Source organism: Copadichromis virginalis, linkage group LG14 (assembly GCF_057382275.1).
Source record: "Copadichromis virginalis isolate Kocher_CV1m ecotype Utaka linkage group LG14, C_Virginalis_male_GT1.1, whole genome shotgun sequence".
Lineage (NCBI taxonomy): Eukaryota > Metazoa > Chordata > Actinopteri > Cichliformes > Cichlidae > Copadichromis > Copadichromis virginalis.
The window spans coordinates 39,089,818-39,300,121 of NC_140631.1; the positions used below are offsets into that span (position 1 = coordinate 39,089,818).

Below are 210,304 nucleotides of genomic sequence, written 5' to 3' on the forward strand. Positions count from 1 at the left end.
CTCCAAACGTGGTGCTGTGCATCATGGCCAAACATCTCCACTTTGGTCTCATTGCTTCAGAAGGCTTGTGATTTGTTCAGATGCAGCTTTGCAAACCTGACCCATGTTGCTGTTTTTCTTTTTAAGGGTGAAGAGGCTTTCTCCTGTCAGCCTTTATAAAACAAGCTACACATGTTCAGTCTTTTTCTAATTGAACTGTCATTAACTTTAACATTTAACATGCCGACTGAGGCCTGTAGAGTCTGGGATGGAGCTCTTGGGTTTTTGCAGATTCTCTGAGCATTGCACGGTCTAACCCTAGGGTGAATTTGCTGGGGCGTCCGCTCCTGGGAAGCTTGTAGCCCCGCGTAAACACACCTGAATCCTCCAGACCAACAAACTGCTCACACTTCCTGATGATCTGTTAATCAAGTGCACTGGATTTGCAGCATTTGGCTGGTATTTAGTGAGGCTGTACTTTTTTACAGCACTGCATAAAGTCCTGTAAAAACTCGCTTTTTCACATCATGTGGGTCCTCAGGGATTGAGTGAGATGGAGGCAGATGATCCACTTTGGTGAGTCATACAGGGAGAAACCTAAACAAGTTCTTTTTCAATGCTTAAACCTACCCAAGCTATTTTTTGCCTATCCCTAAGCAAGTTTTAAAAAAATAAAGGTAAGAGTGATTTTTAAACCCTAAACCTAAAGCACTGAATACATAATAAATACATAATAAAATAGCCAATATACGTTTAATGGTATGTAATTTTTGTAATATGTAACCAGCTCTAAATACCTTTTTCCCTACAGTAAAAAACCCCAAAACACTTCTCTTTCACACTCCAGTCATATATCCTCCTGTGCTGGTGCAGCGTGGAGAGTAATGAGGCTCAGTTCTGCTGAGGTGGTGGAAAAAGGACGACTGACAGAGTGTGACGCATCGACGACAAGGACACAGAGGAGGAGACGGAAAAACTGAAATGACAACAAGACGGAGAAGAGAAAGGAGTGTGAAAGTGAAACAAAATGATATCGGATTGGAGCAACACAGGAGAATTTAGAAAAGGCTGTAAGTGATGAATGATGCGTTTTAAAAAGTTGTTAAGTGACATGTGCAGGATAACAAAGGAAAAACTGAAAAATATAAATGTAACTTTAGTGAATTATCAAATGAAAACACCTAAAAGCATTGCAGGAGAAACTAGACAAGACCATAAAACCTAAACTCAACAAACAAAAAGACACAAAGTGTTTGGAAAACAAGTGGAACAATTTGAGCAGAACAAAAGTTAAAAAGGTCGTACACAAGTGAAAGAATCTTAAAAACACCGACTTAAACGATGGATGTCATCCAACATTTTATTTTTGAGAGCCATAAGTGACCAAATTTGGACAAGAGGGTTATCAATTAATAATCTAAGATAGTAATTAGGCAATTGTCACGTAACAAGTTATTAAAGAATCAATCAGCAGTCCAACTGCTTTAAATACTCAGTACTGTCACTTTCAACGTTTCATTATCATTACTTCAGCTTCAGTTCACATGAGATTTTCATTACAGTTTTTTACAGACGCTAGGACACATTTCTCAATACTTAGGTCACTTTTGCAAAACTCTTCACACAATCCTCCTAACTGACCCTCAGCTTGGCAAAGCAGTTCATTTCACATTCAAAATGCACTACAACTACCAAAACACTTCATTCAGGTCTCAAATAACCTCATTCTTCCAGAACACTAGCAAAGGTTGACAGCCGACAAACACACTTTGTCACCCACAAAACAATGACCTAAAAAACACTAACAACATGTAGCATTACAGTGTTTTCTTGTGTAAAACAAGGACACATCTCTGTTTATAATTTCAATATATGTTACTGGAATGAATCAGACATCATGCAGAATTCGTTAATATTTGTTTATGTACTTTTATTTTTTTGCACTAAGTAATCCCAAAATACAAGAATTTGTATACACACCATCCACTGATACACATACAATAGTAATGCTAATCTACTCGGTCTTCTCCATTTGGCCACAGGTTCTCATCCACATCACATCTTATGTCATCTAGGGCAACACACCTAGGAAAGAATCTTCTGGCTGCCAGAATTGAAGGAGTTGAAAAATGGAAGGAGTAACACCTGTGTAGATGTTCATCTACAATGAGAATCAGCTGTGGCTGGTTAAACTGCATTTTTAGATTTAAAATATGTTTCAATAAAATATTGCTGTTGGATTTTGCTGTCTTTTTAAGTTTTGCATTGTGTTATTGTTTTGGCCATAAGTTTAACAGTTTTGAAAACAGTATGTAAGCACATGCAAAATGTCCTGTCCGTACAAAGATTTTTGGCAGTTGTTGTGTCTGAGTGAGAAGATAATTCATGAAATTTGAGAGATGTAGTCATTGAATGCATTTTGTGCCAAAACAATGATAACTGGTCCTCAGTTTAGCCCACATAGACTTCTGTTGTGCTCACTGTGTGAGGAGTTTTGCAAACGTGACCTAAGTATTGAGACATGTGTCCTAGCGTCTGTAAAAAACTGTAAAATCAAAACAGACATCTACCAGTAATTTCAGTGAGTAGACTTTAATTTTATCATGTCCAATTTGGCACACTTTGGAAATAGATTCAACAGGTAGTGCCTTACCTTTGTATAAGCCGGCTTATGCCCACTCACGTCAGACCACTGGCTTGTGCCTGTCCGTTCGACAACCTCGGACCGTCCAAACCTCCAACTTCCACCCCAATACCACAGGACGAGCCCCCAAACTCATAAAAACTAAAGCTAATAGAAGCCAATATAATGTTTAAATAAACTTTTTAAAGCTGTGAAGTTTTGTGATGATGTCATTATTGATACTGTGACGGCCCAGGTGCAAGAAACCAGGAAAAACTGTTGCCAGAAAATCGGAATAGTACTGTTGTTCAACTAATGGCTCCGAAGCTGGAGGTCAAGATACTGCAGATCTCTGCCTTTGCTTACCACCCAGCCTACACAGCAAATTACCCCAATGCTTCTCTGTAGAGTCACAGAGCAGCAGATCAACACAGCTCCAGGATCACAGGGATTGTCATGGTAAGGAACTGGAAAATGTTACTGGAATAGCCCCCTTGGCCTGCTATCACTATATGTGGAAGAAAATTGATGGATGAGTAGATGGATATTGTCCAGAAATTATGTAGCGCTCTGTACTGTTGCCCTATGATTTAACACTGAAGAAAGAAACATCGTCTTACAGTCGAATAATTAAACTCCACATGGCGTTTTCTGTCACTGTGTGAAACACAAACTGGATCCTGGCTTCACAGAGGAAAGTGACAGACAGCAGAGGTTAACCACAACACTAGGTGGTGATTGATTACTGTGTTCTCCACACTCTGTGTGTGTGCATGTATATGTTTACATGTCTTTGTGAGGACACTACTATACTTGTGGGGACCAACAGTCACTTATGGGGACAAAGTTCCCGTCCCCGCAAGTTTGAAGGTATCCTTGAGACTCAAAATGTGGTTTTGTCAGGGTTACAGTTAGGTTGTGGTCAGGTTCAGGCTGAGGGTTAGGATTAGGCATTCATTTTTGATGGTAGGGGTTGGGGTAAGTTGCTAGGGAGAGCAATGAGATGTCCTCACTAAGATATGAAAACGTGTGTGTGTGGATGGGGTTGAGTGGGTGTGTGTGCATGACGTAAAGAAGCACCGAGGCGTTCAGAAAGATGCCTGACTGAGCGAGTGTGTATGTGATGATGGGTTTAATCTGTGTGTGTGTGTGTGTGCGTGTGTGTGTGTGTGTGTGTGTGTGTGTGTGTGTGTGTGTGTGTGTGTGTGTGTGTGTGTGTGTGCTCACTGAGTTCCTCGGTATTGCAGTGGAGACCTCCCTCCCTCCCTTTTCTTTGTTACATAACAGCCTCCACTGCAGAGGAAGATCACTGCAGAGGAGTGCTGGTTCACACACACACACACACACACACACACACACACACACACACACACACACACACTCACGCATGCTTCCATCCCTCCAGAGGATTTTCTGTTTTGCACGCAGTTTCTGAAGACTTACTTGAGTTCAACTCATTATGTTATTCTGACGTCTCCTGAACCCGTCACCCGATGCGTCTCAAAGTTGCTGTTTCTGAGGACAGCTGTACGTGTGTGTGTGTGTGTGTGTGTGTGTGTGTGTGTGTGTGTGTGTGTGTGTGTGTGTGTGTGTGTGTGTGACTTATCCTGTGGTTTGGAGCTTTCTTGAAAATCTCCCATTCAAACTCACTGAGTGTGAATTTGTAAAGACAAAAAAGTATGCAAACTTGTGCGTATGTCAGACCTTACCTGTGTCACCGTCGTTCTTCTACATCTACATAAATGTTCTGAGGTCACTCAGTTTAAAATATGCAGTTTTGTAACTGTACAATCATCTTTATGTGTGAATTAGTTTCTGATCTTCTCCATCTTCTTTGTTTTCCTGGATGATTCCTTCTCATGGCAAAATAATTCGAACTGAAGCTTAAATAATCTCACAGCCTGTTACATGATTTAATTTTCTGAGGACAGCAGAGCGCAGAGTGCTGTTGGGCCAGAATATATACGTCTCTGTTTAATGCTCCACATGTGGCCTGCAGGGATCCTAATGGGCTTCTCAAGCACTCTGCATGATACTGAGGGAGGAAAAGGAAACTTACCAGAAAAGAAGACATGGAGTGTGCAGGGAATAATAAACACTGAGATAAAAAGAGATTTTATTTTTCATTTTCACCTGAGGATTAAAGAAGACAGAGCAGTGAGGAGGTGTGAGAGCTGAATAGTTTTCAGCCCACCTCGTCTTTCTTCTTCTGTGTGCACAGTGAAGTTTAGTTTTATCTGAATGGCAGGTCGAGAGGGAGTGGATTATGATTTGAATCGCACTGTAATCCACTATGAACAGGAGCATCAGCTGAATGTCTAATGTGAGTCTGGCAGCATCTGCAGGTGGAGTCCATTGTTTTATAAAATGATCTCAAAGGAATCTTTTGTTGTTTTAAAAACAAAATTTCTCTAGCAATGCTACAGAAACCCATTTACAACACCTTAAAAATACTTTTAATGTATGCCCTACCAAAATTTGGCTTGAGCATCAGTAGAAACCAAGCACATATACACTATATCACCAAAAATGTTCACTCACGTGTCCACATCATTGGATTCAGGTGTTTGGGTCACTTCCGTGGCCACAGGTGTATCAAATCAAGCACCTAGTCATGCAGGAGCTCAGTGAATTCCAGCATGGTACCGTGACAGGAAGTCACCTGTGCATCAGGTCCGTTAGTGAAATTTCCTCGCTACAAACATTGCACAGTCAGCTGTTAGTGGTTTTATGACAAAATGAAAGCAATTGACAGCAACTCAGCCACAAAGTGTAGGCCACACAAAATCACTCAGTGGATGCTGAGGATAGTGCAGAGGTCACCAGCTTTCAATCACTAAGGAAATCCAAACCTTCAAAATCTTTATGTGGTGGGTTTTCATGGCTGAGCAGCTGCATCCAAGCCTGCCAAGCGTCGGCTGCAGTGGTCTATGGCACACTGCCACTGGACTCTAAACCAGTGGAGACGTGTTCTCTGGATGATGAATTGCACTTCTCTGTCTGGGAATCTGATGGACGAGCCTGGGCTTGGCGTTGTCAGGAGAACAGTAATTGTCTGACTGCACTATGCCAAGTGGGGGAGAGACATTTTGGACAACTACAGTCTCCAAACTTTATGGGATCAGTTTGTGGATGGACCCTGTTCCAACATGACTGTGCACCAGTGAACAAATCAAGGTTCATAAAGACATGGATGAGCAAGACTTGACTGGCCTGCACAGAATCCTCACTTCAACCTGATAAAACCCCTTTGGGATGAATTAGAGTGGACACTATGAGCAAGGCTTTCTCATCCCACATCAGAGTCTGACCTCACAAATATGCTTCTGGAAGAACAGTCAAAAATTCCCATAAACACTTCTTAACCCAGAAGAGTTGATGCTTTTAAGAGTCCTATTAAACCCTATGGACTAACAATGGGTTGTCACTTAAGTTCATATGAGTGTGAAGGCAGATAAGCAAATATTTTTGGCAACATAGTGTAGGAGACCTCAGCAGCCTTGTGTTTTTGAGACAGAAGTGACCATATCTGGACAAAAGGGTAGAGTGTTGCATTGAAAGTGGAGCTAGCAAGCTTAGTTAACAAACTGCATTTATAAACTGTCCAGGAGCATCACACAGATACAGATACCTGCTAGGTGCTGCAGAGTAATAAAATACATGAACTTCAGTCATCAAAAATTAAGGACAAACTCCTTGGAGAGGCTACCACACAGAAAAACATATTACTGGTCAGATTAAATACAAAATCCTACAAAAGGCACCAACAGCGTTGTTCACTGACTCAGATTAGCTGAGATGAAGTCTAGCAGGGAGCTAATGGCAACACACCAGTCAATCATTGCAGGTGCAGCCTGAACTTTAAGCCTCAATAAATTCAAATAGGTGAGGTAAAAAAAAGGAGACCCCCTGTAGAGTTGTTATAAATGTATAAATTATCCACAATTATGTAATTTCAGTCAGTCAAATAGTCAGTAACATTAAAAGTGGAACAGGATCTTGCATAAGTATAATTAAACACCTGTCATGTGCTGACTGCTGTGCTTAGAAAAAAGTTGCTCCAGTTGCACAACCTTGAAGAATGTGCAGACAATAAATGCTTTTATTTGACATCAGTGTGGTGAGATGAAAGAAGTGAAATGTGTGCTTGTAACCAAAACAACTGATTAAAAGTGAAGCTGACAGGTATTCAGGGCATTGTAGTAGCACTTTAATTACTTTGAAACTAAAAAACTTGGAAAAGAAAAACAAGTATGCATACAAAAGGTGGCACACGATGATGGCAGGAAAAACATCTGAAAAGGGCAAATAAGAGAAATCAAGAAGCACAAAGAGCCACGAGAAAACATCGAGCATGCAACGTGACAGAGACTCAGGGAAGGACAATAAAGAGCAGGTGTACTTAATCAGACACAAGGATAAGAAAACATCCACCCACTTATCCAAGCTAGGGTTACACAGGTGGTGGAGCTTACTCCAGACTGTGATATGGTTTTGGGGCAGTTTTTCATTGTTGGATTTAACAAAAAGATTATCTAAAACATTGTGATTGAACAGCTAACCTTTCTTTGTGGAAACTTCTTAATGATATCTGATAATAGTCTGCTCGGGGTTGTTGAGTCCTCGATCTCTCGAGCAGCGACTGAACTCTTTGAACGTCACAGGCTGGGATGCAGCAATGCGGAAGGTCACTGGTGGATGCGAACTTTTACTTTTAAGCTTTTTACTCAGCATTATCACACATGCTCTCTAATAAAACTGTTTCCCCTGTGTGTGTGTGTTTGTGTGTGTGTGTGGGCGGGCGGGCGGTTGGTGTCTCCTTTGTGCATGCCAGTTTTGTAATGACTCTGTTACCGTGGCGACCCATGCCTTGTTGACCAGATTCAATGCATTATGATTAAAGGTACATCAAGTCGCCATGGCAACACTCTGCATAGGTGTTACATAATCAGAGCGAAGGGACCCCAGTGGCTCTTTGTGCTGATACCTGTTTGTGTGTGTGTGTGTGTGTGTGTGTGTGTGTGTGTGTGTGTGTGTGTGAGAGAGAGAGAGAGAGAGAGAGAGTTCCTCCTTTACATTCATACATCCACTACTCACATCCACACCTGGGAGCTGCCCAGTTTACCACAGCCTGCTGCTGTCGGGCTTTCAGCTCCTCACTTGCAGCACAAAGGAGTAAACACACTCAGGAATAAAATTACAAAACAGGTACAGCCTGCAAAGATTTACCCCATAGAGCTAAATGTTGGACCTCTAGCAGAGTTTTTCCCATAGACAATATAAAATAGGTGAGAGCTAAATCATTTTCCCAGAAGGCAACGTGAGAAACTGATAGGTTTGAACAGGTGCATTAAAGTCAGGTTCAGTGTCTGAGGTAGAAGAACTGAATGTTGCTGTTGATGTGAAGAACTGTCACATCGACAGCAAATTCAAGATCAGCTTTTTGTTCTGCATCTGTGAGGTTTGGAATGTTTTTGCCTTTCTTCTGACAAAACTCTCAAATCTCTGCTCTCAGGTCCCAAAGACTTTTTAGCACTTTGCCCAGGCTGAAGTATCTGATGGCTGTGTGGTAGCCTATGTCACCATGTTCAGTCTCCTGCTCCTGCAAAAATGCAACAAACTGTCAGTGACTGTCAGTGAGAAAAAGCCAAAAATGTTGACTTCATTTTTCAACTTAAGTTCCAGATTTCCTTTCCAGACATCCTTGATGCTTGACTCTCGGGGCATATTTGTGATGCAGAGTTCACCAAACACTCTTTGATATACTCTTCATCAAAGACTGGCCCACAGTTTTTGTTTTTTCGAGATTTTGTGGGACATCACAAAGCTGTCATCACTCCTCGATCCCTGAATGTGTAAAACTTGGTAAAAAAAAAAGTTCTTGTTGCTTTCGCAGCTTTGCTAGCAAAGGTTCAGGTGTCTGTTTCCAGTCTGCATCAGTCAAGTTCTTGTATTCCCCTGTGTGTTTAGTCCTGCAAGGTGATTCTATCCAATCTGCTCTCCACAGATTAGGCTGTGTTCACAATTCTACATTCTGCATCAAGCTTTCTTTTTTAAACGAGAGCTGATATCTTTTGGGGCTAGTAAACCCCTATCCCTTATAACTGTCTTTTCCAACATATTTACAGTGATGTTTATTTAGCTTCCACACAAGTAAATAAAGAAATTTTTAAAACTGGCAATCGCTTTCAAAATAAAGGTTTGTGATGATTGACATCTGAAACAAACATGTGAATGTTTGCTAGCAAATCTGCAAAAGCAGCAAGGACCTTTTACCGGGCTTTACACATCAAGCGATTCCCCACAAAAGTGCACAAAACATTGTGTGATGGGAAGTTTATCAAAGACTGTTTGGTGGCTGAAATGATGTATACTTCCTTACGTTTACGCCAGGGACAACCAAAAGGCCGGACGTGGCCCACAGACTCTACAGTGCCTATTTGATATAAAAAATGGACTTAGCTTCTGGGTCTCAAGCATCTCTTAAACCTGTATTATTTTAATGACCACCATGGCACAACTTCTCTGACTGCCAAAAAGCATTCCAGTTATATAGGTCTGTGGGAAGATAGCCATTGAATCACTTGTTTTGTTACCTCAGTAAACACATTATGATTTGAAGGGCTAGTCATTTTAAAATACAGTGGAACCCCGACTTATGAATACCCCATTCAACGAAAAATTCAAGTTACGAAGGCACTTAATGGCAATATTTCTGCCCGTATTACGGCAAAATGCCCGGTATATTGTAGGCCTTCTGGGCTCAGCCAATCAGATACTGGCTGAGCCCAGAAGGCCTACAATGCCCACAATGCCTTCCGAACCATATGACAACCCCCTTGGCTTTCGTACTTGCGCTTCGCTGTTCCACTTGAACGACGTATTGTTGTTGCAGTTAGCAATTAGCCTGTCGTTCACTCAAAAGGCGCGATGGGTGCTTCGACTTCTGAAAATTTTCGACTTACGAAAGACCCTCAGGAACGAATTAATTTCGTACGTCAGGGTTCCACTGTATGTCAGTTTTGTAAATTATGGTCAGTATTAGTTTCAGGCAGAATCAGCCAGAAGTCAGTGTGAAGAACAGCCAGTTGTGCAGCAAAAACACAGAATAACTCCAGCTTTGTGTCTTTTTTTCATTCTAGCTGAAGTATGGAAGGTTCCCTTTCCCCTCAATACGGATGTATTATAATTGGTCCAGCCTAGAGTTGATCATGACCAATTGGCTAATCCACCACCTTTCATTGTTTATACCGTTACAAAAACAAACAAACAAACATAAAAATGAAAAATCACCATCAGCCCCCCGGGCAACTGCCCGGTATGCCTGATGGCCAGTCCAGCTATGCGGTCAGCTGGTGGGTAACAGGCATCTCCGAAAACATTAGAGCACTTTTGCAAATATATAATAAATCGAGCAGGTATTTGAAGTTTACACAGCACCATTCTCGCATGAAATCGTATCGTAGGGTAAAAGTTTATTTTGTGACCCAGAAAGAGTAATATTTCAAACTCCGCCACTCTGTGTTCCTCCGCCACTACCTTGTTTGAGTTTAGGACAAAATGGATTCTGGGATATTGCATTTCGTCATTTCGAGCTGACTGGAGACCAAAACAGCCAATCAGATTTTTTTGCATCCAAGTCTGTGATTGGCTGGTTTTGTGGCACAAATATAACGGTGTAGAGAAAGAGTTGAACGTGCACGGGAAGAAATGTTGAGAGCGCAAGCAACACATTGCGAGCGAACGCAAATGCAAAAACTGAGCGAGAGGGGCTGCTATTGTGTGTGTGTGTGTGTGTGTGTGTGTGTGTGTGTGTGTGTGTGTGTGTGTGTGTGTGTGTGGATAATAGCAAACACTGAAATACAGTTTTTGCATGCAGCAATTAATTTTGTTCACTCAAATTTAGCTTTTCTTCGCTCAAAACTTTATTTTTATTTTTTTATTTTTTACATGCGCTCAGAATAGTGGCACAAAAATAACGCCATAGTCCATGACCCTCCTGTGGACACTCTAATAGGACTGAAAAATCTGGGACTCTCCACCAATTGACCTTAGAACTGAAGAAGCTTCACGGATGAGAGGTGAAACATCTTCAAGAAACTTAAAGATTTCCAGACGCTTTTCTTTCCAAGCTCCTTAGACTACAATGACCTGGATGACTGAGAACCTTCACAAACAATGCAGTTTTAAGATATTCTGCACCAACTTCACTGTTCAGACCTGGCAGTCTGTGTTATTAAAAAAACCCAAAATATGTTTCAAACAATATCCTGCATTAAACTGAAAATTGTCTCAAGGGGTCCAACTTCCCTTTTCCCAAAGATATTCTGTTTTATGTGCAGGCTTCTAAAGATCATTAAGGATGAAAAGACTCAATACTCAGGTTTCTTCTTTAATGGAATAAACTAGCTCTCAACTGGAAAATCTGTGCTCTGTTTGAATGTTTTCCTCCCTCAAATTAAACTTTGGAAACTGGAATTCGGATCAGGCCAGGCTGTGGTTATGTAATAACAACTGTAGTCTGACATTTCCTTGTGTTTGGCAATGTCTTCTGCCAAACGTCTTCTTTACCACCACAGCATCTCCTCTAATGTAAAACAGAGACACACAAAATCACCACAGACATTCAAGTCTTGTTGCTACACACAACTGTCATTAAACTGTGTCTAAGGTGTTTACCATTACACAAGAGAACTGAAGTGGTTGAGGCAGGCACAAAAAAACAGCAAATAGACATTTTTATACTTTTACATAGTAGCTTCAGCGTTTGACCTACTTCATTCCTTCAAATTGTGATGCACTGCAGTGTGAGGAAATATTTCTACAAGCAACAGACGTGCAAATCAGCATGAGCTTACAGTTAGGCCCATATGTATTTGGACACTGACAAAAGTTTTGTTCTTTTACGTTTATGTTTACGTAAACAAATTCCAATTATAGTTATATATTGGACATGGACATAATGTGTAGACTCTCAGCTTTCTTTTGAGGGTATCCACATTCGAATTTATGGTGGCCTCTAGAGACAAAGCACGTACCAACTGCAAAACACGTACAAAACTCAAAAACACTTACAAACTCAAAAACACTTACAAACTCAAAAACACTTACAAACTCAAAAACACTTACAAACTCTGAAGCGCATACAAACTGCAAAGCACGACGTACAAATTCCAAAGCACGTACAAGCTCCGAAGCACGCGCAAACTCCAAAACACAACGGAAGTGCTCCAGGACGCAGAATCATTTTCATGGTGATGAGAATCCCTTTCACAACAGTCAACCAAGTGAACAGCACTCTTCAGGAGGTGAAGAAAGAGACTGCATGAAAGTAAATACAGAGATTTCACTGCAAGGTGCAAACCACTGATAAGCCTCAAGAATAGAAAGGCTAAAAAACATCTAAAAAAAAGCCAGCACAGTTCTGGAAAAACATATTTTGGACAGATGAAACCAAGATCAACCTCTACTAGAATGATGGCAAGAAAAGTGCATGGAGAAGGTGTGGAACAGCTTATGATGCAAAGCATACAACAGGCAGTGTGATGGTTTGGGCGTGCATGGCTGCCAGTGGCACTGGGACACTAGTATTTATTGATGATGTGACACAGGACAGAAACAGCCGGATGAACTCAGAGACTTACTGTCTGCTCAAATCTGGCTAAATCCAGTCAAATTGATTGGGCGGAGTTTCATAATACAGATGGACAATGACCCAAACCATACAGCCAAAGAGTTTATTAAAGCAAAGAAGTGAGATATACTTGAATGGTCAAATCAGTCCCTGATCTTAACCCAACTTCAAACAGAAAGGCCCACAAACAAACAGCAACTGAAAGCCGCTGCAGTAAAGGCCTGCAGAGCATCAAAAAGGAGGAAACCCAGCATGTGGTGATGTTCATGAGTTCAAGACTTCAGGCTGTCATTGCCAGCAAAGGGTTTTCAACCAAGTATTAGAAATGAACATTTTATTTTCAGTTATGTAATTTGTCCAATTACTTTGAGCCCCTGAAATGAAGGAATAGTGTTAAATTTTTTTAGTTCATCACATTTTTATGCAATCTTTTTGTTAAACCAACTGAATTAAAACTGAAAGTCTGCACTTCAAATGCATCTGATTTGTTTCATTTAAAATTTATTGTAGTAATGTACAGAACCATAATAAGAAAGAAAGAGTTGTCTCTGTCCAAATATTTATGGACCTACATGTACATCGGTTTAAGAAACATATCCATCACAGTGTTAGTCTAAAGATGTTTTCATACGGAATGTATATTCATTTTGTAGTATTTGAGTTCATTTTCAACCTTTTGACACTCTAATGCAGCCTCTGACTTAACAGTAATAGAGACAAGAACATTTTGTCCACTTATTTTAGAATATACTACCAGACTTTTTAGCAGAGGAGCATGGTACTCAGGGAATCCTGAATTTAAATGTAGTGGAGAACTGTAACTTCCACTGGGTTTTAAGAAGCATTTAAAATCACAGTTTGGGGCAAAATCAGCAAACTTTTTAAGGTCCTTTTTTTCTTATTAGATTGGAATGACGATTGTTACGGAAGAAGATTAGGGCCAATGGAAAAAGAAAAAAAAGTGGGGACATCTTTTTTTCAGAGTTTTGTCTTTAATCCCAGAATTCTGAGGAAAAAGTTGGGAAATCCATCTTACAGCAACCAAAACAGTAACATCAACCCATAAGATCATATTTTATTGCAGAGTAGTTAAATGAAATGCAATATCACAAAATAAAAGCTCAACAATGTAAATATTACACAAAACTCACGTGCTCAATTGAATTTAATAAACAGGTAAATAAAGCAGCCCAATAAGTGAACATCTAAATAAATTAGAATAAACAATTAAGTAAAACCCTGATATAATACAATAAAGCGGCTGTATAAAGACAAAAGCTCTATGTCCAAACAGGCCGATATTTATACTTGAACGAGCCTTAAAAATGCATTTATCAGGTATTTAAATGGTTGCGATTGATTTTCACTCAGGCGATTAGCTCCAAAGTGAGCAAAAAGCTCAGCACCTGTGTGGCGTTTACTGGAACAATGTGAACGTATCCATGGAGAGCGCTGTCGTGACGTAAGCAACAGGTTGAACGGAGCCCCTCGCGGACGCCCAGTGCCCGCACTTCTGTTGTTTCCCTGTCCGGAGCTCGCGCGGCATCATCATCATCAGCGGCACACGCGGAGCCGACTGCGTGCATGTGTGTGAGGCTGCGCTGCTGCACGAGACCACTGCAGCATTCGGCTGGTGCCTCAGAACCCATTTTAAAAACTAAAGGCTCAAAACGAGACGGAGAAAACGGACAGCGGCGGGAAAACTGACGTCCTTCAGGTAGGAAAACCTTAATTTATTTGGGTTTGTTTTTTTTACACCGTCATTGGGATTTTACTGCGTTCTGTCATGTCTGTCATGTCATGTCAGTACTGGTCACACACAGTGAATAACGGTTTTTATGTCACGAGCCGCGTCCGTGTAACAGCGACTTTATGTTCTGGCCAGCTGAACGATGTCGCGGTGATTGAGCACCGCACTAAATAGGCTGCGTGGTTCTTCTGTCTGCATAATCCTTACATTGAAAGAGCGAAGAAGACCAGTCATAATATTTATAATTTAAGGTATCTATGACTGTGTACATCTAAGCTATGTTTTAATGGGTTTTAATTTCCCACCATGGACTGGGTGTTTCTTGTTGGGTAAGTTCTAGTTTTATTAATTAGAGTAAAACTGGGAACAATGTGGGCAAGAGTAGACCTTCATTTGACTTTAAGTTGTACAGATTATGCAGCACACTTTGTATTTCACGAGTTACAGTCACAAAAATGCATTTCTTTAGTGTGTTTTAGTCAATTTATTCACACATGTCCAGCAGAGACTGCAGGCGAGTCTGAACAGTGCTGTCACATGTTAGTGGTTACCGTCAGTGTTGATCTTCAGCTGCTTTTCTTCAGTTTGATGGTTGATTTAGTGGCACATGTCGTGATTGATGGCTGTCAGGCTCTCTCATTGCTATCCCATAGTTCAATACAACTCAGTGCAGTGGCAGGTTCCATTTTTTCTTTGAGGACTAATATTTAAAGTTGAAATTAAAGCCTAACAGGTAGAAAAGAAGCTGACTGGTCAAAATAAGTTGTAAAAATCTTTTTTTTAGGACATGATTTATGCATCGATGATTTGCTATTAGAACACTCTCTGGTTAAAGATTTTCACTTATGACTGCAAATCTTTTAACTGTGACTGCAGATGTGTCATGAGGACATTTTGAAATGTCACAGGATTATTGAAGATTTGTTTCGTCCTGTACCAGCAGCCTGCACTACAAAGCACCTTCAGCATACCCAGGATGTGTTTCAGATATCTCACTCTGACATCAGCAGTCAGGCTAAACAGTCACACGAAGGTAGGTATCAACTCAGGGTTTATCAATCTAGCTGCGAGCGTGTTCACATCAAAGCGGCGGCGTTGGCAGCATCTGACCAATTACAAACATCAGTGAGTACACAGGAAGCGATGCGGCTGATTCATAAAGGTAAACTGGAATATTAGACACATATGAAGAGGTTAAACTCACAATACAGATGAAAGCAACACAGCTGCTGCAGAATAAGCAACAGTGTGAGAGAGGAAATGTTTATTATCAGAGCTGCATGAATGTGTGTGCTTTCAGGGCTTTGGCCAGTATGACTGGAAAGGACTTACCATATTAATAAAGTCTAGCCAATTTGAAGCCGGTAAGGAAATGCAGCAGAACTGCTGATTGTGTAAATTGATACTCATCAGCGTTACGGCTCTGTCATTAACACACAAACAAAACTGAGAGATTACATTAAAATGATGTTTAGATGCGTGTAGGGCAGCTTTATTGTTTCAGCTGCTGCACCAGTGGTGTTAATGGTCTGAGAGCGGGCATATAAATGTTAAATAAAGTGGTTTCTAATAATCAGTTTCTTGTTGATGCTTTTCTCATTGAAGACTTTAGATGATATTGAAAAACTGATGTTGAAAGACTTCAGACCCGCATCCAGCTTCTTCTGGGAATATTGGTGCTATTTTCCAGCGGATTGATCGGTCTGTAGGAGGTGGTTTCGTACCTTCTGGTCTCTTACCCAGAGCGTTATCTGTGGCAGAGTGGGTTAGGTCTGCAGCATAAGTTGCTGTGTTGAACTAGGATCTTAAACCTGAAAAGCCAGGGTTAAACCTGTACTTGCTTCAATAAGCACCTTATCGTACTCCGTGGTCAGGCCTCAGGTGTGTGCACTCTGTGGTTGTTTGTGTATTATATAAAGATTTGTTCTATCATCTCTTATTGCTTTGTGAAAATATAAGAAGCAAAGGGTCGCGTCCTCTTAACACTACTGAAGAGAGAAGTATTAGCCTCTGTTTCTCTCTCAGGCGTCTGCAGGTTGATGTGAGGATCCTGCCTGAAGCCATCTCATACTCGGAGTGTCTGGGGAGTAAAATTGGCCTCCATCAATGCTCATCCCACTCTGACCTTTCAGCTTCATATTTCTGTACGGGTTTGTGCTGTTTTATCGCAGATTTTTCTTTTAAGCAGCATACCAAGCTTTAATACTGAAATTTTAAGCAGTTTTCCAGTTATACAGTTGGAATTAGAAGTTCCCCCTGTGCATTGTGTTTTATGAGGTAATGTGGTGCTTGCTGCAGTGTTATTACTGTAATTTTCAGTACACTTTAATCAGATGGGTTTTATTACAGCTGATGAATATTCCCACAGCATAGCAGTAAAAACAATTAAAACATTGTGATATCTTTTTCTCACTGAAGGTGTTCAGTGGACGTGGTGATCATTCTCTCAGCAAAATGTGTAACAGATACGATGGTCTGTGTTTTTTAATATGACACTAACACTGCTGGAGCTGTGGACCAGCACAGCTCTTAACCTTTTTAAAATAAATCTACTTTTTTTCCATCTTATATTCGTGTTTTATCAAAGTTCAACACACATTTACCGTTGCCCATCCAAACATTCATCAGGAATTGTTGAATTTCTGTCTTTGACAGATGCACCAATGAGTGCTCTACATGCGCTTTCATACACGCATTAAACAAACTGGGCTTCCTGTACAGATCGGTGAGTGGATTGGATCTTTCTATAACAGGAAGATGTAAATGTGAGGTGGAAGATGGAGGGTGCTGTAGTAGGGCTGGGCCATATCATACCGTTCACAGTAATACCGCTATAATGTTGGGCAACGATAAGAAAATTAAATATCGTGATAGAATATGGGTAAAACACGCATGCGCAGTGCCTTTGTTTTCATACGCACATGGCGGCAAAAGCATGGCGGCGATGGTGAATGAGAAGGGAGAAAGCGGATCGTTGAATGAAACGGATGAACCAGAACTGGTTTGTAAAAATGCTGCAGCTTCAGTGGTGTGGTCCGTCAGATACACAACAAAGCACTATTTTTGGTAGCGCATGCTAGCGGGCCGTCGTTATTACCGTGTTTTTTTGGAAAATACGGCACACTTAAAATCAATCCTTTGATTTTTCTGAAAATCGACAGAGCCCCTTATAATCCCGTGTGCCTTATGTATGAATTCTGGTTGTGTTTACTGACCTCAAAACGATTTTATGTGGTACAAATCTGTCAAATGTTTCAGTACGACTTTGCAAAGCTACGAAGCCGCACCGCTCAATGAATTGTCGGAGCATTACGGCTATCGTAGGCAGGAGCCTCGCGGAGTGATACGTACTGTGCTTCACCATAATATTACCGTATTGTGTGTGTATAACCTCTCTTTAAGTTTTGTGGATATTATACATGGTTATGCTGAGGATACGTCGGCCAGTTTCCGCTGGAAATGCCTTTTGGTTAAACTGTCAGCGAGGAATTTGCATTTTCACTGTTAAATGTTTATATAACTTTAATGCACATAAAAAACAGCTGCTTGTTAAGTGGAAATACATTGATGTTTTGGGTTTTTTTTGCACTAATAAAGTTGTGGAGTTGTAAAGTGTTTTGTCTAGTGTCAATTATATCATCAGTTATATTGTTATCGCAAATTTTCAAATGTATATCGTGATAAATATTTTTGGTCATATCGCCCTGCTCTATCCTGCAGTATTTTGATGTAGAAGATGATAATCTGCAGGCACTCAACCCAGAGTGTGTGTTTAACCACACTCTGGCAAGCATGCAGGTACTAACATCCAAAAAAGAAAGCTTAATGATGACATTAATGTTATTCAAAATATTTGCTCTAGAATAATTTCTGCAATTTTAACCACAAATTTTTGACTGTTAAGCTTTGACAGCAGAAGCCTGATGGTTGTAGCTGTTGCTGTTGAGCTGTGCTGTGATGGTGTTTGGACAATGAGTGAACAGCTGATTGTGCTGGATACAGAGGGCTGCTTTGTCTTAGCTGTACAGTCTCTCCTGCTCACTCATCTGCTGAGCTACAGTGTCTTCTTTTTCTGTGTGGCACACACAGAGGCTTTAAAGATTGATATACTGTATTTGTGCAGCTTTACTGTTGACATTTTGGTTTTTTGGTGCTTATTTTAGTATGTTTAGTATGTTTTTGTTTGAATTTGCTATGTACTAGTTAAAAACAAAACTGGCAAAAGTATACAAAAGAAATGGAAACATTTATATGAAATCTGGCAGATTAACAAGAAAAACACATTTATGAAAATGGAAAATTACACAAAAAAACCTGACATTTACAAGCCAACTTGCAAATTTACAAGGAAATTTACAGAGTTGAGAAAACATGACGAATATATGAGAGGAAAAAAAATGTTTTTTTTTCTCCATTTTTAGCCCCTTGAATTCTTTTCCTTAAATTTCCCTAATATAACATTGTAAAATTTTTAACTTTACATAAAATAAATATTACATTAAAAAAATCACCTGAGTTATAGGGGTGAGCCTCAAAACCATGTCATGGTATTTCAAAAGAGTTTATGATAATGATATTTCTGATGGTATATAAAAAAAATTTAATGATGTTTTATGGATGCTCGCGGGCAGTAGCATGTGTAAGTGTACGAAAAGCATTTTCCTCCTTTTCCGATGAGCTACTGTCACTGATGACACACTTCCTAATTTGAGGTGTGAATCGAGGTGCCAGCAGCAGCGCTGTAGTGCAGTAGTATTGACACAGCATTATATCCAGTAACACAGCATAAGTCAAATGTAAGCACAAAAGCAGCCTAGTTGGTGTTTTCCCAGCAACATTTCTGTATAAAAGAACTCCTTTAAACGCTTCAGTTCAACAATAACAAAACTATGTTCACTTTGTAACACTTCAGGAGTTGCACAACACTGTCACATAATAAAATCTGGGATGTTGTGTCTTGGGTTGAGCTTTTTAATCAGCTGCTTAGAGCCCTGCTTTTCCACCACGTGACCACATTGGTAATTTGCACAGTTTGGTCCTCCTGTTATATGAAGTGCACTTAGCAAAGCTCAGTGGACTTATGTGTTACCCTTCGGGTCACACATCGCCAGCTGCTTGTATCTCCTCCATCGTCGTCTGGCTTTAGTCTGTGTTGTGCTTTTTCATCCCCAAGTGGTGAAACAGCAGAAACTGTTTTCTTACATTTTTTTTATTTTTTAATCAATTTGTAGGTGCTGAATTGTCATTAGAGGCTCATGCGGCCCTTGCTGTCAGACATACTTGGGCTTGTCTTGTTGTGCGCACTTTGGAACATGAATACATGCCATTGCTATAGCAACAATATTTTATTAAGTCAGTGTTATCGCAGAAGATATCATGGAAGGGCACAGCCCTACTAAAGCACCAACTGCTGTACAGAGACATAAAACAGCCTTTTTCTTTCACATATTTGAAGTGTCAGTCACAGGCTGCGTGAGAGAAATCAGGAAGGAAGGAAATGAAAATCTAGAAAGAACAAGATGTGCAGATGTCTCTATCAGGAACATGTTGACATTCGCCTCCACACTGTCTGCACATTTAGTCGCAATGTTTTTCCTCCACCTCCACCTTTTCCTCCTCCTCCTCCAGTCTTGTGTGTTTTGCTGCATCATGTTTTACAGATGAAGTCACTCTGTACAGGCAGCCTTCAGCTCTGTGATTGCATTTTTCATCCCCAGCAGGCCTCTCTTCGACTTTACCCCCAGTCTTGGACCACTTGCAGTCAGCTCTACTGCTGGGTGTCTCCAGCAAAAAGAGCTGTGCATTGGGACTGCTGTAACGCATTTGTTTTCTCTTAGCCTGTGTCATTAAACAGGAACAACAAAAAGAAGACACGATTTCCTTGTTTGTCTTTTGTGAAACACTTTTTTTAAAATCTATTAAATATTCTTTTATTGCCAATATTTGAACTAATGGCAGTAGTTTAAACATTTAGTCTCTTGGGTGTCTCTAGCAGCTGTCAACTGATTTATATGTCAGAAACTTAAATTGTATTTCCTTATGCCTGCATGTGAATGCTTTAGCTCAGTGAGTAAAGTTGTTAGCGTAGAAATGAAGTCTACAAATCACTACGTTAACAAATGACTAGCCCCCAGCACAGCTGTTTGGACAGCCAGATGCTACATATGGTACCAAGATATTTGTCAGTGTTTGTGGGTAATCTGACATTAGCCAGGAGAAAGCGAGGTTTGTCTAATGAAACCTGTCTGAGAAAACAGGAGTTTGACCTGGCTAATAATTAGTTTCATGTTACATTACTCACACGAATACAGCTGCACTGAAAACCCACAAATATGTGCCCCTATCTGCAAACAAGACGAGGACGACAAACAGAAATGTTACAATAACATTTTCAGAAGCTATTATGACGTTTTGCAATTTTTCCCACTGCCTTTGAAGAGAATCACTAAGCTTGTCTTCCATTTCCGATGGTCAGCAGCATCACAAAAATCCCAGCTTTTGTAACTAAAGTAACAAATAAAAAATCCAAATATAGTCTGACAAAACTTCAACTCGTGCAAAAACACATTTCGTGTTGTCACTTCGGTATCTGAGTTTGCATGACCGGAATGGAAACGCAGGTCATCCATCCATCCATTCGCTTCCGCTTGTCCTTTTCAGGGTCGCGGGAGCCTATCCCAGCTGTCATAGGGCGAGAGGCGGGGTACACCCTGGACAGGTCGCCAGTCTGTCGCAGGGCCAACACACAGGGACAGACAACCATTCACGCTCACATTCATTCGCACATTCACACCTAGTGACAATTTGGATTATCCAATTAACCTATCCCCACAAGCTGCATGTCTTTGGACGGTGGGAGGAAGCCGGAGTACCCGGAGGGAACCCACGCAAACACGGGGAGAACATGCAAACTCCACACAGAAAGACCCCGGCCTGATGTTGGAATTGAACTCAGGACCTTCTTGCTGTGCGGCAACAGTGCTAACCACCGTGCCACCGTGCTGCCCGGAAACGCAGGTTCCAAAAGTAAATACACAGCCTTTACTTGCAAGAATACAAAAGTTCATAGAAGAAGGCAGCTAAATACATTTCAGGCAGAGAGCACACAAGAAGACAAACAAACTTTGACAAAGACTAAAGGGAAGAACATGGCTGTAAATACACAAACACAAGGTAATCAAAAGGTCGCACACAGGAGAACACAGCTCAAACTAATAATACATTAACTTCTGGGAACTAAAATTAATAGAAAAGCACAAGAGACCAAATAAAACAGGAACTAAAGTAACAGGGGTGCAGGAAATTGTCACGGTCCTGGGCCGGTGACCCAGTGTTTTGAGTTTCTTGTGTCTGAGTTTTTGTATTATGCTCTTAGTTCTTTGTTGCCCCAGTTTATTCTATAGTCTAGCGTCTTGGTTTGGCTTTCTTGTATTCTGTTTAGTTTTCTGAGTATTTAGTAGCTGCCCTCTGTGTCTCTTTGTTGTTGTTCTGTTTCTTAGTTGCTCTGTCTCCCTTAGTCAAGTCTGCGTCTGTGCTACTTCCTGTTTTACTTTGAAGGTCTGTGTCTCATGTGAGTGTATCCTACTTTGCTTCCTTGTCTCGTCAGTTCTGATTTCCCCCAGCTGTGCTCTCCTTCTGTGTCTCATTCCCCTTGTTATTTCCCAGTGTATTTAAGCCCTGTGTTTCTGTGTCAGTGTCATGATCTCCCTCATGCTGTGTGTTTCTCCCTGTGGTGCCCTGTTTTGTTAAGGATACTCAACCAAATACAAAGAAAATTCAGAGAATCAAATATAAATAAAATCCATAAACACTAACCAAAAACTAGAATTCTAGAAAAATAAAACATCAGAATACAGAAATAATAATGTAAAATGGTAAATGGCCTGTATTTGTATAGCTTTACTTGGTCCCTAAGGACCCCAAAGCGCTTTACATATCCAGTCATCCACCCATTCACACACTGGTGATGGCAGCTGCATTGTAGCCACAGCCACCCTGGGGCGCACTGACAGAGGCGAGGCTGCCGGACACTGGTGCCACCGGGCCCTCTGACCACCACCAGTAGGCAACGGGTGAAGTGTCTTGCCCGAGGACACAACGACCGAGACTGTGGGAGCCGGGGCTCGAACCGGCAACCTTCCGATTACAAGACGAACTCTCAACTCTTGAGCCACGATCGCCCATTTACATTCATTTAATGTAAATGAAAAGAAATCCAAATCAATCTAACACTCTTCAGTAAACAGTAAATAAAACCAAAGTCTCTAAAAACATAAAAATACATAAAACTCATTAGAACATATGATTCTCAACAATAATACCAAAATACACAAAAGCTCTGAATGATATAACGTAAGGCATCAAAACAACAAAGTCACAGAGCGTGACAGCCACCTCGTTGCATAGACTTTGTATGCAATCGCCTCTTCCTGAAAACTAAACTTCAAATCAACCTACAGGAGGTTCATGCACTCCAAAGCACGATTGGTTGGTTTGCATTTAGTTAACACAATGATCCCGGGCAATCACACTTAACAGAGGTGTTTATATCTTCCTGGTATTTCTGGCTATATAGTAAACAAAACTGGGTTTACAGAAAATGAACCACATTGGTGATTTTCACGTCAAAATATTTTCTATGCAGGAAAAATCCCAACAATATTGACTTCAGTAAAGCAGCTGTTTTATTAATAAAAGTGGTTCTGTGGTTTTCTGATAATCTCAGCTGACCTGCTTTACATTTCCACTTCTAATATTCCCTAAAGGGACCACTGAAGTTTAGCCTGATGCATATTAACGCCCTGAAATCACAGTTGTTTGTTTACAGGAGCAACAAGCATTAACTGGTTTAGAGGACACTTCAGATTAAACAGAAGATCCATGTTGTGTTTTTATCTAATAACTCTTTGTTCTCAGTAATGCAATGCATGCTTTTTAAATAATATATCAGGTTAGTTTATAATCGTTTCATTTTTGATTCAGCTCACACAATATATTCCTCAGTGTTTTGGTGCCCCAGGCAGGTTATGATTTGTCCTCATTAACCATTTGCCCCACCTGTGGCACCTCCAGTCAAAGACACATGGCTCAAGTCGCTGCATTAAATTACGTTTGGCACTGGAAAGGAAATCCAAACATCATGGCTAAGCAGTAAATCTGTCTCACTGGTTTCACTGCATTCATCCTCATCTGTTAGAGCATGCCTCCTGTGAATAGGCTACATATTTCCAGTGTTACCAGAGGTAATAGTGTAATTTTTGGGAGCAGCCAAAAATCTGGTCAGATGTATTGACGGCAAGCAGCAAAGTGAAATACAACAGATTACTAACCTCTTCTTTTTCCAGCAACCTCAGTTCCCCACATGATCTTGAGATTAACCGATATATGCACTCCACTCTAGCAAACCTGCTTTGGTGTCAAAGATGCTACTTAAATGCTAAATTATTCTTGGGTACCCAAATTTTTCTCACATAGCTGTTATAGAGATGCTCAGGGAACCGTCTGAGCAGGAGAGTTGCTTTAACATTAAAATGTATCTTTAAATTTTGAAGAAACTAAAAAGAGACACAAGGACGCAAACCTGCCAGGACTAAGGTTTGCAGGATTGCTGATAAAATTATACAGACCCACATGTATTAGCACTGGAGCACATTTGACACAATTGATATGTGGAAAAAAGTTGGCACTTAATGACTGTTTGCAAGTTATGATGCCTACATTTGCATGTGGCAAAAATGGTCAGAAACATGTGGCAAGCTTGATATTCATAGATATTCATGTTATCATCATTTTATGGGGTAAACTCCTACAATCACTGATTATTTTTCTATGGTCAGTATCAGTTTTTTTGGAACACCTCAGAGGTAAATACTCTGCACTCAGCAGCTGGAAACAACAAAACAATCAGTACGACACAATGACTGTGTGTCAGCATAATGCCAATACTAATGAAGCTGTAAGTAAAGAGATCTCTAATGGAAAACAAAGCTGTGACTCTCATAAATGTCCTGGTGTCATAGTAAATCTACACACAGCTGCAAAACATTTAAATACGCATGTCAAATTATTTTAGCAGCATATTATCCACAGAGTAAATTTCTTATTGATCACACTTTAGATAAATTTAGACTCTTGTGTACAACATGAGAGCAATTGTTAGAAGTCTAAGTACAAGTAAGAAGGTCCTTGAGTGATAACTTTGTCCTTTGTGTTTGCCCTAAATATCAGGCCTTTTGTCTCAGCAGAGGAGAAGGCCGACCTTGTTTGCTAAACTCTTTCAATGATTTGTCCTTTTGGGAAACTGGAGCAAAGTTTTTTATTTTATTTTTATGTTTTGAAAACTGGAACACTCGTGTAAATCATAAGAATGCTTCCTGATGTTTTTCTGGGTCAGTAGGATCTGCTGTAACTGCAAGGTTTATATATAATTAATAAGTCCTTATTTAATGATGTGCAATGTTGATGATGACGTATAGTTTCTACTGGTGGTGCTTTGCAAAGGTTCTCTGTAGTAACAAAATGTGTGTCGATTGAATGTGATTTGTATACGTTATGGTCACTTTAAAAATGCTTTTTATTATGCGTTTAAAATATCACGAGGAAATCATGGTTAGATATGCTAAGATGATGTGTTCTAGGTTTTCCAGCTAATTGGAAAACCATTAGGTGTAAAAATTTAGGCTATAGTGAAAAATGCACACCAGAATTTCTTCTCCATTCACTGGTTTTCTGCAGTTCATTGCTGCTGATTTGGTCTAAGGCCTGCTGTTAAACACCTGCTGCTTAAACTGTATTATTATAACATCCACATCAGATCCTAAGCCATCTTCATCCTTAACGTTAAAGCATTTCTCCATCATTAACATCATTAACCTGGGCACACACTATGCATTTTTTGGGGGGGGCGGGTTCAGTCGCGTTATTCAGCTCCAGCTCAAACTGTACGACTGAATGGCAGGGGTTAGAAGTTTGTAGGTCACGATGCATGTTCTCACACTATACGGCCCGATGCTCTGATGTGACTTGAGTGCTCACATTGTGCATTTATACACAACTGCACACACGCTGAAATGGCGTGCTGCTCCGTCTTTTTCACTTCCATTTCTGTGTTTGCGTATGCGCAGTGTGAAAGGTTGCGTTAAATCGGCCCGTGGCACTGCTTCCACAGTGTGATACCCTCACGAGGGGCGACCAGGATTTCAAACAGGTTTGATTTTCTTGTCACCATACGATTGCTGATTGGGAGCTGGTCGTGAGGTGTTAATCGCTTCTCATTACCCCATGTATACTACACGATGCACAACACACGATTAAGGCGAAACTCGGGCCGATCCCCAAAATGGTCACATGACTGGAAAATCGTCTCAAAATGGGCCCAAACTCTCACAGTGTATGCCCAGCTTTATTTATTTCCGGGTCTGAATGCGGTTTCATTTTCTAAAGCCAAGCAAACATGAGGCACCGCTGAGAGGTAAAAATGGTCCAGGCTTTTTCAGCTCCAATAAAATGTAGTGTAGCTGTTCTAACAGGTGTTACAGTAAAATTTAACGTCCAGGCATCCATAAAGATTAATACCCACACTGAAATTTCAATCAGCCTGAGAGGGATTGAATTCTTAGGCTTACGAATATTTGATATCTGGGATCCAGTGAGCCTTCTGGCTGTAGTGTACACCTCGTGTTTTAAAAACTTACAGATCTGCGACTGAGAATGGCCACTAACTCGTTTTGGTAGGAGCTCATGACAAGATAAAAAAACAAGAGCCTCATCCAACCTGAAGCAGGATTAATACATCATCACTTAATATGTATTAAGTGTGTGTAGGGTAGAGTATTAACCCCTTTGTTCACGCTTTAATGCCTGAACATTAGATCTAAAATGAAGCCTGACAAGGCATTCGAAAGGCATCACAACATCAACCATATCAACAAAATAGAAACCACATTTCTTTGCTGTACAGAACTGTGCTGACGGGTTTTAGGTGTGTAACTTGTGTCGGAGCGTCTTAGTTAAAAACTGTTGTTTAGAGACGCTCAGTCCCCTTCAGACAGCAGCACATATGGTGAGGTTCCCACCTTTCCTGCTGTCACTGGGATCAGAGCAGTGCTGCATGTCTGAAGCTGTGTCAAACACAGACTCTTTACCTGCGTTGTGTTGTTCCTGTGGCGCTGCAGCAGTTCAGTGATTACAGCTGTTTCAGGGTTCGACGTGACCGTGACCAGGTGCATTAGGCTGACATTTAAAATGAAAATGGCAGACAGAAACACCCTCCTTCTGTTTTCTCTCATTTTGACCAAAAAAGGCAGTGTTGGTTGTCTGCAAGGATGATAAATGTGAAACTATAGAAGGTTATAGTCAAATGTTATGGAAACTATGCTAAACTTCTAAATCTTCCATGTTAAATAAGATTTAAAATAAGTTAACAAGGAAATAATTCAGACATACCATAGTGTGACAGAGTGATCTGGGATGTTTAAGGAGCGAGAAAAGTAAAGAGCTGCAGGACTAAATAACGAAACGAGAGCGTCGTTGTGAAACAAAACGCACAGCTCTAAGAACTTTATCTGACTTACCTGTCTTTACACATCAAACTACAGCCTTACTGACAAACACAGTTTTTTACAACACCTGAAAGTAAAAAGTTGGTGCTGTAGTGTCGTTGTTGATATAGTGTGCATAAATATAAATAGAAAAGTGTGTGGGCAGGTGAGGTGACCTCAGCTGAAGTTTTTTTTGCCTGTGGCCAAATAAAGTGCTGTCCATGCGTGCAGTTGGATGTCCTGCAGCTAAGGCACTGGCCACAATCCAAAATCTGCACTGAGACAAAGAGGAACTGACAGATGGATAGGTGATGGGGGAGAATGTGGAAGGAAGACTGTGTCAAGACAAAGAAAGAGAGCCAAGGAAGGAGAGGTTGACATAAAGATTGAAAAACCTCAGCAGCACATTTTCCCGTGATCCACTTTTGTGCGTCCTCACTCGTTGGGCAGCGAATTTATCCTCCTAAATTTAACAAGTGCACCCTACTTTTTACCTCAGGAGCTCAGGTAGTGCTCTCTTCACGTCACAACCTGCCTCACATCTGACGCACTTTAGGTCCTAAACCCAGCAACAGACAGAAGAAAAAAACACTTTTATCGGGTGTTAAAACTTTCTGACAGGCTGTGGGTTGAGAGTAACTTTAGACAACAATGGTTTAGTTATGTAAGCCTATAGAAACAGAGCTGTCTGCAGAGTGAAGGGAGACAGTCTGTGGACTAAAATACCAATTAATCCTTCTGCAATTTAACTGTTAGCAGTAAGCCGGTCCAGATAAACAGCTGCTGGTGTGAATCCATTGCGGTGCCTGTAGACGATTAGTTGTTTATTTATTTATACTTTTTATTATTACTCCCATTGGCTGTGACACAAAGCTCACAAGTCATTGGTTACTCAGAAGGTTGGAGGTCTGATCCCTGGCTGCTTCAGTCTGCATGTCAAATATTCTTGAGCAAGTTACAAACCCCAAGTTGTCCTCCGATACGTCCGTCAGAGTATGAATGTGTGTCAATGTTAGATAGAAAGCACTTAAGTAAAAAAAGCAAAGAAAAAAGTGCTTGTATGAATGGGTGTGAAATGATATAAAGCACTGTGAGTGCTCAAGTAGAGTAGGAAAGCGCTATATAAGAACCAGCCCATTTACCACACTTTAAAACAACTAAACTAAAAATAATAAAAGATGGTACAAAAAGGGTCATTTGAAAGTGATGTCTAAATTTCTGCAGTTCCACACATACATGTTTGATCCATGTACACGTGTTGCATGGATTTCCTGTGTTGGCACAAACCTCCCAGTTAAGGCAACCACACTTATAAATGAATGAGTCATAAAACATGTGCTCCCCGGACAGTTGATGAATAATGGCCAAAACCATTTAGTTGTTCTAGGCCAGGGGTGGGCAATTCCAGCACAACACATTCAGTATCTCAGGTTTTGCTTGAATGACAGCATGTGGGTGCTGACTCCCTCGCCAGATATTTACATTTCCTGTTTTTATATTCCGCGTCTCTCTGAATGTACTATGTGCTCACTGTGAACTGCACAATTCACTGAGTGTGGGACAGAGGACTCTGTGTGCTTTTATGTTCTGTACATAACAGCTTTGATGACGCCTAATCGTGGTTTCCCTCTCACACTTTCACCCTGTCATTTCCTCACTCTTCCCTTTATCACTCCATCTGGTCCTTTCTTGTTTGCCCCACCTTCCATCATCCTCTTCACTGCAGTAATAATATCTGATGTCACAGTTGCCATGGGAGCTGTGCGATAAGTCTGCTGGTCGTCTAGTAACAGACTTCAGTCACAAAAATTAAAATGGAAATGACAAACAACACACTGAACTGTGCACATTTTAAGATGGGGATGTATGTAGTATAAAATATATTGCTTATGTTAGCACGTTTTAATAAAGTACTGTCATCTTATTTCACCTATTTCCATTTTGCAAGCAAAATGTAAAGAAATGAAGGGTGCTCAGTGCTTACTGCACATTACTGTGTGGTATAGAGCAGAATAGTTTTGGCTGAAATGAATTGCACATCAGGAATTTCAAACCTGGTTGTAAATTTCTTGAGCTACTGTTTTCATTCTTGTGGAAGAAGCTGTCTTATCAGATCCAGGAACAAATCTAATTTTTAAATAAATCCATCAATTATGTCCACATTAGGGCTGCAGTATCACCAGGTGAAATTTCTAGATGTCCTTCACCACAAAACATTTTCTTCTGGGAAATCCCAGCTGCACTTCAATGCCATATTTAATCTATTGAACGAGGTTTACATCGGGTTTCCTGCAACTTTTTGGGTGCCCAGAAAACCTCCAAAGGCAGGTGTCAAGAATCACCCTTATAAGACATATGAACCACCTCACCTGGCTCTATTTGAGATGAAGGAGCAATGTCTCATCTCCAAACTCCTCAGCTATCTGTGGAGGGCTGTCCACACAGAAGTGATGCAGGAAGCGACTTCCAGAAACTTGAAGTAATGTCATGTGAAATAACAGCTTGCAGTGTGAAGTGAGTCCATTCTTGTGTTTATATGTTAAGGCTGAGGAAACTCTGTCACTTCATTCTTTTCAGTTGCTACTCACAGCTCGTGACTGTGAACGAGGTGCAGCTTTACAGCGATGCTACTCCAATCCCCCTGAAAAATTGCTGCCATTACTCTGTCTTTAGGGGTAGATGGAGAGAGAGAGACTTGTTCTTCTTCTGTGGGTGTAGTTCAGTCGTTCTGCTCCAGATGTGGCGTGATAGATTAGCTGAGCATGTAGGACATTTGATTATCATAAATCACATGTTTGAGCTGTAGATCAAATACAGGTCAGTGTGTATTTCTGTGAGCTGATCTGCATCTTCTGGGTTACTTTAAGCAGGCCACAGTAATGAAACCAGGACACTCACATGCTGTCTTGCTGAGTCTACTCTTCCTGTGAATACATTTTAAATTGAGATTTCTTTTCTCCCCCTTAGGTAAAGAGTTTGGTGGCCAAAAATCCAGCTTTTCCCCTCTCGCTGTCCTACATGTCTTCTCTCCTTTTCTGTCTCTCCCTGTGATGCTGGGCTGGGGCTGACTGTATGCCCGTGACCAGACTGAAGCTGGGGAAGCTAAAGGTGGTGCGGCGGCAGCTGCTGCAAAGGTACAAAACACCATCACCATTACACTCACTGTGGTACATACAGACTGTAGTTGAATAGTCCAAAAAATGGCCTCTAACCTCTTTTTTTTCTTAGTCATCTTTCCTTGATCTTGAAGGAAACATTGTAAGTTAATATAGCTTCTAATCATTATTTACCAAGGTCCGGTGGATTTAGAGAAAGCATATAATGGAAGCCAAGAGGTGAACTGTGGCACTTCATGAGGAAGTCATGGAAAAAGTTAGGGCAGAGAAGTGTGTGATGGTGATGCAGGACATGTATGAGGACAGTGGTGACAGGACAGGCTGACTGATGAGGTCAGGTCTCTGAAATATGATGTTTGCAGAGATCAGGTGGAAGAGAGCCTGGAGAGGTGGAGGTGTGCACAGGAGAGACGCTGGGCAGAAGATGTTTAAATGAGAAGGAGACAGATGGAAAAGTGAAGATGCGAGGAGCAGAGATGGTGAAGGAAGATGAGTTTAAATAGCTTGGGTCAACCATGCAGAGCAACTGACAGTAAACAAGTAAGGCGAACAGGCAGGGTGGAGACATGGTGGGGACACATGTTAGAGGCAATTTTTGACACAGGAATATCAGCAAGTGTGAATGGGAAGGTTTACAAGATGGTAGTGAGACTTGCTATGATGTTTGGGACTGACAAAAAGACAGGAAGTGGAGAGCAGGGCTCGCAAAATCACCAGCCCGACGTCCCGGGGCTAGCGATTTTGCAAGCCCTGGAGAGGCTGAATATGTTAAGATTTTCATTGGGAGTGACCAGGATAACATTAGAGTACATCAGAGAGACAGCTAAAGCTGAGCAGTTTAGAGATGAAGAAAGAGAGGCAAGGCAACCTCAGCAGCAGATTTTGTTACAGCTGCACTTTTTATGAGGGTTTAACAGAGCCTGCAAAGTTAAAAATAAAACGCATCCAGAAAATGTAAACAGCAGACAGGGTTAGCCTAAAGTAGCTTGAATGGAGTGTCCTGAATTATTTTTACACACTGGTACAAAGAGGCATTCAATAAAACAAAATACACCCTGATTTCAAATCTAGAATTTAGACCATTTTAATTGTCATTGGTTCCTCGGGGCTGAACTTAATTTGTTTTAAAGTATCAGAAAATAACTTTTCAAACATCCTGTCTGTACACGATGAGCTTTACACTGTTTTCATGGAGGACTGTTCGATCTAAAGTATGACCATCTGTACAGGATGAGTCACACAGCTTATTTATGTACCGAGATAACCTGAATGCATCATCTAAACTGTGCTATTTTCCTGTGTGTTTACTGTAGGAAATGTTTGTTGCTGGCAGTTCGTTGATTTCAGTAAAATCTCGAGCAACCAGCACATTGTCATGCAAAGATTTATTAATTTTAGATGTTAGTGAATCTGGGTTTTCACTCAACATTATTTTGATTAGATTATTTCACACCCTGCACTATTCTTTGCTCATTTCCAGCTCAGTATTTTCATGTTGGAGTACCTTTGTATGAATCCTAGATTAAAATAATGCTTTTTCATCATATCAGTTGGACACAGTATAACACAGTGGTCACAGGATCATTAAACATGCTGTCACGATTTGAAATACTGTGTACATCCTCACGTTTATGTGCTTTTCTTTTCTGGTTTTTCTTTTTTGAGTCGATGCTCTTGTGTTTTTAGTTTTCTTTTACTCTTTATGCTGTAAGGGCCATCGACTTGTCAGGGGCTGCAGATGTAAAGCTAAATCTGGCACATTTATACATTGACCCTTACTGTGCATGATCCCTTTTTTTTTTTAAACATTTGAAAACAAACCTTCTGGGCCTCGATGCTTCAAAGACGAGCCCTTTTAGCTCCTGTCTTGTCCTTCCTGACTCTCTTCTGTCCCTTCCGGCAAACACAGGTTTGACCAGTAGGTGGGTGGAAGGCCAAGATTTGGGGTGGGGGGCCAAAGAGACCAGTCTGAAGCCTGTTCCTTTGGATAGCAGAGGTTACCTGCCCATAGGCTTTGTCCATGTTCTATATGAAGATTCACCCCTGTAATAGTACATGACAGAAAAAACATAAATGTCCAGTTTAACACTTCTCAGAAATGACAGTAAAGTGTGTTGCTCAAAGCCTATTTGTAATAAAATTGTAGGACTACAGTTCATTCATAACATGTATTTAATATGTTGAATGCTGTATTTAGGAAAGTGTCATCCTGAGTGTTTTTGTATCTGTATCAGGTATGAACACCAGCCATTTGTCTCCTGCCTGGCTGGCCTCTACGGCTGCCAATGGAGACGATACCAAAGAGCCCGGGCACAGCCGGGAGAGTGCTGCTGCAGCAAGGTGCGCGCGCACACACACACACACACACACACACACACACACACACACACCGTCTGCAACAAGCAGATTGTTGGTTAGTTTGCTGATTGTGCAAAGAGTATTGATTACCCAGCCGGTTCTCCTCAGTCTGGCCTGCTGACTCTGACTGCTTTTTCTATGAAAGAATATCAGTATGTGCATACGCTCTGTCAGCTGGTTTTAATATTTAGTGGTTCTATTTGCACCTGGTAATAAAATACGTCCTCAGCATCAGGGAGTTTGTGCTCCAAATATGAATGTAAACCTTTTTTACCCCGAGAAAACGAGTTCGCCTTTAAACTGTTTAACATCTTCACCAGGAGCTAGCGGAGTATGATACAAATATATTTGATTTTTTTCTTTTGTGGAGTAGAAATGGGATGTTTGATTGAACTTCTGTGTGTGTTTTACAGGTGGAGTGTGGCAGCTTTGGCCTCCTGATCCTCACCTTTTTCCTGAGTTTTGTGTTCCTCTATTTCTGGAGTGAAGCCCAGAACGACTACAATGACTTTGACTGGTTCGTACTGAGCACACTGACAAACACTGACAAGTGCTCACACATTAATGTTTTGCCTCAGGCACATATGTCTGGAGAGGAAACCTTTACTCTCTATTTTCCAACTGATTGGCAAATGGTTGCTGAAGGTTGCTGGCTGTTGCTGGGTGAAATCAGTCCCAAACAAGGTTCTGGACCAAAAACCTTTGCAATGTCTTTGGTCGCTAGAAGATTGTCACTTTTGCCCATAGTTTGCATTAAAAACACAGATGACATGTCTGCAAACACTCAAGCAGTAGAGAAAATGCAAACTAGTAACTGAGAATGTTTGCCTTCAAAGTAAAAGTTGTCCCTTATTGCTGAAAGAAAAATGTCACAAAAGATGCAACTTTTACTTTGAAGACGTCTCCATTTCTGGGTTGCATTGTACGCTTCAGTTTCACAACCGCTCATCAAGTGTTTGTTGTCATTTTTAGTGCATCCATTGTTTTATGTGATGGAGTTGGGATGTAGCCATAAGAGTAGAGCTGTTTGGAGGAAATAAAGTTGAAAATCAATCGTCAGTGAAACGTTTTTCAGAGTCAGAAAAAGACAACTTGAGCAGCTGTAACTGTCATAAAGCATTTGAATCTCCCACAACATTTGTTCATAAGTCTAAGTACACTCATATGCACTGATTCATGAGCAAGACACACATCTTGGGAGTTCATTCAATCGTCACTGATTTTCACACTTTGAACTTGTATTGAAAAATGCAACACAATACTACATTAACTGGTTATTTTTTTTGTAACAAAACCTAGCTGGTTAGGACTCAAAGAAAACATTGTTTAAGTAAAAAATACAACTGTTGCTGCTTTTAAAGAGCTTTTCTGTTCCAGCTTTATCTGGTTAAACATGTGCTCCACACAAAATATGCATAAAACACATCACTTACAGATTCATGACAACTGTCTCCAGGAAATGTTGCAGTTTTTGTCCACAGGTATAAATGTCCACAGTTGATGACTGTTTGATGTTTTGTTCAGAGTTGGTGTGGATTAAACTGACCAAACACACCATGAAGCACACTTTAAACAGACATGAAGCTGCTGCTACAGTTTTGTTTCTGTCCTTTTGTATCTTCAGGTTTAACTTTGGGAATCTTGGGTTCTGGTTCCCCTGGTCTCTGGTCCTGCTGATTGTTGCTGCGGCTCTCTTCACATACATCGCTCTGCTATTGGTATGAACACCGATTTCAGATTTCAACCCGTCTGGAACCTGGAAATGTAATAGAAAACCAATTAAAAAAAGAAAGAAAGAAAATAGTGGTTGCCACTTTAATTCCCTGGAGCTGCCAAGAAAGCCTTTGTATTACAGCTACAACAATGTTCTTATTAAAGTTCAGCAAGTTTTCAGCAACACCTTATTGGGACCTACTTGACTGTTTGTTTGCTCTCCTGTTACCAACCTGTGCCCTCCTGCAGTTATGCAATAACAGCAAAGCATTGAAACATCACAGATTACTTGTTTGTTTTTTTTCACTTTAACTGGAGTTCTTCAAAGCGTTTTATTAGACACAAGTGTGCACTGTGCCTCGGGCTCCATCAGCAGGTCGTTTGACATTTAGGAGCTTGTCTTCTTCTCTAGAGTGACAAACTTATGTAAGACTTTTATATAAAACATGTGAAAGAAAAATCTGTATTAACAGTTGACTTTCTGCTTTGAAGATTGGCTTTGATCAAATCCGTAGAGATTTGACTGTTTTTATTGGACACATGAAAGAAATGTAATAATAAGAAAAAAATCAGGACAAAATAAATTTTTATTTTTATTTTTTTTTAAAGTTCTTGAAGTTAAAGGTTTAACAGATGGTTGCTTTAATCAGCTTTATAAAACGCTAATATTAATAGATATTGGATATTAAGAATATTAATGTCTGACACTCTAAGCCTGTTCTGCACCTGTTGTTTAGGTGCTGGCGGTGTGTTTGCTTTCTGAGGGCCAGAGGTTGTACCTTCACTGGAGCCACAAGGTATAAATACAGAAATGTAAAAGAGCATGAAGTGTTGGTTTTTCAGGTCTCCGTTGGTGTGCACTCACATACGTTGTATTTTCTCGTCTTCCTCTCTTTGTCAGTCTGGTATTGTGGTGACGCTGGCGTTCTCCGTCACAGCCACCGCCATCCTCTCTGACCTCTGGAGCAAAGAATGGAAGACTCTCCTCCTCTCTCTGCAGGTGAGACACACCAGCCAATCACAGCAAGGAGTGATTCGTTGTTTGGTTTTGTTTTTTTCAAATAATTAACCACAGTTTATTAAACATTGTACAGTTATTATTGTAGTCATAAATATTAGCAGAGAGATTTGTACAGTTATGTTTATTACTTGCTGTCGCTTTCTTTTTATATTTAGGTCACAGCACCTTACCTACATGTGGCTGCAGTGTCATTGATGGCGATTCTTTCCTGGCCAATAGCATTACATTTCTTTCGCATGAACAAGAAAGGTAAGGCATGTTTTGCACTTTAAAAATAACACTGAAAGTTGGGTGGGGCATAGACGGTGTAAAACATGGGTTCAACCGTCTTAGGGTGAAGCCAAAATGGAAATGTCTCAAATCTGCCATCTTTTAATGGCCAGCAGGGGGCGACTCCTCTGGTTGTGAAAAGACTTCGGGTGTTCGTTACTTTACAAAGTTTCAGGTCAAACTGAATAAAGCATGAAGTTAATTTAGTAATTTATTCATTCATCACTTGAGTTACTGACTAATGACTCATTCCTGGAGCTTGCAGTGTCTTCAGTTTCTCAGTCTGATCTGCTGAAGTTTATCATATTTGATTTTTTTTTGTTATTATTTTATTTCACATTTTCAAAATATAAACCAACACAAATCCCAAAACAAACAAAAACAGACCGTCTCAGATGTGTTCCAGAAAAAACAATTAATTCAAGCAAACATGCACTTCACAGAACACCACAGGATAGAGCACCAAAAGCTGGAGTTGATGAGAGTTTACAAATCTGGGTCCAGTTTAGTCCTCGCAAAGTGTTCCAAGAAGGGTTTCCAGACACTCAGAAGAGAATCTTTTGAGTCTTTGCTGAACTTTTCTATTTGTATTATGGACAGCATGTCTGTTACCCACAACTGAAAGACACAACATTCCCTCGTCATATCTGATTTTTAAACACCAACATGAGGACAGTGCAAACACTCAGGTCGATGCTTTAAAACAGAACCTGGGTGATGTCTTTGTCCACGTCTTTCATACTGTGGGTGATTGTGCATTTGCAACACTGAACCTTTCTTAAGCATCTGATTCAGCTTTTATATGCTTGATTTTATAGGTTTTTAATCATATCTTGTATGTAGATCTACATGGAAGAACTCGTGAATCAAAATCACATGAAAAGTAGTTAAATATTTGATAATGCTACACCAGAACTACACCCTTTAAAAAAAACTATGTTTTTATGTTTTATTATAATAAAGGGAACAAAAAGCACGTTTTTGTCTCAGTTTAGAACCTGTTCTCTTTTAAAAGCCAGAGTATCAGATAGTTGGGAAAGAGAGAAGAATAGAAATAGGTATATGCAGCCTATCAGTACAGTAACTGAAAGAGAAAATAGGCTGAAGGATCTTAGGGAATTTCTTTATTGGCTTTTTGGCTGCAAAAGTTGTACTCCTGAGCAAATCCTTCCTTTTCTGTCAAAGTTTATCAACCTGTAGATCTCCCTCCAGCCACCGTTAGGCACAAAAGGGTTTTCATTTGAGTAATTTTCCTGCAAACTGAGTCTGTTTTTATTGGTCTCGAGGTCATTCTGATCTCGTGCCCTGCCAGCTCTGCCCCTTTAGCTGCCATCTGTTTCTTTTAACCTGTCTTCAGGTTGCTTTCTGTCTTGTGTCATGTCCTTTCCTCTCTGCTGAATGGCTTTGACCTCCGTGTCTCTTCTCTCTCTCTTCTCTCTGTTGGTACTTTCTCTTGTTGCTATGGTGATTTAGCGGGCAGAAGGATGCAGACTCGTGTCAGGGGTCTGTGCTAGCAGAAGCAGATTGTGTAATATGGCTTAGTCCTCTTTAATGTTTTGAGATAAACATCTGGACAAAGTTAAACTGGATACTGGGAGAACTATTAAAGCTATTAAAACCTGTAAAATGAGCCATGTGCCATACGTAATAATTTCCAACTAGCGATTAAGCCCAACAACTTATCAGGAAACTGGATGTCCCATAGTCATTGCCTCCTGTTGGTCATTAGAAAATAATCCAGACTTTGAAGCTATGTGCGTTTATTATACTCGATTAAATCTATGACTTTATTTAATTTAGGATTGGTTTAAACATTGGTAAGGATTCCTGTGAAAGAAAAGCAAAATGTCTGTCCTCTATTTTGATGATGTTTGTAACAGTAGCTGATGGTTTCTGATGGTTTTGGGCAGGTTGTTCAAAGAGGAGACAGACGGGGCAGCAGTAGGAGTGTCTGTGCTTAGTCATGCTGAGACTCTTTAGTGGGAGGCTGACAAAGGAGCACCTGTTGACATTTCCCAAAAGGGCAGAATTTCTCTCTCTATTAATGCCACAATGACCACAAAAAGTCCCACTTAAATCTGGCTTTTATCTGTAGCAGGGAAGTGTAAAATTGGCCTTCCTTCCTTGGTCAAATGACTCAGCAGTAGTCATAGCTCTCGTGCATAGATATATATACACATAGAGGCCACAGCAGGGCTTGCCAACGCTGTCTTGCTCGGGGCATTAATCCTGTTCCTGTGCAAAATGCCAAACCTTTGTTCTGCTTTTTGATGCTCTAATGAAAGACATGGAGTAGCAGCACTGGTGTGAGGATTTTGTGCAACATTTTAATTATATATTTTACTAATTTGATGCAATACTTACACTGTGACCCAGTGTGGTATCAACACATAACTGACAACTTAGAAAGATCACATTTTAAATTGAATTTTTAGGCACTTTCTTATTAGCGGTGGGTCACAAAAAACACAACATGTTCCCTTTTTTTTAGTTTAATGTACAAAAAACATGCACACGGCAACACGGTGTGGCAAAGAGGCATTAGCTGAAAATGTAGCATAGCTCGGTATGGTTGAGGACACTTGACAAATGGAGGGCAAAAGAGGTGGTAGGTCTTTAAAGCTTAAAAACTATCAACAGCAGATGAAGAAATGGGGAAAAAAACCCATCAGAGACTTGACACAGAGAGATGCATTTGTTCTTCAGTTGAGCCAAGTCTCCTGAAGTCTCTGAAAACTACTTAAACAAACTAGAAGAAAGCTACCAGAGTGGGCTCGGGCTTTATAAAGGCAGCCATACCAAATATTGAAGCTTCTTAGAATCGTGCAAACTCTGCTGTGTACATGTATGGCTGCACTCATTTCCATCTTCCTAGCAAATTATAAAGAAATGTGGGGTCACTCAAGATTTGTGCACAGTGATGTATAACCAAAGATTTTTTTTTAATATTTTCTTTCCCTTGTTAACCTGACTCAATAATAAGTGATATTCTTGATACTAATAAATTGATATATTAAATACAGGCAGTCCTCACACAGTTACAGATTTATTGTTTTTGCTGCAACCGTCTAAATAGTCCTTATTCTGGTCTCACCTTTTAATTTGACCTGCACAGAATAAACCGGTGCTGCCTGCAGAGTTTCTCTAAATGAAACAAACTCAGAGCCTCGTTTATTAGTGAAGACGTGATTTGTTTCAGCCTAGTTGGAGGCAACTTACCCCTCATTAAAATCTTAGTCCTGCTGACCTCTGGTGCTTTATTTGTCAGCTTTCTGTGTCGAACAGACGAATTCTGGGGTAACATGGTGTTCGGGGTGGATTCAGAGGGTGGGGTGATGAGTGGGGTAAGATATCTTTTATTCATCAGGGAAGACAATTAAAAAAGGCTATTCTGCCTGTTGTAAAGTTTAAACTATACACAGTCTTGCATGAAGTTACTATAAAAACTCATAGAATAGTCTTATTATTATTATCTGTATTTAAGAGGCTACAATTCAGGTCTTTGTATTTGCTCTCTGTCCAGACTTCCCTGTGTTGCCCATATGGCTGCTGTTGTTAAGCACTATGTTGATCCTATCAAGAAAGATTTACTCCATATTATCCTGATTAAGTTCCAGTTTCTACTGCATAGCACTCCTGTAACTGTGAAGTTTTATGCTTGTTAGTATTAGGATTTGTTTACATGTGAATTGCACAAATTACAGCAGAATGTGTGTATTTTATGTGCAGAATATTTGGACAGTAGTATGCAGTAGTACGCTCCTGTTTCATGACCGTTTATTTATTTTTGTGGCATTTAGTCCGTCAGGTGGCCGTCCTGGGACTCTTTCTGTCCGTGCTGTTCTCGCTCTACTTGGTTCCTCTGGGAATGTACTCGCCCTGCATCAAAGAGGCGGGAACTCTGGGACCTGCCCCTACTCTCATTGGGCACAGAGGAGCTCCAATGGTGAGGCTGAATTAAACCATTATCATCTGATCTGATTTTGTTTATTCCTAAAGTAAGTTTGCAAAATATTTTAACTTGTGTGATTGTGGATTAGCCTCCCTTTGGGTAATGTACGCATCATAACACTGACATCATCACATCAAGAATCGCAGTGCAGTTATGTAAAAATAGAAAACAATGATCCACGCTGCAGTTTCACACCTTGCATTTCCATCCACTGGGACAAATTGGACCCTTTGCCATCCTACTTATGGGGCATTTAAAAAATAAACTGCCAAACAGTTTTTTGACTTTGCCCTAAAATAAAGTCATTAAAAAAATTTCCACTTGGAGTTAAAGTGGACATTAAACACCACATGTATAAAGATTAATTTGCACCATGAAGCCCTGCTCTCACAAACTTGCATAGATGTAACATAGCGGCTCATAGACTTACATTATATTAGAAAACCAGTGAACCTCAGTGGAAAACAAGATTAAAACTAACAAGTCTAAGGGGGGTCACTTTGGTACTCCCCCTGGCTACAGCAAAGAGTTTCATGTTAAGAAACCAAAGATGTACTGTCCACTTTCACTCTGTGTCTCCTAAACAGTCAGTGTTTCCTCGTTGTTTGGCTAGCTGTGAAACGGGAAAATCCACCTGTTGGCTGTAATGTTCATGCAGGTGGCAGCAGGGAAAGTGGATATTTATTATTCAACATGCGTCTGAGCTTATTAACATCATAGGAGGTCAATTCTGTCGTGGAAGTAGGTTTCCATCTAAGTTAATGTCAGCTGTGACAGTTCTAACAGTTGTGCTGCTTGTTGTAGATCAGAAATAAATATAAACAGCTTATATTAAGTTGTGCCCAGTAGCTCAGCAGATACTCTAAAGCTCACGATGTAATGAGGAAAAGAAAACAGGCTGATATCCAGATTGACGTTTTGGAAACTGATTTTGCTTCTGCAGCATCCTGTGTGCAATCCTGTTAGAATATGTCTGATCAGGGCGATGGTTGGATCCTGTTAAATACCCCAATTCTTTGATCTTTGGGCTGAAAGAAGAACAACACTTGGTGTTTAATGCTCAATCAACAATCTCTTTATACCATACAACCCTTTAGGCATAAACGTCCGGATGGGAGATTTGCACAGGAGGGTGTCCGGCAAAATCTCGAAGTGTCTGACTGTTTCTCACATTCTTATAGCTTCGGCCCCCTTCCAGACTAAGCCTAAGTTATGACCTTGGCTTCCTGTGCAGTATGTTTTGTTCTTTCTAATCAGACAAATAAGGCCATGATTCTCTGCAAACAGTATTTCTTATAAATCAGTAGTATCATGCATCATAAAACAGTGCAATATCCCCTTTGAGTTTTTCATCTCGGAATAAACAATCAGTTACAATCAAACAATCAATCTGCTGGTCCCTCTCTAGTCTAAACAAGTGTTTCAGTAACTTTCCACTAGAAGATGGTCCCCTCTTATCTACTTTCTCCCAGGCAAGCGTGAGCAAGAGTCTACAGCTTTCTACCCCCAAGGACACGTAGTCTAATGCCTTTATTTTCAGGGCCGTGTCGACTTAATACGGCACTTTATGGTTATATGGCATTTTAGTTAATATAAAGCATAGCATGGAATTCCATTCCAACAATCCCTTCTGAAATTGTTGCTTGTTTTTCTGTAGCTCGCTCCGGAGAACACTGTGATGTCTTTTGAGAAGGCAGTGGAAGCTGGAGGAGAAGGACTGGAGACTGATGTCACCATCAGGTGTGTCATCCTACTGATTTTTTTTATCTCACTCTTTTATTTATGGAGCATGTGAATTGCACACAGTAATGTCACTGCTGTAAAAACAGATAGATCTTGAATTTAATCTACAAAATTCATTATAAACTTGACTTCCTGGTTACAAGGACCAGTCTCAGTGTTACAGAGTTACTTAAAGTAAAATGTCCCAGCAGGTCTGATGGTGCTCAGGATAACTGCTGGTTCAAGCTAGTTCAGATGCACCACTTGAGCTGCGTCGTATTGTATGCCCATAACAAGCGTAGCAGTCTTTCTTTCTTAACCCTCCTGTTATGTTGGTTTCCAGGAACACCGATTATGCTCCTGGGTTAATTTGACCCGGGGCAAATTTACTCATCCAAAAGTGTCAGAAACACTGGCATTGATTATTTTACAATTTTCTTTTATAATTTTGATTTTTTTCGTTTTCTGTAATGATGCAGATGACATGTGACATCTCTTCTGTTCTGGGTCAATCTGACCCGCAACATAACAGGAGGGTTAAGCTGAAAATTTCCCATCTTTCACTCTAATATGTCAGTACTACTGCTACCTCAGCATCCACCTATAACCTCTGACAGGATGTGTTCTCACCAGTCATATATGCTGGCATATGCTTTATTTATCTCAGAGGCTTATTTGGTGGGTTATTTGTTTGCTGACAATAGGAAGAATCAGTGAATAAGTGTGTCTCACACCAAAAGTGTGAAAGTTTGGAACCTGGCATGTAACTTAAAATCCAGACTGCAGATGGCACGAAAAGATTGCTCATCTAAAGCCAGCCTCACATTACAGGATTACAAAAACTCATGACTGCAATCGGTGCATCCTTTGACACTGACTGTTACCTCTGGGCGTTTCTTTAATGGTAAAATGATCAGATCAATCAGATCAGGTGATCAGTGAACTACAGCCGAGTCTCTTGAATTACACAGATCAGATGCTAGCACGCTTCTCTCATTGCTGAGGTGATTACTGCCATGCTAATCCAATTAGCGGTGAGCACTCCCGTGAGCCTACAACCAAACGTTTAGCGCCATTTTACAACCTGAAAACAGGAGGATCAGCTGCATGGCTCAACATCAGCGGGTTAGCTTAATCCAGTGCTGTTGAGTCTGGTGGTGCTTTCATAAGAATGAGTTGTATTTCTATGTTGTGCATGATACTGGGCTCCTGTTGTGTAACTACACTATATAATGTCTTTCATAAGGTGAGCTTTCTGGTAGGAGTGCAGCGATTTCTTTTTTTTTTTTTTTTTTTTTTTTTTATTCCTTCAGCCACATCAACAGATTTGTGAAAGAGGATTGAAGCTCAATAAGTGCAACTTACTGAGAGTCTGCAGGGCAGATTCTGGGGTTCCGTTTGTATCATAAATCTACATATTGTTGTTATGAAGTCATATTATCAGTGCTGACCAGTGAATCTGGTCATCCTTACTGCCTCTTCACTTCCTCTTCCCTTGTATCACTTACCCTTCATCTTGGAGTCCTACTTTTCCTTCTTGAATCCTCGTGTTGTGACTCACTGAATATTTCTTTCTGTCTGTAGTTTTGATGGTGTTCCCTTCCTGATGCACGACTCCACCCTGAAGAGGACCACTAACATCGCGGAGGTTTTCCCAAACAGGACACACCTCGACGCCTCCATGTTCACTTGGACCGAGCTGCAGCAGTTGAACGCTGGTGATTGGTTCTTATCGGTATGACCAGCACGCACGCAGCTCAACACAGAGCAACAGCAGCATGTTGTTGGCTTAGAAATGCATCATCTGTACAGAAACTACTGAAGAAACACATTCCTACAGATATTTAGAATTCACAAATGTTGTTTGAGTTCTGCTGGCAGTGACTGACAGATAAACAACTAAGCCAAAGAAAAAGACAGAAAATGTCCCTCTAAGTTAAGAGCAGGTGAAATTCAACCTGATTTTTTTCCTCTCACCATCACTCTGCTTCTCACTTGCAGAGGGATCCGTTTGGCACCGTGTCATCCCTCTCTGCGGCAGACCGCTCCCAGGCCCAGAACCAGTCTATTCCCTCACTGGTCCAGTTCCTGGAGGTAGCAGCCCGAAGTGGTAGACTCGTACTGTTCGACCTGCGCAGGCCACCGCTTGGACACCCATACAGTCTGTCATACATCAACACCACTCTACAGGTGGTACAGGCCCACATCAACTCCTCGCAGGTAACTGATCAGGATTAATGTATCTGCACTTTGATTTAAAGATAACGTTAAATTGGTTTAATGGGGATATTTTTGGTTTCAGTCTAGTGCCGTTCTGCAAACACAATCAGTGCATTTATTTTTCCTATTGTTAATTTTTCCTGGTGTTGTTTGCTCACTGTGTTATGTGTGGCTGTAGGTCCTGTGGCTGCCATCTGAAGACAGGGACCAGGTCCAGGCTGTGGACCCACACCTGCAGCAGACCTCTGGAGAAAAGGCTTCTATCCAGGAGTTGACAGACGGACACATCACCAGACTGAACCTGCACTACAGCACCATGTCTCAGCAACAGATCCGGTACAGAGCTGATAAACGGCATACATTAAACGTCTGTCTTAGGCAGTTTTAATTAAAGATTGTTAATCACTGCAGCGGTAATTATTTCAGAGTTTCTTCAGATTTAGGTTGTATTCGTGTCAGGAGAGGCCACATGCTCACACTCATGAATTATTAACCAATACCAGGGCTGTTAATGATTTGAATTGTCATTTTAACTTGCATAAATTACTCAAACAACACATTAAAGATAAAACAAATATTAACCAACACAATTTTAATTGTGAGTTTAATTATAATCAAGCAGATATAAATAATAGCATTCATTTGAATGTATTGGCTGTCATCTTTGTGACAAACAAACAGCAACACAATCAGCTGCTTCTTCAGGTTTTGCCTGACCCGATGTCCTGGTGATGGAAGTTCTGCTCTGTGTTTCTTCTTTTTATGCACTGCAGAAAAACTATTCATGCAAAATCGGATTTCTAAAATACAAATTAAACATAGTTATTTGTACAAGTCTGTAAGTTCAGACTAGAAAAACAACAACAGATATAATGGCCTGCACATAGTTCAAGCATTCAATTATGCAATCACATCCATCTAGTGGCAAAACAACCCTATTTATACCAACTGAGAGAAACTTGACATTTTGAATTGGTCTCTTGTGTTTGTGCATGTGTGCAGTTATGTAACCCAGATACAGATGGACGCAGCTTCCTCAGTGACTCCATCTCGGTGCTTGTAGAACAACCTCAGGGAAGTGAGAGGGAGATAAAGGGCAGGTGTGAGAGATGCTCATCGCCGAAGTGAGGAGAGGAAAGTGTGGATAAAGAGGAATTTGTTCAGTAGAGGCGTGAAGGAAGCAGTGGAGGAGGTACAGACGGGTCCAGCTGAGAGGAGAATAAGAGAGGGAGGTAGTTGTACATTAACAGTAGCTGTGGGAGAACAATCTGGAAAGAAAGATGGTGGAGTGACTCACATACAGACAGTTTTCAACACAACTTACACAGGCGACTGAAATAATCTTCCACTGTTACAACTGATTCATCTTCATGAAAACGTTTCAACTGTTATTTGTCACCAACGGTGACGGGTGGAATGAGTCATACTGTTATTGCCTGATAGGTTTTAATCAGAGCATAAAGCATGCGGTCAAACTTTTACAAGTCTTTTACAGGCCACTGACTCACTGGAAAAACTGCAGTAGAATGTATGAATACCAGAGTTAAACTTAACAGCTTTCTTTTTCATCAGTAACAGTCTTTCATTAAATTTAAGGCTGCAAATGTGTGGAAAAGTTAATCCCTCAGAAGCCCACGTCTTTGTTGGTATGAGCGTGCATTAGTGCAGATGGAATTGGCAGCTTGCACATTTGGAAAAGCCCGATCAATGCTAACAGGTTTCAGAGCAGCATGCGCTCCCATCCAGGCGATGTCTCTTTGTCAGAGAAGGCTTGGCATGCTAAACTGCATCTCTCTCTCCCCCCCCCCCCCCCCCCAGAAAGTACCAGTCAGTGAACATCAGCACTAACCTGTATGTGATCAGCCAGCCTTGGCTCTACACACTGGCCTGGTGTGCTGGAGCGCAGTCCGTGACCACCAACTCCATCCACATCCTGTCCAACATCAACAAGCCGCTGTTCCTGATGGTGAGCAGATTCAAACCTCCAATTCTTTTATGAGACAGTCATATTAGACTTTATTAACCTCCTAGGACCTGGCGTCCACATATGTGGACATCAAATGTTGGTTGTCTAGGCCAAAATACTACATTTTGCTCTACAAGGGTCTGATATCTAGGGATGGGTATCGTTTAGGTTTTATCTGATACCGGTGCCAAACCGGTAGTTTTGAAACGGTGCCGGTGCTTAAAGAATGGAGAACACAAACTTTGTCCAAAAACCTCTCATGTTCAGCTGTTTGTTTTTTTTTTTTTTTTGTAAAAAGATAGCAATGTTAGCCTTTTCTGCAGCTATAGGGCATATATGGTATCACTCTTGGCTGGAAGCAGTGCTTAAACAATGGAAAAAACACAAAACTTGTCCTAAACCTCTCATGTTCAGCTGTTTTCCACTTTTTCTTTGGTCATTTTAGTCTTTTTGGCCAGGGTGAAGGGAGTATCTGCCATCAAACAAGAAGACAGCCGCATGTAACTACAACGGTGTTTGCTAGTTCACCTTACATGCATTAATTTAATAAATAAAATAAATTACACACGAACAACATTAAGCTACTCACCCAGAGAAGAACGGCTGCTGCTGCATCATCATCCGTCATCATTTCTGCTACACTGGCAGGGCTAGGGGCCAGGACTCTCCTCTTCAGGTTCTTGGGGGATGTTGCTAACTCTGGGTCCGATAACAGGCAACCCACCCGCAGTAGATGTGCTCGCTGTGAGGTCTGGCAGCAAGGTATCAAATACAGGTGCATTTCTCGGCTTTTAAAAAAACGCTATGCGTCGCCAGGTATTTCATCGGATTTGAGGTGTTGCCTCCTTTGACAGTATCACAGTATCAGCTTAAAGCACTTGTTGCAGGCAGCTGAGTTTGCATCTTTTGCTGTGAAGTACAGCCAGACTTTTGACCGCTTGGCCTTGGGCATTTTTAATCTGTAGCTCTGCCCTAAAAGAACGTATGTACCTAGGCCCGCCTACTATCCTTGGAAAGGTAAAATGATTGGCTAGAATCCAAAGTGTATGACATCTCAAGAAAAAAAGCACCGAAATGTGCGCTGCTTTTTGGTCTGGTTACTACCGTTCATGTCAGAACCAGTGCCATCATGGCACCGGATACGGTACCCATCCCTACTGATATCCACTTACGAGGACATTATACTACCACTGTTCTATCAAAATTTAAAATGAATGTACTCATATGTGGATGTCAGACCCTTGTAGAGCAAAATAAGGTAAAAAGATAATTCTTTGTTTTTCCATTCATCGGGTCCCAATCAGCCCAAATAGAAAAGATAAATTAAAAATGCATGCCGTGAAAGAGTTCGGGTCTTAGGAGGTTAAAGAAACCAGAAGGCTCTTAGAACTTAGAAACTGTTAAAAGTAATAGGATTGGTTACAAGCATTTACATGTAATATATTTCATGCTTCATTAAAGAGTTATTCACAAGCTGGCACCACATACTCTGTTAGATATGAAAGCATTTGTAGAAGATAATGGCAGATTGTGTAAGGATGAACTGAGGCTGCGGTTTGGTGAAGGCCTGTGAGGGGACTGGCAGCAGCTCCCGAGGAGACAGATCCCCATGTGCTAATGACAGAGAAGCAGAAGGGAAGTGTCTGAGCTGTGGTCCCTCTCCTTAGTTTCAGATAATTACCTCCCATTATGTCTGATGAAAACAGTTTTTAGGCTTGTGTCAGCAAGCTTCAGGTAAGGCTCTGAGTAATTCACTGAAAAACGTCTAAAATTTGTTGTTATCCACTGAAGCTTGTGCAGCAGGTGTCGTGTGTGTTTGGAGATTGTACCTGTGAGCATTTGATTACATAAACCTTCTCTCCTGCTCCAGCTCCAGTGCAATTATTATTTTAATAAGAGTGTTCAGTCCGTTTACCATCACTGTGTTGAATAATCGTATTAATGCTCAGTCTCCTCCATCTGTGACCCAACAAATCTCAGAACTCTTTGTTTAATAAATGTAATAAATCCTTTTATTGTGTCTCTCTAGACCCCAGAGGAATATAGTCTGATGTGGATTCTTACTGATGTGGTGTCAGCCTTCCTCATCACTGCAATTTTCATATTCCACTGGTAGGAACACACACACACACACACACACACACACACACACACACACACACACACACACACACACACACACACACACACGAGCCCGTTCAGCTATCTTAGTGAGGACCTTCATTGACATATTAATGGTTTCCCTAACCCTAACCATTAAAAATGAATGCCTAACCCTAACCCTAAACCTAACCATAACCTGTGCATAAGCTGTGCTGGGCTGAGTCGGTGTGGCTCACTTTTGTGGAAGCAAACATTTTGTTTCTTCACACAAAAATAATATCGGAATATTTTTTCGTTCAGCTTCAAGAGATCCTAAAATTATGTTTTAATATTCTGCGTCTAATTATTTACTTTAATCTCTTCTTCAAATAATAATTATCTTCAAGTATAATATTTTTAAAATATTATAAAAATGACAATAAAGCCACATTGATTATATTTATTGATATTTGCACACATTTCACAGTATGTGACGCTCGGCTGGTTTTCTCTTGATGTAAGATGTCAGTTTCATTTAAAGATTTATTAACTTTGATTATCTGTCTAGTCATACATTACGAAGTAATGAGCTACTAAGAACAGCATTAATAATGATAAATGCTCCTTTTTATCTAAAGAAGCTGCCTTTTTTGTGCTTTCAAATATTCAGCCACGATTTGTTTTATCAACTCAAACTGAATTTGTCATGAGATTGTGTTCACAGCGAGATCACGAGGGGTTAATTTAGATCTGAACTCAAGCACAGCTTTTTCAGGTTAGCTATTTGTGACTATAACTAGCAGCCCTTAGACTGAGGATATGAAGAGAGTTGGAGTCTTTCCTGTCACACAGACGATGCTCTTCACCACAAAGAAAATCCTCTGTGGTTTTATTTGTACTTTTTTTTCCTGCATTGCCCCTTTCATCATCTGCTCCTTCCTTCACTCTTTGTATAGGCGGGCTTCAGTTGAGGCTCGCCCAGACCTCCTCTCACATGTGTACACATCAAAGCTGCTACATGCAGCAGCCTCAAAGCACAGTGGTAAACACAGCAGCACACCAGGTTACGCTCTGCTGCTCTGATCTCTGTTTGCGGTGTGTGTGTGACAGGTGGAGAGAGCGAGGCCTGCCCTTCTGGTCCGGCAGCCGGCAGACTCACGAGAATGGACCATACAGCAAGTTCAGGACAGGTATAACAATGTTTTTCTTGTACACAGTGCTGGATAAATGTGAAACATCAACTTTCAGCAGATTACACACGTGTTCCAGTAACTTTGTCATGCTTTGTCCCCGTCATGGCTGATATTACCTGTTTTCTGTGATACGTTGAAGTGTCCTTGGGCAAATACTGAACGCTTTATTTCCCCTGATGCTTCCATTATTGTGTGACTCTGTGAGTGAACGTTAAGGTTCAAAGGTCAAAGTTCTGCATGATTGGTGAATCTGCAACTAGACAAGACAAACTGATGAAAACAGATGTAAACATCTGTGTCACTTTCATCCCGGCTGAGGTTTAGCTTAGACTTTAAAGGTGCTGCTAGTCTGCATTCATTGAAGACTGTGTTACATATTCAGGGGTTTTTACTACATGGAAATTAAATGTTTGGTGATGTTGTCATAAAATTAGGTTGTCCTTTTTAAAAAAAATTAAATTTGGTATTTCATTGATTTACACGTCATACTCATATTTGGTTGGTGAACGGTCAGAAATGTGAGGAAAACACTCAGATTTCTGCCAGTAGTGATAGTCTCACAGCCTTCACTTTGTTCAGTGATCGTGCTTAACGGCTGAAATAGTCACCCACACAGTGCTGTTGTAGCTTCTTATGTAGCAGGCTAGCCACCAAGACTGTAGCTATTTCATGAAAACATCTGTGCATGCAGTGATCTCCTGCTGTGTGTCGTATGTGTCATGTGTGTCAGACTCCGCCGAGATCATCTGTGTTCGCTGGAGCGCTCTTCACTCTGACCCTCCTCCTGGAGCCCTTGTCTCCCTCCCCCTGGTCTTCAACCCATGACCCCCCGCATGTCAGTCCTGCATGTCGTCCCTCCAAGAACCTTGTATGAGTCATGAACCCTGTTTTTAATGTGCATCTTTCTGTGTTTCCTGCTGAAAAACTGCTTTCCATCATCCATGGAAATCATATGAAACTCTGTGAAACTACAAAGATCATTAGCTGTTATGAAAGTTTTTAAAAAGTTCAAGAACATAGCCCCTTAAAATTAAAAAGACAGTTCAAGATCATCTTGTCGTGGCGATCGTGGCTCAAGAGTTGGGAGTTCGCCTTGTAATCGGAAGGTTGCCGGTTCGAGCCCCGGCTTGGACAGTCTCGGTCGTTGTATCCTTGGGCAAGACACTTCACCCGTTGCCTACTAGTGGTGGTCAGAGGGCCCGGTGGCGCCAGTGTCCGGCAGCCTCGCCTCTGTCAGTGCGCCCCAGGGTGGCTGTGGCTACAATGTAGCTTGCCATCACCAGTGTGTGGATGGGTGGATGACTGGATATGTAAAGCGCTTTGGGGTCCTTAGGGACTAGTAAAGCGCTATATAAATACAGGCCATTTACATTTACAGTGGGGCAAAAAAGTATTTAGTCAGCCACCGATTGTGCAAGTTCCCCCACTTAAAATGATGACAGAGGTCAGTAATTTGCACCAGAGGTACACTTCAACTGTGAGAGACAGAATGTGAAAAAAAAATCCATGAATCCACATGGTAGGATTTGTAAAGAATTTATTCGTAAATCAGGGTGGAAAATAAGTATTTGGTCAATAACAAAAATACAACTCAATACTTTGTAACATAACCTTTGTTGGCAATAACAGAGGTCAAACGTTTACTATAGGTCTTTACCAGGTTTGCACACACAGTAGCTGGTATTTTGGCCCATTCCTCCATGCAGATCTTCTCGAGAGCAGTGATGTTTTGGGGCTGTCGCCGAGCAACACGGACTTTCAACTCCCGCCACAGATTTTCTATGGGGTTGAGGTCTGGAGACTGGCTAGGCCACTCCAGGACTTTCAAATGCTTCTTACGGAGCCACTCCTTTGTTGCCCGGGCGGTGTGTTTTGGATCATTGTCATGTTGGAAGACCCAGCCTCGTTTCATCTTCAAAGTTCTCACTGATGGAAGGAGGTTGTGGCTCAAAATCTCACGATACATGGCCCCATTCATTCTGTCCTTAACACGGATCAGTCGTCCTGTCCCCTTGGCAGAAAAACAGCCCCATAGCATGATGTTTCCACCCCCATGCTTCACAGTAGGTATGGTGTTCTTGGGATGCAACTCAGTATTCTTCTTCCTCCAAACACGACGAGTTGAGTTTATACCAAAAAGTTCTACTTTGGTTCCATCTGACCACATGACATTCTCCCAATCCTCTGCTGTATCATCCATGTGCTCTCTGGCAAACTTCAGACGGGCCTGGACATGCACTGGCTTCAGCAGCGGAACACGTCTGGCACTGCGGGATTTGATTCCCTGCCGTTGTAGTGTGTTACTGATGGTGACCTTTGTTACTTTGGTCCCAGCTCTCTGCAGGTCATTCACCAGGTCCCCCCGTGTGGTTCTGGGATCTTTGCTCACCGTTCTCATGATCATTTTGACCCCACGGGATGAGATCTTGCGTGGAGCCCCAGATCGAGGGAGATTATCAGTGGTCTTGTATGTCTTCCATTTTCTGATGATTGCTCCCACAGTTGATTTTTTCACACCAAGCTGCTTGCCTATTGTAGATTCACTCTTCCCAGTCTGGTGCAGGTCTACAATACTTTTCCTGGTGTCCTTCGAAAGCTCTTTGGTCTTGGCCATGGCGGAGTTTGGAGCCTGACTGTTTGAGGCTGTGGACAGGTGTCTTTTATACAGATGATGAGTTCAAACAGGTGCCATTCATACAGGTAACGAGTGGGGGACAGAAAAGCTTCTTACAGAAGACGTTACAGGTCTGTGAGAGCCAGAGATTTTCCATGTTTGAGGTGACCAAATACTTATTTTCCACCCTGATTTACGAATAAATTCTTTACAAATCCTACCATGTGGATTCATGGATTATTTTTTCACATTCTGTCTCTCACAGTTGAAGTGTACCTCTGGTGCAAATTACTGACCTCTGTCATCATTTTAAGTGGGGGAACTTGCACAATCGGTGGCTGACTAAATACTTTTTTGCCCCACTGTACCTCCGAACTGTTTCAGTGCAGCTGCTGTTTTTAGATCACTCTGCAGATTCAGTCCTTCTCTGTGAGCGCTGCCACGTTAAAACAGCACTCCTTCAATTTTGGTTTTTATTCTAAGGAAGTGCCTGAAGTTTCACTGAGGCAGAGCTGGTGAAAAGGGTGGAAGAGGAGGAATAAACATCGCCTCTGTTCTGTTCTCCCTCAAACACCTCAGGATGTTAGACTACAGTCTTTTTTGGAGGGGCGGTGCCTCTGATCTCTGTTTACACCTGATCTAGTGCCTTTACGTTTGCACACTGTGGACTCTTCAGTTTAAAAAAAATGTTGACAATGGCTCGGTCATATCTGGACACCCAGCTCTTATGATAACGATCTTTCACTGACAGTGTCAGTCTGAAACAGAAGTTGTCTGCTCTCTCCGTCCTCGCTGACATTGCAGACTGCCGAGGTGGTCACAATAAGGATAATTTGAAGCATTAGCGTTTTTTAGGTGGTAGTTATATCTGAAAAAGATCCTCACTACCATTTGTCACATCAGCAGTTCTTTTGACTTCACTGTCAGATGAAGACTCTTCATGATGTGACACAAAATTTCTTTTCTTCGCAAAAAGTTCCACGAGCACATCTCCTCCATCCCCTCATCACACTCTGGAGTTTTTAATGTGTGACACTGAAACGGCCCAAACAGGATGTGGTTCCCTTTGAAAGAATTTTGTTTTGTGACTTTATGTTCTGCAGTAAATGACTTCCTACTGAAAGGACTGGAAATAAGAAAAAAGTAATTTATTACTCATTGTGCAGCTGCATATGGCAGTAATATGTGATTTGCCAGAGTTTGTGTCACAGCACGCTGTTTGAGACCCGCTGCTGTACAATAATTACAAATTGGAAAATAATGATCTGCAGGATTTGTGCTTGTGTATCATGCACTTACCTCAGTAGTGTACCCCGTCATTTATGCTGTCCTTCCTTCTTTCCTTAAGTCCTCTGACCTCCAGTTTCACCTTTGTATTAATTCCCACCATGCTGACACCATGTGACAGTATAAACTGTTGTCGTGAACTCACTGAACACTGTTTGGGTTTTTCTGTTTTGCAGAGCTCAGCGATGTTTGGTCCATCTCCAGCGTCACTGTCCGGCCTGATTTACGGAGCATGCCTACTTCACCCAGCACCCCTCACCTGCCCACCATCACAGAGGAGTGAGAGGGAGGGAGATTAAAAAAGGAAGGTGCAAGTCAGGAAAGGACAGATAAGAGATGGAAAAAGTCCTTGTTGAGAGTGTGATGAAGGCCTGTCAAACTCTCTGATCTTAAGCTTTTGTTATTTAATTATTGTTGCTTATAATAGTCAGTCTATTACTTAGCATCAGTTTAACACCCACAAAATCGATGTGGATTGATGGGACTTGACAGTGTGAGCAGCCAACACAGCATTTGTCTTCACATTTTGATGGAAAACTCCGAGCAGTGCACAGAAATTTGTGACACCACCTTTTAACAAACAAATGAAAACTAAAAATGTTTGGAAGTCATGACAGAGAGAGCAGAAAGTAGACGGCACACTCTATTCTCCATCTGTCATCCTCTCGGTCTGTGGGTGGGCCGCCTGTGGAAGACGAACAGCTGGAAATAAAAAGCCTTCATTCATTTCCCATCAGAGATGAAGCAAATGGACTGTGGACACGCGCCCTGGGGTGTCCGTTTCCATACTGTAATCTCATGATGCCATTAAATTCCTCAAAGTGAGGACAGTTAAAGACGAGACCAGAGGATGAGGACGTTTTCATTTCTGGTCATTCGGCACGGTGAACGAACAAAATAATGAACGTCTGCAGCTGCAGTGATCCATCAGTCACCTTTGTGCGTCTGCTCGCTGATGAAGGACCGAATGTTGATCAGAGACGCTCTGTGATAAACTGTAAACACAGAAGAAATGAAATGGACTCTTACATATGAGCTGTGCTTTTTCATTTTCAGCTGTACAGACATCAGGTGCATCAGACAAAAACCTTAAACCATGTCTTAAATGATCATTTGTGTGTCTGAATTGCTAGATTCAGTGTGTGAACTCGACACTGTTGGACTGACAGAAAGAATGTAAACCAAAGGCTCGGGAAGGGTACAGTTCATCTGTGTACTAAAGTGAATGTAATATTAAGTTTCCAAAAAGTATGCAGATTTTTGGCTGTATGTCCAACATGACATTTTTCCCAGGGTCAGATCTGTTTTACCACCGTGGGGAAAAAGTCATTTAAATTAGTTTATATATACATATATCTCTATATATTGCTGGTTAGCTTAATCTATAAGTACTATAGCATAATTAATCAGTAGGTTTATTTTTTTATAGTAATAGTCTAAACCTGCAATTAATAACTAGAGCTTTAAGATAAATGTAGTGGTTTAAACGTCCTACTGTAGGCTCCCCCTGCATGCTGCAGGCATCACTGCTCGAGAGAGACGGCGGCTGCTGTCAGCCTACAGAGGTTTACAAGGAATCTGCAAAATGTAATGATGGTGACAAACTAAACATTCAGTTTGTCTGCATCCAATCAGCTTTTGTTTTATCTTATTTCAGTCGCTTTGTCACCGTGTCAAACACACCTGGCGGTGGATGGTACCAGGTGTGAAGTTAGTTTTGTAGATCAAGGACTCTCATTGGCTTTTTACCTGTACTGGTTTTGAATGTGATTGGGTCAACGTGCCACTCACAGCCCTTCATCTTTGCTCTGTGTGTGTGTGTGTGTGTGTGTGTGTGTGTGTGTGTGTGTGTGTGTGTGTTTTAAGTCTTTTACAGTTTATGGATCCATCAGTTTGCTGGGGTCCACTTTGGTCCAGGTGATGTAAATTTTCTTATCTGATATAAAGCAGGAGTCTCCGTGTGGAGGCCTGCGGGGGCGGTTGGGCAGACTTTGAGCAGACTTCAGAGACATTATGAATGAACACCGCTCTGTGATGTCTGCAGCTGACTGTGTATATTCCCCACCACTGCTCTTCACTCAGATTCAAACCCAAGTCTGCTTCAGTTTGTCAAAACAATCACTCTCACAAGCTTTTGAAAACCCCTCTTGCAATGCAGAGAGGTTTATAAGTTTAGTGGCTTGACTGAAGCAATTCAAATGAACAGAGTCGCACCTCTTCCAGGTTAGGTGATCACATGGTTAAACAGACCTGATGTTGGGGGTTATTGTGGAGCAGGCGCTGCAGAGCCACCAAGAACAAACTTGTTTATGGTGTTGTGTTGAGTAAAGTGGGGGCTGAATCTAAATCTAAGCTCCTAAATCCTTTTAACCGTCCGCATGGCTCTATTTTAGTCACACTGCCTCCCTCGTGGACTTTCTTTGATGTGAGAATACTGACTGCAAGAAAAGTCTGTTTGTTAGTAAAACGTGCCAGCGGCACAAACTGCCCGACACGCGGGGTTTGTTTTTTTTTTTAAACTTGCTGCTGGTAATTTTATTTTGGTGTCTCATCAGTGCCAAGTGTGGTATCAGTGTCAGAGAAACCAGACTACTTTAATGAGGTGATAAGTGCAGTATCAGCGTTGTCTTCAAATATATACCCAGTATTTCCTGGCTACACACTGAATCTGTACTGTGTTGTCTTAACTTAAACTGATTTCAGCGATGAAATGCAGAGCGTCTTGTCAGCTTTGCAGGTGTGAAATCCGTAGGGTGATGCGGCCTTGGCTTTTCTGCTGTAAGCGGATTTGTTTTTCATCACTTTGATCGCACATCATACGTAAATGTGCCGGATTCTTATTTAGAAAATACAAAATAGTTTCTAAAAATTCTCCAATGGTGACTCATTATGCTAAAAGTGCAGTCTTTGCTACAAGCACATGTTTAATGGACCAATTTCTGTGTGGAAATGTGAGTAAAAACAAAACACTGGAAACCTGTCGACTTGGCGTAAAAAGTAATTTGCTGCTGTTTTTTTTTCTTTTTTTGTACCTCCAGTGCTTTTATCCATCCTTTATTTGCCAACTCCCGTCTGCAGGCTCAGCTCTAAACATTCAGGGTGAAGAGCAACAGGACAGAGACAGTTTTGTTAGCTTTGACCAATCTTGTATGTTACTCCCCTCCTGTCCCCTAATCAGGGTCGTAACACTGATAATGAGAAGTAAATTAAGTGTCTCGTGTCTTAATTAAGGCACAAAATAAGACTTTGTACCCCTCAGCAGTAAAAGCCTGATGGGACGTTATCGTCACCCTGCCGGGCAGGCCGGTGGCATGGACACAGTTTGTGAATGGAGGAGAACGAAGCAACATTGTTACCACGGGTGCATCTTCTGAGAGGTTGAGGGTAACGCTGGCAGCTGTCATTATTTTCCTATAGTGTTAAAATCTGCACAGTTTTCAGTAAATTCCCAGCTGCAGACTTCAGTAAATGATAATTCATTTAAGTACTCTCCTCAAAAAATCTTCAAAAAAGTCAGAATTAAACAGGACAGCTGAAATCTACCACTTATATATGCAACGAGGCAGTTGAAGTCTGACACCAGGTGTCCTTAGCAAATTCAAACGGTAGTTTTCAAAAGAGGGTTTTGTGCCAAATTTCTCCAATTTTAATCAATTCATAGATTTGAATAAATGATTTTGTTGGAAACTTGGAGCTGCTCTCGAGCAGACTTGCAGCTTTCCCTGTTCTGCACCACACTGGACTCCCATGTTGGGCCCACAGAGGGCTGGGTTTGGTCCAGCAGAGGGCAGGGAGACACAAGACCTCCGAATGAGTAGAGCTCAAACAGTCACGATGCACTGTAATCTGAATGTGTAGTTGGTGTTTGACAGTGGCTGATCTGCTGTGTAAGCTTGATGTTTTAACTAGTTTCTGTAAACAGCCGTTTTTAAGTTGAGAGTAATACTCGAGCATCCAGAGGAACTGCTGGAATTTCACAGGACAGGCAGCAAACAAACAGCATCAAAGAAATCTGTGTAATACGTTTATCAACATGCTAATTGCAAATAAAATCTACTCAATCATAAAAACGTAGTTGATATTTTGTGACTTTTGACCAAAGAAAGCTACGAGAGTAGCTTTGTGCGATTGATGCCTGAAAATCCAGTCCATCCTATTCGTCTTACGGTGCTTTGCTGGTTATAGCATTTATGACGAGACCCGGATTCTTCATACAGAAATAATTATCCACTAATCATTAATAGGTTTTAAAAAAAAATCGATTGTTACCACCAATAATGGGCGGACAGACGTGTTTAAGTCGGCATGTGTTTGAGAAACCCCCTTTTATGCCAGTTTTTCAGTTAAGAAAAAAGTCAACAAGCAGCTGGGCACACAGCGCCATCAGCAGGCAGTCGGGTCGTCGCACTTTGGCCCAGCAGTGGGCCCGTTTTACAAGCAACTCTTACAGTTTATGCTAGAGACAAAATTCAAATGGTTCCTGAAAGATGAGAACTGTCCAGCCAAAACTACAAAATGAATTCAGGCATCCTGTTTGATACTTTAGGTGATAAAGTTTAAGACTCACTGAGACTTCAGGCCTCTCCGGGTTGAGGGGTTAAACCGTCCAAAACAGGCCACCTTTAATAAAGACTGATGATCTGGATTATCTGGTGCTTGGAAAGATTTCGTTTCGTAGTCAGTGCAGCGTCTCTGCTTTGCTGTCTTCATTCCTGCAGGAGTGCAAACATTTTTAAGCGGGTACAACTGAGGCTGTCTGTTAGTGGTTTGGTTCGTCGATCCTGGAGGGGTCCTGTCTGCACACCGAGGTTCTGTTCATTGGCTGCTCTTTAAATGTGACTCATCTTTTAATGTTACGGATGTAAGAGACATTTACAGGCAAAGTGGGACCTCTGAGGTGTTAAATGATAAAAGTCACTGAAAAGAGCGAGAGCATCAAATCTTATGTATCGCTTAGTGTTGTTTTTGAATAATGAGCTTCACACTTGGTGCTGAGAAGTGATCTGTGATATAATGTAATATTATAAAACTAGTATCATAGTTCAGATGCTAATCTTTCAAAATGTTAAATATGTTCTGGTTTTTTTACATTGTGCTGTTCTGACCTGCAATATTTTATTTTAAAGGAAATTATTTTGCTTTACTGTAACTTATCTGATGAAATGCTGCCGTCACCTGGTATTAAACATTACAAACAGAAGGTTTTGATTCTTGAATTTTACAGACACGCAGTACAAAGTAGCAGTAGACCAGAAATCCAACTTTAGTAAGACATTTTAATCTTTTAGTATTTCAGACGTTTGACTGATCATACTTGTTTTGAATATTACAGTAGTGAAATTAATTAAGTTGAATCCAAATTTACTGAGTGCTTTGTACAAAAGTGAGAGCACACGTTACAGAAACACTACAGGAAGTCAGGATGATGAGTTACACAATCAGAGTCAAAACACAGACTAATACTCTGAAAACAAACACAAAAGGCAAAAACTTCAAACGCGAATGTATCAAATGGGCTGATTGGCACAGTTACAAGCACCAGTTTATTATACAGACAAAAGCCCAGAGCTGGTTACCAGAAGAATGAAGGGTTCAACAGGTCGACGTAATGAGGTTAAAAAAAGAACCAGGCTGGAATTTCAAACACAACAAAAACACAATTATCATGTAAACCTTAATAAATTGTAAATTCAGAGCAAATAACTATAAAAAGGTTAATTAACTATCAACAGTGTTTACTGATTGTGGATAGGTTTGTTGCAACTTTATGATAAACATGCAGATTATTTTTATTACCTTTACCTTCTGTTCAGTTAGATTTAGTGGATCATAGTTTAGGTTAAAATATCAAACTTAGCGACTCACACCGAGCCCCTGCACCACCAGACCGACGCCACCGGACACTCAAGTCTGAGACACCAGCAGCTTCGACATAAATTTATTACACAAACGAAAGTCAAAAACTGAACCATGAGACCTTTATTGTAGTATTTTTAATTGATATCTGACTTAGCATCTGTACCTGCAAGAACAGTGAACAGTGAAACTGAGTCGCTGTACATTTCCAGGAGCTCAGCCTTGATATGGAGCTACGCGTTTGCTTCTGTTAAATTCATTAGTTGTTCTCATTAATAGGACTTTCATGAGCTAATCTATAGTTACTCAGTAATGATTTGCTAATACTTTGGACAAATTGTACTTGAATGCCTGAGTACAGGTCTAAATGGATTTTGCATCTAAAACCTTTAATATGTATTAAAAGGGAACTCGAACTTAATATCCATAGTTTGCAACTTCCAAATGTACTCTTATTTTACTTTAACTGGGAGTTCCAACAGAAATCAGCAAGTGTGGTTTTTCTTTGTACCTCGTAAACATCAAAAATGATGATGATTGCCGTGGCGTATAACCAGAGTAATGGCGACCTTTACAGGTCAAAGTGTGTATTTAAGATTTATGTAACAGTGAAAATATCAGCGTTTTTAACAGCATGTTTTAGCAGGAGAGGACATTTACTTTGTGTCTTCCTTCTATATTTTTATATCCCCCTTGCTATAAGGGCTGTGTAACATCCAAATTTCTCATTCGCTGGATAATAAAGATTTAAAGACTTACACAAGTAGGTAGGCAAAGTTTACTTTAAACCAGGGGCGGGGGAACTCTAGGTCTCAAGGGCCAGTGGCCTGCAGGTTTTAGATGTGTCCTTGATTCAATACACCCGATTTAAATAGTTAAATTACCTTCTCGACATATCTTGCAGTTCTCCAGAGGCCTGGTAATGAATTAATCATTTGATTCAGGTGTGTAGACCCAGAGTGAGATCTAAAACCTGCAGGACACCGGCCCTCGAGGACTGGAGTTGACCAAGCCTGTTTTAAAGGCAGTAAAAAGTGACGTGACTGATGGTAGTTTGTTTTAACTCAGGGTCCACATTACTCATCAGGACAGTATTGGCTTTGATCCTGATTAGGTCAATTCCAGTTCAAAAGATAGAACTCATCCATATTAGGAAAACTGAGATTCAGCTGGAAACCCCATAACCAGCTAACAAGTGACCTTTGAGAACATTTTTACAAACTAGAATGTAAAAGCCTCATACAGGAAGAAGCAGCAGCTCTCACAGAAATGACGCAATACAGGCAAAAATGTAAAACTGAACAGTTGTAAAGAAATAAAAAGTGTAAACATAAACCATGAGTATCAAAATAATCCCCTGTATTAAACTGTGACACACTGAAGTCATTAACCTAAAGATTAAAAACATGTTACAGGTCAATTTAGTGTCACAAAAACAACAGAAAAGTTTTAAATAAGCTCAGAGGTGTGCTACGAAGGACGTTCACCACAGCCAGGTTTTCTTTGTGTCAGCTGGACAAAGAAAAACCTGAAACCAAAGTCACGTCATGTGACTTTATCCACAGAAAATGATCCCCGTGAGTGACACCTACTTTAAAGTCACAGATGATAAAAATAGTGGTACAAATTTGAATATTTTAATTCAAGCCAAGCGCACTCTGCGCTGCTGATTATTTCTAACCTGACGGCTGCACATCAGAGCTCTGAAACCTTAAACTGGACACATTTAAACAGTGAAATACTTGAATAATCTTAGTGTGTGTTCTGGGTTCTAGATGCTGCAATTGCAGCAGTGTAAAGCAGACTAAACTGTAAATGAGGAGCACTTATAAAAACATTTCCTGTATTACCAGCTGAGTACATGCAGATTCACATGTCAATGCCATGCAGAGTTTATGCTGCTGTAAGTTTGTCATGGTAGTAAAGTGCAGCTTAACAAGTTGCATATCAAACGTATTCCCACAGCAGAGGATTCATATTGCACTTAAAGCATGATGTAAATATGAGTCAGTGACTTAACTCTGAGCACAAAACCTGCTCCTGACCAGGTTATTGTGCCAGTTAAACAGAGCCACTTTCATGACAGAGGAAACTCTGACTTTAAGCTCGACATGGCCCACTAAGCCATCGTAGTACACCCCTCTGGCCTCCTCTCAGTTTGGACCTAAGGTCAGGGAAAGAACTACTAAAAACAAATGATGAACTGGAACCCAATAAGAGCAGACGATACACATGAACATAAAATCTCAAATGTGTCTGACCTTGACTTCCAGGAAGTGTTGTATCAAAGAAAAGCCATAAACTTTTTGACTTTGAGTATTTCAAGATGCTCAAAAAACAAAAATCACTAAATCTGCTGTAAGGCTCTAATTTACACACATGAAACTAACGAATGACAAATGTGTGTTTCAGGGTATTTACAGAGTTACCAGCTAAATTTAAGACCTTTTTAGCCCTTTTATTAAAAATTAATATACAGTCTAATATCAGTTTGAAAATCATTGATGTTAAATTTACTGAAATGTAAGTTCCTGTTAATGCTGCATATGAAACTACAGCTATTTAATCATCTGGATAAGATGGACGGATCGAGTAATTCAAAGAACAAACATTTACTCAGTGAGAGATGAGAAAATATACGTCTTTAAAAGACTACGCTGTTTTTACGCTCTCAGGTTGGATGGTTTTTGTGATCTCAGATAATCTTTTTCTACACTCTGAGCTACTTTTTAAAATCAGCCTCAGTTTGATGAGTTCTGACTCTTCAGCCTCATGTCTCAGCTGAATGTTTCTGTGCATTTTAACTCCTTCTGGGGTAATTTAGATGTCTGCAGAGTTCATCAAATTATTTGTGAAAGTGCTGAAGAAACAAAAGGAATCAGCAAGAAATGGCCTAAAATAATTTATTATCTGTGTATGTATTAAAACATGTAAAGGAGTAGTCAGTCCATTAGTTTGACCTAAACATGTACAAGTGAACTTTAATGGATGGATTTGATGAGCTTATAATGAGGCAGGGGGTCCCCACAGGTGTGACATCTGAAACACGTGATATCGTAAACATTGGGCAAAAGTAAGAGGCTTTAATGCTCTCTAAAACCTGCACAAACCCTGTTAACAGTCAAATATCCCCTTACAGCAGTCTGGCGCATTAGCGTGTTGCTATGCTAATATGTAAAAATGCTCAATTAGAAGTCAGGTTAGCATAAAGTGCTAATACAGGGTCATGTTCAGGGTCACTGCAGTGTGTACTTAAGGCTCAGACCTGACGATGACAGCGTCTTCTTAAGGTGACGCAGTCAGAAAGGACAGTTCAGAGGTAGTCATCCTCACTGGACGGCTCGTCTTCATCATAGCTGTAGTGGTAATTGTTGCTGGGGCCTTCGCCGGGGTCGCTGCTGCCGCTAGCATTCGAACTCTCCCAGGTGAACTTTGACCCTTCTGTGCTAGCAGAAGGACTGCGGCTCATCCTCCAAAGGTGGCTGGTAAAGGTCCGCCCCCAGCTGCAGTGCTGGCCAATAGGACGTAAGAGGCGGATGAGCTCAGTGGCCTCCTGCCAGTAAGAAGTTCACTTGCTGTGGCCCCGCCCTGACCGGTTCTTGTTCATGGTGGTCAACATTTGGCTGATGTAGGAGGTCAGCAGGTCATCCATCTTGTAGCCCTGAAGGTTTAATCACACAGTCAGCTGACCTCTCCACTCCAATCACATTTTTTATTATAGTTTTACATAATTCCCTTTTTTTTGGTTTCATTTAAGTGGAAAGAATAAATAAACTGTTACAATCAAGTTTAACTATACTATAAAACAAAGCTACAATGTCTGTGAAGGTTCTCAGTCATCCAGGTCATCGTAGTCAAAGGAGCTTGCAAAGAAAAGCGTCTGGACTTCTTTAAGTTGCTTGAAGACGTTTCACCTCTCATCCGAGAAGCTTCTTCAGTTCTAAGGTCAAATGGTGGAGAGTCCCACATTTAAACCCAGTGGGAGTTTCCCCCCACAGAGGGACAAAAGGACCCCCTGATGATCCTCTAATCGCCTGAGCCAAGGTGTGAAACTGGGTGTGGGTCCCAATCAGCCAGAGTTTCGGGTGAGCTCATTGTGAAACCTGGCCCCACCTTATCATGCGAATTCCTGAGGTCAGCTGGCCCAGGATGTGAGTGGGCGTTAAGGCGTCTGGGGAGGGATCTCAAAACTGGATTATAGATGGCAGAGAGTTGGTGTCGTAAACCACCGCCTCTGTTCAAAGACGGTCGCTCACAGTGGACATAGATGGCTTCTTTCACTTCTCTTTCAGCAGCTGTACAGTGCAGCGAGGAATGCCCAGACCTCTACATTGGAGAGACCAAACAGCCACTTCACAAGCGCATGGCACAACACAGAAGAGCCACCTCCACAGGACAAGACTCAGCAGTCCATCTGCATCTTAAGGATAAAGGACACTCTTTCGAGGATGCCAATGTTCACATTTTGGACAGAGAGGACAGATGGTTTGAAAGAGGAGTGAAAGAAGCCATCTATGTCCACTGTGAGCGACCATCTTTGAACAGAGGCGGTGGTTTACGACACCAACTCTCTGCCATCTATAATCCAGTTTTGAGATCCCTTCCCAGACGCCTTAACGCCCACTCACATCCTGGGCCAGCTGACCTCAGGAATTCGCATGATAAGGTGGGGCCAGGTTTCACAATGAACTCACCCGAAACTCTGGCTGATTGGGACCCACACCCAGTTTCACACCTTGGCTCAGGCGATTAGAGGATCATCAGGGGGTCCTTTTGTCCCTCTGTGGGGGGTCACTCCCACTAGGTTTATATCTGGGACTCTCCACCATTTGACCTTAGAACTGAAGGAGCTTCTCGGATGAGAGGTGAAACGTCTTCAAGTAACTTAAAGAAGTCCAGACGCTTTTCTTTACAAGCTCCTTTGACCATAAAGCTACAATAAACAAACACACACTTTCTACTGGAAACAAATATCAAACAATAAAAAAAATAAGATAAACTAATGTTTCAATAATCATGATAGACTCAGGTTTGTGTTTATCGCTTATTTCTAAGTCTTTTTTTAGAATTCGTGAGACTTTCCTAATTTAAAATTTTTTTTTAAGTTTATTCAAAAAGAAAAGATTTTGGGACTGTAAAATGCTCCACTCACCACCGACACTTTTAGAGCTGCGACAACAATCGAATCCTGCTTAAGCCTTTCATGCAGCGGTCCCCAATCCCCGGGCCGGTACCGGTCCGTGAGTCGTTTTAGTACTGGGCCGCGAGAGTTTAGGCTCAGGTGTGAAAATGTATGGCACACACACTGGTCATTTAATGTTACTACAGATGTGTGACGCGTTTCATTGTAATTGTTATTTAACCCTGTCATGCATGAATGATGGCAACCTCAATCAGGACTTTTTTCTTAAGTAGTTTTATTTATCTTTTTATGCCTAAAGATGAATAAAAATAACTAAGAAAAAAATCCTGATTGAGGTTGCCATCATTCATGCATGACAGGGTTAAAAAGTGTTGTATGAATAAAATACCCACAGGACTTTCACTGTGAATACTCGTAACGCAGCAATGCTCCACCTTCTAAACCTCTGACTCCCAGCTCAAGCACCTGAACTCTTAGTAAATCAAACATAGAACAAAAGTAAGTGTGTGTGTGTTTAAGTGTTCATTGCTGGCACCCACCAGTGAGGTCTCACACAGCAGTTTGCTTCCTCTGACCAGGTTGCCGATGGTGATGTGGAAATAGGTGTTCCCGCTGCTCCAGTTGGAGATCTTGGTGAAGGGGTGAGTGGTCAGGATGTCCTGCAGACACAGAGGTCATCAAAGCTACTGCACCGGCTTAACAGGTTAACGAGCGCAGCGGCTAAAACATAACCGATACGTATGCCGGGAGTTATGATTATTAACGAACCTTTGACTTGGGGTCAATGAGACTGACTCCATGCTTGTTGATGGCGATCAGCAGGATCTCCGGGTAGTTGGGCTCTGTGGTTTGCTAAAAGACAGAAGCCACATGTTAGGATGGGTAAATATTCACTAATCATCTCTAACCTTACATGTAAAACTGTCGCGTTTCTCTGTAGTTTGTAGCATAAATGTGGACTCTGTTTGTGTAATCAGGTGTTTCAGATGGCGGGCGCAGACTACACAGCACTGATTCTTCCATCCATCATCATCCCGCTTTTGCTCCTTCATGTTCACAGCTGTAAACAGCTGGCAGAGTGCTCGGCGCTCACACTGGACGTGTTGGTTTTCTGTCTGTTATGGCGCCCTGCACAATCAAACTGACCTCTCATTAACGTGAAAGTTATTATTGATAACTAAAATAAACACACACCTCAGTTTGTAGCCAGCATTAGGAGGCGTTGGAACATTTGTCTGCATAACTACAGCCTGTGTCATACCTGCTCTGAACTTTGCCCTTAACAAACAGTACCCATTACTTTAACTGAGAGAAAACTAAGACTGAAAACTAATAAAAAACTAACTGAAACAAGTAAATCTAACTGAGCCACTAACACAATCTGTAGTCAATTTGATGTAGATCATCCACAACTACTGAAGCAGCCTGAAGGAAAATGGCAGAATGATTATTTATTGCCTTATTTTTCTGTGAATCAGCCTACAGTAAAGTCTGCATGCTTCACCTGTCTGCGTTTATTCCAATTTCGTTATTTTTTACTTTGAGGTGGGAGTTCGAGAAGTCCAGAGACGTTTGACAAAGACTTTGTCGGTCTTTTCCTCTGATCATTTTTTTAGACTGTGGCTGTGAAAAATACTGGAGATCTTGCAGGATAAAGTCGGTTTCTATTGAAATGAGAACATTCGGAGATTTCAGCCACAGTTGCCCCGGAAACAGCACGAGGTCGCTGATTGCTTGAACAAACTTTGTTTTTTTACACATTTGCCTCAAAACAAAAACACATTTAATTTAATGTGAACACTTTTTGGTGATGTTAGACATTCGTCCTTCCTGGCATCAGCCAAACACTCAGGTTACACTGTGGAGGTGACGAGCTCAGGCGCGTTTACCTTAACCTCAAAGAAGGCGGAGCCAAAGGTCGGCCATTTGTAGATGACCTTCAGAAACATCAGTTTGGCCTCTTCCCTCGATTTCCCGGCCTGCTTGTTGAAGTATGCAACAACAGACTGCGTGCGTGTATACACACACACACACACACACACACACACACACACACACACACACACACACACACACACACTCTTACTAAACAGCAGCAGCACAGACTTCAGCACAGAAACAACAGCTGTTCTTTTCTCAAAGCAGCTGATTTGTCAAACTTTAGATGATCTCAGCAGAAACACTGATCAGTCTGTACAAACATCTGACTTCAGTAACTTTAAGTAATTTTTAAAAAGCTTGTTTTTTGTTTTGTTGGGGGAGTTTTACCCTCTTCCAGTCATCTGGTGACATCTGGCGGATGAGGTCCTGGGGAACCAGCTCCCGAAGCATCTTGGGAATTGTGGGAAAATGGGATTTGTCATCTTCGAACTTGACGCGATAGATAAGCGCTGCGAGCTGGAAAACCTCCTCTCGTGAACATTTGTGGTAGCCACGCAAGTATTTAGGCAGCTCCTAAATCAGTGCAGAGATGGTGAGAGAACAAAGAGACGCTTCGTTAAACTGTTGGTGACAAAATGAAACCGCACACAAAGACCATCTTTAAAATGAACGTTTCCAACACTGGACGAGACGCTGTCATTTTGAACAATCATGGAGGTGTACAGATGTGCCCATGCTTTTTCAAAATAAATTGACTAATATATACTGATATGTACTGTGTGGCACATGTAACAGGAATAATCAGCTTCCTCTCCAGTGAGTTCTTCTGTGAACAGGGGGCTGCTCATTTATGGCAAATATAATCTTTGTGGGTAATTATTTAACACGACTCCTCAGTCTTGCTGTGCTGTTAGTACTTTTAGCTCCTCTAACCAGCATTGGTGAGCTCTGCATAGCAGCTCTAGTTCTCCACCTGCTGCAGGTTCTGGGGTTCTGCAGCTAAGAGACACGAGCCCGACCTGACGGCCTGCAGCTGAACTTTCAGAATAAGATCCAAGGGATTGTCCAGTAGTAAGTAGACGCTGTTGTCTCAGACAGATAGGAAATAATGTGATTACATGATATGTGCCCCACTAAAACAGAATCTTAACGTGGAAAGCACGTGCATAGCTATCGTCTTACACAGGAAACTGTGTTTAACTGATCTGCGTTTCCAGTCGGACTGACAGTAATGACTGGCACGTGGATCAGGAAGTCTGGGGTCAGATATAAGTCCTGAAACATGCAGGCCGAGTCGTTCTCAGTGCGTCTCTGGTAAAACTGACCTGGTAGTAGTGGAAGATGGAGTCAGCGAAGGAGTCCTTCCCTGGAACCGTGTTAGTCCACAGCTTCTTCATGAAGAACACCTGATAGGTCAGAGAGGGAACGATTCCTGTACGACGAGATGGAAGGTTGAAGGTCAGCATGAACTGTGATTCCATGTAACTTTGCAGTTAAGCAAACCCCAACAAACTAACGGTGTATTCAGCACAAACACACAGGAGTTCAGCTGGAGTGTTTTTACTGTTTCTCAGCCAACAAATATTCACCGAACAGCCAATGACGAAGAAACATTTTCAGAACTCACCCGAGTCCAAGAAATTAAGTTTAAACTTCTCTATCTTGTCATTTTTTCTTCCATCTCTGTTTAAGTTTTGAAAACACTGCACGACGTGAACTTGTCCACCATTCTGGGCGTGTGGTGATCAGGATGATAATGATGCTCGATAAGAAGGCCCCCGGTCAGCTTGGCCACCGGCAGCCGCTGGTCGTTAACACAAGCCAGAAACAGACTGTTGGCCTTCAAAGTAAAAGCTGCACCCTTTGAAACGTGTTGGCTGATCTTACTCGCTGCTGTATTCTTAATGAATACCACGTGATGTTCAGTTTATAAATCACTCCCATTAGAGTGGAGAGGATAACAAACCAGTACCTTCAAAGAGCCATGATGGCAACAAACGCTCAGCTTCACTGACCAACAACTGACCCCACGGTGGCTACATGCATACATCTGTATATTACACAGCAGGAATGCCTACTCCTCTCCATCTGTTTTTGCTTTGAATGTAATCAACTTGTCTTATTTCCTCTGAACACAAGTCTGTAACACACACACACACACACACACACACACACACACACACGGTGTATGTGGTGAAAAACACTGTTTATCATGTGCGCTCTAATCAGAGATCTGTCATGAAGGTTACACCGAGAAGTTTTGTGAAACTGTTTGATCAGCATGAAATCTGCAGTTTGTTTTATTAAATATTAACTTCTCATTAATATTTCACAGTTTTGCTTTTAAAAGTCCTGAACTCAACCCAAAGATATTTTAAACACGGTACCGACCGTCTTTAGCCGGCCGAGATTTCTTGATCCAGTCCGTTAAATGTCTGACGAAGTCAAAGAAGAAATCTCCCTCAGGTACACTGATCACCTGCAGAGGGCACACACAGAAACATCAGCGTGAAGTTAATCAAGAAATTAAACTTTGTGAATGAAAGATTTGTGTTGTTATAGAGAGCAGCTGTAATCATTGAAGTGTTAAATGCAAGACTCAAAAGCAATAATTCATCAATTTTAAGAGGCAATGTTTAAACTGTTAACAATCAAAAGAATTAAAAAAAATTAATTCAATTGCAATATAAAAGGGACATCTACTCGACCATATAGCGGTAATTTTAGAAACTTACAGAAATGGTTTGTAAGCTGCACACAGAATCATAACTGTGTCCTTAAGACATTTAAATGTATTTGTATTTAGAAACTTTACATTTTCGTGTAAAAACTGCAAGTTCCTTCTGTTGAGGACGTGTTTTGTGGTTAAGGTGGAACAAACTGTAAAGGAACAATAGTGATGACTAGTACAGACATCTAATAATCCCAGTATTTCTTTAGAGTTGTGTACTGGTTTGAGGAAAACCTCCTGAAACCAGTAAAGCTGTAATACTCTGAGGTTCTGAGAAACCATCGTTGACCTCTGACCTTGTCCGAGATCTTGACGAAGAGGCTGAAGCCTTCGGGAGATTTGAGCAGCAGTCTGGTGGAAATGTTCTGACAGAAATCCTTCGCCTTGGTGCTCGACTCCACCTCGAAGGCCTGCAGGTGTGAGACCAACAGGAAGACTCATTTTTCAAACACGTTTATTTACAGAGAAAGTTTACACCTGCAGGCTTGTGTGTCCGACCTCGTCTGTGTCGTCGGGGAAGTAGACTTTATGGAAGATTTGGGTCGTTTTATGTTGGATGGCCTCCACTTCCACCAAATGAGGAGGGTACTTCCTGGATCCATTTCTGTTAATGATGACAAAAAGCAGCAAAACTGGTTGGAAAAAAAATATGTCAACACCAAATACGATGATTGTTTCAGGCTGAAAGTCTGAGGTGTTACCGTAGCGCTTTGTGCACCCTCTGCATGCAGTCTCCAGACAGCGGGTGGTGCTTCTTGGACTGGAGGTAGCGCTGGATGTGCGGCAACAGCACGTTACTGGGAGGAAACAACCCAGTGCACAACCACAGCAGCTCCCAGCCTTTCTCCTCACTGTACCTGCAGCAACACAACACTCACCTTCAGCTTCTGCACAGAAAAATTTAATCTGCCTGCAGCCACAGACTGAATGATGACTGTCCACTGAATGCGACAAGTAATGTGAACATTTAGCTTTAACTTCTTCTACTCAATTTATTTTGCATAAAAGCACTTTTGCTTCATTTCATGGACAAAGCAGCATCTCTGGGGTTTTTATAGGGGTGGGTTTTGATTATCGATTTAGCGATTAAAATCGATTCTAGCTTGGATAACGTGATATCGATTCATTCAAATCCTGAATCAATTTTTAAATATAAATTAATTTTGCCCTCAGGTTAAACCTCAAAATTTCAACAACCACCGAACAGCTAAAACAGTAAACGAGAGCAGGAACACGGATTCTGCACAAAGACGTAAACACAAAGCGCGGACCCGCCGACGGATCAGAATCAGTGAGCTGTCGGCTTTCTCACCCGACGGCACGGACACGGTCGGGGCTAAAAGCTGACAGCTCACTGATTCTGATCCATTGGTGGGTCCGCGCTTTGTGTTTACGTCCTTTTTGCACTCGATTCTGAAGCTGCAGGTTTTATGGTAAATGGCCTGTATTTGTATAGCGCTTTACTAGTCCCTAAAGACCCCAAAGCGCTTTACACATCCAGTCATCCACCCATTCACACACACATTCACACACTGGTGATGGCAAGCTACATTGTAGCCACAGCCACCCTGGGGCGCACTGACTTTATCTCTCTCCAAACAATATTGACCGAACCAGCAGCAAAAGAAGATCCAAACTTCGCTTCACATAAACATCGTCATGAATTCACTCTGACTTTTGCTGTTTTGCTTCCACCACGATAAAAATCACACTTCATGCAGAGCTCTCTCTCCCTCTCTGTACTTCAAGAACAGTTTCCCGTCTAAAAATCTGTTTTCTGCATTATTCGCTTGCTTATTACGCACACATCTACCGTTGTTTACAGCGCTGTCGGCCGCTGCTTTTTTCCCTTTTACTTCCGAAAAGAAAGCCTCATTTCTGCCGTTCAATTCTGAACAAATTTAAACTTTTTAAAATTATGCAAAATTGCAAAACGCTCAGCTGTGTCTCTAATCAAACCTCTGTAACTTTGCTCTGCTTCACTTCAGCAGCATCAGCCAATGTTCATGTGTTGATTAATGGTTTTCTTTCGTTTTTGATCTACTGCAGAATATTTTTATAAATCCCAGGCCAGGAAAATCACCTTCATGTTTTTCTATGTTTTATCCTCAGCTATTTTGACACAAAGGCATCTGCTGTGATGCTCACACCTTTGATAAAGTCTCGCAAGTTTCAGCTTTCTTTTTAATAGACAAAAAAAATATGGACATGTACTGATGCGTGATCAGAATTATAATATTTCTGACTGTCTGAGGATAAATTTCTCTGAATCGAATAGAATCGAATGGTGGAACGCATTGATTCTAGAAATCAGTGATGATACCCAGCCCTAGTTTTTTTAATTAAATCAGTGGGGGGAAATACAGTTTCTCTAATGGCCACTAGAGGCCGACTCCACCACAGGTTGACAGGCCGGCACAAAACAGCATCATTGTCTATTTCACATCCCCCCAAAAAACCAACAAAAATCTGAGTTTCATCCACGTGCACCTCATCGTTTTATCCTTAAAAATCTGTAAATGAAAGTGTGACTGAGGTGAATTTACACACTTGACGTGATTGTCTGTGAGCTGTTTGATGATCTGACAGTAGATCTCATCCTTCAGTGGTTCGGCCTTCAGCGCCCCTTCAAAGATCTGGTCCGTCAGCTCGTTCACCGAGCGAGTTCGTTTGGACGGGTAGTCGCCCATGTACTTCATGATAGGTAGGCTCTAGGTCAAGGAATAACCCTGACACATGTACAATATAAAAGCAGATTATAAAAGCAGAGAGATTACAAGAGCTGAGACTGTGGCAGACGTTTAACTACCAGGGAGCAAAAAAGGCTTTTTAAGTTTTTACCATTTACCAGATTTGACTGGTGATTCTTTACATGCAGTTTTTATGGACAGGTGGCCGCTGAAATGAAAGTTATTTTTGATCAAACTTCAAAGTAAACCCCCAGGTAAATGTGTAAAGGTATCAGAAGTGGCAGTAGGTTCTAGCAGAGTACCCTGACCTGCTTCTAAGAGGTGTTTCTAACCTGCATCTGATAGTCTTTCCCTTACAGTGTAAAATACAAACGATGTAATAACAGAGACAAAACTCAAACCATGATAGAAACGCAGAAGATCATCTAATTAGAATGGCCCTAAACTCTGAGAGAGATGAACGCCGTTACTGTTAACGATGAATGCTTGTGAATGTTGTGAAAACATGTCTGTGGGCTTAGTCTGAACACAACATAAGCTCAGAGTCTGCTTGGTGATCCACCAGTCGGCAGTTTAAAGGATATCTATAAAAGACATGCAGGCGTCCTGAGCCAGCTCCTCGTGGCTGACGACCTTCTTCAGCAGCGGCTGTTTCAGCGGCTCTCGGGTGCAGCTCCACAGCTTGTCTTTCCCGCGATTCTTCGTGACCATCACCCGGCTCAGGGTGTGTTTGGGAGGAGGCCTGACAGGAGCAGGTTACACAGAGATCGCAGGACTCAGGAATGAAGGCAGAGGATCATCAGAACAATAGATATTTGTTTTTGAAGCAAGAATATCTATCTATCATGTTTTTTGGTCTGTGTACCTGAAGTAGTCGTAGGAGAACTCCTCCAGCGTGTAGGGTTTCGTTCTGTCATCAGTTTCCACCATGACGACCTGCGAAACACGAACCGACTCCTGACGCTGCTCGGGCGTCATGGTGACCAGCGCCTGATAGTTCGGATCACATCAGACTGCATCATGTTTTGTGTAAGCACAAAAGACAACCTAACACAGCAGCATCTGTGACATCACAGTGGGCCATCTTTCATATACAGTGTATGATCTCTAAACTGTTAAACAGGAAATGGGAACATTTTGTAATCTTAAGATGTAATTAAAACATAATTTTGTGGTTATTGTGCTTTTTGCTGTTGTGCGTACAATCTCAGCAGTCCTCTTTTTGTTTTTTGCTTATCCTGATGTTTGGCTATAGTCTCCTTTAAATGCTGAAAGCCCATTTTTGAGGCAGTTTGATGCTCATTAGGTGGTTGGAGGAGTCACTAAGGTGGCTCTGAAATGACTGAAAGTGCCCAGTAATCACATTTTTTGTATTCTCAGACGTTTTAGGTATGTTTTCCTCCTCACCACTATGTCCTGCTGAGGTCGGGTCATGGTGGGCAGGACGTAGACGCAGTCCACCGGGAAGTCTCCCTTCTGATTGGTTCGTTCGTTAACACCGTGTGCCCAGCCAGAGTTGAGGACCTGCTCGCCGGTCTCCTGGTCCAACAGGATCAGGTCTCCTTTCCGGAAGCTCAAGAACGTCGACTCCTCTCCAGCTGAGGAAGAAAACGGCACTTTGTAAATCTTTTCCACACTGGATTTATTTCATTCCAAGCTGAGCGTGCCTCTCTGCTCAGGACTCACTGGGGTTGGGGTTGTCCTGCAGAGCGACCACAAACTTTGACCTCTTCCTCAGACCCTCCAGGAAGGTCACCACCAGGTCCCGTATGTCCTCTGCGTTGTTGGAGGTGAAGGTGTACTCGTCTCCTTTGATGGTCGCTAAAGTGAAACTCTGACCCTGCAGCTTTCCTCCCCTGAAAGAACAAAATATGCACTGACCAGCTTCGCTGTCCAGGATGACGATGAAATTTACATTTAAGTTTAGGCTCCACTTTATACGCTGAAACTCTTAACCCCTCATTCCTCACTCACGGCCCTCCGATCAGAGAATCATGTCATTGGTCAGGTGACTACAGGTAGACTCACCTGCTGCTGGAAACTGCAGTGATTTCTGGGAAGGAGAGCTCTAAGAGGACCTGTTCCTGCTCATCTACAAAATAAACTCCCGTCCAGTTGACGGCGACGATGAGGTCGTTTTTAGGCAGACTGGGACCTGAGAAGTAAAGATCAAAATAAATTTAAAAAAGAAAAGAACTTACAGAACCAAGAGGTTAAAATATAAATAACAATTCTGAATAATTTTGCTTTAAACAATATCCGTCTTTATTTTCGTGTCACATTGTATCAAAGTTAGTGGAATGAAAATCACTGATGGCAGACTGGAGGTGCTACAGCAATGCCGCTGGTACTTTGCATAACATTAAAGGGTCATATCATGATATCAGTGCTACAGCAGTGCTATGCAGGCACGTTTCCTAGTGCCCAAAAACAACACAAGCCCAGGAATGTCAGCTTATCTAAAAAGGGAGCTACTTCAACGACAAGAAGCACAGTACTGAAGGTGGAAAAACTGATGTGTTGCAGCACTCGAGGCAAGAAATGCACTCCTCATTTGCATTTTTTGAGATGCAAATGAGGAGACTTCACTCAGGCAAGTCTGCTGGACCAGACGGAGTGAGTCCCCGCGTCCTCGTGTCTGTGTCCCCCAGCTGTGTGGAGTCTTTCATAAACTGTTTATGCTGAGTCTGAGTCTGCAGAGGGTCCCAGTGCTGTGGAAGACATCATGCCTCATCCCTATTCCAAAGACGCCACGTCCCAGTGGCCCCCAGGATTACAGGCCCGTGGCACTGACCTCCCACATCACGAAGAGCCTGGAAAGGCTCATCCTGGACCAGCTGCGACCCATAGTAAGACCACATCTGGATCCCCTTCAATTTGCTTATCAGCCTCGTCTCGGAACTGAGGACGCCATCATCCTTTCTGTCATCGTTGTATTTTTACTCAGTTGTATATAGTATTTGTATTTGTATTCTATTTTTATCTTATTGTATATTTATTTTATTCTACTGTATATAGTATTTTATTTTATTCTATTCTGTACAGTTGTGTACTGTATTTATTCTTATTGTATTCTAATTTTTGCCTCATAACTTTTGCACTGTCCACTTCCTGCTGTGACAAAACAAATTTCCCACGTGTGGGACTAATAAAGGTTATCTTATCTTATCTACCTGCTCAATCGTGTCTACACCCATCTGGACCAGCCGGCGAGCACTATGAGGGTCATGTTTTTTGACTTTTCCAGTGCTTTCAACACCATCAGGCCGACCCTCCTGGGTGATAAGTTAGCAGCGATGCAGGTGGATGCTTCTCTGGTGTCCTGGATTGTTGATTACCTGACAGGAAGACCACAATATGTACGTCTCCCACAGTGTGTGTCTGACAAGGTGATTAGCAACACAGGGGCACCACAGGGGACTGTCCTCTCCCCCTTCCTCTTCACCCTCTACACCACAGACTTCAGCCACTGCACAGAGACCTCCATCTTCAGAAGTTTTCTGATGACTCTGCGGTGGTTGGATGCATCAGCAGGGATGATGAGACAGAGTACTGGGCTGTGGTCGACTCCTTTGTCACGTGGTGTGAGCAGAATCATCTGCAGCTCAACGTGGCAAAGACCAAGGAACTGATCGTGGACTTCAGGAAGACCAGGAAACACTTGACCCCTGTTTCAATCCAGGGGGTCAGTGTTGACATTGTGGAGGACTATAAATACCTTGGAGTACACATTGACAATAAACTGGACTGGGCTAAAAACACCACAGCACTTTACAGGACGGGCCAGAGTCGTCTCTATTTTTTGAGGCGACTGAGGTCCTTCAACATCTGCCAGAAAATGCTGAGGATTTTCTATGAGTCTGTGGTGGCCAGTGCGATCCTCTATGCTGTTGCATGCTGGGGGAGCAGGCTGAGGGTCGCAGATGCCAACAGACTCGATAAACTGATCCGTAAGGCCAGTAATGTTGTGGGGATGGAGCTGTACTCCCTTAAGGTGGTGTTGGAGAGGTGGATGTTGTCCCACCCACTCCATGACATGCTGGTCAGTCACAGGAGCGCGCTCAGTGAGAGACTGAGATTACCGAAAAGCACCACTGAACGACACAGGAAATCATTCCTGCCTGTGGCTCCCTGTACAACTCATCCACTTAACACACTGTTTACTGCAACAGCTCCACCCTTCTTGCACATGTTCTTTTTCATTTATTTATTAATAAGTGACTTTTATGTATATATATGCCTGCATATATTGTGCTATTCTTAGTTAGTGTATTGTCTGTCTCCGTTAATGTTTGTTTATAATGGAGCACTGTAACGAAAAATAAGGATTCTGATTCTGATAAAAACAAACTGCTGAGCATCACTGTAGCGCTCGCCAGCTGCACTGCTTTATGACAGGAGGAGCAAGCAGTGGATGGAAATGACTGATGATGGAAAAGCAGCTCCTTAAGAGTTTACAAAGGAGTTTTTCCTTCCCACTGTCTCCAAGTGCTTGCTCATAGGGGGGCGTCTGACTGTTGGGGTTCTCTCTGTATTATTGTAGCATCTCTACCTACAATATAAAGCACCTTGGTGCTATATAAATACAATTTTATTGAACTGAGTAACTTCAGTCATAGTTGAAATAAACCTTAATCAATCATTTTACCAATAATCAATAAAACTGTTCAGTATTTTCACACTTTAACTAAGTGTCACCAAAGTTGTTCAAAGTAATTTAAAAAAAGTTTCACCTGAAAACTTGAAGGCTTCGTAGAAACGAGAGAACAGCAGAGGCCACTTGTGGCGAGCAAAGTCGACCACTTCCTCCTTCACCTTCTGAGGGTCAAATCTCTTCTGGGTGTAGATGCTCTGAGCACAGAGATGTTCATTACATTTACATGTGAAAATAAAAAAATATATAAAATAAATGTATTTATCATACTGCTACAGATAATGTCCAAGCTGAACATCTTAGCTTGGATATGAAATTTCAGCGTTTCAACAATTTAAGCTGCGGTTGGCCCTAAAAGACAAACAGAATCACGTTCATCTACAAGCCGGGCTAAAAAGACCTCTCCTTCTTACTGGTGATAATCACCTTTTTATGAGCAGCCATGATGAAGTGAGCCCACTTCTCCACCGATCTGGAGGTGGTGATCTCTCTGTCCGGGATGTAAGACGGGATGAGGCTCAGCAGGCGCTCCAGGAGGATCTCTGAACCGTAGTCAATGTAATACTGCTGAGAGGCCAGCTCTGCGAGGTCATCCTGGAGACACAGAGACAGAATAAATAAAAAAAAGTTTGTCCTGCCTCCTGTTCAGCCAGCCTGACAGTAATCAGTGCTCCTAACACGTGAGCGTTACCGACTTCTTACCCTTATTAATAATGCAGAATATTTGCAGTTCCTCTAAGGCCCACAGAAGGCTGACTACAAAATGTTATAATGTCCACTGTTGGAGCAGAAATGTTTCCCATGCACTTGCTAAACACTATTCTTTGAAAATAAAGGACGTGTAGTCACCCTGTCACAGCGGTATTCTCCAAACTTGACGCCCCTGACGGTTTGCTGGTAGATCAGGTTGGTGGCGACCTGGTCTTCTGTTGGCTCGTGCCACGGCGTAAAGATTTCTTTCCTGAAGAACAGCCGCCAGGGGGCGTTCCTCTCCTGAGCTCCCTGCTCTTTGGCGTACTGCTCGCACTGCGACACGGCATCCATCACATGGTCGCTCCCGCTGCCTAAAGAGGAGACCTGCAGGACGAGATCAGAGGTGCAAACTGGTGACTGTTTTTTCTCCAACAAACAGAGAGGTTCACATCTCTGCAGTGGCCACAAGATCTGAGAAAGATCCAGATGATCCAAACTGTTCCAGAGCGTGAGGCCTAACAGGTGCTAGAAAGGAGTATCATGCCTTGGAGCTCATATGATGCCGTGTGCGTGCCCACCTTGTCAAACAACGCGATGTACAGCGAGAAGCCAAAGCGGTCTCGCAGGTTGATCTTGTCGGACAGGGCGCTGCAGAGCTCCTTTGCTGTGGTGGCCGAGTCTGTCAGCAGCGTTTTGGTCGTGCCATCCATGAACGTCACCGGCAACATGATGGGCTTCTTTGATTTGGTGGCCTGGACGTTGATTTCACAAAAAGAAACAGTTCCAGTAAACGGTGGGTGAAGTCACAATGGCCACGTCTGTCTTTTATATACAGTCTATGGTTTATACCTGCAGCTCCAGCCAGGACGGAGGCTGCGCTCGCGTCCCATTCACAAAAGTTCGTCTTAGACGTTCTTCACAGTATGGAGCGTAGCCTGGAGGCCCGCAGCTGATGAAGTTCCTCAGATACTGCAATCAAAACAAACACAGATGTAACGTCATGGCTAATGTGTAAATGCCAACACAAACGTTGGACGTACTGACCTTCACAAATTTGTCTGATGGAGCGAAGCAGCCGACACACAAAGAGATGAGGATCCAGCCGCGAGCGTGAGAACTCTTAGACGGGTTCTGACTCAGCTGCTTACAGATCTGACAGTAGATCTCATCCCTAACACACACACACACACACACACACACACACACACACCCCTACACCTCAGAAATATCAAAGACATTAACAGAGACCCAGCAGAACTTTATGAAACACATTTTATGCAGATTAACTGAAACTGGATGTCGAGACTTTGTCCTGATGGTGAACGCTGCTTCATATTCACAGCCAGACACACACGTGTTCACCAGCCTCTGCACTATTATTTACTCTTTAAAAGAAATCATGCCGTTTCATTAAATTACCATTTAAAATGTATTTTTATCTGCATGGCTTTATTAACTCATTCAACGGCATCTTCATGTATAAATTCAATTCACATCAGGTTCATTTGTGAAGCACCAAATCACAACCACGTCACTTTATACATTGAGATGAATATTAATGTACAACAATGATAATAAACATACGGCAAATATGACAGAATGATGACTAAAAGAAAAATCAACGGGATGACAGCTTAGATGTCCAAAGAGATTCATCTTGAATTTAAGAGCAGCTTTGAGTCCGTAGACCGTCGTATTGTGTTAATCTCCCATATGTGACGTAAACGTTTTTATGAGGCAACAGCTCGATAAAGGAAAATTTGAAAGTATCTGCTTTTTAAAAAAACAAACAAACTTCAAATTAAAGTTTCACTGAAAACTGGAAAATTTTAAACTTTCACTTTTAAATTTCAAAGTGGGCCACAGCGCTGTGACATCTGGGAAGGTCTATTTTATCAAATACACAAAGGGCGGCTTAGATACAAGTTTTTTCCTCCACATGTCCAGTTTTTATATCCAAGGTAATTTTGTGTAAGTTTGGGAAACTACATGATGACCCTTTGTTTGTTTGTTTACCTGAGTCCTGGCCTCAGGATCCCGTTGCCGATGATAAAGTGAAGTTTCTCCAGGTTGGATGTGGGACGATCTTCCAGCATGCTGTTGCCATGAAGACCGTACTCACCATCGTTAAGGCGCTTGGTGACCTGAAAAGCATCAGATTACATGATTATCTTAATTTGTCTGTCTGTTAGCAGAATTATTCACAAATATATGGACTTGAAATTGATAAAATATCTTCATCTGCGCTTGAGATAAAATCTGACTTCATGTTTTTAACATGAAGTTCAAACCCAGATTTCCTTCTGCACCAGAAGCACAATTTTCAGTCTCAGACTGCTCATGTTTAATTAACAGAAACAAGACCAGCATCATATCACCCTCCCTCTCTCTTACCTCCTCGGTGATCTTGGATTTCTTCTTCAGGGTGAGGGACACAAGTTTGTGTCGGACGCTGTTCTTCTTGTGGCTGTCAGAGTGAGGCGTCTGGAGGTGAGAGAAGGAAATCAGCTCACAGAGATCCCTTACACAGTCACTGTGACCTGCACCCTGTTATTCCTGATCTTTGGAAACTATATGAAGTAACAAATGTTAAAAACAGATAAGTTACATGAACACACTGAATAATAGCTCATACTTTATAGTCAGTATCACAGAACCACCAGTTAATCTAAGCTAGATTTTGAAACTTCTTTAAAGGAAATGTCACTTTTAGCTCATGTTAGCGTTTACTCGCTCAAACCTTTAAACTCCGTCACTCTTCCTCCTCACCTCTCCCTCCCCTTGCAGCGCCTGCAGCTCTCGCTTGTACGTCTTTTTCCCCAGCGTCTCGTAGATTTTGGTCATGACTGGGATCTTCTCGCTGCCGTCGCTGATGGCCGTGTGGTACTTTGGCTCCGGGAGATCGCCCATGAACCTCAGCACCGTGATCCACACCGCCAGAGCAGCCTGAGCAGACACGCAGGGCACAAGGAAACAAAAGGTTCATCAGGTGAAATAATTGTTCCTTTGTTGGTTCGTTCTTGGCTGGTGACAGGTCTTAGTAGTCGCACCAGTCATCAGCATCATGGAGCACAGACTGTAACAGCTGCACACAGTCAGAACCTTTCTGCACTCATTACGTCTAAATTAAGTTAAGGCTTAAACCTGAGAGACGAGCAAAGCTCGCTGTAGAGCGACAGCCTCGTGTGGCCTTTTTCAAAACTTCTTCAGTCGCTTGCAAAATACATTTTTACTTTTGCGGGGTCAGAGGTCAGACCTACCAGCTGGTCCCCCTCATCGTCGTGGAAGAGCAGCGGCTGTTTGAGAGGTCGTCGGGCGTAGGTGTGCGTGGTGGTGCCCTGGAAGTAGGTGGCAGCAAACTTGGCGAACTTGTACTCTGATAAATCCTCTTCATCATCGTCCTCAGGCAGAGGAAGAGCCTCATCCAGATCCTCCTCCTCCAGCTCGTGATGGGTCCGCTCCAGATCCTGTAAAGAAGACAGTAAATTCTTGTCTGCTGAAGTTTCCAGAAGTTTTTCAAATTCTCCAAATTTTCCAACTTCAAAAATCCCTCAAATCTATCACTGCGTCTCAGAAACATGCTCTCCTGCAGCACTGTTACTGGAAACAGGTCATTCTTTTTAGAGAAAAAATTTACCTCACACATTCTTATTTATCTAAAGCTGCGATTTCACTGGACTTGGTTATCTCTAATAATTTGAAATAACTGCCAACATGATATCTAATTTTAATGCCCTGTAAATCTGCCATGCTGCGTATTTGAGTAAGCAGTCTTCATGTGTCCTGTGAACATGCCACACACACAGACGATGGCATTATTAACGATCGAGGCTTAAGGAGTCATTTTCCGTCCTCCTGATCAGACACCTTTGCCAACAGGACACAGTTTTACTGATTACACACGTTGGGTAACTATCTTTGGCCTTTATGAGAAAACGGTTCATTAATAAGAGGAAAACTTTGGTCGTGTCACCTCAAAGCCAGCTGGGGCTTGCCCTTCCTGACCCGGGAAAGAACTGGTGGTCCCCAGGAAGCCGAACATCTTGTCCACCATGTCGGAGTCATTGACAGGCTCCGTGCGGGCCTTCTCCATCTGCTCGACCATCTCCTTCTTCCTCCGAGCCTCCTCCTTCTCCTTCTTCTCCCGCTCAGCGTCCTCTTTGGCCAGCTGAGCCAGACGCTCCTGAAGAAAGAAACATTGCACTAGATCTCAAAAATACAGAACAATCCAGTATGTTTCTCAGCACAAGTGTGATGATGAATTATTATTATCCACTTCCCTGCTCTGCTTCACTGATGTTTTAAATGTTGTCACATGTTACATTTGTTCACCTGGTGTTTGCGTTCAGCCTCAGCTTTCGCTCTCTTTGCAGACATCTGGTTCCTCAGTTTGGCTTCTTCAGCCAGACGCATCTTCTCGGCCTCCAGCCTCCTCCGGTACTGAGAGGAGAAATGAAGGAGTCCACCATTAACGACTAAATCAAAACTGCAGCAGCCAGCTGCCAAAACATCCTCGGCACAGCAGCAGAGGGCAGTGCAACTTCTGAATGACTCTTTTTTACACAACAGTGAACAATGTAATGACACTTTGAGGCCGAGCATTAATTTAACAAAGAAATCAAGAGAAGCACAGAAATCACAATGTATGAAAAGATATCAAATCTATCAAGCTCTAGATTTTGTAAACTGATGACATGAACGTGATCTCATCATCTCTAAAACTGAAAACTTGTGTGTAAAATGAGTTTTATGTATATGTGCAATGTTCTGTGTGTGTGTGTGTGTGTGTGTGTACCTCTGCCTTCAGCCTCTTGTACAGTCGTCGAGCGATCATTCCTCTCGTGTAAGCCTGGATGGTGATGACGGCCCACAGCCGGTGCCTGAATGCTCGACGCACCAAGAAGCCGCGACAGCGACCCTGGAAGGCTGTGATTCGCTGACGGGCCACGTGATACGATGCGCACAACTTCCTGGAACGAACCAGAGCTTGGAGGCGAGAAAAGCCAGCTCGCATCTGAAAGTAAAGAGGAGGAAAGTTCAGCGAGTCTTTGCTTTGATTTTATTTTGTTTCCACTTTGTTCAAACTGCTGCTCGATGCTCACAGCTCCATAGTTCTTCCTGCACTGATATCCTCTCCACGTCTTCTGGATCAGCACTGCCGACTTCTTCAACTTTAGGAAGTTGGATCTGAAATTGAAAATAATCAGAAACGATTATTTATATGACCTCTTGTTTTACTGTTCATACAAAGAGAAAAAACCTCTGAGAAATAGTTATAAAGAGTCACAGAGAGACTTGTTCGTCTTATTTTCTGCTTTCAAAGAAAACAGAACAGTAAGCGATGCAGCTAGCGATGACAGTCATACTCAGGAGATATGTGCAAGTGTCAGTTTTAAGCAGGTGCAGAACAACACCGCAAGCTACGGTCCGAGAGCGTGATGTTTGAATTCTACTCCGGGATAAGAATCACTGGCAGCTGCATAAAATAAAATAAAATCTCAGTCTGTGAGAAACGCTGACGACCCACCTGTCCTTGAAACCCCGAACCACCTTCTGGATGAGGATGACCTTGTCTGTGATGGCCTTGTCTCTCTCGATCTCCAGCAGCATGTCGTGATGATCCTGGACAGAATAATAAACACACTCCGTACGCTTCTGTTTCTCTGCTCTGACTCAGTTTGAGAACGTTTTAGTGATGATTTGAGACATTTTACTCAAAACCACAAAAGTCACCTACTGGTCCTGGAGGAAAAGCCAGGAGGAAGTCAGTAACTTAAATGAAACAGAGCAGCTGTCACTTCCAGCTAACGTGGCAAAATATAAATATCTGCTTTCTAAAAATATAAAATGTAAGACACAGGCAGGATACACAAGCTTTAACCTGACAGTTTTCAACTAACATGACACACAACTAAATGTAAACACCTAAAGCTCCTTCCCGTCATCTGTCCACCCGCATGCAGGCTGATCTGACCACGTCCTGTTGGGGAAGTGTGGGCACTGCTCTGCTTTCACCCACTGAACTTTCTCCTTCCTGCTGTACTTCCTGTCTGGCCGAGCATCGAGGCCTGAGGGAGATGAGCCTCGACTCCACCACAGTCAACACATCTCAGTGCTCCACCCCCCCAACTTATCAATCTAAAACACTTTAAAGGTGAAAGTGTCACATTATATCCACTATGATTTAAGGGCTGAAGGTCCACCCCCTTCACCGAAATTACATTTTATTCCCAGGAGCGATCTTTGATGAGCGCTTTGAATGCAGGAAGTAAAGAAAATAAAAGGCAGAAACATAAAAATGAAGATAACGGCTGTGCTGCAGAGCGACGATAAACAACAACAACAACAAAAATGCTTTGACAGGCTGTGCTCGCCACGTCAAACTACACTGTGGAGCCAGATGATATGTTCTTTTAACCTCTGTGTGGGGACGGCCAGCTAACAGACGTGACCTCTGACCTGATCTGCAATACATGTTTGTATAAAGTAGGCAGATAGACAGCTGGAAACTAAAACACGCAGTGTTTCCCATCAGCAGACGTGTGGACTGGAAACAACCAGAGCAGATTCACGGCTGGGATGAACCACAGCCGAGCGAGTCAGAGACGAGAATGTAAAGAAGTTCTGGATAATGTGGAAACATTTCAGTGGAAAGATAAGAGAACAGTAGTTCACGCGATGTGCTGTGCTGTGCCAGCCGCTTAGCCCGGGCATCAGTGTTTTTTGGAAATACAGCGAGCCCTGTGAAAAGTTTCACACTGGTGCTGTTAGCAGCTGTGTGAAGTGGCACCTACAAATCTGAGACTTTGAACAACACCCTGCAGGCTTTTCTGCCCTGTGTGGACACACGCCTGCATGCAGGAGTACCTTGAGGAAGATCTTGGTTTTTCCCATCTGCCAGTCGTCGTCTCTGCCGAGCACGGCCTCAGCGATCCTCTCACAGGTTCCTCTCAGGTCCTCCTGATGGAAACAGAGACGGTATCAACCAATATATTTTATTCCTGGACTCTACCAGAGTAGCTTTGCATGATTCACAGTTTCCAAAATAATCCTCATTTATCTCATTCTGAGCCTCAGTGTGAAACAAGCTCTTTAAACCCTTCAAACAAACTTTCTCCAGACAGGCTGGTCCTCAGAAAAAGACGAGGGTGGGGCTTCTGTGCTCACAGAGCTGTGTGTCCAAGATGATCATATAATGCATATCCTCTCTCGCTGACATCACATGGAGCAAAGAATAGAAAAAAACTGTCTGAAACTGAGTGTTCAAAGAATTCTATAGCCTGTTTCTAAATCACAGGGATTACATTTGCAGGTAATCCCTGTGATCCCAAATGTGTCCAAAGCTTGAGAAATAAAATTTCTTTTTCTAACAAAACCCAAAATTACTTTCACTGAATTTGCCAAGTTTGAGCAAAATAATCATCAACTTAATCACAACGAACGCAGGTCAAACCACTGCGTTAACTGCAATAACAAGTCAGGTATTAAAAATACAAATGTTTTCAAAGTCACACACACACACACACACACACACACACACAAAATATGACCTGTGAAGCGTCACAGGGCGGGGTGGAGGAAACAGAACACGCATGTTCCAAGAAAAACAGGCAGCTGGTGGGAGTGTGGGAAAAACTGCACAGTGAAAACATGTGTGGCACCAGAAAATACCCTCATGACAAACTCTCGCACACACAAACCCACAACAAAGAGAGACACTCGCTCACTTCCCATAACAACGCCGCTGGGCCCGTGTCACACAGAGGCTACACAGCAGGCCACCTTCCCTAAGAAGAAGCTACAGCTGCTACAAAATTACTTATCCAAGCTCGGATAAGTCCAACACTTTATTCCAATTCAACAAATTGTTATTATTATTTTTTAACTGAAGTAAATGCTGAGGTGATCCGCAGCTTTCTCAGACCACAGTTTTACACAGATGAATACTGTGATAAGATTATTCTCTGCACAAAGATTTTCACTGAATCTCAAAAATGCTTTTGGTCCAATTGGAGAGATTTTAACAGTTAGACAACAACTGTTTATTTAAACCACAAAAAGTTCAGAGTTGAGTTAAAAGGGGCTGAATGCAGCCACGTGATCCCCGGTTAGATAAATGCTTCTAGCATAAAACTGTTGATCTCCTCCTACAGCCTTTTTGTGTTTTTTGAAACTGCCTGATTGGTGTGGCCACAAAAATGGAAAGATGCGCATTATTCTTTTTAACTTTTACTTTCTTTCTTTTTTTAAACTTCCTTTAACTTTCAGGCAGTTACTCCATCGTCAGGTTTTTATTGTGACAACTGCAATTTTCAGATAGTGAGTATTTAAATCGTTTTAGTGTTTCTGCGCCTACAAACCAGATTAGGTTCATGTTTAAACTGAAGCATAGAAAGAATAAAAGACTTTAAAAACTGATTTAAAAACTGCCCGACTATGATGACGTGATTCTATTTTTTAGCGGATTAAAGTACTGAGTTACTAGTTCTTTATTATTTTGAGTTTAAGTGATTTTATTTATTTCAGTGAATATGTAACCGACTCGACTGTAAATTAGTTAAGTCATTAAGTCACATCATTAAGACAAAGAAAATTCGTTTTGAAAGAAGCGACAGGTGAGGACCGCCTAAAAACAGCTCTGGTATAAAATCGAATGCACTCATGATTCCAATCTTCTTTTGAACTTCCATGACACCATCTGTAAAAACCATCCTGATCACGAGACGTTCCTGATCCGTCCCGTGTCCAACAACAACAACATGAGCTGCGCTGTGTGAAAAGAGGACAGTTTCCAGGCATCAAATGCAAGAATCACACAGTGAAACTTTTCTTTTTCTTGAAACTGGACGTCAACAGTGATGAGAAACTTTGCTTCATTTATATTTGATGAATATTTTTTGATCTTTACTTTTTTGCCACGTTTTCCAATAAAAAAAAAATGAGAAGCTGGAGTACCTGGAGTTGGGAATACATAAATTATTCTGGGTGTGTTGATTTAAAACACCCAATAATACGGTGCGTCTACCAGACCCATCAACACACCTGTAGTCACTCTACCTGTTTGTACGCCGGTTTGACTCCAGGCATGAGCACCCGGTAGCGGTCGACGAACTCCACGAAGGTGTAGCGGATGGGATATCCAGCACGGCGGATTCGGATGGTCTCCATCATACCCGAGTACCTCAGCTGACGCACACACAGCTCCCTGTCAAACAGCTGCAGACAAACATGAACAGTTTTTTGACAAAGTCCCAGCTTTGGCTGAAGAAGCTGAGAAAGGTTAAAGGTCATAGCTGCAAAGATTTGGTACTTTGAGGCAGTTGAGAGAAGACATGACGGGCGAACTGGGATATTTTATTTAATCTATCAACATGAAACTCCTTTAGATCACTACGTACTTTTATTTTTCTACAGTTAAGTAACCCATTAATCATTTCCCCATTTTTACTCCTCATTGTGCAGCTTAACAGCCACTCCACTTTCTCTCAAACAGTCCTGTTTGTCAGATGAGGTTGTGGCTTTTTCTTCATCACTCATTTTCAGCTTCTTAATTACAGTTTGAACTCTGCTGACCGGCATTCTCATTTCCCTGATTATATTTTCATATCCGTTTCCTGTTTTATAAAGTTCAACTATGTTCTCCAGCAGATCCTTTGAGAAGTCCAACATCAGTGCAGCACTGGAAACGTGCAGGAGCCCAGAAACTCACCGACCTCATTACAAGCAAACAGATCACAGGTGAGAACGATCATCTTTAGTAGTCATTTAAACCTGTGTGTGTCAGCATATGTGGATGGTATCATGCCAACACTTAAAAATAATAAATGATTTTACTGAAACCACCAACCATGAATGAAAAACATTTTTGTAGCATCATTCATATTTTCTGAAAAAATTCTGCCAGGATACATAAACATATGAACTGAACTCAGGATACAGGTCAGGTCCAAACGTTTGTGCTGCACTGTAACATAAACTCCTCAAACTTTCAGCTACAGCACAGCCTGAATTTAAAGACATAATCTTTATTTGTCACAGCGGCTGTGGTAACGGTCAGACATGGAGAGAGTGGAGAGCCATGGGAAAATACGGAGGGAAATTAAGTTATGGGAATGAGATTTACAGAGAGAAAAACAAGCAGAAGCAGATTTGATCCATTTCTATCGATTAAGTTTTTAATCTAATTGATTAAAAACTTTTTCATGCAATTTTGCTCGTGAGGATGACTCCAATATGTTTTAATGACAGGAAGGAAAACAAAGAAAGCCTTGCACACTATGAAAGGTACAAAGCATAAAAATAGGTTTGTAGTTTATCAGGTATCTGCAGGGTTGGACCGAAAAATTTTTTAAAAAAGTTTTCTAATGCAAAACGAAGTAAAAATACTATTTACTATTTCACTATATCATGTTAACCTCTACAACTTCTTCATAACTAAAGTGTGCCTCCTCTGCAGCAGAGTTTCTAATGTCCATTAACTTCTGAATCAACCTTTTTTACCTTTTACCTTCGTAATTCATCTCAACACTGAACTAAGCAAAGCCATGTTTTGCCTCCCTGTGACTGCAGTCTTCCAGTAACTGCATGTTTTAACCTCGACTTCTATCTGCGGACAGCGTGTCAGACTCACCATCGGCTTCTTGTATTCATTGGGTTTGATGCAGCGGACGAAGAACGGCTGACAGACGCTCAGAGTTCTCATCAGCAGCTCCAGAGATCTTTTAAACTGGCTGCTCAGGGTGGGCGAACGCTTCCTGGTTTCTGCTCCCTAAACACACACACACAGCAACAACCCTGTTAGAAACAATGAGGACTCCTCCTGCTCTTCCTGAGCTCGGACACCAACCTCTTTCCTCTCTGAACAGCAAAGTTTGACGCTTCAGCTTCACTCAGTCAAACCTGCTGACTGAGCAGCGACTGCTTCACAAGGAAGGAGCTGCAATCAATTAACTGAAGCATCAATCAGCTCAGCCAGAGAAAACTGTTTTAGGCCTGTTTTTAAAATTATTATAAAACTTATTTAAATTAATCACATCATTTAAATTAAAGTAAAATGGCATCACACAACAATTTGATTTTAAAAACAACAATAACATTCTGGTTATTTGTATATTTAAAGAAATTTCTTGAGTTTTGAGACCTAATTTTTAAAAAAAAATTGCGATATTTTCCTCCAGACTATGAATAAGCTGATGAAAATAAAATAAATAAAGATTTTAAAATAATTTTAATATTATTCAGCAACATTATATTATTTAAAATTAAAAGTCTAAAAAATAATCACGTTACTGTCCATTAATAGTTACAGCTTATTGCAGCCATAGTTTGACTATTTCAACACACACGACAACTTGTAAGGCTACCGGAGAATCAATAATAATAATAATAATAATAATAATAATAAATGATGATGATGATAAAGAGCGAAATTTGAGAAACAAAAGTTCTTACCAGTTTCGTGAGCACAGAGCAAACTGAGCTTTGTATAAAGAGAAAAACTTTCTAATATTTCTCCATCCTGCGTGTTTGTACTTGAGCCTCACTGAGGTGGAAGTGAGTGTTTCCGTCGGTGTTTGAGCCGTTTACAGATCACCTGCTGCTTCCCTGCGCAGGCTAAACTCAGCGACCTGATCTAAATCTGACCCCGTTCACTCACTTCTACCTTCAAGTTACATCAGCGCGCAGCTTCACAGCACGAGCTTCTGCACCGATCAACACCGTCACATAAACCTCGTCACCGCCTGTGGAGGTGTTCGTGTGATAGAAACGTTACTGCCCTCCGGCGGTAACAGGCATCTGTTACAACACTGCAATTAATACATTCAAGTGATAAAATATAAATAAAAGTTATAATTATATTAAAAGCAAATTAATGCACATGTCTGGATTCACCACTGGTTTGATTATTAAAAACAACTCGAATACTAATATAATCCATGTTTATTAACAGCTTTAGGTGGAGCAGAAACCTTGCTGCCCTTAAAACTTTAAAAAGTAATCATTAGTAAAAATTACATTTATAATATGTCAAGTAGTTTGCTAAAGCAGCATCTGATGTCACAAAATAATGTAGTTTGTCAGTGTAAACAAACAACAGATAAAAAATAAATAAAATAAAGGCTCAGTGGGGTTTGTTTGCCGTACTTCTGCCCGCAGTCGGTTTGTGAAAAGAAGTTACGGCTATATGTTATTGTTAACTGCATTAAATTTTTGGTAATATTTACTAATGCTAGGTTTACCTCGCTGACTCAGTACTAACTTTGAATTTGTTTAGCATCACGGCTTTTTTTTTTCTTTCTACATAAGACTAAAACACTTTTAAGGCAGAAAATAAAAATGATCGGTGAGCTACGGTATAATCTTGTGACATTACTCACAGATGAAAGCACACACAGTAGGAAAATAACCACCATAGTTGACATGGAGTTGTATTCATCAGCCTTTTGGTTGAATCTCATTCAGCTATGACAAAAGTATGTGAGCTATGGGATGTTCAGACCATGTTTGAAGTCAGAGAGGAATCAATGAAATGGAAGAAGATGGTAAAATGAAGAGGATGAAAATGCAGCGCTGGGATGTTTGATTTCTCATTTTTACCTTGGAGGGAGCTGTGGCTGAACTAACAGGAGCGTAACCACACAGAAACTGGCAGAAGCAGCACACAGACATGCAAATGCAAACAAAGAGACACACAGGGAGGGAAGACAAAGAAGTCAGACATGTTATTTTGGGCTGGACTTCAAAGAGAAACATGCAAGTAAACAACAGCATGCAGGAGAAGAACAACTCAGAAAAACTTTCTGCAGTTCTCAAATTAACGTGTCACTCAGTCAGGAGGTTCCTAGATGGGGTACCGCTGTATTCAGGGACCCAGAGAGCACACTCGCTGTTATCAGAGTTGCCAGGTTTGTGGTTTTCCCACAGCATCTAAATACTGTCTACATCTGATCTGAAAAGTAAATGTAAATTTAGTAACACAAATCCTAAAGTGGACGTCTTCGGTTTATTTCCATCCTTGGGTTCTCATAGCTCAAACAAATCCTTATTTTTGATATAGTGGGTCTTGATTATGGCTGCCTTCTTCTCATTGGTTGACCCTTACAAAAAGCAGGTGGGTGGGGCCCATGTGCCTAGTATAAGACACCAGGGCCTGTTTATTTGAAACTCTAGTCATGTTTTATGCTTTTCACCAGAGTAACAGTATGACAGAAATAAGGGAAAGCAGGATCTGCTTTGAACAAGTTAGTAAGTTATTAATTCTGCAAATTGTTACACTAACAAACACAGAGAAACACAACCTGCTGTAATGCTTCCTCACTCAGCATCCACCAATCAAGTGTTTAGTTTAAGTTCCAGTTCAGGGCCTGGTTGGTGATAGTTCTGGTGTGGTCACACAGGCCTGACAATGGTCTTCTAGTTAATTTCCTTAATACATGTTTGTGTGTGTGTGTGTGTGTGTGTGTGTGTGTGTGTGTGTGTGTGTGTGTGTGTGTGTGTGTGTGTGTGTGTGTGTGTGTGTGTTACCATAGCTACGTCAGCCTGGAAGATTTGTTTGATGAACTTGTTTTTGGAGGAGTGAACCAGCTGAATGATGTCGCCATACAAAGTGTCCCTGTTCTTCTCCAGGAAACCTGCAGGACACACAAGTCAACATCTTGGAAACATCAAAGGTTTAAACATTGCTAATTTGACTTTACGACATTTATTTGTCAGTGGTGATTACGATGTATTTGTAGAAGTTTAAAGGAGTTTAAAAAAAATTATAATAATTGTACAAGATCTGACATAAAAACATTCATGAAAAAGACATAAAAGATTAAATTTATGATTTCCTGAGAACTGACATGTGGATCTATAGAAATGTGTAATTTGGGCCCAAATCCAGTGAAGAAACTTCCAGTTATAAGTTTCAGTAATAGGTTTGAAGAAATGTTTTCAGCTCTGACTTAGTAAAACATTTTTAAGTGGAAGTGGTGCTTCCATGCTGTTATTTCTATTTCAGCATGTTTTAAATACACACTCCGGCTAATGGGATAAAGATCAAGACACGCGGCTACAGGCAGCAAACATACAAAGCCCACCACTGCACACGATTTCGAGCAAACATCCATCCCGCATCAGTTTCAGGTTTAAACCAGTGACTCTTGTGACTCTGCATGAATTTGACCTTTGAATATGAACCACTAAAGTCATAAACAGAAGGTTTAAAGAGCAGGTTGGTGGAGCTTTGATGCCCACAGCCAGAGCTGTGCGCTCTCACTTTGACATAGACTAGAAAAACATGGTCAGGTGCGATACTTGTACATACACTGAGCTCATTAGGTGAAACTTTGGTCAAAGAATTTAAATGCAGGATTTTAGGCTGTATGTCGTTTTGGTAGTTTTATTTAGCCAGAGATCAGAAAACCATCCTGACTGGCTTCATAAAATCTCTTTTACTGTACATTCAAACAACGGGAAACTTGTAGTAACTGCATCTTTTAGTGATGTGGTGTGTGTGAAGTGACTCTGACCTCTTGTTTCATAGTAAACCACTCCAGCAAAGTGTTGGATGCCAAACTGAGTCTCATAGTTGTTCTTTGGAGGGATGTAGTTTGTGTTGAGTTTATGCTGAAAGTTCAGCTTGTTGAGCATGGTGGTGTCTGTGCCCTGCAGGAGACAGGCAGGAAAATGTGAGAGTTTAGTTTAAAAAACAAGGCTTCGAGTCTTTAGGCCACATGGCGGCAGCAGAAACAAGCTGTGAACAAGCTGCTGACACCTTATTGACTAAAATCTCCCGCACACTGTTTGTTGGAGTTGTAGTGAAAACAGTGTCCAGCATGCTGTGATTCAGTGCTGCTTAGGCTGCTATGCCTCAGGACGCTTTACATTTAAAAACAAGTTTAAAACCTGGTAAAAAACAAAAGGTTTTTAGTTTCTATGGATAGTTTCCCCGTTTATATGAGCTGTAAAGTGGATGATTCTTGTTAAAAAAACATACAGATCTATTGTTATTTTAACTGCCAAGTGTGCAGTTTGCTGTGTTTAATGGAAATATCTGACAGATAACCATTCAACAGACTCAATTTTCATTATTCTGTTACATCAAGAAGGCAAAATACAGTGTTGCTCCATCTGTGAATGTAAAGCCAGTGTTTTGTGCGCCATTTTTTCACTGATCTCCTCCAAGTCTTAGCCAAGTTAAACAAATGTGTCCTAATATGTGGTGGTAAAGTTCCCCAGCATCCATGTCGTCATCATTTTCATACAATATAAATAACTCATTTGGGCCAACATTAAAATCTATTCCTCTATTAATCTATATTAATTTTACTGACAGTAGTTGTAGGCTCCATGTCACCACTATGTTACAGATCCAGGAAGTCAAACAGGAAACGGGAGATTTCCAAATCTTTTGATATTAGGTGGATTTTGAAATTTGACAAGTTGATGGAAATTAGGTCTATTGGAAGGTCGGTCTGGTTGACAACAATTAGGACATCATGAACTTTTGTGTTTGTGTTTTATGTGTGGGAACTCTTCTATAGAAAATGTCACCTGTGTGAGTGAACTGAGAACCGCATACATGGTTGGTTCCTGTGGGAGGAGCTTAAGGTGTCCAGTCCGCTTCATGCCACACTTGATTGCCAGGTTTCCTTACATTCTTCAAAACGCAGACTCCATGAACCAATAGAAGCTGTCACAGTAGCCATGTTTCTGCTCAGTTTGTAAGGAGCACAGTGTTTCTGCTTCTCTTGTCCCGAGAGCTGTACAACAGTTGTGTAGCAACTCTTTTTTTAAATGCTTCTGGTGTCCTTCAGCTCCTGCAGAGAATTTCTGGTTCTTTGGTTGCTAAATGCTCCACTGCTGGTGCACGTATACCGTCATCATTACAGAGCTGAACTTTGGGGAATCAAAGACCAGGTGAGACAAATATGGGAGCGCATACCTTCGGAAATTTGCTCTCCTCGTCGATGAGTGAGATGATGTTCATGGGTTTGATGGCGATCATGTCCAGAGCGTCCTGGTTGTCTGTGAACTCAATGTGCTGCCAGTTGATGTTCTCCAGGTTGTACTCCTCCTGCTCTAGCTTGAACACATGACGCACGAAGAACTGCTGCAGGTTCTCGTTGGCAAAGTTTATGCACAGCTGCTCGAAGCTGCAGGAACGAGGACGAGAAGTGACGGAAAAGCTGACAATGCTGACAGAATAGTTCAGTTAAACTCAATATGTAGTGATGCCAGTGGGTTTCACAAAATAAATACATAAACAATGCCACAGGCATAAGAACAAACTTTTTAAATTAGGTATTTAATAAAAACCACACAGGGTATAAAATATGTGCCAGTTTCAACAGAAAGTACTTGTTAGCATCTCTCATTAGCTATAACACAATACATGTGTTGTGTTATTTTTCATGCATTCATGGTGATCATTTAGAGGCAGGTCACATGGGTGTGGGCGGTGATATTTAAAGCTATTAGTGAGCACCTCACCTGAAGACCAGGAGGGCAAAGGGTACATATGAATGCCTCTGTGGACGTTACACTTCACTCACAAGGGATTTGTAGCTGGCTTTGGAAACCCCTCAGAACAAAGATTTAGTGGGTAGGGTGGACAGCATCACTATGTGAGAGTTAGTGTGTAATGTACCTGTTTACTGTGAAGTTTTCAAAGCCAAAGATGTCCAGGAGTCCGATGGAGCGTCTGAGCGCTTTGGGCTGAGATGACGGAGGCTTATAAATGGCTGCATTGATCTTTTCCACGATCCACACAAACAAGCGACCGTAAATACCCTGCGCGCACACACAGACAAAGTCACAGTCCAACACATTAAAGGTCCCCAATGAGGGATTTGATCTCTAGTAGAGATATTATGTGCGTGTTGATCACTGTCTCAGTCTCATTCCACTTCTTGGTGGAAATGCAAAAATGTGTTGGAAGAGGCAGTGAAGAAAACCATTATTCTGCAAACCTGCAGGTCGAAATGAAACATGGCAGGATGTAAGATACTTAAAGTGTTTGAATGGCTCTGAAAATGTGTTAAAGGAAAGGAAATACAATGAAAAGGTTCACACCAGAGTCTGTGTTGGACAATCTCAACTTATTCTCTTTTATCATCTCTGCTACGTGGGGCTTTTAACCCCTTTAGTTCATTAACTTAAATGAATAAAGTGTGATAATTATGAGCTGTACCTTAACAAAAGCGTCCCGTACATCCAGAGCTTGTTCCATGCTGAGAGGGGTGGAGACCGTCTCTCCTCTGGTGATGAGTGTTCGGCTGGTCAGACAGTTCATCAGATCCTTAACGTCCACCTTAACACACAGAGACACATAAACACAGGAGCTCCTCAATGAATCTCCAAAACATCCAATCAAATTTACGGTTTTGAAGTACTGTGAAATAATAGCGTAAAACTGCTTTTATTAACACCTGAATGGAGGTTTGATTTGAGTGTCACTGAACAGTGACACTGCTAGATTAGACTAAAAGAAAGAAGGGTGGGTGGATAATGTGTCTGAGCACAATGGGATCTTTAAATTAGGGTGAAACTGCTGGCCAGTTCTACTATTATTTATTTTCTATCATATATATACTGTCACAGTGGTGGATGATCATATTAAACTTCACCAGAGTTTTTAAATAATGAAGGCAGTGGACGTAGGTACAAAACTATGGGTGTGAATATAGAAGTCCCGCCCACTTGTTGCCCATCCATCTGTGTATGAGGGGCATCTAATCAAAAGAAGGAGGGGCAAGAAAAGCAAAACAGGATGAAAGAGGATGAAAAGGTGTGTGTGTGTGTGTGTGTGTCACCTCTAATAGTGTGGCAGAAGTAGTGAGATGAGGGCTCCGCACCACCTCACAGGCATCAAGGTTGTCATAGGTGCGTGCTGAAAGGTCAAAGATCAACAGAGTGTCTAAAGAAGTTTTCTTTATAAATAAAATTAAAATCACAGATATTTTTTACGAGGTGTTAATTATGTCTGTACTTGTGTGGACTGCAAGGACTGGACACTAAGAACAATACTCACAAGGAAACATGGCTACAGGAAGCTAAACACAGCGGACGAGTAAACAGTAAATTCCTTTTCTGGTAATATTTTTCACGTTACCCTCGTATCTCAGGTTTCCCATGTGCAGTATAGCAGCCAGCAGCTTAGAAATCTCCCAGTTCTCCTTGTCAGTGAACATCAGCACCTGAGCAAACAGACCCAAGCAACAATCATTACCTTTCAGTGTCTTTCAAATATAAGATGATAAAAACAGTATGTTGGTGATATTTAAATAGTTGAATACACAATATTAACTTTAGGTAAAGCAGCACACACGTTAGTACCTTCATTGCAGAGCGGATGTTGGAGTACTCCTTCATATCGTTTCGGCCATCACAAACGGTACAGTTACCCTGCAAAGAGACGGAGGGATGGATGGGGATCAGAACAAAGTCTTTGTCTTTTCATATTTTATTTACTTTTTTTTAATCCTATTTTTATTTGATATAATCTCTGTTTTCCTGATTGGCACGATCCCCTAATAAGAGACTATTCAACAGCTGTAAAGATCAAAGCTCCTCTTCACCGATAAGGCGACTGATCAGCCAATTACGCAGCGTGAGACAGTAACTCACGATGGTCAGGTAGGTGTAGTCTGTGGCTTTGCTCAGCCCCAGTTTCTTCTTCTCATCGACAGTCATTCCCTTCAGCATACAGTAGAAGATGTGGTAGTTTCTCTCATCGTAGGCCTGTAGAGAGAGGAGAAAAGTCAAATCAGTGTTACACCACTACATATTATAAAAGATAAGGTAAGGCTTTGCAGACTGCAGGGATTAATTCATAAGATAGAACTGACTTTTGGCTATTTTGTTTTACTTTAAGTCAAGATGATAAACAGAATGACGTTTTTTATGTCACAGTTAGTTACTGAGAAAATGCTCAGGAGTTTAACTTTGAGCTGATCAGCTTCGGACTTACCTGTCGACAGACTCGGGATTTCTCCAGCAGGTACTGCTCTATCTTGGCTCCTTCTATGGCTCCTCGCTTGTTGAAATGGATGTCAATGTATTTCCCAAAACGAGATGAGTTGTCATTGCGGATCGTTTTTGCGTTTCCAAAGGCTGGAAGAAAAACAGAAAACACCAACAATGCAAAAGACATTTCTGTCAAGGTCTGATTGCCCACTGGGAATCTTAATGGAGACTCTTTAGGAATTATCTTCTTTCTTGGCTGTAAATGTTTTCACTGTGTGTTTTCAGTAGATTCACTGAAATATGAGAGGAGACTCAGACATGTGAGCATGTAGCGTGGTGTGTTGTTTCACGATCGTCTTTCTCTCAGGTGAGACATTCACGCAATGCTGGATTGAAGTGTAAATGACGCCTGCTTTGCACTCACAGTGCACTGCACATACGTAATAGGTTGCCTGCTTTTATCATGACGGCTATAAAGTAGATTGGCTTATGCACAAAGAATCACGGGGTCACATTTTATCATTTTGCCCAACATTTAAGCCAAATAGAGTTGATTTTTGATCACAATGAATGGCTAACTGGCAAAGAATTGACCAAAGATGTTGAACGACGTATTAATCTTGCTAATTTGGTTTCATCTTATAAGTAATTCCTGCTGATTTAATTAACAATTAAATGGAGGTAGATGTTTCATGTGACCTGTCCTGTCACTGCACTACTGCAGACCTCTATCTTACAGTGTTTTGCTCTTCTGATCATTTTGAATTTTGTTATAATACATTCAGTAAATCTTATCTGAAGCTTTAACTTTCAGGTAAAGCTTAAAATTGTATTAATGAAGAATATTTTTTAATGAAGTAATGTACATGTTTAAAAATAACTTTGGTAGTCAGCACAGTCTCAGTCTGTGCTGCCGGGTGTTGATGTTGTAAAACCTTCAGCTGCAAGATTACTGAACTAACATGTCTCTGTTACAACTGTGAGAGATTAAACGTAAATGCTAAAGTGAATCCATAACATCATCTGTGAGTTTGTCTACTTCATAGAGATTTTCTTCCAGATAATGAGTTAAAGATCACTTTTCTCTGTGTGTGTGTGTGTGTGTGTGTGTGTGTGTGTGTGTGTGTGTGTGTGTTACCTTCTAGTATAGGGTTTGCCTCCAGGACCTGCTGCTCTATCCAGGAGTGTTGACCACTGATGGCCGCCAGAAACTGAAGGATCAGTTTGGTGCTTTCTGTTTTTCCTGCTCCAGATTCACCACTATCAAACCAAAACAACAGCGAGAAAATGTGATCATGTTTAAGAAAGACCAAGAGTTTGTTTATCATTTTAAAGTTTCTGATGATTCTACGAGATCTTCAGCACCTACATTTTTATCAGTTTCTTATTTTTCTTGTTTTTTCTTCTTTTAATCACAAATTTTAATAATTTGATAGAAAATAAAAAAGATTAGATATTAGATATCTGACTGACTGACAAACCTTTTGGTCTGCATGGTTAAAACTCACATCCTTGCTGTATGATTGCTGGTTTGTATTTGAGCCACCTGCAGTCTGAACTTTTCCTAACCTGATGATACAGCACTGGTCGCGGTTGTTCCTCTGCATGTTGAAGTAACAGTTGTCAGCAATGGCAAATATATGAGGTGGCATTTCACCGATCTTCTTGTTGGTGTAGAGGCGGATCTGGTCAGCCGTGTAGATGGGCAGCGGCTGGTAAGGATTGACAGCCACAAGGATGGAGCCTGTGTACGTCTGTACAGAAAAAACGAGGATGAACCAAATTATGTTTTTTTTAGGTCACCCAGGTGTTGATGTTTTGGACTCACACTGCTGGTAGCTGATGTGTAAAAGAAGATAAGTACTGAGTAACTACAAATCCTACAGACATCATCTTCTCCTCAACATGCTATACTTGGAAAATTCCTCCAAGGACTGTCAAAAGACAGTTCCTGGGTCCAAACCAGAGCAAGGCAAAGTGTAATAAGAAGCTAACAAATAGTTCAAAAACACATCTTAAAACTGAACAGCCATGAACAGGTCAGCATTTTATGTTTCATGTTTAAGGATTAAAGCACCTGTCAATATCAGATTAAAGTCTTTCAGTTAAATTTGAGAAATTATCAAAGAAGCCAGCCGAAGATCCTTTAGTAAAATGTCCACAATACAACGTCAGAAATATTACAAAAAAATGTCATGCGGCTGTCTGTTGCCGAAAGGATCGAGCAACAAGCCGGTGCCGGTTAGCGGGTACATGAGCTGACACAGGTCGAGTAGCTCAGATGTTGAAGGATGACAATGAGAACGTATCATTGTTCGCCATAAGAGAACAGAAAGCCATGTTGGAAACATGGTGCAGCTCTCAGTTTGGTTACTGTTAAGCCAAAGTGAGTTACTATAGTCCCTGCGCCAACATGACACATCCATCCATAGTGCATATAAGAAAAGAAGTCCCATCAAATACATGATGTCTACTGAAACGTGCAGCAAACACGCTGTATACTGTGATCGAGGCCATGCAGCGTGCATTAAATCCATGCAGTGGGTGCATATCCTTGTATATTTTTTAGCCTTTGTCTATGCTTGGGTTTCAGGGGCTGACTTACCCTGCCACCACAGTTTGTCTTCAGTAGAAACAGGAACAAATAAAGGAGGGTAACAAACAGAGGTAATGAGAAAATAAAGCAAGGAAGGTATTATGATGACAGGAGAGGAGTGAGAAAAAAGTGACAGAGAGTTAAAAGAGTAAGGTGACGAATAAAGTGTTAAAAAGCTGCTTAAACAGACAGAACATATAGCAGTAGGGTCAAAATAAATGAGATATAGCAAATTCTATATAAAAATGAGGTTTGTATTAAACTTTAAAGCCTTTTAAAGCCTTAAACTTTAAATCACAACGACAGTTGCCTTAAGACACTTTATGTTGTAAAGTCAAAACGCTGCAATAATACAGAGTAACCCCAGTCAGATAAACCTCTATGACCGAGCGCTTGACGACAGTGGGAAGAAAAAACTCTCTTTTAACAGGAAATAACTTCCAGCAGAACCAGGCTCAGCGAGGGGCATCTGCTGCAACCCATTGGGGATGAGGGGATAAATAATCAAATAAAAAATTAAGAAAAGACTTTATATAAAATTTTGTTTTAGTGCAGAAGAGCAAATATTTGTTACTCTGTGTAGAAAAATCTTTTTAAACAGTACTAAAGGGATTAAATAATGAAGGTATTTCTATTGTTGGAGTTCCATCCATCCAGCAGGATGAGGGTTACAAGTGTGAATGATTTAGTTTGTACTCTACATAGTTGTTGGTAGAGTTTCTTTAATGAGCAGAATTAGGCTTTTCATATTTAAGCATTGCTTCTGCCTGAGCCTGTTCAGTCACTCCTTGGTTCCAAGTACTGATGACAATTTCTAATATATCAAACACTACTTCCTGCCACAGTTTGAGTCAAGTTGTAAGTGTAGTGTAATTGTGAAGAGTAGCCATAATGGTGAGGAACTGGGAGCCTGTCCAGGGTAAACTAGATTCAGTAGGCTCAGCCCTGCAGTAATCGCTGCAGTAATACTCACATATATGAGTTTTTCTCTGTATCTGATGAGCAGGTTACGGAGGATACCAGCTTCATTGAGGTCTCCCAAGCGAATCATGTCTTCCACCCCGTGGATGGAGGTGGGATGCATTGGCTTGATGTTGGTGGCATTTTGGGGGGAGATCCAGTGCTCCTGAAGGAGGATGGGAAGTTAAGTTGAGAAAGCACATTGGAAATTCAGGACATTTTTGATCCTAAACAAAAAAAACAAAAACGTTTTTAATGATCTCAACGGTCACATGGTGTCTGTGATTAGTGTTAGACACTGACATGCTTCCCAAGACATGTTCTTTAAAAAACAAGTTTTATTTGTATGTAAGTGCTTACATTTCCTTCATCGTCCACCACTTGGATCTGTCCGGAGTCACAGAGTTTGACCACTGCGCCGATCGGCACCTCAAACTCCCGACCAGTCTTCAGGTCCAACCAGACATAGTCGCCCTGAAAGGAAGTCAGACAGTCAAACCGAAATCAGGATGTTAGGATTTTGGGAGTTAAATCATTCAGCGTCAGAGTAACAGAGTAAGTATCAAGGTCAGAGTAACAGCAATGTCAGATCACATGAGAAATCAGCCAGAAGCAGAAAGAAACCGTGAAGCAGCATTGACAGAAAAGTGCGTTAATATGTGAACTCATCATGAAAAACAATATTTTTCATCAAAACTTAGAACCAGCTCGTGGTCTGAAGAAATCAGACTGTAGGTTAAATAATTCCTCAAAGCCTTTCGAAACAAATCTTGCCACACAGCAGCAATCCTTAAATGTCTTTGAAACTTTTATTTTAAAGGCTATGAAGACAGAAAACCTGCATTTATAAAATGAAAAGTAAAATCGAATAATACAGTTTAAAAAAATCTGCTGACTTCGGCCCAAAATAAAGCCAAATAAAGCTTTTCCCCCTAGAAGTTAGAACTTCTACCTTCATCTCTGTGTTACAGGCTTCTGTACGTGAAATTAAATTATGGTTTCTTTGAGAACTGTTTCTCTTTAATAATGTGTCTTATATACCTTTACTCTACACTCGACTGGCTTTTAATACAGTACCTGCAGCAGACTGACAATCCTTGCTTTGCTTTGAGGGTTTCTGTCTGACCTTTAATCAGTTCCAGACGTTTCTAGTAGGTTACCACTAGACCCAGTTTTTAGGTTTAATCCAATTTACATAAAGATTTTATGTTAAGCCAGTAATCTAAAATTTCACAAAAATTCATTGCAGCCATTTAAAATGGTACTCAGTAGTTTGTACGGCCTACAGAAGCTTGCATGCCTGATAACATCGGGGCCTGTTCCTAATGAGACAATAGATGGTGTCCTGGGATCTCCTCCCAGATCTTGACCTCAGATCAGGGCATCGCTGAGCTGCTGGACAGTCTGAGGTGCAACCTGGCAGAGTTGGATGGACCAAAACATAACGTCTCACTCAGCTGGATATAAGTCACCTGAGCGTGGCTCCTCCTCAGTGGTATCAGATCCTCCATCCTCCATGTGCTGCCGGCATACTCTCACCACATGAGGCGTATCGTGCACCAGGAGGAACCTGGGACCCACTACAGCAGCGTAGGGTCTGACAGTAAGTCCAGGGACTTCATCCTGATACCTGATGGCAGTCACGGTGATATTGCCTAGCGTGTAGTGTCTGTGTGTCCGTCCATGGATATGCCTCTCCAGACCATCACTGACCCAATACCAAACCAGTCGTGCTGAATGATTTTACAGCTATCTTAATGTTCTCCACAGCTTCTCCAGACCCTTTCATGTCTGTCACACGTGCTCAGGATGACCCTGCTGTCATCTGTGAAAAGCACAGGACTCCAGTGGTTGACCTACCAATACTGGTATTCTATGGAAAATGCCAGGCGGGCTTCACGGTGTTGAGCAGTGAGCACAGAGCCCACTACAGGACGATGGGCCCTCAGGTCTCATGACTTTTGTTTCTGATTGCGTGGTCAGAGACATTCACACAAATGGCCTGTAGCTCTGCCAGTGCTCATCCTTTTCTTCCTGTCACAAAGGACCTTATACTGGTCCCGCTGATGGCTTGAGGACCTTCTGCGGTCCCTGTCTCCTGGAATCTCCTCCATGCACTTGAGACTGTGCTGAGTGACGCAGCTAACCTACTGGGAGCGGCAATAATGATGTGCCATCCAGGAGGAGCTGGAATACCTGTGCTACCTCTGTAGGGTTCGGGGGGGGGGGGGGGGGTGTCCACCTGTAAAGTTGTTCCTGTTTTGGGGGGTGTGTCATTGTTGTCTTTCAGCATTAACAGTCCCCTTAACTGACCAGCTCAATGCTCACGAAGTTTAACTGAAGCTTACTCTGACTGACAATTATTCCCTTAGTGTGTTGAGCAGTGTACAACACTATGAGGTCTTTAAGATACTATTGATGGGGGCTTAAAATGCAGCTCTTTGTACATGAGCAGGGGATTCTAAATTAAATTCTGGATTGAACAGGGAGAGAATGAAGAGAAGCTAAAATGGGAAGCATGAGTAAAAGAAGTATACACACATAAACAGCCATGTTAAAAACGTAAACACACATGATCTCTTCAGATGACCCATGAGTCAAAAGTGACCCAGAACAGAAAACCATGCATAATTATTTTAACACACAGTTCTGCAGTATTACATCAGCATTCTTCTCGTGTATAAGAAAAAAGGCACACGTAAATAACAAAGCAGGGAGCAACACAAATGCTACAGATAAAAGCCATGTAATTATGACTCATGAGACTTAAGACACAAGCAGTGTCAGCATACCGGCAGCAGAGTGCTGTGTTTCATCACAGTGTTGACGTTGCGTATCAGCGCCCATTTGGCCTGATCCTTCTCATAAAGCTCCACATAATCCCGACGCTTGAACATCTTCACGTGCACAGTGAAAACTTACTTACAAGCACGCTCACAGTTATATCCAGAGGTAACGGTCTAGAGGCGATACCCACACGTATGAGAGGAAATGTTTCGAAACTGTTCAGATGTTCATTGAATTTTAGTTTCTTGCAAAATTCTCCAAAATCTTCAATGTTTAACAAACGAAATTCCTCCCAGATCACAGGCACACATCACCTCTGTTTGTCTTCACCGGGTTTATCTAAAAAAAAAAAAAGTTGGGGTCGTGGGGAAAAATAATTCCAAGAAAAACAGGTCGAGTATCAGTCCTCTTACAGTCAAACAGCTCTGCCCAGACCAGGGTCCTGTTTTCTGACCTTGCTGGATGTAAAAACTTCAATAAAGAAATCAATTTGAAAATGTGCAGTAAGTTTCCACTGTAATATTTTGGGACCAACAATCCTCCTGCTCTCTCGCTCTCTCCCAGACTCTCTACATCACATTTTGTTAACCCATCCCCTGCTGCCCATGGCAACCAGGTGTCACTTCCTCCTCAGGTGTGTCCTATGGTGTTGGATTTCTGCCTAGATAAGCCCACTGCAGGCTCCTACTGTCATAAATACGCTGTAGTCACCACAGGATGCATCACATAAGTAAAATAATGGCCTTTCACTTTCAGCTTAAATTTGAGAGGAGGGTAGAATTTGGTCATTTCAGATGCTGTCATGGTCCTGAGTCGGTGACCCAGTGTTTTTGAATTATTAATAGTCTTTGCTTTCATTATTATTTAGAATTTCTAGTCTCTTGGTTTCTGTGCCTCCTGTGTTTCATGTTTAGTTACTCTTGTTTCCGTGTTTGTTCCGTCTGTTCCCCTAACCAGTCATACTCCATGTCTGTGTGTCTAGCCTTGGCTGTGTCCCAATTCAGGGGCTGCATCCTTCGGAGGACCCAGCCTTCGGCGTCTATGTGGGGCTTGTCCTTCGAAGACCGAGAAGGCTGGAAGTGTGAGGCTGAGATTTGTATCACCAGCTGTCTCGGTGGAGTTAAACTCAGCTGTCTGCTCCTTGCTCACTAAAATATATCAGGACGTGAGTAAATTCTCGACCATCTCACACTTCTGTTTAATCAGTTTTCTGTTTGACGTTTATTCAGATGTGTGAAAACTATAACTTTAATCTCAGCCAAACCGATTTACTCAGGAACAAATGAAACACTGAAAAAAGCCAAACTAGCATTTTTAAGTTATCTAAGTGATTTATATATCATGTTTAACCTGAGTAGCGAAGGACTGCGCAGGTCTGAAAACAATGTGCTGGGAGTCCAGTGTTCTCGCCGGCTCGAGTGAGCCTTGACCACCCAGTCAGCTATCGAGCTGGTGGGTAACATGTAATATGTGATGTCTTGATAAATCAAGCAGATATTTGAAGTTTACAAACCTACTTTCTTGAAAATATCTTAAAAGTTTATTTTGTGACCCAGAAAGAGTAATATTTCAAACTCTTTAGTCGTGCTCCTCCGCCATTGCTGCATTTTAAAAGTATTTTTATATTATTATAAAAATATTATAAATAATGATTTAAATAAAAAAGTATTGAAAATAGTAATAAGAGTAATATTAAAACTAAGTATTTGCCGCCATTGTTGGAAACTGGAATTTGCTGGACCACGCTATGAATTCTGGGATAGGTTGGGCCACGGAGGATACACCCAACCCCCCCTGAAATTCGGCGAAATGAAGAATGGGTCGGCCGCATTTGGAGCAGCCTCCTAATTGGGACAGCCTTTGTCGCCCGGCTGTGACATAATAGGCCAAACCAAAACGGATTAAAAGTTTGCACATAAATAAATGACGAGTGAAACTTGCCCAACCACAAAGAAACTCGTTGAAAAGAGATCTGATGAGATCTCTTTGAGATTTGTCTATAATGTTAAAGGTAAAAAGTAGCTTTTGAGTTGTAGGAAAAAATGTCTCTTTGCATCTAAATTTGGTGAAAATGAAATGACTTACTGTTCCAGACTTACTCCAGAGAACAACGTCTTTGCAAATAAATAAATGTCAGATTAGAGCCAGACCTTTCTCAATGTGAGGCAACGCTGCTGACTGCTTCATCACTGCACTGCATCAGTATGTGGGATCAAAATGTTTTTACTGTCCAGAGGCTTGTACAAATAAAATATCTGAACGGACTGGCATAAACTTTGATATGAATAATAATCTGTCTTAAATGACCCACTGACCCAGACTTTTTTAGTTTTGAGTGGATGGGTGGAAAATTTAATTAGCTTCAACTCTAAAACATCCTGTCAGCCATTATTATTGTTTTTGACGGTTTTCATATTGGTTTGTTTATCTTCTTCCTCTCCAACTACAGAAGAATGCCAGCCGTGTTCAGCATGAGACGTGAGCTCTGACTCAGGGGTGAGTGTGTCACCATGAATAGCTGTTTGAGTGTGCGTTACATATAAGTCACTTTAATTAAGTAACTACTCCGTCTAGCCAACTGAGCCACCTGAACATTACACCACCAAGCATCTGTCACACACACACACACACACACACACACACACACACACACACACACACACACACACACACACACACACACACACACACACAGAGAGAGACCACATGCTGAATTATTTATCACAGAGGATCTGTTTGGTGTCTGTCTGTCTCTTAGTTTATATTTCTTGTTGTGTGCCGCTCTCTTTCTCTTTCTCTCTCTTTCCCTTCATTTTCTTTTCCATGTTTCCTTTACTGCTGTTATTTCTGACAAACAGCTGTATGTTACAGTGCTGAACACTTGCTGTAGGTTTGGATGGTAACTGATGAGCTTATGGAAACAGCACTGAGATCAGAGAGATGAGTTTGTTACTTGAACAGAAATCTAATTACACGACTACAAACAAAGTTTAGTAAATATTATTTCTCATATGCATAGACTAACATAAACATTTTTTCTTTAAGCAAATATTTTTTTTTTAAATTCCTAAATAGAGCGATTTTAAAGACATTTTGCAGCCAATTTCAGCATTTGCATTGCATTTCTATTTCTCCATGAATCTGAATATTTCCTGCATCTCTGTAACACAGTATAATGAAGTTATCTGATGCATCTATTCCAATGTCTCATCATGGTGATTCTGAAAGTGTTGGGAGACTCATTTTCTTTGTGACTGTTAAATGACTGTTAATGTTAATGTTAATGTGAAGCTATGAAAATGTTTTTAAAGAACTATAAGATGAGACAGATTTCTTCCTTGAGTTTGTCCTTTTAGCTCCGCTTCTTCAGTTCACCTAACAAGCATTTATTTGGGCTAATGGAAGAAACTGGAGTACCCACAGGAAACCTATGCAGGCACATGGACATGTACAGAACTCCACAGAGAAAGACCCCACCCAGGCAGTGACTCCTTACTGCAGTGGGTTATACATCTGCCTAACAAGTGAAACACAAATAACTTGGCAGCTGCTCAAAAAACTCCCAAAATCAAATATGTGGATCTACCTGCTGATAATCTGAGCTTCCCATTTAAGTACCAAAACCAACAATTCCTCAAACCAGGCTCACACTGGCCTGTTGCCCAGTGTGAGCTGGGACAGGCTCAAATAGGCCCTGTAACCATGTTTCAGGGCAGTATTCCCCCCACGGCAACCCCCAGTCTCACATTAACAGCTTTATATAGAAGTCATTCAGAGATCAATGAAGCCCCCAGGTCAACTAACCAGACAGCAAATGGGGACATGACCCACTGAACAGCACCGGGAAGCTCGTGTGACCAACCAGGATATAAAACTCTTTGAGCCACACACTTCATTCTGCACAGTGTTAATACTATAGTAATCTCAGACATACAGTTTTCAAGTTTTCACACTGACACCCCACTCAAAGCTTCTGTTTACAAGAAGCAACCAGTCAGAACAAAACTGTCTTAAAGGGAGAAGGAGGGAAGCTTGTTTCAGACAGAATAAACTGAGAGCCTTAAAAATGCATAGAAATTATTATTTTGAACTGTGAATCATGCAAAGCTACTTTAGAAGAGTCAAAAAATAAAAACTCAGAGCAGAAAATTAGCAAAATAACTTGATTTAAGGTGCTTTAAGGAGGTCTGCAGGTTTAGAAGAAACCATTATATTTATAGAGAGCATCTTTTCTGTGCTTTTTCAGTTGAGGGGAAGTTAGAATCAGGCAGTCTCATATGGAAAAGTTATATATAAATCTTATAAAGTTTGTATCTGTCTTGTGTGAAACTTGTATGAAAGCATACAAGAGTGAAAACAGATATAACATTCTTTGAAAAATTATTGAAATGAAACTTGTATGTTTTGAATACTTACTAAAGAAATATATGAAAGTGGCCACTTTCATGAGTAAATCATATAAGCCTTATATGATTCACTATATGAAGTAAGCCACATCTGATGCAAGTCTTTATAAGTTTTTTCTATTTCTTTTCCATATGTGGTTGTCTGGCCATCATAAGAAATAACATTAATTCAAGCAAAACATGTAAATTATTAGTACTTGTCTTCAAAGATGATTTAAAGACTCAAACTGTTGTCAAACTTGAGCTTCTACACAAACATGAAAAATATCTTTTGCCAAATGGGCCTCGTCTGCAGACACAGCAGCGCATTATGTCCTGCCAGTTCTGTACTTTTTCCAGTTTACATGAGACTGTAGAGTAAACTACAACTTCACTGATACAGAACACAGACTCATGAAAAGCACATACGCCCTGCCGTCTCATTCTTTGGACAAACGTGACTGAGACGAGCCACACTGATGTAATGTCCATGCTGCCTGCAGTGGATGGGTGTGTGTCATCACCTCTTTCATCAGGTAAATAATTCAGGCCTGACATGAGCCAGGTACTCACTTGCAGCTGCTATGGTGTCTCCTGTGTGGAAAGGTAACAAAATGCAGATAGAGGCCTCTGGATGTCAACTATGAACCACGGTGTCCCCACGTACTACCCGTATGAAAACAGTTATTCCTGTTTCAAATGATAAACTATGAATGTACGTCATTCTGCTCCCCGTTCTTTTAATGGGGTTTAAATTTTGTAAGTGACTTTGTAACAATGCTTTTGGTAAGTAACCCACATTTAGTCTTTTCCTTGAATAAAAATGCAAACAATAAAGAAAACCCTGCCCGAGGATGCTGACTCCTGTCACACTTTATCCTCTAAACCACAAGATGTCATTTTATCCCGTCATTTATTGACTGACATGATGCATAACATGGGGTTCCTCTCACAATAGAATTTTCCTTGACTTTTAGGGCAGCAAGCATTAAGAAGCTTTGATATCTGTTATTTGAAAATGTGTCTGATCAACAAATTAATGTCACAAAATCTCTTGTCAATGAGATTCTTAGTCTAAAGGCTCCGGCCAAGTCACAGCTGTAACTGTTATGCGTCTTGTTACTTTCGAAGGTTCACTTCAAGTTACACAAACTGTTTCCAGAGTGTGTGAGTATCATCTCACCACTGCAGACTGCACAGCGTCCGTCTGAACCTCTTCTTCAGGTGAGTCTGCCCTCTGCTGGAGTTTTTGAACATTTTAGTACCAGTTAGTCTGAAACTGTAGCTGCAGGTTACGTTACTCAAATTGTCAACGCTGTCACCAGATCTCAGTCCAGTAGAGCACCTTTTGGGATGTGGTGGAATGGGAGACTCACATCGTGGACGTGCAGCTGACAAACATACAGCAACTGTGCGATGCTGTCATGTCAAAATAAACCAAAATCTCTGAAGAAGGTTTCCAGCTACTGGTCTATGTCATTAAAACAGTTCTAAAGGTAGGATGGAGTCAAATCAATGCTGGCAAAATGTAACTAAAGCAGCCACTGACTGTGTTTCTTTAAAACCTTATTTAACCATTAGGGGAACTTTTAGGAATTAGAATATATTTTGTGAGAATTTCCTGGTCGATATTTGCAGCATTAACCTGGCATGATGTCAACAGAAGGAGAAACCAGAGCTCCTATAAACGATAACCTACATAGTGACATGCAAACTCAAGACTGAAGGGCCCCAAACCTAGGACACTCTTAAGAGAACTTACACACGAAAACCACACACTGCCAATACAGCTAAACAAGCCTCCTCACATTTTGATTATATGGGAATAAACCAACCTAAAGAGACATTCGGATCATTGCAGAAATCCTGAATAATCCAATAATTTAAGACAAAGGCGGACGAGACAGTTATTAAGTGAATATACGAGCAACAAATGCATTTACAGCTAATTTGCATTTAGATTGGAGTGACAAATCAAAGGTCACAGGATGAGATATGATGATATGCTAATTGTGCCATAAAATCATAAACAGGCTCTTCTTTTTGCATCAATGAACAAATAAAAGCCCTCTGCAGCAAGCACACAGAGAAAATAATCTTTGAACAATAAATTCACAAGAAACATTCATGTTGAAAGAGCAATAACACAGCAAGTTTTTACACAGTGCAACTACAAAGACTGAAACTGTGTGGCAAAAGCTTATAGACTCATATTCTCCCACAGACTGTGGATTCTCCAGGTGCCACAGACAATCAGAAATGGAGGACAAGCTTGTTGTTGCCACCTGTGGGCAGCTGAATGATTAAACTTTGATTTCCTGCAGAGACAGGACAAAAAAGGGGAGCTTAGATTCTGAATTCCAGGTTTTTTATTTGTACTTGTGAAGGAAGTGCTTAATATTAATATGTGATTGGAAACTTAACAAAAAATAATTTTACAAAATTTAAATTGTTTAATGTCTTGCACCTTTGCACCTCCTACTGGCCTTGCAGTGACAGTGTAAGAGACTGTGAGTTGCCTGGGATCAACCGTTCATTGTCTACAGCTGAGAAGCTGTGGATATGGTACGTCTCAGGTTGTTTTCAGAGGGACACCACTTCTTTTGAAGAGTGCCATAAAAGCTAATATTTCTTTGGCAAATTTAAGTCATTTATCATTCGTCTTTTAACTCCATTTTTGATCTTGTCTAGATGGTTAATGCATCGTGCTCATCAGGTGGGCTCTGGCTATGCCTCTAAGCTGAACTGTTTAATGTTTCACGTACCACATATTAGCATTTTATCACATCAAGTGAGTGTTTTTACACAGCCACTCTGATCAAACTGGCGTTCTTAAGACCCAGTCTTAGAGTCCTGCTTGGAGATATACCTGCAGCTTTAGGTGTCTTGTTACCCTTTCTGTGAAAATGGTTCCCTAGAAGTTATGCAAGCTCTCTCCAGAGTCTGTAAGTATCATTTCACCACAACAGTGTCTGTCTGCAGGTTGTGGTCTGCCCTCTGCTGCTCTGCATGAAAGTTTTACTACACCTCTGTCTCACAACTCAAGCAGGCGTGTTTGGTAAAGAGCAGATATCTCTGAATTATAGTCTATCATAACTACTGGCGTCTGTTTGATGCTCCCATAAACATTTAGGAGGTTGATGGATGTTACTACTTTCACCAGAAACAGAGAACTATAACATAATTACATAACATTATTAAAACACAACATAATTATAATATAGTCTCGTATCTAATAGTTTATAATCTTTTTGGATGGATAGTATTATATGGACATAAATGGGTTTTAAAAAAATAATTCTTCAGCCCATGGCCACGCCCACTGTGTGCAGCCAACCACACACAAATAATGGATATGTGCCTGCTGATCTGACATCACAAGACAGCCATCTTCACAGACCCCAGAGTTTCCCACAGTCTATGAACTGAAGAGCATCGTTGAGAGCAATTCAAAGAGGCTCTTTGTGGCTTCACAAATCAATAGCCTGGTCTTAGGCCCCGGAGGAAGTAGTTTTCGTCTGAGGATTGATTCGTTTAAACATCTGAGAACTGAGCACCTCACTCCCCAACACCTCCCTTAAACTGTGAAGCTTCAGGATGGAGGACGTGCAGTGAGGTATGGGGAAACAAGGGGACAAAGGAGGTCATAGACAAAGAAGGTGGGATGGTGATTCCTCAGCAGGTGATGACTGATTGAACACAGAACACAGATTCTCCTTGGTGTTAATGTGATGGTGCTTCAAAGTGAAAATTTATCCTGAAATCAGCAAACATATGCTAGATAAATGGATCGTTTCACATAAGACTCTTAAGAGATACCTGAAGGTCTTGAAACACTGTCATCGAAGGTTTGGGCGTGGACGGAACAATTTATTAAGGAAATAAAAATGATTAATCGCAGATCACCATAACAGTACAGTGGACAAATAATGTTAAATGTATTTATTTAATGAAATCACGCTTCAGTTGGTGTAACATGTGCTCCAGCTGATATTTAGAAGTAGACCATTAATTAATTAGAGCTATTTAACGTAAATAAACACAGGTTGGGGTGAAAGAAGCCAAACAAAAAAGCCAAAATCCTACAAGAGCATTTTGTACTATGTAGAAAGGATAAAATAAACTATGAGAAATGTCAGAGAGATTTATTTGATATGTACATAAAGTGTAGTAGGAGTGATCTTCTATGTGTATGTTTTTAAGCAATGATGCCGTTGTCTCAGGTCATGTGCACCGACTCTCACTTGGACTACTGACCCAACTCAGGGCTTTATAGGTCACCATGTGACCTGATCACAACGTTCCCTCTTAAACTTTTAAAGAAAAGACTCAAAACCTCTTATTTTTCTAGCAGCAGGTGATAACTCAGCATAAACTAAAACACACAGCAATTTGTGTTTATAAATGACAATCATTCAAACATCCCCTAATTGGACCTGAAGTTTACCTTGATGAGGGTGGTGCATTTGTAGCTGAGGCGGCGTATGTTTGGATCCCAGCCCTCCAGCGCCCAATCAGATCCCTTCCTGTTTATTTTCATTGCCATGGTTACCACATTAACACCTGCATACTGCTCATCTACAGAAAATCCTTCATGTTTAAAAAAAAATCTTTTTCAAGCCAGATTTGACAAACGACTGCTGATCGGGACTTTTCCAAAGTAGAGTAATAAAAAAAATATGTACATAAAAATTCCTTTTTCCATGTCGTCTTCCAGATTCAACAGTTGCTTTATTCCACGGTCGAAGTAAAAATGTCCTGCTCCTGAATTATTTCCCCCAACTGTCTGTTTTTCCTCCTCACATAAGAACCTAAAAAATGTATTCCACTGACTGAGTAAATCATGCCTCCTCTCCTGTTTAGTTTGGTTACACCTTTGCAGACTGGATAAAAGTCAGAGTGTGTCTGACGAGACAAACATTCACAGAAGAGATGGGTGGCGTATTATTCAATGTATTTGCTTGTTCTGTTGGCTCGCCCCATTTGTGCCTCTGCAGCAGGGGAACGCTGTCAGGGCTCATTAGCTGATCAGAAAAGAAGACAAGTTCAGTAGCGCATTAACTAAGTATCAAAGAGGTTGATACAAAAGTAGTACACACACACACACACACACACACATACAGCATCTTGTTTGATTTGACTGGTCTCCCTGTTTACAGTGTGTGCATGCTTTTTAAAGAAAGAGTAAATAAAGTGGGAACACTGTAGCTTCAGATGTTCTTTCTTCTTTCATTATTTTGTGTCATACAGTATATGTTGTTACAGTGGTGAATGTTTGTGTTAAACATGACAAAAGCTTCACATGAGGTCAGCTTGCATGCCAGTCCCTCTGTGCCAAAAGCTCCAGCTTAAGAGTACTCCAAATGCTCTGTTTCATATGTTTTACTCTCATTTCTGTCTGATGTCACTGATTGCACGTATCCATAGTATGTTCATCGAAAGTGCACAGTTTAGCCCTACTAACCCAACCGGCTGTTCAAATCATGCAAACCTTTTGTAGTAGAGTGTAACAGTGAACGATTTGGAGCTGGAAAGGAGTATGTATGTGTGTGTGTGTGTGCGCGCGCGCGTGTGTGTGTGTGTGTGTGTGTGTGTGTGTGTGTGCGTGTGTGCATGCGTGCGTGCGTGTGTGTGTGTGTGAGAGTGTCTGTGTGTGTGTGTGTTTTCACCTGCTGTAAAATGACCATGGCCCTGGTTTTTATCCTTATGGTTGGACATCAGCAGTCACCTGTAGACTCTAATGAAGAGAGTGAGAAATAGATTCGTTTATTCAGAGTTTGCTATAAATACATGAAAAATGATAATGATTCAGATCATCTCACAGTGAACTCATCATTATGTATATCATTATGAATTATAAGGTTTTGGGTCTGATGTATAATTAGAAACAAACAGAATAGACAAACTGTATTGAAATAAATAGAGACTAATACAACCTCAACTAATTTGTCAACATGGCGGCAGGTTGTAAAGTAGTGCCCGAACATCTGAGAAACTACAATGTTATAAGCTGCCATACTGATTAATTATAGAAAGTGCAGAGGCCTTGAAAATTACTTGTTCCCATTTTCAAATACTCACTCAACAAAGTGATTAATAAAACACTTTTATTAATCATGTATCAGTAAAACAGACGTTCACTGATAGAAACCTTTATAAAGGGCTCCAAGGGGAAAATAACTACTTACAAATGGCACAAAAATGCCACATGAAACTTTGCCAAAGTTCATTAAGAGAGCCTAATGAAAACTGGCAGTGCATTCTACGGTCAGATGAACCCAGAATAAATGAATCTGGGTCAAATGAGGTCCAGAATGTCTGGCACAGATGAGCTTGGGACCATCACTGTGCAAAAACATGGGAGAGTGAGTGCTGGTATGAGTGCAAAAAAACAACAACACACAGCAGAGGCACCTGAACAGTATTCTGTTACAGTAAACAGGATAACTGGGTTTGTTCTTTTCAGGTCACTCGCATGCAAACAGTGTTTATGCATGTGTATCTGTGTGCATGGGAATTAGTGTTAATAAATTATTCAGGCTCCTCTTGATGAAGCTTCAGGCTGATCCTTTGACCTTTTGACGTATGACAGCTGCAACACCTCAACCTCATTAGACGCTTTGTTTGGGTTTCTCTTTGAACCGCAGCACAGCTTGAGTTACACCAGAGCTCTGAACAGAGCCTGGTTCAACCTTTAAGACCGCCATTATATCAAATCTAAATGTTCTCCGGTGAGTCAGGTGTGCAGTGCACTTCAGACAGGATGTTGTTTGATTTGCCTTCTTTTCATTCACTTCAAAAGTTTCCTTAATTTACGTCACAAACATTTAACATCTTTTACCAAACTACCTCTAATTGTCTAATTTTAACTTTGTAGTAATCAGTGGTTTTTCTATTATGGTGTTATTATGGTATAGAAAATGTCTTCAGTTTTATTCTTTATTTTGTTTATTTTTATAGAGCTGGGAGGAGGTTTTTGGATTGGTACGTCTACATAAGTGACTAAAATATTGTCACCTTAAACTGAAGCAACAAATTCCTGTCTGAAAACTGAACTTAAACAAACAAATTAAAAACTAATGAAAGGTACAAAACTTTAATACCTATGACCTCAAGAAAATTAAACAAATAAATAATATTGTAATATTTTCAAAAATAAGCAGGTAAAGCCATGAAATCTTTAGCACTTTTGAAAGAAAACATTACTGTAATAATTGTCCAAGTATAAAATAAATGCTTTTTGAATAAAAACTGTTATCAGATAAGTCTAGAGGAATAAACAGAAAGCAGGAATAATACAGCCAGTGTCAGCCAGACTACAGGGTGTAAATTGAAAAAGAATTTAATTCCAGCTCGATGTCTATTGTTGCATTTAACTTCTTTTGTCCTTTGTTTCTCGAGTCTCTCTCCCTCACTGACCTTTGCTAATTCTTCTGGGACTTTAAAGGTCACAAAAATGGTCTAATAATAACAACAGAGAGAATTACCATCACATACATGTCATACAAACACATGAAATGTCTCTCTCTCTCTCTCTCACACACACACACACACACACACACACACACACACACACACACACACACACACACACACACACACTATCAATATTTCAGCATCTAATTACCCCAGCAGGGGGCTGGGACAAAGGTTGTGTGCAGTCATGCCGTGTATGTCTGCACGTATCAGATTTTATACCTGTACATTAATACACAGTAGCCAAAAAAAACCTCACAGTGTAAGTGAAACATCCTCCAACGGTGAGGCAATGTTTAGACGGACAGAAACAAAATGATAAGGGAAGAAAGAAAAGCAGTGATAGGAGTGACTGTAAAAAAGAAGAAAAGGATGTAAATGGAGAAAAAACTTGGAGTAAATAAAGGGAAATGTGAAAGAAGAACGAAGGATGAAAAGCAGGAAAAAGAGTCAAACAGAGAGAGAGGAAATATTCACAGATAATTAAAAATAGGAGGACAGGTTAGGCTGTAGGAGAGGGTGAATAAAGAAACACCTCTCTCTAAACTAGCTGCAAAAGTATGCAAGCTACACAAGAGAGGCTACCTCCATGTTTAAATGATTTATCACAGCTTGTGTCCTTCTAGCAGGGCCTTCGAGAGAGGACATTTGAAACAACTACAAACGTGTTTTGAGCTGCAAACACGATGTGAGCATATCAGTATTTTATATCATATCAGTTCTGAAAGTAAATTCTGGTTTACAGCCTTTTTAGCAATACTTCCTGCCAGTGCAGGGGTTAGTTTCCACCTCACTTCCAGTAGTTACTTTATCTAGTGAATGTTTAGTGTCTGTTTTTGCTGTTAAAGAATGAGGAATGTTACAGGATAAAGTACATGCCCGCCCCTCCCTGACCCTGATTCTGCTGAAGGTTTCTTCCTGTTAAAAGGGAGTTTTTCCTTCCCACTGTCACCGAGTGCTTGCTTGCACCGAGTCACTGTTTTTCTCTCTGTTACTGTAGGTTCTTTACCTGACAATATAAAATGCTTTGAGGTGACTGCTGTTGTGTTTTGGTGCTATATAAATAACTCTGAATTGAACTGAATTTGACTTCATGCAGCTTTAATTCTTTTAAATACCAAAGAATTGCACTAAGAACTGAAACCACTAAACCCTGACTCGTCTCTCTCCTCATGACAGTGTGGAAGCTGGATTTTTGGTTTTAGAAGACTTTGACATGGCTGTGCTTTAGAGAGCGGTGCTATTGTCACCTAAACCTTATCAGCCTGAATAACCAGAGCGTGCTAACAGTCTGTGGACCTAAATCTAATTCCTGCTTGCCCTTCATGACCTACTGATAGGCCTGAGGGAGGTACTGCATACCCCCCACTGAGTCAGGCACACTGGCTAAATTAAAACCCTTTAATTGGACAGCTGTGAACTAATATGGTCCAAAAGGCAATCGGTTTTGGGTAGCTTTCCAGGACAGACCCACTTGAGAGAGACTGGACATTTTAGTTACTGTGACAAAAAACAAACAAACAAACAAACAAAAAGCTTCCATTTACATAATTTAAATGAAAGATAATAATTTAAATGAAAAACTGTAGACCACATGATCAATGCGAAGTCTCCATCCTGCATAGTTTCTGTGTTTATTAAATTAGATATATGAAAATTTAAGCATTTGTAATGCATCCCACGCAAACATGCCTTTTGCATCACATTTGGTTTAACACATTTAGCTGCTGTGTATGCATAAAAAAACAACAAAATTCATGTGACTCATGTAATTTAGGACAACCTCGATGGGTGTTTGCCGGAGCTCTGCAGGCCTCATTTCTCCTCAAGAATAGCGTTTACAAAAGTGGGTACCAGCATGACGCAGCCAGAACCACAGAAACTCTCAAGATGCATTTTGTGTAATGCAGAAAAAAACTAATCAAGTCGAGAGCATTTATAGAGCACCTTTTAAAGCAACAAATGCTGAGCGATGCCGACGGTCTAAACACATAAATGCATCTATAACACATAATAAATGAACCACTGCCAGCTAATCAAGATCAAATTTAAAACAAAGTCAAACTTGCATTTTTAAAGTATTAAAAGTAGTGGCCTGTTCCTAAGCTTAAGGGTGGCAACTGAAAAACCAAAATCCTCCTTTATTTTAAATCTGGATGCAGGAACCAGGAGCATCTGGTCAGATCTAAGCAAACTGGTTGGGACACGAAAGTAAACAAGTCCCACCAAGTTATGAAGGAGCCAATTATTAAGAATATATTCCCTATATTTTTGACAGTGTCCTGCCATTTAGTAAACCAGAGGAGCGAGCTTCAGCTCAACTTTATGTACTCATTAAGCAACTTTCTTTATTCCCCCTGATGAGATAGTGTCACCAAAGAGCCCATTTTACTAAGACAACCCCCCCCCCCCCCCACTAATTTATTTATGGATTAATAAAGTATTCTGATTCTGATGATTCTGATGAAACCAGAATAAATACCAAATATACACTGAACTCTACTTTAAATATTTCAATTGTTTCTGCATGCCTGCAGACTGTACTATATGAAAAACACATCTCTTACAGTGACAGTATCACATGTCATGTCTTCAGCTTGATTCTTTGCCTCCAGAAAGACAAAAAGAAGTCAAATAATTCAGCTGATGCTGTTGTTGCTCATATTAGCTGGTTGTGCTGAAACATTAGTGTCAACATGACCTTTAGGCAATGCCCAGTTCAGGAAATATGCATTGTAATGTGCAAATTAAAGATAAAAGTATAAAAGCTTGTGAGTACCCAGGGAGGGAGCAGGAGTAGCAAACCTGCAGCACTTTATGCTCAACATTTAAAGATACTGCAGGTTTGATACATGCAAACAGTGTGATCAGTAAGAATTGAAGGAGGAGTGTTAAAAAGGAACCAGAGATTAATCATGTGCAGCTGAACAAAGTATCAAACAAAAAAACAAGGGCCAAAAGAGAGAGACCTTTTTACTGACACCGATCCCACAAAATAACGTGTTTACATTTGAAATACGATGTCCCGAAACAAGTCACACTTCAGCCAAATATCATTCATATGCTGAATTTTCCAGTGTTTAAATTTGAGGGAAAATTGTTCTGAGAGGCAGATGTTCAAACATGTTCTATTTTTTTGGTCTATTTTCTGTATAATAAAAGTGGTTTCTGTCATGCATTTAATATTATTATTATTAAACAGCCTGATATGATACCAGTGCAAAAAGCAAATAGCATTAAAGACGCAGACTAACATCCCTGCTTATGTTTACATGATTTCTGAACAACTGCTGTTTGATGAATACTGCAATGCTGAATTTGCACTGGTATTTTGTCTGTGTGATTACTGCATCGATATAATTCAACATGTTGTAAACTTGTTAAATAGTTCTCTTAATATTTTAAGAAATAAATAAAGACATGCCACCTGGAACACCATGTGGGAACACATGGTGATCCCTTAAATCACACACACACACACACACACACACACACACACACACACACACACACACACACACACACACACACACACACACACACACACACACACACAGAGATTTAGGAGATTATGAATAAAGCCAGTATGCCTCTGTAAGCCTCACCAGTTTGCGTGATCTGAACACTTCTTGCCTCTTCTGTTTCACTCTCCGTCTCCTGTTGATCCACTGCTGGTCTCGTTTCAGACGTCCTGTGTGGTGGATGGAAGGATGAAGAAAAGGAAAAAAGACTGAAACTGTTGTTAATTCCACAGTGTGACACTTTTTTTGTCCTTTCCACACCTTTTCTCGTATATATGCTTATTTCCAGTCTAACTTTCTCAGTTTCTTCTGTTTGCTTCCAGTGTTAAACTCTCATACATGACTAATTCTCTTCTTCCTACATCTGTTTTTGCACATTCTCTCACTCTTCCTCTGTGAAGTCATATAGAGGTATAAGAATGGCTCCCTTCTCCTCCCTTCCTCCCTCCCTTTCTTGCCGGTATTAAGAGTGACACGGCAAGCTGCTCATTCACTGCCACTGATCCCTGTTTCCCTGTGTGAGAGAGACAGAGTTAGTGGGGGGTGATGTGGTTCAACATAGAGGAGGTTGTAATTAGACACAACATACACACACACACACACACACACGTCGGGCAGAGAGAGAGAAAATGTTGCAACAGTTGCATCAATGCAGACAAAAGAAAATCGTTGCATGCACTACTTTCATAAATAGGCTGCAGTAAAAGTCTATTTCTGTCCTTACGGGCACAGTCTATACTGATGTGATCTCCTAAGGGCTGATTATTGGACCCCAACATTATGCCCATTTAAAGGACCAAAAAGCAGTAAGAGTACACATTTTTACCACTCGTAGATTTTATTGTGCAGTATCAGGAGAAAGTCTATGTTCTCCTAACATAAACTGGGCTTTCTCCAGATGCACTTGTTTCCTCGTACAGTCCAGAGACATGCATGTTCGGTTAATTAGCAGTTTTCTTTGGGCTGTAGTTCCACATGTGATATTTGAGTGGCCAGCAAGACAAGAAAAGTTCTATCCATTTCCAATTTTCTGCAACAATAACAATACTTAACAGAATTAATGAGACTCATGTAACGAACTCTAAAATATCCACTTTCAGTACTACTCTCCAAAAGGCACAAAGCACAAGGGTCCAACTAAGTGCCTCACACACAGGATTCACTTTGAGCACCTTAACGATCCAGTGATAAGCTGTTAAAAGTACAATAAGAGAGAGCAGCAAAATGGTTTGATCAGTCAGAAGATCAGCCAAAAACATGTACTGAGTTTATATCAAGCTAATCTTTAAGTTTAAAAGTTTCAGGAGCAGTACAGATTACTTCTGAATAAAACGTGAGAAAGCAACTAAGATGCATGCATCTCCCCATATTTTTAGGAAATGTCATCTTGTTAATCGGTATGATGATTAAGTACATGATTAAATCTCTTCAAGCACATTTCATTTGATATTACTAGTGAAGAGAATCCTTCTTCAGGGAAAGGAAATATGTGATCTTCTCTCTTTGAGTTACAAGTTGAACAGCTGTGAGTGAGCACCTGAGAATAAGAGCACTATTAGTTACATTTAATTAAACACATACTGCTATAGCTCAACATTTTATTTGCCAGTATGTACCATTGTTTTCCAGCTCTGTTATATATTAGAATATTAGAGCTTATGAATATTTATGATTCACAACAATTTGAAAATGTAATCCAAAAATCTAATCTAATTATTATGTGTGATCTGAGTTTATTTTTGCATTGTTAGTGTGTTAGTGGTGTTATTTTCTTTGTCTAAGTGCATTTAATTAGACTGCAGTATACTTATATGCAGTATTTAAAAAATAACTATACTACACTTCTTTAAACATACCATTTAGATGATCAACTTTGTGACAAAAACTATACTTTCACTATTTTAAACAATTTGCTTGACTATTTATATGAAATTAATATTTTTTTTGAAAAACTGACCTGGACAGGCTTTCCACATTGCTGTTTACGGTCCTCTAGTGGCCACAGTTAGAAACTGCAACATACTAAATAAAGATATGATAGCAAATTAAAGCATCGGAGAAGGTCTTTCACACTCATTGTGCATATAATAGGGAGAAAAACAATTTTTTAAATAATTTTTAATATTTTTTTTACTAGGACTGAGGGTCATGCCACTGATGTAGTCAAACTCAAATATACGCAACAGGCATATTCCTACATCCTGTAAGATGTTTTTGGAAATTGTGCAAGATTTAAATTTTTGAAGGACAAAGCAAGAGGTGGGTACTAAAAGATGTTTTGGTAAAAATTTGAGTTATTCTTGACACGAGCCGTCGAGAGCATGACGTCAGTACGTCGTCGCTGGGCGGGGCGGGGTCTTGTTGTTGTTGCTGTTGTGCTGAACGTGAAGCCTCTTTAAACACACGATTCGCGCTTATTTAAAACCTCAGATAATACCATCATCATCTTCATCTCCGTAACGGGCTCCTGAGTCTAACTGTTTTTTCCCCTCGCCTTTTTATCCTGAGTCAGGATGGGAAGCTGTTTAACTGTGGGGCCAAACGAAGCGTTGGTGGTCTCCGGTAGGTGTTTCCCGTCGTGTTGATGGAGCGAGCTAGCGGGGATGGGGAGAAAGTAGCTAATAGTATTAGCTGGCAAACTAAACCAGGTTTGGCATTCGGTTTTTAAAATAAGTGCAGAGCGAGCCAGTGCTTTTAGAGCACACAGTTACTGTGTAAAGTGACTAAATTAGCGGTCGTGTGGTTTCAGAGCTTAAAAGCTGCGACGCTGATCAGGCGGTGCGTTAGCAGTGATTTGGATCATGTGATTGAAAGGCATCGGCGTCTCAACGCAGATATGTGAATAGGTCAGGTTTTTATGTTTTATTGATAACAAGTGTGATTTATTAATAAGCGGATTTGAAAATCAACAAAGTGCATTCACTCAAGTATTGTACTTGAGCAGAAATTTTCCCTACTTGAGTATTTCCATTTGGTGCTACTTATTTCACAGCTAATGGAGAACGGCATGTCTACATTTATGTCACAATAACGGGTTAATTTTAATATTTTACAAGCTCTAAACACATCGTTAAAGATGAAATCATTGGCTTCCAACCAATCTAATGAAGTAGCCGAGAACTTTTACTTTTACTGCATTTTAAGGCTATTTTTATGTACTTCTTCTCAAGTAGATTTTTCCATGGAGGATTTTTACTTAAGTAAATGATGTGAATACATCTTCTACCACCGTTAATGAGCATGGTGTAGCTAAAAGTAACAGGTTTAGTCATCCTGAACCAATTCTAGCCCTTTTAATGACTATAATTAATTGGTAGAGATATCAGAAAAAAAGACCCCCCCCATGTACATCAGAGTATACCAGTGTAAAATAACTCAACGGTATAATCTGAAGAACATACAACCTTTCTAAATTCACACAATTAGATTAGAGTACTAAAAAGTCATATTGATAGAAATCTTCTCTTAGAGGAAAAGACACATTGAAGGGCATTAGATAAATATTCATTTTCTTAACTGCACATCTGGTTGGAGTCATGGCTGAGTGGAGCCGACATTGGGTGAGAGGTGGGGTAGGCAATTTACCAGGCCATCACAGGGCTTAACGCACAGAGACAGAAATCATTCACCCTTAGATCTACACCTACAGCCAGTTTGGTGTCGCAATTTACACCCACTTACATTAATTAATAAATATATGAAATAAACATTATATAAGAGGCTGGGTGGGGTGGACCCTGTCCCAGCAGCTCATAGGGCGAGAGGCGGGGTACACGCTGGATAGGTCGCAAATCTGTCGCAGGCAGATTGGAAAGCCACGGTTGCCAAAATTGGTTCCTGGGAAATAGAAAATAAATAAATAATTCGGTAACTCTCTGAAATCTCAACTTTAATTATTCAAGAACCCGATGTATTTATTATGGCCTTTGTTTGAGAACAACAGCTGGATAACGTTTCCCCATAGTGTTTCTCCCCTTTGGCTTTTACACATGCTGTGTTTATTATCAAAACCTGTTTTTACTGGCAGGTTTTGAACAAGCCCTCTACTTAAAGTAATGTGAACAATAATGATTATAGTGGTAAAACACTTTTCTAAAACAATGCTAAAAAGGCTTAACAGGGACCTAATAAGCTCAGCGCATATCTTTGGACTGCATCATTTAATGTTATAGTCAAAGAATTTCTGAAGAGTCCTGATGGCGCTGTCCTCTTTCCGCAGGTGGTTGCTGCGGCTCTGATATCAAAACCTACGTCGTAGGAGGATGGTCCTGGGCTTGGTGGCTCATCTCAGATGCCCAAAGGTGACAGTGTGCTAGAAGCAATGATGTAAATGTTATCTTGAAATATAATATGGACCAAGCTTTCTAATTAGACCACAGCGAAAAAGATTAACCACAAGAAAGTCAATTGCATTATCTGAAGGCCATCAAAAGGCAAAGTGAGGAATGGAAGCTGTTCTCCCACACTTTGTCTCATATTACACACAGTGTGTTTCCAGTCACATTATATACAAACATTTCCTCTTACATGACTGGGGTAGTGTTACTGAGAACTAAATGTATTCTGCTCTCTTAATGTGCAGTGTGCTAAGTGCATATCTCACATAAATGTTTTGTGAGTTGTCATAGATAAAATGTTTTATTGCAGGATTTATATTTTACACAGAACTGAATGGTCAGCAAACCCTTTGTGAAATGCTTAATCCCATCATTTTAACTTTAGCTTTGGCTAAAGTTGTTATACTCATAATTCAAGTCATAATTGAATAACTGAATCCTAATAGTTCACTTTTGTTAACAAACAAAAGTGATCTGTGAGTAGGGAATTATTGCCTTAAAGTGCAAAGAAGCTGGTTTTTGTTCTCTGGTAAGAGACATCGGTTTCTAGTCACAAGTAGATGCAGTGCTTCAGCTCTGTGTTGAGCAGTGTCTGAATAAACTATGAATGGAAGTTAACAAAACACAGCTGCATGTGGACAGTGTAAACAAACTCTTTGGCAAACAAGTGCTTCACACAACCATCGGACAGGTGTGTTGAAATGTGAAACTAAGCAGGGTGGATCCATCCCCAACGTACTGATTCTTCAATACAATTCAATTCAGTTTTATTTACAGCCACGTGAAAAAGAAAGTAGAGCCTTAATGCCTACATAGGAATTAACAGGGTAAGTAGCAGCCAGGTGCTGCAAATTCAGTGCGCTTGATTAATTGATCATCAGCAAGTGTGAGCACATCTGTAAAAGCGGGAGTTTTGGCATTGTAGTGGTCAGGATCATTCAGGTGTGTGTATCGACAAATCATTAACACAGTGTTAATACAATCTCCCCAGGAGTGGGTATCCCACCTGATTCACCGCACCTTGCAATGCTCTGAAAGGCTGCAACACCCCCCCACCCCACACCAAGTGTTGTTCTCTCTAAAAAGAGCATGGCAGCACAGCCTAGGTTTGTAAAGCTGCATCTAAACAAACTAAAAGACTTCTGGAGCATTATCCTCTGAACAGATGAGACCAAATAGAGATGTTTTGCCATAATGCACGGCACCACCCTTGAAGAAAACCAAACGGAATATCAATACAATGCTTTACCCCAGCTGTTAAGCATGGTGGTGGGGGTGTGGCAGTTTAGCCACCGTGCAGTCATTGAGTCAACCATTAACTCCTCTGTTTACCAAACTGTATGCGAGTCAAATATGAGGCCATCTGTCTGACAGCTAAAGCTTTGAGTCGTGGTACAAGACAATGATTGATATGCACGTCAGCAAATCTACAACAGAATGGCTGAAAAAGAAAACAAAGTGTTGCAGTGACCCAAAGTTCAGACCTCCACCTGACTCAAGTGCTGTGGTAAGGACTTATGTATTTAAACACATATCTGCAAATGTCAATGAAGTGAGGCAAACTTGTATAGACGAGTAGACTAAAATTCGTCCTCTATGATGAAAGAGACGGATAATCATACAGAAAGTGATTACTTCAAGTTATTGCTGCTAACGGTGGTTATACGAAATACTGACCTGGGGTGTACTTACCGCAATCAGAATCAGAATACTTTAATGATACCTAAAGAAATTATATGGTTACAGTTGCTCCAAGACAAAAACAGTAACACACTGAACTAAATTATAATACAATATATTCCAAAGTTTACAAAATATAAGAAATGGCTCTAATATATACACAAAGCTCAATTATAAATATCCAGAATATCACAGAGGTGACATTTTGTTGTTATTTGTTATTTTCACTGTAGAGGATGTGCAATTATCAAGGGTGTAACTATTGCGCTGTGTACTGTGCATTAGATGGATGAGTTGTACAGCCAGAGGCAGGAATGATTTCCTGTGTTGTTCAGTGGTGCATTATGGGTAATCTCAGTCTCTCATTGAGCGTGCTCCTGTGACTGGCCAGCATGTTATGGAGTGGGTGGGAGGTATTGTCCAGCTTTGTCCTTATCTTGGACAACATCCGCCTCTCAGACACCGCCTTAAGGGAGTCCAGCTCCATCCCCACAACATTACTGGCCTTGCAGATCAGTTTATTGAATCTGTTGGCATCTCAACCTGATACCCCAGCATGCAATAGCAGGGAGGATGGCGCTGGCCACAACAGACACAAAAAAAACCCTGAGCATTATTCAACAGATGTTATAAACCTCAGCCGCCTCAGAAAATAGAGATGACTTTTGCCTTTCCTGTAGAGTGCAGTTTATTATCTATGTGTACTCCAAGGTATTTGTAGCCCTTACAATGTGCACATCGACCCCCAGGACTGAAACAGGGGTCACAGGTTTCCTGTTGAATGAACTGGAAAAGTCGAAAAACATGACGCTCACAGTGCTTGCCGGTTGGTCTAGTTTGGTGTAGACATGATTAAGCAGGGAGATGATGGCGTCCTCAGCTCTGAGGCGGGGCTGGTAAGCGAACTGAAGGGGATCCTGATGTGGTCTGACTGTAACAGGCTGCACACAGAAACTTGCACTTCACTGCAGAGAATCATGTAAAAAGTGTCTTTTCATAAGACTTTGACGAAAGGTCTCCTCAATGCCAGATAGAGACACTCAGCAGTCAGATGGTCCCCTATAAATAAAGACTTGAAGATGGCGTAGAGGAAGAGCTCCGAACCGGAAGAGACTTTCACAACCATCTGCTGTGACTGGCTGGGTCAAAAAAATTTTGCTATAGTTTTGTTTTTGTTTTTTAAATAAATTTTCATGTACCACGATTATACCGTCCAGGACATTCTAAATCTCTTTTGCAAGAGTGTCTTACACAAATTGTTATATGCACAGTAGACACACACATAACTATAAAGAATGAGGTATAGACTCAGGGTTTTCCTTCTGCATTTTGGGATCTTTCAAGGAAAAGATGCAGGAATTTATCAGTTTTCAGTAGTTTTGCGAATTTTGGTTTCTTTTACTCCACTAAGGGATTTTGTGTTTGTCAAATGTTCAGTAATAACAGGTAAATCTATGGATTTCTGTTAAATAACACAACACATACTGCCATTTACTGAGTGAGGAATGATTGTGCTCAAGCCCAAACTTACTGCCCAGAGGCCCATTTGAAGGCAGGAATACTCTTAGTGTTAAATATTTAAAGGTTCCACCTGTTGCTCTATTGTTTCAGAGTCTTGAGGTGGGACTGGGCTGCCTAATAACTGTGCCTGTGTTTGTTGCTGTAGGCTAAGCCTGGAGATAATGACTCTGCAGCCAAGATGTGAGGATGTGGAGACAGCAGAAGGAGTAGCTATCACTGTCACAGGGGTGGCTCAGGTAAGACCAGATCCCAGCGTCTTCTCTGTGAACGCTGACACAAACACTTACACTTACTCACTCAAGCCGAGCCTATTTGTCAAACATCATCTGTTATCAAAAGTGTCGTGTTCTGCTGCAGTGCTTTCTGATGTTTTCTGAAATGTGGCCCTATAATCTAATGGTGTAATTCCAAAGAAAAATCAATCAGTGCTTCCCAACAGACTGCCTCATAATCAGCAGTCTTATTTATTTATTTAGTAAAATGACTTTAACATACTTGATGAACCCCTTTAGCCACAAAAACTATTGTTTTGTTCAGGAATGCAAGGGAATAACTGTAATTTGGCATCTCCATTAAAAAGTAAAGTGTGCCTTATTATTTTTGTCCAGCGTTTTTGGAAATAATTCAATTATAATTTAGCATGAAAAATATAATGATCAAAGAACTTGCATATATTGGTTAGTTAGCCATTAGAGAAAAAAATATTTTGGTAATTATCAATACTGTTAATTTAGGACTGCTGTGGCATGAACCTTGGACTGGGTGATGGTCTAGCAAATGTGTTAAGTACTGTACATAAAGGTGGGCACACTCAGAGCATCACAGTCTGTCTATAACAAAACTGCACTTCTGATCATTCACAGAAGAAAACATCAAAAAAGGCATTTTGGATCAAATTTACAGTCGTATCATAGGTTCCTGGTCAAAACAGCATATAAAAGCATGAAAAGGTGTTGTTGTATTTTTATCTACATTTTCTTAACAGGCTCATCTTCTAGCCAAACAACGTTGGTGTTAGCACATTCATTTTCAAAATTCTTGACTTAAATTAAATGAACTTTGCTTGATTGTTTAAAATTGCACTGATGGCAATCTGAGCCCATGTGCCATGATTGCTTCTCAGTGTAGAAAGCTTGCTGTGTAAACACACTGTAAGTGTGTCTCCTTCAGGTGAAAGTCATGACGGAGCAGGACCTGCTGGCAGTGGCTTGTGAGCAGTTTCTGGGTAAATCAGTAATGGAAATCAAAGGTGTGCTGCTGCAGACTCTGGAGGGACATCTGCGCTCCATTCTAGGTGTGAACAGTTAACACTAATCACAACAGTAACACTACACATATATAGATTTTATTTCAAACAATATCATAGTTATTTTATTAATTTATAGTTTTAGCGTTCTTGGTTTACAAGTCCAGAATAGCTCCTCGTGCATGTATACAACAGAGGAAAAGAAGCAAAGTATTAAATTGATTATTGATTAGTTCCTGACTTTACTATACAAGTTAGCCTTAGTTTGCCTTTTATGTGTTATACATATTGTGTTAGCTTTTCTGTTTGAGGTCTGAATTAGAGAAGAAAAGTAATATATAAGTTCTGTATAAGTACTCGAGATGCACCAGCTTATTCAATGTGAAATATTATTTCCACAAGGAAAGACATTATTAAACTTTACAGTTTCCCTCAGTCTGCAGAAAGTTAAAGAATCTTCTGCTACTGGAAACCTTTACCACCTTTACCTGACATACCAAACAAAGCAGGTGGTGCAGATTTATGTACTTTACATTTTCCAGTTTATAACTTCTCTGGAGACTTGAACTCTTTTCTATTTTCCTCATAATGGATTTGATCCTTTGGCTGCACATACTGAGGCTGCTAGCTTGTGGCTGTTTCTGAGCTCTGGATAGCTTTAGCTTTAGCACTTTTCCTTCTTTCAAATGTTAAGCTGGGCGAGAGTGATTTTAAATGTGTGATTGGAGTTGTTGTTTACCAGGGTTTCTGGGGTGGGCCTCCAGACTTTTTTTTGTCTTGACTCACAATGAGTAGCTTCCACACTAATAACATTAAAATTACTGTGTGAATTTGATTGTGATTTTGAGCATTTGCCTCCGTTCGTTTCAGCATGTGCACAGACTTGGATTCAGACATATGTGAGGCTGACTGAGAACACTGGCAGTCGTCAGACTGTGGTCTACTGACCGGTCGATCTCTGATTAGTACCAGCAGCTCTGTGCTGACCATTTATGCTACTTGAGTTCAAGGGGTGATGCATTTCTCTGACAAATTTCTGATGCGGTGACGTGAAATAAAAAAATTAATTTGGATCAAAAATAAAGCTGCCCCGCATCGAGCTGCTGGTAGTTTGTTAAAAGTGAATTGCAGGCTAAATGATGTTGAACGATGTGTCTCTTTTGCAGGTACTCTGACAGTGGAGCAGATCTATCAGGACAGGGATCAGTTTGCTAAACTGGTGAGAGACGTAGCAGCTCCTGACGTCGGCAGGATGGGCATCGAGATTCTGAGCTTTACCATTAAGGTGAGTTAAAGGAAAATTAAACGAGTAATATAACAGAAGAAGTCAAATAAAAACAAGAATATTAAGTATTCATGTAAGTATATAACTACTTAAACCATGTAAGCGCCGTTGGTGCTCTCCATTTTGCCTCAGTGTGGATGTGCAAGAGAGATGATGCAGAGTATCAAAACTTTAGCTTTAAGCCACATTTCTTCAGTCAGAAGAAATGCGACACTGAGACGGCGACACGTGGGACAGACAGTCGTTCAAACATTAATCAGCAGCCTTCCCATCTTTCTTTTTAGACTGTAGTTTTGTAATATTACTGAAACTGAAAAAGGTCTTTCTCTGAGCTGTTGATGCTGCTGGTTATTAGAGTAGTCAATCCTAATGAGTTTAACTGGTTTTTATAATTGACTGGACTCACCCTGTGGAGTTCACTGTTGCTCATTAGAACTAATTGAAGTGTGTGGTGTGGACAGAGCGGCTGAGGTTAGTGCTCTGCTGAAACCCAAAGTCCATTTCTGTAACATCTTTTAGTCCATGTCAGGATTTCTGTAACACGTCAGATTCTGGACTTTAAAATATGATTGAATGTTACATGTAGAAATGAGGCTGTTTGAGTGCCACCCTATCATCTGCTTTCTTTGCACCCACAAAGGCCCAGCATTTTTTAATCTGTATGTTCTGTTTTATTTTGGCTTCGTAACCTTGTTAATCACATGAAAGATGTTGATATACGCCACACCCAGTTTAATGTTACGTGTCCTGTGGTTCTGTGTTTTCAAAGGATGTGTATGATAAACTGGACTACCTGAGCTCCCTTGGAAAGACCCAGATTGCAGCTGTCCAGAGGGATGCAGACATCGGTGTGGCCGAGGCAGAGAGGGATGCTGGGATACGGGTAAGAAAATCTAGCAAGCTTGAAATTGATTCTTCCGTGCACAGAGACCAGCTGTTCACAGCTGTTTCTTTATTATCACCTTAGGAAGCCGAATGCAAGAAGGAGATGATGGATGTTAAATTCAAGGCTGACACCAAGATGGCTGACTCCAAACGAGAACTGGAGCTGCAGAAAGCTTCATTCAACCAAGAAGTCAATGCTAGGGTCGGTACTGAATGTTTCGTTTGCACTTACAGGTTGTCTGTGTACAGTTCAAATAAAAATACTTGTTATTATACTGTATTATACACTGCTTTAACCAAACTTATGGCTGTTCCCAAAAAGTGCCAGTCTGTATTAAATCACATGGTGTGTAAACAATTTACCTGAAATCTGCAGTTAGAGTGATTAAAATCAGAAAAACAACATGTGCTCTTTTGATCTGAAGTAATGTATTAAATTAAAACTTCAAAATGTGCACGTGTCAACACAAACAGAAACTGTTGCCTCAGATGTAAATGCCTTAGACCACCTCTGTGTTGATGTTTTCAGAAAGCAGAGGCCCAGCTGGCATACGAGCTGCAGGCTGCCAAAGAGCAGCAAAAGATCCGGCTGGAGGAGATTGAGATCCAAGTGGTGCAGCGGAAGAAGGAGATTACAATTGAGGAGAAGGAGATTGACCGGACAGACAAGGAGCTCATTGCCACTGTAAAGAGGCCTGCTGAGGCCGAGGCCTATAAAATGCAGCAGCTGGCTGAGGGCGAGAAGTGAGTGAAAAGACATTCAGTCAGATTTAGGAATGCATAGAAATGGCAAGATCCCCAAGAATGTACCACAGCTCTCGTCAGACATGATTAGCAGCACATTACCTCCCTGATGTAAAATATATATTTATTTTGTTGGTTTAATCCCTGCAGAATCCTACAAAACAAACACCTGGAAAGTTTGGACTAAGGAAGCATGACTGTGTTTTTAACGATATATTTCCATATATGTTTTTCCTTATTGAAGTGAAATGTATCGTGTAATTTCCAGGTGCTCTGTATGAAAAGGTCTGTGCATGTCTAATTGTACTGATTTGCAAAAAGCTGATATTCCTGTGCATCCACCCGTAGAAGCAGAGCAAAAGAGATTTGAAATTTATCGTGTGCTGCTGTGGGCTTTATTTGAGAAAGGAAAGCTGTAAAAACTATCCCACCATCCAAAACTTGTGCATGAAGACAGATTAACATATGACACATCACTAAGAAGCAAATTGTCTCAAAAAAGTTGCATCCTACCCACTCAGGAAGTGATTTTGATAACAGCAAATATAACTTTAATGTTTCCCTGCTTCAGGCTGAAGAAAGTGCTGATTGCCCAGGCTGAGGCCGAGAAGATCAAAAAGGTCGGTGAGGCGGAGGCTAGCTCGATTGAAGCGGTGGGAAAGGCCGAGGCTGAGAAGATGAGACTGAAGGCTGAGGCCTACGAGCAGTACGGAGATGCAGCTAAGACAGCTCTGGTCCTCGAGGCCCTGCCTAAGGTAACACACAGATATGTGCTCATACAGCTCAGGCAAAGGAAGAGAAGAACTTGGATGTCATTTTACAAGCATCACCCGGCCCGAGGTTGATGAATTGGAAGCATTTTTCTTTTTATGTCCACGTGAATTTAAGCACAAGTTTTTCATCACTTCAGTTTCATCACGTTTTGGTTGCTTTTAACGATTTGGCACAAATGTTATTACTAAGAATTCAACAATGGGTGATCGCAAAGAACCATAACCCCAGTCTATTAAAAAAATCCATCTGTACTGCTTCCAGCACTGCTGTCAACCTCAGCCATCTGCAGAAAGCAAACATCGACTTCTGTTGGATTTCCCCTCCTGCGCCAAACTCACTTAACTTTCATTTGGAGGATCGTTTTGTGCTAGCATGCTAGCTGATATTTCTGTTTGCTTTTGTAAATTCACAGAGTTATGCATTTTGAATCGATCCCCCAGAGTGAGACTGTCGGTGCTCAGATCTGCTGTAAGGTCTTGAAGCGTCTGAGGGGAAGACATTCAGGAGAAACAACCTGAACTGTGGCAGGTGCCATGCAGTGCTTTGGCCACACAAACACACTTTAAGCTCACCTCCCATCAGATTTCTCTCCCTTTGACTTTGAGTACTCATTTCCCCCAAAATTCAATTCAATTCAATTTTATTTATATAGCGCCAAATCACAACATAAGTCGCCTCAAGGCGCTTCATAGATACAGAGAAAAACCCAACAATCATATGACCCCCTATGAGCAAGCACTTTGGCAACAGTGGGAAGGAAAAACTCCCTTTTAACAGGAAGAAACCTCCGGCAGAACCAGGCTCAGGGAGGGGCGGGGCCATCTGCTGCGACCGGTTGGGGTGAGAGAAGGAAGACAGGATAAAAGACATGCTGTGGAAGAGAGACAGAGGTTAATAACAGATATGATTCAATGCAGAGAGGTCTGTTAATACATAGTGAGTGACAAAGGTGACTGGAAAGGAAAAACTCAATGCATCATGGGAATCCCCCGGCAGCCTACGTCTATTGCAGCATAACTAAGGGAGGATCCAGGGTCACCTGGTCCAGCCCTAACTATATGCTTTAGCAAAAAGGAAAGTTTGAAGCCTAATCTTGAAAGTAGAGATAGTGTCTGTCTCCTGAATCCAAACTGGAAGCTGGTTCCACAGAAGAGGGGCCTGAAAACTGAAGGCTCTGCCTCCCATTCTACTTTTAAATACTCTAGGAACAACAAGTATGAAATGCAAGCCATTTTTGGCACACTTGGAGAGATTTGTCAGAGGCAGAAGTGCAGATTCCCAAAATCTTATGATCTCACATTCTCTGGCAACAAGCCTGCTGTCCCATGGCAGTTAGCAAAAAGTCCAGAAATGGTGGACCAAATTCAAAACAATTGGCCTTCCAGCTGATTTAAGTTTAATGGACCTGGAAAAGTGTTGATATTTGATTAGGTATGGGTTATTTAATGTATAATGAAGCTTTGGCCATGTCGAAACCTTCAACAGAACAAAAAGTTGGTATTTTTCTTTAGGCTAGTCTAACATGTCACATAAAACACCAGAGCTGGATTATTTCCATCTTACTGTAAATGCTTAACAATGTCTTTGCAGATTGCTTCCAAAGTGGCGGCGCCCTTAGCCAGGACGAATGAAATTGTCATTCTGAGTGGCGAGGGCAGCCGCGTGACAGGCGAGTTGAACCGCCTTTTGGCCGAACTTCCTGTGTCGGTCAACGCTCTCACTGGAGTGGATTTGTCGAAGGTAACATCTTTATATCATTTTATATATGATGCGTTCCTGTTAACCTTTGTGATTCAGCGTGTTGGATTTAAGTTTTTGTTTCCAGTGTGAACCTAAAGGACGCTGAAACCAGCGAGGTTGTACTTCAGTTAAGCCTTACAAATAATCTGTTCGATTTTTTTGCAGATCCCTCTGCTGCAGAAGGTGACCGGCTCAGCTTAAGCCTGAAAACCGAAGACTCCACATGACTCCAGTCTCTGTTGTATGCACTCTCATAGACTGCCTTTAATACACTTGAAGATTTTTGTTGTTTTATACGTATACTCTGTATACCAAGTGAATTTTGGAAACCTCTGGTGCCTTACTTTATACAGGACCAGAAAATCTGCATGCACTGCTGCTCATTCAAAGATTTTGATTTTAGTTTAAAACTTGAATATTTTGTGATGGATTTTTATTTGTTGTGTTTGAATTGTATTTATTGGCCGGCTTGTATAAAACACAATTGAACAAGAGAGCTGATATTAGACTGAAAGATGAGGCAGATTATATTTGTTATTTATTATATCATAACACCTACTCTTTGGTAATTATACACTGAGGCCAGTTTGTACATTCTTTATGTTTCAGCCCTTTTGTTAATTTATATACCTCTGTTATGCGACACATCTGTATTCCACAGATAATTTCAATCTTTTGTTTCTCCAGTGTGTTTCATGTTGTCATTTTTTACCAGTGAAACACTGTTTATGTCTCAGAAGTTGAGACAAAGGTGCTCTCAGTCTCAAAAGAAGCCCTGTTGATTTTTTTCAAATCTCCACCTTCAGTCCTTTGCAGACTTTTTGTCTGCTCCCCTCTGAATGAAGTTTTTCTCTCCGCGTCTGTTGATATCAAGCATGACACATTTTAACATAATTTATATGCTGACAGGGAAACGGGTAGCAAATTCTTGTGTTAATGTGGTTAGTGTGTAATGTGTATGACTTTTTTTGATTTTTAATATATATATATATATATATATACATACATACATACATACATACATATATATACACTTATAAATATATATACAGTGGGTTTTTATGTAAAATGTAGCTGCTGGCTTGGCCTTGATGAAAAGTAGAAAAATGTGGCTGGTGAAATTACAGAGAAATTGTGAAAGTAACCGGTTTAGAGAACCCAACATGTTTATATTGCGTAAAATGTGAGGCAATCGAATAGATTTAGAACATGAAAGGCCAAACAGTGATGCCAAATAGAACAGACTGACTTGATTTTTAGTGTATCAGAAGGAGGGATTGTGCATCTGAGGACCAATGTTTAATTTGACACTACAGTTACCTATAGATGCTAAGCCATGTTTAACAGAGTGTCAACAAACCAAACGTTCACATTTCAGAGAGACACTCTTCTCTGTTCAGCGTTTCTACATATCTGCAATTTCTGAACTGTGGCATCAGATATGAAGTGATATTCTAGCGGGGTACACTGGATAATCAAACTTATCATAAACAATGTTATATCTGTTAAAATTTGTAATTGTCACAGAGCTTTCTAGTTTGGAAGTGTAATCCACTGCCGCTGCTCACAGAATCCGTCCATTTAGCAAAACGTGCAAATGGTTTCTGCATTTCTATCCACTCTCGTGTTTCCAGACGACCTGACTGCAACCTGGCAGGGATGTTTAGTTTGTGTAGTTATTAGGGAAGAAGCGGTCAGTCTGGGAGAATTTATAGAAGACTGTTATTCTTGTTGTTGATGCTTTTATGTGTGTGTGAGTCTCTCATCTTCACTTTCTTCATGCCCTGTTTGTCTCAAATGTTCATATGTTCGTGTATGCTCCTGCTGCATGTCATCCATCTGTATACAATAGAATCTGCTCACTCTCAAACTGTCATTCTAATAAATCAAACTGCCATGATTTATTTCTTTATTTTCTCTCCTTTAAATTAAAGCAGAAGTGTTAAAAGGCAGGAATGTACAAGTTGAGTATACAATATACTCTTTTGTTACAGCAGTGAACATAATTTTAGTAGTAGTTAATAGTAAATATAAAGGAAAACATTTAAAAGTCAACTAAACAAACAATTGTAAAAAAACAAACAACAACAACCAAAAAACAGATGTTTCCCTGGCAAGATGGTGCAGTGGTTAGCACCATCACCTCACAACAAGAAGGTCCATGGATCAAATAGCCTTCTCTCTTCCTGTAGTCCAACGATGAGGTTAGGCTAATTTCTGATTCTAAACTGGCCACCAATTTAGAATCATAAAGTAACTTAAAATAACCTTATCTGAGTTTGTTTGAAGCTTTAAACTCAAATCTTTCTCAGTTGTTTCCTGTTTTACTTCTCACCAGAGTAATTGTGCAGTAGTATTCTGTTTTTCATCAGTTTTATTTTCTATGTGATTTTTAATTGTATATTAGTAAATTCAGTTAAGTTTCTGTTATTTCCCCGGAGGGATCAGTTGGTTTGAGTTTTGATTAGTTTTAGTGTGAATTTAATTTTTTTTCTTCAAAATATTAGTGGTGCCAGATACTATTATTTTAATAATGTGCTTATCTAAACCTCCTAAATCTTACAAATTCTTGTCACACAGTCATCCCAGTCAGGTTAACCGTCTGCATTAATGTCTCTTCGGTCTGCTTGTGCTGGAAAATTTGACAAACCACAAAACCATTTTTTATCTGTTTTTCATTTATTTATTTATTTTTTCGTTTGATTGAATTTTTAGTTCCGTTGGCCAAAATGTTTTTTTACACTAAGTGTTACTTTTTAGTTTAATTCACTATATAAAAAAAACTTGCTTTTTGTGGAAGTTTTTTTCATGCCACCACTTCAGAAAATCCAAATCATGCCAGGTGATAAGTACGTGACCAACTGTTAACATTTGTCCCAAACTGCTGCTGCGTCCGCCTAAATATAAGGCTGACAGGAACACCCAAGCAGAATAACCAGATCACTTAAAGTTTATATAATCTGTGATAAATTTATGATAAAATGACGCTCTTGGGCTTTAATAGCGTCTCATCTGTGGTGGATTAATGGACAGGCGTTCACCGTCGATGCCTTAAATGCAGAAAAGGGGTCCTGTCTGTTTGCGCATGTCCGACAGATGATGCTGCTTTAGCAGACAGCAGCACGAAGAGCTGACACGCTGATTACAATCCTTATCAACGTTATGTCGCCACAAAATGAAGTTTCCTTACTCAAAGATTCCTGAGGAGTAAGTATCGCTCTTTTTAACACAGGTCACGTCGGTGCTTTCCGTCAACGAGAAGCTAAAGTTTGCTAACCAGCTGGCCTGTTCACAATAAGCACAAAGAGGCTCCTTATTTACTGTGGTGCTTGACTTGAGGTAACCTTTTGAACGATTTAACATCAGTTTTCTGAAGGTGTCCGGTTCTGCTTGGGGTTCACATGGTGTTTGGCCACTGGAATCGTCCGGGGTGATTTATTGAAGGCTACAGGCGTTAGCTAGCTGTTTAAAACTGCAGCAGGTTGAGACTGGATTGTTAGACAGATGGCTAACGTTACCTAGCTGCAGACTGGCTGTCAGAAAGTTCACCTCTCCCGCTGTAAGACCACTCCAAGAAAGCGGTTCAGCCTTAGGAAGACAGCTTTAGCTGGTGTATGTTTGAAAGGTTGGGTACAGAGGGTAAAATAAGTGTGTGTGTGTTTTATTTATATATACATACATACATACATACATACATACAGACATACAGACATACAGACAGACATACAGACATACAGACAGACAGACAGACAGACAGACAGACAGACAGACAGCTAGGACTGAAGCGTCGATGTGTAGCCCAATGCATTTTAATTAAGATTAAGTAGAAAAGCCTGGTGTCTGGCATCTGACACAAACACCATTTCTCAGCAGGAGACTTCATCTGAAACCTCGGGGAAATTGTGCCAAAATAAACGCACCTTTGTGGTAAGGAAGGATGAGTGCTGATAATGTTTTATTGATTCCTGATTGTTTAAAAATTAGGGTTACACTGGCTTAGTAACTAACTGCTTTATATTTTGGGTCTGAACACTGTAGACAGACTTGTTTGTGTGTATAATCATAAATATGTCACTGAATAAAGTCAGTGAGCACACTAAAAGGCCTACAGTTTCTATGGATTGTATAGTTTATAACTGGTTTGTCTTTCCTATCCTGAATAACAAGTCAATCTTAACTTCCACTGTTCAGACGGTTAACTCGTGATGAATCATAAACTGCAAAATGGAGGATGATTCGGCATTTGTGCTTCTTAACAGATCCCTTCCTCTTCCCTCTCAGTGGAGGAGCTGAGAAAGGAATTCTGCTGCAGTTCTCAAAATCTTTATATTCTCAATTAATCTTAATTCCATTAAGATTCCATTAATCTATTTTCTTAATTGTTGTCTTATTTCAAATCTTAAAAAAACTCCTTTAAAATATATTTATTTGAGTTAACATGAAGTCAGAGGTTTCAGTGAAACTTTAAACCACAGCATATATAACTATGCAATATTACAGAAAAGTCTGAAGACTGCCTTCCAATTCCTTTTTATGGAGTGAGGAAAATGGAACTAGGTGCAGCAATTTACTTAATATCCAGAAATAAAAAGAAATGCAATATGTAAGGCAAAATCACAGTTTGTATTTTATAACAAGCTTTAAAGTAAATATTTGGTTATGACCACCAGCCTGACTTCTTAGGTAGCTGTCTTGTAACTTGCCAGTCTTCAAGAATGGTTCTCCAGGCTTCTTGAAGAACATTCAAAGCCCTTCTTTGGATGTTTGCTGTCTGCTGTTTGGTTTTGAGATGATTCCACGCTGCTTCAGTGTTGATGTCCAGACTCTGACGAGGCCAGTCCATGACTGATGGTGTTCCACTGTCTGTGGTTTTGTTTTTTTTAAATCAGGGTATGCGTTTACTACACAAAGCTGTGGACAGTCAGATGTTTGTGCCGCATGGTGTATCAAAATCTGATGGTACATTTCTATATTCATGAATCTATCAATTTTGAAAAGATCTCCACCAGCGTGACTGAATGCAGCTCCAAACCATGACAGAACCTCAATTATGATTTGTTGCCACTGATTTTCAGTGTGGTTTCTATGTAATTTGGCATCCCTCAGCCTTTTCTCCCCCTCCAAACATAAAAAACATTCTTATGAAAATGGTAAGGTACAAGAACTGAACAGAAAATGAGTGAAAAAGCCACCAATGTCCAAATAGAACCTTGAAAGACATTAAGAAAACTTGGAAAATTATTGCTCTGTGCCACACAAAAAACAAAGCCTAGATCTGTTGAAGAAAATTGTAAAGAAATGAGAGTTACTTCAAGGCTTTTGCACAGTTCTGAATATGAGGTGTGTCTGTGTGGACTCACAGCTTCCAGTTCTGAAAAGTGAAGCTAGCGTATTGCTGATATAATTGACAGTCAAGAAGGGGATATAACAGTGAGATGTTAAAGAATGGCTTGTATGAAATATGTTTATTACTGGAGAAGATGAAAGTAAGTAATTCTAAAAGGACAAAAGGAAGAAAAAATGGCATTGTGTTTGTTTTCCTTATTTAAAACAATTCTTTATGTCACTGGTTCTGTACCTCTGCATTATGATGAAATATTTAAAATAAAAGTTTTAGATTGTGTTGTAAGCATGGCTCTTTGCTTTTCCCCAATTTTTTTTTTTTTTAAATTTTCTGATTTGCTGCTAAAACATTTTGGCACATTCTTAGCTTGACACAGAAAGCTGGCTGGCTTACAGTCTGCCATCACTCTACAACTGTGCTGCTTTGTTCATCTCCATCTCAGCTCCTTGCTGCCTGCAGTGTGTACACAGTGAGCTTATACAGAGCCATGGTTTCTCTTTATTACAAGATGCCATTTGCAAAAGGTCAAACTGAACTGTGAAAATCAGTGACGCCAAAGTATTTTCACACCAATCTAAGTATGTGTGTGTCAACGGCTGACTTTGACCTGCTCTGTTTGTCCCCCAGTATGGTGAGGAAAAGGTGTCCCGTGCTGCATTAGTTGAAGAGTGACATGCTGGCCCGCCTGCCAGCATCAGTTAAGCCTACCATCAGACTACTTTCCCGCACGCAGATGAACACTGGACCTCCAAAATGTAAGTGCCGTCTTTTATCATGTTGTGGTGTTTCTTTTGACTTGTCAAGCTGTTTTGTAAACACGACATCCACAATTTCCAAAGATTTAAATGACACTAAAGTTTAGTTGTATAAAATATCTAATCACTGAGGATCTGAAACTCGTAGTGGGATGACCTTCTAGAGCAATGCAGAAAATATGTAAAGGATAAAAATTACCAGTAAGTTTTAGACAACTGATTTTAAAAAGCAGTTGACTTGTGTCCATGCTTCCGGCTTTTAAAATGCAGTTAAATATTCAACATCTGTTCAGAACATTACCGTAAGTGAAGTGGATTTTGTTTGAGGCTAGTTTGGGTGCACAAATGATGGCAAATTATTGAAAACTTCTGAATTTATGTGGCATTTCCCACAGAATAAGATGGTGTTTGTGGCTATATTGCAGCAGGATGAGTATGGACAAAAACCAAAAACCTACTTTACTAAATAACCCAGTGAATGTTAGCATATTTACTTTGTGGCAGTTAATCTTAGTTAGTCTTTGTTTGTCACCTGGCTCTCTGGTTTACAAAAGATTCCAGAGCAGAACGTGCATAATCATAGCCAGCTACAGTCTGCTACTGTGTGCAAGGTGAAGTACTGTCTGATCAGTTTCGCAGCATTTGGCTTCATCTGAGCAAAGGGACCTGCCCTGTCTGACAAATGGTGAATAACTGACCGGACAGAACCTCAGAGCAAATGGATAATAAATGCAGAAAAACCAGAACAAGAAGCAACTGAAAGGTGGCTGCAACAACTTGAATGGGGATGTCCATGGGTTCTGGGGTCTGACTATTTTGGGTTTCTGATAATGGGGAGACTTGTATAGGGTGGTTGTTTTGTTTTTTGTTTTTTTTGTTGTTTTTTTTTAAGCCCAGTATTATTGAAATCTGGTCCACTTGGCAGCTTTAGAAAATATGAGTGCATAGATAACTGTGTAACTTCTGTGTATTTTTGTAAATGTTACAGTTTTGGCTATTAACAAAGACCCCCACCAAACACATTTTCAAAACTCTATACTATAGACCAGGGGTGGGTGAACTCCAGGCCTCAAGAGCTGGTGTCCTGCAGGTTTTAGATCTCACCCTGGGTCAACACACCTCAATCAAGTGATTAGCTCATTACCAGCCTCTGGAGAACTTCAAGACATGTTGAGGAGGTCATTTAGGCTACGTTCACACTGCAGGCGAAAGCGCATCAAATCTGATTTTTGTTTTTTGAAGCACCGCTCCTCTCTTAAACAGCAATAAGGATCATTATTAGGCTATTTACATTATTATGTAAATAACAAAATAACTTAAAGCAAAAATTGGGAAACGTAAAGTCCGAAGTCTTTATATTAACGGCCATCTGTCAAACAATACTGTTTGGTCTGGGTCTAAACAGAGCACATCTAAAACCTGCAGGACACCAGCCCTTGAGGCCTGGAGTTCTCCACCCCTGCTGTAGACAGAAGATGTTTTAAAGTTTCCCCTAAGAGCCGGTCACCTTGTTTTTTAACGCCAGTTTGCATTGAAGAACTTGTATAACTGCAGGCTGACAGCATGTTTCTCTATAAAGTTTTGTGCTATGTGAAATCCCAGTTGGTGTTATTTTCTAAGAATGTGCTTTTTTTTTTTTTTTTCTGATTTTGCACATCTTGCAGGGGAAACTACACAGAAAATGAGATCTGCCAGCTATCCAACCCCAGCAGAGTTGGATGCCTATGCTAAGAAAGTTGCCAACAACCCTTTGACCATCCAGATCTTCCCGAGCAGCGTCAAAGTACCTCAAAAGAAGCACATTCGTCGCACAGTCAACGGGCTTGACACATCCTTGTCCAACCAACGCCAGAGTCCCTACTCCTCTCAGGTCGGCACCAGTGGGGGCCTGCTGGCTGTCCTCTGTGCACCTGTCAAAAACTCAGACACTAGCCACACCCGACAACTACATAATTCAGTCATGAACCCTCACAGTGGGCCCTACACCACTGAAAGCACTTTAAACCATCCTCAGCCTGCTCCTCACCTACAGGGTCCGTCTCAGTCTGCACTCCAGAAGCAAAACTTGGTTCACCCTCAAGCACTACAGCAACAGCACCGTTTGACTCATCCAATGGCTTTGCAGCAGCCTCACCCACAAGCTTTACAGCAAAGGAATATGGCTCGTTCACAAGCTCTCCAGCAGCAACAGAGCTTGTCCCAGATTCAGGCGCCACAGCAGCAGAGATTGGCTCACCCACAGGGTATGCAGAGACAGCAGAGCCTCCCTCACACACAGACTGTGCAGCAGCAGCCACAGCAGGGCCAGTCATGTTCGTCAGTTGTACCACAGCAGCATCTTTCTCATCTGCAGTCACTAAAGCATCAGGTGGCTCCTCCACAAGCTTTACATTCACAGCAAGGAGTGACTCAGGATCTGCGCCACATATCTGATGGATCTCAGCTTCCGAGCATGCAGCACACCCAGGGGCTAGTTGGGTCGCAGGCCCTTCCCCAGGCTGTTGCTGCAGGCCCTCCTACCATGCCTAATTGCCCCCAGCAAGCCCGACTGGGACCTTATGGGCCGCAGAAGCTCCCTGACCCAGATGCCCCACCAAATATAACTGTATCTACCTCCACCATCCCACTGTCCATGGCAGCCAGCCTGCATCAGAACAGACCCGGTGACCTGAGCATCATTGTGCACCAAATCAACCAACTGTGTCAGGCTCGGGCCGGTATGGGCACCACCTCAGTCTGTGAGGGACAGATTGCAAACCCCAGCCCCATTAGCCGCAACCTGCTCATCAATGCCAGCTCAAGGGTGTCCTCTCACCACCCAGCTCTGGGCAATGTACCCAGCAGCCTCATGGTGGGACCACCAGACAAAGCTGCAGCCCAAGCTCCCAGCGTTTCTCTCAATTCACAGCAGAGTATAGCTGCTGCTAATAGTGTACCTGCTTTTCACACCAACCCTGAGAAGGTGGCGCAGCAGCAGCTTCAGCACCATTTACATCAGCAGAAACAACAGCAGCAGCAGCAACATTTTCAGCAGCTTCAGCAGCTGCAGCAGCAGCGCTCCTGGGCTCAGCATCAGTTAGCCCACATGCAGCAGCCTCCTGAGGGGGCCAATCCTTGCAAGAATCCAAGGATGGAACCTCCAGCTGAGTGTGCTTTCCCCTCCAGAAACCTCTCCTACAGCCACAAGCTACCAAACAGTGCACAGAGCTTTCCCCTAAATCATCCTGCAGAAAAACCGCAACCCTCATCCCCTGTTAAATGCCCAGCAAGTTCTATGCCTTACATTAATGGCCACTACATGAAGCCACCGTGGAGCAGCGTTCAAGCAACAGCAGGAAACAATGGCCCTCAAGACCTCTCAGTGGCTTTCCAGGGAGGGCAGGCTGCTGCTTCCAGAGACAGAATCCCAGGGGCAAAGTATAGGCCAGGGAAGGAGGGTCCTAATGACCAGTCAGAGCTGATGCAGAATGTGGATTTCTTAGGTGGGGATTTTCAGATGCCCAGCTTTCAGGAGCAGAATGTGGATGCAATGGGGAATATACACAGGTCCGCCAGGAGCCAAGTTCAGGAACCTGGCAGCAGCGGAGCAGTCCATGCTCATCGCCCAGGCTACTGTTAAATGTGCGTTGATGCCCATGTGGCGTGTACTGAATTTTGTTTTTGTTCTGGTCTACAGCTGCTTTCAGCTTCTGTATTTTACTCTTTAAAACCTTCAAAGTGAGCAGTTAAATTGCATTGCTTCAGAGCTTGATTTGGAGACCCACCAGGTGTGATGTTTCAAAGTATTCCTCAGGTCTTAAGCCATGTCGTACTTGTTGCAGATGAAGGGTTTTTGAGATCGTTGTCGACTGTTTTATCTCTGGCACAGATGTGCTGCTGTTTGTTCATATATCTATGGTGTTCAGAAATGTTAATTTGCAGCTGAGACTATGCTTGCCTTATGATTGTCACAGTGCTTTTCATAGGTTGACATGGAACAACTCAACTTTTATTAGCATGTGTGGCCTTAGAACTGCCCAGAGGCAAGATAGAATAGGATGTCTTTTGTGTAATGTTTTTATTTGCAATTATTTATCTTCCTAACAGCTTTGATCCATTTGAATGGGGGTTACTTGTATATGCAATTATTAGGACTGTTGACCGTGCTCAATCCCATAGCTGCAGTGTACATTTGTAAAGGGGTCTGGGTGTTAGCCAGAGCTTCCCTATCAGGAATACTAACATGGCTTCTGAACGATATTGTTGGTGGTCCAGGTGATTTTTGACATTGCTCTTGGTGGGATGTTTTTTTTGTTTGTTTGTTTTTAAGGAAGAAAAAAAAAAAACCCTGCCAGAACTAGCAAAATCGGTAACCTTCTCCATTTCTGAGATTCTTGTTGTGTGGGAGTTCTTTTTAAATGTTTCTTTTTTGTTGTTGTTTTTGCATTTCTGTACATTGTCTTACTTGAATCATAGAATTTGCTTTTAAATGTCATGCTTAACATTTGGAACAGGGGCAGAAAGTCTCATTAGCTCCCCACATGTTAATCTTTAGGCAATGTGAAACAGAATGGGTCCCATTACTTTAAACTGAGCGTGTCTGTATGTGAAAGGTAAACTGATCATGTGCATGCATGCAAGTACGTCAGCTCATGCTACCGGGGAAAATGTCATTTCCCTTGAGCACAGGTTGTCACCATTTTACTACTGTAATGCAAGTGAATTGATGTGGCGTGGATGTTTCCTTTTCTGTGGGGCTTGTGGTCAGTTGTTCATCTACTTGTCACCGGCCTTACCACATGTCGTATTTCTGTGACCTACAGAGAAAGAACTAAGAACATGTAATGCAGGTCATGTTGTACTAGATGTACCATAGTTGATGTTGTCTGGGCTTGTGTTGCTGTATTAACCTCAAGCCTTCTGGAAAAAGCCTTAAATGACACACTAGTTATAGTCTACTTTAACAGTTTCTTTGCCAGGATCACAACTTGTATGGCTGTGAGGAAGGTTGTTTGTTTGTTTTTTTTCCTTGTTGTTGTTGTTGTTGTTTTTTGCCCCTGAACTTTGGTTTCCCTGTTTAAAGCTAATGTTGGATTATTTGGGAGGTGTTAACATGGACAGGCAGTAGGAATGGATGATATTGCCTTAAGGTAATAATGCTACTCATCCCAGATTATAAAGCCCTCATCCTTCTGTCTGAAATGTTGCCTAAGGATTTAGGATAGTGGAGAAAAAAATGACTTGATAGCAGATTTAATAGGTATTTAGCCCAGGGATGTAGCAGTTATTTTAAGGTATTTGAACTGTTTTTAGTTGTTACATGTAATATCCTCATAGTTTAATTTATTTTTTGGACCACTGCATCCTGAAGCCATAGGTATTTTCACATTAGGTGCCATAGGTGACATATTGATGCAGGCAATAGGTTTGCATCATTGCTTTAATGTCTTTCACAACAGCAGTTCTTTTTTTCCTAACTGGATTGTTCTCAGAACATCGTACAGATTAAAAGGGAGAAAGAATTGCAAGATAAATCTTCAAAGAGACAATTCTCTTACAAGCTGTAGCTTTTCTGGAGTTCAGTCTTTGTACTTAATGGCAGTTTTTTTTTTTAATTACTTTTTAGTTTAGGTTTTTAGTTTTTTTTTTTTTTTTCTGGCTCTCAGTTTTGATGTGCCTGCCCCCTGAAGCTGCTATTAAATTAAATCTTGACACACACGTATGATCTGTGTGTGTGTGTGTGTCTGTGTGTCTGTGGTGATGATATGGGCTGTATCAGTGAAACAAGTTCCTATTTATTTGATGGGTGAAAGTTGTCACCAGTCAAATGCAGGTATGTTTGGCTGTTTGTATGTCTTACGAGCCAAATTTTAAAGAAGATTATGTATTAATGAATTAAAACTGACCAGTATTCAAGGTGGCAGAGTGAAGTCTGACCCACTGTGGCCTAAAGACCTTCCAAGCCTGTTTGAGTTTCTTTAACATTAAGTTGACTGGGTGAAAACACTAAAGGATTAGACAGACCCGCCCTGTTAATGTTGAACTGCCTCGTTACAGCCCACCACAGTCAGGTTCTGCAGTTTCATATGAAGTGCCTCCACTGGGTGTAGTATGGAGAAGTGTGTGTGTGAGTGAGACTGAGTGCTTGCGTGTATGTTAAGCTTGGGTACTTGCACACAGGTGTGCATGCTGACAGAGGTGCACAAAGTTGATCTCTGATGGGGGGGACCAAGCTGCTTAGTATAACTACTGATACTGTGTCATGGACTGAAGTCCTGGAGTGTGCCACGATTCCCAAACACTGTCAGGATGTGTGAACTGTTTGCTGCTGACTCACTGACCAAAGTGACCAGAAGTCCCTCTCTAACCACTCTGGCTGAAAGCCTGTAAAAGCTTGTTAATGAGCAGCAACCTGGTGACCTAACAAAAAGCTGCTGGGGTTCAATAAAGTCGTGTGAAGTAAACGTACCGATGTGAAATGCGCATTTATTTAAAAAAAAGACAAAGAGGAAAAACAAAACAAAAACTAAATGACTTTAAAAAAAGAAAAAAGAAAAAAATCTAGAGTGAGTCGTTCCTTTCTGCAGAGTGCACCTCAAATGTTCTGGCTTTACCCAGAAATCTGGAAATGCATTAAAATACAGAAATATTGTACAAGAACCGCATCAAGAATCACATCTACTTAAGGATGTTGTAGCTCAGCTTTTAAGTTGATTCAGATGGCAATATTTACTGGGGCGCAGACATAACAACTCTCTCTAGATTTTGACTGATTTATATAATTGTCTTTGGTTATCAAAGACTTGTTGTGAACAGTGGTGGAGGGGGGGCTTACTTTCTCTACTTTGAAAATGTGATATTCCACTTTTGCCTAACCTTCAGGAAAAAATGTCTTGCACAAACATTCCCCTAACCAAAATAAAGTTTTCAAACACAGCTATTGACTGACTTTTTTTGTGAGCAACATGTTTCAAGGGTTTAAAGCTAATAAAACTGCATATATGGAATTTCACTTGAATCTGAATTCAGTTTAAGTAGAAAGATATTTGTATGAATATTGAATGGACAACATTCTCCTTTAGGTTTTTCAGGTAGAGCAGAATTTATGGTTCCATCTATTACAGCAAGTCGTCCAGCTTCCAAAGCAGCCAGACCATCACACTACCACCAGGTCTGATTGTTTGTTTCACCTTGGAACTTTCCCATAGGCGCTGTTTTTACTTGGTTTCTTTATTGTTGTTGAATCATGAACACTGATCTTAACTGACAAGTGAAGCCAGCAGTTCTTTAGATCATTGGTGGGGAACTCCAGGTCTCAAGGGCCGGTGTCCTAGAGGTTTTAGATGCATCCTTGATCCAACACAGCTGATTTAAAAGGTTAAATGACCTCCTCAACATGTCTTCCGAGGCCTGGTAATGAACGAGTCATTTGATTCAGTTGTGTTGACCCAGGGTGATATCTAAAACCTGCAGGACAGACATAACTGTCTCTAGTAGTGATGTGCGATACCACTGATTTCCTTTCCGATCCGATACCAAGTAAAATTCAGGGTGGTATCGACGATACTGATCCGATACCAACACTTTGTACAAAAACATATTTTATTTATTGTATCTCAAATTATAGCATAATGATTACAGGTCATCAGATTACTTGTTCTTATCACCTAATAATGCAGAATTCATCATATAGAAATAAAAAACCTGAAGTTGTGTGCTACTTGAACACCTTGCCTGCCTGCAGCACTAAAGGACTCCGTGAGAGATGTCTGTCTCGCCCTAGCAGCACCTGTCCCTGTCCACTCCTCCTCTTCCAACCCCTCTTCAGTTCGCCTCAACATACGCTCGTCGTATTCTGTGATGGTTTACTCTGAGGTGTTTGACAAATTTGTGGTGTTGCCACAACACCTCACTTTCTTGCCACATGTATCACAAACCACGTTTGTGGATGTAAAATACGTCCACACATGACTCCAGCCATTATTGTGAGTGCGCACACCAAGGGGCCGTGACACATTTATACAGCCGTATTTCGCTCATGACTATGAAAGGCGGAAGAGGAAGTAGTTCCTTCCAGTCTAGACAATCCGAATGAAATAGGTTCTTCCCACTGTGTTCCTGTTAATGATAAACTACAAATTTACCCTAAATTACTAAACTATCGATATTTTAATGTGAGAATCGATTCTAGAACATAAATGATTGGTATCGAAGGAATCGATATATCCACACATCACTACTCTCTAGATTTTGACTGATTTATATAATTGTCTTTGGTTATCAAAGACATGTTGTGAACAGTGGTGGAGGGGGGCTTACTTTCTCTACTTTGAAAATGTGATATTCCACTTTTGCCTACTTGAGGCCTGAATTCCCCCACCCCTACTTTAGATGTTCTTCAGTCGGGGGTAAAAATAAAAAAGAGAAGTTAGGAAAAGGCACATTCTTTCTCTCGGCACTGTAAAAGATGTCATCAGTTTTACCAATTTGACTGTTGCTAAACTGGCAACATACTTAGATAAGAGGGCTAAGTTATAAGCTAATGCTAGCCAGTTTGTTTAGATAACTGCATGCATAAACTATCGATGCAACGCACAGATACCCGCTGACTAGTGCTGAGTAACATAATAAAATTCCCGAATTTCATTCACCAAACCTGAAGCACAGACTTCTTGGACAATCAGTTTCATGCCAGATAATTATTTTGAAATATTCTATAAGACACAGACCAACAAAAAAAACAAACAAAGAATACGAGTTCAATAACTCCAGTCAGCAAAGTTATTGCCTAGCCTGCAGCTTTGGACTAAAGCTAACTGTGTCAGCACACTCGTCAATCAAAGCAGCCGCACCATAACTTGAGCATCCGGATTGATGGGTTATTAGAAAAAAAACTTCCTCTGCCTGTTGTTAAGTAGGAAACAGTGCATAAAGACGAACACTTTCTGTGCCATCTTTAAACCTGCTTTTCATTGCTGTTAAGTTGAACATTTTAACCTCAGTTTGTGGGTGGATTGCCCAACTTGTGGAAATAGCTTTGAGTTGACATTGGAGGAATTGCAGTTTTAGGCACTTCATGATGACTTCTTCCTTCAGTTAGAACAGTTGGAAGAAAATAGTTCAATTTAGTTTTATTTTATTTATATCACGCTGAATTGCAAAAGCATTCACCTGAAGATGTTTTACATTGTATGAAGGAGACACTGCAATAATACAGAGAAAACCACCAATCAAACAAGGAAGCACTTGGCAACAGTGGGAAAGAAAAACTCCCCTTTAACAGGTAGAAAACTCCAACAGAACCAGGCCTGGAAGGGGCAGCCATCTGCTATCTGAACTACAGAAACGGGCACAAATTGAAACTTCAGTCCAGGAATCTCCTGTCCTCAGCTTAACCATAATATAAATAATATAAACTTGAAGACCAAGATACACGACCAACAAAGGATCACACAGCGGTCTTTTCCTGTTTCACATGTTAGGCTATGCAATCTTTTGGTAATTCCACGTCAGTGGAAACCCAAAAAAAAAACACGTACTAAGAGGCTCTAATGGCTGTGTCTCAATGTCACGGCCCATGTCACCTCTACTTGCGGCCACATAACGACATGAAGAAATATTATTTTTAAATTATTGTTCAAAAAATTATTTAATATAAAGGCAATAGGCAGAGTGTTCCAGGCATAGCCCGAAAGAATGCAGCCTCATGGGCAGTGTAGCCCAGTTGTAAGTAAGCTATTAAGACTCGACTGTACACTGTGTTCGTGTTTTCCTCCAAAGACAATAAGTTCCGTTGGAGCAGCCTTTCAACGCCTCTCTCTGTCTCTCGCTAGCAAAGTTGACCCACACAACAAAGTAAAGCTAGTTTTCGGCTACAAGCCCGACATGGAACCAACATATTAACCCAGGGGTGGCCAACTCCAGGCCTCGAGAGCCGGTGTCCTTTAGGTTTTAGATGTGTCCTTGATCCAACACAGCTGATTCAAATGGCTAAATGATCCCCTCAACATGTCTTGAAGTTCTCCAGAAGCCTGGTAATGAACTAATCATTTGATTCAGGTGTGTTGACCCAGGGTGAGATCAAAAACCTGCAGGATGCCGGCTCTCGAGGCCTGGAGTTGGCCACCCCTGTATTAGTCCCTTTACTACGGTTTGGAGCCTCAGACTTGTTTTATATACGCGCAGAATCGTTTTAATACGAGATCGCTGCTAAAAGTGCAGCCTTACCTAATGTTCACTTACTCATTTATATTAAGATTTAAAAATCTAGTTGGTATTGGTATGGCGAGTAACCTTCAGTAATACGAATAAATCACACAACAATTGCACATTCAAGTAGTTGTAAAAAGCTTGATAATATATTAAGTAATCCAAAGTAGTCAGAATACGTTACTCTCATTGAGTAATGTAACGGAATATGTTACAAAATACATTTTGGGGCATGTATTCTGTAATCTGTAGTGAAATACATTTTAAAAGTAACCTTCCCAACACTGCATGTGGATCATCCAATGGGCTTAACGTTGTTTTTTTTAGATAAGATTTTTAGCAAAATACATCACTTTCTTCTGTACTTTGATTCAATTTTCTAGTTTTTAGTGGACCTCAGCGTTTTTGACTTTGGGAATTGCTGAGTTAGTGTAACTATTCTCACTTTCTCGAATTTCTGCTGTATCTGTCCCAGTGATAGATTGAAATTGAAAATAGCCATTGTTTCGAAAACAGCATCAGTGTATTTACAGGTAATCTCCCCCTTATTAAGAGTTACACCTGCATTTGTTGTTTCTATTTAAGTATTGCTGTGTTAGGAATTCATTGCTGTTGAGTCAATGATTGTTGCATCTGTCCACCAAAGGCTGGGTCTGGACTATGTTTTAATAGGGGTAACACCCACATATACAATAGAGAGGCTGTGGAAAATCACAGGCTGAAATGCACCTGTTTCTTTCTGCAACCATATAAAACTATTTTACATATAACTGTGAGTGCAATCCTATTTTATAGCGCATATTAGCAGTGAAAATGTGCTTTCTAAACACAGTGCAATGCACAAAGACAGTGGAGCGAGCTGTTTTTAGTCTCATCTTGCCCTTGGATATAATAAGCAGAGTTTACTGAAAATACAAATATATAAATGTAATATTTTGTATATTAACACTGGTGATGTTTTGCTTTTTGTTACTAAAGCTGTCACTTTAGTCTGAGAAAAATTGCACCTACTAATTTAAGCTAACCATTCTTCCCTCTCCGTGTCAGTGGGCAAGAGTATTATCATACTCCTTTCTCTCATTTTATACACTGTTTTGTTTGTTTGTTTGTTTGTTTGCTTGTTTTAATCAATTTTAAATCATGCTTTTTATTTGTTTTTGTTTCTAATGTCTCTGTAAAGCACTTTGAATCACCTTGTTGTTGAATTGTGCTATACAAATAAACTTGCCTTGCCTTGCCTCTGAGTGACTGGTGCATCTCCATGCTTTCCACAGAAGAAGGACACAATACAGGAAAGCACACCGTTTAGGAAAGATATTTTTAATGAATTAATTGTAGTAACTTAGTGTGTAACATTTAAATATTTGTTTTCATTCAATCTGTCCAGTCTGATGTACTAATTTACCCTAAATAAACAGACATTTTCTCCACGAGTAAACCAAAGAGAACTTTATTCCATTTTCACATGTTTGAAAGTGTGACTTATGTGATAATAAGTACAGGAGCTATAATATAATTATATGAAGATAAAAAAAATAACAAGTCTTTGTTGTGGAGTCTGACAGCAGTGGGGAGGAAAGACCTGTGAAATCGATGCTGAAGTTGAGAAGTAGATGCCATCTACTTCTCAACTTCCTTACCGCTTGAACTACATTACCTCACCAAGTATCATTCAAAATTGTATTTCAAATAAAAGAAACAAAAACAAAGCCTTACACAAACCCTGGAGTGTGCGGTCAGTACAATCTGTGGTATAGATGCATGCATGGGTGGAAGAATGGCGTACGCAATATTGCTTAGTAGAGAACCAAACCAAAGGCAAAGGTGTCTCAAAGTAAAGCAGCACCCAGCAACTGACTGCTTATGGCTGTTAGAGAGCACAGGGCCCAGGTGTTGCCATTGTCACTGATTGGGAATGAGCCCTTCCACCCCTCCAATGCCTGCAAATTAGACACACAAACAGCCTAAAAATTTTTTTAAAAAAGGCAATATGGAGTGGGTCGTCACACCACTGGTCTCTCTCTGACTCCTTGTCCTCGCATACACTCAACCTTGCCTCCTCTTTACATACATATTGCGTGGCCACTCTGACTACATGCCACTACTTTTCCACAACCATCTTTTTTCTTTTCCTAATTGCTAATTGACACACTCATTTTCCCCACCTGTGCCACTTTCAAGAGATGTTTTTCAGTTTCACTTGTTTCACTGCCATCTGCCAAAATCCCTTCCCTCAAAAAAAGTTGCATAAAGTTAGGGTTCCAGGCAGTTCTTGGCCAAATGAGATTCAGCATAAAGTACATTTCCTTAACTCTTTAGAGCATAACACAAAGCCTGTAGAGAGTGTTGCAGTTTTGGCAACAAACCTGTGTGTAATTATCAACTTAGTGTCTGCACTGCAATGTACCCACCCCACATGCCATTTGGACTCTCCCTTGACCCATTCCTTGATAAACATGAGTTTGTCAAAATTACAAGTTGTTAAGTAAGTAAAGACTGCTCCTCCTCTTAACAGGTCATAATTTTAAAATCCATCATGTTATTATGAATGTAGTTTAGAAAATGCTTCTTACAAAAATATCAAAAGACAATAAAAAAAACTAAAAAGGATGCCAATGTTCATCTTGCTCCTTCATCAATTAGTAAGCTTGGGGGGTTGCTAAGGCATTCCAGTGAGAAAAAAGTGAGAAATACTGACTGCAGCATCATTGGTGTCTTTTATTTCTTTGTTTCTTGGCTGCTGGCGAAAGTATTGTCCCTAAGAACAACTGCATAGGATCGAGGTTTGGGACAGTTTTTAGCCAAGTGAGATTCTGCATTACATAAATGATATTTCCTTAATTCATTGTAGTCTCTTACGTTGTGTCCCAGTGCATTACAACTTCAGCAACACACCTGGCTACATGCATCTTCTGTATGTCCATATGTACTGCATTTCTAAAAAAATTATTAATTGACATAATGAATCCCCCAATCTGCACGAATAGTGAAACATGCAGGTGGGTGACAATGTCTTTCATAACCAGTTGGGTCTTCCTTTAATTTAATTCTAAATTGTCTTTTCCCTGTCCATATTCCCAATGCAACTTTGATCTCCTTGACTCTGGGTAGCACAGTTACAAATGTCCCTAAAAAATATTGTATTGTCTTTTCGGACATCCACGGATTGTCCGTGTGGACTGTCACAGTCTGGTAGTCATTATGGTACAAGGGAGTTACAAGAAAGTCTTGAAGAACGATGTTAGCAAGCTCAAGTACTAACCTGGTTGGTTAGTATTTTCTAATCCATACTAAGCAAACTAATGGGTCTAAAATTAGACGGGTCTGTTGTGTCTCCATTTTTCTTCCTTTTTGTCCCTCTCCAACCAATTTCAGGACCTGGTACAGATGTTAAAGCTGGTGAGGCGTGATTGCAGATGCCATGCAGGTGTGTCCATCTCCCCTGCAGCAGCACCGCAGACCACGCCCCGCCACAAGACCATGTGCTATTCTTTCATACGTTAAATCACATTTATGACCATCTCATCCTCTCCACACTTTCCTGTGGGGCATTGAAAACTTCTTGTGGACTCCCTCCTTTTTAGGAATGTTCTTGTGGGTAAACATTCCAGAACAATTTGCCATGCCAAATCTTTTTAACATTATTCCAAGTCAACTTGCAAGACTTTTTATTCTGTTTAAAGGGAGTAAAATTGATTTCCGGCTAATGGCAGTTTGGTGTGAGTAGTAGTAGTGAGCTACTGCAGAGTTGGCTGTTTTTTCAATTAAAGGAGGCCTTTGACCTCGCCGAGGAGCCGCTGCTAGATCCTGTTCACCGTACTCTGCCTCCCAAGCCTAAGACAGGTGAGCAGCCCCATGCCATAGTAGTGAAACCACATTACTATACTGACTGTGTTAAAATCCTGTCGAGGGCAAGGGAGCTTCAGTGGATTAAGGTGAACAATTTGACCGACTCTGTTTTCCCCAATTAGGCCGCCAAGACGGCGCAAGCATGTGCAGCCTTCACAGACTGCTGCCGCCAGCTCAAGGGGTCCGGTTCCCACTGCTTCACCCAGCCTGGCTGCGGATTACTCGTGATGGGGTCACACTGGATTTTACCTCTACAGAGGAGGCCAAAACTTACAAGATGATAACCAAGTAAGAAAAATATACCTAGGGGAACTGTCGAGGTTTCCGGTTTATACTTTTGAGGAGTTTATTTTTCTTTCTCTTGGGTAAGCTATTCTTTGATGTTCAAAAAAATGTATGGGTCAGTTTTTAAATGTTTGTTCCTTATGGGTTTAACTTAAACAGTACTTTCACGGCAGGCATTCTTGGTTCTTGAGAATACTGCCTATCGTATATTTTCCTTTTATACTACTTGTCTAGTTCTGCAGAATTCACCCAGCACTTAGAAGTGTTTTTTTTTTTTCCTATTGCGCTATTTAACTGTAAGCACAAGTTTGTCATTGACTCTGTACCGTTCCTTCATTTGGGGAAGGACAGAGTGCAAGCAAGGGGAGGGATGGATTGTAAATGACCTCATTAATATTTGGTAAAGTGTTTTGTAAACTTATGAGTGGCTATTATATTGTTGGAGTGAATGCTTTTATTTTGAAAGTCACAGAGCGACAAGGTGCCGTAAATCAAGTGGCGTAAACCATATGGCAGAAGCGCGAGTTTTAATGCACAGAGAGAAGGTGTGCTCTATGGTTAATGGACGGGAATGGGAAAAGGAACGGCTATTAAGGTGCAACACTGAGTCGAAAGCAGTTTCTTAGCACCTGGTTGATGAGGGAACAAGGTTTGTAACAAAGTTTGTCCTGTAGATATGTATTTTGTTGTTTTACGGAGCATATAGCTGCTGACCGCTACTAAGCATAAAGGCTAAGTTTTCACCCACTAGAGGGCGCTAACGTACCTCGTCATGTTTAGGCAGCGATGCAACGATTTCCCTGTTATATGCAATAATTTACAAGTTTTAGTGTTATTTGTTATGTAAGGTAAGGAGAATTAATTTGTGATTAATGAATAAGTCAAAAGGTTAAAGGTAACACACTGTTTGATTTACTAATAGTCTTTTATTCTGTATGTTGTAGCTCTTACGGTGTGTTCACATACACGGCTGTTTAATAAAAGGATTGTGAACCATCAGTTTGAGAGACCATCTTTTCAACCGGGGATGCTACAGTAAGAGCTTGACCCCAGCTGAGAAGAGCTCCATCCCACGCTCAGCATCGAGGTCCCAGTTCCACAGCTCCACACAAAGTCTTCTGGGATCTGATGGTCAACTAAATTGCCCCGTCCTCAGCATGGAAGCATCTGAAGAAGAGACAGAGTTTGCGGAGGATCCCAAGGCCAATGAGGAAGAGGAGCCTCCACACTCTGTTCGTCGAAGGAGGCCTACTGAAAAAATGCAAGCGTATCAGGAGGAGGAGGCCCACAAGAAAGAAAAACGGCTTCTCAAAGTTTATGATGAATGGAAAAAACAAGTACGTAAAACACGAGAGCAATTAAAAGGAGACTTGACAAACAATCAAATTGCTTCACTCATGGACATGTTAGAGAATGAAAAGGAGAATGTCATAAAGTTGTATATGGAAATTAGAGAAAACATTACTCCCTCGAGTGGCACAAGGCGACTCATAGACGCATGTGAAGCAGTCACCAGAGACATTATCAAGATTGCTCATGAAAGACTCTCAGGCATAGATGACTATGATAGGGACAAGGTAAAGATACGTCTCCGTGAGCTTCTTGAGCCAGACTATGCTCAGTCCATTTACAGTTCCTCAGTCACGCACTCAAGTAAAAACTCTTCTGCCAGTAAGTCATACTCTGCAATGTCAGTAGTAGCTGTTAAAAGAGCAGAGGCTGCAGCAGAGTTAGCAGCCAAAGAAGCAGAGTATGAGGTGTTATTAGAGGAGGAAAAACAAAAGGAAAAGATTCAGCTTTTAGAAGAAAGGCAAAGAAAGGAGCTCGAATCTCAAAGGCGTGAGCTAGAGAAACTGAAGGCTGAAAAGGAGTTAAAGGCTGCACGAGCTAGACTAAGGACCTATGACACTGAGATAAAGAGTGAAATCAGTGCCTCTGATGTTGACTATAGAAACACTGCTCAGAAAGCCCCCACAGTTTCTAATCTCAGTAAAGTCCCTGACAACAATGTAGTGTCTACCTCACTTCCACAAACAGATGTCCTCTACTTAGCACAAGCAGTACTGGATAGTGTTGCATTGAACAGACTGCCAGTGCCAGAGCCCTCCACGTTCACAGGTGACCCAATACAATTCATAGAGTGGAAAGCTTCCTTTACTGCTCTCATTGATAAAAGGAACATCTCACCTGCTGACAAACTGCACTACTTAAAGAAATACATAGGAGGTCCAGTTCGACAAACGCTTGATGGCATCTTCTATAGAAACGACAGTGAAGCATACAGAGATGCATGGGAGCGTCTCAACCACAGGTATGGACATCCATTTGTGGTACAGAGGGCTTTCAGAGAAAGACTGGCAAAATGGCCAAAGATCCAAACAAATGACTCCACAGGATTCAGGGCATTTGCTGATTTCATTCAAACATGTCACGAGGCCATGCCCCACATTGAAGGCTTAAGCATTCTCAACGATTGTGAGGAGAACCAAAAACTCGTTCAAAAGTTACCAAACTGGGCGGCTGCAAGTTGGAATCGTCAGGCCACTCAGTTTATGAAAGAAAGGGGGAAGTTTCCAGGTTTAAAGGACTTTGCCAAGTTCATGTCTTCTGAAGCAGAGATCATGTGCAACCCGATTACATCATTTCAGGCTCTCCACTCTGTAAACTTCACCACAGACACTGGTAAGGGCTGCCAAAAGGACAAAAGGCCCACCTCTAGTGTTCTCCATACCCAGGCGATAACTGAGACTGAAAATAAAGGTCCAAATGTTAAGGCCCCATGCATGTTCTGTCAAAACAACGGACATAAACTTCACAGTTGTCCACAGTTCAATGGAATATTGCTTGAGGAACGAAGGAAATATATAAAGGAGAAAAAACTCTGTTATGGTTGTCTTAAACCCGGACACAGCGCAAAGAACTGTAATTACAGACTTGTATGTGAAGTGTGTAAGAAAAAACATCCTACCTGTCTGCACGACTTCAACTATAACAATGATAAATCAGCCTCAAACCAGCCACAAACTCAGATCAGCACAGAACAGGCTGCAACCACCCTGTCTCTGAATGCAGAAGCCAGTGAACAGTGCGTGAGCACCTCCATGATTGTACCAGTATGGGTTTCTTCAGAGCAACATCCAGGTACAGAAAGGCTTGTTTATGCCCTCCTAGACACGCAAAGTGACACCGTGTTCATTGACCAAGATGTGTCTAATAACCTCCAAGCTAAGGCTACCCCAATAAGGTTGAAGCTCACTACACTGCTTGGTAAGGATGTTGTTGTGCCAAGCGAACGCATCTCAGGTCTCAAGGTAAGAGGCTATAACTCCTCAGAAATGATTGAACTCCCTCCTGCTTACACTAAAGAATGTATACCAGTTAACCGCTCTCACATTCCTACCTGTGAAACGGCAAGGCGGTGGAATCATCTCAAGGAAATAAGGAACGAGATTCCTCCACAGCTAGAATGTGAAGTCGGCCTTTTAATTGGCTACAGTTGCTCTAAGGCATTAGCTCCAAAGCAGGTAATCTTAGGAGGCGAGAACGAACCCTATGCAGTTCGCACAGCATTGGGCTGGAGTATTGTAGGCCCGACATCATCTTATGGTGACTCTTCTAGCATGTCTACTGTGTGTCACAGAGTTGCAGTTAAAGAGCTTCCCCTAGTGACTCCAGCTGATGTAATCAAGGTCCTTGACTCTGACTTTAAGGATAACGACAAGGATAACAAGTCAGTGTCTCAAGATGACATTCTCTTTCTGAACATGTTAAAGGAAGGCATTTACAAAAACACTGAAGGCCATTATGAAATGCCACTTCCATTTAAGGAAATACCTCCACCTGCTGACATCGACATGAACATACCACTTGGAGACCCAGAGGTTAAGAAGGTGCAGGCACTGAACACGCTCAAAACAGAGAAAAAAGGTTTATCAGACAAGTTAACAAAGTTTTCCTCATGGTACAAAGCCACCCAAGCCATAGCTCGACTCATTCGCTGTGCCAAGGGAGACAAAACAACAGGCCACAGTACAGTACAAGAAAGACAAAATGCACAATGTGTTATTCTAAGAGACACACAAGCAAGTGAATATGCAAAGGAGATAAGGTTGCTAAAGAACGGGAAACCACTTCCACACAAAAGTAAACTGTTTCAAATGGACACTTTTCTTGATACTGATGGACTCCTTAAGGTGGGAGGAAGACTTAAAGATGCTTCATTCTCCTCAATACTGAAACACCCAGTGATAGTTCCAAAAGGTCACCATGTCACTCAACTAATAATAGATCATTTCCACAGTAAGGTGCAGCACCAAGGGAAAGGTTTTACAATCAATGAGATCAGAGTGAATGGATTTTGGATTCCAGGCATCAACAAGGCCGTAGCAAATTTTATACACCACTGTGTGAAGTGTCGCAAACTCAGAAGAGGCACAGAGGAACAAAAGATGTCTGATCTCCCAACGCAGCGCTTAGATCCATCTCCACCCTTTACATTCTGTGGAATGGACTGTTTTGGTCCTTTTCTAACCAAACAAGCTCGCAAAGAGCACAAGCGTTATGGACTTCTTTTTACATGCCTTTGCTGCAGAGCAGTGCACATAGAAATGTTGGACAACATGACTACAGACGCCTTTATCAATGCGCTCCGCTGTTTTATAGCCATAAGAGGAGCAGTCAGTGAGATTAGATGCGATCAAGGAAGCAACTTTGTCGGAGCCAAAAATGAGCTACAAGAAGCTTTAAAACAAGTGGACTCCAATCGCATTACCACATTTCTTGCAGAGAAGCAGTGTGACTTCAAAATGCACACTCCTCATTCAAGCCATACAGGAGGTGTATGGGAAAGACAAATCAGGACAGTTCAAAACATTCTGCGCTTCACAATTTCACTTTCATCTGGCAGAATGGATGACGCATCGTTAAGGACATTCTTTTATGAGGCAATGGCGATTGTCAACAGCAGGCCTCTAACGGTGGACAACCTAAGTGACCCAAGCAGCCCAGAGCCCTTGACGCCAAATCACCTGCTTACTATGAAATCAAAGATATCCCTGCCCCCTCCAGGCACATTCATCAAAGAGGATATTTACGCACGTAAAAGGTGGCGGCAGGTGCAGTACTTATCAGAACAGTTTTGGTCACGTTGGAAAAGGGAGTATCTATCCAACATCGCAACAAGACAGAAATGGCACGCTCCAAGGAGAAACTTGAAAGTTGGAGATGTTGTCATGGAGAAGATGGATGATCTACCCCGCAATGAATGGAGATTAGCACGTGTAGTGGACACAGTAACTGACAAAGACGGACTTGTAAGAAAAGTAAGGATTTGCTTCGGAGAAAGGAAGACTGAGAAGGGACAATGTTCAAGTAAACGTTCTATAGTGGAACGCCCAGTGCAGAAACTGGTTTTGCTATTAGAGACTGTTTAACTGTATTCTAAAGTTTAAGGTTCAATGGAACTATGTGTTATCATACAGTTTAATGGTTACGGGTCATTTCTTCATTAGGAAATCATTATCGCTTCAGTTAATTCCCAGTTAAGCTCTTAATGATTTGGTGGGAGTGTAAATGACCTCATTAATATTTGGTAAAGTGTTTTGTAAACTTATGAGTGGCTATTATATTGTTGGAGTGAATGCTTTTATTTTGAAAGTCACAGAGCGACAAGGTGCCGTAAATCAAGTGGCGTAAACCATATGGCAGAAGCGCGAGTTTTAATGCACAGAGAGAAGGTGTGCTCTATGGTTAATGGACGGGAATGGGAAAAGGAACGGCTATTAAGGTGCAACACTGAGTCGAAAGCAGTTTCTTAGCACCTGGTTGATGAGGGAACAAGGTTTGTAACAAAGTTTGTCCTGTAGATATGTATTTTGTTGTTTTACGGAGCATATAGCTGCTGACCGCTACTAAGCATAAAGGCTAAGTTTTCACCCACTAGAGGGCGCTAACGTACCTCGTCATGTTTAGGCAGCGATGCAACGATTTCCCTGTTATATGCAATAATTTACAAGTTTTAGTGTTATTTGTTATGTAAGGTAAGGAGAATTAATTTGTGATTAATGAATAAGTCAAAAGGTTAAAGGTAACACACTGTTTGATTTACTAATAGTCTTTTATTCTGTATGTTGTAGCTCTTACGGTGTGTTCACATACACGGCTGTTTAATAAAAGGATTGTGAACCATCAGTTTGAGAGACCATCTTTTCAACCGGGGATGCTACATGGATGGGTGGTCTGAAGCGTGAAAAATGTGAAAAACCCAGATATAATATTTTTACAAGAAACACACCTGCAGGATACACATCATTTCAAGCTTTAGTATTCGTGGGTTGGGGAGATCTTTCATTCAGCCTTTAACTCTAAAGCCAGAGAAGTAGCCATTTTAATTAGTAAGAAGCTTCATTTTACAGTTTCCAAAACAATAAAGGATAAAAAAAAAAAGGAAGATTCCTTATAATCACTAGTACTCTATTTCACACTCCTGTTTTAGTAGTTAAACTTTTTGTTCCAAATTTTGATAACCCAGATTTTACAAATAACCTAATTAGCACTCTTCTACCAATTGTCTAATTCTCGCTGGGGAGTTAAATTGTGTAATGAGCCCGACATTAGCCGGCTCCTCACTTCGTGTCTTTCCTTAGTCCTCTATGTCAAAATCAGTCTTGGACTTCATGTCTCAGAATGGGTTTGTAGATCCTTGGAGGACACATAATCCACAAACAAAAAAGTATTTTTATTCCTCTGAGGTACACCAGTTCTATTCCCATATAGATAATTTTTTTGTTGATAGTTCTCTAATGCATTAAGTCAAGTCTTCTGAATACTACCCAATCGATATTTCAGAACATGCTCTGCTAAGCCTTGATAAAAACTTCATTGGTAGACCTCGCTCTTGCCCCCCTTGGAGATTTAATACTCTTTTACTATCTGACGATTTATTTAACCTTTTCATTCTATTAGCAATCAATGACTTTCTGGTCAACTATATCAAACTAATACATATAGCTGCCAAGTGCCTATCTTCTATATCTTCTACCCCAGCACTTTCCTGTCCTTCATTTTTAACATCATATAGTTCTTCAAAAGTTATCTCTTCCTCTAAAGCAGACCTTCCCAAAGTGTGGGGCCCAGAGCCATAGCGGGGGGGACAAAACTCTTGGACACTGCTAGCAGCCAGAGCAGGCAACATTGAGTGAAATTTAAAACTGCTGGCTAAGGGTAAACATAAATTTAGTAAAATTATAATTCACGACAGCAGTAATGACACCCGGTTATGTCAGTCGGAGGTCACTAAAATCAATTTTGGTGTTTAACTTTGCCAAAACAATGTCGGACTCGGTAGTTTTCTCTGGTCCCCTCCTCAATCGGACCAGGAGTGACATGTTTAGCCACATGTTCTCCTTCAATTGCTGGCTGTGTGAGTGGTCTCCGACATGTAGGCTTTATAGATAATTGGGAAACTTTCTTGAGGAAACCTGGTCTTGTTAGGAGAGATGGCATCCATCCTACTTTGGACGGAGTAGCTCTCATTTCTGAAAATCTGGCCAAATTTATTAAAGCCCCCAAAATGTGACTATCCTGAGTTGCAGCTTCTCTCCTCTCAGCATATGTTGGCATACATCTTATTCTATTCATGCTTGATTGTCTGGCTGTTATGAACCTACCCATAATTTGAATCCCAGTGGCTGGATTTTGTTCTGTGTGTTCTGTATTTTTAAGAACCTGCAGGTCCTTGCTGATTGGAGAGCTGGCAGCTGCTGATTGATTTCCTGATCAAGTGGCTGATTTGAAAAACCCTCTACAGCAGCAGCAGACCTGTCCTTGGCCTCCGAAGCCCTTGATGACTTTTTGTGTGTGTGTTCCCTGAGGATCGCTGAGCTGTGTAAATAGATTGTAGTTACTTTTCACGTGTAAAAAGGTACTGAAGCAGAAGGGGTGAACTGCCTTATTATTATCTATACTGTTTTTTCAGTTAGGGAGTTAGGGTTAGCACTTGTCTTTTGTTTGGTTTTTGTTTCACCCAGGGTTTAGATAGTGTTTTGCTTTGACAGTCTGCATCCTATGTTAATGTTTTCAGTTTTGCGTCTGCTTTGTCTCGTCATGTTTGATTACTCCCAGCTGTGCTCTCCTTCTGTGTCTCCTTCCCTCGTTATCCCTCTTTGTATTTAAGCTCTGTCTTTGACTTGCTCTGTGTTGCAATCTCCCTCATTCCACACTGTGTGTTCTGTCTGCAAGCCTGCCTGTTTAGTTATTTGTGTTCTCAGTTTAGGTAGTTTTCTAAGGGTGGTTTTTTTTTTTTTTTTTTTTTTTTTTTGTGTCCCGTTTGGATCTTTAGCCATCAGAATTGTTGTCTTAAGGCCAAGAAAGATGCCAAGCGGATTTATTTTACCAAGTGGATCATCATGGCCTTGCCATATTGGTCCATTCGATTGACCTTTATTATAATTATGAATTTATTTTATTTTCAGTTGCTACAAACGGGACAGATATGACTGGGGGATAGGACAGGGAGAAAGAATGAAAGAAAGAGAGGGAGAGAAAGAAAACCAAAGGGGAGAAGAGACGGTGAGAAGGGGGGAAGAAAGAACAAACAAAACACCTGGGTCACCTGTATGGAGAAAAAAAACAGAAGAGAAAGCAAACAACAAAGAGCAACATAATAAAAAACATAATAAAAAAAACGGCACCATCACAATAAACTAGCTAGCAGTAGATATCAGTAGATACTAAATAATAAACGATATTGTGCAGCACGCAAGATAGACAGCGCACAATGTGCTTTGAGGCAGCAGCCAAGAAAGCTGTAGTCCGCGTCTGTGAATACCCATGTGTGCATACCTGTGTGGATCAGCATGCTTGCATTCCAAAGGTTTCTCCATGTAACGATCTGCTAGGGAGTGTGGGGGGGCCACAGCCCCGTCCTCCAGGGCACGAAGCAGGTATGGAGAAGATCAAAACTCCAGACATCCAGAGGCCCCCAGAACACAAGAGACCAAGGAAGACCAACAGAGGGGCAGCCGCGCCACTGTCTCAGTTAGAGCTGAGGAGAGTCCCAGATGAGGGCTCACTCAGCAGCCGCGGAGCAGAAGCCAGGGGGAGTTGCAGTGACGCGCCCGTGAGCTCCACCGGCAGCCAGCTGTGCCTGAGTGACCGAGCCCCAGGCCGAGAGGCCGGGGGCACCCCACCTCCGAAGTGGCCCGAGCGAGCCCCAGGCTCCAGGCCCCGATAAGCGGCCGCCAAGGAGTGAGCCGGTGTGTACCTGGACGCCCACCCCCAGACACAAAGAACCACCAACGCACCGACACCTGAGGGAGTCCGCCACTGGCAGGGGAAGTGGTGGTGGGTGGAGATAGGCCTCCAAACCTTGGAGGGCCTGAGATGTCCCCAGAGAGGTGGCGTCTGATACCCAACCTGACATATAGACACAGACATACAGGCACACACAGACACAAACATCCATTCCCACCCTCATGCTCTCATATGCACTCACTCCACACTCAACCAACGTGGAGACAGACATAAAGAGACGCTGTACACACGATCACACTCCCCAAGCGTACCCTACGAACCGGGTCTAGGTACCCTTGCCCCTGGAGGAGGGGAACTGCACCCAGACTCAGGTGGTGTTACCCTTTTCCCTGCGGTGGGGAGAGGCAGACCGCCCCGTTGTTTCTTTTCTAACTGCTTCATGCATGGGGAATATGTAAGCCAGGTATAGCAGGGTAAGAAGTATATCTATTTTCATCACCAGTACTTTGCCAGTAAATGAAAGGTTGCAGGCTTTCCATATAATAATAATAATAATAATAATAATAATAATAATAATAATAATAATAATAATAATAATAATTTATTTGCCATAGCTAATCTTTTGGACCAGTTGTGTAGGGCCCGCTAACCACCACTGTAGCGCTTACTGCACTGTGGTCCGAAAAGATTACCAGCGTCAACTTTTCATGGCCTCACATATATATTAGGGGTGCAATGATACACAAAATTCACGGTTCGATATTTTTTTGATACAAAACAGTGTTCATGCCATAATTTTTTAATTTGTCACTTATTAAAATTATAAATATATATTTTAACTCAAAAGTACAGTTAAGGAGTTAACGCGGATCGTCCCATGCGTGGGGCTGGACGGCGTCAACACGTTAACGAGCTAACTGCGCTAACGCACTAGTTCCCACCAGTGTAATTGAGCATTGCGTGGCACATACTGTTTTACTTTTGTCCATGATGCGCTTACCATCAGGGTCATAATTCACATGACAACCAAAATAGTTCCAAACGCCAGATCTGAATGAGAGTGGGGGAGGTTCTATTTTGGGTAGTGTTGAGGCAGTTGCCATGTTGCAACGAGCTTAACTTCTGTCTCGCTAGCTTGCTCTGCGCTCAGTGGATCTGCGCTCGACAGTGGAGCCTAGGCAGAGTAGTGGAACGCAGATCCACTGAGCTCTCAACACAGACAGCATCGTCAGAAGAAAAGTTGATAAAATAAATTAAAAATTTTGTATTGTTCAATATATACAGTGGGGCAAAAAAGTATTTAGTCAGCCACCGATTGTGCAAGTTCCCCCACCTAAAATGATGACAGAGGTCAGTAATTTGCACCAGAGGTACACTTCAACTGTGAGAGACAGAATGTGAAAAAAAAATCCATGAATCCACATGGTAGGATTTGTAAAGAATTTATTCGTAAATCAGGGTGGAAAATAAGTATTTGGTCACCTCAAACAAGGAAAATCTCTGGCTCTCACAGACCTGTAACGTCTTCTGTAAGAAGCTTTTCTGTCCCCCACTCGTTACCTGTATGAACGGCACCTGTTTGAACTAGAGATGGACCGATCGTATCGGTATCGGTCCGATACTGACCTAAATTACTGGATCGGATATCGGAGAAAAATAAAAAATGTAATCCGATCCATTAAATATCACGAAAGCACCTCACAAAACTTGCCACACGCCGTAACTCACCTCAGAACGTTAGCACTCGGAGCAGTATGCATCACGTGATAGAGCGGCTGTGGCATGCGGGACCTGTCGGTGGTCTGGATAGCATTTGGAGCTTCGCTAGCAACCCGGCATTTCATCTCCGACAAAGTTATCCCGAGAGAAGTACAGCAAGTGTGTAAGTCCATCTCTGAATGTTTGTAAAGCATTCCTGCGTTAAGCTTAACAAGCGATATATGCAGTGGCGTGTCTAGAAAATTTTTGTTGGGGGGGCCAGGTAGGGGCACAGATTTGGAGAAGGGTGGCAGATTTAATTGGCAGATAATGTTTTAAAAAAAAATTCTACCAACCCTTAACCATAATTCAATAATCCTATAAACCTAATAACCAAATGCACTTTTAACTCTTATTAGAATGAGATTTTAACCACTACGGTGCAAAGTTTTTAGATACTGCGTTGATAAAGTACAAGAGATACAATCAGTGCTTTGTCAGTGTTTACTCAGCATTCAAGGACATCAATATTTGCATAGTATTTTTACTGACATATAGTGCACATATGTTTTGGGCAAAAACATTTTTGAAAATTAAAATACGAACATTTGTAACAAACAATTGACAAATTAGCCAATGCCAATGCAAAACTTTATCTGCCTGTTAAAAAAAGAAGATAATCTTCTCACAAACTGGTGTTTGATTTTGAAACAGGAAAAAAGTGGGGAAACAAATGAAAAGACTAACATTTGAATAAAACCTGAAAGCAAGTAAATACTTTCTATGCTGCCTTATGGTAAACTTTGGTAATATTGATAAAGAACAACACTGGCTGATGATAAAATACAGTCAGCTGGCATGGTGACACTGCCAGTATTAACCTGCAGGGCTGGACTGGGACAGAAAATCGGGCATTTTGACTACAGACCGGCCCACCAGGTATTAAAGCCATAAAGCCTTTGAATGAAAACAAATGCTGTTGTGACAGTGATGTACAGTCTTGTTGGTATATGTATGATTTCTATACATTTTACGTCAGATAAAAACTTTGGTTGTAAGATTTAGATAATTATTTAATAAAAACTAGGTATTTTAAATGAGAATAAGAAAGAAAAGTATTTCTTTGTGCTCCCCTTTCCCTGTTAACCTTCCTGCCTTCTTGGGACCTTTTTGTGCCACTGCTATGTGTTAAATGGCTGCCATTTCCACTGTGTTCAGTGGAATATAACCAAACTTGCCACAGGATAGTTTTTACCTGTCAATGTTAATATTCCAGTGTGAATTCCTTAAATCAGCCTAAAATGGCTGAGCAGCAGAAATCCCCACACCCATCACCCTGGGGACCATTTTCTGCCCATTGACTTCCATTATAAATGCTATTTTTCAACCCCAAATTATCATCATATGATTTTATTTTTTCTTCTTTTCTTGGATGTCAATGAAGACTCAGGGCCTTGAAGTTTTAATTTTTAAATTGCAAAAAAAATGCAAAAAAATAATGGCAGGTCAAAATGTATGTTGGTGCCAATCTTTGGTCCATCTAAAGGCCTACTTATAATGACAATCACATATTACTTCAACTGGTTTTTTGTGGAAATATTTAGTTTCGTTTTTTGGTTTTTGGGGCTTATAACACAGGGCGCTCATGTAATAACACTGGGATTTGAAGGGTTAAAACAACGAAAATATAATTAAAACTTTACATGAATATTTCAGGGAGAAGTAGTTTTACAAGGTTGGCTAATTTAAAGTGGAATAAGATATGGATATATGGTCTTTTTATGGCGTGGCTGAGAATGGTCCCTAGGGTGATGGGTGTGAGTTTTTTAAAGGATGGCAGGAGGGTTAAAGCCCTACCTGGCCCCCTGGCAAAACTTTGCTAGACCCGCCCCTGCACAGTTACCAGCTGTCAGCTACATAAAAAAGGATCCTGGTGTTATTTATCTCTCAGAAACAGTTGATAACTTCAACTCATTCATGTCACCTAAAAGGTAAACCTGTTGCTCCATCACCTGCTCAGCTCTGATGATTCAGTAAGGACATCTCCTGGTTTCATCTTCATGTTTCCCTCTCACCACATATCTAAACAGACATCATGACCAGCAGCTTTACAGCTGTGGCTCCAGCAAACATCAGCTGATACTAGAAATTAATATTAAATACATTCTAACAACAGCTGATCAAGCTTAAACGTGCTGCTGTTGTTTAGCGCAATATCCGCTGGTTTCCTCTTTCTGGCGCAAAGTGGGCGATAAACAAACAAGAGAGAAAAGCCGATCAGCTGATCATTGATCAGTTTCATGATTGAAGTAGCAACAGGAGAGGGAGGGGGAGAGAATGAGAGAAGAAGAGGCAGCTGTGCAGCATAAAGACAGAATAAATCCAGCTTTGTGTCTTTTTTCCATTCTAGCTAAAGTCCGGGACAAACTGCGTCTCTTCTCAGCTCAATACGAAACTCGTAATATTTTCTCTGAATGAGGGACCATTCCATTTTTTTAAGGAGCCGTTGGCAACTCTACTAACCTTATGAATAAAATAAAGTTCACTATCAGTAACATCATAGCACCCACCCAGCTGTATAAAAACTCCGTCAAACTGGCTAGAACGCAGTATGAGTTATTGCAACTGACAGTAAAAAGTCAGCAACATGAAAATAAACTCCACCTAAACTTGGTTTATATCTGACCCAGATAGACTGCAGGTCATAACTTCTTACCTGAAGTTCAGTTCACCTGACACTCGGACTGGCGGCTGCTTCGGGTCTCTCCTCCTGCCTCCCCTTCCCTCATCCACCTGTTGCCTCTGTGGAAGCCCCGTCATAGCCACCACCAAACAACGGAGTTATTTCTACACATCGACCTGCATCTGGCCAATCCACCACCTCTCATTGTTCATGCCATTACAAAAAAAATAAAAAAATAAGTCACTGGGGATATGCCCGGTATGCCCGATGGCCAGTCCAGCTATGTTAACCTGCAACCAAATCTGCAGCTCCATACAGCAATGTTACGACTTAGATTATATCTTATAACTCATAACTCTTATGCTAGCTGCCCTCAGTAGCATACTGTCTGAAATATTCCACAGCTGCAATAATTCTTTAAGTGTTATTTTTTTCCTTGGTATTCTAATTTCACCGAAGTTTACTAAACTCAGCAAACTTGATATTACTTACCGGGACATTTATTCTGTCCTCATTTTCTTTCACCGAAAAATTGTTTCCTGCAGTGCCATCTTTCGCGCTTGGCTCTCCTACCTTTGCTAACGTGATGCGCATAGCGCAGAAGCGATGCTGCATTCACTTACACTCGGATATCTGAGCGTCACCGTGAAAACATAATCGGACATTTGATATTTGATTGAATTTTATTGTTTTGCCTTTGGGGTGGCACCTGGGGTGGCCAGTCTGGTTTGGGGGGTGGCCTGTGCCCCCACAGGCCACCCCGCTGGACACGCCATTGGATATATGGAGCGACTGCCTCTCCTGCTGCTACTTCAATCATGAAACTGCTTAATGATCAGCTGATCGGCTTTTCTGTCGGGAGTCCGTGTCTGTAGTTTGCTTTTGGCCCACTTTGCACCAGAAAGAGGAAACCAGCGGCTGAACAACAGCAATGGCGTGTCCAGCGGGGTGGCCTGTGGGGGCACAGGCCACCCCCCAAACCAGACTGGCCACCCCAGGTGCCACCCCAAAGGCAAAACAATAAAATTCAATCAAATATCAAATGTCCGATTATGTTTTCACGGTGACGCTCAGATATCCGAGTGTAAGTGAATGCAGCATCGCTTCTGCGCTATGCGCATCACGTTAGCAAAGGTAGGAGAGCCAAGCGCGAAAGATGGCACTGCAGGAAACAATTTTTCGGTGAAAGAAAATGAGGACAGAATAAATGTCCCGGTAAGTAATATCAAGTTTGCTGAGTTTAGTAAACTTCGGTGAAATTAGAATACCAAGGAAAAAAATAACACTTAAAGAATTATTGCAGCTGTGGAATATTTCAGACAGTATGCTACTGAGGGCAGCTAGCATAAGAGTTATGAGTTATAAGATATAATCTAAGTCGTAACATTGCTGTATGGAGCTGCAGATTTGGTTGCAGGTTAACATAGCTGGACTGGCCATCGGGCATACCGGGCATATCCCCAGTGACTTATTTTTTTATTTTTTTTGTAATGGCATGAACAATGAGAGGTGGTGGATTGGCCAGATGCAGGTCGATGTGTAGAAATAACTCCGTTGTTTGGTGGTGGCTATGACGGGGCTTCCACAGAGGCAACAGGTGGATGAGGGAAGGGGAGGCAGGAGGAGAGACCCGAAGCAGCCGCCAGTCCGAGTGTCAGGTGAACTGAACTTCAGGTAAGAAGTTATGACCTGCAGTCTATCTGGGTCAGATATAAACCAAGTTTAGGTGGAGTTTATTTTCATGTTGCTGACTTTTTACTGTCAGTTGCAATAACTCATACTGCGTTCTAGCCAGTTTGACGGAGTTTTTATACAGCTGGGTGGGTGCTATGATGTTACTGATAGTGAACTTTATTTTATTCATAAGGTTAGTAGAGTTGCCAACGGCTCCTTAAAAAAATGGAATGGTCCCTCATTCAGAGAAAATATTACGAGTTTCGTATTGAGCTGAGAAGAGACGCAGTTTGTCCCGGACTTTAGCTAGAATGGAAAAAAGACACAAAGCTGGATTTATTCTGTCTTTATGCTGCACAGCTGCCTCTTCTTCTCTCATTCTCTCCCCCTCCCTCTCCTGTTGCTACTTCAATCATGAAACTGATCAATGATCAGCTGATCGGCTTTTCTCTCTTGTTTGTTTATCGCCCACTTTGCGCCAGAAAGAGGAAACCAGCGGATATTGCGCTAAACAACAGCAGCACGTTTAAGCTTGATCAGCTGTTGTTAGAATGTATTTAATATTAATTTCTAGTATCAGCTGATGTTTGCTGGAGCCACAGCTGTAAAGCTGCTGGTCATGATGTCTGTTTAGATATGTGGTGAGAGGGAAACATGAAGATGAAACCAGGAGATGTCCTTACTGAATCATCAGAGCTGAGCAGGTGATGGAGCAACAGGTTTACCTTTTAGGTGACATGAATGAGTTGAAGTTATCAACTGTTTCTGAGAGATAAATAACACCAGGATCCTTTTTTATGTAGCTGACAGCTGGTAACTGTGCAGGGGCGGGTCTAGCAAAGTTTTGCCAGGGGGCCAGGTAGGGCTTTAACCCTCCTGCCATCCTTTAAAAAACTCACACCCATCACCCTAGGGACCATTCTCAGCCACGCCATAAAAAGACCATATATCCATATCTTATTCCACTTTAAATTAGCCAACCTTGTAAAACTACTTCTCCCTGAAATATTCATGTAAAGTTTTAATTATATTTTCGTTGTTTTAACCCTTCAAATCCCAGTGTTATTACATGAGCGCCCTGTGTTATAAGCCCCAAAAACCAAAAAACGAAACTAAATATTTCCACAAAAAACCAGTTGAAGTAATATGTGATTGTCATTATAAGTAGGCCTTTAGATGGACCAAAGATTGGCACCAACATACATTTTGACCTGCCATTATTTTTTTGCATTTTTTTTGCAATTTAAAAATTAAAACTTCAAGGCCCTGAGTCTTCATTGACATCCAAGAAAAGAAGAAAAAATAAAATCATATGATGATAATTTGGGGTTGAAAAATAGCATTTATAATGGAAGTCAATGGGCAGAAAATGGTCCCCAGGGTGATGGGTGTGGGGATTTCTGCTGCTCAGCCATTTTAGGCTGATTTAAGGAATTCACACTGGAATATTAACATTGACAGGTAAAAACTATCCTGTGGCAAGTTTGGTTATATTCCACTGAACACAGTGGAAATGGCAGCCATTTAACACATAGCAGTGGCACAAAAAGGTCCCAAGAAGGCAGGAAGGTTAACAGGGAAAGGGGAGCACAAAGAAATACTTTTCTTTCTTATTCTCATTTAAAATACCTAGTTTTTATTAAATAATTATCTAAATCTTACAACCAAAGTTTTTATCTGACGTAAAATGTATAGAAATCATACATATACCAACAAGACTGTACATCACTGTCACAACAGCATTTGTTTTCATTCAAAGGCTTTATGGCTTTAATACCTGGTGGGCCGGTCTGTAGTCAAAATGCCCGATTTTCTGTCCCAGTCCAGCCCTGCAGGTTAATACTGGCAGTGTCACCATGCCAGCTGACTGTATTTTATCATCAGCCAGTGTTGTTCTTTATCAATATTACCAAAGTTTACCATAAGGCAGCATAGAAAGTATTTACTTGCTTTCAGGTTTTATTCAAATGTTAGTCTTTTCATTTGTTTCCCCACTTTTTTCCTGTTTCAAAATCAAACACCAGTTTGTGAGAAGATTATCTTCTTTTTTTAACAGGCAGATAAAGTTTTGCATTGGCATTGGCTAATTTGTCAATTGTTTGTTACAAATGTTCGTATTTTAATTTTCAAAAATGTTTTTGCCCAAAACATATGTGCACTATATGTCAGTAAAAATACTATGCAAATATTGATGTCCTTGAATGCTGAGTAAACACTGACAAAGCACTGATTGTATCTCTTGTACTTTATCAACGCAGTATCTAAAAACTTTGCACCGTAGTGGTTAAAATCTCATTCTAATAAGAGTTAAAAGTGCATTTGGTTATTAGGTTTATAGGATTATTGAATTATGGTTAAGGGTTGGTAGAATTTTTTTTTAAAACATTATCTGCCAATTAAATCTGCCACCCTTCTCCAAATCTGTGCCCCTACCTGGCCCCCCCAACAAAAATTTTCTAGACACGCCACTGAACAACAGCAGCACGTTTAAGCTTAATCAGCTGTTGTTAGAATTTATTTAATATTACTTTCTACTCGAGGATCTTTTTCTACGTAGCTGACGGCTGTAACTGTGCAGGGGCGGATCTAGCAAAGTTTAGCCAGGGGGGCCGATAGGGCATGAACAGGGAAAAGGGGGCACAAAGACATACTTTTCTTTCTTATTCTCATTTAAAATGTCTAGCTTTTAATAAATAATTATCTGACACCCAAAGTTTTAATTTGATGCAAAATGAATAGAAGTCCATTACTGTATATAGTAACTATTAAGTATAATATATATACCCTAGTAAGCTATAGTACTTTTTCCTTTGGGAAGGTACCATCTGTGCAGTCTGCAATTTTTTTTAAACCTTTTATTTTCATTTTTTAAATTGAAAATGAACAACAAACAAACAGAAACAAACAATAAAAGACATTTACAGTTATGGGACAAAGTATCATCAACTAGCCAAAGCTTGACTGGTCATTATGACCAAAAAAAAAAAAAAAAAATTCTCAGGAACACACTCTAGTATCTTTATCTTTCTAACATTGCCTCAACCATCTGAGGACCGAACACAGAAAATACGGGCGTATTAATAATAATAATAATAATAAATAAATAATAATAATAAATAATAAATAATAATTATAATAGTATTTAATATTTCTTGAAAAATAATTTATTTCTGTGCATTTTTTTTCACACTGCATCAAATTAAGGTTGATTACGTCGATTAAGCGTCATGAGGTGGAGTGTGAGGGGTGGTTCCCTATTTTTTATTTATTTTTTTTTGGTGCTGGGAGTTGGAACCCTATTAGTTAGGTTGCTTAATATTTACGCTAAGTACTCTTTAAAATACCAGAATAGGGAGGATGGTGCAGGTTTAAGTTTATTAGATTGATCAGTATTGCTGAACTATGAAATATTTTTTTTTGCATACAGGTATAACAGAATAGCTTTAGTGTAGTTGTTGTTTTAAACTTGAGTATGAACTTATACAAAATGCAGCAAGATATTTAAAAAACAGTTTTGTTGATTAAAAAACACTATATCGGATTCATATCGGTATCGGCAGATATCCAAATTTATGATATCGGTATCGGACATAAAAAAGTGGTATCGTGCCATCTCTAGTTTGAACTCATCATCTGTATAAAAGACACCTGTCCACAGCCTCAAACAGTCAGACTCCAAACTCCGCCATGGCCAAGACCAAAGAGCTTTCGAAGGACACCAGGAAAAGTATTGTAGACCTGCACCAGACTGGGAAGAGTGAATCTACAATAGGCAAGCAGCTTGGTGTGAAAAAATCAACTGTGGGAGCAATCATCAGAAAATGGAAGACATACAAGACCACTGATAATCTCCCTCGATCTGGGGCTCCACGCAAGATCTCATCCCGTGGGGTCAAAATGATCATGAGAACGGTGAGCAAAGATCCCAGAACCACACGGGGGGACCTGGTGAATGACCTGCAGAGAGCTGGGACCAAAGTAACAAAGGTCACCATCAGTAACACACTACAACGGCAGGGAATCAAATCCCGCAGTGCCAGACGTGTTCCGCTGCTGAAGCCAGTGCATGTCCAGGCCCGTCTGAAGTTTGCCAGAGAGCACATGGATGATACAGCAGAGGATTGGGAGAATGTCATGTGGTCAGATGAAACCAAAGTAGAACTTTTTGGTATAAACTATAGATATAACATACCATGATCACGAAGGTGGTTCACCCAGGGCGAGGCTCAACCATTGCACTCCGGTTGTGCTGACCCTTGTGAATTCCCCAAATGCGGGAATCTCAACTGCATAATTTGTGGTAGTGGGGGACTGCGTTCGCGCTCTCCCCTCACTCTTGTGTCCAAAGCAAAGATCCATGTGTCTGCTCTTCTCTCGGTGTGCCCTTTGAACTGGGACAAAATGCGATGGCTTGCTCACGTCAATGGTTTCAGGCATTGGAATCTCTTATCGAGATGGTAAGAGCGGCGAACGTCTCGATAAGAGCGTGGAGCGAACGGAGCGAGCCCCTAATTCGGCTCCCTGTTCTAAAAATGTGTTTAATACGTTGCCCCCAAATCGGGGGCGTATCAGATATTAAACTGATAAGAACAGATTTTTTTTTTTACCGCGTATCTTTTTAGGTCTTCGCTTACTGCTGTGTTGGCTTTCCGTCTCGCGTCCTCCGCTCTCTCTGTGGTAGTTAGCGTCACATCGTAATATTTCTTAGCTGTGCTCTGTTGTAGGCAATAGATCTCTTCTGGCTGTATGTTGAGAGTGTCAAAGAGGATTCTTCTCCCAAAAGTTATCCGGTCTTGGAAAGCAGAGTCTTTGTCGATCAAATCAAAACGTAAAGTATTCTTCATTCCACTCCTTCTGTCCATCTCTTCCCCATAACTGGCCGACGCAGTTGCCATATTGCTTCTCGATAAGAACAGATTTTTTTTTTCCTTTTTTTATTTTCAAAAAACAAAACATCACATACATGTAGATTATTAAACATCACAAAGGGTAAGCCTATTCTATACAAAGCGAGACATTTTCTCTCTCCATTGATCGAAAGGTTCAAAGGTCCTTTCTACAAGTACTGTGGCATCTAAATAGCAAAATAATAAGTCGTAAAGAGGAGAAACACACGTTCAATTGTACAGTCATACCAAAGTTACATCACATCTTCTAAATTGGCATAAAAATCCCCGTTACCTTATTTTCCAATCCTTTTATCAACTCAATACTGATCTTACCATGTGTTGCTCTCAAAGAAACGAACAAAACAACCAAAAAACTTTTCTTCTTAGGCCTCTATATTAAGTGACTTCTAAGGAATGTCTTTCCATCCATCTTTGATTGTATCCCACCCCCATTTCAATTTCTCCAGCAGCCGCACTTTTTCTATTTCCTTCTCTACCAATCTACATATACTCTTGGCTGTCCATTTGTATGACCCCAAAATATACCCTTGCCGGGCCTTCTACAAATATAGTTTTACCAAGGACACTAATAACAAAGACTTTCCTTTTCGGTTACTTCCCTTCTCCCATCCCGTAAGGAACATTACTTCATCGTACGAAATCCCTTTTAAACAAACATACTGCTTCTGCATTTCACCCCACACTTCCCTCGCAAAGGGGCATCCCCACATTACATGTTCTATTGTTTCTTCTCTTTGACATGTGCTTCTTGGACAGTTCTTATTATCACATAATCTATGTGCATGCATTATTGATCTTACCGGTATTTTTTTATGCAGCAGCAGCCAGTTAAAATCCCTGCAGCCGTTGCTCAGTCCCTTCTCCTGAGCTCGTATCCATACCTCCTCCTGCACCCATGAATTTTGGGTGTGCATTTTCTGCACCATGGCTCTATACAATTTTTTTGTGATTCAACATGAGGTCTTTGTCCTTATATTCCTGATGCTTCTCCCGCCATTTAATCATCCTTGAAAAATAGTCTGGTCTGCTTTCCGCCCTTGGCACCCTATTATCCCACTCGATCAATTGTCTCATGGGGCCAGATAACCAAAAGCGGATCAAGACTTGGCATTTATGTACATTGGACCTGTTCAATAAATTACATATGTTACTGTAATACATCACATCCATTTTCAAAGGGATGTATGGGACATCCCTCCCTCCCAGAAGCCAGAGTGTGTGTTTCTTTGGCCTCGCAGGAAGCCACAGTGACTCCTCGTCCCGGCTTCCGGCGTCACGGTAGGCCCTGTTTGCTTGGCTGAAGGGGCAGATCTCAGGCCCCGCCTGCTCTGCTCCAGAGTTCCACTTTGACAGGAAAGGGGTGGCTGGAGAGGAGCACATATGTTACTGTAATACATCACATCCAATTTCAAAGGGATGTATGGGACATCCCTCCCACCTTTTGATATTGTCTGATACATAGTTGTTCTTTTACATATTCATACCCCCCCCCCCCCCCCCCATATTAATTTAAAAATTCCCCGTGTTAGCACCTTCCTATGAGTCTGTAGCATTGGAAAGACATATGCCAAATGGAGTAGGGCAGGTAAGATGTCAGCTTTTACGGCCAAAACTTTGCCAGTTATAGTGAGCTTTCTTTTTGACCACATCCCCAATTTCTTTAAGATCTTCGCTATCTTCAAATCCCAGTTGTAATTTGCATCCCCCCCTGGATTTCCAAAATCTATGCCCAGGACCCGCATGGGCCCTTCACACAAAGAAAGCCCGCAAAGCGTCTCTCTCCTACCTGCCCATCGTCCCAAAAATTTATATTTTGATTTCTCCTTATTGACCTTTGACCCCGCAGCGCTCTCAAAGGTCTGTATTGTTCGTATCATCTCCCTCACACTTCCATCATCTTCCAAGTAAAGAACTGTGTCGTCAGCGTACTGGGAGATCTTCAACACCCCCCCCCCTGGCAAGGGCACTCCTCTAATTTTCTCGTTTCCTCTTATTGCACATGCTAAAGGTTCTACATATATAACATAGAGTAGGGCGGACAGGGGGCAACCCTGCTGTAGCCCTCTCGTTTGTTGTACTTCCTCTGTTAAGTGTCCATTTATCTTTATCTTGCAAATTATGTCAGTATACATCATACTTATCCAATTCAAAAATTTTCCTCCTATATCAAAATTTCTCATCACCCTCCATAAGAAATCATAATTGACCCTATCAAAAGCTTTTTCCTGATCAAGTGTTACGCATATTGTTGTCAAGTTCCTCTCTCCGATGTATGTAAGCACATCTCTATGTAGTTGTAAGTTCCAACTAATCTGCCTGCCCTTTACCCCGCATGTCTGGTCTGCATTAATAATAGCAGGCAAGACTCGGGCCAGGCGTCTTGCTAGAGTTCGACTCAAAATTTTGTAGTCCACGCAGACAGAAAGAGGCCTATAATTTGAAAGCACAGCAGGTGAGCCTTTCTTATGTAGTAAACTTATCACACCCGTCCTCATACTCTTTGGCATTCTACCCGTTTCACACATTTCTTCAAATACCTCCAACAAGTGGTCTCCGATGAGATCCCAAAAGGTGATGTAAAACTCCTTTGTGAGTCCATCTATCCCAGGTACCTTGTTATTCTTCATTGTCTTTATCGCCTCGTATAGTTCGTGGTTTGTTATGCTCCTTTCCAAAAGCTTCCTTGCGTCCTCTGGTAACCTCTCTTTCAGAAAACCTAAAACCATTTCTTGAGCCCCTCTATCTACTTCTTCCACACCAAACAATGAACTGTAGTACTCCTCTACCATCTTCAAAATATTATCCCGTCCAGTAACCGATTTCCCTTCCCTTTCCAGTTCCATAATTGCCCCTTTTTCCTCTTTCTTTTTCATTTGAGCAAAAAAATAGGCCGAGCACTTCTCCTGTTGCATATACTCCTCCTGCATAAATTTAAACATTCTTGTTTTCGCCCTCTCCTGAAACAAAACCTCCTGTTCCTTTAATAATATATTCAGTTCCTCGCTCTCTTCCCAGTTTTTTTCCTTATTTCTCTGAGCTTCTATCCCTGCACGTTCGCCGCTTCCGGCTGCTTTCTGGCTCTTGGCTTGGCAGACCTTACTTTGTTTGGCTTTCTTGCTTTTGCACAAAGTCAGCAAAGGGGGCACCGTTCCCGGAGGCGATGCGTGGAGCGAACGGAGCGAACGGAGCGAACGGAGCCCCTTATTCGGCTCCCTGTTCTAAAAATACGTTTAATACGTTGCCCCCGAATCGGGGGCATATCAGATATTAAACTGATAAGAACAGATTTTTTTTTTCTTTCGAAAAATTTTATTGACACTCAAACATAGAAACCAAACACAGTCATCTCATAAGATTCAAATTCCCACCCAATTTAAAAGATTACTTTTTATTTCTTCCCACCCTTTCCTTAAAAGAAAATGCACAGGAGCGATGAAAAACAGTTTATAAAAGCCGTCCCGTCCTTTCACAAGCTCCTGGTGTTCAGGGGGGATCCTCACCACCTTGCTCCTTCCCACCTGCCTCTCCCGGAGAGCCAGGCCGTTGCTGCTTTGACCTCCCTGTGTGTGGCACCGGCTCCTCCGTCCGAATGGGCACAGAGGCGATTCTTCTTTGTGGCTGCTCCCACGGCTTGCTGCTTGCAGCACAGATCTCTTTTATTGTTGCTGCCGCCATTCGGAGAGCAGTCACGGGGGGGATCTGCATGTGCTTGCTTACCAGCAGGTTTCTGGAGGTCCAAATGGCGTCTTTGATGGCAGCGAGAGTAAGCCACTGCTTTTCAAAGTCTTTCCTTTGTGCCTTTACACCCTGGCTCACCCCATAGAGCACTAACTGTGCTGTTAGGACCTCCCTTGCTGGTAAGTACGGGAATTGCGAGGAGCCGGCCATTGCCCACAGGTCTACGGCAGCGCTGCACTCCCAGAGCAGGTGCCTCACCGACTCTGGCGTGCCACAACCAGGCCGGGGACACATGGCTGTTGCAGACATGCCCCGAGAGTGCATAACGGACCTGACTGGGAGGATCCCATGAGCCACCATCCAGGACACATCCCGGAGCTTATGCGAAAGAATGGGACGGCTCACCAAACGCCACACATCTGTGGCTTCACCAATCGAGAGGCCACGCACTGGAGTCACAGCTTCTCGCTCCTGCACAACAGAGATGAGAGACCAGTGTTTAGTTAAAATGTTTAAGTCTTCATTTTCCAAGTTAAAGGAGACTAAAAAGGACTTTAGCTCAGCATAGGCTGGGGGGAGACTAAAAGAGACAGGCACTTTTAGATCCACCGGTATCAATTTTCTCTGTCTTAAGTAGCTCCCCGCCCAAAATCTAACCCACGCCTGCGTTTTGAGGTTACTAGATCGGGCCGTGGCCTGCCTCAGGTGGCTGCTCGTATAGAGACTTCCTACAAACAGATACAGGTCTGGAACCCCCTTTCCTCCATTCTCCTTCATTTTCTTCATTGTCTCCCTTCTAAGTGTCTCCCATTTAGAACCCCATAAGAAGTAGAAAATGGCTCGTTCCAGTTCTAAGAGCACTTTTCGGGGAGGGATAAAGACTGAGCTGACTAAGAGAAGTCGGGGTAAAATCACTGCCTTGATGATTAACACCTTGCCCTCCAAAGTCAGCGTTCTCAGTCCCCAGTAACCCAGCTGTTGCTTCACTTTCCCTATAATTACAGGCCAATTTGTCTTGCCTCCTCCTTCCTTGTCAAACCTGATCCCTAAAATCCTCTGGTCGTTTTGTGTCAGATTCACCTCAAGCCCAGTCAACTCTGTAGCCTCCCACGGTCCATAAAATTGTACCTGAGTCTTATTCTTATTAAGCTTGGAAGCCGAGGCCTTCCCGAACCAGTCAGTCGCTTCAAAAGTCCTCTTCACCGAAGACAGGTCTGTACACAAAATATTGATATTGTCCATGTACAGGACACATTTTGCTACTTGTCCACCACTCCCTGGTATTTCCAAACCCTTTATCCCTTTGTCTCTTCTCAAGATCTGCGCCAGTGGTTCTACGCCGATAACATAAAGGAGTTCAGATAAGGGACACCCCTGACGAACACCGCAGTGTAAGTCCACCGCCCCAGTCAAGATCCCATTAACGACAAATCTACTACCGATCCCACTGTACAACAGTTTTACCCAAGAAATAAACTGCTCTGGAAACCCCATTTTCTGCAGCACTCTAAAGAGATACTGATGCGAGATCCGATCAAAGGCTTTCTCAAAGTCCAAATTTAAGACGATTAGCCGAATGTTTCTATCCCTCGCAAAACAAATGGTGTCCCTGATCAATACGAGGCTATCAGTGATCTTCCTATCCTTAACAGCACAGGCTTGATCCGGGTGAATTATCTGGCTTAGCACAGGGCGTATCCGTGCTGCTAAGAGTTTGCTAAAAAGCTTGCAGTCGCAATTTAGGAGCGCAATTGGTCTCCAATTTTCCATGTCGGTCTTGTCCTTTCCTTTATGAGCAAGAGTGACTACCCCTATTCTAAAACTGTCGATAAACTCCAAGGTTTGTGTAATATTCTCTCCACTAACATTTTTCCTCCCATATAACTCTTTATAATAATCTTCGATCACTTGCATGATCTCCTCGGTAGTCTCAACTTTTTGTCCGGCTTTGTTCGTTAGTTGAGAAACACAGCCAGACTTGCTCATAATTTTCTTGAAGAAATATCTTGTGCATTTTTCACCTTCATCTCTCTCTTTCTCCCTACTTCTTAAAATAACCCCCTACTTTTTATGTCCGCAATTACCTGCATTTCCTCCTTGACCTCTTTTATTTCATCGTTAAAATCCATCCCCAATTGGTTTAAACGATAGTACCTCTGTAGTCTTTTCTGCAGCCCCATCCTGCGTCTATCCTCAGCAGCCTTCTTCCTTTTCCCGGCCTGTTTAAAAAATAACTGTGTCCTTTCTTTAACCGTTTCCCACCACTCTGCCCGTGTTTCATAAAAGTCCTGGAGGGTCTGCCACTCACGATACCGCTCCTTATACTGGCTGATCAAATTCTGGTCCTCGAGCAAGGAGCAGTTAAGTCTCCACAGTCCTCTCCCCATCGTCACACACGATGCCAGTGTGATAGTACTGGACAGCATCATGTGATCAGAAAAGAAGACGGGCATCAATCTAGCATCAGTTGGCAAGACATCTCTCACAAACAAATAGTCAATACGAGAGGCCCTAGAGCCATCCCCACTAAACCAGGTATAGCCCTCCTCCCTGGGGTGTACTGCTGCAAAACAGTCAGTTAGTTTAAAATCTCTAACCATCCCCTGTAATAAGAGTGACGTCTTGTCCACTTTAAAATCTTGCCTGGCTCGTTTCCTATCCTTTCTACTTAGGACACAGTTAAAATCCCCCCCCCCCAAATACTAAAGGCACCTTTCCCAACAAATGGGGCTGCAGCTCCTCTAAAAGGTCATATCTTTCATGTTTATCATTAAACCCATAGACATTCAGGAGGTTAAAATCCTTGTCCATATAACTCAAATTAACTACAAGTGCTCTTCCTTCTCTCACCACAGTGCTCCCCTTTACCAGCACAAAGGGGTTTTTAACCAAAACGGCTACTCCATCATTCTTATTTCCATTTGATCCACTCCATATTGATGGTTGTGGCCACATGTCCTGCCACTGGTTATAAGCTTTTAAAAAGGGTATTGCACATTCCTGAAGTAAGATCACATCTGACGTTACAGTATTTAGAAAGGATAACACACTCTGGGCTCTCATTTTGGTCCTAACACTTCTAACATTTATAGTTGAGAAGGTAAGAGCCATAAGGAGTAAGACAAAGGGCAAACTAACCATTTTTAAGTTAAGGGGAGGTAATTCTCCTCAGGGAAAAGACTCAGCCCAGGTTTCAAGGATCCTAACGTCAATTTATTTCTCGTGAACAGAGCTCTTCCTTCACCTCACACGGTTCTGGAGGGAGGGCTGGTGCTCTATTCCCTTTACGGACTCTAGGAGACGGCCTCTGCTGCAGTGCTGCATTAACCATACGATCTTTGGGGGTTGACTGCAAAACTATGTTAAGAAAGGAGACCTCATTTGGCGAGGTAGAGGGGAAGACCCTCTCTGACGGTACTTCAAGTCTTCCCCTCTTTCCTGAAACAATTGTCCCGGAGGACAGTTCTGCCGCAGTTCTCTTTGCCAGCTGGGTATCAGGGGGGGACTGATCTTGGGCGCTATCGCTTGAAGTATTTCCACCTCCTTGTGTTCTACTTTCGACCTGTCCGCCCTCCTCCTCCTCTGAGGTTTCTGGTCGGACAGGCCCTCCATGCTCCTCCCCATTTCCCGCCTCCCCCTGTTCCTCTCCTCCACTCACAGGTTTTGGCGCCAAAATCAAATTTTCAGGCCCAGCTGCGTCAATCAAGTCTTCCTCATTACCTATTTCATTCAGGTTTTGCTCTCCAATCAAGCTTGTCCTCTTAAGTTTGTTTGCAAATGACCTAGGGCAATTTCTAAAGAGATGCCCCTCTCCTCCACACAAATTACACTTATGGTCATTTCTACACTCAGAATACGTATGTCCTCTTTCCTTACATTTCCCACAAATGATTTCCTCACATGCTTCCACCAAATGCCCATGCTCCCCACACCTCCGACAGAGCTTTGGCTGCCCCTGGTAGTGAATGTAGCCTCTATTGTCCCCCAAGACTATCATAGATGGGAGATGTTTCAGGCCCCGAAACCCATGGGGGTCTTCCCATTGCTGTATGGGGACCTTCCATGCACAGTTCCAGATTCCGTCCACATCCCTCACCTTCATAGCCTGCCCTTTCACCGTGCAGTATCTTCCCAGCCACACGCAGATGTCTTGAGCACTAACAGTTTCATTAAACATTCTAACAATCACCGTTTTCAAGGTGTTGTCAGTCAGTTTCTCAACAATAAATTCTTCAAATTGCGGTTTCACATTCTCATACCTTATCCAGAAATCCTCCAGATAAACGCTTGAGCAAAAGCTCACGTCAAAACCTTTGTTGAATGGGAGGGTCAGGATACAATTCAGGTCATTTGGTGAAAACCCCAACACCTGTTGAATCAATTTCCTGGAAAAATCCAATCTGGACATCTTTGGCAACTCTCCTTCATTTCTAATTAAGCTAAATCGCACACTGTGGTGCCTCCGCATGCCGGCATGGTAGGCCGCCATGGTGGAGGCACCACAAAACTAACAAAAGCCTTTAAAAAAGACAAGACAAGGCACAAACAGAGAATATTTTCAAAAAGGGCAAATAGTAACAACACTTACCTTCAAAGTGAGGGGAATCCCAAAGTATTTTCGTAATTCTTTTAGTAGACCAAGCACCCAAAGGAGACGATCGCAGTCTTAGCCCCTGCCGAGAAAACAAGTGTAAACTGATAAGAACTTTTTTTTTTTTCCTTCGAAATTTTTTTTATTGACACTCAAACATAAAAACCAAACACAATCATCTCATTCAATTCTCAATCCCACCCAGTTTAAAAGTTACTTTTTAATTCCCTTCCCCTTTTCCCGTTTCGTTAAAACGTTCAATGGAGCCATCCCGTCCCTTCCCAAGCTGCTGGTGCTCAGAGGGGATCCTCGCCACCTTGCTCCTTCCCACCTGCCTCTCCCGGAGAGCCAGGCCGCTGCTGCTTTGACCTTCCTGTATGAGACTCCGACTCCTCCGTCCGAATGGCACAGAGGCGATTCTTCTTTGTGGCTGAAGAGTAAAAGAGACGGGTACTCTAAGATCTACTGGTATAAGTTTTCTCTGTCTTAAATAGCTACCCAACCAAAATCTAACCCACGCCTGTGTTTGGGGGTTGCTACTACGGCCCGTAGCCTGTCTCATGTGGCTGCTCGTATAGAGGCTTCCCACAAACAAATACAAGTCTGGGACTCCCTTTCCTCCATCCTCCTTCATCTTCTTCATTATCTCCCTTCTGAGTCTTTCCCATTTAGAACTCCATAGGAAGTAGAATATGGCCCGTTCCAGTTCTAGCAGCACATTTCTGGGTAGCAGAAAAACTGCGCTAACTAGTAGAAGCAAGGGTAAAATCACTGCCTTAATGACTAATACCTTCCCCTCAAAAGTCAGCGTTCTCAGTCCCCAGAACCCCAGTCGTTGCTTTACTTTCCCTATAATTTCAGGCCAATTTGTCTTACCTCCTCCTTCCTTGTCAAATCTAATCCCTAAAATCCTCTGGTCATTTTGTGCCACGTTCATCTCAAGTCCAGTCAGCTCAGTAGTCCCCCATGGTCCATAAAATCGTGCCTGAGTCTTACTCTTGTTGAGCTTGGAAGCTGAGGCCTTCCCAAACCAGTCAGTAGCCTCAAAGGTCCTCTTCACCGATGGATGGTCTGTACATAAAATGTTAATATCATCCATGTACAGAACGCACTTTGCTGTTTGTCCACCACTCCCAGGTATTTCCATCCCCTTTATTCCTTTATCTTTCCTCAAGATCTGTGCCAGTGGTTCTATACAAATGACATATAGTAGTGCAGACAAAGGGCATCCCTGACGGACACCACAGTGTACCCCCACCTCACTGGTCAGGGTCCCATTGACAACAATTCTACTCCCGATCCCATTATATAGCAGCTTCACCCAAGAAATAAGTCGTTCTGGAAAGCCCATTTTCTGCAGCACTCTAAAGAGATACTGATGTGATATTCGGTCAAAAGCTTTCTCAAAATCCAAATTCAAGACGATTAATCGCTTGTTTCTATCCCTTGAAAAACAAATGGTATCCCTGATCAATACGAGGCTGTCTGCGATCTTCCTGCCCTTTACAGCGCAGGCTTGGTCCGGGTGAATTATCTGACTTAAAACCGGTCGTATCCGTGCTGCTAAGAGCTTACTAAATAGCTTGCAATCGCAATTTAGGAGCGTAATTGGTCTCCAATTTCTCAAATCAGTCTTATCTTTGCCTTTGTGAATAAGCGTGACTAAACCTATTCTAAAACTGTCAGGCAATCTGTCCAATTTGCTAAAATCTGTAAACACTGAAAGTAGGTCCGCAGCCAAAATGTCCCAAAAGGTCAGATAAAATTCAATCGACAGTCCATCTATCCCAGGGGACTTCCCACCTTTAAAACTCTTAAGACACTGGTTGAGCTCGGACAATGTAAAAGCTTGCCCTAGAATACCACTAGCCTCAACAGTCTTATCAATAAACTCCAAGGTTTGTGTAATGACTTCTCCGTCCACATTTTTCTCCCCATACAACTCTTTGTAATAATCTTCAATCACCTGCATGATATCCCCGGTATTCTCAACTTTTTGTCCAGCTTTGTTCCTTAATTGAGAAACAACACCAGGTTTACTCATAATTTTTTTTTTTAAAAATCTTGTACATTTTTCACCTTCTTCTCTCTCTTTCTCTCTACTTCTTAAAATGACTCCCTTACTTTTTGTGTCCACAATCACCTGCATTTCCCTTTTGACCTCTTTAATTTCTTCATTAAATTCAATCCCCCATTGATTTAAGAGATAGTACCTCTGTAGTCGTTTCTGCAACCCCCTCATGCGTCTGTCCTCCGCGGCCTTCTTCTTTTTTCCGGCCTGTTTAAAAAATAACTGTGTCCTTCCCTTCACCATTTCCCACCACAAAGCCCGTGTTTCATAAAGGTCCTGGAGGGTCTGCCATTCACTATACCGCTCCCTGTACTGGCTGACCAGATTCTGGTCCTCGAGCAAGGAGCAGTTAAGTCTCCACACTCCTCTCCCCATCGTCACACCCGAAACAAATGAGATAGTAGTGGACAGCATCATGTGATCAGAAAAGAAGACAGGCATCAATCTAGCCTCAGTTGGTGAAACGTCTCTCACAAACAAGTAGTCAATTCGAGAGGCCCTAGCGCCATCCCCACTAAACCAGGTATAGCCCTCCTCCCTGGGGTGCACTGCTGCAAAACAGTCTGTTAGTTTAAAATCTCTAACCATCCCCTGCAATAAGAGTGACGTCTTATCGACCTTAAAATCTTGTCTGGCTCGTTTCCTGTCTTTCCTGCTTAAAACACAGTTAAAATCCCCCCCAAACACTAAAGGCACCCTCCCCAACAAGTGGGGCTGCAGTGCCTCTAGGAGATCATATCTCTCGTGTTTATCATTAGACCCATAAACGTTCAAGAGGTTAAAATCCTTTTCCATATATTTCAAATTGACTAAAAGCGCTCTTCCTTCTCTCACCACAGTGCTCCCCTTTACCAGCACGAGGGTTTTTTTAACCAAGACGGCCACTCCATCATTTTTATTCCCGTTTGATCCACTCCATATTGACGATTGCGGCCACATATCCTGCCACTGATTGTATGCTTTTAAGAAAGGTATTGCACATTCCTGAATTAAAATCACATCTGACGTTACACTATTCAGAAAGGATAACACACTTTGGGCTCTCACTTTGGTCCTAACACTTCTAACATTTATAGATGAGAAGGTCAGAGCCATAAGGAGTAAAACAAGAGGCAAGCTAGTCATTATAAAACTAAAGGGAGTTTGTTCTCCTCAAAAGGCTCAACCCAAGCTTCGGGAGTCGTAACATCAATTTATTTCCCGTGAGCAGAGCTCTTCCTTCACCTCACATGGTTCACGAGGGAGGACTGTCGCTCTATTCCCTTTACAGACTCTAGGTGACGGCCTTTGTCGCAAAGCTGCATTCGCCATACGATCCTTGGGAGTTGACTGTAAAACTATATTAAGGAAGGAAACCTCGTTTGGCGAGTCAGAGGGGAAGACCCTGGAGTCCTCGCCAGAGGAACTCTCTGACGGTGTTTTAAGCCTACCCCTCTTCCCTGAAACAATTGTCCCGGAAGACAATTCTGCTGCAGTCCTCTTTGCCAACTGGGTGTCGGGGGAGGGGTGATCTTGGGCATTGTCACTTGCACCGCTTTCCCCTTCTTGAGCTCCATTCTCCACCTGCCCGCCCATCCCCTCCTCTGAGGTTTCTGGTTGGGCCGGCCTTCCATGCTCCTCCCCATTTCCCGCCTCTCCCTGTTCCTCACCTCCATTCACGGGTTCTGGCGGCAAGTTCAAATTATCGGGCCCAGCTGCATCAATCAAGACAACCTCATTGCCTATTGCACTCAGGTTTTGCTCGTTAATCAGGTTTTTCCCCTTAAGTTTATTTGCAAATGACCTCGGGCAGTCCCTGAAGAGATGACCTTCTCCTCCACACAGATTGCACTTATGGTCATTTTTGCATTCAGCATACGTATGCCCTCTTTCCTTACATTTCCCACAAATGATTTCCTCGCACGCCTCTACCAGATGCCCATGCTCCCCACACCTCCGGCAGAGCTTTGGTTGCCCCTGGTAATGAATGTAGCCTCTATTGTCCCCCAAGACTATCATGGATGGGAGGTGTTTCAGGCCCCGGAACCCATGGGAGTCTTCCCATTGCTGTATGGGGACCTTCCATGCACAGTTCCATATTCCATCCACATCCCTCACCTTCCTCGCCTGGCCCTTCACCGTGCAGTATCTCCCCAGCCACACACAAATATCTTGAGCATTAACTGTTTCATTAAACATTCTGACAATCACCGTTTTCAAGGTATTGTCCGTCAGTTTCTCAACATTGAAAATTTCAAATTGTGGTCTCACATTCTCGTACCTCATCCAAAACTCCTCCAACAATGCACTTGAGCAAAAACTTACGTCAAAACCCCTGTTGAAAGGGAGAGTCAGGATACAGTTCAGGTCATTTGGTGAAAACCCCAACACCTGTTGAATCATCTTCCTGGAAAAATCCAATCTGGACATCTTTGGCAATTCTCCAACATTTTCAGTTAAGCTAAAACGCACACTGTGGTGCCTCCGCAAGCTGGCATAAGCCGCCATGACGGAGGCACCACAAAACCAACCAATGCCCCTGGTACAATCAAGCACAAAAAGCCAACAATGGAATGCTTCCGAACAAAGCAATTAATATTAGCACCTACCTTCAAAATGGAGGGAATACCCAGGTTTTCGCTGACCAGACACCCAATGGAGAGGATCGCAGTCCTAGCCTAAGACCGAGAATCAAGTGCGAACTGATAAGAACAGATTTTTTTTCTTTCGAAAAATTTTATTGGCACTCAGACATAAATCAAAACATCGTCATCTCATTTGGTTCACAATCCCACCCCATTTAAAAGGATTACTTCTTTTTATTGCCTCCCTTCACCCCCTTAAAATACAGACTAATAAAATTCAAAAGGTTAAAATAAACCATCCCATCCTTTTACAAACTCCTGGTGCTCAGAGGGGATCCTCCCCACCTTGCTCCTTCCCACCAACCTCTCCCGGAGAGTCAGGCCGCTGCTGCTTTGACCTTTCTATGTGCGGTACCGACTCCTCCATCCGAATGGGCACAGAGGCGATTCTTCTTTGTGGCTGCTCTCTCAGCTTGATGTTTGTAGCACATATCTCTTTTATTGTTGCTGTTGCCATTCGGAGAGCAGCCACGGGGGGGATCTGCATGTGCTTGCTTACCAGCAAGTTTCTGGAGGTCCAGATGGCGTCCTTTATAGCAGCGAGGGCAAGCCACTGCTTTTCAAGGCCTTTTCTTTGTGCCTTCCCTTCTTGGCTCACCCCATAGAGAACTAGATTGGCTGACAGGACCTCCCTTGCTGGTAAGTACGGGAATTGTGAGGAGCCGGCCAAGTCCCACAGGTCTACAGCAGCACTGCACTCCCAGAGTAAGTGCCTCACCGTCTCAGGTGCGCCACAACCCGGTCGGGGACACATTTCCGTTGCAGACATTCCTCTGGAGTGCATGACGGCCCTGACTGGGAGAATCTCATGAGCCACCATCCAGGATATATCCTGGAGCCTGTTTGAAAGGATGGGATGATTCACCAGACGCCACATTTCTGTGGCCTCTCCGATAGAGAGGCCTCTGACTGGTATCACATCTCCCCGCTCCTGCACAACAGAAATGAGAGAGCGATGTTTCGTTAAAATGTCCAGGCCCTGGTTTTCCAATTTAAAAGAGGTTAAAAAGGATTTCAGCTCCCCATAGGCCACAGGGGTATAAAAGGAGACGGGGACTCTAAGATCTACTGGTATGAGTTTTTTTTGTCTTAGGTAGCTACCTAACCAAAATCTGACCCATCCCCCTGTGTTTGGGGGATTACTATTAGACCCGGTAGCCTGTCTCATGTGGCTACTTGTATAGAGGCTACCCATGAATAAATACAGATCTGGGACTCCCTTGCCTCCATCCTCCTTTAACTTCTTCATTACCTTTCTTTTAAGCCTCTCCCATTTGGAGCCCCATAAAAAATAAAAGATGGCTCGTTCTAGTTCTAGCAATACATTTTTAGGTGGTAAAAAGACTGCGCTAACTAAAAGAAGCAAGGGTAAAATCACTGCCTTAATGACCAAAACCTTCCCCCCAAGAGTCAGCGTTCTCAGTCCCCAAAAAACCAGTCGTTGCTTCACTTTTCCTGTAATTCCCGGCCAATTAGCCTCTCCTCCACCATTCTTATCAAATCTAACCCCTAAAATTTTTTGGTCAGTCTGTATCACGTCTATCTCAAGTCCAGTCAGTTCTGTAGTCCCCCATGGCCCGTAAAATTGTGCCTGAGTCTTGCCCCTATTAAGTTGGGAGGCAGAAGCCCTTCCAAACCAGTCCGAGACTTCAAAGATCCTCCTCACCGAAGGTAGGTCTGTACATAGGATGTTAATATCGTCCATGTACAGGACGCATTTTGCCGCCTGCCCCCCACTCCCAGGTATTTCCATCCCTTTTATATTCTTATCCTTCCTCAAAATCTGTGCCAAGGGTTCTATACAAATAACATATAAGAGAGCAGACAAAGGGCATCCCTGCCGTACACCACAGTTTACCTTAACTGCACTCGTCAGGGACCCATTCATAACAAATCTACTCTCTATTTCTTTGTATAATAGCTTAACCCAGGAGATAAGGCGTTCTGGAAAGCCCATCTTCTGTAACACCTTAAAAAGGTACCGATGTGATATTCTATCAAATGCTTTTTCGAAGTCCAGATTCAAAACAATCAATCGCTTGTTTCTGTCTCTCTCAAAGCAAATCTTATCTCTAATCAACAAAAGGCTATCCGCGATCTTCCTGCCCTTTACAGCACATGCTTGGTCCTGGTGGATTATCTGACTAAGAACCGGTCTTATCCTTACTGCTAAAAGCTTACTAAATAACTTACAATCACAATTTAAAAGCGTGATCGGTCTCCAGTTTTCCAAAACAGTCTCATCTTTTCCTTTATGAATGAGTGTGACTAGACCCATTCTAAAACTCTCAGGCATCTTATCTAATTCACTAAATTCTGTAAAAACTGAGAGTAGATCCGCGGCTAAAATGTCCCAAAATGTCAAATAGAACTCAATCGGCAGTCCATCCAACCCGGGGGACTTTCCAGTCTTAAAACTCTTAAGACACTGCCTTAAATCAGCTGCAGTAAAAGCTTGTCCTAGCGTATCACTGGACTCGACAGTCTTATCAATATACTCCAGGATTTGTGCAATGACTCGTTCATCCACACTTTTCTCCCCATACAGGTCTTCGTAGTATTCTTCAATCACTTTAATTATTCCTTCGGTATTCCCCACTTTTCCTCCAGCTCTGTTTCTTAACTGAGAGACAGAGCCAGGTTTGCTCATAATTTTTTTAAAAAAGTATCTCGTACATTTTTCTCCATCCTCTCTCACTTTCTCTCTACTTCTTAATATAACTCCCTTACTTTTGTCGTTTGCTATTCCCTGCATTTCTTTTTTTACCTCTCTGATTTCTTCATAAAAGTCCAACCCCCACCGATTTAAGAGATGATACCTCTGTAGTCGTTTCTGTAATCCTCTCATACACCTGTCTTTCGCAGCCTTCTTCTTTTTCCCTGCTTGTTTGAAAAAGGACTGAGTCCTGTCTTTCACCATTTCCCACCACGAGGCACGTGTTACATACAAGTCCTGGAGAGTCTGCCATTCAGTATACCTCTCCTTATACTGTCTAACCAGGTCCTGGTCCTCCAGCAGGGAGCAGTTAAGTCTCCACACTCCTCTCCCCATTGTTATACCTAGTCCAAGGGAAATTTTAACGGTTAGCATCAGGTGGTCAGAGAAAAAGACGGGCATCAAAGTGGCCTCAGTTGGTGAAGCGTCTCTAACAAAAAAATAATCGATCCTGGAGGCCCTATCGCCAGCTCCACTAAACCAGGTAAAACCCTCTTCCTTGGGATGAACCGCTGAAAAACAATCTGTTAATTTAAAATCTCTAACCAAACCCTGTAGTAGGAGTGACGTCTTGTCAATCTTAAAATCTCGTCTAGCTTTTCTCCTATCTTTCCTGTTTAAAACACAATTAAAATCCCCCCCACACACTAAAGGCGCCCTCCCCAGCAAGTGGGGCTGCAATGCCTCTAATAAATCATATCTCTCATGTTTATCATTTGGGCCATAAATATTCAAGAGATTTAATTCCTTTTCCATATAAGTAAGATTGACTAGGAGTGCTCTTCCTTCACTCACTACGGTACTTCCTTTCACCAAGACAAGTGGGTTTTTTATCAGTATGGCTACACCATCGTTTTTATTCCCGTTTGATCCACTCCATATTGACATTTGCGGCCACATGTCCTGCCACTGATTGTATACGTTTAAGAAGGGTATGGCACATTCCTGAAGTAAGATAACGTCTGTCGTTACACTATTCAGAAAGGACAAGATACTTTGGGCTCTTACTTTGGACCTAACACTCCTAACATTTATAGATGAGAAGTAAAAACAGTAGTGAACCAGTCATTTTAAAGCTAAAAGAAGTTTATTCTCTCCACGGCTCAACCCAAGAAGTCGAGGGGTCATACCATCAATTAATTTAATTAATTGATTTAATTCAATTAAACTGATAAGAACAGTTTTTTTCCTTTTTTTATTTGCTTTCCAAAACATTTCCATACTTTACATTCACATTTCACATTTCTCATACATCTTAACATACTACTTTCCAAATCCTTGTCATACCTTCATTTCTTTACACCTAAATAAACATTCTACAGAAAGAAAAGAGAAGTTGATCAACAAGAAAATCCCACAAAATGAAAGACCAGAAACCGAAGAAACAATCGCGTTTCTATTATCTCGCTCCTTATCACTTACCACCTTTTTCTTGGTGGTTTTAAAAAGGTGATTTTCCACCTATCCTTAATTGTATCACTTCCCCACTTTTCTAATTCGTGCCAGTATATACTTTCAAATTCTTTCTCTATTGCCTTAACTGTTCCTATCTCTCCCCATTTATACACTCCAGTTATATGTCCCTGCCTTGCTTTCCATAATTTAAGTTTTATAATTGATATCAGCATACAAATTATTTTGTTTTGTTCTTTCCCCACTCCTTTAACCCCAAACGAAGTGATTTCATCATATGTCACATTCTCCAAGCACTTACAACTCTTTTTCACCCCATCCCACACCTTTTTTGCATATTCACATCCCCATAATACATGTTCAATTGTTTCATCTTCCGTACAGTTTTTCCTTGGACAAACTTTTTGCTTCCCCAAATTATGGGCATACATCGTGACCCTGACTGGTAGCCTTCTATGCAAGTGCAACCAATTAAAATCTTTAAGCCCGTTCTTAAAACTCTTGTCCTGGGCCCGTACCCACACTTCAGAGCTCACCATTACTGGATTGACATTGAGTTTCTGTACCAGTTTCCTATATAGTAACTTGTGATTTATCACTGTATCCTCATCTTTACATTCCGTATATCTCCTCCCCCACTTTACCATTCGCTGGAAGTACTCCGGCCTAGTCTCCGCTTTAGGGCCTTTATTATCCCACCCTATTAGAAACCGGTATGGTATGGACAGCCAAAACCATATCAGGATTTGGCATTTGTGTATATATGTCTTTTTCAGGAGTATACATACATTGCTATAGAATATTGCATCCAGCTTCAGAGGAACGTTTGGCACATCCCTCCCTCCATCTGCTATTTCCTGATGCATTAGCGCCCTTTTCACATATTCATAGCCCCCCCATATGAAATTAAATATTCCCCTCATTAGTTGAGCTCTATACTTCTGTGGCATCGGAAAGACGTAGGCCAAATGTAGCAGCTTTGGCAATACATCGGCCTTTACAACCAACACTTTCCCTGAAACGGAGAGTTTTCTTGTCTTCCATAATCCCAGATTTTTTTTCGACTGCAGTCATCTTCTTTTTCCAATTACACAATGCATCCCCCTCCCCGTTCCCAAAAGAAATCCCTAATACATCCATAGGGCCTTCACACAACATAAAATCACAGATCTTGTCCTTCCTCCCCTCCCACTTCCCAAGGTATTTGTACCTAGTCTTCTCCTTGTTTATTCTCGATCCAGTTGCTTTTTCATAATCATATAGGATGTCTATCACTCCCCTTAAGCTTTCATCATCTGCCAAGTATAATATTGTATCATCCGCGTATTGTGATATTTTTAAGCTCTCACCCCGGGGCAGCGTTATCCCTTTAACAACGTGGCTCCCCTCCTCCTCCTAGACCCAGCCCCTCCATAACCTTCCACAAAAAAGCGTGGTCTACTCTATCGAAAGCTTTCTGCTGATCCAGGCTAACACATATTGCAGCAATGTTTCTCTCCTTTACATATGTAAAGTGTGTGAATGTGTGTGTGTGAATGGGTGGATGACAGGTTGTGTAAAGCGCTTTGGGGTCCTTAAGGACTAGAAAAGCGCTATACAAATACAGGCCATTTACCATTTACCATATGTGAGTACATCCCTGTGTAGATGTAAGTTCCATGTGATTTGCCTCCCCTGTACCCCACAAGTTTGGTCCATTTCCACTATGTGTGACATGACTCCTGCTAGCCTATTTGCCAGAACCTTACTCAGTACTTTAAAGTCCACGCACAGCATAGTTAGTGGCCTGTAATTATCTAGTTGGTTCGGGTTTCCTTTCTTAAACAGAATAGTCACCACTCCCGTTTTCATGCTTTCCGGCATCTCTCCTCCCTCCATGATTTCCTTAAAAACCTCCAAAAGTTGGATCGCCACCATATCCCAGAACGCCACGTAAAATTCTTTTGTTAGGCCGTCTGTTACGTTTCGGTGTTGTCAGTGTGTTGTTTTTGGCGTGACTGTTATGTGTTTCCTGTTTTACTTTGAAAGTCTGTGTTATCTTAGTGTTTTCAGTTTACGTTTCCCTGTCTCGTCAGTTCTGAGTTGCCCCAGCTGTGTTTCCCTCTTGTTGTCCATTTTCCTGATTGCTCCCTCTAGGTATTTTAACCCTGTGTTTCAGTGTGTCATGGTCGCGATCTCCCCCGTGTTGTAAATAGTTTGGTGTTTTGTTGTAAATAAATAGTTTGTTGTAAATAGCTGTAAATAGATTTGTCGATACTTTCGTTTTGGGATTTTGGTGGTGAGCTTTAGTGGGGGGTTTTTTGTGTGTTTTTCTTTCTTTATTTTTACTTTTTTCGTGTTGCACTCTGGTTGCCTAGGCCGGGGTGTAACACCGTCTATACCGGGCACCTTATTGGCCTTCATTGCCGTTACCACATTATACACCTCCCCTACTGTCAATTCCCCCCCCAGCTTGCCATTTTCTTCTTCAGGTAGCCTTCTCCTTAGCGATCTTATAAAAACCTCCCCCTTCCCCTCATCCAAGCTCTCCTTTGTAAACAATTTTCCATAATATTCTTCCACCGTTTTTAACAAATCATCTTTCCCCCTTATCACCTTTCCATCCCTCTCCAGTTCCGTTATAACCCCCCTCTTATCCCTAGTCTTCATTTTGCTAAAAAAGTATGAGGAGCATTTCTCATTCTCCTCATACTCTTCCTGTTTTAATTTATATATTACGGCCCTCGCTTTCCTCTCAAGTAATTCCTCCTGTCTCATTTTTAAATTTTCCAAGTACCCTTCCTTTTTAATTTCCCTTCCCCTATTTTCCATAACATAGATTATTTCTATTTCTTTTTGTATTGTGTCGAACTCTTTCTTTCAGACTTTTGCCCTCTCTGTACAATATTCGACCGTAAACTTTTTGATTTTTTTCTTCATGTCCTCCCACCAAACCACGTTGTTACTGTATAAGCTTTTCATCTCGGCCCATATCGGGAAGATTTTCATGAAGCCTTCCCTATAGGCTTTCTCTGCGAGGACGTCGTTGTTAAACTTCCAATACCCTTTTCCAAAGTCTGGCCCTACTATCTCTAGCTCCACATCAACTGCTTGATGATCTGTGAAGAGGGCCGGCATTGTTTTTCCCTCTATTATTTTGCACTTTTTTCCTACTAAAATGTAATCTAACCTACTCTTCACCCCCCTTGTGTTCTTCCAAGTATACCCCACTTGCTTTCCCAGTAACTTCCCCATTACGTCAATTAATCCATATTTCTTAATGAAGGTCCTAAAGGGGAAAGGAGCAATTAAAATCCCCTCCCACAATAATATCTTTCCTAGTCAAAAAACAAGTATCCATTTTTTGGAAAAGGTCCTTACGTAGCCCATGCTCCACCTGTGCATATACATTTATTATCCGGCATTGAGTCCCATTTTTATCGATATCCACCACCATTACCCTTCCTTGTATTACAGTAAAGCTCTCAATTATCCGAATATCCTTATCCCCACATAACACCCCAACTCCAGTCCCATGTACCCCCCCAATGCTCCAAGAAGCTTCCCCTCCCCTCCATTCCTCAGTAAACAAAGCAACATCCCTCTCATCTCTCAGATGAGCTTCCTGGACCAAACAAACATCGAAATTGTAGCTCAATAAAAATTCATAAACAATTTTTCTCTTTTGGGCACTTTTTAGCCCCCTAACATTCAGGGTAATTATCCGTATTTCCCCCATACCATAAACAAAAGGCAAGTGGAGCACTAAGGGCAAATAAATAAATAAAGAGAAAAAAAATTACAATGAGTCTCTTGGTATATTTTACCTCCTCTCTTGGATTCTCTAACTATCCATATTGACGTGTAACAAAAGGTCTTTTATGAAAGAGTCCTCTGACTTTTCTTCGCTCTCGCCTTCCTCTTCCATATCTCCATCGCTTGTCACATCACTTAGAGGGGTATGCATGCACTCAGTCTGTGTTCCCCTCAACACATACCCCTCCACATTCCCACCTTCCTCCAAAACCTCCTCCCTAACATCCTGATCTCTTAGCTTACCATCTTCAGAGGAAGCGGCTGGACTCACCTTTCTCCTCCTTTTAGCAGACTTTCTCCGTGGTTTTCCGACCACTTCCCAACATTTTTGGGGATCCTCCCCCTGCTGTACTTTCTCGCCATCTTGCTCAAGACTCCTCTCTCCCTTCTCCTCACGTCGCACCATCCCCTCCTCCACACTTTCCACTTTGTCCTCGTTAGCCTGATTTCCAGCAGCTGGTAGCGGCTCCTGTGGCCTTGCTCCTACACCAGAGTCTATTTCCTCTTCGCTACGTTCTTCCCCAATAAGTCCAGTCTTTACCACGGCTGAATAAGGCCGTGGCTTAGTACAATCTCTCGCCATGTGTGCATCCGAGTCACATAAGTGACATCTTCTGGGCTCCTTGCAGTCCCTCGTAAAAATGTCCAAGCTTGCCGCAACTCCTACACCTCACCTGGTCGCATTGTTCCGCATTATGTCCAACACTCCCGCATTTCCTACATGCTTGAGGCTGCCCTGCGTAAACAAGGAAGCCTCTGTCCGCTCCAATAGAAAAGACTGCAGGTGGGTGGCAATATCCATCTTCACTGTTCATATCCGCACTCAATTTGATGCGAAATTGTCTCTTTCCGGTCCATATGCCCAGACCGTCCTTTATCTTTCGTACTCCTGGGAGAACAGTAACGTATCTCCCTAAAAAGTACCTGATAGTCTCCTCCGTGACCCATGGGTTATACATATGTATCGTTAAAATTCTGTAATCATTGCGATACAAAGGGGTCACCATATATCTCCGCAGTTCTTTATCTTCTTCCACAATGCTCTTCCTTCTCACTTCTTCCGCGTATTCTCCTGTACAGAATGTCACATCATAGTGCTTACTTGCAGTGCTCTGTTGTAGGCAGAATATCTTCTCCGGCTGTATCTTCAAGGCTTCAAAGAGGATTCTCCTTCCAAAAGTTATTCTGTCGTGAAGTTGTGTGTCTTTCTCCATGAGTTCAAATCTCAGCGTATTTCTTGTTCCAAAAGTCCATGCGTCCCTCTCAGAAAAACTGGCCGACGACGTCGCCATCTTTTTTTGCTTCCCACCTCCTCTGATAAGAACAGATTTTTTTTTTCCTTTTTTTTATTTTCAAAAAACAAAACATCGCATACGTGTACATTATTAAACATCACAAAGGGTAAGCCTATTCTATACAAAGCGAGACATTTTCTCTCTCCATTGATCGAAAGGTTCAAAAGTCCTTTCTACAAGTACTGTGGCATCTAAATAGCAAAATAATAAGTCGTAAAGAGGAGAAACACACGTTCAATTGTACAGTCATACCAAAGTTACATCACATCTTCTAAATTGGCATAAAAATCCCCGTTACCTTATTTTCCAATCCTTTTATCAACTCAATACTGATCTTACCATGTGTTGCTCTTAAAGAAACGAACAGAACAACCAAAAAACTTTTCTTCTTAGGCCTCTATATTAAGTGACTTCTAAGGAATGTCTTTCCATCTATCCTTAATTGTATCCCACCCCCATTTCAATTTCTCCAGCAGCCGCACTTTTTCTATTTCCTTCTCTACCAATCTACATATGCTCTTGGCTGTCCATTTGTATGACCCCAAAATATATACCCTTGCCAGGCCTTCCACAAATATAGTTTTACCAAGGACACTAATAACAAAGACTTTCCTTTACGGTTACTTCCCTTCTCCCATCCCGTAAGGAACATTACTTCATCGTACAAAATCCCTTTTAAACAAACATACTGCTTCTGCATTTCACCCCACACTTCCCTCGCAAAGGGGCATCCCCACATTACATGCTCTATTGTTTCTTCTGTTTGACATGTGCTTCTCGGACAGTTCTTATTATCACATAATCTATGTTTATGATTCAAGCAGAGGTCTTTATCCTTAAATTCCTCATGCTTCTCCCGCCATTTAATAATCCTTGAAAAATAATCTGGTCTGCTCTCCGCCCTTGGCACCCTATTATCCCACTCGATCAGTTGTCTCATGGGACCGGATAACCAAAAGCGGATCAAGACTTGGCATTTATGTACATTGGACCCATTCAATAAGTTGCATATGTTGCTGTAATATATCACATCCAACTTCAAAGGGATGTGTGGAACATCCCTCCCACCTTTTGGTATTGTCTGATACATAATTGTTCTTTTTACATATTCATACCCCCCCCCCAAAAAAAATTAATTTAAAAATTCCCCGTGTTAATTTCTTCCTATAGGTCTGTGGCATTGGAAAAACATATGCCAAATGCAATAGGGCAGGTAAAATGTCAGCTTTTACGGCCAGTACTTTGCCAGTTATAGTAAGCTTTCTTTTGGCCCACATCCCCTAATTCCTTAAGATCTTTGCTATCTTCAAATCCCAGTTGTAATTTGTATCCCCCCCTGGATTTCCAAAATCAATGCCCAGGACCCGCATGGGCCCTTCACACAAAGCGTCTCTCTCCTACCTGCCCATCGTCCCAAAAATTTATATTGTGATTTCTCCTTATTGACCTTTGACCCTGCCGCACTCTCAAAGGTCTGTATTGTTCTCATCGTCTCCCTCACACTTTCATCATCTTCCAAGTAAAGGACTGTGTCGTCAGCGTACTGGGAGATCTTCAACACCTCCCCCCCTGGCAAGGGCACTCCTTTAATTTTCTCGTTTCCTCTTATTGCACATGCTAAGGGTTCTACGTATATAACATAGAGTAGGGCGGACAGGGGGCAACCCTGCTGTAGCCCTCTCGTTTGTTGTATTTCCTCTGTTAAGTGTCCATTTATCTTTATCTTGCAGATTATGTCAGTATACATCATACTTATCCAATTCAAAAATTTTCCTCCTATATCAAAATTTCTCATCACCCTCCGCAAGAAATCATGATTAACCCTGTCAAAAGCTTTTTCCTGATCAAGTGTTACGCATATTGTTGTCAAGTTCCTCTCTTCGATGTATGTAAGCACATCTCTATGTAGTTGTAAGTTCCAACTAATCTGCCTGCCCTTTACCCCGCATGTCTGGTCTGCATTAATAATAGCAGGCAAGACTCGGGCCAGGCGTCTTGCTAGAGTTCGACTGAAAATTTTATAGTCCACTGAAGTTGTGTGTCTTTCTCCATGAGTTCAAATCTCAGCGTATTTCTTGTTCCAAAAGTCCATGTGTCCCTCTCAGAAAAACTGGCCGACGACGTCGCCATCTTTTTTTGCTTCCCACCTCCTCTGATAAGAACAGATTTTTTTTTCCTTTTTTTATTTTCTTTTCAAAGTATCTCCACACTTTACATTCATATTCCAAATAGCTCAAACATCTTATCTTTTTTTTTTTTTTTTTTTTTTCACAACATTTACCTTTCTTCATTTCTTTCCATCCCAAAGAGCATTCTCCCGAGCTAAATCCGATTTCCAACACACGAAGCAAAGAACATTTTGATAAACAATAACAACCAACACATACCTACTATCTCGCTCCCTGTCACTTACCACCTTCTTTTGGGTGGGTTTAAGAAAAAAGCTTTCCACCTATCCGTAATTGTGTCACTTCCCCACTTTTCTAGTTCGTGCCAATATATACCTTCAAATTCTTTCTCTATTGCCTTAACTGTTCCAATTTCTCCCCATTTATACGCCCCCGTTATGAAACCCTGTCTTGCTTTCCATAATTTAAGCTTTACAATTGATAACAGCATACAAAGTACTTTATATTGCTCTTTTCCCACTCCCTTAACCCCGAACGAAGTGATTTCATCATATGTCATGTTTTCCAAGCACTTATAACTCCCTTTTACTCCGTCCCACACCTTTTTTGCATATTCACATCCCCATAATACATGTTCAATCGTTTCATCTTCCTTACAATTTTCCCTTGGACAAACTTTTTGTTTCCCCAAATCGTGGGCATACATTGTGACTCTTACTGGTAATCTTCTATGCAGGTGCAACCAATTAAAATCCTTTAATCCGTTCTTAAAACTCTTATCCTGAGCCCGTTCCCACACTTCTGAGCTCACCATTACTAAGTTGACATTAGATTTCTGTACCAATTTTTTGTATAGTAGCTTGTGATTTACAATTGTGTCCACCTCATTACATTCCGTATGTCTCCTCCCCCACTTTACCATTCACTGGAAATACTCCGGCCTAGTCTCCGCTTTAGGGCCTTTGTTGTCCCACCCTATTAAGAACCGATATGGTATCGACAACCAGAACCATAACAGGATTTGACATTTGTGCATATATGTCTTTTTCAATAGTGTACAAACACTTGCATAGAATATTGCATCCAACTTCAATGGGACGTTTGTCACCCCCTTCCCACCATCTGCTATTTCTTGGTACATTTGCACCCTTTTTACGTATTCATAACCCCCCCATATGAATTTAAATATCCCCCTCATTAATTGAGCTCTATACTTCTGCGGCATCGGGAAAACATAGGCCAAGTGTAGCAACTTTGGCAACACCTCAGCCTTTATGACCAACGCTTTCCCTGAAATTGAGAGTTTTCTTGTTTTCCATAATCCCAAATTTCTATCTACTGCAGTCATCTTCTTTTTCCAGTTGCATAAGGCGTCCCCCTCCTTGTTCCCAAAAGAAATTCCTAATATGTCCATAGCACCTTCACACAACATAAAATCACAAATGTTATCCTTTCTCCCTTCCCACTTCCCAAGATATTTATACATCGTCTTCTCTTTGTTTATTTTCGATCCTGTTGCTTTTTCGTAATCATTTAAGATTTCTATCACTCCCCTTAAACTTTCGTCGTCTGCCAGGTATAATATCGTATCGTCCGCGTATTGAGATATTTTTAAGCTCTCGCCCCGTGGCAGCGTTATCCCCTTTACGACTAGACTCTCCCTTATTGCACAAGCCAGGGGTTCAGCGTAAAGCACGAAGAGCACCACCGATAGTGGACACCCTTGCCTCAATCCTCTTGTTTGTTGTACTTTGTCCGTGAGGTAACCATTAATTTTTATTTTTGAATTTATGCCCTTATATAGGACTTTTACCCATTTTGTAAAAACCCCTCCTAGGCCCAATCCGTCCATTACCTTCCACAAAAAAGCGTGGTCTACTCTATCAAACGCTTTTTGCTGGTCCAAACTAACGCATATTGCCGCTATGTTTCTCTCCTTTACATATGCGAGTATATCCCTATGTAGATGTAAGTTCCATGTGATCTGCCTCCCCTGTACCCCGCAAGTTTGATCCATCTCTACTATGTGCGACGTGACTCCTGCTAGCCTGTTTGCCAAAATCTTACTCAAGATTTTATAGTCCACGCACAACATAGTTAATGGTCTATAATTGTCTAGATGGTTTGGATTTCCTTTCTTAAACAGTATGGACACCACTCCCGTTTTCATACTATCTGACATCTCTTCTCCCTCCACGATTTCCTTAAAAACCCCTAAAAGGTATATCCCCACCATATCCCAGAAAGCCACATAAAATTCTTTTGTTAGGCCGTCTATACCAGGCACCTTATTAGCCTTCATTGCCTTTATCACATTGTGTGCCTCTTCTACTGTCAAGTCCCCCCCCAACTTGCCTCTTTCATCTTCCGGTAACCTTCTCTTTAGGGATCTTATAAAAAACTCCCCCTTTCCCTCATCCAAGTTCTCCTTCTTGAACAATTCTCCATAATATTCTTTCACCATTTTTAACATGTTTTCCTTCCCCCTAATCACATTTCCATCCTTCTCCAATTTCCTTATAACCCCCCTCTTATCTCTTATCTTCATCTTTCTGAAAAAATATGAGGAGCATTTCTCATTTTCCTCATACTCTTCCTGCTTTAGTTTATATATTACAGCCCTTGCTTTCCTCTCGAGCAATTCTTCCTGTCTTATTTTTAAATTTTCCAAATACCCTTCCTTTATTTTTTCCTTTCCCTTATTTTGCGTAACATAAATATGTTCTATCTCTTTTTGTAGTATGTCAAACTCCTTCTTTCTAAACTTTGCTCTCTCTGAGCATTAATCGACCGTGAACTTTTTTATTTTTTTCTTTATGTCCTCCCACCAAAACACAACATTGCTGTATAAGCTTTTCATCTCTACCCATAAAGGGAAGATTTTTATAAAACCTTCCCTGTAGGATTTTTCAGCAAGCACATCGTTGTTAAACTTCCAGTACCCTTTTCCAAAGTCAGGCCCTTCTATCTCAAGCTCCACATCCACAGCTTGGTGGTCTGTAAAAAGAGCCGGTATAGTTTTTCCGTTTATTATTTTACACTTTTTTCCTACAAGAATATAATCTAGCCTACTTTTCGCCCCCCTTGAGTTCTTCCATGTGTACCCCACCTGCTTTCCCTGTAGTTTCCCCATTACATCTATTAATTCATATTTTTTAATAAAGGTCTTAAAGGGGAGGGAGCACTTTTCCTTTTCCAGAGAGCAGTTAAAGTCCCCTCCCACAATAATGTCCTTTTTAGTCAAGAAACAGGTGTCCAATTTTTGGAAGAGGTCCCTACATAGCCCGTGCTCCACCTGTGCGTACACATTTATTATCCGGCATTGGGTCCCATTTTTTTCAACATCCACCACCATTACCCTTCCTTGTATTACCGTATAGCTCTCCATTATCCGGATACCTTTATTCCCACATAACACCCCGACTCCAGTCCCATGTACCCCCCCGATGCTCCAAGAGGCTTCCCCTCCCCTCCATTCCTCAGTAAACACAACAACATCCCCCTCATCCTTTAGATGGGCTTCTTGTACCAAACAAATATCAAAATTATAACATAGTAAAAATTCATAGACCATTTTCCTCTTTCGGGCGTTTTTTAGCCCCCTAACATTCAAAGTAATTATTCGTATTTTCCCCATACCATAAACAGAAGGGCAAGTAGAGCACTAAGAGCAGGATTAAACAAAAAAAGAATGAGAAAAAAAAGAAAAAAAGAAGAAAAAAACAAAGAAAAAGGGTTGCGATAAGTCACTTGATAAATTTTTGCTCTTCTCCCATAGTCTTTATCTATCCATGTTAACATGTAACAATAAGTTTTTTATAAAGGAGTCCTCTGACTTTTCTTCACTCTCACCTTCCTCTTCCATGTCCCCGTCACTTGTCACGTCACTTAACGGGGTATGCATACACTCAGTCTGTGTTCCTCTCCATACATACCCCTCCACGTTCCCACCTTCCTCCAAAACCTCCTCCCTAACTTCCTGGTCTCTTATCTTAACCTCTTCCGAGGAGGCGGCCGGGCTCACCTTTCTCCTCCTCTTTGCAGATTTTCTCCGTGGCTTTGCGGCCACTTCCCACAAATGGGGATCCTCCCCCTGCTTCTCTTTCTCACCGTCTTGCTCGGGACTCCTCTCCCCCTTCTCCTCTCGCCGCTCCGTCCCCTCCTCCGCGCTCCCCGCTTTATCCTCGTTAGCCTGATTTCCAGCAGCTGGTGGCGGCTCCTGTGGCCTTTCTCCGGCGTCAGAGTCTATTTCCACTTCGCTGCGATCTTCCTCAACGAGTCCAGTCTTCACCATGGCCGAATATGGCCGGGGCTTAGTGCAGTCTCTCGCCATATGTGCGTCTGAGTCACATAGGTGGCATCTTCTGGGCTCCTTACAGTCCTTTGTTATATGACCAAGCTTGCCACAACTCCTACACCTCACCTGGTCACATTTGTCCGCGTTATGTCCAGTACTTCCGCATTTCCTACATGCTTGAGGCTGCCCTGCGTAAACTAGGAAGCCTCTATCCGCTCCAATGGAAAATACTGCGGGCGGATGGCAATATCCATCCTCGCTGTCCATATCCGCATTCAATTTGATGCGAAATTGTCTCTTTCCAGTCCATAGGCCGAGGCCGTCCTTTATTTTCCGTACTCCTGGGAGGACAGTAACGTATCTCCCCAGGAAGTACTTGATAGTCTCTTCCGTGACCCAAGGATTATACATATGTATCGTTAAAATTCTATAATCGTTCCGATACAAAGGGGTCACCGTATATTTCCGCAGTTCCTCATCTTCTTCCACGATACTCTTCTTTCTCACTTCTTCCGCATACTCTCCAGTACAAAAGGTCACATCATAGTGCTTGCTTGCAGCACTCTGTTGAAGGCAGAAGATCTCCTCCGGCTGTATCTTTAGGGCTTCAAAAATGATTCTTCGTCTGAAGGTTATTCTGTCATGAAATTGCGTATCTTTCTCCATAAGTTCGAATCTCAGCGTATTTCTTGTTACATACGTCCATGCGTTCCTCTCAGAAAAATTGGCCGACGATGCCACCATCCTTCATTGCTTCTCGCCCAAACTGATAAGAACAGATTTTTTTTTCCTTCTTTTTATTTTCTTTCCACAACAATTCCAACATTTTACCTTTTCCTTTAAAATGATAAGGTTACATTCACTTTTCTCCCAACATTCGTTCATAACAAACAAAAAAAAAAAATCCTATTTTCATCTTTCCCCATACAAAGTAACATTTTCAGATAACTTATCATATTACTCCTTATCTCCCCCTCCCCACTTTACCCCTTACCCTTTATCTACCACCTCCTTTTGGGTACTTTCAAAAAATAATCTTTCCATCTATCCTTAATCGTATCGATTCCCCATTTTTGTAGTTCGTACCAATATATCCCTTCAAATTCCTTCTCTATAGCCTTAATCGTCCCAATTTCCCCCCATTTAAATCCCCCCGTTATGCAGCCCTGTCTTGCCTTCCATAATTTAAGCTTAATAATTGACAACAACATACAACGTATTTTATGTCTCTCATTTGTTTTGCCCTTAGCCCTAAAAAAAGTGATTTCTTCATACGTCACCATCCCCAACCCTTTGTACTTCCCCTTTACCCCTTCCCATACCTTTTTAGCGTATTCACATCCCCATAGTACATGTTCAATTGTTTCTTCTTCTACACAATTTTCCCTTGGACACTTTTTTTGTTTCCCCAAATTATGTGCATGCATTGTGACCCTCACTGGTAGCCTTTTATGTAAGTGCATCCAGTTAAAGTCCTTTAAAACATTTTTGAAACTCTTGTCCTGTGCAAGTTCCCACACTTCCGGGCTCACCGTTACCTGATTGTGATTAACTTTCCATACCAGTTTTTTGTATAAAAGTTTATGATTTAATACTGTATCCACCTCTTTACATTCCGAATGTTTCTTCCCCCATCTAACCATCCTCTGCAAATATTCTGGTCTAGACTCTGCTTTGGGACCTTTATTTTCCCACCCAATCAAAAACCGGTATGGTATCGCTAACCAAAACCATAACAATATTTGGCATTTATGCATATAAGTCTTTTTCAATAATGTACAAACATTTGCATAAAATATTGTATCCAACTTTAAAGGAACGTTCGGTACCCCTTTCCCACCATCTGCAATTTCTTGATACATGTATACTCTTTTTACATACTCATAACCCCCCCATATGAATTTGAATATCCCCCTCGTTATTTGTACTCTATAAATCTGAGGCATCGGAAACACATAGGCCAAATGTAATAGTTTCGGCACTACCTCACTCTTTATGACCAAAACTTTCCCCGATATTGTAAGTTTTCTTGCTTTCCATAGGCCTAATTTTTTATCCACCGCATTCATCTTCTCTTTCCAATTACAGAAAGCATCACCTTCCTTATTTCCAAATGAAATTCCTAAAATGTCCATAGGACCTTCACACAAAGTGAATTCACAAATGTTGTCTTTTCTACCCTCCCATATCCCCAAATATTTGTACTTTGTTTTCTCTTTATTTATTTTCGATCCCGTCGCTTTTTCGTAAGCTTTTAAAATTTCTATCACTTCCCTTAAGCTATCATCATCTGCCAGATATAATATCGTATCATCTGCATATTGCGATATTTTTAAGCTTTCCCCCCGTGGCATCATTATCCCTTTCACTATTTGGCTCTCCCTTATTGCACAGGCCAAAGGTTCGACATAAAGCACGTAAAGTACGACAGATAATGGACACCCTTGTCTCAAACCTCTTGTTTGGTACACTTTTTCTGTAAGAAAACCATTTAATTTAATTTTTGAGTTTATGCCTTTGTATAAAATTTTTACCCTTTTTATAAAAGCCTCTCCTAACCCCATTTCCTCCATTACCCTCCACAAAAAATCATGATCTACCCTATCGAACGCCTTTTGCTGATCCAAACTAACACAAATTGCTGCTATATTTCTATCTCTTACATATGTAAGTATATCCCTATGTAATTGTACGTTCCAAGTAATTTGCCTCCCCTGGACCCCACACGTTTGATCCTGCTCAAAATCTTGTAGTCCACACATAACATGGTTAGAGGTCTATAATTATCGAGTTGATGTGGATTACCTTTCTTAAATAATATAGAAACCACGCCCATCTTCATACTCTCTGTCATCACCTCTCCCTCCATGATTTCCTTAAAAACCCCCAACAAATGTATCCCCACCACTCCCCAAAACGTCTCATAAAATTCCTTTGTTAGGCCATCTATTCCCGGCACTTTATTTGCCTTCATTCCCTTTATCACGTTATATGCCTCATCTATTGTCACTTCTCCTTCTAGCCTATCCCTTTCTTCTCCCGCTAATCTCTTCTTTATTTTCTTTAAGAAGAAATCCCCCTTCTCTCCCTCTAGTTTTTCTTTCCTAAACAAATCCTCATAATATTCTTTCACCACTTTTAACATATTTTCCCTCCCCTCGATCATTTTCCCATCCTTCTCTAATTTCGTTATAACCCCTCTTTTATCCCTACTTTTCATTTTTTTAAAAAAGAAAGCTGAACATTTCTCATTTTCCTCGTACTCCTCCTGCTTTATTTTATATATTTCAGCCCTTGCCTTCCTCTCAAGTAATTCTTCTTGCTTCAATTTTAAATTTTCTATTTTCTCGTCCATATTTTTATTTTTTCCCTCGTTTTTTTTTACATAAGTATGTTCTATCTCTTTCTGTAGCGTACAAAATTCTTCTTTTCTTGATTTTGACCTCTCCGTACAGTAATCCACTGTGAATTTTTTAATTTTATTTTTTACATCCTCCCACCAATCTAATTTCTTCATATATAGATTTTTCATCTCTGCCCATAACGGGAAGAGCTCTAAGAATTTTTCCCTATAATCTTTTTCCGTAAGTACTTCATTATTTAATTTCCAATATCCCTTTCCAAATTCCGTTCCTTCTATCTCCAATTCCGCCTCTACAGCTTGATGATCCGTGAACAGTGCCGGTATTATTTTCCCTCGCTTTATTTTACACTTTTTGTCTACCAATATATAATCCAATCTACTTTTCACCCCTCTTGTATTCTTCCATGTATACTCTACTCGTTTCCCCTGTAGTTTGGCCATTACATCTATCAAACCATAATTTTTTATGAATGTCTTAAAAGGGAGGGAAGATTTTTCCTTCTCCAAAGAACAATTAAAATCCCCTCCCACTATAATATTCTTTCTTGTCATGAAACAGGTATCCATTTTTAAAAAAAGTTCTCTTCTCAACTTTGGATCCACCTGTGCATACACATTTATTATCCGACTTTGCATCCCGCTTTTTTCCACATCTACGACCATCACCCTTCCCTGTATTATCGTATAACTTTCCTTTATCTGTATACTTTTATTTCCACATAACACTCCAACCCCTGTCCCATGTACCCCCCCTATACTCCACGCAGATTCTCCTCCTCTCCATTCCTCCGTAAAAACAGCAACATCCCCTTCATCCTTTAAATGTACTTCTTGCAATAAACAAACATCAAAATTATAAAATAATAAAAATTCATAAACCATTTGTCTCTTTCGGGCATTTTTAAGCCCCCTTACGTTTAACGTAATTATTCGAATTTTCCCCATATCCCAACAACAAAAAGGAAATACAAAAACAAAACCATGGGGACATATTTAAACTTAAGATCCAGAGACAACAACAAAGAAAAAGAAAAATACCAACTTTAACTGTCCATATTAACATGCGCCAATAAGTTTTTTATAAAGGAATCTTCTGACTTTTCTTCACTTTCGGCCTCCTCTTCTATGTCCCCATCGCTTGTTAAGTCACTTGTAAGAGTATGCATACATTCAGTCTGTGTTCCTCTCAGGACGTACCCCTCCTCATTCCCCACCTCCTCAGTCCGCTCCTCTCTGCCCTCCTTACCTTTCATCTTAGTCTCTTCTGAAGAAGCGCCCGAACTCACCTTCCTCCGTCTCTTGGCAGTTTTTCTCCGTGGCTTAGCTACCACTTCCCATATCTGACCGTCCTCACCTTGCTTCTCAGCATCCTGTTCACAAATCCTTTCTCCTTTCTCTGTTCCACTCCATCTTCCATACTCCCAGCTTTCTCCTCATTAGTCTGATTTTCGGCAGCTGGTGGCACCTCCTGTGCTTTTTCTCCAGTATCAGTTTCTATGTCCGCTTCTCTGTGATGTTCAACCTCGATTCCAAACTTAGCCGCCTCCAAATATGACCTGGGCTTAGTACAGTCTCTTGCCATATGCGCATCCGAGTCACATAAATGACACCTTCTAGGCTCCTTGCAGTCTCTTGTTATGTGGCCAATTTTTCCACAACTCCTGCACCTCATTTGTTCACACTTGTCTGCATTATGCCCAGTGCTACCACATTTCCTGCATGCTTGAGGCTGCCCTGCATAAACCAGGAAGCCTCTATCCGCTCCAATAGAGAACACCGCGGGCGGGTGACAATACCCGTCCTCGGTGGCCGCATCCACTTTGAGTTTGACACGAAATTGTCTTTTTCCGGTCCATAGGCCCAAACCGTCCTTTATTTTCCGTACTCCTGGGAGTACAGTAACGTATCTTCCCAGGAAATACTTAATAGTCTCTTCAGTAACCCAAGGATTGTACATGTGTACAGTTAAGATCCTATAATCATTCCTATACAATGGAGTTACCGTATATTTCCTCAGTTCTTCATCTTCTTCTCCGATGCACCTCCTTCTTACTTCCTCCGCATACTGTCCCGTGCAAAAGGTCACGTCGTAGTGTTTACTCGCCGTGCTCTGCTGAAGACAGTAGATCTCCTCCGGCTGTATCTTTAAAGCTTCATAGAGGATCCTTCGTCCAAAGTTGATTCTGTCGTGGAAATCTTCTTCTTTCTCCATAAGTTCAAATCTCAAAGTATTTCTTGTACCATGCGTCCATGCATTCCTCTCATGAAAATTGGCCGACGCCGCCGCCATCCTTCATTGCTTCTCGCCTACTGATAAGAACAGATTTTTTTTTTCCCTCTTTTTATTTTCTTTCCACAACAATTCCAACATTTTACCTTTTCCTTTAAAATGATAAGGTTACATTCACTTTTCTCCCAACATTCGTTCATAACAAAAAAAAAAAAAAAAAAAAAAAAAAAAAAATCTGATAAGAACAGATTTTTTTTTTTTCCTTTTTTTATTTTCTTTCCACAATCATTCAAAAACATTTTACCATTTCCTTTACAATGACAAGTTTACATTTCCATTTTTCCTCACATTCGTTCATGACAAACTGATTAACATTTTCATATGACATTTTCATTTGACGTGTAGCTTATCATTACTCCTTTTCCCTTCCTCCTTTCCTTACACTTTACCTACCACCACCTTTTGGGTACCTTCAGAGCAAAAAAAGGAGAGAAATCTTTCCATCTGTCCTTAATTGTGTCTATTCCCCATTTTTGTAGTTCATGCCAATATATCTTTTCAAATTCCCTTTCTATAGCCTTGATCGTCCCAATTTCCCCCTCTTTGTATCCCCCCATTATACAACTCTGTCTTGCCCTCCACAACTTAAGTTTAACAATTGATAACAACATGCAACGTATTTTATATCTCTCTTTTTCTGTACCTTTAGTCCCAAAGAAGGTGATCTCTTCATAAGTCACCGTCCCCAAACCTTTATACTTCCCCTTTACCCCTTCCCATACCTTTTTTGCGTATTCGCATCCCCATAGTACATGTTCAATTGTTTCTTCTTTTACACAATTGTCCCTCGGACACTTTTTCTGTTTTCCCAAATTATGTGCGTACATAGTAACCCTCACGGGTAGCCTTTTATGTAAATGCATCCAATTAAAATCCTTTATGACATTTTTAAAACTCTTATCCTGTGTGAGTTTCCACACTTCTGGACTCACCGGTACCTGATTTTGGTTGGCTTTCCGTACCATTTTCTTGTATAGAAGTTTATGGTTTAATACTGTATCCACCTCTTTGCATTCCGGATGTTTCTTTCCCCATCCCACCATCCTCTGAAAATATTTTGGTCTAAACTCCGCCTTAGGTCCCTTATTTTCCCACCCTATCAAAAAACGGTATGGTATCGCCAACCAAAACCATAGCAATATTTGACATTTATGCACATAAGTCTGTTTCAATAATGTACACACATTTGTATAAAACATTGTATCTAACTTCAACGGGACATTTGGTACCCCTTTCCCACCATCTTCTATTTCTTGATACATTTGTAGTCTTTTTACATACTCGTAACCCCCCCATATGAATTTAAATATCCCCCTCATTATTTGTGCTCTATATATCTGTGGCATCGGGAACACGTAGGCCAAATGTAGTAATTTCGGCACTACCTCACTCTTTATAACCAAAACTTTCCCCGAGATTGATAATTTTCTTACTTTCCAAAGACCCAACTTCTTTTCCACCGCGTTCATCTTTTCTCTCCAATTACAAAGCTCATCGCCTTCCTTGTTTCCAAAAGAGATTCCTAAAATATCCATTGGACCTTCACACAAAGTAAAATCACAGATGTTATCTCTTCTTCCCTCCCATATCCCCAAATATTTATACTTTGTCTTCTCTTTATTTATCCTAGATCCCGTCGCTTTTTCATAAGCATTTAAAATTTCTATCACATCCCTTAGACTATCATCATCTGCCAAATATAATATCGTGTCGTCCGCATATTGTGATATTTTTAAACATTCCCCCCGTGGCATCATTATCCCTTTCACTCTTTGGCTTTCCCTTATTGCACAGGCCAAAGGTTCAACATAAAGTACATAAAGCACAACAGATAATGGACATCCTTGTCTCAAACCCCTTGTTTGATACACCTTTTCTGTAAGAAATCCATTTAATTTTATTTTCGAGTTTATGCCCTTATATAAATTCTTTACCCATTTTATAAAGGTCCCTCCCAGCCCCATATACTCCATTGCCCTCCACAAAAATTCGTGATCTACCCTATCAAAGGCCTTTTGCTGATCCAAGCTCACACATATTGCTGCCAAGTTTCTATCCCTCACATATGTAAGTATATCTCTGTGTAATTGCACATTCCAGGTAATTTGCCTCCCCCGTACCCCACACGTTTGATCCTTCTCCACTATGTGCGACATTACTCCTGCAAGTCTATTTGCAAATATCTTACTCAAGATCTTATAATCCACACATAACATGGTTAACGGTCTATAGTTATCAAGTTGATGTGGGTTGCCTTTCTTAAATAATATAGAAACCACACCCATCTTCATACTCTCTGTCATCGCCTCTCCCTTCATGATTTCCTTAAAAACTCCCACCAAATGTATCCCCACCACCCCCCAAAGGGTTTCGTAAAATTCCTTTGTTAAACCATCTATTCCCGGCACTTTATTTGCCTTCATTCCTTTTATTACTTTATATGCCTCCTCTATTGTCACTTCCCCCTCTAGCCTTTCCCTTTCTTCTCCCGTTAGTCTCTTCTTTATTTTCTTCAAGAAGAAATCCCCCTTCTCTCCCTCTAGATTTTCTTTGCTGAACAGCTCCTCATAATATTCCTTCGCCACCTTTAACATATCTTCTCTCCCTTCCGTCATTTTCCCATCCTTCTCCAATTTTGTTATGACTCCCCTTTTTTCCCTACTTTTCATCTTTTTGAAGAAAAAAGCGGAACATTTCTCGTTCTCCTCATACTCCTCCTGTTTTAATTTATATGTTTCAGCCCTTGCCTTCCTCTCAAGTAATTCTTCCTGTTTCGATCTTAAAATTTCTATTTTCTCGTCCTTATTTTTATTTTTTTCTTTTGTTTGTAGTGCGTAAGTATATTCTATTTCTTTTTGCAGCGTGCGGAATTCCTCATTCCTAGCTCTTGACCTTTCCGTACAATAATCCACTGTGAACTTTTTTATTTTATTTTTTACATCCTCCCACTAATCCAGTTTATTCATGTATAACTTCTCCGTCTCTGCCCATAAGGGGAAGAGCTCTGCAAATTTTTTCTTATATTCTTTTTCCATAAGTACTTCATTATTTAGTTTCCAGTAACCTTTTCCATAATCTGTTCCTTTTATCTCCACTTCCACCTCTACCATTTGATGATCCGTGAACAGTGCCGGTATTAGTTTTCCTTGCTTTATTTTGCACTTTTTGTCTACCAATATATAATCTAATCTACTTTCCACCCCTCTTGTATTCTTCCATGTGTGCCCCACTTGTTTCCCCTGTAGTGTAGCCATTGCATCTATCAAACCATATTTTTTTATGAAAGTCTTGAAGGGGAGGGAGGATTTTTCCTTCTCCAAGGTGCAGTTGAAATCCCCTCCCACCAGAATATTTTTTTTTGTCATAAAACAGGTATCCATTTTTAAGAGTAGTTCTCTTCTCAACTTTGGATCCACATGTGCGTACACGTTTATTATCCGGTTTTGCATTCCACTTTTTTCCACATCTACAACCATCACCCTTCCCTGTATTAACGTGTAACTTTCCTTTATCCTTATACTTTTGTTTCCACATAACACTCCGACCCCAGTCCCGTGTACCCCCCCTATACTCCAAGCCGATTCACCTCCTCTCCATTCCTCCGTAAAAAGGTCAATATCCCCCTCATCCTTTAGATGTACTTCTTGCAGTAGGCAAACATCAAAATTATAATGTAACAAAAATTCATAAACCATTTTCCTCTTTCGGGCGTTTTTAAGCCCCCTTACATTTAAAGTAATTATTCGGAATTTTCCCATATCTTAACAACAAAACCAAATCATTACCAAACAAAACCATGGGAATACGTTTATAATTAAAGTCCGGAGGAAAAAATTAAATAACTGCATTAAGTAACCTAAAAAATCTTCTTTTATTCCGAAATCCCCATTTTTAACTCTCCATATTAACTTGCGCCAGCAAGTTTTTTATAAAGGAATCTTCCGACTTTTCTTCACTTTCGGCCTCTTCCCCCGTATCCCCATCACTAGTTAAGTCACTTAAAGGCGTGTGCATACATTCAGTCTGTGTACCTCTCAGAACATGTCCCTCCACATTTTCCACCTCCTCGGTCCGTTCCTCTCTGTCCTCTCTACTTTTCATTTTAGTCTCTTCTGAAGAAGCGCCCGAGCTCACCTTTCTCCGCCTCTTAGCTGATTTTCTCCGAGGCTTCGCTACTACTTCCCACACCTGTCCGTCCTCTCCTTGTTTCTCTCTCTCGGCATCCAGTTCGCGTGGATTTCCTCCCTCCTCCTTTCTCTGCTCTGCTCCACCTTCCTTGCTCCCATCTCTCTCCTCATTAGTCTGATCTTCGGCAGCCGTTGGCGCCTCCTGTGCTCTCCTTTCAGTATCAGTTTCTGTGTCCATTTTTCTATGATATCCGTCTTTAGTTCCAGATTTTGCCGCTTCAGAATATGACCTTGGCCTAGTACAGTCTCTTGCCATGTGCGTCTCCGAATCACACAAGTGACATTTTCTAGGCTCCTTGCAGTCTTTTGTTCTGATAAGAACAGATTTTTTTTTCCTTTTTTTTAATTTTCTTTCCACAATCATTCAAAAACATTTTACCATTTCCTTTACAATGACAAGTTTACATTTCCATTTTTCCCCACATTCGTTCATGACAAACTGATTAACATTTTCATATGACATTTTCATTTGACGTGTAGCTTATCATTACTCCTTTTCCCTTCCTCCTTTCCTTACACTTCACCTACCACCACCTTTTGGGTACCTTCAGAGCAAAAAAAGGAGAGAAATCTTTCCATCTGTCCTTAATTGTGTCTATTCCCCATTTTTGTAGTTCATGCCAATATATCTTTTCAAATTC

The 210,304-nt window shown here is 41.2% G+C and overlaps 4 protein-coding genes, 2 non-coding genes and 3 pseudogenes across 8 annotated transcripts; 4 read left to right on the forward strand and 5 right to left on the reverse strand.

The window, feature by feature from the left end:
* The first annotated feature begins 13,698 nt into the window (after nucleotides 1-13,698).
* LOC146694607 (glycerophosphodiester phosphodiesterase 2-like) lies at nucleotides 13,699-54,449 on the forward strand. The gene is made up of 17 exons (XM_085430865.1): nucleotides 13,699-13,953; nucleotides 29,493-29,659; nucleotides 31,876-31,981; nucleotides 32,413-32,516; nucleotides 33,624-33,717; nucleotides 34,450-34,509; nucleotides 34,614-34,712; nucleotides 34,889-34,982; nucleotides 38,804-38,949; nucleotides 40,613-40,695; nucleotides 42,262-42,412; nucleotides 42,679-42,897; nucleotides 43,076-43,233; nucleotides 44,716-44,863; nucleotides 46,893-46,975; nucleotides 48,056-48,135; nucleotides 52,216-54,449. The coding sequence occupies exons 2-17, from the start codon at nucleotides 29,598-29,600 to the stop codon at nucleotides 52,320-52,322; spliced, it is 1,794 nt and encodes a 597-aa protein (XP_085286991.1). The 5' UTR covers nucleotides 13,699-13,953; nucleotides 29,493-29,597; the 3' UTR covers nucleotides 52,323-54,449.
* A 2,846-nt stretch (nucleotides 54,450-57,295) lies between these two features.
* On the reverse strand, nucleotides 57,296-109,912 carry myo7aa (myosin VIIAa). 2 transcript variants are annotated; one of them, XM_085430867.1, is made up of 51 exons: nucleotides 100,987-101,091; nucleotides 98,555-98,668; nucleotides 98,208-98,360; nucleotides 97,244-97,261; nucleotides 96,208-96,392; nucleotides 95,777-95,898; nucleotides 94,643-94,785; nucleotides 94,300-94,413; nucleotides 94,009-94,077; nucleotides 93,785-93,869; nucleotides 93,486-93,562; nucleotides 92,864-92,983; nucleotides 92,321-92,463; nucleotides 91,616-91,826; nucleotides 90,201-90,336; nucleotides 89,212-89,318; nucleotides 88,285-88,332; nucleotides 86,318-86,455; nucleotides 84,745-84,903; nucleotides 82,555-82,647; nucleotides 81,215-81,309; nucleotides 80,790-80,874; nucleotides 80,483-80,701; nucleotides 80,020-80,127; nucleotides 79,661-79,870; nucleotides 78,948-79,154; nucleotides 78,457-78,633; nucleotides 78,082-78,171; nucleotides 77,704-77,831; nucleotides 76,732-76,858; nucleotides 76,537-76,656; nucleotides 76,266-76,439; nucleotides 75,844-76,071; nucleotides 75,421-75,588; nucleotides 75,074-75,191; nucleotides 72,369-72,495; nucleotides 72,027-72,196; nucleotides 71,748-71,938; nucleotides 71,206-71,330; nucleotides 70,925-71,082; nucleotides 70,201-70,354; nucleotides 68,352-68,507; nucleotides 68,149-68,254; nucleotides 67,947-68,060; nucleotides 67,311-67,398; nucleotides 66,245-66,351; nucleotides 65,307-65,492; nucleotides 64,928-65,044; nucleotides 63,807-63,890; nucleotides 63,578-63,697; nucleotides 57,296-61,556 (listed from the first exon to the last, which is right to left on the reverse strand). In XM_085430867.1, exons 1-51 carry the CDS (start codon nucleotides 101,089-101,091, stop codon nucleotides 61,464-61,466), a joined length of 6,690 nt encoding a protein of 2,229 aa, XP_085286993.1. In that variant the 3' UTR covers nucleotides 57,296-61,463. The 2 variants fall into 2 exon arrangements, with proteins under 2 accessions (XP_085286993.1, XP_085286994.1); XM_085430868.1 differs by lacking the exons at nucleotides 88,285-88,332; nucleotides 97,244-97,261; nucleotides 100,987-101,091 and adding an exon at nucleotides 109,814-109,912.
* An 8,776-nt stretch (nucleotides 109,913-118,688) lies between these two features.
* On the forward strand, nucleotides 118,689-132,475 carry LOC146694609 (flotillin-2). The gene is made up of 11 exons (XM_085430871.1): nucleotides 118,689-118,925; nucleotides 120,583-120,664; nucleotides 124,047-124,137; nucleotides 125,072-125,195; nucleotides 126,314-126,432; nucleotides 127,202-127,315; nucleotides 127,400-127,519; nucleotides 127,847-128,061; nucleotides 128,633-128,816; nucleotides 130,426-130,575; nucleotides 130,741-132,475. Exons 1-11 carry the CDS (start codon nucleotides 118,877-118,879, stop codon nucleotides 130,774-130,776), a joined length of 1,284 nt encoding a protein of 427 aa, XP_085286997.1. The 5' UTR covers nucleotides 118,689-118,876; the 3' UTR covers nucleotides 130,777-132,475.
* A 67-nt stretch (nucleotides 132,476-132,542) lies between these two features.
* Nucleotides 132,543-143,589, forward strand: LOC146694610 (protein FAM222B-like). Of its 2 annotated transcripts, none has more exons than XM_085430869.1 (3): nucleotides 132,543-133,782; nucleotides 136,547-136,674; nucleotides 138,339-143,589. In XM_085430869.1, exons 2-3 carry the CDS (start codon nucleotides 136,593-136,595, stop codon nucleotides 140,291-140,293), a joined length of 2,037 nt encoding a protein of 678 aa, XP_085286995.1. In that variant the 5' UTR covers nucleotides 132,543-133,782; nucleotides 136,547-136,592; the 3' UTR covers nucleotides 140,294-143,589. The 2 variants fall into 2 exon arrangements, with proteins under 2 accessions (XP_085286995.1, XP_085286996.1); XM_085430870.1 differs by lacking the exon at nucleotides 132,543-133,782 and adding an exon at nucleotides 134,365-134,502.
* A 26,886-nt stretch (nucleotides 143,590-170,475) lies between these two features.
* Nucleotides 170,476-170,635, forward strand: LOC146694611 (U1 spliceosomal RNA). Its single transcript, XR_014914969.1, has one exon. It is a non-coding gene; the product is annotated as a U1 spliceosomal RNA (small nuclear RNA).
* A 103-nt stretch (nucleotides 170,636-170,738) lies between these two features.
* On the reverse strand, nucleotides 170,739-170,921 carry LOC146694612 (U2 spliceosomal RNA). Its single transcript, XR_014914995.1, has one exon. It is a non-coding gene; the product is annotated as a U2 spliceosomal RNA (small nuclear RNA).
* Nucleotides 170,922-174,348: 3,427 nt separating this feature from the next.
* LOC146694613 (U2 spliceosomal RNA) lies at nucleotides 174,349-174,524 on the reverse strand (annotated as a pseudogene).
* Nucleotides 174,525-174,857: 333 nt separating this feature from the next.
* LOC146694614 (uncharacterized) lies at nucleotides 174,858-175,731 on the reverse strand (annotated as a pseudogene).
* An 8,941-nt stretch (nucleotides 175,732-184,672) lies between these two features.
* On the reverse strand, nucleotides 184,673-185,426 carry LOC146694615 (uncharacterized; annotated as a pseudogene).
* Between the last annotated feature and the right edge of the window lie 24,878 nt (nucleotides 185,427-210,304).

Coding starts and splice junctions, on each gene's coding strand:
- LOC146694607 (XM_085430865.1), top strand. CDS start 29,598: ATGCCCGTGACCAGACTGAAGCTGGGGAAGCTAAAGGTGGTGCGGCGG. Junction 32,517..33,623: donor GACTACAATGACTTTGACTG/GTTCGTACTGAG, acceptor TTGTATCTTCAG/GTTTAACTTTGGGAATCTTG. Junction 33,718..34,449: donor CATACATCGCTCTGCTATTG/GTATGAACACCG, acceptor CCTGTTGTTTAG/GTGCTGGCGGTGTGTTTGCT.
- myo7aa (XM_085430867.1), bottom strand. CDS start 101,091: ATGTTCAAGCGTCGGGATTATGTGGAGCTTTATGAGAAGGATCAGGCC. Junction 79,871..80,019: donor AGGCTGAACGCAAACACCAG/GTGAACAAATGT, acceptor TTCTTTCTTCAG/GAGCGTCTGGCTCAGCTGGC. Junction 76,859..77,703: donor ATCCTGAGGCCAGGACTCAG/GTAAACAAACAA, acceptor TGTGTGTGTTAG/GGATGAGATCTACTGTCAGA.
- LOC146694609 (XM_085430871.1), top strand. CDS start 118,877: ATGGGAAGCTGTTTAACTGTGGGGCCAAACGAAGCGTTGGTGGTCTCC. Junction 125,196..126,313: donor ACATCTGCGCTCCATTCTAG/GTGTGAACAGTT, acceptor TCTCTTTTGCAG/GTACTCTGACAGTGGAGCAG. Junction 126,433..127,201: donor TTCTGAGCTTTACCATTAAG/GTGAGTTAAAGG, acceptor GTGTTTTCAAAG/GATGTGTATGATAAACTGGA.
- LOC146694610 (XM_085430869.1), top strand. CDS start 136,593: ATGCTGGCCCGCCTGCCAGCATCAGTTAAGCCTACCATCAGACTACTT. Junction 136,675..138,338: donor GAACACTGGACCTCCAAAAT/GTAAGTGCCGTC, acceptor CACATCTTGCAG/GGGAAACTACACAGAAAATG.